Genomic DNA, 251,102 nt, shown 5'->3' on the forward strand with positions numbered 1-251,102 from the left:
GGCCCACCTTAAGGACCACTTAGCCATATACATTGCTCATATCCGATTTAGCCATATACATTGCTCATATCCGATGGGTTGATCTTACTACAATATGGATGTTTGGTACCCCGTATCATTTTTGGCTCTATTCTATATTACATTTTCGCAAATTCTACTCCCTCGTTTTCACGCGCATGTTTCCTAAACCGTTAACGTCACTTTTTAAAAACAATTTATATAGAACAGTTATTCTAAAGATCACTATATTGTTCATTTAAGTTTATTTAAGTTAAAACTTAATTAGTCACGTGTTAATCCATCGGCCTATTTTTACGTGCTGGTGAAGGCTTCCTAAACCTCCGAGAACACATCCAAATTTTTCACCTGTCCAATATTCAAAACTAAAACTCCGATTTGAAAAGATGTACACGTTTCACTTTGCAATATACAATATTCTTTGGAGACATGAAACCAACCACACTTGCCCGCTACCCACTCTGATCTATCTCCACTGTCCTCTGTTCATATTAAGCCCTTGTTTAGTTAAAAAAAATTAAGTTTAATTATCACATCGAATATACATACGAACATTTGAAGTATTAAACATAACCTAATAACAAAACAAATTACAGATTCTGCCAGGAAACTGTGAGACGAATTTATTAAGTCTAATTAATCCGTCATTATCAAATGTGTACTGTAGCACCACATTGTCAAATCATGGCGTAATTAGAATTAAAAGATTCATCTCGCAATTTACACGTAATCTGTGTAATTGGTTTTTTCGCCTACATTTAATATTTCATACATTTATCAAACATTTGATGTGACAGCGTGAATTTTTTTTTAACTAAGTGGGACTAAAAAGAAGTTGTAGTACTAAGGGTGTGTTTGGATAATGGGAAATGGAGGGTGGGATTGGGATTAGAAAATGAATGAAAGATTAGGATTAAATAAAAGAGGGAGAATGAATTGTTAGGATTTAAAGATGACTTTTGATGGATGGGAAATCATTTCCCCTATCCCATTAGCCAAACACTGCCTAACTGTTCACCTAACTGGGTTCAACTGTACTGTAGTAGTACAGCGCACAGGCCACGCGTGCGCGTCCACCGAAACAGCGGCGGCGACGACGAGGCGATCGATTCCTGGACACTCGCGCCACGCCACCCCACTGTCCCTGCACGCTGCAGCTACCCCTACTCTACCACTGCCCTCTCCGGCAGGGAAGCGAGGAAGAGGCACGCACCACGAAGTCGCCACCTCGATTTTTCCGGCGAACGACGCAAGAATAACACCCCCCCCCCCCTTACCTACGGGGATAGTGATACGATGGCGATGGCGGCCGCTTCCGCCTCCGCCATGGCGAGGCGGGCCGCTTCGTGGCCACGGCTCCTCCTCCTCTCCCGCGCCTTCGCCGCCGCCGCCGCTGAGCCGAAGCGGGTGCTCGTGCCGGTCGCGGACGGCACGGAGCCGGTGGAGGCGGCCGCCACCGCCGACGTGCTCAACCGCGCCGGCGCGCGGGTCACCGTCGCCACGGCTGACCCCGCGGGCGACGACCGTGGCCTCCTGGTGGAGGCCGCGTTCGGGGTCAAGCTCGTCGCCGACGGCCGCGTCGCCGACCTGGAAGGCGAGGCCTTTGACCTCATCGCCCTACCCGTGCGTCCACCCTTTACTCCTAAAATTACTTCCTTTTTTTTCTCCCCCTTAACAACTACTCCCTCCGTTGCTCCCTCCGTTTCATATTACTAGTCGATTTAACTTTTGCAAACATTTTTAAGTTTGACCAAATTTATAGAAAAATATAACAATACGAAGCAAACGTATTATGAAAATATATTTAACATTACATTTAATTGAACTAATCTAGTGTTCCAGATATTGCTAAATTTTTCATTAAATTTGGTCAAACATAAAGAAATTTGACGAAGAAAAAAAAAGGTCAAAGTGACTTATAATATGAAATGGAGGGAGTACTAATTCTGCTTTACTGTGCCATTGATTCGCGCTCTGTGAGGATGTTCTTGCTTAATAAGAGAGAACTTGTATGGACTAGCAAAAGTGTGACAATTCAGTGATGCTGGTTACTTGGTGTAGGGAGGAATGCCGGGATCAGCTAACCTCAGAGATTGCAAGGTGCTGGAGAAGATGGTCAAGAAGCAGGCAGAGCAGGGTGGCCTCTACGCCGCCATCTGCGCCACGCCGGCGGTGACGCTGGCTCACTGGGGCTTGCTCAAAGGCTTAAAGGTTGCAACATGGATCATCATTCAGTCAGGGTCAATTCACTGTTGCGGGGGTGGTTTTGTTGGAAATATGTATCATGTTGAGAGACAGATATGATTTTTGTTATTTCAGGCGACTTGCTATCCATCATTCATGGAGAAGTTCACCGCTGAAATTATCCCTGTGAACTCTAGGGTGGTGGTAGATAGAAATGCAGTGACCAGCCAAGGGCCAGCAACAGCAATTGAATATGCTCTCGCTTTGGTGGAGCAACTGTACGGCAAAGAGAAGTCGGAGGAGGTTGCAGGACCCTTGGTAAGCTATATAGCCTGTAAGCCATCACATACTTGTTTTTTTTTACTTCTATCTGCTATGTTAGGTGATATGATATTATTACCAGGCGATGATCTCAAAGAGATGTTTATGGGCTGTTGGATTTTCCTAAAATTCTGCCTGCAGTGATTCAATCAATTATCTGAGTGATTTATGGTTTCTAACTAGTTGACATAATTATAATCATACTGAAATTTAGAGTAAGGCAATATGTCGCAATCTTTTAGGACATTTTTTTTTCCGAACGCGCAAAAGGATTGCACGTCAATATATTAGCAGGAAAAGAGTTTTTGTTACACATTTAGGACATTTAATTGTTACTGTAATCTCTCCCTTCAAATCTTAATACAAATGATACGCAATGCTTATGCGTGTTCCCTAAAAAAAGTTACTTTTGCTGAGTTCACTCGAATTGTTTTCGTGCATATTGTATCAACATCAGCTGCTTAAATTAACATTGCCTAATGATTGTGTGGTTCTTCTAATTCAGTATGTTCGTCCTCAACCTGGGGTTGACTATGTCATAGATGAGTTCAATTCAGTTGAGTGGAAATGCAGTGGTACACCTCAGGTATGAAATAAAATTGAATCCTTTTGTTAAAAAATGCCTCCTTATATACATTTTTAAGGTTGCATGAATAGGTTCTTGTCCCATGGCACAGGTCTTCGCCTGCTTAAAAATGTTTTAGCTGTTGCTATGAAATTCTGTCATTTTTTTTTCGCCGGGCTGCAGGAAGGAATCCCTGGTCAGGGTTTATTAAGTAAGCATAAGGTGTGATTTACATGACTCAACAACCATGCTAGCACTTCCCTTTTTTGGGTCTTCTGCAGGTTCTTGTGCCAGTTGCTAATGGTTCGGAGGAAATGGAAGCTCTTAATTTAATAGATATCTTGCGTAGAGCAGGAGCAAATGTTACTGTTGCATCAGTTGAGGATAAGTTGCAAGTTGTGACCCGCCGCCACAAATTTAACCTGATAGCTGATATTATGGTGGAAGAAGCTGCCAAAAGGGAATTCGATCTGATTGTCATGCCGGTACATTCCATAGCTAGAGTTACTTTTTGATTGATCTGGTGTTGATCTTTTGAATACTTCGCTGATACTGGTGTCATATATAGGGTGGTCTGCCAGGTGCTCAAAAGCTTTCTAGTACAAAGGTACTTGTAGATTTACTAAAGAAACAGGCAGAATCTAATAAACCATATGGTGCAATATGCGCTTCTCCTGCTTATGTTCTCGAGCCCCATGGTTTACTGAAGGTATTCCCCTTTATATGTGCATGAGTGTTAATCCCTCTCGGTAGTCAGCTCTTTTTTTTTTGGAACAAATTCAGTAGTCAGCTCCATAGGCATATAAATGATTATTCCTCAAAGTAGCAGATTAACCATCAAGCTGTATTTCCTTTTGAAAAAAAACTGTCAAGCTGTATTAACATAGATGTTTCCATCATTTTAGGGGAAGAAGGCAACATCATTTCCACCAATGGCACACCTGCTTACTGATCAGAGTGCATGTGACAGTAGGGTGGTTGTTGATGGTAACCTTATCACTAGCAAAGCCCCAGGCTCCGCGACAGAGTTCGCGCTAGCCATTGTTGAGAAGCTGTTTGGTCGAGAGAAAGCGGTCAGTATAGCGAAGGAGTTGATTTTTATGTGATTATACACTTGGGCATTTATGCATCAGGTGCCTGTCACCTGTGAGTGATGCTTCTGTGAATAACTACTTATGCTGCTTTCCTAGGAATGCATAATATAAGCCTATAGCAGCATGTGGCAATCCATGTGAATGAGGAATAAATGTACATTATGAGTATCATGTGTAAAGAGTCGTCGTTGTTAGATTTCGGTGAGTTTACGCTGTCTTACAGTTACCTGGATAGATCTTGACTCTTGTTTCTGAGGCCCAAGGCTTGCAGAAAAATGGCATGGCAATGTTTAGTTCTCAAAGGCACAGGATCTGAATCCTATCATGTGGAACTAATACGATCTGAGATAGAGGGACTGCATTGAGAACCTGTTTGATGGATAGAAAGAAAGGAACCTGTTGAGACTTTGGAATCTGTTGCATCAATCTTTTCGAATGTTTAGCAAAATACTTTCTATTATGATTGTCACTTTCACATCATCATCAGGAGGACTAATGTGTGATTGAAACGACATGAGTGTAATGCACTAGGAAAGTGCATCTTTCTGTGTCTTGAAAACGAAAATTGTGCCATGACATAGTAATTCTGTGCCTTTTTTTGGCTCTCAATGCATTATATGCTTCTATTTATCATACTGTTGAGTGACTCATTTTAAGTCTGTTTTTAGCACTGCTATCTGTTAAGCAATGGACTCCTGGGAAGTAGGCAGACATTACTTGGCTAATGGCTATCCATATCACCATGTGTTTAGTCAAACACTTTGTTCATTGCTGGTTTCCCACAATGTGGGCTCAACATTAATGTCAAAAGAATAGATTCTGCTAGATCAGTGCAAGAACCAATTTCAGTTTTGCTACATCAGCATTGCAAGGGTAATTTTTCACACCAATCATATTCAGAATTTCAGATGCATAGCATTTTTTTGTGCTTCCACTGTGCCCTTTGCGTGATATGTGTACCATGGAAGAAATTGACAGTGACAACACAAATGTTGCTTTTGGCAGAGCTGCAAAACAATATTTATTTATTTTCCCCCTCAAACTTTCCGAGGATTATGGTCACTGCAAGCCGTTTGAGGTTTACACAGACAAGATTATAAAAATTTCATTATTCTCAAAACGAAGTCCACTAGAAAAAAAGAGTAAATATTATACTTTTTAACTTTCCAGAGAGGACAAACTCATACTCGATATAAAATTCAGAAACAAGGCCATCTGAACGCCAGGTGTTCAAGATTATGCTTGATTACTCATTGGTCCCCTTAAGGAATTAGCTAATTGCAGTGGCTATAAGCTATGAGTTGCTTAACCAATCATAGCCGGTTAATTACCTCCGATAGATTCTCTTTTAGATATGGATGAAAATCCAGCCTCTATATCCATTGGTGGATATACACAGCCTAAAATCTCTGATAGATGAACATCAACGTCTATAGAAGGTCACAGTCAACACATCCTGGAGCTCCCACGCTTGCGTTGACAAAGTTTGCCATGTATGATCGCTTGAAATAATATATTTAGATGGGTATTTCTTCCCAGCGACCATCTTAAAAAGAACAACACAACTAGAGGCAGAGTCTACAACCTTCGTGAAAAAAACAAATCCCAAAATCATTGTCTATGAATTTGGAGAGCCGTAAAAAACAATCATGTATATATTTAATATTGTCTATATTTATATGAATGGATTGATATTTTTTAAGACGGAGGATGTACATCACTGGAGCTAAAGAAAAAGAACAGTTGACAGGTGGTGACTGAATGAACAGAAAAGAACTGTTAGACAAACGGTGCGAACGCCAGACCTAAACTCATGGGAGAGACAAGATGTTCTTGAATCCTACTCCTAAATTGGAAATCCTTAACATCAACCTGATTATCCTAATAGTAGGGCTGGGGCAAATATAGTACTCAATTCTCCATTTTAGGGAAAAATATATAACTCATGGTTTTTCAATGGCAGAATGACAATTCAAACCTTTTTATGCACTATTGGCATACGAGCAATTCTTTCCAACATTATTTATATACAAAGAAGTGTTATTGTTTTTTTGCAGTGACAAAGAAGTGTTATATACAAGCTGGCTTATTTCTTAAGAGTAACATGCTATTGTTTATTTATTATGAAGCCATTAAGAGGTCCCTTTTTTGTTGAATTCATTCATAGGTCCAGTTTTGTGTATAATTTATTTCTTTTGTTGTTAATATGTAAAGTGGTGATTCTATCACATCAATATTTTCCTGAAGAATGTGATCTTATTATACAAGAATTATACGGTGAAATTAGTTAATTTATGCCATATGCTCAATGATATGCCTTAAAATATTGTTTGAATATTTTATATTTTCCTCTCTTTTTAAATTGTTTGACTGTTTTTGCCTTCTAGCTAGTCATTGCCTTACAACCGATATGATTGTTCAAACTACAGTTCAATGTCCAAGTCTTATTTAAGCAGAGTTTCGATACTCTTTGGACCACCTAGAGCCAACGTGGCCTACTTGATCACTTGGCAAAATAGCAGTTGGGAAACACGTGAAGTTTGGATGAATAGCAGTTGTTCCCCTCAACTTTTTTGTACAACCTCCTGTAGTCTCTCCCCATTTCATGTTTTTTCATCACCATTCATCGGTACATGTGATGAAAGTCCTTACGTACTAATGGGGTATTAAGATTGATAGGACCATGAATTCAATTGCCACTACGGAATTCAATTACAAGAAAAATTCTGTACCATCATATATAAGGTTATATCTACCAGAAACCATAATTCATGCGAAACGAAAATACCTTGCATTACTAAAGAAGAAAGGAATTTTGAAATTACGAGGGGATAAATCTTATAAGAATTGCAGTATGTGCCCTTTGAAATAATCATTCTAGTAAAAAAAAATTGACGTTCAGAGTAAAATTCGGTCAAAATTTTGAGACTTTGACTATCAATCTTATACCATTATTTTGAATCAAATATGCATATACCCTTTTTCCAAACTAAGTATTTGAGAAATTAATGATGCCTAGAGTTTCAAAAGTTTAACCAAACCTTATCTTAAATGTCATTTTATGATTAGAGGGATTATCAAATTTGAACTTAAAAAGTTAGGGAAAAGCGAAATAAATACCTCCCAAATAAAACGTTACGTACCTTTTGCTGTTACATCATTATTGATATTTTATAAATATTCTTCCTTATAATTACAAAAACATGAAACACTAAGATTGTATTTGGTTGGTGAGATATGGGTGGATAAGACATGGCTGCCACTTTTTTGAGGTGTTTGGTTGAAGGGATGAGTGTGGGATATGCCCACCACCTATAAGAAGTATTGTCTGTAGATACTGGATATCTGGGTCTAGGCGAATTGGTCCGATGAAACGTCTAGGGGAAAGATTAAGGCTCTGTTTGATTCATCCTAGGATTATTATAATCTAGATTATTAGAAATAATATGAAACAAACTAATAGCTTATTATTGATAAATTATTATAATCTATAAGCCAGATTACTATAATTTGGTAATCCACTCTAAATGTGCTTTTTTTTCAAATTATTGGGCGGCTAAAAACCCACTTTCCCTAGCTAGATACTTAAAAAAAATACCCACCTTGCCATCGAACCAAACAAATTGGGCTCCTTCACCCACTCGGCGCACGCATTGACCTTCTCCTCCCCTGGCTGCACGTGCATCAGCCTCCTCCTCCTCGGGCCGCGCCACCACTTCCTCCCGTGGTCGCGCACGCATTGCCCTCCTCCTTCCCGGCCGTGTCGCCACCTTTCCCACTCTGCACTCGGCTTCTTGCCCGATCCGCGCCGCTGCCGCGCCCCGGCTCCTTCCCCAGGCCATGCGCCGCCGCCATTCCATAGTGACGAAGAGTTTGATTGGTGTGATAACGATGAAAACTATATGCCGATACCTTCATCTCAAGGGAATGCTAGTCAATTGGGAGACGAAGAGGGGGACACAAATATCTTCTGTGATAATATTGCCGATGCTTTATTTGATAGGAGATAATAATTTGATGCTCAGTCTATTGTAAAAAAGAAAGTGTTCATGAATGTTTTATTTATTACTATTTCAAATTATTTTTTTGTTGTTTACATCGACAAAAGGATGAACAATACATCTAAAATAGCTGAGGGCATTGTAGACATTAGCATTTCAAACCCAGTAATCCATGCCTCCAATAATAATAAGCTAAAATAAACAAGGCCTAAGTTAATCATGCTAACTCGTGCTGGCTCAGGCATGCGAGTCCTCTAGTCGGACTAGGCACAGTTCGACATGGTTGGTCATGGGGCATCCTATGCTTGGGCCGCTACCACGGCACGTCACAACCCGGTTGTTATAGCGGGCCAGCATGACACAAAGCATGCAAGCATGCATGTCCCAGTCCAACTTCCTTTTTTTTTCATATTTTTCATGTGGGAATCAATTTTCTTATGGTTTCCCTATATTTTTATGATTTTTCTATTTTTTTTATGGACCAGTCAGGCCGATAGATCGTCCTTGGTGCATGGGCCTACTTATGCCTGGGCTATCACGACATGCCCTGTAGCCTCCTTGTGTCGTGCCTAGGTTGAGGCCTCGGCATGTGGGCCCGCACATGTCATGCAACTGTGGTGCTCATGCCATGCTGGGCTGGGCCACCCGTTTCGACACAAATGAACGAAGCGTAACGTTAATGCATGCACTTCTTACACTCACTGGAGAGGCTCCTAGTTTGCTTAGCTGCCTAGCAGCAAAAGTCGCGTTGTCCTCCATGTCCGGATCGAAGCCCATCATCAATGTATTTAGATCAGAGCCACACGTTGAGCTGCGCTTCACGACGGGACCACCGCCAAAACACTTGTTTTTCTTCCGTTTAATATTCTAGTTTACAACTTTCTATAATAAAATATTAATTCAAGGTTTTAACATTTTAGTTGAAAGTTTTAAAAATTGTGTTGAAACTTTTAAATTTTATACTGGAAGTTTCAAATTTTGTGTTGTAAGTTTCAAACTTTGGATTGACTTTTTTTTAGCAAATGTTTTAAATTTGAGTTAAAAGTTTCAAATATGGGTAGTGTTTTTAGATTTTGTACTGAATGTTTTAGAACTTGAGTTGAAACTTTTAGAATTTAAGTTGAGAATTTTAAATTTTGAGTTGAATGTTTTGAAATTTTGGGTTGAGTTTTTTAAACTGTCGATAAAAAAATAAATTTGAGCTAAAAGTTTCAAATTTTGAGTAGAGTTTTTCAAATTTGAGTTGATTGTTTTAAACCATTGAAAAAGCTGGAGCATGGGAACTCAAGAGTTACGATTCTTTTTTTTTTCAGGGAAGGGGTGAATTCTATTGATTAAACAGAGTGATTACAATCCCGTAGGACAATATCATGAATACTAGGAGGAGCATCAAGTCTCCACACTGCATTATTGCTAGTCCTTTTGGTTAATTGAGCTAGTTCATGAGACACTCTATTACACCCTCTTCCAACATGATTTAGATGGACTTCAGGAAGTAAACCAACAAAACTCCTCGCTTCCACCAACAAGGCACACCATCTTGATTTAGGTCCTCTTTGTTTAGGCTTAGGTTTATTGGCCTAGACTTTTAAGTCAGCTTATTAGCTTATATGATTTATAAGCCGGTGGATTTAATGTCCTAAGTTTAGTGGTTGAGTCATACATCTACCTCACATAAGCCAAAAAAGCTTCTCCAACCTAGCTTTTGGCTTAATAGTGTTAGAGTGGCTTATGGCTTCAAAAAAGCCAAACGGAAAAGCTGCTTGTTTGTTTAGGCTTAGACTTTTCGACTTATAAGTTGGCTTATAAGCCTAAACAAAGAAAGCCTTATTTTGCCCAAGGGCCATGAGCTTAATCACTTCTGAGCAATCAGTTTCGAGGATAATAGACATATTGATCCATTTAGCCGATAATGCCAATCCTTCTTTGCACGCCATGACTTCAACTTCTTCGGGCTGAGGTGCTGTGAAAATGGGTCCGCCGTGAGGAAAGAAGTACTTCCCCTCTACAATTCTTGATAACCACTCCCACTCCGACGTCTCTTGTTTAAATCTATTCAAAATCACTTCAAATATCGAATTGCTAAAAATGAACTTATTGTGCTCATATTTCAGGTAGGCCCATCCAAACCCATCAAGCGAGCTATAGTTATCGATGCCACGCGTCAAGCACTCAGCTGGCGTATGTGTGAGGGAGATATTTGAAAGTTGGCAAAATTACATAAACCATCCCATACCCCCATTTTGTTATAGAAGCCCACCCACCGAACACTACCAGACCGAGATTGCTCTCTTCATGGATAGTTGGTTATGCCCATATTCTTCAAATATGACACCAAATTTAGTGTTAGGGGCAAAATTGCATAAACAAAGTTGATATGGTACTATGCGAATCTACGTTGAAAAAAATGGACCGAATCAGCTACTCACTTTGTGTTGGGTGGGTAGGGTTTTTATTTTAACAAAATGGATTATCAAGTGGAATTTCAAAACAAAATGACTATGCAACTCCATTCCAATTTATCATATTGTTCATGTGCGCAACATCGATGGTGGGAGTGGAGTCACTCAGTCTGGACTCTGTAGTGGAGTTACTTGGTCACGTACTCACATGACATATCTTCAAATGGATAGCTGATTCGGCCTGTTTCTTTAAATGTGATAACAAATAAAGTGTCAAGGCAAAATAGCCTATGCCAATTCACTGTGAATCCACGTCGAAAGAAATAAGCCAAATTAGCCACTCACATGTATTGGTTGGGTGGGCTTTTAACAAAACAAACCTCAAAACAAAATGATTGAGTGACTCCACTCCATTTTATCATATTATTCACGTGCAAGGCAGCGGTGGTGAGAGTGGGGGCCACTCAATCTGGACTCTAGAGTAGAGTTACTCAGTCACATGAGTTATTGTTAAATGGGTAGTTAATTTGGCCTATTTCTTCAAATGCGACAACAAATAAAGTGTCAAGGCAAAAAAAAACATAAAGCATATCTTGCTGCAAATCCACGTCAAAAGAAAATAAGCCAAATTAGCTACGTATGCGCATTGTTTGTGTGGGGGTTTTCAACAAAATGGGTTATCGTGTGGATCTCAAAACAAAATGACTCAGAGTAACTCCGCTCTATTTTATCACATTATTCACGTGTAAGGCAGCGATGGAGAGAGTGAACTATAGTAAAGTTACTCAGTCGCACACTCTTAAATGAATAGTTGATTCCACCCATTTCTTAAAATGTAACAACAAACAAAGTGCCCAGGCAAAAATACACAAACCCAAATTAGCTACTTATGTTTATTAGTTAGGTGAGTTTTACAACAAAATAATATATCATACGAAATCCCAAAACAAAATGGCTGAGCGACTCCGTTCTATTTTATCACATTATTCACGTGTCGGACAGCGACGGCGGGGCAGTGAAGTCACTCAGTCTGGACTCTCTGAAGTGGAGTTACTACTCACGTGACGTTACTTTTTTTGGGAAGTGTGTGCGCTGCGATCAGAAGTAGCCAAGCGTGCGCGAAATAGCATTCCCGACGCTCACCTCCCCTCCCCCCCTCCCCCCGCATCGTTTTCTCTCACTCTCCTTTCCTCACTTTTCCTCTCTCTGACCGAATCTCTCCCACTCCTCTCTACTCCTCTCAACCCTAGCTCGCCTCTACCCTCTCTGCTCATCGGGCGGCGCAGGGGAAGGAAGGCGGCGTCCGGCTGCGCGGAGCCCGGCGAGGGAGGAGGCGGCGTCAGGGGGGACCGGCGCGGGAGGGCGGCGTTCGGCGTTCGGCGCGGGGGGCGGCGGCGTCCGGCCGACTGCGGCGGCGGCTAGATCCGGCGAAAGAGGCTGCATCAGCGCCGATTCCCCGACTCCCCAACCCTCAAACGGTAGCGAGGTATACTCGGTTGTTTTCCCCTCAGGTCTCAGGCTGATCAGACGCCGCACTGCCGATTTCCCCCTCGGGCGAGCCATCGGAGCGGGGGCCGTTGGCTCCCAAAGCAGACGCGAGAATTCACTGAAATTACCGCGCCATCTTATCTCCGCAAGTTGAAGAATATAATTCGGGCGCAGTAATTTTTAGTGAATTCATGTGTCTACTACTACATATGTCTGCTTGGGAGCCAACCGCGTTTCGATGGCTCGCCTGAGGGGAAATCGGCGGGAGGCGTTTGGTCAGCTTTGCTGGTAGTGGGGGGAATTTCACCTAATGATTGAATGATGGGATATGCTGGGTAAAGGAAGGTATGGTTATTTTATATTATCTAGAAGAGGGTAAAAAAGGGAGATGGTCCTTTGGGGGCTGTTTGTCTTGTTTACATGGGTTTAGGAAATATTGCTTAAATGGATATAAAGTTGAAAAATGTACTTGAGGGAAGTTGTAGGTGCACGTGGGGTCCCACAATTTTTCTTCACTAGTGCACCTTTAGTTATATATTTTTTGCGCAAGAGGACAAAGGCGCTCCGTGTAATTTTGAGTAAGGGCCGGCGGGATATTTATTTGTGTAAAGGACCTAGCCAAGAAAAGCATGATAGTGCATATGTATCCTTTCTTTTTCTTTTCTTTTGTTTTCATAACTGTCTTACAGAATTTCATGTTGGCTGGTGACACTTGTCTCACTCATTATTTGGTATATTTTGACTAAATGCAACGTGTTGGTGCTCGGTAGTTTATATTTGTTTTTACGCATTCTTCATTGACTGTATGTATTTGATGTTGATACCCTGGGCTGTCTTATTTTATAGGTGGATGCTGGGAGGCCACATAGGAGGCCTGTGTGATCCAAGTGTGCTGCTCCTGAGTTGAAATTGCATAGCCATATAGCAACTACTGGTGTAAACTTGAGAGATGAAGTAGTGAAAGGAAATATGCAGGATTTTGGACAATGGCTGCCTCAATCTCAGACCACTGCCGATCTATATTTCTCCAGTATTCCAATACCATCACAGTTCGATACTTCCATAGAGACGCAGACTAGAACTTCTGCAGTTGTATCGTCAGAGAAAGAATCTGCTAATTCGTTCGTCCCTCATAATGGTACTGGGCTTGTTGAACGCATTAGCAATGATGCTGGGCTAACTGAAGTAGTTGGAAGTAGTGCTGGACCAACTGAATGTATTGACTTGAACAAGACACCAGCACGGAAACCCAAGAAGAAAAAGCACAGGCCAAAGGTGCTAAAGGACGATAAACCATCGAAGACACCTAAATCTGCTACTCCAATACCTTCAACAGAAAAGGTAGAAAAACCATCTGGAAAGAGAAAATATGTCCGCAAGAAGACATCTCCAGGCCAACCTCCTGCAGAACAGGCAGCTAGCTCACACTGCAGATCTGAGCTGAAGTCAGTTAAACGAAGTTTGGACTTTGGTGGAGAAGTACTGCAAGAGAGTACACAATCTGGATCTCAAGTTCCGGTGGCAGAAATATGTACTGGTCCCAAGCGTCAATCAATACCTTCTACCATCCAAAGAGATTCGCAAAGCCAGTTGGCTTGCCACGTGGTTTCTAGCACCAGCTCAATTCACACTTCAGCTAGTCAGATGGTTAATGCACATTTGTTTCCTCCTGATAACATGCCAAATGGAGTATTGCTTGACCTCAATAATTCTACTAGTCAGTTACAAAACGAACATGCTAAATTTGTGGACAGTCCGGCACGTCTTTTTGGTTCCAGAATAAGACAGACATCAGGTAAAAATTCTTTGCTAGAAATCTATGCTGGCATGTCAGATAGAAATGTACCTGATCTCAACAGTTCAATCAGTCAGACGCATAGCATGTCTACTGATTTTGCTCAATACTTGCTTTCATCCTCACAAGCTTCTGTAAGGGAAACACAAATGGCCAATCAGATGCTTAATGGTCATAGGATGCCAGAAAATCCAATTACACCTAGTCATTGTATTGAAAGGGCTGCATTGAAGGAACATTTGAATCATGTTCCTCACGCAAAAGCCGCAGTGATGAATGGCCAAATGCCCCATAGTTACAGGTTGGCGCAAAATCCCATCCTACCTCCAAATCATATTGAAGGGTATCAAGTGATGGAAAATTTGAGTGAACTTGTCACGACAAATGACTATCTAACTGCTAGTCCTTTCAGTCAAACTGGAGCTGCAAATAGGCAGCATAATATTGGTGACTCCATGCATATACATGCATTGGATCCTAGAAGAGAGAGTAATGCTTCAAGTGGTTCTTGGATATCATTAGGTGTGAACTTTAACCAACAAAATAATGGATGGGCATCTGCAGGTGCTGCCGATGCTGCGAGCTCACATGCCCCATATTTTTCAGAACCTCACAAAAGAATGAGGACAGCTTATCTTAACAATTATCCAAATGGAGTCGTGGGACATTTTTCTACCTCATCTACGGATTTGTCAAATAATGAGAATGAAAATGTGGCCTCAGCAATCAACTCAAACGTTTTTACCCTTGCTGATGCACAAAGATTGATAGCCCGTGAGAAATCACGAGCTTCCCAAAGAATGATCAGTTTTAGATCATCTAAAAATGATATGGTTAACAGATCAGAAATGGTCCATCAACATGGCAGACCTGCTCCGCATGGCTCTGCATGCAGGGAGTCTATTGAAGTACCTGACAAACAGTTCGGGCTCATGACAGAAGAACTCACACAATTACCTAGTATGCCAAATAACCCACAAAGGGAAAAATATATTCCGCAAACTGGAAGTTGCCAACTTCAGTCTTTGGAACATGACATGGTTAAAGGGCATAACTTGGCAGGTGAATTGCATAAGCAAGTAACTTCACCTCAAGTTGTTATTCAGAGCAATTTCTGTGTTACCCCTCCTGATGTGCTCGGCAGAAGAACCAGTGGGGAGCATTTAAGAACCCTTATAGCTCCAACACATGCATCGACATGTAAGGACACTCTGAAAGCTTTAAGTTGTCAACTGGAGAGTTCTAGAGACATTATTAGGCCTCCTGTCAATCCTATAGGGCCATCCTCTGCCGATGTTCCAAGAACTGATAACCATCAAGTCAAGGTTTCTGAAGAAACCGTTACAGCCAAACTCCCTGAGAAGCGAAAAGTAGGACGTCCCAGAAAAGAGTTAAAACCTGGTGAGAAACCAAAACCTAGAGGCCGTCCAAGGAAGGGAAAAGTTGTTGGTGGAGAACTTGCATCAAAGGATAGTCACACTAATCCATTGCAAAATGAGAGTACTTCATGTTCTTATGGTCCTTATGCAGGGGAGGCTTCTGTTGGAAGAGCAGTTAAAGCAAATAGAGTTGGAGAAAACATTTCTGGAGCTATGGTATCCCTACTGGATTCTTTAGATATTGTTATTCAAAAGATAAAGGTCTTGGACATAAACAAATCAGAAGACCCTGTGACAGCTGAACCTCATGGTGCTCTTGTCCCTTACAATGGAGAATTTGGTCCTATTGTTCCTTTTGAGGGGAAAGTGAAAAGAAAACGCTCTCGAGCCAAAGTGGATCTTGACCCTGTAACTGCTTTAATGTGGAAGTTACTAATGGGACCAGATATGAGTGATTGTGCTGAAGGTATGGATAAGGATAAAGAGAAATGGCTAAATGAAGAAAGAAAAATATTCCAAGGGCGTGTTGATTCATTTATTGCTCGAATGCATCTAGTTCAAGGTATTTCTATCATTTTAAAATTGTTTTCCTAACATGAACATGATGGCTTCCATCTTGTGATTGCTGCCCTCACATTAGTGAATGGTCTCAAATCTTCAATATTTACTGTGTACCCAAATCCTATTTCTTCATCCCAATATATTCATGTTTGTACTCGTACTGTCCCATTAGACTTGCATTGTGCTGTGAAGATCAACACCTTTACTTTTAGGATTACCTCTATGTTTGCAGGAGATCGGCGTTTTTCTCCTTGGAAAGGATCAGTTGTAGATTCTGTAGTGGGAGTATTTCTTACACAGAATGTTTCGGACCATCTTTCCAGGTGAATAATGCCTAGAGCCTATTTGAAAACTGTGACTTGACTTGCATTGTGAGGTTATGTTGTTTTTCTGTCTGACTATTTCCTTTTTTTTCAGCTCTGCATTTATGGCTCTTGCTGCAAAATTTCCTGTAAAGCCAGAAGCCTCTGAAAAACCCGCAAATGTGATGTTTCATACAATTTCAGAAAATGGTGATTGTTCTGGGTTGTTTGGTAATTCTGTCAAGCTACAGGGTGAGATCCTTGTTCAGGAGGCCAGCAACACAGCAGCCTCTTTTATCACAACCGAGGATAAGGAAGGAAGTAACAGTGTGGAATTGCTTGGAAGTTCTTTTGGGGATGGAGTGGATGGTGCAGCAGGAGTTTATTCTAATATTTATGAGAATCTGCCAGCTAGACTGCATGCTACTAGGCGTCCAGTCGTTCAAACTGGAAACGCTGTCGAAGCGGAAGATGGGTCACTGGAGGGTGTTGTTTCATCAGAAAACTCCACTATTTCATCTCAAAATTCATCAGATTATCTATTTCACATGTCTGATCATATGTTTTCGAGCATGTTACTAAATTTCACTGCCGAAGACATTGGCAGCAGAAATATGCCCAAAGCAACAAGAACCACATATACAGAACTTCTACGAATGCAGGAGCTGAAGAACAAGTCTAATGAAACCATTGAATCATCAGAGTATCATGGGGTTCCAGTCTCATGTAGTAACAACATTCAAGTGCTCAATGGAATACAAAATATCGGCAGTAAACATCAGCCTTTACATTCCTCTATTTCATATCACCAGACTGGCCAAGTTCACCTCCCAGACATAGTACATGCGAGTGATTTGGAGCAATCAGTATACACTGGCCTTAATAGAGTGCTTGATTCTAATGTTACACAAACCAGTTATTATCCTTCACCTCATCCTGGAATTGCCTGTAACAATGAAACACAAAAGGCTGACTCTTTAAGCAACATGTTATATGGTATAGATAGATCAGATAAGACTACTTCCCTGTCTGAGCCTACACCAAGAATCGATAACTGTTTTCAACCATTAAGTTCAGAGAAAATGTCATTTGCTAGGGAACAGTCCTCTTCTGAAAATTATCTTTCAAGGAATGAAGCTGAAGCTGCATTTGTTAAACAGCATGGAACATCAAATGTGCAAGGTGATAATACTGTCAGGACAGAGCAAAATGGAGGTGAAAATTCTCAATCAGGATACAGCCAACAGGATGATAATGTTGGATTTCAAACAGCGACAACCAGTAATCTTTATTCTTCAAACTTATGCCAAAACCAGAAAGCAAATTCTGAAGTACTACACGGAGTTTCTTCCAACTTGATAGAGAATTCTAAAGATGACAAAAAGACTTCCCCCAAAGTTCCAGTCGATGGATCAAAAGCAAAGAGGCCAAGAGTTGGGGCTGGTAAAAAGAAAACATATGATTGGGATATGTTGAGAAAAGAAGTTCTTTACAGTCATGGTAATAAAGAAAGATCCCAGAATGCTAAGGACTCAATTGATTGGGAAACAATAAGACAAGCAGAGGTGAAGGAAATATCTGACACAATTAGAGAGCGAGGAATGAATAACATGCTGGCAGAACGGATAAAAGTAAGTATGGCATAAAACAGTTTACATTGAAAGTTGACATAACTCTAGTCATATGTGCATGCATGCTATTCCATATAGATTTGCTTATTTGTTGGAATTCCAAGTTTTGGATCAACCATACTCATCTTTAGCAATTCATGTTGCAGGACTTCCTAAACCGATTGGTGAGAGACCATGGGAGCATCGATCTTGAGTGGTTGCGCTATGTCGATTCAGATAAAGCGAAGTAAGCTAACTAAATTTATTTTGAGCAAACATTCATAATGCAATTGGCCCTTGGGCATTCTATAATTTGTCATTTTGACCTCTGCATTGCTTAGCAATGACAATTGGATGTAGTGAGCATGGGTAATAATGTAAGCAATGACAATTGGATGTAGTGGGCATGGTTAATAATTGAACATGTCTGTGTTTGCGGGATAATAATGCCTATCACCTGTGAGCCTGTGACATGCAAACCTTGAACGTTGAACCTTGAACCCCCTACCTCGCACTGTGTGCTCTCAACCAACTGAGCAAGTGAGGGACCTTGTTGTATGGAAAAAATAATTTTAAATAACCCTTGATTCAACCAAAGCTTCATAAAAGAATATATTTTCTATTATTCATTTGAACCAGCGGTTGAACCAGTGAACCGATGGTCTTGCTGGTCCGGATTTAATAATAACTATGGCTAGAACAGATTAGAGCACCGAATACTTGCGCGATGCTAAATATTTCAATGGGGACACACCTGCTCGTGTGTTGCATCAACTACCTAAGCCACACAGGCATGGCAATCAAATCAGCTTGCCCATGTAACATCAACTATCTGATCGCGAGAAGGCCGGAGCTCTCACTTGATGTTTGTCATTCAAAAAATAGTTATTCACCAATGCAATGTCAAGCTCCCGTAAAGACCATGAATGTAGTTTATCCTTCTTTGATCAAGTTTTTATTTATATTAAAGTGTTTACCAATGTAATCCTACATTATTTGTACCTGGTTTTTACATATAAATACATTGTACCTTTTGTGTTTCTTCCAGGGACTATCTCTTAAGCATTAGAGGACTTGGACTTAAAAGTGTTGAGTGTGTGCGTCTTTTGACACTCCATCACATGGCTTTTCCTGTATGTTTCCTTTCACAAATAATTTTCAAGAATCTTCGTTTCTTTATTTCTGGAGAAGTGGAGATTTTATCTGTATCTGTTGATGATGTAGGTGGATACAAATGTTGGTAGAATATGTGTGAGGCTTGGATGGGTGCCACTTCAGCCCCTACCCGAGTCTCTTCAGTTGCACCTGTTGGAGATGTAAGTATCTTAAATCCACTGGTTGGCTTCACTAATGCTGGAGAGTGATAGGAGTTTGATCATCTGCTATTGAAGGTATCCAATGCTGGAGAACATACAGAAATACCTCTGGCCGAGGTTATGCAAGCTTGATCAACGGACATTGTGAGTTTTAGAAATGCAGTTAAAAACTATATATATAAGAGCATGTCATTATCTGAGAGTGTATAACAGGTTCTTGATGATATGTAGGTATGAGCTTCACTATCAAATGATAACTTTTGGAAAGGTATGAGACAACAACTTTGATAAAGTGAATTCAACCCAATTACTGTGTTTTGATGGACCATCTGTGTTACTTTCCTTCTAGGTATTTTGTACAAAAAGTAAGCCCAATTGCAACGCATGCCCAATGAGAGCTGAGTGCAAGCACTTTGCAAGTGCATTTGCCAGGTAATTCTCAAGATGTACATATTTTATATACATTCTGTGAAATCACGGTGATGATTGTTAGGTATGAACAATTGGCTGAGATCCCCCCCCTCCCCCCTCCCATCCTTTTCCTGGTCCTACAAGTTCTCCTAGGCTAATTTAACTGGTGCATACCACATTTATGTTATTTTGATACATCAAAGATTATGTTTGTGGTTGTGAGGCTATATTAGTGTGTTGTATGTAACTCAGTTTTGCAATTGTAGTTTTAGTTAGAACACGTTGTTCTCTACATTTTAATAAATACTTTTTGACTGGACATCAATGACTGGTGTATTTCCGATATAAAAAGGTTGATTGTTGCCGAGGGATTTCAATTCGGTCCGAATAGGTTCGACAAATGCAGTGGGCCTATTAGTTTAAGAGTGAAAGTTCTATCAGCTGTTTGACTCCACTGTGACCTTTACACTTTGTACTTTTGAAGAAACAGACTAACCTGCTCATATTAAAGTCTTGGAATGACTCCATTGCGACCTTTACGCTTTGTATTTTAGAAGAAACAGACTAACCTGTTCATATTAGAGTCTTGGAACTGTGTGTGTGTGTGTTTTTTTTTTTTTTGGGGGGGGGGGGGCATGGAGATTTAATCCAACATTCCTGGATGACCTTATATTGGTAATGATATGGTTTTTTTATGATATAGTGCAAGGCTCGCTCTTCCTGGACCTGAAGAGAAGAGTTTAGTTACATCTGGAACCCCAATAGCTGCAGAAACCTTCCACCAGACATATATAAGTTCTAGGCCTGTAGTAAGTCAGCTTGAGTGGAATTCAAACACCTGTCACCATGGTATGAACAATCGCCAGCCAATCATTGAGGAGCCAGCAAGCCCAGAACCTGAACATGAGACAGAAGAGATGAAAGAGTGTGCAATAGAGGATAGTTTTGTCGATGATCCAGAAGAAATCCCTACTATCAAGCTTAATTTTGAGGAGTTTACACAGAACCTGAAGAGTTATATGCAAGCAAATAACATTGAGATTGAAGATGCTGATATGTCAAAGGCTTTGGTCGCTATAACTCCTGAAGTTGCTTCTATCCCAACTCCTAAGCTCAAGAATGTCAGTCGCCTAAGGACAGAGCACCAAGTGTATGATCTTGTCCCTCTTGCAAAACCAATCTCATGAATATTTACTATTGACTATCATGTGTTTTGCTGCATTGCTTACTTCTCTGTTTTCAACATATATGTAGCTATGAACTGCCAGATTCACATCCACTTCTTGAAGGAGTAAGTTCATAAAACATTATAGAATTCTGTACTTTCCTTATCACCAACTGAGAATATATTGATGCTTATTTTCTTACAATACACAGTTCAACCAAAGAGAACCAGATGATCCTTGCCCATACCTACTCTCTATATGGACCCCAGGTAAGAAGTGCATAAACAGAACACAATATCATGGGAACCAAACTTTTTTCAATGGTTACTTATAATTGTTGAAATATGCAACAGGTGAAACAGCTCAATCAACTGATGCACCTAAGTCGGTCTGCAATTCACAAGAGAATGGTGAACTATGTGCAAGCAATACATGCTTTAGTTGCAACAGTATAAGAGAAGCGCAGGCCCAAAAAGTTCGAGGGACACTGCTGGTAAGTAGTTGTTTCTGTAACATATGCTCAGTTGCCCTTGGTTCAAGATGTGCTATTCAAGTTTATCATGTTCACGAATAGTGATAAAGCTGCTATCTGTCCTAGCTATTGTCCAAGCTATAACAGTTCTGATTCACTGGTTGGGCACCAGCTAGGGAATAGGATGTAAAAAACTTATCCCGCAGTTTGTTGACAATCTGTTTTTCTTTGTTGAAAATTAAAAATAGATACCATGCCGAACAGCAATGAGAGGAAGCTTTCCACTTAATGGGACATATTTTCAAGTCAATGAGGTGAAAACAGAAAGTTCTTAAAGTTGATCTTAGTTTAATTATTATAATACCATTAAAATATATGCAAGTTTCTACTTTCTAGTATCTCTTTTATTAGTGTTCAAATGTTATGCGGCAGGTATTTGCTGATCATGACTCAAGCCGGAACCCGATTGATGTTCCAAGGAGTTGGATATGGAATCTCCCTAGGAGAACTGTTTACTTTGGAACTTCAATTCCGACAATATTTAAAGGTATTTCACTAATAAATTTTGACCAAGAATAGGATTTTTGGCAGCGCCAAATGTGCCACTATCTTTATTGTGTGAAGTCCATTATGTGATTGTAATAATTTGAATCACCAAGAGGACTAAGGCCTGCTTTGGGACATATTACGAGCAGCTTTTGCTTGCAAAGAAACCAGATTCTGGTGCCGCACCTTCTCCGCTCTTCTGCCACCCAAGTCCGTCCAATACCCCTCATTGAGCGCTTGGATCCTAACCCCATCTGCCATCATGCATCATCCTGCTAACAACTGCTTCCACCATTGCCTGTTTCTGTTGTTGGGAGGCACTCACGCTGCTTGCTATAGTTTAGGTTTTCTTTGTGTCCTGATTTAGATGGAATTTCCAGCTGCTGTCTTTTACATAACTAGCTAAATGTCCGCGCTTTGCTATGGATAATAGAAAATATATTATAATATTGTCAAATAAATTAAATATGTTTTATACGAAATGTGTTAACAATCCTTTTGCTATAGGGAATATTGACCTTAATTTGATTTTATATGTGGCTATCCATTTAGATTTGTTTGTTTTTCTAATAATAATAAGTTCAAGGGCTAATGTACAAAATTGACAATGGGAGTAGGTGGGGTGGCAGATTCACTGCCACCACCACTACCTTCTTTTAAAGGGGTATATAGATTTGCAGCAGTGGTTGCTTGATCTGTGATTTGAAATGTCAAGTACACGCTCATGCATCAGCACCATATGTCTACGCTCCTGACCCAACATGCAACCAATGCAATTGAGGGTTGGCTCTGATACAATTACTAATGTCCTATATCCAAAACAACTATAGGCCTATGACCAAACATAATTAATAACCTCGCTTGCGCTTTTGTCCTCACTTGCTCCATGTAAAAGGGTTAACCCGAGGTTACTATGTTAGGAATAGCTGGGTTTATGAAACGGTTCAACTCTCAACTCCTCATATAGCACTAATTCATGTATTGCTGTCAGCAGTGATTTGAGTTCCAGATCATGCTCATAAGATAGGACCAAATTGTCCTTACTATCTACTCCCTCCGTCCCAAAATATAAGGTATTTCCGGTCAAAATATCTTATATTTTGGGATGGAGGGAGTACTATACTACGGACCCACCACCAAATAGTGCCGCAGAAGAGAGAGAGAGAGAGAGAAGAGGGGGTGGGGGTGGGGGTGTATGGGTGAAATAAGAATAGTGCCAAGTATTTGCCAACAAATGAGGCGGTCAAATGTGTCACATCAATTGGGAAGTATGTCAGATCAACTGAAAATTTGATTGGGAAATTATTATTCATGCAACAAAGCTGTACAACTGATCCCATGTTTCTATCGCAGGTTTGACAACTGAAGAAATACAACATTGCTTTTGGAGAGGTAATCATTTTTTTTTGTATGTACGTTTTGGTTTCCATAACAAAGAGAGATGAAGTGTATAGGTACTATGTTTACTGACAAGGATAATAATAGTAGCAAGTATATAGGCAGAGGAGCATGTCTCTATTCTACCAGTATTATTACTCATAATAACTAGTATATCCTTTTTTTTGCCATTTCAGCTGATAGCTACTCTCCAGTCAAAATATTTGCCATCTCTATTGAACTTTTCATTGTCTTCTGAATGTATCTTACTCTTGGATCATTAATATTTCATTTTGTCACGATATAGTGGTATAGGACAATAAAATCATGGGAAGTATTTATTTTCATCACCAATCTACTCATATAATTTTCAAATGACAATTATAAATATCTTAAAAATATATTGTTAGTTGTCCTGTATAAAATAATTGTCACACCCTAGTCCACAGCGACAAGAATTTGTGTCTACAGGCTAGAGTGAGTACTCTAGAAGTATCTTCATAGGAATCGGAATAAAATGCCAATGTGAATGAACAAGGATATCAAGTATACCCTCAAAATCTCTAGAGAGGATTGCGTAAATATGTAGGTGTAATTAAACAATTGTTTCATATGGAGGGTTTTCTTAAAGGAGGTACAAGACTTATCAATATGGGTAAAGTAGTTTTTATCCATAGGCATTGTTGGCAGAAAGCTGCTTAGGGTAGAATGCTACTCCCTCCGTCCCACAATATAAGAGATTTTGAGTTTTTGCTTGCAACGTTTGACCACTCGGCTTATTCAAAAATTTTTGAAATTATTATTTATTTTATTTGTGACTTACTTTATTATTCACAGTACTTTAAGTACAACTTTTCGTTTTTTATATTTGCAAAAAAAATTGTATAAGACGAGTGGTCAAACGTTGTACGCAAAAACTCAAAATCCCTTATATTGTGGGACGGAGGGAGTACTTATGGATGCCTTTTTTGTCCAAGATGTCAGTAACATTTTCTTTCAGGGATGTGGATTTTTACTTCTTTTTTCCCTAACTTTTTCAGGATTTGTGTGCGTGAGAGGCTTTGATAGGACATCAAGAGCACCCAGACCACTGTATGCAAGACTCCACTTTCCAGCAAGCAAAATTACCAGGAATAAAAAATCTGCAGGTTCTGCTCCAGGAAGAGATGATGAATAGGCCATCTGGAAAACCAGAAAGGAAATAAAGAGGAGGTACATATGATCTGCCAGAAGATCACTGACCTGAAATGGATCGCTGACCAATAAGTTGCCGTAGGCAATTCAATTATTTCTGGCCATATACATCTGCTGAAAGTTATGAACTCCAGCCACTGACGAATTCGTGGTGCTGGTATTCTTCGGCAACATGATCCATCATACAGATTCTATGCTTGGTTGTTGCAAGCAATTCTTATGCGGTGACAGTTGCTGCTGATAGGGAGAAAAGGCATGTCCGGCGGCTCAGCGGCTCTAACTGTACTTTCATATGAGTGGAACCGATTGTTGTACATGTGAAAAGTTTGCCATTCAAAATGGTCATTCATGTTGTTAGGTCATTCATGTAGTCGATGTCAAATTAATCATCAATTATTTGATTTGATTCATTCACAAGTTTAATTGGCTCTAGATACTTGTGAGCTGCAGGCCAGCAATGTCATAATGTATGTCGGGAAAAGGTAGATATAAATCGTCAGCATTTACCTGAAATACCCTTCCTCTGTCCATAAATACAAGGGATTTTGGGTTGTTAAGCGTATTTTAAGTTCGATATGAAAATTACTTTGATGTTCCGAAGGGCTTATTTTGTCTTGGGTTGTTTAGCATGTCATAAGGTTGATATTAAATTACTTTCATGCCCTTAGGAGTTTTGGAAAGTTGACGCTTAACAGATGCGACTAGCAGTAAGCAATAAATGTCTAGATGGATTGAGAAAGTAGTATTTCTTCCGTCTCAAAATATTGCTATAAGCTCTGTTTGTTAGGGTTCTAACTTCTAAATTACTTTAGAAGTTAGGTATATAGTGAAGTTGTGGAACTATTTAAATATAGTTATATCTCTCTAGTTTATTTTTTATTTTATGAGAGCACTTCAATTCATTCCACTCTTTTTTTTTTTGGAATTGAAATCATTTGGTTGTGCTTCAGTTCTAGAAAATGTGGAGCTAGAGTTGAAGACGTGTTAAACGGGTCCTTAGTATTGGATGATAGTATTTCAGGAAATTCGAAGGGCATCTTGCTTTGGTACGGTTTTTCATCTCTTTTAAGTTTTGAACTAAATCATAACGTTTTGAAAAAAAAAACTACCTTTTCCAAACAGGAATTAACAGAAACCAGAGTTTTTTTTTTCTAGTCGTATTCTAGAGTTCTTCCCACTATACCAAAATATAACTATTTTTAGCACTTAGGATTTGTTCCAAAATATAACAACTTCTCCACCAACATTTCCTTCCCAACCAATCACAATCCTCTACCATTCACTTTTTCTACCTACCTCCACTTCTCAACCAATCACAACATCTTTCTATTCAATTCTACCTATTAACTTAATAACAATATCTAGCTCTAAAACTTTTTATATTCTGGGATGGATGTAGTAATTGTTTTCATAGCTGTTGTCACCCTCATCGAACGCCCTTAAAATTTAACATTATTAAAATTCTTGATACTCTTGCAAATTGAAGCTTCAACTATGTAAAAAGTGACATCAGGCAATCTTAATTCTTTCACCCATCTACAGCAAGACGTTGGTGTGTACTTCATCAATCTCAAGATCTATTGGTCCAATTCTCAAAGGTGTTTATAGATGAAGAGTATACGTGTGTGTTCGTAGGGTGAGTGCGCGCGCGTATATATAAATGTCTCGTCTGTACAATGTATACCATGCAGGGTTTTGAATCTACAACCCAAAATACTGGACGGCTTTTTTGAATGGAAAATACTTAGACACCTGGTGAACAGCAGACCACTGTAGCAGTCCCAGTAGACAAAATTCCAATGCTTTGCCAAGTTGCCAACCAAATGTTTAGTTCTTTCATTCATCACTAATGGCATGTGCCAAATTTGCTCAGCAAGCAAAATAATCTCTTATTCATGGTGTTGTCTGGAGGTTTTGGGGATGGAATTATTCATTGATTTTTTTTTAACGAACCGGTGCTTGGAGGATGCCAATTTTATTGTAGTAAGAGTAAAAGAAGTTGTACTAGTACGAGGAACTGTATAAAGAAAAAATAAAGCTAAGCAAGGGGATAATCTCCGAGAGTTGTTTTGCTCCTTATATGGCCTAGGTTTTGGCCTCCTTAATATCCGCCAGTAGAGTTATTGTTGAAAGTTCCTTACGTTGGAACACTTTCTGATTTCTCTCTTTCTAAATTTTTAATACCATTAGTAGGATGAGGGTGTGGAATCATTTTTTTTGGTAGCCGCTTATTGGTAGCTTGATATTGTATTAAACAGGCAATGAAACATACTCTCTGTCTCATTAAAAAAAACAACATAGGATTCTATATCCCATAAAAAACAATCTAGGATGGAATGCAATATTTTCTAGTACAATGATTCTGGATAGGAGCGTGTCTAGATTCCTGTACTAAAAAATGTCATATCTAATCCTAGATTGATTTTTTTTATGTAACGGAGAAAGTATATACCTAGATTCATTATTTTATGAAATAATATTATTTTAATAGAAAATCACAAAAATGGAGGCCACCCGGATACAATGGCCAAAGCAGGGCCATGTTGAAATTCGATAGGGCCCCGAACGGCGGATGTTCGACAAGTGAATGCATCTGGTATCGCGCATACCTTATCGAACTGCGGTTGTTTGACATGTCCTAGCCACCACCCCTATTGAACAATGGGCGTTCGATATGTCCATTTATATCCCACTCCCCACCCTTCGTCAAGGGTTATTTTCGGGGGAAAGGAGGTGAGGACCACATAGCTGGGCTGTCGTCACCACGGGGAGGGGAGGCGATGTCCGTGACGGTGCAGGGGAGACGATGGTGGAGGTATAAATTTCTAATCCCTAAGTGTGACGCTAGTGATTTGTTAATCATTGTTGAATATTAGTATGGATATTAAATTAGTAGCATGTTGAAGTTGGTACTAGATTTGTACATATTGTTTTGAGGTGAGTTAGTAGAAATCGACGTGAAGTTATTTTTAAGTAGTGACAAATTAAGTTATTTTACGTCAGAGTAAAATTTAATCATTGGTGAAGTTATTGGATAGTACCGTAGTAAGACAATTTGTTATGTTTTATCAGGATGTCAGGTGATGTGGCCGTTCATGTGTACTATGGCAATGCTCCTATACAAATCTGTTATAATGGGGTGGATTTGACTGTATATACCTTTTTTTTATTTTAGCCTAAATGCACCGGAGCAGTTGGTTATAAACGACGTGTTAGGGTGATTGTATAATATGTTGGGGGTAGATCCAGTGTTGAAAAATTTTATCATAAAAGTTGTGTGATCAGTAAGGGGTGAATGCGGATGGCAGTAGAGAGCATCTACCGGGAGTTGGAGAAAGTTTATGACAAGAGTAAGGGAGAAAAAGGTATAGTCTGGCAATACTGGTGAAAAGGAAAACATATATTTTTGAAACCGGCGAGACAAGTCATGAGGAGTTGGAACAAACTCCAATGGAGGCTGTGCAACAGTGCAAGAGGGTGATTATATAATATGTTAGGGTGATTATATATATCTGGGTGGTCACCATTTATATGATTATCCATTAAAATAATAATATTTTTTAAAAAATAGATAAATGATACGGGGAATGCATAATACTATTTGCCAATCAAGAATCCCAAGAGTCTTCTTCCTCCAGCCCAGCCTTGCCCTTCCCACTCTTGTTGTCGTTTCACACGTCCTGGAAGCAACGGCATGGCTCTGCTTTTCTTGCGATCTGGTTGGAAGTTCAGGCTCCTATGATCTTGCCATTTCATAGGCGATCTTGGGAGAAGGACTGGTACAGGAGTACTCCCTTCATAAAAGAATAATTTTTAACTACGAATCTAGACGTAGACTCAGATTTATAGTTAGGAATTGGTTTTTCTCGAGGACGAGGACACAGAATCTGAATCCCAACATGGCAACATGTGAAATTAATAGAGTCTGAGATAGAGGGACTGCATTGAGAAGCTGTTTGATGGACAGAAAGAGCCTTGCCTCGCCGGAACACCAAGAACCTGTTGTTGTTGATGAGAATTTGGAATCTGTTGCATCAATCTTTTCGAATGTTTAGCAAAATATTGTACTTTCTGTTATGATTGTCACTTTCACATCATAATCAGGAATACTAATGTGTGATTGAAAAGACATGAGTGTAACGCACTGTAGAAAAGTGCATCTTTCTGTGTCTTGAGAGAGGGTGATAAGTGCAGACGAGTCACCTTATCTTTACTCCTCAAGAACAAAATGGACCTTATTAAAAAGGAAATGGAGTATATTTCACAAATAAATAGATCTTGTCCCACCTTTTTAACGTAAATTTTGCCATGACGTGATAATTCTGTGGCAATTTTTTGGTTTATATTATGATTCTCTTTTAAGTTTTTTTTATCCTTGTTGGATGGCTCATTTTAAGTTTTTTTAAGACTATCTTTGAATAAATAGAGTCCTGGGATATTGGCAAAAACTTTGCTATCCATGTATTTTAGTCAGCAGTTAGTCCACAGCGGGTTCCCCACAATGTGTGTTCACCATGAATGCCAAAAGGATAGATTCTGCAAGATCATTGCAAAAGCCAATTTTAGTTTTACTACTTCAGCTTTGCATTCTCATTATTTCCAGTTTTAGAGCTTGTACTGTTCCCTTTGCATGTTCCGAGATTATGTGTACCATGAAAAAGAAATTGACACGGACAAATGACAATTACTTCTGATAGAGCTGAATGCCAAATTGCCAATTCTCAGGTACCTTTCCCCTTAAATTTTCCAAGGATTATTCACTCTAAGCCTTTTGAGGTGAATATAAAAATTCCAAGATTCTCAAAACAAAGTCCACTAGAAAAGAAGGTAAAATATTATAATCCTTTTAAATTTTCCAGAGAGGACAAAACTCATACTTACCAAGACGGTGATGCTCAATATAAAATTTCAGAAACACAAGGCTATCTGAACGCCAGGTGTTCAAGATTATCCTTGATTCCTCATTGGCCCCCTCGAGGAATTAGCTAATGCTGGCTGCTATCAGCTTATGAGTTTCTTAACCAATCATCGCCGGTTACTTCTGATAGATGAACATCAACGTCTGTAGAAGATCACAAGCAACACAACTAGAGGCAGTCTCACGTCACTAGAGCCTCAGATAATGAACTGTTTGACAGATGGTGATTGAATTTCCCCTTTCTTAGTCAGATGCAACAATGTGAATCCAAAGCTAATTTTCCCAGTATATAATCATGGAGATGTTTTTCTTGTTGACATTTTTAATAATTCATTCATGGTAGGCATGGTTCTTTTTTTTTTTTGCGGGGATGGTAGGCATGGTTCTTGCAGATGAGCTAAATGGTTTGGTCAAACATGTTGCATTATTTCTAGAATCAGACTTGTTGAAGGTTACAAGTCAAACAAAAACAATTGAGTTGAGTCATCTGATAGCTTGATTGATAAGGTCAAGGACAAATGCTGGCCACTGTGTACTTACTGGCCTAGTGATTAGGTCATATAAACAAAAACAAACATTATTTCATGACATATTATAAGCTTTCAAGACTTGAAAAGGCAGAATCTTGTGTGGAAAACTTCATTGGTGATACCATAGCTCACTTAGGGCCAACAGAGATGGTTGAAATGGCAACATCAAGACGCTTAGAGCCGGTTTGGTCGGCAAGATCACAAAACTCAGAAGCAAACAATTTCATGTAGGGACGGCATACAAGTACACAATTAGTTGAACAAACCAATTTATCTATCACTCCCTTTTCTCAATTTTCTTCCAAGGTCTCCAAAATAATGGTACTCCATCCGGCCCTCTGTATGTAAATATATGATACTGTTGACAAACTTTTAAAACTTTGACCATCAATAGCTCTCAAAATACTTATTTTGAAAACACAAAAATCATCTTCATAAGAACTTTTACGATATTATAATTCTGTTAGGCGGTATTGTTGCTTTCTAATAGAAAATTAGTTTCTTCTATGCAAGTACTTTATCACTATGCCAAAATTATGAGCGTTATGTTTCTTCTGTGTAAGAACATCACATTTGACCACATACAAATTCAGGTGATCATCAACCTTGAAGAAAAATCAGGTCACCATAGATTATTTGTATGATATGCTTCAAGGCTCTCCACGCTAAAATATACTTGTTGGATAAGGATGATGAGAAGCTTGATGGCAGAATTCATGATTAACAATAACAAGAAGAAATGAAGAATATTAAAGTTATCAATACAGCAGTTGCCCTAAAAACCGAATAATCTTATGGGACTGTCTATATATCTGTTGACAGAAAATCCCACCTCCCATCTTTCAAATTTTGGACCATCGGATATGCTTTAAGATTCGTGCGGAGACATTAACCCTAGCTCTCCTCCTTCCGTTCCCCTCGCATCGCTCGTTCCGCCGCCACCATCGTGTTTTCCTCCACTCCGCCCGATCCCCCGCCGCCACCTCCCCACCGTGTCGCCACCCGCTTCGTTGGCTGGCCGGAGGGCGTCAATGGCGCCGGCGACCCCCCCCCCCCAGCCTCCTCCCCGAGCTGTCGGCGACGAGATGCCCTCGCCACCAACGCCGGCCCACCGCCCTCCTCCAGCCCCGTGGCTCCAGCGCCGCTGCCAGCGCCTCGCCACCCCCCCCCCCCCCCGATTTGCCACCCACCGCCGGGCTGCCGCCTCCCCCGGCCATCCCTCTAGAGCCAGCGAACTCCTCCCCCTCCACCTCGACCCCACCCTAGGACCCTAACCTAGGGTGTCACCGGTGTCGGAGAAGAAGAGGAGGTCGTCGGAGTTAGAGAAGAAGGTCTGGAGCATAAATCTCGAAGCTCATATGGTGTCCCAAAATCTGCAAGATTTAGGGATGCAGGTTCTGTTAAAAGAAGGTTAGCAATTCCGTAATGGTTATTCCTTGTCGTGTAGTATAATCCCTGTAACGAGCAACAAAACAGTGAATTATGACACTGATCATTGATTAGAGAACCTATATCCTGTTCAACCATATTAGCTCAACACTTCTCACAGTACAATAATCAAAATCAGATAAAACATAAAGTTTTTCGCCTGCGGAAAAAATAATAAACCCTGCACAACTACGTGAGCGCTTGGAGAAAAATTCTCGCGGCGCCGTCAGGAAAGGGAAAAGATATCCAAACAAAGAGCAAGAATCCAAGAAAGCAAACAAGAAATTAAACAAGCCCAACAAGCAACATAGAAAATGTGCAACATGTCCTTATCCCTCTATGTCAAAGTCAGAAGAACAAAAACCTCAAGCCAAAGCCTGCACACATAACATAAGCTCCGGCATCATCTCCATCATCTCATAGTCCTCTTCCTCCTCAGTTCATCCTTGCCTGTTGCCTACTCCCTCCTCAATCCTGCAGAAGTTTCTGAAGAGATCAATTACCAAGAAACTGAGAGGAAACACACAGATTATCTGCACACAGATCATCACCATACTTGCATCTGTCGTTGAGAGAAGATGATCCCGTTCACAAAGCAGAGAAGCACCAAGATGAAACGTGCCCTGCACTAAGCTATGCTGTTCGGCAGGAGCTCGGTGAGGCCAGTGATGGAAGCACGCCGCCGCACGCCAAGATTCTGCAAGGCGGACTCGGAGTCGGAGCAGAGGAAGCTACGGCGTGTCAGGCTCCCCTTCTGGTCGTGCCCGCCGAATCGGCCGCCGGGCACCTGACCTGACCTGACCTCTCTTCCTCTTCCTCTGCATCTTCCACTTCCTCTTCCTCTTTTCTCGGTGTCTGAATCTCTCCTGAGTTGTTGAACAGCCTGAGGAAGACACGGGCTACGATCCTTGTGCCATCCTGATTTGTCCCTCCCTGTCGCCTCACTGTTTCACGCGTCCTGGAAGCAAGCAGGCAAACGACATGGCGGCTCTGCTTTTCTTGTGATCTGGGTTGGAAGCTTCTGCTCCTTCGATCTTCGCCATTTCTGAGGCGTTCTTGGGAGCAGGGCCCTTGGTCTTGCTGCTGTCTGCCACCACTCTGCCCTGCTTGCCCCTGTGTGTTCTTCTTGCTGGCTTTCTCGTCCTTGTCTGAATCTTGCAGGTTCTTGTCTGTGACATCCTGGAGACGCGTTTCAGGTGTTCTTGATCTTGGAGCTTATGCCTGCGAGTTCTTGGGTGCAGGAGGAGTTGTTAGTTGTTACCTTTGTCTCCTTCGTTGATCCATTGAAAGAGGCAGTGGCTGTTTGCTCTTTGATCTGCATGTCCTTTGGCCTTCACCGACGACGAGATGGGCTCTGCTCCGTTCGGTGACGCCGTCGCCGGCGGTGGGCTCTATGAGTACCAGGGGTATCACGGTGGCTTCGCCGGCGGCCATGGTCTCGGCCAACCGGCCGGCCGAGCGCCCGCGTTGGACGACGGTGAAACTGAGGGGATGGACGCATCCGCCGCCGCCGCAGTCGCCGCCATGGAGATGGCAAAGAGGAATTGTGGAGGCGGCCGGGAGGAGAAGGCGGCGATGGCGCTCAAGAGCCACAGCGAGGCGGAGCGGCGGCGGCGGGAGAGGATCAACGCCCACCTCGCCACGCTCCGCACCATGGTGCCCTGCACCGACAAGGTGAGCACCTCCCCCACCTCGTTGCCGGCGAGGTCTCGCGGCGGCGGCGGCGGCGGCGGCGGCGGCGCAGTCAATTGCACCAAGCGACGGCGAACTCTCACGCGGCCCACGACACGTTGGGCCGAGATGGGCCTTTTTTATTTGGGCCAGAAACTGATTCTCTCCTGGGCTTTTTCAGATGGACAAGGCCGCGCTGCTGGCTGAGGTGGTGGGCCACGTCAAGAAGCTGAAGAGCGCCGCGGCGCGCGTCGGCCGGCGCGCCACCGTCCCGTCCGGCGCCGACGAGGTCGCCGTCGACGAAGCGTCCGCCACCGGAGGCGGAGGAGAAGGCCCCCTCCTCCTCAGGGCGACGCTGAGCTGCGACGACCGCGCCGACCTCTTCGTGGACGTCAAGCGCGCGCTGCAGCCGCTCGGGCTGGAGGTGGTCGGCTCCGAGGTCACCACGCTGGGCGGCCGCGTCCGCCTCGCCTTCCTGGTCTCGTGCGGGTCTCGCGGCGGCGCCGCCGCCGCCGCCATGGCCTCGGTGCGCCACGCGCTCCAGTCCGTGCTCGACAAGGCCAGCTCCGGCTTCGACTTCGCGCCCAGGGCGGCGTCGCTGCTGGGCAGCAAACGCCGGAAGGTCTCCACGTTCGAGTCATCGAGCTCCTCGTCTTGACAAGTTTCAGAGAAAATTACGCCAAAGTCAAAAAGATCTGATCGGTTGCAGTGATTTTTGCTTCTGATAAATTAATCGATCATGGTTGTAAAAGAAAGATACAAAGCTGAAGTGAGTTTCTTCTTTAATTTCTTTCTTTCTTTCTTTTTGGCAAGATTAATTACTGAAGTGGCTTCTCAACATTGGTTAGCACTTAGCATTTTGCTGCTGCTTATCTTTTCGAAGAGCGTTGTGCTCCATGCATGATTAATTACCTTGCATTTGACATATATATATTTGACATTTTCACATTTCACTGCAACTTCAGTTTAACTAGTAACTAGGAGCTTTGCTCCTTCATGCATGATGCATGACATCATCACAATGTGTCAATGTCTATTTTTATCCAGCTTTAATGGGCATATCTGTGAACCTGATATGAGAGTGAATGAGTTGTTTGCCTAGTATACTTCGTTTCAGTAGGAGATGTAAATTCTCAGTCCGTGCTGATTCAGACTAGTGAATTAAAATTAGTAGTACTAGTTAGTACTGTCTCCGTGCATTCAAAAAAAAAAAAAGGAAGCTAATGCAGTACTGCTCCTGAACTCAGAATTCAAGGAGTGCAGAAGTTGAATTAAATCTGAATCTTTCAAACCACTGATCACATCTATCGCAGCTATAGCCTCGCATTGCATCTGAATTAATTCTTCGCGTCATGGCGCAACAGTAAATCCCAATATTAGCGCCACTATTCAATTGGATGTTCAGGGAATAATCAATGATGCGTACTGTGCCCCCGTCATAAGTTGAGGACAGCAAGCGATAGTCGATAGACGACCTATCATCACTGATGAGCTCTTAATTTCTTCACGAACCCAGCTCTCCATTGGAGCAACAATGATGCTCTGCATTACCACAGGTAGGTAGGTGCATAGATGAAGGAGATAGTATTCAGACTTTCAGGGTGTGAGAGAGATAAGAGATTCAGTTCATTCCCATGTGTCGCAACAGTCAGATCGACAGCAACAGAAGCTGGAACAAACGTGAATGAACTTGATTATTCTAGCAATCGGACGCTGTTAAGCTCTCGTGCGAGCACTATTAAACTCAGGGAAGGAACTGTTCACATCTACTACAACTGTTCACGTCTGAGAATGAGACCAATCGGAGTCAGATTCTCTCGTCTACTCAAACTGGTATATGTATATCCATCCAATGATCTCACATCAAGTTCTGTTCAGCTATCTAACATCTCTCTCTGACCATACCTTTTTATTACAAGTTGCATTGTCACCTCAACCTCAGTGGAAAGAAAACATTTATATGAACAAAATGCAGGTAGGTCCGTTGGATTGAGCAATGTAGTTACCCAAGATATACATATAAATACATTGCTAGACACTAGCTAATATATATATATATATATATATATATATATATATATATATATATATATATATATATATATATATATATTCAATTATGCAAATTATATGTGATTATATATGTTTTGGCAATAAAATAGCATATCCTACCGAATAAGAAAAAAAAACGGTGTGGAAGAGAATGACTTAAGAGACTAGGTTGTGTTCAGATCCAAAAGGAGTAGTGCAGGGGTTGTTGATCCCAAAGAATGAATAATTAAAAAACGATCTGAACAAGTTCTTCCTGCTGGCTAGTGATTATTAAGGACGACCTAGCTAACAAAGCCCTGCTGGCATCGGTTTCTTCAGTGGTGAGAGAGCCACATGTGCCATCACTTCATTGAGATCTCGAGTGATTAGATTCTCTTACTACATACACAGATATATCCTATGTTTGTAACCGTAATTTATAGGCAAAACTATATAACCATGCCATTATTGGTTTAATCTTTGATTCATGGATGGTAGTTTAATTTCCAGAAGTGAAAACTATTATGTATACACCTGGTTTTGATCCAAAATTGGTCCATTATGTATCTTAAAAACGTTGTACTTCCTCTAATTTTAAATATAAGTTGTTTTAGAATTATGCAAAAAAAAACAAGAAAAACAACTTATATGGTCTTTTGCAAGTAAAACTTATGTAGATTATTGATTTTGTTGATCTTTTATTGATACTACATTGGAGAAGATGAATTATCTACGTGTTAAATAGGTAGCATTTATTTAGCAAGTATAAACACTGAAGGAAGAAAATAAAATACTAAGTGTTTAGGAGTTCCAAAAATGACTTGCATTTATAGGTAAAACAAATATAGTAGGTGTTAAAACGACTTACATTTTGATCAAACTGGATGGAAGTAATTCCTTGTCATCTTGATTAAAAGGACACATAGAATTTTCTTGTGCGTTTTGAAATTACAAGAGCATAATTTTCACTCATGGTACTTGTACAGTGGTTACCGATAATATCTCTAGTACAAGAGATCTAAATCCATTGAGTTATGTATTGTACTGCCAAAGGAAATATTCTTATGTAGTATTAGTAATTACTCCCTCCTTTCAAAATATAGTAATTTTTAGCTATAATCAACTAACATACCTTTGTTCACATATATATATAGTCAGAAGTTATTTATATTTTGAAATGGATGAAGTAGAAATTTGTAGTATTGTCTACTTCATTATATGTATGACATAAAATAATTTTCAGTAAGTCTATTGTTACCTCAAATCCTCAATGCATCTTGCCATGTCGGCGCCATCGCCTTTTTTTTTTCAGAAAAGCGGAAAAGACCAGCAAACTAGAACTCAACACGTGTACACCCAATCATCATTCCCCACCCCCCAACAAGAACAAGCTCAGGTCGATCAACCGTGCGAACCCCCTGCCAGAGGCCATCACATTCACACACAATCACACCACACCTGACACCCCTCGATACAATTATATGCTGCAGCGAAGCTTTAAATTCACAAGGCTCAGCAAAAGACTTTTTGTTGAGCAGAAACGAGAGGAGGACACATGTAGAGTTAAGGGCCAGGTGCATATGCCAGCGTGGTCTGGACACATGGTCCACTGCCCTCCAGCTAATCAACCCCCCCGGATGCCAGCTAATCGTCGCGACCGCGCAGGTGTTGTATATGTGTTTAAGCCGTGCACGCCGCCCGCCTCGCCGTTCCAGCCAGCTACGCGCGCGCGCGCCTCGTCGTCGCCGCCGCCGCGACTCGCGCGCGGGGCTCGCGTGCGTGCGTTGGTTTATTGGTTCGTTGGTTGGTTGACGCGGAGTGCCACGTACGTAGTACGTGTGGCACGGCAACGGCCGCGCGCGGGGTGAATCTTGTGCAGATCATATCGCCACGATATATCGCCGGTGAGTACACGATAGTAGCACACGCAGTGACGTACTAGTAGTACAATGGTAATTGATGCAGTTTTCCATTTACCACTCCGAAAAACAACCTGATAGTGTACTATATGATTCCAGAAATTTTCTCTAGTACTACCGGTCTCTCTCTTTTTTTTTAAAAAAAAAAAGAAACTGCGGGTGTATTTATATTAAGAGGTTTGAGAAAAATTGTACACGAGCTTACAAGAGCTACTATTGTCCCGTGGCATTAGGGTTTTAAGGCCTTTTGCTCCTCTAGGCCGTCTGAACCAGAGCTCATTCGTGATCCGAGTGGTGATCCTTACTAGCGATATTTTTTATTCCTAAAAACCCTGTTGTTTTGTTCCTTCTATATCTCCCATGAGATTAGGATGAAAAGCGACTCGAGACCTCCTCGCGCCTCCTTCGATGCGGGGACAATGCTTTGGGTCCACCATTTTTGCTCGGGATGATGTGGATGCTTAGTTTTGTGGCTTCAGTCGTGTACATTGAAGTCTTGTGACTGGACATTTATTGAAAAAGAGGTGTGTTGTTTCGAAGTTTCACCAATGGAGTTGACAAAAATAGTTGTTTGGTTATTCGTGTTACCGGAGCCTATCTACCGTCTACTCCCTCCGTCCCATAAAAAGGCAAACCCTGGGTTTCCGTGTCCAACTTTGACTGTCCGTCTTATATAAATTTTTTTTTATAATTCGTATTTTCATTGTTGTTAGATGATAAAATATTATTAATATTTTATACGTGACTTGTCTTTTTAATTTTTTTCATAATTTTTTCAAATAAGACGGACAGTCAAACGGTGGACACAGAAACCAGGGTTTGTCTTTTTTTTTTACGGAGGGAGTAGATACAATTTTGAAGTAAAGAACTTGCATTTAATTGATGCCCAACATTACACTACACGCCTTATTGTCTAGTCAATGGATGACATGCTGTAAAAAAAAGACTAATAATAATTTATATTTTTATATTTATGTTCTCAGTGAGTTAAAAATCAATGTAAAAAAATATCGTGAAAAACATCAAAATCAACTTAAAAATTAATATTAAGTTTTCAAAAACAAATTTCTAGTTGTGACTGATAATTCAATAAGCAAATAATATAGATGTATATTCTTTTTCAAAAAAATATATAAGCGATCGTCATGGTTATGTATCCGAACAAACAATAGGTTTGTAGTAAAGCAAGTACTACGAACACATTTTGAGATGAAGAAGAGAGGAAAAAAGAGAGAGGAGCTGCCCCCCGTGAAGAGTAACCTCCACAAAAACTTCAAGAAAAATAAAAAGGAGGAAATGAAAAGTGGTTTGGACAAAAAAAAAGGGTTAGTGTGCTAGAGTTAGTGTAGAGATGAAATTAGAGGTGGCAATTACTTTTTTTTTTTATAAAACTTGCTCTAAAAATGAGTACAATAAGATGATACAGGTGAGTCAAACGAGTTGGCACATCACATTAGTATTTATGTGGAGACGAGATAATGAAAATGGGTTACATATCTGTAGACAGCTGAAATACAAGCTCCAATAAACTACTAAATAGATTAGATATTAATAATACATTACATATGTATAATTAACTTATTGTATGATGAGTACTCTAAAGGATTGGGACGGTGTAGTACTTTTAATCTCTGAGCCCGATCTGACTCGACGCTTAATAACACGATTAAACAAAGCTAATTACCCGTGCTCATGATTTGAGCACACACCGGCTCATCACCGCTCACGCCTCGATAGTGGGGCAGTGGTGGGACTGACAAAAGCGGGCCGGTTTTCTGTCCATGACGCAACCGTGACGCCAGCAAATATTCCCTCCTCCTGGCCCCCAGCGGCCGGACCAGCAGCACGCGATGCAGAGGTTTCCAGAAAGAGAATACTATTTGTATTCGTACTACCACCCCCCGTCTTACTGAATGAATACTCTTCCCTGCAAAAGCAAACCCCCCAACTTTAGTTAATTACTTCCCTCTCACTGACATTGTCAAACAACTAATCACCCAATCAGTTTTTCTTTTCAATTAGATAGTACATGAGCTAACCAAAGCTAATCTGAATTCTGATCTGGCTGGTTAGTTTACTGAAACTGAAAGTCTGAAACTACAATTTGCAGAGGAAGAACTCTTTTGCTGAAAAGTCATGAGTTCATGCATGCTGTTACATTGCCAAAGGGAGGAGGAAGTGTCTGTGGATCGAGGCAGATGATTTGTTTGGGAATTGTTTGAGGCTTTTGAGGATGGATCGAAGGACCGTGCATGACATGTAGGATGCTGCATCCGCTGATAAAAAATCTGAATTCTTGCTGAAGGGACCTGCAGCTAGCGAGGATTAATGTTTAGTTAATCAGGGGCAGTCACATGGTTAACGTCACCGCTGTGATCAGCTAGAGCTATCTGCAGCCAGTTAATTAGGGCCGCTTATGAGGTTAGCTAGCTGATGGTCGAACTCGCAGGCCATCGTTTTGCTGTTTTGGACAATAGCTTTTCTTGCTTTATGCCTATATCATGTCAGATTAACAATTGCTCGGTCTCTGATGGATAGTTAAAGGACATGCACTTGATCACCATGTGAAACTCCTAGCTAGGCATCATGAGAGGCTAAATTAGTTATAGTTGCATGCTTGCTCTGAAGGCGATGCATGATCCGGCAACGACTTGGCCAGATCAGACAACAGACATGGACAGGATTAATGAAGAATGCTGAATAAAACTCAGTGTTGTAAGTGAGCAGACAGTCCGGAAAAGCAATCTTTTGCTGCATGGCAGAAATTGTTATATCAGGCTAGTGGTATACAGACGACAATTTCTTTGCGTGTTTTGTCCCACCGAAAACGCATAGCAGTATGCAAGGGAAATGGACGCATTGTAAAGGTAGCAGAACAGGGGCAATGCGAAAACTAACAATTGGGTTAAGCAGACAAAACTGCTGTTGCCGAACGGTTTGGCTTTGGAAACGGTAGTTAATGCAAATCCATTTCCCACTTAATTCTCTCTTCCTATCAAAGTTGTTCCATCTTGGCTAGCTTGCCTAGTCAGACAGACGAAGGTAGTCGGGAAGTAGATATCCTGATGTATCAGTTACTACCTTATGTTAGTGAATCAACTGCACAATCACATGATCTCATTTTAATTAGTTCAATACCGCGCCTTAATTGCCCTTCCAATCTCACAACGGACACAATTACTACAATATGAGTCATTGACAGGTGAGACCCACCGTCATGAATCCACGTGTTAGTGACGCACATCCCTCTAAAGTACGTGAGACGAGTCTCGTCTAACCCTCTCACAACGTCACGTTTTGGTGGAGAAAAACGTAGGGACTCCCAAACGGAGGAAGACCGATACAGGCGGTCGTAGCCGCGACGTGCACGGCACAGGACAACCCCCCCCCCCCCCCCCCCCCCCCCCCCCGCCCCCGCCCGAGTCACCCAGCCCAGCCAGCGCGCGCGACACGACGAAACACGCGCCGCATAGTGCGCGCTCTCGCGCGGCGGGAGCGCGATGCGGCATACGCCTATATGCCTCACCTGCGAGAAGAGAGCCGAGGAGCAGAGACGACGCCGCCCCGCTGCCGACCGTGCGTGCGTACGTGATACTAGTGCGGTGGCGATCGAGCCACGCGGCCGCGTTTTGGCGGAAAAACGGGAGGTGAATTTGGCGAAAAAACGAGCGGGGTTTCCCCGGTTTTTCCCACTCGGACTCGCACACCACCACCACCCGTGCTCCGCTCGGCTGCAGCTGCCGCCGCTGTTACGGATTACGGGGGTGCGTGACTGCGTGCGCGTGTGTTACCGCCCGCGCCGCGGTGGCTTGGCTGCTCCGCCAAATCTACCCCCTCCCCCACTCCACTCCCACTCCTCCTCTTGCTGCCGCTGCCGCCGCCGCTGCTGCTGCTTCTTCTCATTCCCCCTCGCCGCTTTGCTTCCCTCGGCTTCGCGCTCACGAGATCCCCACCCCCCACCCCCCACAACGCGGCGGCGCATCGGCCCATGCGGTAGCGAGCGCGAGATCCAGCGCCCAGCAGTAGCAGAAGAAGACGGACTAGGTGCTCGGCGGAATGTCGCACCGCGCGCTGCCGCCAATGCCGGACACGCTGTCGGACGCGTTCGCCGCCGCGGTGCTGATGTCGTCGACGGACAAGCCGGACACGCTGCCGCCGGGGAGGCTGTCCCCGGTCTCGCCGCTCACGCACTCCTCATCCTCCAAGCTCCCCACCCCGAGCTCCTCCTCGGGCTCCTCGGGCTCCCTCTCGGTCTCCAGGGCCCCCGCCTCCGCGCTCGCCTCGCGGAGGAGCCATTCCGGCGAGATCCCGCTCCCCTCCGATGGCCCGCCCCGTGGGTCGCGCCCTGGCCACCGACGGACCGGCTCGGGCCCCCTCATCTTCACCTCCTGCTCCAGCTCCGCCACCTCGCCGCTCACCAACGCGCTCCCGGCGGGGAACATCTGCCCCTCCGGCCGCCTCGCCAAGCCGCTGTCCTCCTGCTCCGCCGCGGCCACCCCGCCGGCCCCAACCCCGCCCCGCGCCGCCCGCCACGACGTGCTCGGCTCGGGCACCGCCAACTACGGCCACGGGAGCATCGTGCGGTCGCGCAGCGGCGGCGTCGTGGTCGCCGAGGAGGACGCGGTGGTCAGGCGGGCCATGTCCAGCGCCGACCCGGAGGAGCTCAAGAAGGCCGGGAACGAGCAGTACAAGAAGGGCTACTTTGAGGAGGCGCTCAGGCTCTACGACCGCGCGCTCGCCCTGTGCCCCGACAATGCCGCATGCCGCGGCAACCGCGCCGCCGCGCTCATCGGGCTCCGCCGCATCGGCGAGGCCGTCAAGGAGTGCGAGGAGGCGGTCCGGATTGATCCCTCGTACGGCCGCGCGCACCAGCGCCTCGCCTCCCTGCATATAAGGTGAGAATTCCATCGCCCTGAGCGGCCTTGGATCTGTGGACGCAGCGCAATTCTCCTGTCCATTTCTTTTTCTCGCATTGTATCGCGAAAACTGCTTCTTTTACAGCACGCGTAACGATTTTTTTTCCCTATCTGACGATCTAAGAAACACGTTTTGATCCAACAATGTAGCTAGAAATAGGAACATAAAATTTTGCTATTTTTAGCGGAGCTTACAGAACAGTCGTGGTCATGGTGTGTTGGGTCACCATTGCACATTTATGGAAGATGATTTCTACAATAAGCACAGTATTTTTATACCTTTCGTCAGAATTCTACAGAGTCATGGAACATGGTTGATCTGAACATGGAATTCTGATTTATATGTTTCTGCATTTCCCTACTTACTATGGAAATAGATAGTTTTCAGAGAATCAGGAAATGCAACCAATACTCTAAACGGAAACATGAGAAGCAGCCAATGTGCTTATGATTGTTCGTTTCTTCCATTGTTAAGTAAGCTGTTCCGCATTAGTTCTTACCAGCAATCCAGCATATCAATCAGTTTCCTTATTGTATTATGTGATTGTCAAATTCTACCTTTTGTGCAAGTTATCCATTTGTTATTACTAAACTGCAGGCTAGGACACATCGAGGATGCTCAGAGGCACCTCTCACTGGCGACCCCTCAGCCTGACCTCCTAGAGTTGCACAAATTACAAACAGTGGAGAAGCACCTTGGGAGATGTATGGATGCACGGAAAGTTGGGGACTGGAAGAGTGTGTTGAGGGAAAGTGACGCTTCTATTGCGGCAGGAGCTGACTGCTCTGCTATGGTTGGATCCCATCTTTCTTGTACTATGGTGTTGAGTAGCCCTTTCTTGATTAAAGGGCATACACTTATGTAATTCACCATTTGCAGCTCTTCGCCTCTAGAGCAGAAGCTCTTCTACGGCTCAATCAGCTTGACGAGGCTGATCTGGCGATCTCGAGTGCTTCCAAGTTGGACTACTCATCTTCATGCACCTCAGACAACAAATTCTGTGGGTTCCTTGCCAATGCATACCTCTTTTATGTGCATGCCCAAGTTGACATGGCATTGGGAAGGTAATCCGTCGACTTTCTCATTAGATGCACAAATAAGTCCAACTTATCAAAAGATTTTTAGTTTTCCATTTGACTGAAAGGGGAAAAACAACCGTCTTGCCATTCCTAGAAGATATTGAGTCTTGTTGGCATGGCTGGGGAAAGAAACACAACAACTTTATTCAAAGTATTTTGACTTAGCAGTTAAGTTGCAAGCCCTCCTGTGTAGACTTGGTAGTCTATGACTTGACATTACTGAAAATTGTGCAGGTTTGACCATGCTGTCTCTTCTGTAGACAAGGCCAGGATAATAGATCAAGGAAATGTTGAAGTTGTAACAATGCATAACAATGTGAAAGCTGTGGCCAGAGCACGATCTTTGGGGAACGAGCTGTTCAATTCTGGAAAATTTTCAGAAGCTTGCTTAGCTTATGGTGAAGGGCTCAAACATCACCCTGTGAATCCAGTCCTTTATTGCAATAGGGCAGCTTGCAGGTTCAAACTAGGTCAGTGGGAGAAATCCATTGAGGACTGCAATGAAGCACTCAAGATTCAACCCAACTATCCAAAGGCTTTGCTCAGACGTGCGGCTTCCTATGGCAAGGTAGCACCTTTCTAGTTTGATGCTCTCTTCTTTTCCCGATGTAGAACTTTGTCATAAGTTCTTATATTTTTTGCTCTTCTGGTGGTTAGATGGAGCGATGGGCAGAATCTGTGAAAGATTATGAAGTTCTTAGAAAGGAACTTCCAGGTGACACTGAAGTGGCGGAAGCCTATTTCCATGCCCAGGTTGCTCTGAAGTCTTCTCGGGGTGAAGAAGTATCTAATATGAAGTTCGGAGGAGAAGTTGAGGCAATTACTGGAATGGAACAATTCCAGATGGCTACATCCTTGCCAGGTTTGTTTTTATCAGAAGTCTTTCTTTGTTTCCAAATCCAAATGTTGATGTCCCTATTGTAGATTATGTAAGCTAACTCCACAAAAACCTAGTACAGCATATAATGGTTGAAAATCATAATAGTTCATATGTACATCAGTGTATTAATAATGGGCTGCCAAAACCTGGCCGAATTTTTGGAGTTGCTAGCCAAACAAATGTCCACACCTGCTCAGTTGACAATACATGTTCATCTTCTGTATTCAGGTTTTCATCAAACATATACCCACCCCTTTAAGCTCTATGCATCTACCCTGAGAGAAAAAAAAATCAAAAGAGAGTAAATAAATAAGCATTGCAAGTGACGATCTTCAATGTATTAAACATAGTATCAGCGAGGTAGACATTAATCCAAATTTAAATCAAGCTGATCTCTGAAATAAGTTATGCGAGTTGTGGCATATCCTTGGAAGATGCAATGATGCGATCCCTTTTAACTGATATTACCATGATGTTACCCGAATGAGATATTTATTGCCCTCTTGACATGCTTGTTCACTTTACTCAAACCTCTGCCCCAAAAGGCTGTTAACATATGTGTAGTGCAATCAAACTAAGCAAACCAATCTCATTTGGCTTGTAAAATAACACATTATTATATATTATTTTTTCTCTTCTAATATTCGCTACTCCTTAAAAAAGAGCAATCCCATCTGACTATTTCAATTAATCTGACATATTTGGATGCTTTTTCTGCTCCTTTTTTGCACCTGCAGCTCATTATTTTGACTTACAGCTGTGTCTCAGGAATAATTAGTATTGTAATCTTGACTTTTGCTGATAGGGTTAAGGTTGTACCACATGTTGGTAGTACTTGTTACTGTTTTCTGCCGTGCAAACAAATCTTCACATGACATTTGCTTTCTGCCATTGTCCTAATGCTAGTTGGAAGTACATCATTTGGTCACACTCTTTTGTCTTTTACCATGCCCCCTCTGTACTGTCCGGTCACTTGTTTCTCTATCTTCTAGGTTCTATCAGTGATGGTTGTTCTTAACTTTTTATTTCTTTGTGCTTTTAAAGTATTTCTTATTGACCTGTTTCTAATTTACAGGTGTTTCAGTCATCCATTTCATGACACCTTTAAATCAGCAGTGCTGCAAAATTTCCCCATTTGTGAATACCCTGTGTACCAGATACCCATCTATCAGTTTCCTCAAGGTAACTAATGATGTTTCATGGCTCATTCATATCTTTCTTATCTTTGGCCTAAGTTTTCTCATACTTTTCTGCTGCCAACTTAGGTCGATATAAGCGAGAGCCCTGCTGTTGCACGCGCAGAAAATGTGAGGACGGTTCCAACATTTAAAATATACAAAAATGGTACAAGAGTGAAGGAAATGATCTGCCCCAGCCTACAGCTCCTGGAGTATTCAGTGAGGCATTATGGGATTTAGTCCATGAAGTGATGACCTGATGTTTCCTCAGGCCTCCAGCTTTCCCGCAAGCGACCACTGGCTAGCCAGGACAAAGCCGGTGAAGTTTATCCTGATGAAGACAACAACCATGAAAGAAGACCAAGAGCGAAGAGGAATTTTCCCCGATCTCATTCATCCGATGACCTTTTCTATTCTCCCCTTTTCACCATTTGTTGATTACCTGCTTAATTTATTCTTTTCATTTGTCTCATGCGTACATCATTGTTGCCAAATTCCTTTAGAACAAAAAAAAGGACCCATCTTCCTATTCTTGTGAAGAACGACTGTAAATCTCTCTTCTTTTTTTTTTTTTTTACTTCCATGTTTACCAGACCTCCCAAGGAAAGAAAGGTATAGATGGCATTTGTACTCTTTACATCCAACTATGTAATATGGAAGTTTTGCCAATCCATGGTTATTAATCCAACCACTACTATGTCATGTCACCCATGTTCTTTGGGTAATTGGTCCCTGCTCTACATACACTTGGTGTAGTCCCACTAACTACACCTCATGTGGGTGTTTCCTGGTGGATTTTGTGGTTTGAACATGTGAGAGCTATCAGCTGTTGGTCCCTGAAAAGATAACTCTTGTCAAATAATTATGCTTACATACCCCAAAAGAAATAAAAAAAAGGAGTTTGTGAATATGGATGGGCCATAGCCATTCTGACAATGTAATAGTCACACACACACACACACACACACTCTCTCTCTCTCTCTCTCTCTCTCTCTCACACACACACACACAAAGCAAGTATATGGAACTATCTATGCAGATGTGATCTGTGTTACATTACAGTGACTGAACACAGCACGCAGGACACAAATGTTGCTGATGACTGTTGCTGGTTAAGCAAAGCTCATGTAAGTTGAATAGCTGATGATGAGGAGGAGGAGGAGAAAAGTGAGAAAAGAAGCCCCATCGGATGCCTTTGTCGACCGTTTAGTTAGTTGCTAGCTGTACTTTCATGAGACACCTGGTGGGCCCAGTGCCCATGAGGCCGACATGTTAACATCGAGCCCTGGCGTGTTGAGGCGGGCTGTTTTGGCGATTTCCTCACGCTCCAGATCGGCAGCCGCATTATTCCTGTCCAATCACCGTCTCCACAAGGCATATGCAGACTCACTTGCAGTGGCCCTGGCTTCTTCTTCATGGGAAATCTTAGGGGATCCCTACTTCGATTTGCCTTTCACAGTCACAGGTATAGGTAGTGTTGTGATCGACTTAAGTCCCTGTTTCTTTTAGCTTGAGATTATTATAATCTAGATTATTGAGTCAGATTACTATAAGCTAGATTGTTATAATCTGTAGTAGAATAAGCGGTTAATTGTTTCTTTTCTAGATTATTAGAGCCTAATTTATTGGATTTACAAGTCTAAAGAGGGAGTGGGGTGGCATGGTGGGTATTTTTTTACCCAATAATCTGGAAAAAGCTCATATAAATGAGCTTATCAGATTATAATAAGTTAGGCTCCAGATTATAATAAGCTACTTCAATAAGCTGTCTGTTTCTTTCAGCTTACTCCCAATAATCTAGATTATAATAATCCCAAGCTGAAAGAAACAGAGCCGACTAATGTCTCTGGTTTGTCACGCTATATTTTGTAGGAGCGTGCTATAATCTTAGCTTAGTACCATCCTTATCATAGACATAACTTGCTAAATTTTGCCTGATATGTGGCAGGGATTTTTTTTAGAAAATCAAAAGGAAATATGGCATGCTTTAGGGGGAAATAGAAAATTAAAACATGTGATTTTTTTGGAACATTTTTATTTTTATTTTAAAAATAAACTCTCCTAAAATTTATTTCTAAATCTGAATATTTTGATCACGCCAGCCGTTTGGCTGTTGAAACAATACGACCATACCGATCCGGTTCGCGTGACAACGTTATTTGCTCATGCCAGCCCGGTTGACATGACAACATTGTTTTACCATGCCACTACGTCTGGCATGGCAACACAAAAATATCAAACCCGCTACAGGTGCGTGATAGTATTGTTTTGCATGCCAGATGTTATGGTGTGGTCAAAGAAAATAGATTTTAGAAATAAGTTTTAAAAGAGTTATATCTAAAACAAGAAATTTAAAATGTTAAAATAATAATAAAATTTTGAAACCAAAGTATTTAAGCTTAGCCAAGTTGTTGTAAGTTATAAGTGTAGCATGCTAAACTTTAAAACTAAAGGCCACTTTCGATCTTATCAAATTTTGGTAAGTTAACAAACAAAACATACTTTGACCATTACTATCTTACTAAAAATTTTGGCAATTCTCAGAATTTAGCAAAGACATCAAAGCAAACAAAGCCAACATTATCGAATTTTGATAATGCCAAAGTGTGTCAAAATTTGGCATTACCAAAATGTGGTGTGGTTGATGTTGAGTATAGTTATGTAGACGGTGTGTCCCATTGCTAACTGTTGAGAAAATATGACAAGTCACAACTATAACCATAAAGCAGTATAGCTTAGAAATAAACACCATTAAATGTTTCGTATGAACTGATTGTCCTTTCATGCTTAAAGTGTGGTTATTGTGGGCCTTGTAATTAAATATTTGTGTCTGAACTTTCTTCTCCTCTGTCACTCTAATGTAATACCTCAGCTCCTAAATCCTTATTAGCCCAAGTACAAATACATATATATATAGCATTCTAATTATACTTTCTTACCCAGTGTTGTGTAAAAGGGTTAACCTAAGCGCCACGTATGAAACGTCTCGGTGGTGTATATGTTGGCCTTATCTTATAAACTCTCTATATGCAGCTAATCTATGATTTATGAACACCCAACCATGCATGGACTACGTCGTCCTCTGGTTGATCCATTGCACAATCATAATTCTTCCATATGCATCGATCTTTTGGGTGCTATGTGTGTCTGCAAATATGGAGTAATTTTTTTAAGAGAAAGAGTATGGTTAGCTGTGATTAAGGAGAAGAGAGAGAATATTGGGATTAGGGTTTTGGCGATTCCCGGGCGACCGGGAGACGCCGGCGATATCCCACATTGTGGGATGGCTTAGGATGGAGTTCTTCTCCGATCCGGTTACGTCGTTTGCAGGGTTTTTGCCTGCCTTGTTTAACATCATGGAGGGGTTTTCGTCTCGGGATCTTACGTCCTTGGGACAGGTGATTGGTTCTCGACTCGGAGGCCAGTTCAAGAAAATTAGTTTTTGCTACGATAACTTAAGGTTGGTAAGTTTTTTTCACATCTATGATCCATACATATCCCCTATCAGACTCCGTTTCAGGGATGTTAGGATCCGGAAGGGGAAGAAGTGCCATGTTCAATCTAATCTGTTGGAGTCTGTCTCGGTGCTATAAATTGGAGAGCCTAGGGCAAGGATCTGCACCCTGTACAAGTTCCCTGAAGACAATCTTGCAAAGCCGCAATTCCAATCTGCGTCTCTCCTGCTTGTTTGGCGTTCTCATGGCGTCCTCTGCCGGTGGGGGTGATAAAGGGATCATCACTGCGATGGTTGCCCACCCGAAGCCGGCCAGGGGAGGTGAGATTGTCATGGCGAATCAAAGGGAGGAGGTTCTGAATAAAGGTACTTTAGCAATCGGGGTAGCAACACCAGATGAAAACCAAACCACGATGGAAGGTGCGGGTACTGCTGTTGAGGTGGACAGTACGACTCATCAGGGGCCAGCAGCTTTCATTGAGGGGGAGGTTGTGGAGGAGGATGAGGACGCAATCGAAGTGGTTATAGAGGAAGAGGAAGTGCAGAAGGCTGGCCAATGGACTATATTAGCAAGATTCTATTCCTTGAAGTCTCCAAATCTTGCCGCTCTCTTTGAAGACATGCGTCGTGCTTGGCGGCTGCGATCAGACATGACTTACAAATCGCTGAGGGATAATTTGTTTATCATATCTTTTGGTGCTGAGGGGGATTATAGGTTTGTTATCCAAGGTGGTCCATGGATTCATAGGGGGGATGCCCTGTTGGTGGCAGAGTTTGATGGCATCACCTGTCCGTCAAAGGTTACTTTGGATGTGATTCCAGTATGGGTGCGGATTTATGATCTTCCACTGGTGCTAATGACAAAAGCAAGGGGTGAGATATATGGTAGCAAACTGGGCAGAGTACGGGAGGTGGATGTTGGGGATGATGGCCGCAATAAACATGACTTCTTCCGTATTCGTGTTGATCTCTCAGTCAAGCGACCACTAAAGGATAAGTTAACCATCAAAATCTCTGCACAAGGTAGAGTGGAAACAAGAAGTTTTGCACTTCGATATGAAAGAGTGCCACACTTCTGTTTCATATGTGGCTTCATGGGGCATGCTGATAAGGACTGCGATAAGAGAGGTGCAAATGTGGAGAATCCCTTTCGCTTTTCAGCTGATTTGAGATGCTCACCCTTAAAACCGTTTGAGCGAAAAGTTAACAAGGTCAGAGCAATGTAGAACACTGGAGCAGCTCGCAATCTGTTCTTCCGTGGAGCTGGAAGTGCTGGCTCATCGTCTTCAAAGCAGAGAGATGTGGAACAGTGGGATGAAGCCATTCCACCCAGAGTGGATGCTCATGATAATTTTGATGACAAGGAGAAGGAGGGGGATAGTTCAGTAGATGAGCAATTGGCTCTGCAAGCCAATCTGATGAATATGGCAGGGACAGAAGGGATAGACAAAGAGCATGATGATAGTCAAGGTCCGAAGTTAAAGAGTGGGTCTAATGTTGTGGCCCTGGCTGGATCAGCAGGGGAGGCCATACCCTCAAAAGAGATGATTCCTGCTATTGCAAATCTTTAGCAACAAGCCTCCTTTGGGGATGGGTCGTCAGATGACTGGAGTGGCGGGAATAGGAAGAGAACGCAAGACACGACAGAAATTAACAATCCGGGGCGGGTCCAGCAAGCGCTGGTAATATACCAGAGTGCAACGGTGAAGGATGCGGCGGATAGTAGAGAAGCCGGCAAGGACACAAGAGCGCTGAAGCGTTCCAGGAAGACGGAAGGAGGTTCGGAGGTGTCTAATTCGGAGGCAACCAGCCATGGGGTCGCTGGTAAACTAACGGGACCTATGATAGGGTCTCGTCAGGAGCAATGAATTGCTTGGCATGGAATTGTCGTGGTATTGGGAATGCCACGGCAGTTCGTGATCTCATTGCCTTGGTGAAAGAGGCAAATTCCCAGGTGGTTTTCCTCAGTGAAACGAGACAGAAGATTGAAAGAATCCGCAGACTTCGTTCTAGATTAGGTTTAAAAGGTTTTGTTGGATGTAATAGTGATGGTTTGAGTGGTGGTCTTGCTCTCTTTTGGCATGAGTCTATCTTTATGGATGTTAAGAGTGTGAATGAAAGATATGTTGATGCGTATATGCATTTGTCTCCGGAAGATCCTCTATGTCATGTAACCTTTGTGTACGGAGAACCGAGAGTGGAGAATAGACATCGTTTATGGTCTCGGCTCCTGGATCTCAAACAGTCCTCCCCCCTCCCTTGGATGATTATTGGAGATTTCAATGAGACTCTTTGGCAATTTGAACATTTTTCTGTTTCTAAAAGAGGTGAGGCTCAGATGAGAGCTTTCCGAGATGTGTTACAAATATGTGAGCTGGTTGACTTGGGCTTCTCAGGGGTCCCCTATACTTATGATAACCGAAGAGAAGGTAGATCAAATGTCAAGGTGCGTCTAGATAGAGCACTAGCTGATAATAGTTGGAGAGACATCTATAGTAATTCCCAGGTTGTGCATCTAACCTCGTCCTGTTCTGATCACTGTCCAATTCTCCTGAAGTTTGCTGCGGACAGTAGACAGTCTAACCGAAAGAAGTGTCTCCACTATGAGATTTGCTGGGAGCGTGAGCCGGCCTCCACTGAGGTGATTTCTTTGGCCTGGGCTGAAGCAGGAGAAAAAAGAACCTTAGGGGACATTAATTTTGCCCTCGGAAAGGTAATGGGAGCACTTCAGGGGTGGAGCAAGGTAAAATTTAAGAACGTTAGCCGTGCTATAGAAAAGGCCAGGAAGGATTTGGCAACCCTTGTTAGCCACAATGCTGACTATAGTGAGATCAGGCGATCCTCTGATGTCTTGAATGAATTACTTTATAGAGAAGAGATGCTTTGGCTGCAAAGATCTAGAATAAGTTGGTTGAAAGAAGGTGATAGAAATACCAGATTTTTCCATAACAAGGCAAAATGGAGAGCAAAGAAGAATAGAATATCTAAATTGCGTGGGCCTGATGGTACCGTAGTGAAGTCGACTCATGAAATGGAGAAAATAGCGACAGATTACTTCAAGGATATGTTTACAGCTGACCCCTGTATTGATCAGTCAAGAGTATTCCGTTTGTTCCAGGAAAAGGTTTCCCGGAGATGAATGTGGATCTTTGCAAAGATTTCACTGAGCAGGAAATTGCAGATGCTTTATTTCAAATTGGACCGATCAAAGCCCCTGGGCCAGATGGTTTCCCAGCTCGTTTCTTTCAAAGAAACTGGGATGCCATTAAGAAGGATGTGGTTTCAGCCGTTAAATCTTTCTTCGAAACATCAATCATGCCAGAGGGTGTGAATGATACTGCAATTGTGCTTATTCCAAAAGTGGATCAGCCTATGGAACTAAAAGATTTTAGGCCCATAAGTCTGTGCAATGTGATCTACAAGATTGTTTCTAAATGCCTGGTTAATAGACTTAGGCCAATCTTGGACGAATTGGTCTCACAAAATCAGAGTGCCTTTGTGCCCGGTAGGATGATTACAGACAATGCTTTGCTAGCTTTTGAATGTTTTCACTTCATCCAGAGAAATAAAAATGCGAATAAGGCAGCGTGCGCCTATAAACTTGATCTTTCAAATGCCTATGATAGGGTGGACTGGGTGTTTTTGGAGCAGACAATGTGTAAGTTGGGTTTCGCTCCCCGGTGGATTAAATGGATCATGACATGTTTGTCCTCGGTGAGATATTCAATCAAATTTAATGGAACCCTTCTGGATACTTTTGCTCCCTCGCGGGGTCTTAGGCAGGGAGACCCCCTTTCGCCTTTCCTCTTCTTATTTGTGGCTGATGGATTCTCGAGACTAATGGAAGAAAGAGTAGCTGCTGGGGATATTGCGCCGGTCAAGATATGTCGAGGTGCTCCAGGCATCTCTCATCTACTTTTTGCGGATGATACTCTGCTGTTTTTTAAGGCTGACTGTGAGCAGGCAAGACTGATCAAAGGGGTGCTTAATGAGTATGCTTTAGGCACAAGACAGCTAGTGAATCCGAACAAATGTTCCATTCTGTTTGATGATACTTCCCCTGCTGAAACACAGGACGCAATAAAGAATTTACTGCAGATTGTGTGTCACAACTTTGAAGACAAATATCTGGGGTTCCCCACTCCGGAAGGAAGACTGAACAAAGGTAAGTTTCAGAGTTTACAGGAGAAAATGTGGAAAAGAATCATCTTATGGGGAGAAAACTATCTGTCCAGTGGAGGCAAAGAAATCATGTTGAAAGCTGTGATCCAAGCTATTCCGGTTTATGTGATGAGTATCTTTAGACTACCAGAGTCGGTATGCGAGGATCTGAACAAACTTGCTCACAATTTCTGGTGGGGAGCAGATAAAGGAAAAAGGAAAACTCATTGGCGGGCCTGGAGCTGTCTGACAAAACCGAAACACAATGGTGGCTTGGATTTTAGGGACTTTCGTCTCTTTAACCAAGCGTTGTTAGCAAGACAGGCCTGGCGTCTGCTTGATAAACCAGATAGTTTGTGTGCCCGAGTTATGAAGGCTAAATACTATCCAAATGGATCCTTAGTGGACACGGCTTTTGGGGGGAATGCTTCCCCGGGATGGAGAGCTATTGAGCATGGCTTAGCCCTTTTAAAGAAGGGCATCGTCTGGAGGATTGGGAATGGCCGGTCTGTTCGCATCTGGAGAGATCCTTAGATCCCCAGGGACCATTCTCGTAGACCAATAACTACTAAAAGAAATTGCAGGGTGAAATGGGTTTCTGATCTGTTGGGACAGGATGGATCTTGGGACGTTCAGAAGGTTTCCCGGGTTTTTTTGCCGATTGATGCTGATGAAATTCTCAAAATTAGGACATCGGTGCGGCTGGAGGAAGATTTCCTAGCCTGGCATCCGGATAGGCTGGGACAATTTTCGGTGAGAAGTGCTTATAAACTGGCAATATCCCTTGATTATGCAGATGAAAGTTCCAGTTCCTCTGGACAGAATCCACAGAAGATATGGGATCTGATTTGGAAGTGCAATGTGCCCCAGAAGGTGAAGGTCTTTTGTTGGCGTGCTGCAAACAACTGCCTTGCTAATCAGGAAAATAAGAAGAAACGTAACCTGGAGCGTTCTGAGATCTGCTGCATTTGTGGGAATGAAACGGAGGATGTCAGTCACGCTCTAAGTCGATGTCCCCACGCAGTCCACCTCTGGGAGGCCATGAAAGCTACAGGGAGCCTATCCCTGAATGTTGCCGGAAATGCTACAGGAGGCTCCTGGTTTTTCGACCAAATTGAGAATACACCAGCTGAGGAAAGAATGATGTTGTGCATGATGCTGTGGCGGATCTGGTTTGTTCGCAACGAGTTATACCATGGTAAAGTACCGCCCCCTATTGCAGTCTCGAAAAGGTTCTTGGAAAGTTATTGCAGTTCTCTGCTCGAAATAAAACAGCATCCTCACGCTGATGTCGTCAGAGGGAAGCATGTGGTTCAGCAACCCACGCGGATGAGATCGGAAGCAAATCATCTGCGTCGTGTGGTGCCTGCCCGCTGGGAGAAACCACAGATGGGGTGGATGAAACTAAATGTTGATGGGTCATATGATTCGAACTCAAGTAAGGGAGGCATAGGTGTGGTGCTCAGAGACAGTGTAGGTACTGTCATCTTCTCTGCTTGTGGTTTTCTGGAAAGATGCAGCAGCCCTCTCGAGTCTGAACTCCTGGCCTGCAAAGAAGGCATCAACCTGGCCCTGCAATGGACCCTGCTTCCGATCATTTTAGAATCGGACTGCTTGATCGCTGTCAACATGATCCAGTCGGTAAAGAAGGAAATGTCCCAACTTGCTTACTTGGTTAGGGATATTCGTGAATTGATGATGGGTGGCAGAGACATCAGGGTCAGCAAGATCCAGCGTAGTCAGAATAATGTTAGCCATTTCCTGGCAAATAGAGGCCGAACAAATTCTTGTTCAGTTTTTTGGCCTGATGAAAGCTGTAATCTTATATCCCAAACTGTTCATGATGAGGCTCTAGCCGAGTAAGTTATTTCAGTTTTCCCCCGCAAAAAAAAAGGAGGAGAGAGAGAGAGAGAGAGAGAGAGAGAGAGAGAGAGAGAGAGAGAGAGAGAGAGAGCGGACCAAACTGAACCGAGTCCGGTTTTTGGCCCAAGTGAAGGCAATTGGGCCGGTATATATATAGATAGCCGATCCTAGCAAATTTAGGCCCAATCAATCAGCCGGAAATGGTCCAATTCGTGGCAGTAGTACGTTTGTTGCATTTCCCAGGAGCCCAGCAGCTTTGCTTCTTCGTCCATGATGAAAAAATAATAATGCTATTATAGGGATTAAAAATAGTTTTTTCATAACACATAATTATATTATGTTGATAGCGAAACTCCCTCCTAAATTAGAGAAAGAAGAGCTTATATAAATCCAGCCAGTCCAACATGATGCATAACATAATTCTTGACTCCAAAGTTCAATACGTACATGTACTATCATACATTTAATTTTGGGGCATTTGCAAATTTGCCACCGTTTTTTTTAATTTTGCAAGGATGCCACTTGAATGACAGTTCTAGTGGTAATTTTGTAATAACGATTCAAAACAGTGGGTAAAATTACAATTGCCCCTTTAATTTTCCGATGATTTTTGCGTTCACATGATAGTTGGTAGCGGTGATGAACATGCGGCGGGGGCCATAGCATAGCAGCATGCATCTGGCTGGTTCCATGTTCTTGTATGCCCCAAAGTCACTCCCATGATTTCCCCCAATTTCTTTTGCCATTTCATTAGTGGAGCACAAATGTTCGTATATGTCAAAATAGCATTAGTCACTTTCTTCTGTCTTTAATAAAATGGAATTAAAATTGGTCGGCGAATCTTTCGGCCTACCCGGCTAACAACAAAAGAATAGCAGAGGTTGAGAAAATTAAGAAACAGGGTGATCGATGTGCACTTCTCAGTTCTCCAGGGTGACTCATGAGCATTGGACGACGAAGCTACAGCAGCAGCAGCGTCGCTTTCGCCTTATCCTAGATTCTTCATTTTTCTTCTTGCCCTTTTCAGATATGATACTTGATGCTGATTGATTGTAGCAACGATGGGCTGTTTCTGACTCTCTCTTATCTCCACGCAGTTATATTTTTCAACTCATCAACATATTTATTTGTTGTTTGAGAAACACAATATAACTCAACCAACATATCTTGAATTTAATAAAGTTACCACAAATATCTCGTTATCGATCGGTACATCATCTACCGCTGAAAAAATAATTAGTCGTAAATATGAATACCCGTATTAAATCTAGCTAAAGCTTAAACACGAATAGATCAAATTTAACCGTAATATATCTAATTAGTTAAGCTACTCTTCATCATCAAAATATGTGTTGATCCCTTGTGTCGTCAGTAGTCTGAGCAATAAGTGGTTTAAGATTCGTGAAGACTCGACGAGAGGGGCCGGGGATATTAATTAGGAGATGAGATCGCGTCATAAACTCTCTGGTTATTGGCACATAGATTTCGACAGTCCAACTGCGACACATGAGCAGCCGGCCCGTTTAGTTGCCCGTGCAAGCTACCACCAGCTGCTGCAACTGCGACGGTAGGGCACTGTTACATTCGTTTCAGCGGTGTGCGACTCGACTATGTGAATGGAGGGCATACACGGATACACCCATTGTACTATACCAGCGTCACATCGTTTACCATAATGACACTGACAAATAAGAAAATAGAAGGATGAGACCCACAGGAAGGATCCTCACCCATCAACACTTTAAATGTCTCTTTCTATATGGGTATTTTTTTTACTCCTTTCAAATCTCTAATTGTTATGCACAGTATTATGTGTTGTGTTTTTTTTTTGAAGTAAAAAGACTGAAATTAATCTAATTCTATTATTTTTTTAAAAAAAAGTTCATGTGGTAATATAAATAGATGCAATCTATTAGATTGGAAAAGATGTGCGGTCTTCATTGATTTTATTATCAGTAGACCCATTATAAAACATCTCTTTTCACTTGTTTTATGAGATATTTTACGGTCCCAACAAAATACGTGGGTACGAAAGTTTCTATAACTTGAGGTATTGATACCTGAAAATATCAAGTTCTACACTGAAAATAGAAAATATGATACATCATGTTACCTTTTAAATGATGGTAAAAGGAGAAATTGGCCATTTGTCCAATTAAAGTATGACTATCAATCTAACTCTATTTTTTTAGAGGTTCGCTCATTCGACCTAGGTTTTCAAAACTAAAGATCAAGGCTGACTATATTCCGTGAAGGCAATGTAATAGTGTTAACTAAGAGGCAAACTAACTTGGCTTATGTGTTAACTAAGAGGTAAACTATCAGTGTTAACCTAGCGCCAGCCCAGCCGCACCGCTGAACTAACTTGGGTTGGGGTCGGGGACTGAATAAGGTTGGGGCTAGGGTTATGTAGGATAGGGGCATTTTGATCAGTTTGGGATATAGGAAATACATTTTTTTCTTTTTTCTAAATGAAACCCTAATGGTGGAGTGAAAACATGGTCAAGTGATAACTAAGATTTTCGAAAGCGGGATCAAATAAAAAATTAGAAAAAAAGTTAGATTGGTAGCTAAACTTCAAAAGAGGGTCAAATCAGCAATTATCTCATGGTAAAATTACATTTGTTCTATTTATAGTATTTTATGCAGATGGACCTCTTAGGGGCTCGCTTGCAAAAATCATTAGTTTCACATATGGGCACCTAAGAAGGCCACTTGTAAAAATATCTATATTTTCATTGGCAGTTCTCTTAATGCGGATGCCAATGGGCATTTGACCTAGAGTCGACCTCTGTCAATTTTCGTAGATGGATCTTTTTTTAGCTCGCCTATGATAATATAGGGGTTTTGTCTACACAAAGGTAGTGTCTTGTGTTCGAAAATGCTGCTATATTTTTATTCAAGTTTAATTAAATTTAAAGAGATTTGACTTGAACATAAACTAAATGACATAACAATGTGAACTGAGGGAGTATTTAATTATTAATGGTCAAGGCCAATACATCATGCATCTACTGCTACTGAACTGTACAAAACTCAGAGGACGACGACGACCCGGCCCCAAAGCTAGTACGTACGTGCGGTGTTGGCTGGTTGTCGCCTTCTCGCAGGTCGCGTCTGTCCAAAGCTATAAGCTTAGCTAGCTGCTCGAGATAGACGACGATGGAGATGGATTGCTACAGCTTTCGCTTCAGGCCGGCTATCTGAATCCAGATCGACCGACCGGCTGTGGTTCTTGCAGTGGCATGCAGTGATGGATTCAGAGATGTCTAGCTTGTCCATCGATCAGGGAGGAGGCAGAAGCTGATGCGGCTCTCCCACTATAGCCCACCAGCATATGCGTCGCCATGCATGCTTGTTTGTCCATCTACTACTGGACCATGTGTCGATCGATCGGCTAGCTAAGCTTAAGCTAGCTATAGTGTTGGTACTGGGAGTAAAAAAATATAAATATTATTTACTTTTAGTAAAAAAAATATCTATATTTTGGAATCATGGGAGTAGCTTCTAATGATTGATAATTTATTTTCACAGTGATTTCTAGCTACGTGTGTCGGTGTCAAGCTTAAACGGTCACCGGCGCAACCCGAGAGCAAGAGGTGGTTTTATCGCAGCCTACATATATCTTAGATATCACTCTGCCATGTATATCGTTAAGCGTTGTAAACTCTGTAAGATTGTCGATATAAAATTCCTGATTCTAAGCTCACGTCACCATTGTTGGCTTTTAGCTCCCCCCTAACCTACCTAGGATTGTTGATATAAAATTCCCCAATTGGCCGTTGAGATGAAAAGGAAACTTGTGAGCCATATGATGCTTGTTGTGGTTTTATATGTTGCATATGGTTTACGTATTTATAGGTTGGTTGAATGAATTACTGGTGATGGTTAATGCACAGACATTACCAAAATCATTGACCATTAATCCGGTTGAAGGACAGTTAACAATGAACCAATACAATCGAATTATTACGAGGATAAGGATATTCAACATTAAGAGAGATAGTGATATCTGTCGAAATTAAAGATCTATGGCTGGTTTAGTTCCAAAAATATCACATCGAATTTTTGGACACATGCATGTAGCATTAAATATAGATTAAACAAACTGATTGTATAGTTAGTAGGGAAATCATGAGACGAATCTTTTGAGCCTAATTAGTATATGATTAACCATAAGTGCTACAATAACCCACATGTGCTAATAACGGATTAATTAGGCTCAAAAGATTCGTCTCGCGGTTTCCAGGCGAGTTATGAAATTAGTTTTTTCATTCGTGTCCAAAAACCCCTTCCAACATCTGGTAAAACATCCGATGTGACATCCAAAAATTTTCTTTTCGCGAACTAAACAGGGCCTATCAATAGCAGTCAGTAGCAGTATTATAATTTTTAAATAGCCTTCCTATAGTTATAAAATAGGAAGGGCCAGTCTAGGCTGGCTTAAAAAGCCCGACCAAAAACAACAACGCTGAGGACGGTTAAAACATTCATTTTTCTAATTTCGGTTATTTTTTTATTATCCTAATTCAGTTTTTTTTATTATTCTAATTCTAAATTAGAATAATAAAAATAACTGAAATTAGAAAAATGAATGTTAGTAGTGGCTTTTTTCAGTTAGGTGCAGTTAGTAGTGGGACTACAACTTATCCAATCCATCACCAGCTATTAGATCCAAATCTCCGATGGTCAAAATGCATTCGGTACTGTAGATACCATTGTAGCAAGAACTGTTGAGTACTTTTCCATCAGCACTGTAGCAATAGATGCTATTACGTGCAGTATCTTTACTTGCAGTCTATATTGTATTGAAACTGCATGTGATCCTAATCCTTACAATACAGTTTCTTCGACAAAATACAGTGTCTACTTTTACATATAAATCCGTTAAAATATATAGAAATAATAATAACAAGTTCTATATCGTAGAATTCTTTGCTTCGCCACTGTTCATCAAACTATTCTGATTTCTGAAAATCAATACTCTATCTGTTCCAAAATATATGTACTTCTGAAGTTTTTTAGAATTAGGATCGGTAAAATTAAACAATAGGTGTAGTTTGTGATAGAAAGAGAGATTAAATAAGAGATGATCAAATGACTGTAAGTATGTAATAGGTTGAAATATAAAGAGATATGAAAAGATAATTTAGAAGAAATTTTAAAAATAAGAAGCTACTCCCTCCGTTTCACAATGTAAGACTTTCTAGCATTGCCCATATAAATATAGATGTTAATATGTCTAGATTCATTAACATCTAAATGACTAGCAATAGTGCCCGTGCGTTGCAACGGGAAAAACACCGTTTGATAGTGTGACACCTTGAAAACCTTAAATCAGTAAAAATCAAGTCTAATTTGATATATTAACAAATAGGTAGAACCGAGTCTAATTTGATGTATTAGCAAAGGATTTAAGATTTAGTTTTAGATTTATTTTTCGAGCCTAATTAGGAGTTTATCCGATGGACTTTAATTTAAAAAATCTGAGCCATATTGTTTGATCAAATTTACTTTTGGCCCAGGTCTTCCCAAGCCGGCCCAAACTTGGGCTGGCCCATCTTCGGCGAGCCGAATCAATTCGACGGCCCGCGAGCTGAGCAGCTGACCATGGCACATATGCGGGGGAAGGTCCGATGCACTTCCGCGGCCCATTGGGCGTAGCGTAATCTGCGGCGGCGGCGGTGGCCCAACGCTAGGCAAAACTGAGCCGTCCGATCTAATGGACGGCTCCGATCGTCCCCTTGCCGGATGAAGTGCCGATCGGGAGAAAAGGGCAAAACCCTAGCTCCCAAATCCCTCTCTCCCGATCCCATTTCTCTCCGGCGACGAGCGAGCGGAACGACGGCAAAGGTGGCAACGGCGAGCTGGTGCGCGCGTGCGGTGACGACCGCCGAGCGGCTCCTGCTTTGCCGGCTGGGGGGCGCACCCGAGGGCGTTACAAATCCGTGCCATGGCGTCGGTGGTCCTGCTAGGCGGGCGCGCAAACGGCGACGAGCGCCGAGCGGCATGGACCTCTCGGCGGGATGCCAAACCGACGCTTCCCGTCTTTGGCAAGGGATGGCGGAGGGGTGCTCCAGGACAACGCGCATGCAGGGAACCCGACGCAACTGCGAGAAGGTGAAGGTGCGGCGGTGCCGCTTCTCGGAAAGCTCCGGTGAGCTTTGGGACTTCAGGTCCGATAAGTAACCCGAACTCTTAGCTTAATTGATTTGGATTTTGACTATTAGGGTTCTTACTCGAAATTAGGGTTCTTTGAATTTGGGGAATTTTGTCGGGAAATTTCAATCTATTTTATTCCCTCTTTTCGAGTTAGGGGAGTTTTAATATTGTTTATCCTCTTTTAATTTTGGGAACTTCAATCTAGTTTATCCCTTTGCTCATTTTTTTTTTGCTTTGGCCGGCGTTTCATCGCGCGGGCAGGGACGGAGGGCACCGCTTGGTCCCCTCGAAGAGATTGAGATTAAGAGAAGATAAGATTTTCACAGACGACGGAAGTAAACTCAATCATAAGATACTATTTTATTCTTTTTTTGTTTTAATGTTTTTTTTGCCCTTTTTTCGTTTTGTTATTATGGACGATGGAAATGTTTTCAATTTTTCAAGTAGTAGAGATAGAGATAGAGATATATTGTACAGTGTCACATATAATAGTATTCGTTTTTTTACCGCGTCACATATAATTCCTTTTCTTTTGGAATTGGACATAATTTGTTTATTTAATTTTTTTTCGCCTTTTTTTACCGCGTTCACGAAATCGGATTCTTGTTTTGACTTATTTTTCACCCGATTTTTTCGCCCGGTTTTGTTGCCCGATTCCCTTTTTTTTATCGGACAGATTCGTTTTTTTATTTTGTTTTCCACTTTTTTTAGACGGGATCGGATTCTTTCTCCCCCGATTTTTTCTCGCCCGATTTTTTTCGCCCTTTTTTTCACCGCGTCCACGGAATCACATTCTTTATTTTTTGCCTTTTTTTCACCTGATTTTTTTTCGCCCGATTCTTTTTTTATCGGACAGATTCAGTTTTTTTTATTTTTTCCGCTTTTTTTTTTTACACGGGACCGGATTTGTTTTTTTCCTGGTTTTTTCTCGCCTGATTTTAATCGCATACGGACGAAACGGAGAGAAGTGACGATAGGAAAATACTAATATTTTAATTAGTTAAGATATGAGTAATACTAGAAAGTTTTACACTGTGAAACAGATGAAATATTATAGTTTACAACGGAGCGAGTACTTGAAAGGCCAAGTGGATAGCTACCAGACGAGTCGGCGGGCTTGTTACGGCGGTTGGTACTGATTAACCAGTAAAAACAAGCCGGCGAAAACCAGAGAGCCCAGTGCACGGTAAATCAGCGGGCAAATTTTTACGTGTGGCCATCGCCGCGTCTACGTAGGCAGGTCTCGCGAGAGAGAGAAGAAAGCCAGAAAGTCTCACTGGCTGCAGGGCGGCAGCCAATGGGAACTCGACAGGCAAATACACGGTGGTGGCGATGATTGGGGACACCGATCGAACGAGATGCCATGACATGCACCTGTCCTATCATTGCCTATCCCCTCTGCAGCAATGGCCTCACCTCTGTCCTTCCCATGTACCTTCGTTTACCAATCACCCGTCTTGTCTCGGGTCACCCATAATTCCAGATCCTAATACCCATATCAAAGGGCTGCTCCCTCCGTTTAAAAAAAATTCAAAACAAAACAAAGACAAACTTATTACTAGAGATGATATATTCTAATACAATTAATCTGAACAAAGTCTATTCAGATTTATTTTACTATAATAAATCACATCCAATCCTAGGATTATATTTTGTGGAACGGATGGAATAGTAATCCTTACTACTTCCGTCTCAAAATATAATACGTTTAAGCTTGAATACGATACAAATAGAGTAGGTAAAATCAAATGAGAAAATATTATATATGATTAGTTGAGAAAAGAATGTAAGTTGAGTTCATTTTGTTGTGTCTACTATTCCAAAGTAAGTTTGCTTCTAGCGCAAGTATCATCAATTTGTAAATCGTTAAGTTTTACTCCCTCCTTTCTAATATAGGTGCAACCTAATATAGATGTGACATATCTAATTTTTTTTTCACGAACGCGTATAAGAATTGCACGTTAATATAATATATTAGATATATCCAATGTTACATTTATATTTTTTTAACCAGATGTTACATTTATATTTATATTGAGACAGATGAGTATTCATTTAGTCCTCTTATCGACCTACCATCAATGCTATTTTCTTATTAATGATGGGCACTTTGATATTTTCTTCTTTCACGAACACATAGGACTAAAAAGTAGGAGCAAGTTATTTTGTAATGAAGGGATCTAAAACATACCTAAGGCGTGAGTATATCAATAACTATAAATTCAGCACTGAATTGCAAGTTTTCTGTTTACCCTGCTTCTTATTATTTTTTCTGAATTGATCTAATTATGGCATAAGTGCGAGTTATTGGGATTGACTTAGTAATAAAAAGTAATTGACATATAATAAATAATCATCTAAGACGACATATTAATTAATTACTCCCTTTGCTTTATATTGTAAGGTGTTCTAAGTTCATCTTAAGTCAAACTTTGTTTAACTACTATCAAAATATAGAAAAACTTAGCAACATCTCTAACACTATATTAATTTTATTAAAACCGCCATTAAATAGGAGCAGATCTTTATAGTATTTTATTAAAAATTGACTTGCATCAACTTAATTAATATACTACTAGCAGTTTCAAAAATTGATACGCTATCTGTAACCAATGTAATTTCTACCCATATAACAGCTACTAATATAGGAGTATATACTACTCCGTCCGTCCCATAATACAAGAGATCATGGCCTTCAAATTTATCCCGAAACGTTAGAGATCTTGGTATCCCGAGACAATACTTATTTATTCCTCACCCCTAACTTAAAGCGAGCAGCCAAGCTACTGTAGCTAATGGTAGGGCGCGTGCGACAGTGGAGTAAAGTGAAGCAGCAGCAGAGAAGCAGAGACCATTTCCCTCCTCCCTCCTCTCTCGCCAAACACGACGACGTCGCCTCGGTTTAGTCGTCGTCGGCCGGCAGCCGGATGACGGGCAGTAGTTGTCCGGCCGATTCTTCCCAGCTGCTGTACCCTCGCCGGGGTGCCCCCACCACCACCACCACCTCCCGTCCTCCTCTCCATCCGCTCATCGCTCATGCGCCCTACGACGTCGTCCTCCACCGATCTGTCGTCCTCTCCATCAGCTCAGCTCGTGATCAGGCTGAGCTCGCGAGCTTCTGGTGCTATATAAGGCTGGGTGGTGGTGCAAGTGCGAAGCGAGCGGCCGGTGAGGACGATCGATCGAGATCGAGCTTGACGGCGGCGAGAGGAGGAGGAGGGGAGACGATGAGCGGGCGGGGGAGGGGGGACCCGCTGGTGCTGGGGAGGGTGGTGGGGGACGTGGTGGACCCGTTCGTGAGGAGGGTGGCGCTGCGGGTGGCGTACGGAGCGCGGGAGGTGGCCAACGGCTGCGAGCTCCGCCCCTCCGCCGTCGCCGACCAGCCCCGCGTCGCCGTCGGCGGCCCCGACATGCGCACCTTCTACACCCTGGTACGTACGTACGCACGCCTCCGCCGCCATCGCCGCCGGCGCGGCAGCTAGCTGAGCTGACACACTGCTCGATCGATTCTTGTGGCCTCTGCAGGTGATGGTGGATCCGGACGCGCCGAGCCCGAGCGATCCAAACCTCAGGGAGTACCTGCACTGGTGAGTCATCGATCGAGTCAGCACAGCAGCAGCTGTTGTAGCTGACGCGCCCTGTGACGACTGATCTGATTCAGATTCAGAGTCCAGATTCAGCTCCCTGCACCGCACCCTCGTCGTCTCGTGTCGTCTCGTCTATCGTGTCGTACGAGATAGAGCGTATAGCTATAGCCAGCCAAGTGCCCGTGTTGGTGTTGCACTTGCCGCCACGAGATCGATCGAGCCCTTTTTGCCTCTTTTTTTTTTAAAAAAAAAAGAGAGAATATTTTTGCATCCGGGTAGCAGCCAGTGAATACAGTTACGAAACATGAACGTTTGATCGTTGACTGCATGCTAGCTAGCTGCTTTTCAAAAGAAAAAGGGCACACATTTCTTTTAATTTAGATGAAAAACAATATATATGGATCGATCACACATTAATCTCTCTCTGCAAATTCTGCTATAGTGATGTGCCGAGCACTGTTTGATTGGGCCTTCTAGCTAGTTTTCCTCGAGATAATAACACACTCATATGTATAATATACTGTATATAATATATGATCATGATCTCTGGAATGATCATTACGTCGTCTTTGGGAGAAAAACACATGATTTTACACAAACTGAGATATAGCAAAGCAGGAACGACATTGAGTAGAACGATCTTAAGATAGTATATATTCAATCGATCGTACGTAGGCAAATAAACTAATTAATTAATCAACTGACTGAGATACTAGCTTTATTACAGAAACAACACCAAATTTATCAGCATTCAAACATTATTTTATTTATTATTAATTTCCATGGAATGTCTCAAACAATGTCAGAAAATCAGGTGATGTTTTAAGTGCAGTATAGTAGTTTTTTATGTGTACAAAAGTTCAATATATATTTTTCAGAATCATTTCAATAAATACATCATAGCTAGGATTATCGGTAAAATATTGTCACATATAATTCCTAGCTAGGAAAAATATATAAAACAATTTGCCTGTATCTACAGTAGTTGCACATGCTAAGGAATTGTATATATGGATTGGTAGATATTATATTTGTATTGCACATCCATGAAGAGATAAGAGGTTTAATTTTACTCTTCCATTATCTAAAAGGCAGGTAAAACATTTCCATTAATTATCTACAAAAAGTCTAAAAGGTAAATATCATGTTGGATATATGTATCAAACGATAGGGTTTTCTAAAACATTCTGTCCAACAATTTAAAATGTGCTTAGTTTCTTTTTTTCCCCTTGTTTAGAAAATAGTTTTTATGAAGTTATTTTGAGTGGCATTTTCCCTCAAATGTGGTGTGTATGAAATTTACTAAACAATTTAACATTTGAGCTTAAATGCATACACATCACATGAAATTAATAGCAAAACAAGTTGATTTCTTCTCTTCCTAGCTTGGTTCAACTAAAGTAATTAAGAGATGATAAAATATTATTTGGATAAAAGATGGTGTAAATTAAAGTATCTATATCTGAAACTAGAGAATAGATTTTGATTTTTCTTGATAAATTTATTAGAGAAGAATTTGCAGTACACATAAAAACAAGCCAAGAAAGTAAAAGTAATTAAGGAGGGAATTAATGTAATGTGCACAATTGCTAGAGGAACATTTGAAAAGTAATCCATATTTATTTGATGTCTTTTGCATGGTTGCATTTCCGATTAATGTTCATATATATGTGAGGCCTTCGAAGTAATTTACCAATTAAAATGATAATTTGCATGCACATTTTGTATTGTATATAGTGATGACATAAAATGATTTTGATTGGCATTGCTACAAAAATGATTTTGGCATTGCTGTATATGATCATACGGCCGGGGATATTGATTGCAATCAGTTGCTTTTGTCAATAGTTAATTAGAATTTTCGAGTGTGAAGGGAGCTTATAGACGAACTGACCGAAACAATAAAATTAAGAATCCTCCCAACACAAAACCCTCATGTGCACTGTACGTAGATGTGTCCAAAGATCATGTGCAAAATTTGTACAATCAATGAAAATAGGACCGGATGTTTCACATATATAGTTAATTAAATTCCAGGCCATAATTTTTTAACAAAACAAGGTTGATTATACTAAATATAAGAAATGATTATAAGTCTATTGTTACAATAAAGGACATAAAATTTGCCAAGACAAACCAATATACTCCATATATAGCTCAAAAAGTCACAAGCTAGAGATGCGAGCAGAAGAGCGCAACCACAATCCTTTTGAGTTATTTGTGCAACAAAAACTCTATTTCTTAATATATTGACGTGCAATCCTTTTGCGCGTTCGCGAAAAAGAAGAGCGCAACCACAACATTGTTGACGTCACCAACTCCAGCACATGCAAAAGTATATATGAATGTGTATATGTCACCATCTTCGATCCTTTGACAAATCTGTAAGTCAACGTCATCAAACAAATTGGAGACCCAGATTTTAAAATCCGCACCACCGATTGAATCGTCGGTAACTTAGCATACAAATCTTCCTAGATCTTCATCGATGATCCCAGAAATACAGAAGACATTGTCAAAGATATACAAAAGACAAAAAGAAAAAAAACTCTAGACAATCCTAATTCCATGGACTTCCTAAAAGACAAATCTCATCTATCTAGAATATCTAAAATTCCTTTTTTTTAAGAAACCCTAACTAAAAACTTACTGGATAAAGACAAGACACGGGTCCCCTTCCTCCTTGTCACCGGCGAGGATACAGGAGACGAGGAGGGTACCTGATGACGGTGGCACATGAGGTACCCTTGGCAGAGGTGAGTCATGAGCATACGATGCTGCTATGTGTATAACTGAAGAATTTTTGTTGAGAGAATTCCAGGCAATAATTTACAGAAAACCCCATTAATGCTGGTTTTAATCCGGCTAGGCTAGTGCCGGTAGTGATAGTCAGTATCTCTCTAGTTATGAGCTAGTTCCAAAGGCCATTTCTATTTGTTGAAACCCTACAATAAAATTAATAACCGGTTCATCCTAGCTAGTAAAAAGAGAATTCCATTATATATCTAGGTAAAATTTATTCCAAGACACTAATGAAATTTGTGGCCTTTTTCTCTAGTACACTAGTTTTATGGTTATTTGTTAAAAGACACTTGACCGTTAGTTAATATATATTCTTCCAACAGAGAGATAAAACTTAATTTGCAAAAGACAATAATCCTTGAACCACCTTCAATATAAATTTGAATATTTTTTAAGCTGAATTTAAACTTGTCATACAAAATTCAGGAATAATATATTGTCCCAAATTACGGAAATGAGAATTGCCAAAAAAAAATGCAAAATCAGAAAAATGAAAAAATATTGGATGAATTTAAACGACTTTTTAAAATGTTTTTATTTCCACAATTTTAGTGCACATTTTCTACAAAGGGAAGGAGCATATAATTACGCAGATTAATCATTCTACAAGTACTTAGATAAATTCTTAGGAAAACTAATTGCCCAGTTCTCACTATATATATTATATGAGTAGAAAATACAACGTACACTCCTAGAAATATTTTCATGCCAAATTAAGCAAAGCTAGTTCCTCATTTTGCGACCTTCACATGGTTAGTTATTGGTTAATATATACTCCACTTGATTCCAAATAATGTCAGTCATTTCATACTTGCTCACAAGAATCAAGAAAACATTTCAAATTACTTCATTGGAAAATTAATGTGAACCGATTTACGCGACATTCTTTCACCCTATTCAAAACTGATCAACGGAACTTCAAGTTCCATGTGCTACCTATGCTGAAAATATAATGGAACTGATCAGAATTAACGATCTATCAATGCAGGCTGGTCACCGACATCCCGGCTACCACAGGAGTCTCTTTTGGTACTGAACAACTATAGCACTCTCTGAACAATCTTGCAACAGTTACATTCATATGTGTGCACATCAACACATGCATGAAATCAGATCACTCTGATGTGAAGAAGAGTACAATTGCTTGCTAATTTTGCAGGGACAGAGGTGGTGTGCTACGAGAGCCCGCGGCCGGTGCTGGGGATCCACAGGCTGGTGTTCCTGCTGTTCGAGCAGCTGGGGCGGCAGACGGTGTACGCACCGGGGTGGCGCCAGAACTTCAGCACCCGCGACTTCGCCGAGCTCTACAACCTCGGCCTCCCTGTCGCCGCCGTCTACTTCAACTGCCAGAGGGAGTCTGGAACCGGAGGAAGAAGAATGTGAGCTAGCTCTCCCCTCTCTATCTCTCACTCCCTGAATTTGGGACAAGTCCTGAATTTTGCATGACAAATCCTATACTCGGAACGATTTGAAATGGTAAAATTTGATCATATGTATTTTTAGCTCCCTATCCTCTCTCTCTGTACGTTAGTTACATAAATGCTCCCACCGATTCTAAATGTAATTTATTTATATTTCTCTATTTTTCTCGAAATTTAAGTTGTTATAGGACGTTGAGGAACTTTGTCCCCCATTTTTCCTTTCATACCCTTCATTGTTAAGGGAAATGCTACCACTCTGATATATATAAAAATGATGTACCATTTTCAATATATAATAACCATGCACAGGGAATATAGTCATGTTAACACTTTGTTAATTCTTAAGCACAGCTCTAAGACGACCTACATTTGGAGTCAGATGAGGTATTCTCTCTTTTAGAAATAGAGGGGAACACTCTCTCCCATTTAATTAGAAAGCCCTCTTCATTATCAGAAATGGCAAAAATGTACGTCTATGTTATATCGGTATGATTTAATACGATTGAATTGATATTAGATGGATGGACAGATATATGTCTCAAAATGGGATTGAACTAATAGGCTTACAGTGGCGGATCCAGAAAATCGATTCGTTGGTGTCATAACGTGTCTATCGGCGTCATAGTATGCTAATTATGCTTAGATCATGGTGTTACTATAATATATGGATTAGCAGTTTTGCTATAGATTTTACCGAAAGTCGTCGGTGTCGTCTGACACAGACACTTATATCCGTCCCTATAGGCTAACCCGCTAATCTATTTATAGACCAAATAAGTGGGTAACCCGTTGGTCAACCCACTTAATTAGTCTATAGGTGGGTCCATGGTCAACCCGCCTACACTCTACGATTACGATTGAAGTGTACAATATGAGCTACTATTGGTTAATCAATTGAAGGCATTTTTCTCTGAATGATGTGTTCGGGTTTTTCATAGATTTTTGGAAGTGCATTTGATGATATTTGGCAAGACTACATATATGGTCTTCAATACCGTGGAGGTGTCTCTCCTTGAGTCCCGTTTTAGTGCACCTTGTAGCTAGCTACAACTTGCGTGGTTCCATGTGTTTGTTTGCAAGGAGTAAGGAAATTGAATACCAACTGACGATTGCAAAAGTTGGCCTGTTTGATCAGCTGCTATGCAGAATTATGCCACTGTTACTAACTGCGGCAATGAAGCGGCCTCCCCATGCATTGCGTGTACGTGACGAACCAGCTCAAGCCATTTGGTCGGAGTCTGCACACACTGCATGTATATAAGAGCTGTAATTCCCAGTATAGTTACAAGGACACACCACACACGTAATAACAAAGAGACAGTTTCAGATATTCCGTCGTCATTTCTAAAAGAAACTCAAAAAGATCAGAGGACTGCATATCTACATATGATGTTCATTCTGAACTTCGTGGTATAACGATCCAAGAACAGATGAGCTTCCCTTTCAACCTTTAGGTGCTAAAATCTGTGCCACGCCTCGAGTTGGTTTGTAGCATACTAGCAATTTTGGTCATACAACTCAACTACTCAAGCATCACATCTTTAGAACAATCAGCATGACATATTTTGGGTACTTGGCTGGGCACCATACACTTCACGTATGGGTGAAATCTTGCGACAAAACTGCTCAGGGGCAAATGTTGCTCAAATCATGAAATTCTTATGAAGCAAATGAGGATGACTCTTCAATCGACATCTGTTCTGTGGGCTTTAGGTACCAATTACGTGGGTTGCTATCCGTTGAATCGGAATTTGAAATGTACAAGACCTTGTTGTGGAACTTGTGCAGTGTTTTCCGGTGACCAATGCTTATGTAAGTAATCCCTGCAGCTTCAATCTGACTGTATAGATGACGCTGTGAAAACGAACAAAGTAGTCAGAAGCAATAATGAGTAAATGTAGGTCAGTGAATCAGTGATCACTGTATTGTTTATGCATTCATAAGCATTAAGCAGAGGTCATCAATCCTCTCTGTTTTGCCTCTAAATGAACTAAAAGCATTTATGTAATTCAGGGGGTGACGAATCCATACTTAGCATCTTTTGGCAATTCATGGTAGCTAGTGTGTTACTAGTAATTAGTAGTAACAGTATGGCAAATATAGCATCATAATAGAATTGTTAGTTATTACCTCATTCATATCATCTAGTGCACTTGTGGACTCATCAAGGAGGACTAAAGTTGGTTTTGCAAGTAACAACCGAGCAAATGCAAGACGCTGTTGCTCCCCCAGAGAGAGAACGCTGGCCCAATCATGCATAGAATCCAAACCATTGAAACGAGGCAATATATAGCCTAACTTAACAGCCTCAAGTACTCTGATCAGTTCATCAGTTGTGGGCATCTCAGACTTGGAACCAACTCCATCTGATGTGGAGACTTCAAAGGTAAGAGGGTCTGAAATTCACAAGATGGTACAACTTTAGGACTTTAGGTCATTAGGTAGATGCAAATGCATGTTCTGGAGCTTCCTGCCAGAAGTATTGTATCAAATAAACTTGAGGCAGAATGTGTGATCTCTGTATCAATACGGATTTCTATAGCTTTATACCACATCCACCAACAAAATGCAAACATTTTTAACTGTTTCATCACTATTAGGCAAAGAATGATGCAACTATAAGGATTCAAAGAAGAAAAAAAGAGCAACGGCGAAGTGAGTTTGAACGTTATAATAATTTTATACTTCACTTCTTTCAAGATGCATTATTCGAGAATGTCATAGCATTATATTTTTTTGAACAAACGTCATAGCACTGTAATAAAGTCACTTAAATTCAGAGTTACCCCATGGGGTCAGTTCTTGTCCCCATGTACATGTTTAAAATAATTGAAAGTTTTATATGATGGTATGGTACCTCTATGGCTTAAGTTGCACAGTGTATACAAAACTTTCATGTAAATGTAGTTTTCACACCGATGTGGATTCTACCAAGCAAATGGTTTGTTGTTGTGGTCTCTAACAAGAAAGAAGTTTACACTTGATTGTTCATCGTGCAATATAGGAATAATTACCTGTACTTTGAGGATCATTATTTGATGAATGACAAACATCTTCAGTCCATGTAGGATAGAGCAATTGCTGACGAAGGGTTCCCAAAACCATATATGGTCTCTGTGGAACAAAGAATATACCATTATCCCTTCTCTGCTTTGAACTTTGTAGCAGTTCTTCACCGTTTGACTGTATGTTGGATGGCTCATCAGGACCTGAATTTGATGTTTGAAGCTCCATGGAACCTCTCACATGGTATATGATGTCCCCAGTACCACTGGTCCAAAGGCCAGCCAAAGCACGTAACAAAGAGGTTTTCCCACTTCCACTGGGCCCCATTACCTAAAGGCAAAAAATGAACATTTCTCCTCTGTCAGATGGCAGTGATAACATTTATTTCTCCTATTTACAAGTAGGCGAGTAGCTAAAGAAACCAAATACCAGTAGGTGGTCCTTTTCTTTGAGTTCCATAGTGAGGTCAGTAATAAGAATGTTTCCACTCCTGGGTGTTAATAATGTCAAATTACAAATCTCAAGAACCATGGATGGATTAGATTGTGTCGGTGATCCATTGGAACTCAGTACAGTAGGACCAGTGCTCTTGAAAATTATGTTGATCCCATCAATGTTATCAGGCTTGGATAAAGATGAACCATTTCCATCCAACAGATCATCAAATTCACCTGAAGATTATTGTTCAATTAGAATAGTCTAGATATGTTAGCAAGCAATGCTGAGAGAGAAAAAGGCATCACCTAGACGATCAATAACCGCCGAGAATGCACTAATTGACTGAAACTGGAACACAATGAGAGAAAAATCACTAAGGATATGATTGAAAGCAGACACTGATTGATTTATTACTCCAAATTCAATTTTTCCTGAGAAGTACATCGGAGCAACAACTGCAGCTGGCAGGATCTGGATTAAATAACGGTAGCCATTGGTGAAAAACTCCAGATTACGAGATGCTATTAGCAATTCCTGCAAACAGAACAGGAAAAGATAATATAAATCGGCCTGCTTAGAAAAATGACTCACACATCATAAGTTTCCATCTGAACATTCAAAAAACATGGAGCTGCTGCAAAGTGACAGTTTTTCAGGGATATTAGTCTCATAAAAAGCAACTACTACTATTAGTATGGCTGAAGGTTTTGTTTTGGAATTCATAGATTATCTAACATTTGGATAAGTTTTCAAAATAACTTTTGGATACCAGTTACTAGGTGTACTATATTACTAATTCAGTTGTAAGAAGAATATTACAGCACATGTAAAACCAAAATGTTATTATTACATCATGGTTTTAATAGTATATTAATAGTATATTACATCAAACAAAAATCTGAGTATTAAAATTGGCATGTAACCCATGAAATACCACAGCCACATAAAGGAATATGTATGTTTTATATGTTCTAGGATGCTTTTAGTAGCTATGACATCCTATTCCAATACTATAAAACTAAATGTCAGAACAAACAAGTAGTGTAAAATGAATAATGATGTATGGTGAAAGAAAGTCTATACAAGCAAAGCTTACGCTAAGGTTTTCAAAAGCCCTCCTGAATCGATCCAACAAAAGTTGCAATTCATTTTCTTCACCGCCATAAAAAGCAATTGATTCAGCATTTTCTCTAACTCGGACAAGTCCATAACGAAAATCTGCTTCTTTCTTTTCTTGCATGAAGTTCAAGTTGACCAAATTCTGTCCGTACAAGAATAGCCAGCAATTAGTTTTAAAGAAAGAAAGAGTATGTTCAATGCAAGTTGGAGATAAATAATGTTGATAAGCAACTTACTTTACCAAGGAAGATACTAATTCCAGTGCCCCCAAGGGAGTAGACAATAAGAACAATGAATAATGGTGGATAGATCCCATAAAGGATGTTACTGAATGATATCAAGTCCACGGCAGCATTTAAAAATGTCAGAGAAAATGCAAGCGCGGTTCCAGTGAATGCACTGAGATCATCATTGATCCGTTGATCCGGGTTATCAATTAGTGATTGAGATTGAATCTTATAGAAAGTTCTATTTTTAAAGTAGCGCTTCATGTAATAACTTGTCATCCAAGATCGCCATCTTAAAGAAAGGGTCTCCCTTGCATAGTCTCTCAAGACAAAGAACTGCAGTATAGTGAGAGCAGAAATCAGAACACAATTATACTCATAGGAATACAGGTTGCTGATTCTGCAACACAGAAAGTACATATCCTTGATTGATAGATACAAATAGAAGTAGTAGCAATTCTAGACACACTGCTGGAAAAAAGGAACAGAAGTAAGATTCTAGAAGCTAATCCATCTAGTGGGAAAATCAGATTGCTGAATGGTTTGTGGTCATAAAAGGGGTAGTTTGCCAGATGGAGACAAGCTGCTGGGTTCCAGATCAAATAGTAACAATGAATTTTGCTAGATTCTTGAGATACATACCATAAAAAAAAGAAGAACAAGCAGAACTCAGAGATCTCCAGTGCCATGATAACAACCATTGATACTTGAAATAGCCAACTATGACAGTGTTGCCTTCCAAATATTACTCTCTAATTCTAATTATTTAACATTATTGGAACTTTTATCATCTTTGAGAATCAAAATGTACATTGACAGCAATACCAAATTTGGTAATATAGTTACATGAATGGAACTATAATATTGTGATGTTACTTACGGAAAATCTAGTGATATGTGATATAATTCTTGTATAAACAATCTAAACAAGTGATGAAAAAAGGGTTGGTCATAAGTTAGCACAATCTGATATTTTCTCAATCTGTGTCTAAGTGATACAAATAGTTGTAACAGGCTAACAGCTTGAAGAGCAATACCTACAAAAGAGCAGCAATATGCTCACCGGTATTCCTACAGCAAAACCTCCCAAGTAATACAGCAGTTGCTTGGTAAATTGTTCCTGGTCCTTGTCTTGCAAGAGAAAACACTAAATGTGTGTTAGCATAAAAAAAATAGAAGCTATTGTACATCCACTTTGGACTTTTGATGACAATGGCATGCCACCTTCAGTAACACTTGTAACAATAAAAAGCAGAAGTGTCCTTATATTTTGTCTAGTTTGAGTCTTGCAGATCCCCGAAATTTTCAAATGAGGGTGTGTCCATTTTAGTACAATAGATTTAGTGTGTACGATATAAAGGACCTCTCCCTCTCTTGTTCCCTTGCATTGTTATGTGCACTGCAAATCCGTGTGTGTAATTTTGTTCAGAACGTACAATGAATCTACAAGATAACAATTTAAACAAGACAGAACATACCAGCAAGGGCATTGTAGAAGTCACGACCCAGAAAGTTAAATCCAACACTAATTCCAGTAGTTGCTAATGTAAGAGCAAATACTGCAGCAAGCCTCAGCCTCGCTTGCACTTTATCTTCTGACCACCAGTAAGGGGCAGCAACTTTCCAAAATCTTCTAGCAAGTGTTTTGAGGTCCGTTTCAACTCTCTACCAGAACGAGATAAAAAAGACACATTAATTAGCAACAGAACAAATAGAAGCCAGACTAGCGTAAGAAGCACTAATCGCTACAGAAAGGCACTGCCTCCACCATAGATGAAAGGAAACAATAGGCATATAGCACACCACTAGCTGTTAGCCCGTAGGCCATAACATAACATGTACTGAACCAAAAACACAAATGAAGTAGTACTAATTTCTAATAAATTAGTTATAACAGCTAATAGACGACACTGCACCTTGTACACATACTAGAAATACATTTACAATCGCGGATCACAAGGCTCATACGGTTTCACGATTGACAGTTCACATTCTAAATCGAAATTACTAGTTACCACAGCCAGATTGAACCAAATGAGTGAAATGGCATAATCACAAGAGATCAGACAATTGATACTTTGGCTATGCATGTATGAATGAACATTTCAAAACGTCATCCCATCCCATGGTTGATTTCGAAGCCGACGACTGCCCACGGATAGCAAAACCCACAGCACCAATCACACCACACCACAGAAAAATCGCCAATCGGAAAAAAAAAACCTACAGCTCGCCGCGGAATTACAGCACAAACCTAAACCTCGAATTGCAGATGATGTACACCTAACGAACTCTGAACTCGCAGTTTAAGCTATAAACAAGCACCGAAGCAGATCACGCGCGCACGAACCCAAAACAAAAAAAAAAAGCACAGCGGGGAACTCCACGGAGCAGAGACACCTCCATCACCTTATCCTCGGCGCCGGGACCAGAGCCGCCGCCGTCGCCGGTGGCCTCCCCTGCGGCTGCCGCGGCGGGAGGGGCCGTGGCCCTGCGTCGCCGCCCGCGGCGGCGCATGGAGGAGGATGCCACCGCGTGGGGCCAGTGGAAGCGGGCGTGCAGCGGCAGCGGAGAACCGAAGCAAACCCCGGGGGAAACAAGCCGCCGCCGTCGCCGCGGCGGCTGTGGTGGTGGTGGTTGGAGCGGGAGGAGCAGTAGCCGCGGGGACGACGACGAAGTGGAGGGGAAGCAGCACGCGGGCGCAGCAGCAGTAGGTAACCCCATCTCCGCTCGCGTTTGGTAGCTTCTCGATTCCGCTTTTTCTTCTCCTCCTCGTGACCTCGCGTGCTCTCGCCGCGGCGAGCAATGGCGGCGAGCGGCGAGGAGAGAGAGAGAGAGGCGTAGCAGCGAGCGCCGCTCGGAGGAGTCCAGTACGAAACTACTCCGCGTCGTCCGTACCCGGTCGGTCACTGACAAGCCGGGCCCACGCGCAGCGACAGGGGAGGGGTGGGGACACGTGTCCTTCTGAGGACGACCCACCGGGTGGCTGCAGCAGCGCCACTCACGGCCTATCTGAAACTGAAACTGAACTGCAGAGAAAAACTACAGATACAGAAGATACAGAAGTCTCTAGCACAGAAGAAAATGGTATGCATTTTGGATATTCATTTCTCTTTCTTTTCATCATGGAGAAAAGGCATTAACAACTTAATCATCTTATTATTACATCAAAGTAAGAAGAATTTACAAGGGGCTCTGGCAGCGTGTTGCTAAATTGCCAGGTGCCTGCTATGCTCTCACCGAAAGTCTGAAACCGGTAAATCCAATCCAGCCTCGCTATCTAGCAAAATTTGTGTAAAAAAATCACAAACTTTGATGCTTGTTTGACAACCAGCCTTTGAATAAACGAAAGAATCATGATGAATCTGAGAATATAGCCCTTTGGCATGGTTAAGGGGGGTTAGCCTTGTGACTTGTGAGAATGTTCACTTCAGTTCATGTATCCACGGCAGTTAAGAGCTTTACACAGACAAGGGACCCTGCAGTCCTCGGACTCGTCAGGGTCAAACAAGTAGTCATAGCTGCACACAAGAGGGAGAGACGGATCAGAAAATTGTAGAGATCCATAGCTTCAGGAATGGAGACAGTTAGCTGTACTCTCAAGGTATAAAAGGGGCATCAGGACAGGGCAGGGTAAGGAGCAAATTACGTTAGTTCTTCGCCAGCGGAGACGTCTCTTTTGGCGATAAGAATTATCTGGCTCTTTTCATCGCCAACACTCATGATCCTTGCGTAGCAATTAGGCATACACTGAAAGCGATGACGATAATGTTTAGCTGTTATATTTTGTTGGGCTATTAAGGTAGAGAGAAGATGCAAATGGGAAACCCAAAGTATTACCGAGTGATTAATTAGGCGGGCTATGTTCCCTTTCTCTGTTGCATCAACGACAACGTCTTCGCTGATCTTGAACAGCTGCAGTGCAAAAGAAAGAATCATCACCATCACACATAGTTAAGATGTGGTATTTCCAGTAGATCAGTGACCTATCTGGAAATCATTGCATTATTCACAGGTAGAACTGCCTAAATAATTCAAGTCAAAAGTAGAACAGATGACCTCCACAAAATAACACAGTGAACAACTTACATAACAATCTTTCTTCTCCCTGTGATATCGTGCTTCCCTCAAATCTGCAACACTACGTCTAACTTGGTCACCGCGATATTCGATAACCTAGCACAAAAGTGGTCCATTGACATGTTAAGAACAGGCTCCTAGTATTTGGATGCACAACAAACAACAGAACTGGAATGCTAACTATTTACCATGATAAACTATTGGGTTTTATTGGAAAAAATGCATATAACTTAAATGGCATACCATTTGCCCCTCCTGGATTTTCTTAGCAGCAAAGAGTCCCCATCCATGTATTCCAGATCGACCACAAGAGACCCTTTTGTTTTCTATTTTCTGAAATCATCAAACATTTAGTGTATCAGTATGCTGAAATCAAATATTAAAAAGAACAATCCGTCAGAAACTAAACCTGTAAATACCGAAGTCGTTCTCTAAAAGTTGCGAAGGATTTTTCATCCTTTTGATCCTGTTAACAAGTGGGGGTAAGATGCATAAGTTCTCGCATTCAATGGTTGCTGGAAGAAAGACAATACAGTAGTTAGAATGGGATAGTTACCATGCAAGCGTTCAAACCCTCAATTGACTCTTGGGAATGATGTCGGGGTCCCATTATTCTGTGGGCAATTGCCTCTCCTGGTTCTTTCTGGAACATGCAGAAAATTTAGTGCTAGAGCTAGCTTATAACAGAAACAAAACCTAGGCAGATCCATATTCATCCATATGATAGACATCCTATTATTCCAAAAGAACTGTATATAACTGCCACTAAGAGTCCCATCCTTTGAACATGCAAAACCAAGGATAGATTACAGCATGAGAAACCCATGCAGACAAGAATCTAAATTGCTTGGATGAACTAAGAATTTTACATAAACTAAAAAGGAAACTACCAAAAGGAGAAAGAACATAAAAAGTCTAAAGGATGGGCTACAAAGAATTACAAAATGAAAGTGGACAGTGTAACAAATTCGTGAATTATCCCTGCCAATTAACTATATCTTTTATTGTATTGGGAGGCAGTGACGGAGCCATGTATTGTCAGCTGACGCCACAGCTTTTTTTGCAAATACCATTGTGAGTCTCATTTTTTTACATATAAGTCCATTGAAATTTACAAAAATGACCCCCACTAAAATATAATGCAATGGTATTTGACCCCACAGGGTAAAATTCCTGGCTCTGCTACTGTTGGGAGGAGCAACAGAACAAAACAGAATAGGGGCGTCATAAAATACCTTATTTTTCAGCATTTCATAAGGTAGGCACCTTGCAGCTGGACAGTCAGAAATTTTAGCAGGAAGGACTTTCTCCTGTAGATTCTCTTTCCTGACAAGTCTTGTACCACTCTGTTTCTCATTATTTTGGGGCAAAAATTTGGTTGAGAAAACTCCTTCAGGCGTCTTAACTATCAAGACATTATCTGGGTCAGGAGTACTGCAAAGGGTCAGTAGAACAGGTGTAAGTAACACGAATTTGTGCCACTTAATCCTTTAAGGTAGAATTGCCACTCCCACAAATAACTGAGACAACAGAACTGTTCCAATATCTTGTCAATTTAATGCATCAGATTACTATTGATTTTGCTCAAAAAAGAATGTATCGCTATGCTACTAAGATGAACAACAAAAAGAAAGAACAAGGTCTGGAAAATAAGAGTCATGACTCATGAGCCTATATTGGAACTATTATTTTTAATGGAAACAATTTGATGAATTGATATATATTTGAACAGAGGGTGAGACAGTAAGGTGAAAAAAAATTACCTGTGAAATGCACAGTAGGAAACCATTCTTGTTATGTTCCTTCCATTTTTTTCAGAGTATTGCAACTACAAGCAACAGAAAAACATCGATTATGATAAACTGTATCCAGCTGTGCATTAATGAAGAAACAATTGACTAATAAATTAACATCAAATGATACAGAATAAATTTTAAACAAATGTACAGGTCACGCTTCAATGGAATAGCTTATATGGAAAAATGAAGCATAAGGCTTGCGCTCTTCAAAGCAACAGTACACAGAATCAATTCAAAAACCAAGCGGGCGAGTACAAGTGCACAAAACTCTCCCAGACAAGCATCATAAGACTCGTAAGTCACAAAATGAATTTATTTTTTATTTAAGCAAGAAAAGGGTTCCCACAGTCTACCTCCATGCGATATCCTGCTCTTGATGCACACATTGCATGATAATAAGTAGAGCACTTGTAGCACTGAGTGCAGGCACCATGCATCTGCTTGCATATAACACATGCCTGGAATTCATATGACAACATAGTGTAAATAAACATCACGACAGGAATTCAACAAATAAACAGACAATAAATATCCAATGCATAACATTATATACAAAATAACAATGAGAAATCTTAACCTTCTTAAAGTACTCTGAAGGGATGCTCAATATGCCCATGGCTGGCTCCATTGTCTCATCAACAGGAAAAGAGACTTTAGGTTGAAACCAGGCACATGTAACATGAACCCATAGTTGGTCAATATCTGTTGGCTTGAGAGCACCGCCTAAAGCAATTAAAAAAGAAAAGGTGAATACTGATAGCATTAAAAAATAATATAATGCAGCGAACCAAGACTAGGAAAAATGGACACCAAGCACCACTGCAATTTAATCAAATGGGGTACATCATATAAACATAATATAAGGAACACTGGAAAGCCTCAGAAAAAAATGTGAGGTATCAGTATCATTCAATACTGTGATGACATACAACATCATGGCAGGAATGATACCTTTGACAGGACAAAGACAACATTCTCTTTTTTGTTTCGGCAATTCACATGCTCGACAGACCCAATTTGTAAAATCTTGTACATCACGTGCTCCATAGCACTCTTGGTGGACAGCTATTTGGCATCTGCACATAAAGATTTTGGACAAGTTTTTCAGCTACACGCAGTCCTAAAACATATAATGAATCCATAAACTAAGGGTGTCAAAAAAACCTCAAAGATTAGCAGGAAATACCTGTTGCAAATAATAATTTTATTGTAGTCCCAATCCTCAACCCATCGACAAACAGCACAACGTTCAGTTGTCCATCTAGCATTGACAGGTCTAAAAGAATTTGCTGCAAGCATCAAATTCATTTGTTGTGAAACAAGTTGCACACACCAACTGCAGAAACCAACATAAACTCAAGAGCCAATGTACCTAGCAATTTCAGCAACTCTTCTTTATTAATACTTGGTGTAGAAGACTTCACATTTGCGCAGGGAATATCATCCAACTGAAGGTCAGACAAACATGAAAGAAGTCATATCAAGTTCTCATACCTTTGAATTTTATTGAAAACTAGGTGAATTCAAGTTTAGCGATCATTATAGACCACCAACTTTCAGATAAATGAAGATCTTAAAGGCTTACCAAGGTTACCAATGGATCCCCATTGCTCTTAAGTTTAACGCTCATCTTCCAGTTCTTCTTCCTTGAACCAGTATGTCTCTCCCACTCACTCAGACTCATCAGCCTTTCTTTGCAAGAATTACATTGGCATAGTATCCTGCCAATAACAATACAAAGTCAATACCAACAGTTGCACCAGCCACAGCCACATCAGGAAATCAGTTTATAGTCCTTTAGAAAGAAAGGAATACATGAATTTCTTTAATATTGAACAATCGACCTTTCAAATGTTGTTTTTCTTATTGAGCCTTCTAAGCCTTGTGGCACAAAATATCCAATATGGCTAAATTGGTTAAGTGTCAATTTTCATGCCAGATGAATGAAACAAAAGAGAAATATATGCCCCTAGGAAAATAACCTATCACCTAAATCTAGTAGTCCTTCAAAGAACATATGACTCTACATGATATGGGGGATTGAGAAATAAAACACGCTAAAATCACTTAAAGAGTATTGATATCCATGTAATAAGCTTAAAGAAGCATGCTGGCTGTAGATTAAATAGAAGATATGCAGAATACATACATGTGCTTCTTAGGTAAATACATTCCGTCCATCCCAAAGCAGAACACAGGTATCATTTCCGGCAGTTTTTCCTTAGAAGTGCTAGCACATCTGTGTATAGATACATTAGAAAGTGGCATGCTTATAATCATTTGAGTAACGTTAAATAGAAGTCAATAGGTTGGATGAAAAAATTAAATAACTCACTCTGAACTGTTCGGAGTGTTCATTTGTTCAACAGGAGGTACTGTCTTGCGTTTTGATTTGCAATCTGGACAGAAGTAATCGGCATTTTCTAAGTCCTATAAAACAGTACTGGAGTCAGCAAATTATATACAGTTATTATTCGTAGAACTGTTCGATATCTGTGTCAAACAATAGGATAAAAAATATAAACATCAAAACAAAAGAAGCAGATTACCTCCATGTTGATGCATGTTAGGTCACATTCTACGTGAACCCAAATTTGACACTCATCACAACAAACCTGCAAAGAAGGGTGTTGCAGGTTGTGAGCCTTGACCCATGGACAAATCAAGAGAACATGTAGAATATAACAGCGACGAAACACATATATTTCTAAGCTCTTACCCAATTTCCACCATCTGTGTGGTGCCAGATTTTCTTGCATATGCCACAGTACTGCTTTGACTGCAATAGCTGCAGATATAATAAAATTTGCACACATAAGGCACCATAAAAACAGAAAACAGTAATGGAACACACAAAAACCCATCTCAAATGTACGGCCGCATACCTTATCACAGTGTCTACAGAGTAACTGCTCTCCCGCTTGCTTCTTTTTCTTCGCGATCTTGGGTGGAACACGATTACCACAACTATCACAACATCCAGTTGATTTGCCAACAACCTGCAGTGTTGATTAGATTGCGGCTCAGCTGAAAGTTGTAATAAGGCAGTCACAAGCTCATATCTTTACATTTGTGATGCATCCGGAACTTACCTGAGCCTCCGATTGACATTCCTGGTCATTGTTAGAACCACTCCCTTCCTGTAACCCGTCAGGGACAGACTGGTCATTGACAGACTTCTCTAGTGAGCACCCCTCATCCATTTCGAGCTCACAAAACCCACGCTCAGCAAGGAAAGCCTCCTCAATTGCTTGACGGAATCTGTTTGCCTTGAGTTTATACAAAGCCTGACCCTGAAACCTGGGAGACCAAAGAAATTTCAGATAGCACGCAGGTAAATAAATCCCCATAGCAGCATTTTTTTTAAAAAAAAACGAACGTATGCCAGTAGCTTACCGGTCTAAGTAGTCCACAAATGGAAAGATCATCCCTTGCTTAATCCATCCATAGTCCTGCGATGCAAAGAAATACAGTACTGTAAGTTGACGCAAACCAAAAAAAAAAAAACAGAAAGGGACTGTTTGGCCCATGCGACACATGGTTTACCCTGTTTCAGTTGCACTTCGTGGAACTCTTATTCCACATTTAAATTCAAAAAAAAAATCACATTTAAATGTTGGGTTGTGGATTTCAAGGACAAAACAAAAACCAACACCCCACAAAGCTTACCCTGCCATGCCCGCCAGAAGAGAATCCAAAGAACATGACGCAGAGTGCACCCGGGATGCAGGAGTTCAACACGACCGCTGGCGCGTGGAGCAGTGGGTCAATCACCACCGCAGGCCATGCTGGGCACTTCTTCCCGGACCTCGCCCACACGACATCACCCAGCACGAAATCCTCCGGCCAGTAAAAATCCTCCTTTTTATCGCCGCCCTCCCTCTTCGGCTTGCACTCCACCACCACCACGGGCTTCCCCTCCGGCGCCACGCTCCCGCCGGCATTGCTCAGCGACGTCACCACGCTGCCGCTGAACCCGCTGGAGCTGCTGCTCCTGCGGATATTCCTGCACGCCCGGTACAGCTCCTCCTCCGTCTGCGCCGGCCGCTCGTCGCCGGGCCACACCGCGGTCTCCACGGCGCCGAAGGCCGCCGCCGTCGCGCCTTGTTGCTCCACCGCGCGCACCTCCACATCGTACACCTCCCCGTCCCCGCCCTCCCGCGCGGCCGCCTTCTTCGCGGGCCTCCCCTTCTTCGCGGGCGGCAGCGGCAGCGACACCACCGAGTCCCTAAACCGCGAGGGGACCACCCGCTCGCGGCGGCGCTTGGCGGGCACCACCGCCGCGCCGCTCCCCTCACCACCCCCGGCGGGGGGGGTGGGCCCCTCCTCCATCTCCAACTCCCCGGGGAGGGGGACGACGGCGGCGGCGGTGCAGCGCTTGAGCGGGATGCGGGACGCGAGCATCCCCGCCGCGCCGAAACAAAACCCTAGAATTGAACTCCCTTCCTCCCCCCAACTCGTCGGTGGCCAAATCCTCCGCGTGTTAGGGTTCCGAGTTTCCGACCGCTGGGGCCGAGGGATTTTAAGGATCTCGGCGGGGGAATCCGAGTGCGGTTCGGAGGCGAGGCGAGGGCGAAAAATTTGGGTTCCCTCGCAGGGAGGGGCTCGGGTTTTGAACGAAAATTTCGAACGCGATGTCGGGGGGACGAGGCGGAGGCGAGAGGTGGGGGAAGACGACTCGTCGGCGCGCGGCGGGGGGATGAGATGGGAGGCTGACAGGTGGGGCCGTGACGGCGTGAGGTAGTGGGGAAAAGGGTTTTTTCGCGCGGATCTTGGGGGGGGGGGGGGGGGGTGTTTGTGGCGCGCGGGGAGGCGGAGCTCTAGTCGGGCAACGAATTTCTGGGTCGTTTCAGTTTTCGACGTGGATAAGGTGTGACGCACGCAAGATGTGTACCGTACCACCTTTTGAAACAGGTCAGACGACTGAAAGCGTACTCCCTCCGTAAATAAAAAAAAAAAATAAACCTTAAGTTTTCGTGTCCAACATTTAGCTATCCGTCTTATATGAAATTTTTTTATAATTAGTATTTTCATTGTTGTTAGATGATAAAACATGATTAATATTTTTATGCGTGACTTGTCTTTTTAATTTTTTTCATAATTTTTTCAAATAATACAGGCGGTCAAATATTAGACACGGAAATCTAGGATTTGTCTTTTTTTTTACGGGAGGAGTACATGTGAACATGTCGCTTGTTCACGGAATAAGCCAAACGGTATATTTACAAATGAATAATAATCTTGTGAATAAAACTTTTATATAAATGTTCTTAGAGACATAAAAGCAAAGGCTGAAAAATAAACTTCGATAAAAAAAAACCTTAAAATCAGCTCTAAATTTAAAATTGAAAATTCATAACTAATAAGCATAAGCGAAAAGATGATGTCCATGGGCTCTCGTCCGGGCTTTGAACTCTTTGATGAGCACTGTGGGCACCTCTCGGGTTTGAGCACCAGATAACAGAATGGTACTTACCAGCAAATTTTAGCATTTTTTTTGGGTCGAAATTAAATTATTCGAAACCATTTGAGGTTTTACTCGGGATATACTTTTTGAAACATCAAAATTTCACAGTTCCCACTCGATTTTCATCAAAAACGTATACGCCTTAGTTGAGCAACATAAAGGCATTAAAAGGAAAATAACGGCAAAAGAAGTACTCATAGGATATCTCAAAATATGTTTAGATAAGCTCTGTATTCAGTACTAGGATATATTCCGTTCAACTAAAATCTCTTCTATTTTGCAAGGGAGAGAATAGCACAAACGGAGAGAGTGGTAGTACTTTACATAACATTGCATCAATGATGAACAAAATGATGGCACCAACATCTCCTTACCCGAAGCTCCCCTTCCTCCATTCAAAGTTTCCGAAGGGCCGAGCTATATATTTTTTTATTGAAAAAAAGTAAAAAATTTCAACATCTATTTATACTGTAAATTCTACTACCTCCATCCAAAAAATATAACCAAAATATAAGACATAACCACCACTATAAAAAATAATTATTACCACATTCTTATTTGGATCATCTTAACAAATATAATACATGCACCTGATATGATTAAAGATCATGAGGGCAAAGGATTAAAAAACGAATTTAGAGGAAACAAGGGTAACAGTTAAACGTGTATGCATGTGTGTCTTGTATTACAATGTAACATAAAAAAGGTTGCGCCTATTACAATGTAAGATTTACCCCTAATACAATGTATACTTGTATGATAAATTTAATAGTTACGATGTAAGATACTAAGATATACTCCTAACAAAAAAGCGACATAAATATGTACTATGACTTATATATCTTGATCATGAAAATGCCATCAAAGCAATAGTTATATAGCTAACTTAGCTCCATAATTCTGTAGTAATAGTTTAGGCCAAGTTAACAACAACAACAAAGTACTAAAATACTTGGTAAGAGAGAGAGACAAGTTCATCCACCCCATATAAAATCAACCTAGTATCATATGTGATACGTCATAGTATTATAAAATCAACCTAGTATCATATGTGATACGTCGTAGTATTATGAATCTAAACATGTATTATATTATTTTTTTTATGAAACAAAAATAATATTAGATGGACTCACGTTAATGTCTTATCCAGGTAGCTAACATTTTGCAACGGACAAACAGAGCGATCCGATGGCCAAACAATCCACTGAAATCTAAGCAGAGAATCTAGCAGACAACTTTTTTGATCTCCATTGTTCTTCCAAGCGGGTTGGTGTCAGGATGGGGAAGAGAGCTGACAAGGGCAATTTTATCATTATTTAATGCTCCCTCGTCCCAAAGTGCTTAGTTTTCCATATCCAAAGTTAAATTATCCGTCTTATTTATTTTTTTTACGATATTAAATGATAAAACATAAATATTACTTTATAGGTGACTTATTTTTTAAAATATTTTCGTAAATATTTTAAATAAGACAGACGATTATACGTTGGACACGGAAACCTGCAGCTACACTTAGAGTATCCACGATGTAATGCAAAAGTAGTCTATAAGCAATATAATATTTCATTCAGCCACCTAGCAATATTGTTGAAGTAGTCCACAGCAAAGAAATAACAAGAACTACCCATAAGCATATGGGTTGCTCATAGAGAATAAAATATATTATTTGTCTCTACTTTCTCTTTCAATATTATTTGCTATCTATATACATTGTGAAAGGCTACAATAGTTCTCATATATATTGTTTTCCCTTATATATAAGGGCATGCTCAATGTATATGGACTACCTTAGTATTATGGTGGGACCCACTAAAACGTGTTATCATGTCCACAATGTATATGTTGAGAGAGGATATTAAAGTGGATCCCACAAACCCAAGATTAGCCATTGAGAGAGGGAGAGAGAGTAACACTACCATGAGAGAGGAAGGAGTAATATATTTTTTATTCCTTGTGGATGGTCTTTATGCATATGGCTAGCTCAAGCAAATGCCACCTATAAGAACTACTCTCACAATGTATAAGATTCACTTTAGAGGCTTAAGACCCATTCTTATATTCACATTGTGGCTGCCCTAACAAACTCATGTATTTTCGATGTTAGATTCTATAATTTCCTACATTCCTTCCAAGTATAAGGGTAAGAGGGGCATTTTCATAACGGTATATATATATATATATATATATATATATATATATATATATATATATATATATATATAAGGAAATGAATAGAAGTGTAGAACCTAGGGACGAAATGAGTACAAGGAGTTTTCTGCAATGGTAAGCAAGTATGTTGTTCATTATTATACAAGTGACCAATCTTACGAAGTCACTTGGATAAATAAACAGGTCAAAATAATGTTGAATTTACACGTGTGATTATACCCTGCAGCGCAAGCTACTTGTATGCTTTTTAAATAACCAAATAGAAGTATAGGTCTTAGGACCCCAGTCACCCCACACAAGAGTATAAAGGCTAAATTTTAGATGCCAGTGATACAACATGGAGTAGATAAATAGAGTTATGAAGTGATGAAAGTCCCAAGAACTGTCAAACTACATTACTTCGGTGGCTAAACATACAACAGCATAAGCATTTCAAATAATTAATATTTACAACATATATGCATGCATGGTTTATGTACAACATACACGCTGGTTTGTGCCTTTGTGGATACTACATTGCGGATAGGGATCCTAGTACAGGCTTTCTAGTTGGTAGGTCACATTGTCACAGAGAAAATAGTGATTACAGTTTATGGACAATGCTATTTTCTAAAGCACGTCTAACAAAACAACATGACGGCACCAGAACCCGTTTGACCATATCACAATACAGTTTCAGTACCAGTGTACCACCCTCACTAGTCCCTACATACTACATGTCTGCACAAATGACAAATATTAGTTCCAACTATCACAGTTTCAACAGACTTTCAAGGAAATTAACTCACTCTGAACTGTTAGGGGTGTTCATTTGTTCAACTGGAGATATTCTTGCGTTTTGATTTGCAATCCGGACAGAAATAATCAGCATTTTCCAAGTCCTATAAAATTATATTCAGTTATTCATTCATAGAAATACTTGATATAGATGCCAAACGACTAAAAAATATCAACATTGAAACAAAAGAAGCAAATTACCTCCATCTTGATGCATGTCTGGTCACATTCTACATGAACCCAAATTTGACACTCATCACAACAAACCTGCAAACAAGTGTGTCACTGTGTTGCAGGTCATGTCCTTGACCCCTAGACCAATCAAGAGAACATGTAGAATATAGCAACAACAAAGCACATATGTTTCTAGCTCTTACCCAATTTCCACCATCTGTATGGTGCCAAATTTTCTTGCATATGCCACAGTACTGCTTTGACTGTAATAGCTGCAGATATAATAATGTTTACACGCATAAGGCAAAATAAAAACAGAAAATGAAATGGAACACACAAAAACACCTCTCCAATGTCCAAGCAACATACCTTATCACAGTGCCTACAGAGTAATCGTTCTCCCGCTTGCTTCTTTTTGCTTGCTATCTTGCATGGAAGACGATTACCGCAAATATCACATCCAGGTGATTTGCCAACAACCTGTAGTACAGTTGATTAGATCGCAGCTCAGTTGAAAGCTGTACTAACAAATGAGGCAGTCACAAGCCCATATCTTTGAAGTTGTGCAGCATCCATCCAATTACCTGAGCCTCCGATTGGCATTCCTGCTCATTATTAGAACCAGACCCTTCCAGTAACCCGTCAGGGATGGACTGGTCATTGACAGACTTCTCTAGTGAGCACCCCTCATCCGTTTCGAGCTCAAAAAGGCCACGCTCAGCAAGGAAAGCCTCCTCAATTGCTTCACGGAATCTGCTTGCCTTGATCTTATATAAAGTTTGGCCCTTAAACCTGGGAGACGAGAGAAATTTCAGATACCACGCAGGTAAAGAAAGAAAAGCCCCATTCACCACGCAGCTTACCTATCTAGGTACTCCACAAAGGGAAAGATCAACCCTTGCTTAACCCATCCATAGTCCTACAAAGAAATGCAGTAGTGTGAGTTGATGGAAGCCAAGAAAAAAAATAACAGAAAGGGGATGTCTGGTATCCCTCACATGGTTAACCCTGTTTCAGTTGCTCTTCGCCGTATTCTTGTCTAAGTTGAGTTCTATCAAGGACAAAGCAAAAAAACAAAAAACAAAAGAACACCCCGAATGCTTAACCAGAAAGTTGTGGTGAATAATCTTGTGATCTTTCCTTGTGTTGGCGTTCAGTAGTTTGTGTGTGCTTCTGTTTTATTAAGCCTGTGTTTTATGACCTGTTGAGTTGCGTTGTATTTGGTTGAATTGGTGTAATAATTAGTTGTAGCTCTTTGAGTAGATGCCGAGATTCTATTCCATTATCTAAAAAAGGAAGTTGTGGTGAATTACCCTGAGGCCGCTATTAGAGTATCCGAAGAACATGACGCAGAGTGCACCCGGGATGCAGGAGTTCAAGACGACCCTTGGCGCATGAAGCAGTGGATCAATCACCAGCGCAGGCCATGCCGGGCACTTCTTCCCCGACCTCGCCCACACAACATCCCCGAGCACGAATTCCTCCGGCCAGTAGAAATCCTCTTTCCTCTCGCCGCCATCGCTCTTCGGCTTGCACTCCACCACCACCGTGGGCTTCCCCTCCGGCCGCCCATTCCCCCCGCCGCCGCCGGCATTGCTCAAGGACGTCACCGCGCTGCTACCGCTGAAGATGCTGCTGCTGAAGCTACCGGAGGTGGAGGTGCTGCTTCTCCTGATGTTCCTGCACGCCCAGTACAGCTCCTCCTCCGTCTGCACCGGCCGCTCGTCGCCGGTCCACAGCATGCCGGGATCCCCTTCTTCCAGCTCCACGTCGTAGAGCTCCCCGTCCACAACTCCCCCCTCCGCCGCGGCCTCCGCGGGCTTGCCCTTCTTCGCGGCGGCCGTCGGGAGCACCAGCACCGAGTCCTTGAACCGCGACGGTAACACCCGCTCGCGGCGGCGCTTGGCCGGCATCATCATGCCGCTCCCCTCTCCGGCAGGGGGCGGCTCCCCCATCTCTCCCCGGCGACGGCGGCGGCGACGGCTCAGCGATTGAGCGGGATGCGGGACGCGAGCATCGCAACCAACCCCGGGGGGGAGACAAACCCTAGAATCCCCGGCTCGGTTGGCCAGCCAATCCGCGGGGCTCCGGGATCTCGACTCCTGGGAGAGGAAATCGAGGAGGCAACGCGCCGGCGCCGGGCGGGGCGGCGGGCGAGAGAATTTTTGGGATCTCTCCGGTACTCCGATCGAGCTCGAGGGATGGGGGGATGCGGCGCGATGTCGGACAGGAAGCGAGGTGAGTGAGCCTGCCGAGGTAGAGGCAGTGAGGCAGGGTGGGGGAAGGAAGACGACGACGACGACGAATCTGGCGCCGGGGAGATGAGACGAGAGATTGGCCGCGTGGCAGCAGTTCGGTTACGTGGCAATCTTGTCAATAAATAAACTACTAGTAAAAGAAAGTATTTATGGAGAAAAATACATTTCATCTGTTTTATATCGTAAAGCCGTTTTAACTTTTTTCTTAAGTTTAACTAAATTTATAAAAAAATCTAGCAACATTTTTAACATAAAACAAATAAACTATCAAAATATATTAAATTTTAGTTTTAATAAAAACTAGTTTGATGTTATAGATATTGCTAAGTTTTTCTACAAATTAGAAAAAATGCCCGTGCGTTGCAACGGGTGAATGTTATTTTAATCTTATTATTGTTATATACGGTTTAATTAAGGTGAAATTTACTGTGGGAATTCGCTTAAAATCATGAGCTTTAATTAGAATCCGATTGTCTGAAGTTATCATGCGAGTTTTTTAAAGAGATTTCTTATACGACTCTTATGTATTTTCAAAAGCAAACGGACTTAATAAACAACTCGAATACGGATATTTATTTCTAAAAGTGAACGAACTTGAAAACCGACTCATACACAGATGACGTACCAAAACACCAGCAAAAACATCTTCAATTCTTATAATAATAGAGATTTGGTCAAACTTAAAAGCTAGGAAAAAAATTAAAATGACTTATAATATGAAATGGAGCATGTACTCTTTATAACTAACTTTACATGTCATCCTCTACTTATCTTCTCTTCCTCTCTTCCTACTTCTCTCGATCTTGCTCCTCGTAGCCCCATCATTATTATTGTCGCCACTTTCCTATCACCTTACATGATTTGCTCGTCCTTGTAAAAAATCCCTTTGCCACAAGCTGATGTCGTTGCAGCCATCGACAAGTCAAATAGCCAATGTCGTCTATAAGCTCACCGGTACTACCCTTCATCAGAGTTTGTGCATTTTTCACTGGATCGCATAGAGATGGAATGCTGAGCTAGAGCGAGAGGTGGCTATAGCTTCACCCTCGATGTGTCCATGAGGTCGCCGCCGGCGTGAGGTGGCTAGATCTAGTCGTTGCAACACCACTAGATCTAAAGGTTGTGTGGCCATGAATCGAGTTAGCAAGGGCGAAACAATATAGGGTATTGGTCGCCTCAAGCTCATGGGAAGGGGTGTGTCATTTTTACCGTTGCCTTGAGCCATCCAAATCTTAGATACGTGAGATCATCTTCGTCATTTCGGTGGCCTACTACCGGAACATGGTTGTTGCATATATTCCATCGGCACAATGACATGGAGCCCCACCATGCAACACAAGGTAGGTGTTAAGAGGCTGAGCTGTAGACTTGCGGTGCATGTCTTGCCAGAAAGCTCAATGGAGCCAGTGGACTTAGCATGTGTTATTTGGCGGTTTCATGAAAGCACAGCACACACATTAGCGTGTTTAGTAAGGAAAAAATATACATGTCCAACTGAACCAATTCTCTAGCTTGTGTTGAGGATGTGCATGTGATATGTATGTTAAGTGTTCGACTATTGTATTTGAAAGAAAACAACATAACCAATGAATCGTGTTCCTAAACTTCCCATTTGTTTGTTCTTCTTTAGCCTTTTTGGCAAACGGTGGCACAAAATGGTTTGTGTGGATTGAAAGCATTACTAGTGACTGGATTAATGTACTATGGTATTAAACAAACCACTAAAGAAAACTATCGAGTTGATATTTAACTCTTAAAAGTTAACCAAAATGTAGGACTAGTTCCAAACAGCACCACCAACCAATAATTAAATTATAAAAGAAGGGAGCATATATATTAACATAATACAAATGTTCATCCAAAATTATTCGTTTGTCTATCTAGATTTGACTAAATTAAGTAGTTGTTTAACTAGTATATCAGGATTCATTACTTGAGTGGTGGTAGAAATATACTGTGCGCAGGGAAATCAAAGGCCATAAAGACCACGATGTTTTTGGTAGCTTGGAAAATCTAGAGTGAACACAATAGACAAGTCTTCAACCAACAAGAGAGAGAGAGAGAGAGAGGAAGGTGTCTCAAATTGTTGAAAGAAATCAACATTTGAGTTATGTGTAGAGTGAAAGACTTAGCGAGAACATCTAGCTTAACATAGCCGTGTAGTTTATGAAGACTCCACAGTCATATTTTTTTCTTATGTTTTTGTCGACTGTAAGTATTGTTTGTACTGAAATATTGGGCCTGTTCACTTTGATGCTATTTTCAACCTTACCAAATTTTGGTAAAATTACCAAAAAAATATCTACATTTAGTTTGCTGCTAAATTTTGGTAACTATATAAGAAATCCTACCAAAATTTTGACAACTATGCCAAAATTTTTGGCAATGCCAAATTTCGGTAAGTTTTTTTTCATCAAAGTGAACATGCCCATTGTTACTCATTCCTAATACTATAGGAACAGCAATATTTAGAAAAAAAAACAGTCATATTTGTTTGAAAAACTTTTTTCTCAGCTTTGAAGAGGTTACTTTGAGAACAAGCATGAGAAGGCCACAGCTGTCATTTTCAGTCTCGGCCTAAAGCCCAAGAAAGAAAAAGGCCTAAACCCCTTAGGCCCTTAACGCCACCAAGAGTCCAACACCAAGCCGCACCAGATCTCCCTCTCCCGAACCCCAGCGCCGCCGCCGCCGCCGCCGCCGATCGCATCGGGCCGCCATGGAGGACGTCGTCACCGACGCGCCGCCGCCGTCCCGCTTCTCCCCGGACGACCTCGACAACTTCGCCGCTCCACCGCCGCAGCCCACCCCTATCCTCGTCGTCTCCCCCGCCAACCCTAGCCCCGCCCCGCGCCGCCTCCTCATCCTCCTCATCTCCCCGACCTCGCTCGCGCTCCTCCCCCACCTCCCCTCGCCGCCTCCGCTGCACGCCTCCCTCCTCCTCCCCGAGCTCCCCCTGGGGCGCTCCCAGCCACCCATCCGCGTGTATCTCCATGCCCCCTCGGGCACCCTCCTCGCCGCCGCACACGGCCCCGCCCCCGTCCCCGCCCACCGCGCGCGCGCCGTCGCCAGGAGCCTCGTGTCCGCCCTCCAGCCCGAGGAGGTGCTGGTGCTCGACGCGGTCCGGAGCGGGGCCTACAGGGGCAGGCTCGCCGCGGACGAGCCCGTGGAGGGGAAGCTGGAGACCAGGGCGGCGCGGGGGCGGGGAGGCGTCGGCGCGGCCCGCGGCGTGGCGGCGCTGGCCCCGCCCGGGAGCGTGGTGGACGGGCTCGGCGCCGCGGTGTTGGCGGAGTGCGAGATGCGCGGGAAGGCGGCGAGCATGGTGGTGACGTGGCCGGAGGGCGCGAGGCCGGCGGAGTTCGGCGTCATGCGGCGCGTGGCGGCGGAGCTCGGCGTCGACCCGGCCAAGGCGGCGGCCGGGAGGGTCGCCGGCCGGGCCGAGCTGGACGCGCTGTACACTTGAGTTGATTCGCTCGTTTTTTCGCTGTGATTGTGTTGCACGGTTGCTCGTGATGAGTTTGTAATGGAGAAAGAAAAAACTGGGATTATATGTGTGACAAAGATGATTTCTTTGTGTTTTGAGACTATCTGCCTCATGGATTCTTAATATGCAAAGCAAACAATTTTCTGGTTTTGTTGTGTGTCATCACCAGTACATTTTGTTGTGCTGCCGGTTATTTCACAAAAATGTGGAATAATTAACTATTTACCACTCTTACGAATAGTGCTAAATTATTTGCCACTGAACCCACGTGTCATAGACGTATGAGGGCTCAGATGTTATAGACAGCGAGTGACAAATAATTAATTGTAGTAATAATTAATTTTTGGGTCCACATGAGGAACCAAAAATGTTGTGGTATTTAGTTTGTTTAATTTAATTTAATTTAATTGTAGTAAAAAATAAAAAAAAACGTGAGAACAAAGGCAGCAAGAAAATGGTCCTTTAAAACGCTGGACTTTATCGTATTTCGCAAGAATAATAAAATTCCTGCAAACTCCAAAAGATAGAGAGGAATTAGTTTAATTCCCGCAAAGATCTTTGCGAAATTGCTCTTTCTAAGGGATATGCTTCCCTCTCACAATGTGGCATAAGAAAGATACACATGGAGAAGCAAATGATTTGGAGGAGAAAACATACTCGGCACACATAATTCAAGTTTGGAAAGTTTAAATTGCTTGAAAAAAAAATAAGATCCGACGAGAGGATGCCAAGTGTGATAATGGATTAATAGATCACACATAAGCGACACATCAAACTACATGAGAACCCACCCACGTGATCTTTTGTTGCTCAACTTAAGTTTAGCCTTTAGTTTAGAACACTTGAATAATTGAGTTTCACTTTGGAATGTATTTCCACCTAAAATTTCAGCACATAAATTAGAGAGAGAGGCCGCGAAAATCCCAAACTAAACGAAGCCTAATGGGCCGAATTTATAACGGGCCAAAGTAATTTGGGATCTTTACTACACACCATCGAGGTCGTCTTCTCCATCAACCTCGCCTTTCGCCTCTCCGATTCAAGCCGACGAGGCGACGATGGACGCCCTCACCCGCCTCCACCGCGCCCTCGCCGGCGGCGACGACGACGAGGAGCAGCCGGAGGATTCTATCCTTGGCGACACCGAGGGCATATGCTCCCTATCCCCTGTCCAGGTAAACCCAGGAACTTGGACAATCCCCTCGAATGCAGGATCAAATGTCTTGGGGTTTGCGTCGATCTGATTTTGTTGCTCTTCGCCTTGGCTTCTCCAGCGGGTCTACGGCTTCGCCGCGTGCTTGGTTGCGGGACTGGCTCTGATGATCCTGGTACGCACGCACGACGCTGCAATTTGGTGCCTGAAATGCAATTCGTTGTCCGTACGGGCTTGCGGCTGCTAGTTCCTCATGTGGATGTCGAATTAGCTTTGTAGGTGTTGCTGTTTCCACCAACAGGATCGTATACACAATGTATTTAAGCAAAAATAGTAGTATCCGCTATCCAATGCCTCTTGGGTGGTTATACGGAAATATGTGATTTGAAATTTAGGTTTACCAAAATATCAGCAAGTTTAAAGTCCTCACCAGAAGGGGAAAGAAACAAAACCAAGTTTCAAGTGTTCTGACATATGGTCACTCCGCAGTCTACTCTTTAAGAAAATTGGTTTAGCTGCAATTGTAAATTATTAAAGTTGCCTGTCTCAGGAGGCAGGAGCACATGATATGTTTTATTGTCTCAGTCCTAGAGAAGTAGTGCTATTGTTTTCTCTTAGGTGCACTGTAGATCTTCATTGCTAATTGCTATGCTCACGAGTACTAATTTGTTGGTTTGATCTAAGATAAATAAGACGATTTGTTAATTGACTGAATTCCACAGGGGCAAAGAAATCACATTATTAGGAAATTAAAACCAGATGCTTTACTGTTATAGCTAAAACTTATAGATTCTGTAAGATAATTTAGTGGTAGCAAACATGCCTGCACTTCAAATTGTTGATTTTGTTGTGATTACTTTGAAAATTTTCTGAGAAGTTACTTTTCATTTTTCCTGTGCAGTCACTTGTAGTTTTCGTCAGACCCATCAAATTTGCAGTCATGTTTACATTTGGAAACATCCTAGCAGTTGGGAGGTGATTACACAGATTTTCACTCATATATCATTTTTGTTTTCAGATTAGCTTAGTGATATCCCTTATATTTAGTACCAAAGTGTATACTGGTTTTGTTTTGTACTACTGATATGCATGTTTAGTCATTGCATTAGTATTACTGGTTTTCTTTTTGAAAGTTTGCCATATGTTGACATGAACCTTTATTTGGCAGCACAGCTTTCCTAATAGGGCCAAGTCAACAGTTGAGGATGATGCTTGACCCAGTTCGTGTGTATGCAACAGCTATTTACGGTGGATTTGTTTTTCTGGCTCTAATTTTTGCTCTTTGGGTTAGTATTATTTATCCACCATCCTTTTCCTTATGGACAGATTCTTGTAAGTAAACCACTTAATCTTGTGTTTGCCCTGTGCTTTAATTGTGCAGATCCATTCCAAGGTTCTAACATTGATTGCAATCATATGCGAGATCTGTGCTCTGTTCTGGTAAGCCTCCTTTTCTTAAAATAATACTAGTGATTTATGAGTCTTAACCTATTGTTGTAATACTGATGCCATTTGTAAGTATGCTTTAATTAAATTGATATAAGCTTTACAAAAAGATTGTAAGATTAGAATAATATTCGCTGTGCTTTTGCATAGAGAAGTGGTAAACAAAACTGGCCTTTAGTTATACTATGCTAACCGTAGCAACGCCAGGCACACATGTGGTTAATTATCTGTATTTGAGACTGGTTTTGATCCTTGAGTGTTCTCATGTACTGAATGCGCGTTGAGAAAACATTAGTGAACTCTGAACTGATCTTACAAATATCACGATTCTAGAAAACATTAGTGACTGCATGAATCAACTTCAGGTGTTCATATTAAGTGTTTGTCTGACGTTGCCAAACATTAGTGCTCAGTCAGTGCATGTACATTGTGGAATGTTGAAGCAACAAAAGGCGAACTCTGCAGAAACACGAGGGCTGCTGCCTACATTTATCTTCTGCATATCATGAATCCATAATCTGAGTCATCAACAGGAAAGAAGTGTGTAGGATGTTTGCTGTTTGCGATGGAGGTGCAGTAGCACCACGAATTAGGATCACATGTATCCGATACCTCACTTAGGTACTTTTTCGTGGGAGTTTGAAAAATTAACATAGTTTATATGGTATATCATGAAGCTAGATGCATGTCTCTTGACACCAGAAATCTCCATACCATGAAACAAATTGTATTTCCACCCCTTCTGTTTTTATTTTATGAAATGGATCAGTATTGTTTGTCTGTTTGTATCTTTATTTCTCACTCTTGTCTCTTGTGACAAATTAACTGATATTGGCTCCATATTCTCCTCTCTTGCACCTCAGGTATAGTTTGAGCTACATCCCTTTCGCTCGGCGAATGGTGTCTGACCTGATGGTGAAGCTCTGTGACACTGAACTTTGACCTGATGGTGAAGTTCATGGGTAGTATCAGGATGCCTTAAGGTGCTTGCCCATGTTAATGCAATACTGCTTCTCCTCCTCCCCAGTATTGTTTGTTCACCTAAGTCCTTACAATCCAGATTTTGTGGATACACATACCTTTATGTTTTGTATAAATGTATTACATCATGCACTTGTTTTTTGTAACGCTGTAAGTTCATATCTGTCTGAAATTGGCCAAACAACTGAGGCATCATGTATACAAATTTCTTGGCTGCACAACTCTGCGCGTCTTGCTAAATGTCAGCCATCTGACGTCTTTGCTCCACCTGGTTCTTAATGACATTTTGCTCCACTGCACAGACTGTTTCTGTAAATTCTAAAACTTTTGAATCTCTTTTCGAGTCGAAAACTTCTGAATTTTTAACAGGTAAGAGTAGTGATGTTCCATTTTTTGTTTCTCTTTTGCAGAAAAGAGTGTTTGCTGCTTGGGCGTCAAAGCTGCCAGAACACAGATCACCCAAATATGCGACTACTGTTGAAGTCTTCGAGTTACAACACCTGGCTCTACTCGCCAGCCACTGTCTGGTGGGGTCCGACCAGGCCCACTTGTCAGTGAGCAGCAGCTGTGTTCCCCCGCAAGAAATACCGAAACTACCCTTCCATCACCCTCAAAATTACATTAACACCCCTGCCCAGCAGCTCAGCTCCGGTTCAAATCTCCCAGCCAATTCAAATTTCTGAACACCTCGTCGCTCCCCGGCTACTATATATGCCACCCCATTCCTCGCCCACACGCGCAGCACACGTCGCCCCCATCGCTGCATGGGCAAAGCGATCTCCCTTCTCCGGCCACCGCGAGAGCCACAGCCACGAGAGAGCGAGGGCGAGGGCGAGAGGGGGAGGATGATGGAGCTGAGGAAGCGCCCGAGGCCGCGGCGCGTCGACCCCGACTTCGTCTCGTCACCGCCGGCTTCGCTGCTGCTGCCGCCGCCGAGGAAGCGGGCGAGGAGGCAGGCCGCGCCGCCGGCGGCTCCGGCTCCGGCTCCTGCTCCTGCGCGCCCATCACCAGCGGCGAGGAGGCGGCCGACGTGCGCGCGGGTGATCATCCAGAGCCCCGTCGCTGGGCTTCAGCCATCCGTGTGCTGCCCGTGCGAGGCGCCGCTCCGGGCGTGCAGGCTTCCGCGCGCCTCCTTCCTCGCTCGCCGTCGCCCTCCCTTCGACTGGTAAGTGATTCGCTCTGCTCCCTGTGCGTGCGTGCGTGGCTTCGAGTTCGAGGTGGCGAATTTTGAAATTGGTTCGGATTCTGCTTGCGTTGTTCTTAATCTAGTGTGGTTTCGATGTGCGCGTGTGTTTCTGGAAGTTCCGTGGATTGGAGGAAGGGAATTGGTTTGAACTAACTTGGAGTTCCTCGGGTTGGATTTGAGCATCTGTGATGAAGCAGTGGAGAATCGCCTCATGAATTGCTTGTCTGTGTTTGCATTGCGGTGATTTGAACCTTGCTGCTGTGATTTCAGTTTGGTTATTAGGTGATCGCAACATAACCCACTGAATCAGTTCTGATGCTGCTGTTTGAATCCTCTAGCTCTGGATTGTGGGTTAACTCTTCCATTCTGTCGCATTTGGCCATCTGAATTGCCTGTTCTGTTTGCGTTTCTGCATTGCATTATGTGAATGTTGCTGTGAACTCAACTTGATTTGAAGCGATCGATCGTGGTCACAACTTAATCCACCTGTTGCTGTTTGAATTTTCTAGCTCTAGATTGTGGCTTAATGCTTCCATTTGCGTCCTGCTCCTAATCAGCTACCTGCCGCTGGACGTGGGTGGCTTGAAGCTTCGAGAATTCGAATTTTGTTGCGTTGAAATGCTGCACTTAACTTTTGAACAACCGGTGCGAAGTGCACTGGAAATCCTCTGCTGAGCGCTTTTGGTTAGAAATTTAGAATTGCTATGCACGTTCGAGTGTTTTGGTACTTGGATTGGATGAAATTCTGTATCATTCGTTATTCTTCTGGATTCAAATTCGTAGGAGCAGAGTGCTGGTTAATGCGAACAGGAACTTCTGCGTGCTCGAATGATGGTTGCTGACTTGCTTCTATGCTTTCCAATTTGTGAATTCGTTGTTTACATTTTCTGGGACTTGCCCAGATGCACTGCAGAATTTTTTAATCCAGCCACCTGCAGTTTTGAGCATTGCTCCTCCTGCTAAGTTCATTTTTCCAGAAATCTATCGTCAAATCCTACTTCGAATTTGAATTCAGGAGTTCTTTTGCTCTGTTGTTGCAGGTACGAGGCGGACATGTGGACGGAGGTGGCCAAGTACCTGTTCGGCGCGGAGCTGGTGCGCCTCTCCTCCACCTGCCGCTGGTTCCGCCGCCTCCTCGCCGACGAGTTCATCTGGCGCCACGCCTTCCTCCGCGACCTCTCCCTCCTCCCCGCCGCCGCCGACCGGTACCCTCCCCGCCCGCTCCACCGCTCCTGGCGCCTCCTCTACGCCGCCGCCTTCAGTAAGCTCCTCCCCTCCCTCCCTCCCTCCACTGACGACCCGGTCCCACTCACTGACATGACACGTGTCCCCTCTCTTCTTCCTCCAGACGGCGCCCACTCGTACTGGTTCCGCCGGAGCAGCAGGCACATTGGTAAGCGCAGCGCAACGACGTCGTCGAAATCGTTTGATCTCTCTCCGCTCCGCTTCTTCTGATTGATTCGTGTGGTATACGTGACGCAGGGGCGTACCGGATTGGTGGGTTCCTGCTCGAGTCGCCTTACATGCTCCTGACGGCGAAGCTGGCGGTGCCGCAGTGGCTGCCGCCGCAGGAGGACGGCCCGCAGATCGCCATCGAGATGACCGGCGCGTGCGTGCTCCCCAACGCGCGCCCTGGCATCTGGATCACCGGTACGCGCGCCCATCTCATCGCCACCCAATTCCTCGCAAGCTTACAGTTCTGGTTAATTAAACTGTTTCGATGATCTCACTCGCATTGCTTTTGGCCTTGTTGAAATCTTGCAGACTTCCATCTTGTGAGGTGTCCCAATTGCACCCTCAACAAGTGCGCAGGTGAGTCGAGAGACTCTGGGGGTTTTTTGATCCTGCCATCGTGGAGTTTGATTGCTCACTGAATTTGGTTGGGTGCAATGGGTGGTTCAGGGGTCCTGCAGGTTCTGGACGCGCGACACTGCGAGCTGTTCCTGGAGCAGGGATTCTGGAATGGCACCTGGGAGTACGAGGACCTGGGCGACCACTACAACGACGAGGAGACCCCCACCGCAGCCTGCGCCATCTTCAACGCCAGCACCCGCGCTCATGAGTCCATTTCATGTTCGTCCCTGGATCATTTGGCATTTGTCAATTCCAGTTCTCTGTTCATTTACATTCTTGGTACAAGGATGGCACACTCTCACAACGACTGACATGGGTGGCATCTTCTTCTTCCGGTGCAGGTGTTCTCCACTCGAAGTCTTGGGTCAGGAGATGCGACGACCCACAGCCCAAGGCACATTGCCGCCCATACGCTGTTGCCCTCAATTCCAACCTCCTGTCCAACTCCAACCAGGGTATGCACGTGAACTAAATCAAACATTTCTTTCTGTCTCAAGTCTAGTTCTGATCTGATATTCTTTGCATTGTGTGGATTGGATTGCAGGGTTGGTGTCAAGGTTCCAGGCGATGCGAGACACGACCGGGAACGGGCAGATAGTGTCTATCCGGATCATACAGCAGATTTACTGATTCAAGTGCCTGGTTCGTTTCTGGTGCTGGGTTCCTGCTCTGTTGTTTAATGTGTTAATGCCTTGTTTGCGATGATATAAGTTCTGTCAGGGATAAATCATGAGAGGGAGTACAGTTATACTATAGATGGTTAGGCCTCTGTTAAGATTACAAAAATTGTTTAGAGTACGGAAGTAGAGAGCGCCCAAAAGGAGCAGATTTCGTGTTGTTTATATCGAATCATTGAGTCATGTCGGTAATATTCTGTGCTTCATTGAGAAGTAGCAGCTTGTTTTAACAAAACATAGTACTATGTCTATGACTATAAAGCCAAGAATTTGCTTATTGTACATACTTCACTCTGCTTTGCTAGCTTGCTTGATTTCATGAGCTGCTCTACTGTTTTCAATAGACTGGGCAACATAATCATGAATGATTTGATACTCAACTTGTAGATGTTTGTGAAACCGTAGCTGAACTACAGAAGTACTGCAAATATCTCTAATTCTGTTCTTGCCCTCTGACAAGGAATGTCAACACTTCACTAACACTGGCATTTCTGAACTTCAGTCTTCAGATGCTAGTTATCTACAGTTCTGCTAGGAGTATAAGCTAGTAGTATTAGATCAAGATACCATTTGAACAGTAAATGAGCATCTCCTCTGCCTATTCATTTTCCTCATTTAAGTTAGCATTTTTTAGTCATGGATGTTAAGTCTCATGATATCCTTTTTATATTCGGGATAGCCAGTCTGTATGTTAGATTGTCTGAAATTGATGCACAAATTGGATTATCCGTGGATTTCAGTAATCGATTAGCATAAGCTTGCATGATACAGGAGGTGGCTGGTAGCTATCTAATCTGATGATAGTCCACGGAAATGAACCTCTTGCTCACATGTGTACATTTAGATTCAGTTCGATTCTGACACCTGGTTGGGTTAGTGGCATGAAGCTTAAACAAAGCTTCCAATTCCTCACGATCCTTTTGCACCTTTTATTTAGACCTGGTTCTTGTTGGTAACTGCAGTTCCATCGTAAAACCTACTCCCTCCATTTCAGGTTATAAGACGTTTTGACTCAAAATGCTTTAAGTTTGACCAAGTTTGTAGAAAAAATAGTAACATTTTTAACCAAAGACAAATTTATTATGAAAATATATTCAATTATTGATTTGATAAAAGTAATTTAGTATTATAAATATTACTATATTTGTCTATAAACTTAATAAACTTGAAACAATTTGACTTTGACCAAAGTTAAAACGTCTTATAACCTAAAACGGAGGGAGTAGAATTTATCTGCTGCTAGAAATCCTCCTTGCAAGCTTTCTGGACAAGCACCTTAACATACATAAATCTGACAAAATTTCAACCTGTTATTCATCTAGCACAATAGGACGCTTTAGTGGGCACTGGGCAGTAGTTTAGTACTCCCTCCATTTCAGGTCATAAGACGTTTTGATTTAGGTCAAAGTTAAACTACTCTAAGTTTGACTAATTATGTAGAAAAAAGTAGTAATATTTCCAACACTAACATAGTTTCATTAAATCTACAATTGAATAAAATTTTATAATATACTCCTTCCGTTTCTAAATATTTGACATTATTGACTTTTTAGTACATGTTTAACCGTTCGTCTTATTCAAAAACTTTTTGTGAAATATATAAAATACATATAAGTATATTTAACAATGAATTAAATGATAGGAAAAGAATTACTTCCTCCGTTTCACAATGTCTAGATTCATTAACATCAATATAAATGTGGAAAATGCTATAATGACTTACATTGTGAAAACGGAGGGAATAATAATTACTTAAATTTTTTGAATAAGACGAACGGTCAAACATATTTAAAAAAGTCAATGGCGTCAAATATTTAGAAATGGATGAAGTATTTGTCTTGGATTAAAAATATTACTATTTTTTTTTATAAAATTAGTCAAATTTAGAGTAGTTTGACCAAAGTCAAAACGTCTTATAATTTAAGAGTATCAACTACATGTTGTTTGAGCTTTGTGTTCTTGCTCGGGGCTCTGATTTCTGAACGGTGTAGAGATTTCTTGCACTAAATTGATATATATTGCCTTGATGTTACGTTCGGAGCCTGAAATGTTACATCCAGTTCGGTAAATTTTAAGTGGCCGGTGATTTACCGTACTAGTGATGTATGCGTGCAAATTGCAAAACACAGTAGGGGAGACACTGGGTTAGGCAGATTAGCAATTGCAACTAGCCAACCTACTGTTGTATCCATACCTATGGATCCTAGCGGGCTCAGCAGAGCAGTTGTGATCAACTTGTTCTGCGATTAGCGAGTCCTAATCCCAATTGAACCGTGCAATGGATGGCCTACTCCAAGTACTGCAAAAACTATCTTCGGCTATGCCCAAACAAATGCGTCGGCTGCCTTTTGAAGCTCTCATGACGCATCTTCCTTTCCCTCTTCTTTTTTTTGCCGGGTCGGCCGATTCCTTTCCCTCTTTCCCCGTAGGAATTTTGTAGTCATCCATGATCCATGCTTGTACGTGTGCTAGTGCTCAGAAACAACCTTGAACCCACTTTCGATGGAGTCCCAAAGATGTTAACTGAAAGTTGAGCTGCAAAACATAATAATTTGCCGACTTACTCACCCTGTGATTAATCTATTTTCACTGTGTAGTAAGTAGAGAGTGTTACTTACTACAGTATCTATTTTTGTTTGGATGTTTGCCGTGGACAAGTGCTAACTGTCAAAACCCGTTTTGACCTTAAACCCAGCAATAATAATAATGTAAAACTCCATTGGGCAGTGCAACCTACTCCTCACATATTATATTATAATTCCTAAACCTTGATCAGTTAAATTAATAGCTCTGTTCCCTGTGGCTTTATATAAACACCATGGTTGTCAGCAGTTCAGCACCACCTAGTGGCATCACCCAGCACTCCAGCAGCATTCAGCTTCCCTTCCTCTCCCCCTCTCTTTGTTCTCCTCTAGCTCATCCCCATACCCAAACCTCCATCAGATCACAACTTCGCTAGCTAACTAGAGAGCAAAGGCCGGGCAGTGCAGGGGGGAAAAAGGAAGAGAGCCAAATGGGCAACATGCTGCCGTGCTTGGTCCAAGGCAGGACGACCCTCCCGGCCGCCATGAACCCCAAGCAGAGGCTCTACTCCCTCAAGCTCCTCGTCAAGGCCCTCCACAAGCTGAAGAAGAAGATGATGATGAAGCCTAACAAGGGCAAGAAGATCGGTAGCAGCAAACCGTCATCGCCGGCGGCGCCGGCGGAAGCAGCTTCAGCCACAGCGGCGGCGGTGGCAGGAGGAGGCGTAGAGGCGGCGATCGGGAGCAGTAAGCCCAAGGTGAGCCCGCGAAGAGCGGCTCAAGGTGGGCAAAGGAAGGGCGTGGTGCGGGTGAAGGTGGTGCTGACAAAGGAGGAGGCGGCGCGGCTGCTGTCGCTCACCGTCGTCAGCGCCGGCGCCGGCGCAGGCGGTGGCCGCCGGAAGACCACCGCGCAGATCATCGCCGAGATCAAGAGGATGGAGATACGCCGTGCCATGGCGACATCGTCGGCGGCGGTGGCGTGGCGCCCGGCGCTCGCGAGCATCCCCGAGGAGCAGCACCACCACTCGCCGCGCCGTAGCCTCGGCGTGCAGCAGGTGGCGTAGAGGTCACATACTCACATGTTTATATGTGCCTACATGCTCGTGTGCACGTACGTAGGATGATCGTGGTAGAGATGGGTAATCAAACACACAGAGAGAGGACGAGAAGGGTCTGGGTTGAGAGGCGAGCTAGGCCGGCGACGACGACGGATCGACGGCCATGTACATGCTCCCCCTCCCATGCACGAGCTCCGGCCGGCGGCGCAGCGAGGCGCCGCCGTGCTTGCTATACAGCTTCCCTTTTTTGAAGCTTAATTACCTCGAGGGGTCCCTCCTCCATCGCCCTGCGCTGGCCATCTCATATGTTAATTAGTGACCACCAAATGAAATGGAAAATGGAATGTAAAAGTTAATCCCCTTCCTTGATCATATCGTACGATCTTTCGGCTGAATGCTTGTAAGCATGCATGCATGTTCGAGATGTTAATTAATTCCTTCGAGCAATTTGAAAGAAAGAAATTTCCTTGGTGGAATTCAACCGGTCTGTCTCTGTTAATAATACATGAAACGTCTACGTCCCTTCAATTTCAAGCCTAAATAGACGGCACATGCACATTTGAACGATGCTCTCATATTGACTGTGCATTGAGACTTACATGTATTCTATGGCCGTATTTCGCACAGTTCGCTGAAATGATCAGTTAACATGAAGCTAGCTGACGATCGAGATTATTTTTCAGTTAAATTAAGATCCAGAGACTCCGGTTGGTTGCGACGTGAACAATAATTCAGCATGCTTTGTCGTCTAGAGACATAGCTCGCACGTCCAACGGATTGAAGCTTGATAGCCGGGAGCCCCCATGTGCAGTTGTTCGCTTGCTAGCTTTGCAAGGATACTGCAATAAATGGAGGGTGGACAAGAAAAATATAGTGGGTTAGCTAGGATGAGCTGAATATAACCATTGCAACTTGCAAATGGCAATAAACAAGAGGAGATTGAGGTAGTGTTGTGGTTGAGTTGGGGGTGGACGGTGGTTTCCTCGCGAAAATGTTGTTTATTGTATGATATTTTTCACGTTCTTTACATGCTAGCTGTAGCACTGCTTATACTTCTAACCGAGTAAGCATTCGTTTTTTTTTTCATTTATAAGGTTTTAGCAATTATTATCCTTTCAGAAATAATTTAGATGTCATTTCGTAATTTGGATATTCAATTTTCCGAAACTTCACATGTATAAACCTACATATATAATGAACCTACACATATAATATAATTCCGACATTTTCCATAGCTTCAGGTCATGAAAATTTTGAGCACAGTAGAAATGATGCGCATATAAATAATTTCATTTGTGGTTCTTATCTTCAACATTACCCAAACCATTAGATGAAGTACTAAACCCTCCTATAAAAAAAAACAAGTCGTCTTATGTCCTTTTTTGGGGAGCTTAATATTTTGCAAAACAAGCTTCATCTAAAACAAGCTGGTTTCCTAACTTTTTTTTAGAATATGCACCAGGGGAGCTAGAGTTTCTGAGGAAAAAAAAACCGCAGTTGCTATAAGCTCCTCAAAGCCTTAGAATACATGTAGTTAAGTTAACTTTAACTATAAAAATAATTTGAGATATAAGTTTTGGGTATATGAAAATGACATATTCAAGTTTGTCATAATAGGATCTTTAATAATATTACACTAATTTATTTATTTTAATTTATGCTAACGAACTAGCTAGGTAATCGATGTTGTATAATGTTGACTTTGAAAAGGCCCCAAATAACTTTTTTTAAGAAAATAAAAACCCAAAATAACTTGATTATGAGACAAAAGGAAGTAACACTTTTTTTTTACTTAGGGTGTGGTTGTTAAGAGGAGGCAGGCACATGATACCCGTCTCAACTCTCAATTGACCAAGCATTTCCTATGCTAACAAAATAACATGCATTTTTTAATTACCCTGCACAAAAAAATAAAAACCCTTCGGTTACACCATTATTTGCTATTACAATACAAAGCCAGTCGCTAATTTATCGCCAAGTGTCATTTGTCTTTTTCTCCTATATTCTCTTGAACAAAACTTTAGTGCTAACAAGTTGACTTCCACTTACTGATCGTAATTAAGTTCTAAATGCCAATTAACCACACCGTGATGCCCGGTTCATGAACATTCAAAACTTATTTTTTGCGAGGATGAACATTCAGAACTTAAACCAGTACTTAGACCATAAGCTAGCTAAGCCGACATCCTGCCTGAAAAACCGACGGGTCGTCGTTGAGTGCGATGCGTGCAAAATGCAACGCATGCATGCGCGGCCGCACATGATATGCGGCTACTAATTATTCAGCTTAGCTCTCTTGGAGATTAGATTAAGCCGAGACGATTCGGCGTCCCCATGTGCCCTGTTCGTGGCTCCGGCGCGGCGTCCCTATCTATCTCGGGCCCTGCCTGTCTTCCCGGCTCTCTGTAGTCGATCTGCACACGTAATTTTGTCTCCGATCGATCGATCTCGCGTGATCTCGGGGACTTGTGTTCCTCCGGCTGGAGACGACGACGGCGACGAGGACCACTGCTCCGTCTGATATCGACCAAAATCGCATCGCTCATGGCTGCAGAATTATTGTAGCTGAAGAATTATGAGCCTTGGTGAAGAATCATCGAGTTTGGTACTGTGTGCATGTATGTATGTATGCAGTTTGGATTCCGGGCTGTATATGTATGATTCGGTATTTGATTTGTTGTGGCAAGTATTACTAGAAGTATATATACTATACTCTGTATACTGATTGCGAGATCGCTAATGATGATTGAGATTTGTTTGACAGGGTTTGGTCTACTCTGATGTTGAGGTGATAACCCGAATCGGCGTTGGGATAAGGGATCCTCTGCCTGCATGCGTCGTGGGCATATGCACATGGCCCGTTTGTTCGCGGATGTGTGTGTTGGGGGGGGGGGGGGGGGGGGGGGGGCGCCAACACGTGTCCTGTTGTGCAATCTCCGGTTGTCTTTTTTTTGCCTCTCGCATAGTTGCATTGTGACAGCTGACGCGCGCGCGAGAGAGAGAGACAAGGTAGAGAGGATTCGTGGGGGATGTGGAGCCATAGAAGTCCAGAAGATGGTCCAATACAACCTAGAACACTTTGAGCGATACCAGCCAACCAGGTGCATAGTCAAAAATGAACGCGGAAGGTGCGAAAGGGTATGTAGTCTAATGGTTACAAGAGTCTCAGTAATCTGAGGTCATGGGTTCGACTCCCTATGGAAGCGAATTTTTCAGGTTTTAACGGCGTTGTGTTTTCAGTTGGTAGCCGATGTACCTGTCGACAGTGATGCGCCTGTGGTGACTTCGTCAATTTCTCCAGGATTTGCCGGCCCAGTCTTCGAAGATGCTCATACGGGTAGGGTTTACGTGCGCGTGCATTATGAGTGTCTGCGTTGTACTGTGTAATTCAAAAAAATGAACGGAAGGTATGCACTATTCCTTTTTTTGGACCCCCGGGTGGGACACCCCACCTAAATAAAATTGGCAAAATTTGCTACAAGACACTCAAAGATTGTGGCATTTGCTGTGAGACACCTAAAAATCGTGTATTTGCTTATGGACACTGTAAAAATATGGTAATTAGCTGCTGGACACTCGAGACATTATTTTATTATTTTCGGTGAAAACAGAGAGAGAAAGAGCATTGAAAGTACCAAAATGCCCCTGACACTGTTCTTCTTTCTAGTATTTTCTTTCTTCTCTCTTTCCTGCCCCTGACACGGGTCGCGTTCTTCGCTGTAGGAGGCATCACGCGTGGCGGCGCCGTGCGGGAGGTGCTGCTCACGCGGTGGGAGGGGCGGGACGACCAGGTGCTGGTGTACGGTCTCCTCCTAGCAGGGGTGGACCACGGCGAGCTCATGGGCAGAGCGCGGTTCTGCCTATGCCCGACCGGCGACGACGAGGGCGCGGCCGCGGCGAGCCGCCGCGTCGTGGAGGCCATCACTGTCGGGTGCTGCGCCATGGACATCACCGTCTCCTTCCTGCGCCGCCGTCGCCGGTGAGCTCCAAGGCCGAAGCCTTCTTCCCCTCACGCCACTACCTCTCTCTTCCCCAATTCCGGCCAACGCCGTCCGTTGCCACAGCGCCACCTCCACGCCATCCCAGAGCCCCGTGCCGTGCCACCGGGTTCGCCTCCATCTCCTCTTGCCAACGCCGACGCTCGTCGCGGCAGCCATGCGCTGTCACCGATGAACACCGCCGCGCCACAGCCATGGCAGAGCACGGCCAGGGAGCCATGGCTGCTCTGCCTCCTCCTCCTTCTCTCACATCTGGTTGCAGCCGGACCTAGTCGGCTTATACAAATGGCCCATGGGCAAAATTGTTTCAGTCGGAAATAATAAAATAATGGGAGGATTGTCCGCCAGCAAATTACCATATTTTTTCGGTGTCCAAGAGCAAATACACGATCTTCGGGTGTTTCACAGCAAAGACCACAATTTCTAAGTGTCCTGTAACAAATTTTGCCAATAAAAATTTAAAACCAAAGGAGAAGACTGTACATGAAGAAAAACAAAGAGAATGAAATTACATAAGCTCAGGGGTTATAAAGTTGATTTATTTTTAGGATGAAGGAAGTGTGTGAAAACAATGGCCAATTGGGTGTCGGAAAATATAACGTGCTTGCTAAAATGTCGTCCCCATATCCTGTAGCTGATTATAGATAGACCCTGATGGTCAAGATGCCCTGTACTGGATCGTGTTTCCATGCTTCATCTCCGCTTCTCTCAAGTACTCCCCGAACTCACATATCTGGTGGGCTGGATCCACAGTAAGAAACAGTCAAACAACACTCACTTCATAGATAACCAATTGTTTAATTATTCTTAGTCCCTTATCTTATACTCCTAGTAAGTGCTTAAAAACTTGGTATAAATATCAAATTTATCGTACAATTACAATATAATTATAACGTATACCATGTAATTTTTAAAACTATTTTTAGATAAAAAAAATATGGTGATGAGCAGCCGCAGCAGCGGACGCCGAACCACCTGCCGAACATCACCAAGATAGCGAGTCCTAAAAATTTTTAGTGTTCGTTTGCTGGGTTGGTAACTAATTAAAAAAAAAGAGCGACTCATTAGCTCATAAATAATTACGTATTAGCTAATTTTTTTAAAAAATAAATTAATATAACTTATAAAGCAGCTTTTGTATAATTTTTTTTTTAAAAAAGTGTTGTTTAGCAGTTTTGGGAAGTGTGCCGAGGGAAAACGATGAGATGGGTTGGGGAAGGAGGGGGAAGAAGTGAAGAACACAGCAAATATAGGCAGCATCGTCCCGTACAGATCAGGCTGCAACCACGCCCCGCGGAGATAGTTAACGCGGCCCACGTTGTGCTATAGCCCGTCACTCTCGCGGGCCTCTCCAACCTCCAGTTTTTTTTCTAGCCCATCAGCTGATACGGGGCCTTCCCCCCATGCAGGAGGATGGCCCGCCACGCGGTGTTTTGGGCCGTTCTCGCCGCGCGCGCCCGTGCCGATCCGGGACTCATCCCACGTGCCGCCTCGCCACCGCCGCCGCCGCCGCTGCTGCTCCGGCTGCCGGCTGGACCTTCACGCTCACGCGCTCTCCCCTGCCCAACCACCACGCAAACAAACACGAAGTTCGCGCCGTCGACCGGCTCCCCTCCTCCCCCGCGCGCATCGGATCCCCCTACATAAACCCTCTCGCTCGCCATCGCCATGGCAGCAACTCCCCTCCTCCACTAGACCACCATGCACAGATCGATGGCCTCTCAGGCGGTGGCGCCCCTCCTCCTCATCCTCATGCTCGCGGCGGCGGCGGGGGGCGCGTCGGCGGCGGTGCAGTGCGGGCAGGTGATGCAGCTGATGGCGCCGTGCATGCCGTACCTCGCCGGCGCCCCCGGGATGACGCCCTACGGCATCTGCTGCGACAGCCTCGGCGTGCTCAACCGGATGGCCCCGGCCCCCGCCGACCGCGTCGCCGTCTGCAACTGCGTCAAGGACGCCGCCGCCGGCTTCCCCGCCGTCGACTTCTCCCGCGCCTCCGCCCTCCCCGCCGCCTGCGGCCTCTCCATCAGCTTCACCATCGCCCCCAACATGGACTGCAACCAGTAAGTTCATTCATTCTTTCTTAACTCCAATTCAATTTATCCATCACCTCGACTTAAGCCTGATTAAACTTAACTTGTTCTTTGCATGCTTGCACTATTGCAGGGTTACAGAGGAACTGAGAATCTGAGAGCGTGAGGAATCGAGTTCATGTTGCATTTATCATCAATCATCATCGACTAGATCAATAAATCGAGCAAAGCTTTGATAAAGAGCGAGCCGCCTTAATTAATTTACAATAATCTTGGATGTCATCCTGCATGCGTGTATGATCACACGGTTGTTTAATTAGGCACTTTAATTTTGCACTGTCGTGTGTTACTTATTCCTGATCTCTACTATACGGTGACTAACCCCTGATCAAAAGTTTAATTCAACATGTTTTCGAGTACTTGCGATCCTAATTCCCAAATTCATATGCTTTGCAATATCAAATGATCCATCGAGAAGAAGAAACTATATATTATTCCAAAAACGATAACCCAAACGAGCTTTGCAATATATTATTCATAATATGCTTTGCAATATCAAACGATCCATCTTGAATCAGCAATGGTTGTTCGTTGCACGTCCCAATTTCAGACGAGCTTGTAGCCGATGACCCAGACGTCAGCCGGCGGCGGCGCGGCGCGGCCGCGGACAACGTAGGCGAAGGCGGCGCTCTCGCCGGCGGCCAGCGACGACGGGAGCACGTAGCCGTACCTCGCCGCCTTCTCGAGCCCCCACACCGGGCCGTGCGGCTTGCCGATGCCGATGTGGAGCTCCTCGACCGTCTTGCCGCCGGCCGGCGACCTGTTGCTCACCGTCGCCGCGTACCGGCGGTACGTCCTCCCGTCCTTCTTCCACGACGCCGTCGCGTTCAGCTGCGTGATCTCCACCGGCGACGCCGCAGCTGCGAGAGGTGGCAGCAAGGTCTGGTTGTCCGGCCTCTTGATCGCTGCTTCGGCGAGCCCGCCGCGGCCGCCGCCGGCGAGGCGAGCGAGGACGCCCATGAGCGGCGCGTTGTTGTAGGTGGCCACCTCCGTCTGCTGGTAGTTGTTCCTCTCGTCGGCGAAGCCGTCGCGCCCGTCGGGGCCGCCGACCACGGCGCCGTCGAGCAGGTTCGGGTTGCTGCCGGCGCGGCCGAACCAGCTCGCGTACCCATCCTTGCAGCTCACGAACGACGGGTTGGCCCTGATGGAGACGATGGACGCGCCGCGGTGGTGCGCGCGCCGCGGGTACCTCGCGCCATAGCCGACCATGTAGCTAATCCCCCTCGGGTTGCTACCCAGGATGTAGTCCACCTGCGACTTGGCCAGCGCGACGAGCTCCGACGCCCGCGCCGCCGGCCCGGCCTGGCACCGCACGACGGCTTGCCCGCGGCCGGCGGCGGCGAGGTGGTCGGCGTAGACGGCCAGCAGGAACGACGCGCCGGTGACGAACTGGAGGTTGTTCCAGCCCTGGTGGTACATCAGGCCGCCGGGCGTCCTCCCGACGTTGCCACCGCCGCCGCCCTTGCCGAGGCAGGAGCACGCGAAGACGTCGGCGTTCCGCTGGTACCTCCGCAGCACGGCGGCGTGCGGCCCGGCCTTCCCTTGCAGGAGAAACTACATCAAAAGGAATGTAAGTATAAGTACAGTGTTGGGGTGAGTAGTACTACTCTTGTATCCGACAAAATGTGGTAATCACTGTAGCATTTCAGACCTTTGCAGCTAGGACTTGCACTCCGGGGTACTTGACGTCCCAGCCGAATTCGTTGGTAGCCCAACCGGTCCCGCCGAGTGCGTCACCATTGTTGGCCAAGTAATCTAGGTAGCGGCGGTTGTCGGTCGCCTGGTATAGCCATGCCGATGCCCACAGTAGTTCATCCTGAAGCGCATACATCGGATATCGTCATCGGATGACGAAGATATGGCCGGTTCTCAAGAACGTGGTTATTCATTTTGTCGGAAACATACCCCGTATCCGCTGAATGACCCGTAAAATTTCTTCACGACAGGCATGCTGTCGTCGTACTTTCCCCGGTACTTGTCGGCGAAATCAAACAGCTGGGCACATGAAGAAATTTAGGTATATTTCAGCAATAGTTCAAACTAATCTTGTGAATATTTTTTGTTGTTGTTGTTGGTTTAGTCATGTCGGATTAAATTCGAATTGAAGATACCTGCTTGGAGTGTTGCAGGAGTTGGTTTGCGTAGCCCGGGTTGGAGCTACGGAAGACGAGCGACGCGGCGGCCAATGCCGTGGCGGTTTCTCCGGCGAGGTCAGAGCCAGGATGCTGAGGGTCAAGGCGATACGCCTGACGGCTCGTCGTCATGTCCTCCGGCCGCTGCCAGCAGACGTGGTCCGAGTCACCATCTCCAACCTGCAGAATGGAAGCAAACAATTCATGTACAACACTCCAAAAATGTGTGCTGCTACTACAGGTCATATAAAAAAGTAAAACCACTACATTTATGCACACGAATCGAGACAAATCAAAAGGAATTCATGGATGGATGGTCGCCGGCCGACCTCGCCGTAGAGCACGTTGGGCGCCGGGTGCGCCTTGACGAAGTAGTCGGCGCCCCACCTGACGGCGTCCATGGCGTGGCCGAGCTCGCCGGCGGCCGCCATCTGCTTCCCGTACTCGAGGACGCTCCACGCCATCATGGTCACCGTGAACGCCATCGGGAACCCGAACTTGACGTTGTCTCCGGCGTCGTAGTAGCCACCAACAAGATCCACCTGAAATGTAGATGTGTAGAATAGAACACGTTCTTGCAAATTAAACCGTACTGATCAAGATCAAGAGCAGAGAAAGATTGCAGGTTTGCTAGCTGCCACAATGGCGGGAGCACGTACGCCGTTGGCCTTGCCGTCGGCGAGGCCGGAGTTGGCCCTCCATGCGATCCTCTGGTTACCGGGGAGCACGCCGGAGCGCTGCGCCTCGAAGTAGAGGATGCTCTTGCTCAGCGCCATGCGGTAGTCATGGCGTCCGCCGCCGCCGCCGCCACGCGCCGACGTCTGCGCCGTGGCGGCGAGCACCAAGGCGACGCCGAGGAGATTAGCCATGGACGACGATGCTGCTGCTCCTCCTCTCCTGGCCATGGCTGAAGGAGTGAAGGCTAACCAAGGAACGCGAGATGCTTCAATGTGTCCAAAGCTAATGAAAGGTTAGGAGCTGTATTTACATTTCGAGGTTGGAGAAAAAGGGCCAAAGAAAAGTTAATGAGGGTGATATCACGAATTTAAAGCAAAAATAATGAGGATGATCTCATGAATATATCTTCTGTTTGCTTATCATATCTCCATCTGTATGTATATCTACTACTCCCTCTAGTAGTCATAAGTGTACAACGTTAAGAAGAAGATTTGATCAAAATTTTGAAATTTTGACTACCAGTGAATTTTAAAGTTACTTACACTACACCACGCCCTGAATTCCTCAACTACAAATCTGTCAGTAAAGACCCCATATGCTGTTATATTATGTGTCAGGAAAATTTTTACCGACAGACAAGGTCTGTCAGGCCAACTGCTGCCGGCAAATATCATTGCCGACATATAAACTTGTTCCGACAGATAGGTGCACGGTATTGTTTTAAGAGTAACTAATTAGTTACTCTTAGCAATTGGGATTACACGGCAAAATATAATTTTATTCTAAGGAACTTGAAGATTTATAAATATTATATACATATTTTGTTTTTTTGAATCATAATACAAACATAGACATTACACACACCTCCTAGTCATATGAACACGTTTGAAAACTGGGTTGGTGTATCTTAAGATTGATAAAATCATTATATACACCTTTATTGTTGATGGTACATCATCTATCACTAAAATTTATTATATTTGTCTTAGCTTTTTTATTCTGGTGATGATCTTTTCAGAGGAGTTGAAAACTTGTCCCGATCACTCTTTTTTTTTTCTTTTTCAACTCAAACACATAGGTGTCAGTTGGCAAAGGCCGAAGATATAAAACATTTCTATCGTCTTTTAAAAAAATCAACTAATAATTTTGTTTTCATCTGAAGTCCTGCGTGGTCTTCCAAAGCTCCAACTTGTTAGTTCCATGCACTTACAACTGGACTGAACCAAACCAAGCCAAAAAGAAAGTGCCAAATCCAAGTAATGTAGTTGACCATACTGGAACTAATAAGCTGTTTTTTCTCCTATGTGGTTGCTTAAGAGCTTGCAATTAGTTAGTTGCCTCCTTTTCCTAATCTATCAGTCAATTATTGTAGACGGCTAAAATTTTGTCAAGATCCATACCATATAGTAGTAGATCTTATCTCAATCCCTTCCTCCTCTGGCATTCTTGACACCGCCTCTCGCCCTGAACATCTGCGCCCTCATGTCGCCTTTGTAGACACGGGCTGGTGTCGGTGTTACTCAACGGTCTCCCACTCAGCCTCCTTTCTATATCTATATTATCGTCATATTTCGATTAATTGCTTAGTGGTGCCGTTCAACACCTATTTTTCACTTTTTACCCATGTGTGTTGCACCACGTTACTGATTTTTACTAAACACTGTGCACCTCGTGGTCCTCTCTTTACAGCTGTACTACATTACTACGCGAATTTTTTTTATTTTTAATTTTTTTTATTAAAAGTTTTACAAAAATAATTTTTCATTTTGAAAATTGGCGGAAGTAGTCGCCTACCGCCCTCTGGGAGGGCGATTTTTAAAAATCGCCATCCCAGAGGGCGGCGAAAATGACGTGGCAGACGACCGTTCGCTCTCGGGCGACGGCCGTCAACGAAATTTGCAGGCGGCCCCCTTGCCGCCCTCCGCTAGGGCGATTTTGTACTGTGCGGGGGGCCGCCTGCAAATGGGCGGCGAGGGGGCATGGAATTTTGCAGGCGGCCCCCTTGCCGCCCTGGGGGAGGGCGATTTTTGCCTCCCCCTATAAAGCCCAGTCCCCCCTCTATGAAATTTCATTATATTCACTAAAAATCCAAAAAAAACGAAAGAGAGAGAGGGGAGGGCAGCAGAAGGGGAGCGGCAAAGCCCTGCTAGTTCGCTCACTTCATCACAGGTTTGCTCCCATACATCTTTTGCATTTGTACTAATATGTTATGTTTGAGTATATATGTTGCGTTTTAGTTTTAGTTCCATATATTTTAGCATATCTGTAGCACACAGCACATATGTGTAGATCCAGAGCATAGAATATAATAGTATGAATTGAGACATAGACAGTAGTGTTAATTGTAAGATGTAGTTTAGTTTGATTTGGAGAATGTAACCTACTTTTAGAACTTTGGAGAACAATATTGTAGAGAATGTAACTTAGGGCGTAGTACAGAAATGCGAGGTTAACGCAGTTATTGTTTTCATCAGGCACAATGTCAAATAAGGTCACATTTCAGATAGTTCACGGTGAAGGAAATATTAGATTTGGTCCAGATGGTGTTGATCTGTCAGATTTTGTAATGACATCTAAGGGCATCGATAGGCCTGCGGAGAGAACATTTCAGTCAATTTATAGTTGGTTGTTGAGAGGATTTAGAATAGACCAAGAAATCTACACAATGTCAGTATCAGTTGTAGTGAGTCGTGCAACAGAAGGTTATTTTTGGGAACTAATGCCGATGGATAGCACTGCTGCTTGGAGACGGTATGTGGAAATGGCTTTTGAACGGTCATGGCCCCTCGTTATATTTGTGTCGGTACAAGAGAAAGATATAAATGTTTCAATGCAAACCGAAGATGTAGAGGGTCCTATCAATGCAGGGGATGTTGTTGGACCATCGATGCAAAATGAGGAAAATCAACCAAGGGAGGAGCAGGCCATGGGCATGGCGGATGAGGGGGAGAGAGTCGGTATAATTGTTGATGAAATGGAGAGGGAAGATTCGGATAATGAGGAAGCGGACGACGACGCATCATCCGATGAGGAAGGTGATGTAATGGCCACTGATTGGGCAAATGAGGACTTCTCTGGACTTGTTATATCAGAGGGTGATCATGTACCCTGGGAGTATAAGGAGAACGAGGTAATTGAGGGTGCAAGGTATGCTCATAAGGATGAGATGAAGGAGGCGGTGAAGCATTGGGCAGTTTCCTTGCAGAGAGAGTTTAGGGTGGTCAAGTCAACAAATTATGTGTATGAAGTGAGGTGCATGAAGGAAGATTGTCCGTGGCGTGTCCATGCATATAAGGGTAAATGGAATGATTATTGGAAAGTTAGCATTGTGACCAAGCACAAGTGCTACTTACAAGGGGTGGAGAAGTATCACCGAAACATCACTTCAGCTTTTGTGGCAAGTGAGATGTACAGCAGTGTTGTTGGTAACATTGGCTTTGAACTAAAATCAATTATTAGGCACATCGAGAACAAATTCAAGTACACCATAAGCTATGCAAAGGCCTGGAGAGCCAAACAAAAGATTATTGAGATGAGGTATGGCACATTTGAAGCTTCTTATGATAATTTGCCTCGTTTGTTAGCCACCATTGCCCAGAGGAATAATAATACTTACTATGACCTACATACATTTACATCGGTTGATGATCGAACAAAGAGTGTGCTGCAAAGAGCCTTTTTCTCATTGGGTGCTTGCATCAATGCTTTTGTGCATTGTCGACCTGTTCTATGCATAGATGGAACTTTTATGACAGGTAAATACCGAGGTCAGATATTGACAGCAATTGGGTGTGATGGGAACAGCCAGGTTCTACCTATGGCTTTTGCATTTGTAGAGAGTGAGAACACTGAAAGCTGGTACTGGTTCCTAGAGAGAGTGCACATTGCAGTGGTGCGTATGAGGCCCAAAGTTTGCCTTATACATGATCGTCATGCGGGTATGTTGCGGGCTATTGACTACTTGCAGAATGGTTGGGATGAGAAGGGACTTCCAGCTAAGTGGCCTGATGTTCGGAGTCGGTGGTGCATGCGTCACATGGGTGCAAATTTCTACAAGCAATTCAAGAACAAGCATCTTATGGAGCTCTTTAAGAGGCTCTGTGCACAGAACCAAGAGAAGAAATTTAATGAGTTGTGGGACAAGTTGGATGAGTTGACAACGAAGCAAACAGATGAGAAATCTCGCAGACCACAAGTTGAAGGTGACGAGCCTCCCATACCTCTTGGTGCATTACATGATGACCCACCAACAATGAGAAGGAGGTCAGGGTCGTCCATCAGAAATTTCACTCAGTGGATTGAGAATGAGCCTAAGGAGAAGTGGTCTCTATTGTTCGACACCGATGGATCTCGGTATGGCATAATGACAACCAATTTGGCAGAGGTATACAACTGGGTAATGTGAGGAGTTCGGGTACTTCCATTGGTTGCTATTGTTGAATTCATCCTTCACGGCACGCAAGCGTACTTTAGGGATCGATACAAGAAAATTGGTCCGTCCATGGCCGATAACAACATAGTGTTTGGCAACGTAGTGACAAAGTACATGGAAGATAAAATCAAAAAGGCACGGAGACATAGAGTTGTTGCTCAAGGCACACAAGTGCATCGGTATGAAATAATGTGTGTTGATAGGAGCAGGCGTGGTATCTATCGCAAGCAAGCCGTGCAGGAATGTGTCTTGAAGGCGGATGGTGGATGTACCTGCAGTTGTATGAAGCCGAAGCTTCATCACCTTCCTTGCTCACACGTTCTTGCTGCTGCCGGTGATTGTGGCATATCTCCCAATGTGTACGTCTCAAATTATTTCAGGAAAGAAGCAATCTTTCATACATGGAGTGAGGAGATATATGGGTTCGGGATCTCAGGATCTTACACAATGCTGAGTGCCCAAGTTTTTTATGTTCCAGATCCATCTAAGTTAAGGGTGAAAAAGGGTCGACGCCAAACTAGACGCATCAGAAATGATATGGATGAGTCAGAAGTAGGTGGGAGGACTTTACGCTGTAGCAAGTGTGATCTGCGCGGCCATACTTACAAGAAATGTCCGAAGAATGCAGAAGTTCCAAGCGGCGCAGATGCTAGTCCATCTGGACATTCAAGTGATGGTAGGCGACCACCTGGTGAAGGAACAACAAGCAGGCGCGCACGGCCAAGGCGTCGTCGCGCAGCAGGCGATTCCATGGTGTAACAATGCTATCGATTTAGGAAATAAAATGCTGTTGTGATGTGATGAGTGTTCGGACTAAATACTTCTATCGTGTAATTTCAATTGAATGTTGTTGTAATGAGTACCTCCGACTATTGTTGTACTAGTAGTATTGCGAACTATTCGGTGTTGTATCATAATGTTATCGTGATGAGTGTTCGGACTAAGTACTCATATCGTGTAACTGCAGTTGTTGTTGTAATCAGAAATATTCCGTATGGTTACACTTTTGTTTGTTTGTACTCTTGTTTAATATGTGTTAGTAATTCGCTTATGAACATTTATTACTTATGTTGAACTAATTATTTATATGTTTCTGATCAATCTATTTGATGCAGGTATGGCGTACGACACACCGGCGCTGTTGAACCGTGAGATTGACAGGAACCACCGCTCGTTCCTGTCAGCAGTCGAGGGTGCACAGCTCGGCACCTTCCGTCCACGCACGTCGCGCGAGTGGTTGCGTGTCGACCCCCGTCACGTTCCTTGGTACGCGTATGTTCACATTTCAACTCAACTTTGCTTTGTGTTGTACTTATGTTTGAAGTTTGCTCTATACAGGTTGCGTGAGGCAGGCCTTCTACCACTTTGTAGGCTTGTTGAGGCGGCGGCGGACGACCGTGACCCAGCGAAGCGGTGGGATGCAGACCGGTCACTCCTTGCCGCTCTGGTAGACCGCTGGAGACCTGAGACGCACACGTTCCACCTTCCCTGTGGGGAGATGGCTCCGACACTGCAGGACGTGTCGTACCTGCTCGGGCTACCGCTGGCGGGAGCACCAGTTGGTCCTGTGGACGGTGTTTTTGGGTGGAATGAGGATATCACTGCGCGCTTCGAGCAGGTGATGCGCCTTCCACACCTAGGACCGGCCAACACCCTTCCTCCGTACTCTACAGTCGGGCCTAGCAAGGCTTGGTTGCTCCAGTTCACTGTAAGTAAATAAGTTGTTATTATCATACATGCTTATTTGCGATCAATAGAGTGTTTTGTACTAACATTTCATTCTTAATTGTAGGCGGACCTTCTACACCCTGACGCTGATGATTACTCGGTCCGACGCTCCCTTGAGGCGTACCTGTTGTGGTTGTTCGGGTGGGTGATGTTCACTAGCACCCACGGGCACGCTGTGGACTTCCGGCTGGTCTACTACGCACGGTCCATCGCGGATGCTCAGCCACAGGACGTGCCGCAGTGGAGCTGGGGTTCTGCCGTGCTAGCAGCCACGTACCGTGCCCTCTGTGAGGCGTGCACGAAGACTGACGCGGGAGCGATCATCGCTGGCTGCCCTATGTTGCTTCAGCTTTGGGCAGCCGAGAGGTTTGCCATAGGTCGACCAGTGGTGGACAGCGCACCCTACGGGGTTGGTCGCAGTGCGCAGTGGCCAGAGGACGGTCCCACGATGGGGACTTACTGGTGTCGACGTGGGGTTAGTGCAACTTCGCTGCGTTATAAGTTTATCAGTCGTCTTCTTTTTTTTCTTCACATAACATGTCTAATTCCGATCATGTTTATTGCAGTGTCGTTACGCTCACGTCCAGGTGAGACGAGGTTACCCGGACTTCGTGTTCGAGTTTGACCGTCTCCAGCCGAGCGACGTCATCTGGGAGCCGTACACAGAAGAGGCCGTCGCTGCGAGAGCACCGCTAGGACTTTCGTCCTTGTGCACACGCGACCAGGCTTACTGGCTCACCATCCTGCCGATGGTGTTCGACATTTTCGTTGAGCCTCACTGCCCGCAGCGTGTGATGAGACAGTTCGGACTTAGGCAGGTGTTTCCGGGCAACGTGCAGCCGACCGTCCTCCCTGCCGACCACTCGTGAGTTCGGATTGTTCATTTCTAAATTTTTATGATAATTACTTCATCGAGCCATATAATTTACCTCTCTTCACAGGTTGACTCGACGGGGACAGCTAGCAGGCGCACTTTGGGCTCCACGTGTACAGCAGTACGTTGACGACTGGGTGTTAGCTACAGAGGAGGTGATCAACGAGCTCTTCCCACACACGGAGGAGAACTACCGTGACTACCTTCGCTGGTACCTTCCTCGCACTCGTGCGCGTGTGACCTTCACTCCAGACGCCCCAGAGCCGCACGTTGCCGCTGTCACGGACGCGTATCCCACGCACCGTGACCGAGACTACTTCGTGGGGGTACGTCGAATTTGTATTAGTTCTTACAATTATTTCATTTATCTTGCATAATATAGGACAACTACTGAATTTTTTATTTCCATCTTGCATAGGCTGATGCCGCACGGGATATCAGTGCCGATATCACCGCAGTCCAAGTGAGGTTGAACAGAGGTTTGCACTTGACTGACGTTGAGCAGAGGGTGACCTTCGACCGGATGCAGGAGAAGATGCGTGCGGTCATGCGCGTCTTCTCCTGTCGCAGCGCCGTGGACGTCGTACCTCCAGCTGGTCCGGTACAACCACGGCCTCGCGCGCCTACCGTCGGAGCAGGACCTCGACCTACGGCACCTGTTTCGCACGGTACTGCTCAGCCCAGAGGTTTCTTAAGTTTTGTTTATGTTTTTGTACGAAAACATCACCCCGTCGTAACTTGATGTTCCATCCTCGCAGGACCTCATTTGCCTTCGAGCGCCCCTAGCTTCGGAGCAGTGCGACCTACAGCACCGGTTTCGCACGGTACAGTTCAGCCCAGAGATTAGTTCATTTTTGTTTCAGCTTTTGCACGAATATGTCACCATGTTTTAACTGCACGTTTCCTCATCGCAGGACCTCGTCTGCCTTCGAGCGCGTTCGCAGGCACGACCGGCGCTTCCGCGAGCTCCGCAGGGGCGTTCGCCACCTCTTCGGGCGCGTTCGCCAGCTCTTCCTCTCACGGAGCGTCGATCCCTCGCCCACACGGTACTTTACTTTTTATTAATACTATTAAATACCTGTATGAAACTGATGGTCCTTGTCCAGCAGGATTTGCAGCCGGGATCTTCGGTACTGGGGCCTCTTCGTCTCACGCCGGTAGGACTGGTCCTACTAGCCAGTTCTACGACGACGACTTGCACGGTGCACACCACCACAACGTACTAGGCTCCTCTCAGCTTGGAGGAGCTCCAGAGGCGCACACTCAGGAGCAGCCAGAGGTCACACCTGTACAGGCAGGACGGGTTGGCCGTGCCGTACCCCCGGACCGACTCACGTACTCCCAGGGGCACATTAGGGCGCAGGGTAGGAGGGACAGGGGTAAGAGGCCTCGTCAGTAGTGTTCTACCTCTTCAGTCCTTATGTGACCGTTTTTTTTGGCTTACAAACTTGTAAAGCAATATTACTTTTGCTATTACTACTGCAGTACTACTTGTGTTTGTCTCGTCTACATAGTTCTTTTCATTCATATGGTGCTAGAACAACTTATGCTCACGACAACACACTTTCGGCGCTTCACGGTAGTGTCAGATCCAGTAGCGCGCACAGTCCACAACAGCACACATGAAAAGCGGCAGCTCGAGTTGTCACTATCAACTTTCGGCGCTGCCTGTTGACATAAAGTGAATCACGCCCACGCATGATCGTCTTGTCACATCTAATGAATAATGTATCTCATTGAGTTCACATATATTGCAGTGAAAACAACGCTATATAATTGATAATCTGAAGGCAACCTCTTCATATCTTCTTTCCCACTAGCACACAACACACGAAAATGGAAGCGCCATTCCTTGAGCGTCTCAACTGGCGAAGCGATCCTTTTGCTGGTTGGTTTCCACCATGGTGTGACCGTCCTTTGTGCGATTGTGGGGATGGATGCATACTCAAGTCTTCCCTCATGATACAAACTCGGGGCAGGAGATTCTTCCAATGCGCGAACTTTGATCAGGTATGCTTCATCTATTCGAAGTTCAAATGGATAAAAAAACTAACTTCTTCGTACACAATTGTAACATCTTACGCAGACATATCGTCCAATGTGCAACTTCATCGAGTGGGTAGACATGGAGAACCCACAAAACGACGGAACCCGTGCTTACCCACGTAGTGAAACAAGATCGGACTACCTAAGGCGGAAGGATGAGCATGAACGTCGAATTGCTGCTGAGGCTTTAGAATGGCACGTAAATCCCCTAGGACTCCCCACGTGGCGTGAGCGTCCGGAGTGTCGTTGTGGTGACCGTTGTCAGGTCATAAGGTCCGTAAGGCACCGAACTCGAGGACAAAGGTGTTTCGTGTGTCCAAACATTATCGACGATGATTTCGTGATAATTACAACTATTCTTTTCATCACTCCTCAGTACTATCACTAACTTAACTATCCCAAAATGGATGTACATAGGAGGATGTAAGGAAATGTCAATTCGTACAATGGATTGACACAGTCAGAGTTACTTCAAGTGGCGGGCCGATAACGCAACCTGAACCGACCATACAGTTCATTCATGCTTGGATGGAGTACGAACGTTGGGTGGAAATTGCAAGCTTAGACTGGAGGAACAATCCATTAGGGTTACCTAAATGGTCCGAGCGTCCAAAGTGTGGGTGCAGAGATTGCTGGCAGGTGGCTACATCCTTTGCTGAACAAACATTTCGAAGGAGATATTTTGTCTGCCCCAATGTAGACAACGATTTCGTTGTATGTCTAACCATTTACAAAATCCGCTATGATTTGCACAAAATTACTACCCAAACTGAATAACATTACTATTTTTACAGGGCAATCCAAGGATGGGTGGATTTACTCGATGGATCGACAATGTCACTCCATCATATCATGGCCAGAAGATAACAGAGTCAGAAACACAAGTAGAGTATCAACGATTGAAGGACCACGAGAATGCAATGCATTCTGACCGACCTAGAAGGGGCCGATAGGTTACCGCATGCTTGATTCGTCGGGATCGACAAATTTGTACCGTGTATCGATGGCACTTCTTATCTATCTTATCATTACAATGTTTAATTATGGTGGTGATTTTTTGTATGCGTAAGACTAAGGGCCTATTTGGATTGCTACCAAAAACATGCCCTACCAATATTTTGGTAATTTGAATAGTACTTGTGTTTGATTTCGATTGAAGCCTATTCATTGGTAATACGTAATCTAGATTTAAGATTATGTAGAACATTCTTCACTACAATTTTACATTTTGGCAGCAAACCAAATATGATCAAATGCAATTTTACCTTACCAAATATTTGGTAGTGCCAAAACTTGCTTATATTTTGGCACTAACAAAATATTTGTACGGTAACATTCCAAATAGGCCCTAAAAAATAATAAAATTGTATTTTACCAGTCTTGGAGATTTTAATCTTGTATAGTTTTCAATATAAAAAGATTTGATAACTATTGATATTTATACAAAAATATAAAGCACAGTATAAAATCGCCCTCCCCCAGAGCGGCAAGGGGGCCGCCTGCAAAATTCTAGGCCCCCCGCCGCCCATTTGCAGGCGGCCCCCCGCACAGTACAAAATCGCCGTAGCGGAGGGCGGCAAGGGGGCCGCCTACAAATTTCGTTGACGGCCGTCGCCCGAGAGCGAACGGCCGTCTGCCACGTCACTTTCGCCACCCTCTGGGATGACGATTTTTAAAAATCGTCCTCCCAGAGGGCGGTAGGCGACCACTTCTGTCAATTTTCAAAATGAAAAATTATTTTTGTAAAACTTTTAATAAAAAAAATTTAAAAAAAAAAAAACTTACTACGCTACTATCGAGTGAAGAACGGGCAGCGGCCCACGGACCAGCTGCAAGGCCGGAGGGCCCAAGCGAGGGAGGACGCCGGCCTAGCTCGGCCCAGTAGTTCAGCCCAAGGAGCAAGCCCAATACGAGGGAAGAAAGCAGAATCAGAGGCGCTAGGGCTGCCTCCTTGCGCCGCCGCCGTTCCTCGCCTCACCTCGCCGTCGCCTGGCCGGCTCGATCAGCGAAGGGTGGAGGCGGCGCAGGCCAACCGCGACCCCCGCGGCGGCGCCGCCACCTGCCGCCGAAGCAGGGCTGGCTCCCTGCCCGGCAGTGTACCAGTCCAGATTCTTGCTTCGAGTGTTCGTTTCGCCAAGGTAAACCATGGCAAGTAAATCAGTTCTACAATGTTTTCACTTTTACTTCTCCATAAGAAACTATATTACCCTGCTACATGCGTGCCTAGCCTATTCTTGGTTTCATTTCTCAAGTCGTTCATACTTGGGAGACAAATTAATCATCAATACAGTACAAAATGTATACAGACACATTAGAGTGATATCAAAGAGTAAAGAGGAGATGAAAAGTGCATGGTCTTTCATTATTACTGTGGAAAACCAGAACGAAATTTGTCCTTAGACACATTAGAGTGATATCAAATATTAAAAAGGAGATGAAAAATGCTTGGTCTTTCATTATTACTGTCGAGAACCAGAACGAAATTTGTCACTATACGGTTCCTTGACCAGGACAAGGAAAGAAGAAGAAAAAAAAGACGGTGTACAAGTAGTTTAATACTTTAATTTGCTGGTCATTGATAGCTACTGACTCTTATGATAAGAATCTTATCAATCTGCCTCCGGTCCTCCGACAGTCACCTCTTCTATCTTCTGCTTTCCCGTCATTGTATATTCCTGCAGTGAGAAAACCCAAAATTAAGTAAGAATAAGCTACAAAAACGCATGCCATGACGAGAGAGATGTGGAGCTCCCTTCAATCCAATCAATAGAGGAAGACAATGGTGGGTTCATCTCCCGGGTCATGCAAACCCATGCAAGTGCAGGCCTACAGCATTGCTGCCATGCACTCCAGAGGTATCCATGAATCGGCAGCTGCATCCTACCACTTCCTCTCCTGAATTGGATCGAAAGGAGCTCCTCTTCCTCCTCTTCTCCCCTTCAACTTATGTATCAAACGCAACAAAAACAATGTATATGAAAAAAGAGGTGACAAAGCTGGCTATATCAATCCTTGTATGCTATGGGTTTCTAGACTAGGAACGCAAGATTTCTGACTTCTGAGTACAACGATTGCATACGGGTTGGTGGGTTTATATATAACTCAGGGGCGGATCAGATGCAGGGTCCTAACAATATATGGACAGAGAACTTGCCTTTTCTTTTTTACCTGAACTTGCCATTTGTTTTTACCTTGCCTTTTTTTCCCCTTGGCCCTTGTGATGTTTACTTTGGTATATGCATCATGCATGAATGGCAGGTGAGGCTGGCGGCAAGCCTTGTTGCTAATTGAAATATTTTTGCAAATCTCTTATAGTTCTTTATACAGCAGTTTTTGGAAAGTGATATCTTGGCATGAGGATATTAGTAAGTCTGTGTAATTATGGTGATATAACTTGGCATGAGTATATTTGCAAAGATCGATGATTCCGTAACCTTTAGTATTATCTTCGAAATATTTCCATCTAAATATGTTTCATTTTTAGAGATGATTCTCACAATATTTGTTAACATTGCTGTGAAGTTTCCATATCCATTCAGTTATTTCCATTATACAGTACCTAGTTATTGCTGCGAGGCATGCATATATGCAAATGGACTTGCCATTTGCAAATGGAAACATATTCCAACCAAATGGTGAGACACTTCCAGATAATATGCGTGCCTATATACTTGGTAGCTTTAACTCCCAAGATCTTTTCGATTTGTAATCCCAAATTCATATGCTTTGCAATCTCAATTAATCCACTGACACTGCCACCAACCTCTGACCGGATGATAACCCACATATACTATTCCAAACACTAGCCATACATGGACATGCATGGAGGATGGCTGAGATTGTAACTGGCCACATCACTCCAATTACCAATGGCTGTTGCACGTTTCATTAATTTCAGACGAGCCTGTAGCTGGTGAGCCAGATTCTTGGCTTCGAGTGTGCGTTACGCAAGGTAAACCATGGCAAGTCAATGTGGCAGTGTTTTTCTTTCCTAAAGATAAAGATGCTTACCATGTATATGTCAATTTAAGGAACAACATATAAGAAAAAAAATAAATTCAAAAAGGAGAAATCATCTACCAATAGCACACTACTGGCTCAATGTATATGTCAATTTGTACCGACGAAATTAATATATTCTACTTAAAGTCCATAAGGGTTTTGGAGATTTATTAAGATAAAAAGAACAACTAAACATTAAGTGAATTTTACAGGATTTAATAACTTTGTGTTTTCAGTGGTAGGCGACGTACCCGTCGACAGTGAGGCGCATGTGGTGACTTCATCAATCACCATGGTGAATTTACCGACCCAGTCTTCGAAGATGCTCATTGGGGTAGAGTTTGCGTGCGTGCGTTCATAGGGGTGAGTGTGCGTACGTTGTGAGTGTCTACGTTGTACTGTGTAATTCTTAAAAAAAAGTTCATGAAGGGTTTTGGAGATTTATTAAGAAAAAAAGAACAACTAAACATTAATGTAACTAGTGAGTGACGCAAAGGATGAAAAAATGACATCCTTAAGATATTAGAATCCATTTACTTTTTAATAGCATCGTCACTTCTGTTTCTTGTATAGAGAAAGGATAATAATATAGCCAGCTGCCGGCTCTATACTACCATGTCACCTATAGCCATCACTAATATAATAGGCTGGCTGTTAGGTTAGCTGTTTGTTTACCTCTATTGAAGATTTAGATATTTAATATTCGCATGTACACCTCATCTCCTCGCATCTGGTTGGAAGAAAGCAGCTTTTTCTTGTGTGTTGCGCTTTAGCCGGGCGATAGATGGAACGCCCGCTCCATCCTTTTTCTTCCCTTCTCACTCCTCCACGTCAGATTTGGCTGATGCGTAGCGTGCTAGCGCCGGCTGATTAGGATCTATTAAACCTGCTCTAAGGGCATCAGTAATGTAAGCTACTCCTAGAGTGCCCTCACTAACCGAGGGCACTCCTAGGGAAACTCATCTTGCAATAGAGGCCACAAGTAGGTGGGTTTTTCAAAATCCGAAGCTACTCGGTGAGGATACTACAGTTCACAAGTTCACAAGTAGTCCCAGGTGACAAATTCCCTCCCTAGCCCTCTCGCCAGCCCACCACCGACGCCCTCGTTGACATGAAGTTTTATTCAAAAGGCTCCATATTTCCATTGTGTTTGTGTAGCTTTTGGTTTGGGGGCATTTATTCTTTGGTTTGGCCCTAGAAACTAAAACCAATAACTCTTCTCAAAAGAACCACTAGTAGCTCACACAAACTAGTACTCCCTCCGTCCTAAAAAAAAGACAAACCCTGGTTTCCGTGTCCAATGTTTGACCGTCCGTCTTATTTGAAAAAATTATGAAAAAAATTAAAAAGATAAGTCACGCATAAAGTATTCATCATGTTTTATCATCTAACAACAATGAAAATACTAATTATAAAAAAATTTCATATAAGACGGATAGTCAAACATTGGTACGTAAACCCGCGGTTTGCTTTTTTTTTTTGGGACGGAGGGAGTACAGGGGGGATTTATTCATCGTACTAGTCTAGTAGCTCTCTCACACAGAGAGAGAAATAGAGCTAGCTTTGCTCACTCTCTCTCTCTCTCTCTTTTCACCTTGAGATAAACAATGCCGTTCATGCCCGAGCAGAGCTGCTCCTCCTCCTCCTCGTCATCCCCGGCCACCGCCTCAAGCCGCCGTCTCTTCCTCTCCTCTTCCCGTCTCCTCCGCTGGCGTCAACCTCGAGTTCCTCGTCGTCAACGCGGCCACCGCAGGGGAGTAGGAGCTCCGGGCCGGCGCCGTCTCCCACACCGACGCCGAGGACGGCTGCGCCCCCGAGTGGCGCACGGTGGCGTCCCTCCTCCCATGCCGCATCGAGGAGGAGAAGGTGGCAGCGCCGGCGGTGGCCGCATCGAGGACGCCGCCCAGTCGAGCTCGAGGCCAGATCTGGAGTGCTCGAGGTCATCGCGACCTCCACAACGCACGGCAAGGGCGACGATGGCAAACACAACAGCGGTGGCGGCATCGACGGCGCGCGGAGCGAGGAGGACGCGGCGGAGCGAGATCCGCCGCTGTCGGCCATGGTCGCCGGCGTCGCGGGGTCGTCGCCGTCGCCAGGTCGTCTCCGTCGCGGGGTTGTCGTCGTCGCTGTTGAGGGTGGAAGAGGAAATTTGTGGTGCGGAGCTGTGTCCACGAGACACACGTCTAGCCACCGCGCGTCCAACGCGTAGCCTGGCGCCGTGGCTCAGCCAAAAGCGACTGAGGAACGCGTCCCCCTGCGAGCAAACGCGCGCCTACTCGGGGGGACGGCTCAGGCCGAAAAGCAAACGGGACGGCGACGCCGTGAGCTAGGGGAACGGCTCCAAGACACCCATTGCTTATGCTATAAGACTGTCTCCAACAAGTGACTCGTAAGGGCACCCAAACTCAAAATGGGTCTCCGATAGTATTATTTCAGCCTCTAACAGAGTACCTATACAGAAGACCCATTTTGCGTGCTATAAGAGGCATAACCTAAATCTGAGTATCCTCTCTCCTGAAGACCTATTTACAATAAGGGTTCTCTTTTAGGTCTTATTGTTGGAGAAGACTAAAAATAGGTATTGAACTCTTTGACTGTAGCGCTATGCAAACTTAAAATGGGTCTTGTATTTTGGGTTTTATTGTTGGAGATAGCCTAAGGTTTCATGAAACTTGTACAGGACTTGAGTGCTCAGCTTTGACTGGCGAGTGGTGACAATAAACAATCCAAGAGAAATGTGGGACTATATAATTAAATCCGTATGAACGCAACTAACATCTTCAACTAATATAGCACCTTACTTGCTAAAATTTATGAGATTTGTCTTTTTTTTTTATTTTGCTGATCATCTTCTCGGAGGAGTTGAAAACTTGTCAGATCACTCTTTTTTTTTTCTCCTTTTGCGACTCTAAAACACTTATGTGCCAGTCGGCAAAGGCCGAAGATATAAACCATTTCTATTATTTTAAAAGTTCAACCAACAATTTCGTTCTGCAGCCCTGACTCCTGCGTGGTCTTTCAAAGCTCCAACTTGTTAGTTCCAAGCACTTATAACTGGACTGAACCAAAACCAAAACCAAACAAAAAGAAAGTGGCAAATCCACACGTAATGTATAGTTGACCATACTGGAATTAAGCTGTTTTTTCTCCTATGTGGTTGCTTAAGGGCTTGCAATTAGTTAGTTGCCTCATTTTTCTAATATGCTCCCTCCGTTTCAGGTTATAAAATGTTTTGACTATAGTTAAAGCCAAACTATTTTATGTTTGTCCAAGTTTATAGAATAATATAGTAATATTTTTGACTCAAGATAAATTTATTATAAAAATATATCTAATTATTATTTAATAAAACTAATTTGGCAATATAAATATTACTATATTTGTCTATAAACTTAATTAAACTTGAAACAGTTTAACTTTGACCAAAACTAAAACATCTTATAACATAAAATGGGGGGAGTATCAGTCAATTTTTGGATGGCTTGAATTTGGTGGTGTTTAAATCTTATGAAGATGAAGATTAAGTGTTTCACATAAAACAAAGTGGTAATAACATGTGATTCATTGAGTTTTAATTATTACAAACTTAAAAAATAGATTAATCTGATATTTTAGAACAACTTTCATATAGAAAGTTTTGGCACGAAACACACCATTTAAGAGCCTGTTCACTTTGATGCAAAAAAAAACCTTACCAAATTTTGGCATTGCCAAAATTTTTGCAGGATTTCTTATAGTTACCAAAATTTGGTAGCAAACTAAATGTAGCCACTTCTTTGACAACTTTATCAAAATTTGATAAGGTTGAAAATAACATCAAAGTGAACAGGCCCTAACAGTTTAAAAAGCGTGCCACGAGTATCTAAAAGTTTATCCAACTTTTGTTGGAGAAAAGAACAAGGCCTTTGATTCATACTCCCTCCATCCCATAATATAACAACCTAAGACTGGATGGTACATTTCATAGTACAACGAATCTGGACATGTATCTATCTAGATTCGTTGTAATATGAAATGTCTCGTCCAGTCCTAATTTGCTATATTATGGGACAGAGGGAGTACTACATAGTAGTAGATCCGATCTTAATCCCTTCCTCCTCTGGCGCTCCTGACACTGCATCTCGCCCTGGACACATGCGCCCTCATGTAGGGATGCAAGCGGGGCGGGCAAGCGGGTTATTTTATCCCGCTTATCTCATTTCTAATTTATTTTTCTTCTAAATTTTATACTAGCATGTGGAAAATGAACTAGCAAGCGTTCTATACCTGAGTTAAATCAATGTATATGAAAAAAGAGGTGACAAAGCTGGCTAAATCAATCCTTCTGTGCTATGGGTTTCTAGCCTAGGAACGCAAGAGTTCTGAGTACGACGATTGCATAGGGGTTGGTGGATTTATATAGAGAATGGACAGAGAACTTGCCTTTTTTTTTTATACCTGAACTTGCCATTTGTTTTTACCTTGCCTTTTTTTCCCCTTGGCCCTTGTTATGTTTACTTTGGTATGCATCATGCATGAATGGCAAGTGAGGCTGGCGGCAAGCCTTGTTGCACATTGAAATATTTTTGCAAATCTCTTATAGTTCTTTATACAGCAATTTTTGGAAAGTGGTGTCTTGGCATGAGGATATTAGTAAGTCTGTGTAATTATGGTGATATAACTTGGCATGAGTATATTTGCAAAGATCGATGATTCCTTAACCTTTTGTATTATATGTTCGAAATCTTGCCATATAAAATATGTCTTTTTAGAGACGATTCTCACAATATTTGTTAACATTGCCGTGAAGTTTCCATATCCATTCAGTGATTTCCATTATACAGTACCTAGTTATTGCTGCGAGGCATGCATATAAGCAAATGGACTTGTCTTTGCAAATGGGAACATATTCCCACCAAATGGTGAGACACTTGCAGATAATCCGCGTGCCTATATACTTGGTAGGTACATGTACTTTAACTACCAAGATCTTTTCGATTTGTAAATCCAAATTCATATGCTTTGCAATCTAAATTAATCCTCTGACACCGCCACCAAACTGTGACCGGATGATAGCCCACATATATTATTCCAAACACTAACCAGTACATACCTTACATGGACATGGAGGATGGCTGAAATTTTAACTGGCCACATCACTTCACATAAGGGAGTGGATTCTAATCACTTCTCTTGAGTGTATCTTTTTCTTTCAAATTTGATATGAATAGTTGTGAAAAATTCTGAAAAAAAATTGACAATGTAGAGTATAGTGATATCTAGGAGTCCACCAAAAATCAAGTTTAAATTCGACCTACACATCAAGAAACAAAAGAGACAAATTCAGATATAAACAACACGCTACTATTTATACACTGAATTTGTCTTTTTTATATCTCGACGTGTGAGTTGAGTTTGGACTTAAGATTGTGGAGTTGTATAGTTAGGTTGTATGAGTGTTTCCATAATTTTTCGTAACCATTTAGATTATTTTTAAGCAAACAAGAGGACATCTCTGGAGGGATCAAAATAGTTTCCCCCTTCACATACCTTAACATGTAAACCTAACAATCTTACCAGTGGCTGTTGCACGTTAAATTAATTTCAGATGAGCCTGTAGTCGGTGACCAAGATTCTTGGCTTCGAGTGTGCGTTACGCAAGATAAACAATGGCAAGTCAATGTGACAGTCTGTTTTCTTTTTTCCTAAAGATGCTTATCATGTTCTCTTTTATTTTTCCTTAAGAAAGTACATTACCTATTACATACTCCCTCCCTCCGTTTCGAAATGTTTGACGCCGTTGACTTTTTAGCACATGTTTGACCGTTCGTCTTATTCAAAAAATTTAAGTAATTATTAATTCTTTTTCTATCATTTGATTCATTGTTAAATATATTTTTATGTAGGCATATACTTTTACATATTTCACAAAATTTTTTGAATAAAACGAACGGTCAAACATTTGCTGAAAAGTTAAATGGTGTCAAACATTTCGAAACGGAGGGAGTATTAGATATTACATATGCGTGACTAGCTAATTTCATGCCTATTTCTGGTTTTATCGCTTTATCTCTCAAGTTGTATATTTCCAGTAACCTTTTTTTTCCCAACAACAAAATGTACATACACAGAGTGATACCAAAGCTTAAAAAGAAGATGAGAAATAATTCATTACTGCAGAAAATTAACCAGAACGAAACATGTCGTTATACATGGCTGATGGTTTCTTGACACGGATGAAGAAAGAAAAAGAAACAATACAGTATACACAATAGTCTAATTTGCTACTTAATCTGATCAATCTGTCTCCGGTTCCGGTCCTCCGACAATATCTCTTCTTCTCATCTTCTGCACTCCTGTCACCATTTACTTCTGCAGTGATGAAAACCCAAAATTAATTGAGAACAAGCTGCAAACTTATAATATACATACCATGATGATAATATGTGTGTGAGAGAGATAGGTGTAGCCGGAGCTCCCTTCAATCCAATCAATAGAGGAACACAATGGCAGGTTCATCTCCCAGGTCATGCAAACCCATGCAAGTGCAGGCCTACCGGCATGAACTGCAGAGGTATCCATGAACCGGCAGCTGCATCCCACCACTTCCTCTCCTGAATTGGATCGAAAGGAGCTCCTCCTCACATCACAGCAAGATATCCATCTTTCTTCAACCTATGTATCAAACACAACAAAAACAGACAAAAGTATATGAACAGAAAAGGTGACACAGCTTGCTAAATCAAAATCCTTGTGTGCTATTATGAGTTTCTACCTAGCCTAGGAACGCATGAGTTCTGAGTACAACGATTGCTTAGGGGTTGGTGGGTTTATATAGAACTCAGGGGCAAATCTTGGCCGTCGGATCAGACACTTGGTCCTCACATATATGGACAGAGAAAGGCAGGCCTCGTTGCTAATTGAAATACTTTTGCAATTTGCAAATCTCTTATAGTAGTTATTTATACATCAATTGAACAGCCGGATTCGGCTTTTGGAAAGTGATATAAAGTATATTGGTGAATCTGTGTAATTATGGTGATATATAACTTGGCATGAGTATATTTGGCAAGAAAATTCCCTGTAACTCATAGTATTTATATTCGAAATCTTGCAATACAAATTTGTTTCCTTTTTAGATCGAGGTGCTTCTCACAATATTTGTTGACATTGCTGTGAAGTTTAATTTCCATATCCAATCAGTTATTTCCACTATACCTAGTTGTGCTTGATTCACAGTTCTTTATTTGTATACTGAAGTGATGTTTCGGAGGCATGCACATACGAAAATGGAAACAGATACCCACCAAATGGTGAGACATTTCCAGATAATCTGCGTGCATATACTTGGTAGATACATTACATATTTACGTGTACTTTGAATTACTCCCAAGATATTTTCGATTGGTAATCCCAAATACATAGATATGCTTTGCAATCTCAATGAATCCATTGGCATCAACCTGCTCTACTGCCTGGATGATACATTGATAACCCATATTATTCCAAACACTAGCCATACACCTTGCATCTTACATGGACATGGATCAGGACATGGAGGATGGCCGAGATTATATTGTAACTGGCCACATCACTCCATGTTACCTCTCGACATGTAAACCTAATTAACAATCTCACACACGCACACAAACTGGTGAAACGTGCACACACGAACTTGTAAATGTAAATTTTAGTAGGAACTAATTAATGGTTCGTTGCACGTTTGATTGATTTCAGACGAGCTTGTAGCCGGTGACCCAGACGTCGGCCGGCGGCGCGGCGTGGACGTAGACGAAGGCGGCGCTCTCGCCGGCGGGCAGCGACGGGGTCCAGCTCGGGAGCACGTAGCCGTACCTCGCCGCCTTCTCGAGCCCCCACACCGGGCCGTACAGCTTGCCGATGCCGATGTGGAGCTCCTCCACCGTCTTGCCGCCCGCCGGCGACCTGTTGCTCACCGTCACCGCGTACCGGTGGTACGTCCTCCCGTCCTTCTCCCACGACGCCGTCGCCTTCTGCTCGATCTCCACCGGCGACGCATGCTGGTGATTGGCACCTGCAAAGTTTGCACAATATCAGTATCAATTGGTAGTAAAACTCAATTCATCATCCCTTCTTAAGATATCCTCTCATTTTTACATGTCACTTAAAAGTCATCAAAAAATTTAAAAAACATTAGTAGGATAGATCAATATGTGAAATGTCACTTCATAGACATGCAAATATAAATTCAACATATAAAGTAGAAACAAAAATAACAAATTTGACTGTGCATAGAACGCGTAATTCACGGTCAAATTTCAGCGAAAAGTTCAGTAAAAAGCTCAGTGATTAGATGAAGTAACAATGTTGAGCAATTACCATGAGGCAGTGAAGTGTGATTTGCAGCGATTCCTGCATATAAGCAAAGATGCATTTGATCAAATGATGATTTCTGATTGCAATCATTTCTGTAAAAAAAAATAATTATATGTGCCGAGTAAGATGGATCGATGGATACCGTGTTGAAGTGACTGGCCAAGCCGGCCGCGGGCGCGGGCGCCATGGCCGGCGGCGAGACGGGCGAGGATGCCCATGAGCGGGGCGTTGTTGTAGGTGGCCGCCTCCGTCTGCTCGTAGTTGTTCCTCTCGTCGGCGAAGTCGTCGTGCTCGTCGGGGCCGCCGACGACGGCGCCGTCGAGCAGGTTGGGGTTGCCGCCCCGCCGCCCGTACCAGCTCGCGTACCCCTCCCTGCAGCTCACGAACGACGGGCTGGCCCTGATGGAGGCGATGGACGAGCCGCGGTGGTGCGCCTGCCGCGGGTAGACGGCGCCATAGCCGACCATGTAGCTCGTCCCCCTCGGGTTGCTCCCCAGGATGTAGTCCACCTGCGACTTGGCGAACGCCAGGAGCTCCGCCGCCCCGGCCACCGCCCCGCCGCCGCCCGAGCACCTCACGGCGCCGCCGGCGAGGTGGTCGGAGTAGACGGCGAGGAGGAACGACGCGCTGGTGACGAACTGGATGTTGTTCCACCTCTGGTGGTACAGCATTCCGCCGGGCGTCCTCCCGACGTTGTCGGCGGCGTCCTTCCCGAGGCACGAGCACGCGAAGAAGTCCGCCTTCCGCCGGTATCCCTGCAGGACGCCGGCGTGCTCGCCGGCTTTGCCTTGGAGGAGAAACTGCAGCATTTCATATTTGGGTTGAAGCTTTTGCCGGCAAAACGTGGTAATCACTGTAGCATTTCATATTTTGTCGTACCTTTGCAGCTAGGATTTGAACTCCGGGGTACTTGACGTCCCACCCAAACTGGTTGATGGACCAGCCCGTCCCGCCTAGCGCATCCGCGTTGTTGGCCAAGTAGTCGAGGTAGCGGCGGTCGTCGCTCGCTTGGTATAGCCACGCCGACGCCCACAGTAGCTCATCCTGAACAAAATGTACTATGGGTATTAACATAATCGTCTAAAAATGTGGCGAACCGCCGTCGATTATGTAGTTGTCAATGTTGTCGAAGACGCACCCCGTATCCGCTGAATGACCCGTAATAGTTCCTCGCGACGGTGATGCTGTTGTCGTACCTTCCCCGGTACTTGTCGGCGAAATCAAACAGCTGGGCACACAAGGTAAAGTCAAGAACAATTCGGCTATAGTTTGATCTTGTATTGTTTTTTTTTTCTAATTTGTTTAGTTAGCTCAGGTTTGAATTGTCACACCTGTTTAGAGTGTTGCAGGAGTTGGTCTGCGTAGCCCGGGTTGGAGCTACGGAAGACGAGTGACGCAGCCGCCATGGCCGCGGCGGTTTCTCCGGCGAGGTCAGAGCCGGGATTCTGAGGATCAAGGCGGTACGCCTGACGGCTTGTCGTCATGTCCTCCGGCCGCTGCCAGCAGTTGTGGTCGGAGTCACCATCGCCGACCTGAAAAGGAATCAATTCAGTCAATCATGTACCATGATTGTGTGCAAACCACTGCAGGTCAATGCCACTACTTCACTGAAGCATACAAATTCAGACCAAAATAAAAAAACAGAGGATGATTTGCCATCCTCTTTCATTGTCAATACAAATTCAGACAAAAATAGTCAGAGGATGACCTTGCAGTCATTTTTCGACAAATTTGCAGCAAAATAAAACAGTCAAATTGCAAATGCAACATCTGACCAGGTAAACCCCAATCGGTCAGTGGCCATGCACTCGAGTGCTTGGCTGCTTTCTCGAAGTTAGTTGGTAGAAGCAAGAAAGGCAATGCAGTGCACTGACCTCAGCGTAGAGCACGTTGGGCTCCGGGTGCGCCTTGGCGAAGTAGTCGGTGCCCCACTTGATGGCCTCCACGGCGTGGCCGAGCTCGCCGGCCGCCGCCATCTCCTCGCCGTACTCGATGACGCTCCACGCCATCATGGTCACCGTGAACGCCATCGGCAGCCCGAACTTGACGTTGTCGCCGGCGTCGTAGTACCCACCAACAAGATCCACCTGAAAAAAGAAAAAAAATCAACAGATCAGATGCATGGAGCTGTAGAACACATCCTGCAATTCAAGAACGGAGAAAATGGTGAACGACTCCACGTACGCCGTTGGCCTTGCCGTCGGCGAGGCCGGAGTTGGCCCTCCATGCGATCCTCTGGCTACCCGGGAGCACGCCGGAGCGCTGCGCCTCGAAGTAGAGGATGCTCTTGCTCAGCGCCATGCCATAGTCATGGCCGCCGCCGCCGCCGCGCGCCACCTGCGCCATGGCGGCAAAGACAAGCACCACCAAGGCAATGCCGAGGTGATGAGCCATGGACACACCAGCTGCTCCTCCTCCCCTAGCCATGGCTGAACACCAACCAGAGAAGGCAAATGCTGCAGGTGATGGATGATCTGTGCAGTGTTGCTTTGGTTGGAAGCTGACAAGCTCAAGAACCTGTATTTATAGTTTTGAAGGGAGGAGAAAAAGGCCAAGAAAGAGATAATGAGGGGTCTCATAAATTTGCTATAAATTTTACATGAAATAGTTCATCTCCTACATGAGTCGGGAAAAGTTTCCCGGCTTTGAGGCTTTGGTGGGGTGGCCGACTGTTTTCTTCTTCCATTTTAAGCTTACTGCACTCTTTATTTGTTTGCTTGTTGAGATAACTCTGAACAAATTTGTCAGGTGATCACATTCAGAAACACTAGCTGTATTGGTAACTGTATACAATTGAACACTCTGAACATTCGTACATGTGCACACTGGCAGATGTATGGAGCGTATAGTTTGGGTATTGCTGTACCACTTATATACCATTACATTGGGTCATTGGAAACTGTACCAAAATAAGCATAGAGAAAATTGCTACATTTTTTCTTTTTTTTTTTCAGTTGCCTGATTAACTTCGTCTATACACTTCGATATTTATGTAAACATTTTTTATCAATTAAAAAATTTATTATCATTTCGGTACCACCATCAAATCGATCAACATAGTGTGTACCGATCACAAATAAAATCATTTTTTTAAGTTGACCCTGTGCACCCTGTGTAATGTGATTCAGGATTTGTAACACCTCAATAATTGTGATCTCCTTATGTTAGATTGGGTTCTTTGTTATCCTCTGTGGTGTGTTCTATTTTTTTAAGATCTACACTCTGTTTCTAAGTGCTACTATGTACTAATTGGGTGTAGCTCTTTTGAGCAAAGGCCGGGATATTATATTCCATTATCTAAAAAAACTAAAATTGCAAGAAATTAGCGTGACATGTACACTCTAATTTCCAGCCGAAGATCGGAATAGTGAAACTGAAGTTCTAGGTGATGGGTTGCAGCTCTGTAAGTCTGAACTTCTTTTTGACGTAATTAAGTCTGAACTTTAGTTAACTAAAGTTCAGATTTGGTCATGGTTTACAGGTTCAGATTATCTGTCCCTTGGGACAACATAGCAAAACGCAGCCAACACACACTCTAAGCAATTCGTCTTTCCTACTTTTGAATTTGGCAAGTGCTCCTTCTCCTAGCAAAAGTGCTCATGCTTTTCAAATAACAAGCTAACCTGGTGCCCACCAAAAACACCAAAGTACAGACTTACTTTGAAGCAGCATAATCACCTTGTTTCTTCTACAAGGCTTTCAGAAACTTGCATAGGACTTGTGCGCTCAGCTTTGACTGGTCTGAGTGGTGACAATACACAGTCCAAGAAAATGTTGGAAGCATGTACTTAAACCTGGCATAAATTGCAACTAATAATTCTGTTCCATCTCCAACCAGTTAGCTTCCTGTACTCCCTGTAGTACTTAATTACTTACAGATGGAGTGAACCAAACCAGGCCAAAAACAAGTGCCAAATCCACATATATAATGTAAGTTGACCACACTGCAACTGAGCTAGCTTTTTCTGCTCATAATTAAACAACTGGTTGCTTAATTACTTCTCCTAAGCTTGCATGACGTTATGAACAAGTATTGTAGCTTGGAGAAGTTGGGAGTTGAAAACCTTGTGATGTTTTATGCTTCTCTGTTGCTTGAATTACGCTGTTAATCTGCATTCAGTCCAGTGCTCGAGGTAGCAAAGACACAGTTGATCACTCCAGGATTTCTGAAGATAATAACGACGTATTTACTTACATGCATCCTTCCTCCTACCCGGCTGACAGGGCCCCGGTAGCTCGCGTGAGATGCAGTACGTCAGGTTAAAAGTCTTGCAGGGTTTTGACTCCATTGACAATCTAGCGTGCAAGCATGTTCGATCGATCTCTCCTGCGTAACAAACACTCTACTTTTAGAGTGATTTGAGCTGCTCACATTGAAGTAGTACTAGCTAGTGCAGGTTGGCCAGTCTGAGTGTTGTGGCACTCGGCAGTACTCCCTCAGTTTTAAGAATGTGAGGTGTTTTTACTTTATCCGAAATCAAAATTCTTAAAAGTTTAACTAAGTTTATAGAAAAAATATAGTAGCATCTAAAACGCAAACTTAATTTTATTAAACCCATCATTGAATATATTTTTATAGTATACTCCCTCCGTTTCATGTTATAAGATGTTGCTTTAAGTTTAACCAAGTTTATAGAAAAAATAGTAATATTTTTAACCCAAGATAAATTTATTATAAAAATATATTTAATTATTAATTTAATAAAACTAATTTAGTAATGTAAATATTACTATATTTGTCTATAAAACTTAGTTAAACTTAAAGCAGTTTGACTTTGACCAAAGTCAAAACATCTTATAACCTGAAACGGATGGAGTATTTATTTGGTGCTAAAAATGTTGTTACGTCTTTATATAAATTTGGTTAAATTTAAAAAGATTTAACTTAGAACAAAACTGAAAACACCTTACATTCTGAAACAGAGGGAGTACCAAATTACAGCACATTACACTGGAGGAACATTCTAACTTCAGTAACAGACAGTATCAGATTAGCAAAGAGCTCTAAGTTCAGTATGGACAGTCCAGATCAAGTAGTTCTTTTTTATTTCTACATGCAGCTGACTGTTACTTCTTGAAGTTGAGATCAGAGTTAAAATTGCGGATGGATGTACACATCAGGCTCGTCAAAAACCGTTTCAGTGATCCTGCATGTGACGTTCTCTGAAGTCTGAATTTTTTTCCCCCCCCCCCCCCCCCCCCCCCCCCCCCCCTCCTTAGTTCCGGCCGGTGCAGCGCCCTGAAGCAAGCAGGCTTGATTTCCGGCTCAACATTAAACTGTCCTGTTGGATTATCTGTTGCAAATTCGTGCTCTCTTTATTACGGCGACTCCAAGGTAGAGAAGCTGAAGGCACTTCTAGCAATTGAACAATATATATTATACACCTTTATAATTTATTAGGACTTAGAGGTCGAAGGTTATCTTTAATTACTCCCTCCGTTTTATAATATATGACGCCGTTGACTTTTAAATACATGTTTAACTATTCATCTTATTCAAAAAAAAATTATGCAAATGTATAAGATATAAATCATGCTTAAAATATTTTGAGTGATACAACAACTCGCAACAAAATAAATTATAATTACGTAAATTTTTTTAATAAGAGGAATGGTCAGACATGTAATAAAAAGTTAATGATACCATCTATTAAAAAACAGAGGTATTATGTTGCGAAGATCCAAACTAAGCATGCCATGGAGTACTGCGGCCGTCGTCTTCTTTCTCTGCCGTCCTTTTCCCTTTCTCAACTCTGAATCTCTGATCATGCACGCACGCGATTCTCCATTTAAAATTCCTCATTTGCCGTAGATTAATGGAGTACTAAATTAATCAGGTTCGTTTTGATTCAGACATGTTTGACTCTGAGAAATGAGCTGCACATGACCATGATTTCTACAGCAATGGCGCAGACATGGCCGCCCCACGCATCAGCCGAATTTACGTGTACTCTAGCTCTTGTGTCTGTCTGACCTCGCCGCAAACTGAAAAAAAGTTCAGATCAAGTGCATCAAGTTCAGGAAACCTGTGATGCTCATACCTTTGCTGCTAAAATACTGGAGTACGAGTATAGTAGTACACTGCACCAGACAGACCGACTAGAGGGGAGATGGGAATTTTTTTTCCTATAAAAATGTCCCCTCATTTTTTTTTCATGTCAACCAAAACATCAGTAAAATAGGTTAATATGAGATACACATAGGTCCACAAACACGCGAATTTAAATTCGATCTATATAAGTTAAGAAAAAAAAATATAGCAAATATGACTATTAATAATGCCCGCTATTCAGTCATGTTTTTTTAATTTATATAGGTCGAATTTAAGCTAGCCTATATTTATTATAGAGCTCATACAACACATATTGACATATCTTACTATTTTTTTTAGAAAAAAAAATTAACTAGAACACGTAAAAACAAGGGGACATCCTCTCGAAGTCTCGAGAGGAAAACAAACTTTTCCGGCTAGAGGAGACATGGAAAATGTGCAGGTCCACATGAACAGTTCACTTCTTTAGCAATTACAGAGAGAGTTCATGAGGTTTAACATCTGTAAACTTTTGATCCTTGTAGCCAGCTGCTTAATCTGCCCTACTGTTTATTGGAAAGAATTAGGATTGACCCCCTACAAAATTCTTCAGCAGCGACAACAGTACATGCCGATTGCCGCACCACCATGCGCATCTACAGTTAGAATTCTGTCACAATTTCTCTGCAAGGTTACACTACATGAGATGGGCACGGCCGGCCAGGCCTTTAGTCTGAAACTCTCTTCTGTTACTTCTCTTCGTCTGATTGTGAAGGCCCGTTGATGGCATCAGCAAAGTACTCAACTGGACATAGTTTAACATAGCAAAAATTAAAAAGTCGTGAACGGTGTTTACGCTGTAGTTTCAGGAATGTGAAACATCACCAAGACAGTTAAAGTTACCTATGTCATTCTGGTCTGGGGAATCAAGTAAAATGTCGGAGTCTGAGGCCAGGAAAGGAGTACCTGCGTAGTTCTCAAGTGCTTCCAAGTCTGAACATGAATAACAAAATGATTAGAATGGCACACAACGCTGTAATGCCTCAGAGACACATATAACAACACCAAAAAGTCATTCGTATGGCACATATTCAACCAATAATAAATGTGGTGAACAAAGCACAGTGGCAAAAAGAAAGGATATTCTAGAGCATGAGAAAGTTGCATTTGTGCCAAAGTCTGAACCAGAGTATATCAAAAATGCAAAGTTCTTATTTCAATAGTGGGCGAGTTGATCATATGTATATTAAATAAGGTAAAAAATTAAGCAAGCTATAAAACTACCTCCCAAACTTGTTAAATCTGCTGTTAGGTCAGAAAGGCTGAAATTCCAGAGCTGTCCTAAAGATCTGATGGAGTCCCTTGACGAGCCATCTGGTCCTAACTGCAGTTGTCCTGTGTTCTCAACATCGGATACAAATGTTGAATCTAGAGCTGATGTATCCATGGTTATCCCTGGTATCTCAGATGGAGTGAAAGGAGCATGGTTGCTTGATGCTGCCGATGAGGGACTCACAGCCATTTCAGATGACATAGCACTGCAGGTAGCGCCAACATGAGCAGTTTCAGGTGCACCGTTGTCCACAACCATGCTTCAACAACATCAAAGTTACATCATATGAATCATGAACGTGAGCAGAAAAAAAGGGATATATCATAGATGTGCTGAAACAATGTGTTCAAACAAAATGGGCATGCTGCAGCAATATCATAGGGCATCAAATAATGAATTATGGATAAAAGAAGTCCTAAACATGACTTTTTGCAGTAACAAACAGTCTGTTAATAGACTTTCTTTGCAGTGGGAAATAGATATTGCATAGGGAAATGGCGTTGTAAGTCAACAAATTATGGATAAAAGGCTGGTGGAATTACTTAAAAGTTCAGAGTAATCAGATATAAGGAACATGTGCAATTTTTTTGCAGAATTAGGCTGGTAAAATTAGCAGCAAAAGGGCATAAAGACAATCATAAATTGTTTAGGACTTGTATTTCAGTATGTGTAAATAAAGGATTTGCTTCAACTAGTCAATAAACAGAAGCAGGAAGAAAAAAAGTTCATTTTCCTATATGCACACAAAAGATTCATCAGACAAAACATGCTTGACTAAATGTTTAAACAGGTACAACCCATGACGTAAACATCTACCATGGAGGAAAGAAGAATCTGACATAAAGGTAAGGCTTACTCATTTCCAGAGTTCATGCGAATTGGATGATAACCACCAGCTGCAGGGATCCCATTCACTACATGCCCGCTGGATAGACCACAGGCCATTGAGTCAATGTGAGGCTGGCCAGGAGCAGGCATCATAGGTTGCTGAAGTACCGGATATCCCATAGGCAAATTATTAACTGCACTGGAACCAAGTTTACATTGAATAAGCATGGAAACAACACTTACTTTTCTATATGTGTAAAATCAGTCAGTGGTTAACCTCAAACCATTGCTACAACATGTCTAAACAGTAAAATAAAGTAAGGTATTTGTGAAGGAAAAAAAACTATATCATGATGACAATTACTGTGTTAATAGAAATCCTATAAGCAAGGAAATCATATTTGAATTGCAGTATCATAGTGATAGGATATTTGTTCTAACTTCTGATCACCCTGTTGAATAGGCTTATCTCTAATAAATGGGAGTCCAAATTAATACTTCAGTTCAACATTGCTGCAGCCAATGAAGATAATGTAGGCTGTGAAAGCAGAATGAAAGTGACTTTACTAACGATAAAAAGAAAACCAGTGGGAAATTTCAATAGAAGTTAAGACTTAGAAAAAAATTACTGCAAAAACACAGGAAAGAGAAGGAAGTTGCATGAAAGAAAATGTGCACACTTCTTATTCAAAGCAAATTGTAGTAACCATAACAGACACGAAAGCAATATAAACAGAATATTTGAAACTTTAGACTGAAATCTACTAGACAGAGTAACAACTTTCCAGGCCTAGACTTGTAAGCATGGACTTTACCTGGCATAGGATGCATTCCGTTTTGCATAGGAGCCAATGGAACATTTGGAGGTGCTGGATATTTCATCAAATTGTATTGGTGCTGCAGTAAATGGTTGAACAAGATAATCTGCCTTTTCAATTTCAACCGTATATAGTAAGCACGAAAGAATTCAGAGTTCTCTTCTTCAAGTTTCTGCCATACTGAACATCAAAGAGTATCAAACAAAAATGAGCAGCATAAATTAAAAGGCTAATGGACATATATAGCAATCTGGAGGCTTTATATACAATAGACATAGCATAACATAAGTTGGGCTTAGGATGTTTACAAATTTCCATTTGACCGTGCATTCCTATTTCTTTAAGTAAAATGTATAAATTGTCAGTAGGGTAAAGCATGTAAGATTCTACATACATCTGGTACTGAGTTTTGGGATGCCGCATTTATACAAATTTAATAGAGAGCAACAAATGCACGGTTTATATCAAACAAATTTAGCCACCATCTTATTAGCAAGGTTTACCTATGACTGAGTAAGATGAATTCCATACTGGAAGCAAAAGCGTATATTAGCAATTACAATAAGTACGGGAAAAAACAAAGATTACACAAAACTAGTGAGTGCGGTATGAAACCCTCAAAACATTAATATCATCATCAACTGATTTTGCAACATCACCTAAAGTAGTGAAACCAGGTTCTATTCTTGCACGAGTAGAAAGCGTCCTAACAACCTCTCCTTTGTTCATGTATAGCTGTAGACAGCGCTCTATCAAATTCTGCACCTGCAACAGGGTATCCAATTTAGTTAATTAGTTAGCAACAGTCTAGACTGGCCCTGTAGAGGGATGCCATCTGAAAAATCCAAAAGCTTCAGCATAGCTTGAGATCTTACAAGTTCAATATCTTCACGGGAGACCTTTCTATTATCATTACTAGCGATAGACAATGAACCAGAGTCTCCTCCAGGACCATCAGTGGCCATTGGATTCGGCTGGTTACTTTGCACTTCATTAGTACCTTGTGCTGATGACTGCAACTCGGTTGGGCTCTGAATATCCTGTAGGAAACATCCATACTTTGTTAATACTGAAAGCAATAACAGTCAATTATGAGATTTACTAGAAAAGGAGAAAGAAGCCTTGTTTCTAACCACTGAATTTTCTTGGACAAAAGCTATGAAATAGTAATAATATAACCGGTACCACTATTCCTAAATGTCTACAGATCAGATAGCCATGCACCATGCAACAGAGAAAGTATCATTACCAGAATCTCATTTTTTATATATTTACATGCAAATGTCAGGTGTTCGCTCCAATGTTTCCCTAGTTAGTACAGAAATCAAACGTTATCATTTATCAAGACTGACAGAGACTACATAAAATCTGTTTAATGCGCACTATATCAATCAGTAAAGTGTAGACTGCTGAAGAAAAAGCCTATGCATTTCCACTTTTTAGTGATATGATCAAATGATGGTTTTTTCATCTGAATATAAAGATGGTACAAAATGAAGATCTTCAGCGAATACTAAAGAGGTTAGTGAACAAAAATCACCTGAGAATCCTTCATTGCAACATATGACATAAAAACAGCTATTCCAAGATCAATGTTTATCCTGATAGGGCAAAAAAGATATAAACAGTTATGCCAGAATGGGTGCAAAAAGATATCAACAGTTAACCCCCCACCCCCACCAGCGATTTAGCTACCGAATTAACATACCAGCTATCTAACAAAAGGAGGCCAATGAACGGTACGGTACAGTTTCAATAAAATAGTATAAAAATGTAGCAACTTACAATAAACATATTGAACCTATTCCAGCATAACAAAACAGGTAGGATTGATGATTGTGTCAGGAATATCCTCCTCCAAAACAAATAACCGCACCACTAATTCACGTAGTGCATGGGGTCCAGTTAACCCCCAATCTGCAAACCGAGCAAGCCCCTACGAGGTGAACTAGCATCAATCTTGCACGCTAAAGAAGTACTAGTCCTGAGCCGGGCGCCCGGGCCTAACGTGGGGCATAGGATTGAACTGAACCCCCCCCCCCCCCCCCCCCCCAAAATCTTTCAAGAACACAAGCTTAGCCGCTACCATTATTACCAAACCAAAAGCACCAAAAAAGAAATCCGTGAGAGAAATCCGGCGGGTTTAACTGGAGCGAAAGAAACCGCTCCAATTCCGGATGGATTTCCAATCTACGAGGCGAGAACGAGAGATACCTTCAATTCGATTCGAGCCGGGAAGGATGCGAGGCGAAAGGAGACAGACAGACAGACAGATAGACAGAAACAGAGACAGAGACAGAGAAAGAGAGCTTGTCCAGGCCGCGCGGGGGCGGGGAGGGGAGGAGAGGAGGGAGGCCGTCGCCGCCGCCGCCGCCGCCGCGCTCGCTCGCCGGCCGGCCGCGCGCGCGCGCTCTGCTGCTGTGCACGCTGCTGCTGCTGCTGCGCGCGGCGCACACCAGAAACACCCCCCAAAAAGGAGGAAGAAAGTGAATTTGTTTAAGCCTTTCAGAGTTTTATTACTCTCTGTAAATATAAGAGGAATTTAGCCATGGGGGAATATAACGGCCGTTGGGGGCCGTACAGTGTACCAATTTTAGCAGTTCATATTGCAGTCAAAAAGAATTTATTTGGCAGTTCATAAATGATGTTGTTTTTTTCAGATAGGCCCCCTAAAAACAATTGTCATTTGTGTTACTAGTTTCTTTTTTTTTTCAAATACGGTACAAATGCAGAAGCTAATAACGCACGCATACTAATACCTACTCACAACGAACACACTTATGTACCATTTCAGTCTAATTTTAGGTTGGTTTTTCTAGAGGAAGTATGAACAAACACCCACACTTTACCATATGAACACAATTAATATGCATTTTTTCTATACTTTTGTAATATTTTTTATCATTTTAATGACTGAAAAGAAAAATAATAGTAATAATATAGAAAAAAAATTGGATACTACTATGTTTACCTTCACATTGTTGAAGATTCATATTTTTTTACTATAACTGTGGTAATCGTGATAACCAGTAAATTTGTGATGGACATTATATATATATAGGGAGCTAAATGAGATCTTCATTGGTCGAGTAAAAATTCCACACTTTAGTGCAGATTAGGTACAAACACTCGCTCGTGATTTTTCTTTTTACACAGTGAAAACATTTTTTTCTGATTACACTCCTAAATTATGCCCCTTTAGATTTATTGGAAAGATTTACATCTAAAGATAACCTCCTTTTCGTCGATTAATACGTCTGGGCCAAAAGTGTTTTTGCTTGAAAGGTGCATCACATATTCATGTGCACCTCTGTGTCCTTGGGACGACCTTTTGTTGAATGATTAGCTCTCTCGAGATCAAATCGATGATTGCCTCTCTCAGTCCCACCAAACTAATAAATGAATCAAGACCAGTTCGTCCAAATCGAGAAGTTAATGAGTGAAAGCTTCAGGAGCCCACCTAGCATGTGAGTGTGACAAACTCACTGCAGGCAGTCAGGCATAACACACAAGATCTCGTAGCTCTGGTTCTCCTGCCCTCTTGACATGTACCGTTCGGAATAGGAACTCTTTTATTGGTTAAAAATCATGTAAAATCCATGTTTTCAAAACAGTTCTCAAAAACAAAATAACATTAAATTGCCTTGTCTGGGACTTATGACCTCCCACATATATCCTGTCATCACAAATCATCTTCAGTTATGATATTTACCACACATTGTTATAAAATAAATTTGTGCATACACCTCCTAGATTGGTTCATGCCACAAAAAGGCATTCACCTATGTAATAGGTTATGAGAGGAGGTGTGGTTAAGGACCGTCCTGCAAGGTCACCAACTGCAAGCTCTTGTCCTCCTTCCCTCCTTGGCATGTACCATCTTAATGCAATCTCTTTTATCGGCTAAAAATCGTGTAAAATCCGTGTGTTCCAAAATAGCTCTGAAAAGCAAAACAGCATTGAATTGTCTTGTGTAAATAGATAGATATAACTATTTGGCTAATATTTGCATGTCTGGTACTTATGACCTCCCTCCTATCGTAATGAATCTTCTTCAATTATGATATTTACCACACACTGCTTAAAAAAAATCCACATACACCTCCTAGATTGTGTAGGCCACCAAAAAGGCATTCAACTGTGTAATACGCTGCGAGAGGGGATGTGGTTAAGGATTACCTGCAAGGTCACCAACTGCAAGCTCTTGTTGTCCTTCCCTCCTTGACATGTACCATTCAGAATGCAAACTCTTTTGTCAGCTAAAAATCATGTAAAAACTGCGTGTACCAAAATAGCTATGAAAATCAAAATAACATTAAGTTGCCTTGTATGACTAGACATACATAACTATACGGCTAAAATTTACCTGTCTAGTACTTATGACCTCCCATTTATATCCTATCATAATGAATCCTCTTCAATTACGATTTTTGTCACACACCGCTACAAAACTAAATTTCCACATACACCTCTTAGATTACACAAGCCACCAAAAGGCATTCACCTGTGCAATATGTTGTGGGAGGGGATGCGATTAAGCACCGTCTGCAAGGTCACCAAATGCAAACGATCATCTAAGATGACAGCTGGCATAAATTATTTTCAAAAGTTCACATGCGTCCGTCCAATGACCGGTAAAAGTGTGTTATTTCAACATGCCTTTAGTTAGAGAGGGTCCATTGATCTCTCTCTGATAAAACCAGTTTGATCGCGAAAGAACATGTAGCCTAGTGGTTGCAGTGACCTGAGTAGCACCCGGTTCTGAGTTTAAATCTTAGGAGCAAATTTCAATTAGGTTGTTTGAGCGACTAAGTTTCTAATTTAAAAGGTTATATATATCTGGTTGGATCAGCGGTGACAACGGTGCCGTCTATGGATCAAACTGAAACTGCAAGCTCATTCGGTAATCAGTTAATAAACGCCTTAAAAGAAAACCGATGTTGAACAATTGTGGTCACTCTCTAGCTCCCTCCCTCCGAAAACAACGGCGGTTTAGCCGTTTCGATGCAGCCGGCCGGGGGGCCATCAAAAATCTCTGCGAAGCTAGAGATCGAGAGCTCTTGCAGCTCGCCGCGATCGACTGATGGCAACGATGGCCACGACACCCCCGCGCGCACTGCAGCAGTCGCGCTCGGTCGTTTTCAGGTTGTGGATAGCCATGCCAAGGGAGGAATTGTGACCCCGGCTACCATCGATGGATTCGTGAGGTGCTGCTTGGTTTGGACACCCCTATCAAAGCGGTCACTCGCACTACTCAGCCGTCAACCTACCCTGTTGAAATTTTTCTTTAACAGCTACTACTACTAAGTAATATCTGCAAATTAAAGCTCTAGAAGAATAAAATTATGATGTATGCAAGATGTTGTAATTGAGGTGGCTAATTCTGCACAAGACAAAAGAACTGTGCTGACATGTATGTCTTCTCTATATATTGTTGTAGAGGATCCAAAATCGATACACACCGCGTACTTCTTTCGTCCTAGAATACAATTATTTCTAACTAAAAATATAAACAAGTATAGAAAAAAAAAAGCTGTATTTTAGAAAACAAGAAATTATTCTAATATCATACGTGTGCTTACTCCTTGTCTTGAGAGCATGTCTTCTGCAATATGTCATCTTAGGTGAGTTAGGTTAGGTTTTTCTCTATGCTATGTATGGAGGGCGTTTGTATAAATCTGTTTACTTTCTACTAGTAATTGAATGACGTATAATCTTGTATGCGTTCGCAAATAATTATATGCAATTATTAGTTTTTCTTGCAACCGGTCAATTCTTAGCTCATATGAAAGAAAAAGAAAGAGTTACCGCATAATCGGCAAGGGAAGGACGGAATTGGATTTATTCAGGGACCAGCAAGCATATGGGCTTAAAAAAACAATTTAGCAAGTACCTCCAGAATATAGAGAGTTCAAACAAAAATCTGAATAATACTCTGCAAAGAGCCGAAACATAATTGCACCAAAACCTAGTACCGACAAGGGGAAAAATGCACAAGCATGGCGTCGACGCAGCGTCATCCGTTACGTGGTCCTCGTGCTCACTCACTCACATGACATTCTCTCTCTCCCAGCTACAATTATTGGACAAGTACCAGCCACTACATGCACAAGTTGGCACTGTTTTAGACTGACGATTTTTCTCTCCTCTTCGTGACAAGGCCGAATATGAAATGAAAACGTACGGGGGAGTGCTCCCTGGACTACTTGCTGTTGTTGTAAATGAATGATTGTGATAATTGTTCGAGGATATATAAATGAATGACTATTGTGAAGCTGGAAATTAAAATTAAAGTTAGTATTATATAAGGAATATAAGTTTTGAAAGTTACACTGCATAGTAGCTACTTCATTCGTCGCAAAATATAAAGGATTTTGGATAGATGGGACACTGTCTCATATATCTAAAGTCACTTATATTTTAGGATGGAGGGAGTAAGAAATTGTATTAATCCATTCACCCCTTAAGCATAAAAATAAATTGGATAAAAAATAATTGTATGTTAAACTAGCTATTTTGGTACGTATATAATAACATACATCTATGATGTAACGAACCAAACCTATGTAAATAGGGATTAGGGATAAAACATTGTATCCGATAGTAAATACACGTACCACACGTAATCGTGCGGAGAGAGGGGGATAGGAAGAAGAAGACTTTTAAGATAGTAGAGAAGATGAACCGCTGAATCCATGAAGCATGAATACTAGACGCCGCTTTCGATCTCTTGGAAAAGGAAAATGTCGATCAATCTAGACGGCAATCACTCACCTCGCGCGCCCACGGCGACGTCACGCGATCGAACCCGTCCAAAAAAAGTCAGCGAAATCACGACGAGACATCACATGCGCGCGCGGTGCCACCATCCATCCGTGCACGCACGCACGCACCGAAGCGGGCAAGGGGACGTACGTACGTGGTGTGGTGGATGGACGGGCGCTGCGTGTGGGGAGTTTAGCTCGTACGCACGCCCGCCCACACGGCCCCCGCGCGCCGCGGTTCGCGTAACGTTAAACCTCGGTAATTTTTGTTCCGGGTTTCGCCACCGTATATCCTGTCCGTTTCCTTGATTGATTGGTTTGCTTTTCTGGGTAGCTATAGCTTTGCTTGCTGTATACATTTACAGTAGTGGTACTACTCGTGGGCGCAACGTTACGTCTTGGCATGGCGTCCGGCGGAGAGGGAGAGAGAGAGAGAGAGAGAGATTCCCGTGGCCGTTGAGAGAGACGCGAGAGGAAGAGGAGGAGATCGTGGACCACCTCGTCCCCCCGTACGTGCCAGAGCAGAGCAGATGGGATCCGTCCGATCGAGAGCGACGCCGAAACGGAACGGACGACCTGCGCCAGTGCCAGGCCCCCGGCAAGTCGCGCAAGTGTGCAGCAACAGCTTGGTTCTCTGCGCGTGGCGTGCGTGGTTTTTGCTGGTTTTCGCCGCGATTCCGCGCCGGTCTCGCGGCGGCGGCGGCGGCGTCGGCGTACGTGGCGCGAGGGGAGAGGAGGAGCGTGGCGGCCACGGGCGCCATACATTCCACGGGGGGGGGGGGGGGGGGGGTAGAACGGTGGGATCCACCGAGGAAATACGATGCCACGAGACGGATCTCTCGCGAAAGGGATTCTCGTCGCCTCTTGGCACGTCGCGCGTCGGCGTCACGGACGGTAGCCGCCGCCTGCCGGGGAAAAACCGAAAAAGATTGTGCGCCACTGCTACACACGCTCGGTATTTTTCTCGCGCGTGTGTATCCTGTAATTGTACGCGTCTCTGTTAAGCGATCGGGCCTGTATCTGTGGGCTAAGCTACTAGTGGTGTGTTGGTGATAGGTACGCTGTCTCGCTACTATTACAGGTGGGATCTTCTGTATGTACATACTACAGTACACATGTGTTTTATTTTAAGTAAATTTCACAAACCTACGGATACTTTGATCAAATTATCACAAAACTGTAGATTTAGACTGATATATCACAAAACTACAGATTTAACACTAAATTTTTCACAGAACTTTAGATTTAAGGTAGAGTATCGTAAAACTACAAATTTAATAATAAAATTATCACAAAACTTACACGTTTATAACTCAAACATAATGCTAGTGCTAAGGATTTAAACTCTAAAATCTGTAGTTTTGTGATAACTTTGTTATTAAATCTATAGTTTTATGATAAATTTAGCGCTAAATCTATAGTTTTGTGATACATCACTTTAAATATATAGTTTTGTGAAATTTACTCTTTATTTTTCTTGAGCTGTGATATATAAATATAAATATAAATATTCATTGGATAACTATATCATTTGCATGTGCCGTTTTGTAATTGAATTGCTTGTTAATTCATGTTCAATTTTAAAAACCGTGTACGGGCTAATCTTTATGTTTTGTGTTTGTTAAGTTGGGGATGCTTGCTAGTAGCATAAAATTTTTAATATGAAATATTAAACCATTATATTTTGTCTTACAAACTATAAACCCCGTGTGGATCTAAGATTTGAGGTTGCACTAAATAGGTGTTTAAATTTCCATCCGAGGGTTCTATTCATGGTGGTATCTGAAGTACCTTGCCTTTGTTATAGCGGGGAAAATAGCTACCCACACAACTAACAGTAGTTTTCAAACAAAACCAAATTCTTCATACCATAAAAATTTTATAGAGCGAAGTGAGCATATTCCTTTATGGTGAAATTAACCCACCTAGATTTAAATTCTAAACTTGACACGGGGGTTTGGGTTTACGGTTTTATCTTCAATAAGCACATTGTGAATGCATATGTTTTTACTATATTTTTTTTAAAAAAAAATGTTATACGCATGAATTAGAAAAAAAAGTTTAGATGAAAATAAAATAAGAAAACAAAAAGAAAATGACAGCCTCCAGCGGGCCGCAACTACTGTCTCTACTTTTCGCACACAATACACAGAGGTGGGCTTTGAGACTTTTAGCAGCAGCGATGCAGAAAGCGTATTGGGCTTTCATGAATCCGGCCCAACTAGCACCTCTCTAGGGCTCTACGAGGAGAAGAAGGCACAAGTGCTCCACCAAGTCCGCGTCTCCGAGATCGTCGAGCCGAGCACACAAGGCGGCGGCGGCGGCGGCCGGCGGAGAGGCGGGTGAAGAGCCAGCGAGCGGGAGGGCGAGAGGGTTTTCGGAGCGGGAGGGGAAGATGCCGCTCTACGACTGCATGCTGCTGGTGAAGCCGCTGGTGACCAGGGAGGCCATGGCGGAGCTCGTGGGGCGGGTGGCGCGGCGGGCGTACCAGCGGAACGGCGTCGTCACCGACGTCAAGTCCTTCGGCACCATCTGCCTCGGCTACGGCATCAAGAAGCTCGACGGCCGCCACTTCAAGGTCAGAGCCTGATTCGCCGCCCCTCTCTTTTGTTTGTTGTCTCTCGGTGAGGTTTCTTGTCTCCCTTCGTGTGCCGTGACGGTGAGTGCCTCGTGGAATCGGTGGGGTTTGGTGGCGATCTGTTGCGCCCGTGTGGATTGAAGCGTGTTCGACGAAATGCTTAAGTGGACTGGAGTGTTGCGGAGGAGGTTCCTGGTTCTTGCCGGCGGGTGTCGCCTTTGATGTGCTCGATGAAATGCCACACTGGGTTTAGCCGTAGAATGTCCTTGACGCCCTGGAGTGCCGAACGGACTTCCCTAGTGAATGCCGTAGAATCTTATCATTGGAGCTAGCGTTTTATGTTTAGGTTTAAATGTTTCAGGAATATCAGGATTATTCTGGTTGGGTGGCTCAGAAAAACAGATGTGCTGCAGTAAATGGTCTATTTGCTTTGAATAATATAACCCTTGATAGTTTTGAGGTATAAATTACCTCCGCGATGCTAATGGAAAGCATCTTACAGGTGGAATGGTGCATATTCTTTCAGTTCTGTTATCCAAGTCTAGTTTTGGTCATCTTATTTGCAGGATCCTATTTACTTAAATTTGGTTATTGGGACTCTAAAAACTCACTTTGTGACACGGCACTTGAATGTTAGTGCCATTGAAGTATTCTTCTTGGTCTATTGGGGGAAATAATTGACTAATTGTATTATACTTCGTGACTTATACATCTGGTTCATTCATATCTGGAGTTTTGTTTGCGTTAAGCACTTTGCTACTTGTGTGGATGTGCACCAAAGTTTTGTGATGGTATTTGGTTGTGCCCTCAGGTGCTCTGTGAAATGTCCAGAAGGGTATCTCTACAGTGTTTAAAGCTTGGGCTGTCATTTCAAATTTTCTTACAAAATTGTAGAGGTGTTATGCCTTTGTCCTGTTCCATGCTCTTCAGGGTTGCCATAAGCCCCATAACTGACTATAGTACAGGACTAAGGGCTACATTTTTCATTTCCTTGTGTCCTATCCATTTCCACATCTACACTAGCATTTTCGTTAGTGTAATAGTTGCTTTGTTTTCCTCAAAACTGTAACAGTTATATGATCTCACACTATTGAGTTCAAATCAACATTGTGGATCCTAAGGATTTATTTTCAGCTTGTTATGGGAGATAAGTTAGTAACAAAAATATACAATATCTGTATGTGTTTATATTCAGCATGTGAAGAATGGTCAATTGATTGTTGCATAGTAATTGAACTTTGGAAAGGGTTGCAAAATACACACCATTAGTCAGTTTACAGTAGGTAGGATATCTCCTACTACCCATAATGTCATCTTTCCAAGTGTGGATTTCAGGCTCTTATGTCGAAATACCTTGTTGAGATTGACTGCACGATCTTGTGCCAAAAACTGAAAATCAGACTGAAATGCAACGCTATATCATAAATGGTTGCAACTCTTTACTTGTACGAAATTGTGATGCATGCACTAGGATTGTGAGTTTTATGGCTTTGCTGACAGTTCCTCAGTCACCTTGATGGTCGCTCTGAGACTTGGAACCATTTGTCCTTATCAAACATATATGGTTATTAATGGAGACTTGAATTTGCTAACTATTTTCTTCTTGTTACATATAAAAAATTTAAGAGCTGAATGCTTTTTAGTGGGGTTCTGAGGTCTGAAGTCTGAAGTCTGGACATAGGTCAGTGTGATTTCACATTGATTTTATATGAGAACAATGTCATAAGCTATTGCTAATGGAATAGCTGTGCATGTAATTATATAAAAAAAGTTCTATGGAATGAATCTACCTTGTTCAATTGCACATCTTAAGTGGTGCTGACGCAGACATACAAGTTAAGAGTTAAAGTTACCCTACAAGTTATCACTTATCACTAATACTGTTACTGCATGAGTAATGAGAATGGCTGCAGTGATGCGCATTTGATATTTCACAATGCTCTAAATGGATGTACATTCCGTATGTTCTTGTTCATAAGAGTGTATTTTCATCATCAATTAACTCTCAGATAAACCTTCGATATTGCAAGTGAGAGTAAAACTTAGTAATTAAATACATCACTATTAGAAAATGGCTGTATATGTACATGGCAAGTTCTTAGTAACTATATTCTAACTGTTTGTTAACTGCTACTTTTCCTGTTTCTGTTCAAGTTTCGATCCAATTATAAGTGATATAAACATGTTTATATATGCTTGGCTACTAGCAAGGTATTTAGGAATGTGGATTTGATTGCTTTGAAAACAACTACTCCCTCCGTTTCAAAATGTTTGACACCGTTGACTTTTTAGCACATGTTTGACTGTTCGTCTTATTAAAAAAATTTGTGAAATATGTAAAACTATGTGTACATGAAAGTATATTTAACAATGAATCAAATGATATGAAAAGAATAAATAATTACTTAAATTTTTTGAATAAAACGAATGGTCAAACACGTACTGAAAAGTCAACGGTGTCAAACATTTTGAAACGGAGGGAGTACTACTTTGGAGTTTGGAAGCCTCAGAGCAAAGTGATATAATTTCTGCTACTGGCCAATGTTGACAAAAACAAATACCAGCTGCATATCGAATTGGATTACTTTTCTTGATTTGCTGAAGCTTTCTTAATGCCGTGTTTGCAGGGCCAACTTATGCAAATGACCATGATGGTTCCACCCTCCTTCACCCAAGAACTCCACTACCTGAACAAGGAGGACAGGCTGCTCCGCTGGCTGGTGGTGAAGCACAGAGACGCGGTGTATGGTGTGGAGTTCATCAACGAGGACGACGGGAGGAGGGAGATGACGGACTTCCGCTACCGCACCAAAGACGAGGCCAGCGATGTCGATGAGTATGATGACGACGATGATGACTATGAATATGAGATCGACGAGGAGTAAGCTTTCATCGCATCTCTGCTCCCATACCGGCAGGCAGATATTGTTGTCCACCAAATAGGGAATATCTTGAAATGTGATTTTTTTTATTTCTTCCCAGTTGTTCTAGATCATGGATAGCAAGTAGTAGCCTGTTTGTTTGTCTGACGTTTGTGATGCGAATAAGCACCAAAATGAATCATATATAATTTCAAAGCTGTCACTGCTTTTGCTCATTTGTGATTTCTTGGGTTTAAATCATGCAGTTTCTCTATGATGTGTGATAACGTAGGAGCATCATTTATTCATCAATATAGCTTTACAGACTGCAGACACACACAATGATGCTATTGGGATGATCTGCATGGAGGAGGAATTACAGTACTATATCTACCCCCCTAATAATGCTTAATTAAACAAGATAACGTGATCACAAGAAGCATCCGCGGCCATGGACGGCCAGGATCATCCAGAAATCATCAGAAGCGATGCGCCAGCGACCAGAACCACCCCACGATGCCGCCCTCGCCTCCCTCGTCGTCGTCGTCGTCCGAGTCCGAGTCGCAGTCGGAGTCCGAGTCCGAGTCGGAGTTGGATTCGTCGCCCTCGCCCTTCCACGCCGCCCGCGGCCACCACCCGCCGTCCTGCGCGCCGCCGCCGCTCCTCCGGACCGCCACCGCGTTCGCCTCGTCGCCGTCGTCGCACCGGAAGACGAGGCAGAGCAGCGAGGCGCGCGGGCGGGCGGGTCCCCTCTCCTCCTCCTCCTCCGGAACGGCGAGCGCGGCGGCGTCGGCGTCGGCCACCGGCTTGGGCGGAAGAAGCGGCTCCGCGTCCGCGGCGGCCTCGCGGTAGTCAACGGGCTCGGGCAGCAGCACCGCCGCCTGCGGCGGGAGGTCGGCGGGGCGGCGCGCCGGGGCCGGGGCCACGAGGAGGAAGCAGACGGCGGCGGCGAGGGCGAGGGCGGCAGCGGCGGCGCCTGCGGGGGCCATGCTTTGCTCTTGCTCTCGTGATTAGTACTAATACTAGTATTTGTGGATTTGTGAATTTTTGTGGTGTGATTTAAGAAGGGCGATTTGACTGGATTCCGGCACCAGACCGGCGCTTACACTTGATTAATCGCTAAGGAAAGCCCCTCCCTTTCATTTTCGTGTTACGACAGCGACGAAACGAGACCAAGCAAAGGAGAAGAGGGAACGTACGGCGGAACGCAGCCAAAGTACCTACCAAAAAGAAAGAATCACTTGCCGTTGCCGCACATTCCCATAAAAAAAATGTTAACATATTTAATAATAATTTATAATATTAGAATATATCAATATTTGATACTAGATTAATTTTTAGGACGAAAAGAGTACTCCATGTCCCAAGATACGGCATGAGACATGAATTTTGAAAATTATAATTTTAGAGCTTTTTTTTTTCCAAAAAAGTATATATTATAGTTCTATTGTTCAATATTAGCTTTTAAAAATAAACAACAAAAATATAAAAAAAACTTTACCCATTAATTATTTTTAATTGGTTCATTCATGTTTTCACAGGTTACTAGTCATACATCTCAAATGGCGGATGATGTTACTTTTTGAGTTGTGAGATAGACATAACCGATGATATTATCACATAGTAGAAAAGACATATATCCATGTGTTCTAAGGGTGAAGTCTTTTTTTTTCTCATTTGTTGCATGTGCATACTAAATACATTTACTAGAAACATGTCTTTCTTCAATTGAACAAATTAAGTACACCTTATATTATCGCCTATGTACATTTTAAAATATAACCCATCGTGAAATACCGAAAATCGCTCAATTCGCGAATCAAAGAAACCTTAGTAGTCGCACTACCATTTTTATTTCGATACATCGTGACTTTAATTTTTTTGGTTCTTATAATCCAAAACTAAGTGGCTCCTTGCTGCTATGGAATGATATACTCCCTCCTTCGCAGAATATAGCAATCTAGTATCGGAAGGGATACATCCTAGTATATTCGTTGTATTAGGATACGTCTCATCCGGTTTTAGGTTTGTTATATTTTGAGACGGAGGGAATATATGCATGCAATAGTAGCATTATCTGCTTTGGACTACCTGATCGGATGACGTGGTTTTCTTTAGCCACTTGTGTAGCCTACAGCAGCAGTACTACTGCAGTGTGTGATATATATCCTTTGAAAGGTATCATCTGTATGCAGAATAATGCATTGGCTTTGTCGTTGCCTCTCATATGGAGGATGGTGCATGGGCAGGCAGGCAGGGCTACATGTCACGCAGGCAGGGAGAAAAATGCATGCCTTTGGGATAAACTTGCTGACACCATTATTCAGACTTTCAGAGCTTGGAGACATGGTGCACGACCGCATGTTCCTGCATTCCTACATTGTTAATTATGGAGTTTTAATTTTTTTTAATACCCCAACTATAGCTCCACGTATCAACTTGTCATTGGCTCTACAATTTGTACGTTTTCCATTTCATATTGGCCTTTGATTACAGAACACTATTACACTGCCTTAATATATATCTCCTTAGTTTAGTCCTTCCGAGTCATTGGGAGCTAAGGCCGTATCTAAAATTTGAGACTCCGGTCGGTTTAAAACATAACATATAGTATAAGGCTTTATATTTAGAAAATACTTATAATATAGCAAAAGAGTAAATGTCGTTTCTGGTGGTGGTGGTGCTCTGCCTAGGTTGGAAAATAATTACCCCATAATGCAGTGATTCAATTTTCTTTAATAAAAAGAGAGAGAGAATCTCTGGTGCTTAGAACGCGTGTTAACATCGTCTTTGAGATTGTCATTATTATCACAGTTTACGGAGCTAAACAAAACAAAACAAACCCGTTCTACCCAAACTAGTAAGCAAGAAGGGGAAACTTTTAAAAAATGAAATTTTAATATGATTTTTTTAATTTTTTTTATGAATTATGAGTTTATTTCATATTTACGTTAGAATAATTGTTTAACCTTTTGTTTAAGAAACATGGGACTTTGTTTAAATAAGTAATAGTGTGTAATGAGAACCACTGGATTGTCTCCAGAGGATGAGAAAATTGACTAAATTTTTTAAAAATTTTAGGTAACTGAAATTAATCTATACACCCCCTCCCCTCTCTCTCTATTAAAAAAGAAAGAAAGAAAGAACACCCTTTTCTTCTGATGAAAATGCATGGATCTCGGTTCTGCTGTTTGCACCTGTCTGTAAGCTAAAGCTCTATATATATCTAGCTTGCACTTGAAATTCCTTGTGATGATATATTATGATTGATAGTCCATGTATTATCAATTCAAATTGAATAATATATTGAAATCTTAGAATGATGTGTTTCAACCATAACCTAACTATACTGATGAATTATTCCGTAATTAACCGGACCTTGTAAATTGCCATGTTTAATTTCATAACATCCAATTTTTAAACATAAAAATGTTTCTGATAAATGGATCAATTCGCTAGCTGCCTAGATAGGTGGACTACTATAAATGCAAAACTGAACTGTAGTTTCGATCTAATACATTTTAGCTTCGATCATCTCAGAGGCACAAATACACACAGAGACTGAAGATGCTGATGAGATAGATTTAGATATGCTTATTACCTATAGCTAGGCTGCTCAACTTTCCCAATTTCCATGCAAAGGTTTCTTGATCAACCAAACATGTACATCGATCGATATGCATATATGTTTCCATCAAGATCATCTTCTCGGAGACTTTGCAAGTGCTAATTAGGAATCATATCTGATTAATTGATCACAAATTCAAGAGAGGTCCGTTGTTCAAAGCTGGCACACCTCGATCACTCCTAGCAAGCTATATCTCAGCTCCTTAATTTTGTCTTGTCTTAACAAAGTGGTCAACAAAGACCTTAAACCGCTCACATTAGGAGCCCAAAGCATGCAACTATCCATGCATTGATGATACGCTCATGCATATAGAAACAACACCCAAAAGTCACACACGAATTGCAATGTTTGACAGAGATTAGAGCGGCAGAATGCAGCATAGCACACATATATGATGAGTCGTAGTAGCTATAATTTATACTACTAATACAAATAGGTTTTGAACAAAACCATGCAGAATTAACCATTACATTGCTAGGTTGGACATAGCTAGAAGTCGTCGTCCTCTGACAATAATTAGAACCTAAGAACTACATATATTAATTTATTATTATCACTGCTAAGCAGTATTAATATACACATACTAGCAGCTATGCTTGACAATGGAGTCAACAAATCCATAATATATATATGGGAGCTCACACTGTCACACACACACCGACACATGCAGCAAAGGCAATTGACTCGATCGATCAACTCCTTCAATTTAGCTTAATTAATTAGTAATTAACTGCAACCATTTACTGCTATATATATAGCTACATATATAGCCATATATAGCTGATGCCAAATTAAATTAAGCATCTAGTAGTTGATTGATTGGCACACACATATGTATTATATATATGTGTAATAATCTCTATCAATTTGACCGGTCATATCGATCAAGCAAGCTCCTGGTTCTTCTCCACCACCCTCACTTCCTTCGCCAACCTCAGTATGCTCGCCTGCATTGCCATGACCACCAAATCAGCTAGCTGATGTATAGCAAGGTTACAGATGATATATTACCAGTGATATAAGTCATCTACTGCAACTCTGCTACTAATTAGTTATAACTGAAAATGCCAGCAGCCAGCTTATATTTGTCTGACCTGAGCATCGGTTATCTCGACGGCGAAGCCGTCGACGATGGCGAGAGACGACTTCTTCCGGTAGGTGTCCGGCTGCAGGAGCTTGGCGAGGAGCTTGTCGTGCTTGTGGCTCAGGTAGGCGTCCAGCGTGGCCGACCCCTCCTTGGACCTGCAGCTAGCAATATTCAGAGAAACACACGATTGATCTGCTGTTACACTACCAGTATATATGTATAGATTCTAGCTATATATCATTCTATCAATGGCAGTAGAATATATATGTGTGTGAAATCTGCAATAATATGTGTAGATTTATGTGGTTCGATAATGTGTACAGACCGGTCAGCTCTGAGGCGCTCATAGACAGGGTCGAAGTTCATGAACACGAAGTAGACCTCCTGCTGCGGCTTCGCCATTGCTGATCTAGAGCTAGCTCAACCCTCCTCTCCTCCTCTTCCTTCTTCGTCTTCTTCTTCAGCTAGCTGTGGCTTAAACTGCACTGGTGTTCACTGTTCAGTGCTACTAATTAAAGAGATCGAGCACTCTAAGGAGATAACAAGATGTGTGCTCGGTTGGCTGGCTCTGGCTGCAGATCATTGCAAACGCCGGTATTTATAGCCGGTGGTGGAGAGGGAGCTAGCTAGCTTGCTCACACAGTACTACGGCCACTACTGCAAGTGTGAACAAGAAACGCGTAGTACTGTGTAGTTTTCTTACTGCACCCAGATTAGCCTAGATCTAGAGTTGATTTGAATATTTGATTAAGCTAAGCACAGCATGCACGCAACCTAATTAACGACAAACCGTTCAAGCAGTCTCTGCAGGCAGGCAGGCCGGGTTTGATTTGGTCAAGGCATCTCCCGCGTTGAATAACCACACCGCTGCACATGCATATATATCTCTAGCTAGTGCAGACACTTGTCAGCACTTGACTGAACCATAATACCATATTCATTTATCTTCAGGAATAAAATATGTGTGCATGCAGTTGCATCATTAACGTATATATATACCAGCATGCATGGGTGACCGATATATATACTCCCTCTGTTTATATGATGTTTTGACTTTGATCAAAATTAAACTGCTTTAAATTTGACTAAGTTTCTAGAAAAAAAATAACGTTTTCAACACAAGACAAATTTATTATTAAAATATATTCAATTATTGATCTAATAAAACTAATTTTATATTATAAATATTACTATATTTGTTTATAAATTTAGTTAAACTTGTTATAACCTGAAACGGAGGGGTATGTATCATTTATATTTATATGTATATACATACATATACCCAGCTAGCTAGCTAGCAGAGAAATGCAGAATGTTTGATTCCGATGATGGCATGCATGCAATGCAATTATGCAAATGAACACACATGGACGCACGCACGCACGCACGATCGATGCACGGATGGGGAATCTTGCACAGGGCGGGGAGAGGCGGTCAAGGGCTGGAGATAATCTCTACGCTCTCTGCTGTCTGCAGTCTGCGCGCGCGCGCGCACACACACACACCTGCAGATACTATGCGTTCATGTCGTGTTGGCTGATCTGATCAGAATCACGCAGTACGCCGGCCGGCCGGCCGGCTGGCCCGGATCATCAGCGATGGGACGGCGTCGCAGAGGCTGCGTGCGTGCATGCATGCGATATCAGCGAGCGATCGAGGAGGACCCGGGAAGCATCGGATCGACCCGGCAGCCGCGAAGGACGGCATGTTGCCGGCCGGGGAGAGGGGAGAGAGGATCTCGGCGAGATCGGCCGGCCGGCCGGCATGTATGCTGCCAATATGCCATATCTGCAATTGCTAGCAGCCACCACTTCACCCCTTTTTTGGGCGTGCATATGCATGTGTGTGGTGTACGCACTAGCTAGCTAGCTGCCTATCGTCTCTGCTGATCTCTAGCCGTAGTACCTCTGTTCTGTGGGTTTTGTTCTCCATCGATGGATGATTTGATGGAAAGTGGATCCTAAGCCCTTGAGGACATGCATGCATGCACCCTGGTTCTTGTTCGAATGGTTATATATGCGACTCTTCAAGAAATGATGGACATAATTAACATACTCTCTCGGTCCAAAAAAAAATCTAAAACTGGACGTGACACATGCATTCTAGTACGTACAACAAATCTATACAGAGGTATGACAAAATTTATAGTACTAGAATGTATCACATCCAGTTTTAGATTCGTTTTTTTTTCCGTGCGAAGAGCCGCACGTGAAAATAGTATTCCTACTTTTCCCTCTCACCTACTTCAAAATTTCCCCTCACCCCTCCCCTCTTATCTCTTTTTCTTTCTATCTCTCTCTCACGCCTCTCCTCTCCTCTCCTCTCCTCTCCTTTCGGCGGGCGATGGCGGTGCGTCGGTGGTCGGCATCGGCGCGCGGCGGCCTCATCTCCACGCGGCGGCGGTGGAGGCGCGGGATCCGGCGGGCGGCGGCCGTCTCCACATGGATCCGGCAGCCGTCTCCGCATGGATCCGGCGGCCGGCCGGCCTCTCCCCGCGTGGGATCCGCTCCCCTCCCCTCCCCTTCCTTCCCTCCCCAGATCCGGCGGAGGGGAGGGGCGTCGGCCGCGGTGTGGCCGGAGGGGAGCGTGGATCCGGCGGGCAGTGCGGAGGCCGCCACCGCCGACGACGAGGAGGGGGCGGCGGCGCGGTGGCGGGCAGCGCGGAGTCCGGCGAGAGGCGGGCAGCGCGGAGGCCACCGCCGACGAGGAGGAGGAGGAGGAGGCGGCGGTCGGGAGCGGCCGCGGCGGCGGCGCAGATTCTAGGTATTTTATTTTTTTGAATTTTTTTTTCGGTTTTTAGTTTTCCTGTGCGGGCGCCATAAGCGCAATTTTCGCGTGCGGGTGCGCCACCCGCACGTGAAAATCGCGATTTTCCTAGACCCCTTGGTGCGGGTGGGGCTGCCCACCCGCACGCAAAATATCTATCATGTAGTAGTGCTATTGCATTGGAGGTTTGTGAAAATCGATGATAAATGCGTCGGGATTTGATAAAGTTGAGGTATTCTAGTTTTGTCGTCTAATTCGTTGTACTATGAATGTATCCTGTTCACCCAAAATCTCTTATATTTTGAGACGGAGGGATATATATATATATATATATATATATATATATATATATATATATATATATATATATATATATATATATATATATATATATATATAGAGAGAGAGAGAGAGAGAGAGAGACGCGCGCGCGCCTTATGAGATCAATCTTGAAAACAAATACTAAAATATTTTTCCTGTATATACGTGCGGATGCGTAACATGCATTTAATTAGCTGTATGTGTATGTTGAAGAGATTCTGAATACATGTAGGATAAGGTGGCTATCTAGATTACTGTAGATGCCCTTATCTGTATGTCGCAATCTAGAACATACATATATATTGGCTTTTTCCTTTGTCTCAGACAAGTATGGCTGTATAGACATACATGGCACTATATACTACTCCCTCCGTTTCGAAATATTTGACACCGTTAACTTTTTAACACATATTTGACCGTTCGTCTTATTCAAAAACTTTTGTAAAATATGTAAAATTATATGCCTACATAAAAATATATTTAACAATGAATCAAATGATAGGAAAAGAATTAATAATTACTAAATTTTTTTAATAAGACGAATAGTCAAACATGTACTAAAAAATTAACGGCGTCAAACATTTCGAAACGGAGGGTGTATGTCAGTATGACTGTATAGTAAGCACTGCTACGTGTACCAGCCGCCAAAAGACCGGGCATATTGCAATTGCGCTGAAACCATTAATTGCTTTATTTTAAAGGGATAGAAATTCTTTTGGTTGCGTAGGGCTCTACTTTAAATGGACTCATATATAGACAACCAATCAATATTTTTTTTTGTAACAAGATGACATGGGTGCATGGCTGAGGGAGGAGTCCCAGGGCCTGTGTACAGCGGCGATGATCATAAATTCATAATTGTTAATCCCTCCATTTTATATTGTGAGAAGTACATATGTGTATATAAGTGATCATAACTGTTAATCCCTATGTTTTATGTTTTATATTGTAAGATGTTTTAAATTTTTTAGTCAAACTACTTAATGTTTAATCAATATTTTTTAAAAAATACCAACATTTCAATATAAAAAAATACTATTAAAATATATTTGATGTACTTGTGGATGTTGCTAAACTTTTTAATAAACATGATCAAACTTAAAAGATGAAACTAAGTTTGACAAGTAAAAAAATCAAATCATCAATAATATGAGACTATTATAAAACGGAGGGAGTATCAAACATTATAATGTACCAAAAACGCCTGAATATACACTACTACATTTGTTATCCAAATACAATTATAGCATATATTATGCATGGTTTCTATACAACTTACAATAATGTGGAATTTATTATAAGCACCAATAACAGGTTAAAGTCTGACATTTGGATCGAGACATCAATGCCAAGACTTCAAAAGAAAAGGAAAAACATAGATCACGCTAGCTAGTATAGACACTCTTACCCGTGCTGATTAAGGCTATGTTTGGTTTCATGGTCTAATTATTAGCCCTCACCTTTTAGCTCTAAATTAGCTCTCAAGGATCTAAACAGGTGGGTTAATTTGAGGATAAAGTGAATTAGCCCTCTCAAAACATTAGCCCCTCCTCCAAGGGATGCTAATGGGGCTAATTTTGTGCGGGGACCATTAAAAATCAGCTCTCTCTCTCCCTTTCTCTCCTCTCTCTCCACCTTTTAGCCTTGAATTAGTCCATGGATCCAAACATACCACCCTAGGCTAATGTTTAGTCTACCAATTCATGACTAAACATTAGCTCTCAAAATTAGCTCTGTGCTAATCTTCCAAACAGGGCCTAATTCCAAACCTCTTAATTATAAGGTACCTGATATTAAAAAAGAGCACTAGCAGGGATATTATTTGATGACGCGCGCTCTCTCTCGTGGCTCGATCTTTTGATGAGAAAATAACTCTTGTTTTGATCGAGCGTGATGTTTGCGACGTGGCTACCAACCAGAATAAGTCTAGGATGTCGTGCCATCGCTACACCACAAACGATGTCATATCAACCGTGACACGCGGTTGATGATCCCTGCAATATAAACGAGAAAACACTGCAAGAACAAGATAAGATTCAATCCAAATATTGCGAATAGGTGATTAAGCACAAAGAAATAGTTGTTATTGAAGTGGTAAATCTAATCGATTCCGGCAAATCAACACACCAACTATTGGAGGCTCTAAATCTATAGTCGCTGACTAATCGAGCGAGAGGATTAGAGACGAGGTGCATGGCACTTGGCAAAATTCAACTAAACAAAACCCAATTGTATTTGAGGGTGTACAAAGCTATTTATAGAGTAAAATAAAGCTAGGATTAAGTGCTAATTCATAAAGGTGGAGGGAGACACTTCCGAGATGGGCGTAGTATATTACAAGATCTAAGGCCTAAGTTTGGTTTCAGCAACAACACTGTCCTGTTTTGACGATTCCTATTGACTCGAGATGAATTTGGATATAAGACCGGATGCGTATTAAAGGTGACAAGGTAAGCTTTTCATCAAGTCCAAGATCACCTAAGTCGGAGTTGACATGAAGCCTCTAGATCCGTTTGAAGTTAGTATCGTCTCCGGAGGCCGAATTGGATTTCAAAACTTAATGGGCTTGAATATGTCGTAGATCCTCCATTCATCCTATGTATTCTTTGGTAGTGTTTTATATTTCTTATACTTCAGCGGCGGAGCTAGAGCGAAACAGAGGGTGGTGCCACTTGCTTAATTTACTCTACTTTAGATTGAGTTTAAGCTGATACGGGTGCCTAAGTTTGTATATAGGGGGTGCATACATAGTGAAAATAGATGAGGTATAGCAAAAAAATTTTCTTGACCGGATTCCTGGGCACCCCCTAATATATACTAGCTCCGTCCCAGTATACTTGGTTGTATGTCTATGCTTTCACATTATTATTAGTGCGATTGTAAAACTGACAATAATAAGGGTAAATACGTTCTGGTTTCTACTTTATAACCGTTGCGCATATAAGGGTGCACCCATTTTTTACTTCCGCATGCGTGAAAGATAACTTGAAAAATTATTTTATTTTTTATGAGGCATCTATATGTGTTGTTCGCACAAAATATGCAGGTATTTGGTTTATAAGACTTCAACCTGAGACCTCTCTCCAGCAAAGTCTCCTTACAATCTCACCTATCATTATCAAGCACTTATATATTGTTTTGGGAACAAACGCGCGCTACTCTTTTGACTACTCTCATACACAAACACAACACACACGCACACTATTTGCACGGTCCCTGTACTATGCATGGAGAGTTTGATTCGTAGCAACTCCATCCGTTACATATTATAAGTCATTTGATATTTTCCTTAGTTAAAGTTCTTTAGGTTTGCAAAAGGGTCTGTAGCCTAGTGGTTACAAGAGCCTTAGTAGCACCATAGATCCTGGGTTCGACTCCCCATCGGAACAAATTTTCCAGGATTTAACGCTTTGTGCTTTCATTGGTAGGCGACGTACCTGTCGACAGCGAGGTGCCTGTGGTGACTTCGTCAATCTCCAGAATGGATTTGCTGGCCCAGTCTTCCAAGATGCTCATAGGTGCGTGCGTTCATAGGAATCTCCAGAATGGATTTGCTGGCCCAGTCTTCCAAGATGCTCATAGGTGCGTGCGTTCATAGGGGTGAGTGTCTGCTTTGTACCGTGTAATTCTAAAAAAAAATTCTTTAAGTTTGATCAAGTTTATAAAAAAAAGCAACATTTACAACACCAAATGAGTTTCATTAAATTCAATATTAAATATATTTTATAATATGTTTGTTTTGTATCAAAAATATTAATATATATTTTTTATAAATTTGATCAAACTTAAATAATTTTGACATTTTAAAAAAATCAAACTAGCCGTCCATCCGGCAAACAAAGAGACATACTCCGTCCAATTTCTCTGCTCGTACATAGCTCGTCAATGGCGCGCCCACAGATTTGGCCCTCTTTTGTGGGATTCAGAGCCATGGACTGATGCATGATGAGAGAGAGCGATCAGAGAGAGGCCGGCCCCCGGCCGGCACAGCATGCATATGCAGCCTGCAGGTTTGGGGATTGATCAGGACCGGAATCGGATCACATGCATGTATAATGCTCTTGCTCGCTGGATGCCACCACCTCCAATGAAAGCGTCGTCGGAGATGTGGGGGACTGGTTTCCTCCCAGGGCATCACATCCATGCTTTGCTAGCTAGCTACCTTCCATATGGCCTCAGGCCTCAGCTGGCCACTTGCATCAGCTCTAGCTGCATCTGCATTTTTTTTTTCTAGAGAAGGTTTTTTTTACCCAGCTTCTACATCCAACCGGATATATGCAACTTTTTTAAATTAGAAACTTAGCGTATCAAATAGGGAATTTAGCCCTCAAATAACTAATCTGAAATTCGCTCCTATATATGGAGATTTAAGGGCCCCTTTGAATCGTAGGAATGAAAAAAACAGAGGAATAGGAAAAACACAGGATTCTGACACGAATACAATTGTAAAACAGAGGATTGTAAAACACAGGAAAAACACAGGAATGGCCGTTTTATTGGACCACAGGAAAAACGCAGGAATCAGATAAGAGAGATAGACTCAGAGGAAATGTTCCAAGAGGTTAGACCTCTTGCTAACTTTCCTCCAAAATATGCATAGGATTACCTATTCCATAGAAATTTTAAAGGATTGGATAGGATTCAATCCTTTGTTTCAAAGGCCTTCATAGGATTTTTTTTTTCCATGGGATTGAAATCCTCCAAAATTTCTATATTTTTCCTACAAATCAAAGGGGCCCTAAAATCAGGACCTTGGGTCCTACTCAGAACTTAGCTGCATCTGCATGCAATGCAATATTCATTCATGCAACAGCATGCTTTGCTAGCTTTAAGGGTAGTCACTTCCAGGGTCCCAGCTAGGAAATAAGAGAGTTTGTACTGCATCTGCATGCATGCACATATACATGCATAAGTCCAAACCCAACAAACTCTGTGGCCATGCATTGGAGGTATATGTGGGCTACTGTGTACGGCCTGAAAGCTAGCTCAGCCAGCCACATGTTTTGATGATGGAGTGTGTAAAATCTTGGGGGTCTGCAAAACGGTAACATCAATGTTTCTCTATTGGATATAGCTACTATGTTAATCTCACTTCCTTCATCAGTAAATATACTCATTATGTTCTTAAATATAAGCATTTTTATGTTGTTTAACAAATATTAAGAAAAAAAAAGGAAAGATTCCCTCTTAGATGCATTAATTGATCAAAATTTGAAAGTTAAGTTCCTTGGATTTTCTTTCTAAGCATCTGATTGGCTGAAAATGCGTGAATTCCCGTGCGTTGGAACTGGTATCCTAGAAATGCTTATTAAAATTTTAAAAAATGCTTATATTTGAGAATTTTTTAGGGGGGAGTATAATATATGTCGTTTTAAAATATATGCAATTTGATCAAAATCTTAAGCCATAAATATACGTAAACATATTAAATTTTGATTTGTAAACATAATATAGCTGATTTGTCATGAAAAAAATCCTACGTATTTATATTTTATTTTTTAATGAATGCATGATTAGAAAACAATGATAAATTAAAGTATGTGTCAATATCCTTAAAACATGTATAAACTATTAGGAGTAACTAAACATTGTGCAAATCAGATTAACTATAGCTCAATTAAAAGCATTGAAAGACTTTATAATTAAAGCTCATTTTGTCGTGTTGTTATCTTCTTTGAGGATTATATGGCCATCAAATTAAGACTCTCTTCATGTTCTTGCAATAGTATTCCTAAGAAGTTCCATGTCTGCAGGGGTGAATCTAGAGTTTGGAGGGGGGCTCATTTTCTTCTTCCTTCCATAACCCCTTGTTCTTCTTCCTCACCCTCTTCTTTCCTCTCCCTATCTCCTCTCTCAATATAGTGATCCAGCGTGGTTGGTGGGCTTGAGCCCTCTAGCACGCACCCACACTATACTATGCGGTCTAAGCATGACATGATTGTCCATCACACATCTAAGCTAGAGTATTTGCATGAACTGAAGAGATGGCGGCATGTTTTTGGCTCGGTAGAGCACAAGAAGCATGCCAACTCATGAGGTTATCCGTTGTAAGGCAAGCTCCTCTCATGGCAAGAATATATTAAAAAAAATCTCCTAATCAAATTATTTGCTTTTGAAATGATCTTGCCTGTCATAGAGGTCCTCTTCCCATGAAGAATATCTTATAGACGTAGGAGTATCTTATAACTAGGCAGAGAAGATCGAATATGATGGTGTTTAATTATTATTAATATAAATCATAATGATATCGGATATATGTTATGGATATATAACAAAGCATAACTAGGATTAATGAACACACGATCGAGCTCCACATGTATCAAATTAACTTTTATCATGTTTTAATTTTCAGGTACGGATTAATATATAGCATGTTATATATATGGCATGAACAATCTAACTCGTTTGCATATATATATATATATATATATATATATATATATATATATATATATATATATATATATATATATATATATATATATATATATATATATATATATATATATATATATATATATATATATATATATATATATATATATATATATATATATATATATATATATATATATATATATATATATATATATATATATATATATATATATATATATTTCTCTGCTATGAAGAACGCGCGTAGCTACATGACATATGATTAAACCACACACAGGGAGGGCTGCACGCACCATCGATCCAGAATATCTCCCCGGCCGGTTGCAATATATGGACAAATCAAACTCTCGAACGAATTGCAATTTCCAAAGGGGCGTACAGATCGATCGACACAGGAACACAACAGAAGTGACCGTGTGCAAATTTTCCTGCCCTAGCTAGCTCGAAATAGTGCCGGCCGGCGCCTTCGGTGCTGCATATAATTGGCAAATTAACGTATGAACAAACCATACAATATACTCCCTCCGTTTTAGGTTATAAAACGTTTTAACTTTAGTTAAAGTTAAACTGCTTTAAATTTGACCAAGTTTATAAAAAAAATAGTAACATTTTCAACCCAAGACAAATTTATTATGAAAATATATTCAATTATTGATTTGATGAAACTAATTTGGTATTTAAATTTATCTATAAATTTAGTCAAATTTGAAACAGTTTAACTTTGACCAAATTCAAAACGTCTTATAACCTGAAACAGAGGAAGTATATACCACTGCACATGCTAGCTCTGTTTTTGGCGAATGCTCACATGCTAGCTCAGTTTTGATCCATATATACTTCTAGAACTGGTACTTCTTCTTCCATGCATTCATGCAAGCATTGAATCAAGCTGGTTCTTTTTCTTTTCTTTTTTTTTTTGGGAGAACATGCATCAAGCTGGCTAGCTGCTAGCTAGTCTCACACCTTTCAGCTAACATGGCGTCACTATATAGGCAGCAGTGTAAATTTGATAAGATTGGCAGTGACAATAATGCAATAATCTCCATATCCATATATTATATATACGCATTATCATGCGTGAAGATGCAAGCAAAAGTTTGGTTTGTCGTCGTATGCATATGCTTGTAGTACTCCTTCCGTCCCAAAATAAGCGTAGTTTTACACTATTCATCTCCAACGTTTGACTGTTCGTCTTATTTAAAAAAAATTATGATTATTATTTTTATTGTTATTAGATGATAAAACATGAATAATACTTTATGTGTGACTAATTTTTTAAATTTTTTTATAAATTATTTTAAATAAAACGGACGGTCAAACGTTGGACACAGATTTTCACGGTTGCACTTATTTTAGAAGGAGGTGGTACATGTTAAGGTTGGCAGAGGAACAGATCGCTGCAGCTGATGCATGCCCCAGTAGTACTATACGTACACTCGTCGGACGCGGCGGTGCGCGCTAGCTGCTGCTGCTGCCCAGCGACGTACGTACTCCATATACCAGCAACGCAAGCTTAGCACGCGCGCTTTTCGCATTGGCAGCGACGTGACAAACACAAATTTAGCCCAATCATGCACAAATCCCACCCAGCTCATGCTAAGCTACCGGACACCCGCGTCCACGTGGCCCCTCTAGCTCCTCGACCCTACCCCCAACAGCGCCAGCCACTGCATGCACTAGCTTAATTAGAGCAAGTTTAAGTTTAATAGGATAGCCAACTACTAGCTCCGGAATCAATTCATACAATAGTCGCTTACCATATTATTAATATCTGGTTCTACCTGTGTCATACACATATTACGTCTTGGAGTCCATGATGCAGCTGGCTATAAATCTGTAGCCCGATGCTCTTCTCTCTATTCATTTATCTTTTTAAAATATGTTTATAGCTGGCTTATAGCCTGCTATTGTACCTGCTCTTAGCTCAAGCTCGATCCATGTATTTCCTTCGTCAAAAAAAAAGACAACCTCTGAGTATGTATTTGGATATGATGTGTGTCTAGATGTATAGCCAACCTTTTTTTAAGATAGAGGGAGCATGTTTAATTTGGCCTGGGTCATGTAAAGTTATGTTCGTTTATAGGACGTGTACGTTGTAATCTCAACAACCATGTTTAATTGTTTGAAAATGTTTTATCTTTGATCTCTTAATCTTATGCTACTGCTGCATGCTGCTTCCTACTCTACTAGCGCGCTCACTAGATCAGCTTATCGATCTCAGCTAGCTAGCTAGCTGGCTTGAAGGATGAACAGTGAGATAATTAACTTAACTCGAGGGGTAATAATTAAGTTGGTGTGTGCTCTCTGTTTGCCGACATGCAGGGAAACCGCTGGGCATGCATGAGATATATGCAATCGTATATGCAGTGTACACAAACAGCAAGATCCAATAGTGATCACTAGCTTGTCTTCATCCATCCTGGGCTAGCTAGCTAGCTAGCTTTGGATGCTTTCTTGAGAAGTTGTGAGTGATCTGCAAAAATATATCGATCGATCGCAATTCCAATCATGGATATGCATGCATGCATAAAACGATGAATCATAGTCCTTCTGTCTTTTTTTTTTTATAAATAGCACCATTAATATTTGAACACATGTTAAACCATTCTCTTCTTATTTAAAAGTACGCAAATGAATAAGATATAAATCATGCTTAATTAAAATACTCTAAGTGACAAAATAACTCACAATAAAATAAATTATGATTACATAAATCCTTTGAATAAGATCGATGAATATGGTCAAACGTACGTGTGACAAGTTAATGACGTTATCTATTAAAAACTGAAGGTAGTATGTTGTAGATCATGTACAAGTTTACTTTTAATTTTCTTACCATTATTTTTACCGACGTCGTATCATGAGCTAGTAAACGACACACAGTGGCAACCATGATCTGACGTAGCGTAGTCTAGTGACGTGAGGATAGCTAGCATGCGTGCATGAGTGCATTATCCGGCCATGAGATCGAGCTCGACTAGTCAACAATGGCGGAGCTATAGCTAATAAGGATATATTACTTTTTCTTTAATAAATGACTTTGTGGATTTTTATATGTTTGATCATTCATCTATTAAAAAAATATGTACTAATTATTATTTATTTTATTGCGAGTTGTTTTATCACTAAAAGTATTTTAGTTAGCAACTTAGTATGATTTATATCTTATATATTTATATAAAAGTTAATTGTATTGGTGGTACACAAACTTGTTAGGTGGGTGTAATTTAGTATATAAACTTGTAAAATGCTCGTTTCAGTACACGAACTTATCTAGTTCGTGCGAACGATGACCAAAATAACTTAGCAATGTTAATTTTACGAAGCTGATGTTGATTAAGATGTGACGTGCATACGTGTAGTATGCATAGGACATTCAATATTTATAAATTTGGTCTCTACTTTATCCTTCATTATGGAAATAATGAATTTCATATATTTCTAACCTTTGTATCACTGGTCGATTTTTTATACTATCACTATATCCTATTGTATTTTTTAATGAAGATGTGTATGTCTAATATCAACTTTCTCATATATATTGCCTAAATCAATAAGATTAGCTATGTAGTGTTCTTTTCATCTTCCTCCGCACGCACCAGACAAATTTATGCACCAAAACGTTTATTTTATAAGTTTATGCACTAGATTACACCCACCTGATAAGTTCGTGTACTGACGATGCAATTTATTCTTACATAAAATTTTTAAGTAAGATGAATGATCAACTGTGTATCTAAAAGTCCACGACGTTATCTATTAAAAAACAGAGTATATTGCTAGTGGAACGGTGGCATATATACTGGCGCCATGCAACTACAACACAAAAAACTTGCGGGAACCTCGAGATCGATCGAGTACATGCATGAACCTAAGCACGATAAACCCTAGATGCATAGGCCGGTTTAATCATGTAAGGTAGATGGATCATGGCTTCATGGTTGGATATGATAGATCAGAGGTAGTGTACGGTAGTAGGATATGTTACTCAATCATGTTAGGTACTCCCACCGTCCTAAAAGAACTTAATATAGTAGGAGATGTGACTCCTCGTAGGACAACGAATCTGGACAAAGGGTAGTCCAGATTCATTGTCCTACGAGGGATATTACATCTTCTCCTAGGTTAAGTTTTTTTGGACGGAGAAAGTATGTCCTTCATTCCATAAAAAACCAACCTAATATTGGATATGGCACATGCTAATAGTACGAATCTAGACGTATTTTTATCTAGATTTGTTATACTTCCTCCGTTTCACAATGTAAGTCATTCTAGCATTTCCCACATTTATGTTGATTTTAATGAATCTAAGATAGATATATATGTCTAGATTCATTAACATCAACATGAATATGAGAAATGCTAAAATGACTTACATTGTGAAACGGAGGGAGTACTAGAATATGTAATATCCCGCTCTAGATTCGTTTTATGTGAGACGGAGTGAGCATGAGTATATATGCAACTCGATCTATTCGCGCACATGGCGGAATTATAAAAGCAGCGTCGCTCTTTCTCCTGGAGCAGAGCAGCGATCGATGATTGCCATTCAGTCGGTCGTCGTCGTTTTGATGGACTCGAGGGACCTCGGTTGGGTAAACAGTGTATATTTACATGGACTTGTAGTTGGAGATCAGCTGATCTGCTGATGGAACTATGGAAGAGAAGTCAAAAGTGTCAGCCTTAGCTTTGTTTTGCGCAGAGAGAGAGAGAGATAACAGCTTTTGATCGTGCGTGCTCTCTGTTTTTTTTTTCAAAATACAGTACTCTGTACTTACTCCGTACCATAAAAAACTAATCTAATCTAGTATTGAATATAACATATTTTAGCACTGTTCAGTGTCCAGATTCATAGTAGTAGGATGTGTCACATCTAGTTCTAGATTTAATATTTTTGACTGAGAAAGTACCGACGTAGATTCTAATCTACAAACGTGTAAATTTCTATAAATATATACCTTATCTCCATAAACATCTTGAAAAATTAGTATGTCAATATATATAGTATCACTATCTATATGAGTACCTCCTAATAAAAATTAGCTTTTATATATGTCTTGAGATTAGTGAACTCACACATAAGTGTTTTGTTGTCAGTATGTTGCACATCAATGAAAGGGTAATTAGCCCTAAATGCAACGCACACATGTATACCCTATTTTTATTCTTATGTGTACCTTCAAAGACTAGACTAATATATATCTTATGATTGACGAAGTTACCATGAACGTCTCATCGTTAACTTATATGTTGCCTACCACTAAACAAATAATTAGCTTTAATTCAAGTTAGAAGAGTATGTTCCATTAACCACAAAGAATCTAACCAGCTGAATTCCACTACTACGAAAACTATCTTTCGTGGCGGTCATTTTCGGTTTTTGCTGGCGGAATTTAGAGCCGCCACAAACCAAAGGCCAGTGAAAATCAAGATATTCGCTGACGATTATCGATCGCCAGCGAAGACATATCTTCGCTAGCGACTGTCTTAATGCAGCCGCCAGCAAAAATGTATTTTCGCTGGCGGCTGGCTTAAGACAGCAGCCAGCGAAAAAAATCTCTGCTGGCTGCAGCCTTATGAGGACCGCCAGCAATAATCAAATTTTGCAGGCGGTTATGCTATGCCAGCCGCCAGCGATAATCAATTTTAAGAAAAAAAATTAAAATTAACCACATGCCAGATACCCTCTAACCGCCAGCAAAAACATTCAGAAACCCGCTGTATTTTCAATTTTCAAACCCACATCAACAGTAGATTCAAATCCAGTCCACGTTCACATCAACATCCAAATATCAACATGCAAACATCAATTTCTCACAGCATCCAAATATGTACATCGATTTGTCACATAGCATTTTCAACATGCAAACATCATTGCCGACGACCTTGGAGGTTGCTACCGCCACCGTCTCCAACCATCGCCGGATTGGGGAGAGGGAGGAGAGTGAGAAGAAGGGAGGGAGGGTGTCGCCGGTCTCCAACCATCGCACCACCGGATCCACCACCCGTCAACATCGTCGTCACCGCCACAACCGCCGTGCGCCTCGAGGCTAGAGGGAGCCGCGGCCCGATCCGCCACCCGCGACCTTGCGGCAGCCGGATCCGCTGCCCACGGCCCTGTGGCGGCCAGATCCGCCGAGCTCCGCCCGCCTGAGCCCCTCCCGGCCGAGCGCCGCCGCGACCGAGGCCCTCCCGGCCGAGCGCCGCCGCGCCCGAGCCTCTACCGCCCGAGCGCCACCGCGCCCGCGCCCCTCCCGGCCGAGCGCCGCCCTGCCCAAGCTCCACCCGCCCGAGCTTCGCCGCGCCTGAGCCCCTCCCGGCCGAGCACCGCCACGCCCGAGCTCCGCCCGCCCGAGCCCTTCCCGACCGAGCACCGCCGCGGCTCCTCCCACCCGAGCGCCGCCATCGCCTGTGGGGAGGGAGGAGGAGGCGAAGGAGGAGAAGGAGGAGAGAAAGAGGGAGAGAGGGAGGCGCGCGGAGAAAATGAGGCAGCGCCGGCTGGGTAGGTAGGATTTTAATGAGACTCGATTTTAATACCGTGCAGAACACTGTTCCTACCGCCAGCGAAAATAGGTTTATTTTTGCTGGCGGCCAACGTCATCACTCCGCCAGTGAAAATTGATGTTTTCGCTGGCGTCAAGTTAAGAGGGCTACCAGCGAAAATACCATATCTTCGCTGGCGGCTAGCTTAAGACGACCGCCAGCGAAGATAGGTTTTCGCTGGCGGTCCATGACCCCCCACCCTCCCTTTTTTTTTATGGCGGTTTTATCTCGTAGCCGCTAGCAAAAATTTTTCCCAAACGCCATGAAAAATTGTTTTTCTAGTAGCATTCGTTGCTCACTATTTTTAATGCGGTTTTATGCAAGGTTATATATATCGGAACTAAAAAATATTTTCGGGGTACCAAATAAGCCGAAATTCAGATACTTGCGGAACTTTTGGGGAAAAAATCCTGAACTTTGAACAAATTTTGGTTGAATTTGAAAAAAAAAATGCTTACATAAAAAATGAATTTTCGTCCAAAAAAATTTCCTATCGGGGGACTGAATTTTGGAAATGGCAAACCTTGGTTTTTATGCATGCGTGCCATCCTGAAACGGGAGTTTGCGCATAGATCAGCGTTGGTCGTTTGCCATACGGTGCGTCATGACTCATGAGGAGGCGGGGGACACAGTGGTCGTCGACGTACGGTGCGGAAACTGCTTTTAGAAGCAGCGGTGGATTGCATTTTCTTGTGGTTTCGATCCAGTTACATTTTTGCTTGTCCTTGTAAACTCTGATGGGAAAAGCATTGCAGTCCTCTACTTCTATGTTCCTCTGCATGTAAATATTTGATTGGTACTCCGTACCCCCTCCGTCTCATATTATATTACGAGTCGCTTTGATTTTTTTATAGTCAAACTTATTTAGATTTTGATCGACTTTATAAAAAAATTATTAAATATCTACAACACTAAAATTAGTTTAATTAAATATAACACATAATAAATTTTGATAATAATGTTGGTTTTGTGTTGGAAATGTTGATTAAACTTTAAAAAAAATTAACTAGGAATAAAGTCACCTAGAGAAAGTATGGAAGAAAGTTACCTACTAGGCTTGGCTCTGTTCGTTTGGGCAGGTTCCCAACTCCTCTTCCTCGTCTTCCGCGTGCACGTTTTTCAAACTGCTAAATGGTGTATTTTTTTGCAAAAAGTTTCTATACGAAAGTTGCTTAAAGAATCAAATTAATCTATTTTGAAATTTTTTTTAGCAAATACTTAATTAATCACACGCTAATGGACCGCTCCATTTTCTGTGTAGGGGAGTTGGGTTCCCAACCGTCTGAAACAAACGGAGACACATGAGCTCATAGACCACCTTGAACACCAGCGGATGGTGGTGATTGTGGCGGCGGCAGAGGTAGTGGGGATGGGTGAGGAGTAGGGGAGCGGGCGCAAGAGGAGGAATGGCCTGGAGGAGGGCGACGAGAAGATAGGTGGAAGGAAGAGGAGAGAGAGGAAGGAGAGAAAAAGATGTTGACATGTGAGGATCCAGGTCCTTTAACCAGTAGTGTATCTAGGATGAAAATAGAGAGGGTGCCTTGTTCGAATGGGAATTTCGGATGAGCAATCATCTAGCTTACCAGAATTCAGACAAGCCTCGTAATTAACGTATAATTAGTTAAGTGTTCACTCTTATAAACTTTAAATTTTGATTTAATTGAAATTTGAAGAAACTTCTCTATAATAAGTTTTTTGAAAAATCACAATGTTTAATGGTTTGACAAAGAAAGTACCTCAAGAACTCTAAATCTGAAAGAACATGGCCTAGAGTTAGTAAACTATACACGCCAATCTTTTTATCGATCAAAATTCTAACTTGTACCAGAAAGAACACAAAATAAAGAATAAAAATATTACAAGTATATGGTACCTGGTAAATATATATTTGAAAAATGGTGCAATGTTTTTTTCCATTTTTTGTATTTGGTTGCACTTACAATAAAAGAATCAGTTGGATATATATGGCTGAAAGCACTAGGAGGTACTGATTCCATAGCCAGCTACTTCGTTTCTTGTCATGATGGCTCGCTGCTGGATGCAAATATCTGTTAGCACATATGGCCTATGGGGCTATGGCCGGCCGGAGCTGGGGCTGGAGCCCCAACCAGCCCCGACGATGGATCCGCCGCTGCCTTTAACGTAGTGCTCGCTACGTCGGAGGGACGTCTAGCGCAGCTACGTCATCCGTTCCGCATCGAACGAACGCGTGGAGTGTGGCGGCCAAACTGGCTTGCGTTCGGGCCAAATCAGCGAAATAGCAAAAATCGGCATCGGTCATTCGCTCCCATTTCCTCAAGGCCATTAGCCGGCGGCCGCTCGTCGTCGTCGATCTCCTCCGGCTCAAGCACTGGTGCAGTGGATCCCGGAGGAAACACCTCCCCTCATTGTCGGCCTCCTCCCCATCAATCACCTCCTTGTGCCTCTTGAGCAGGGTTAGAAATTCCGGAACGAAATTTCGGGTGTTTCGGTGGGGCCCGATAATAAGTGACCTCCACCCATCCGCCTCCCCTCATTGCACCGCACCCACGCACCGTATCCAGATCGAAAAAAAAATCGCCATCTCGCCGCCTTGCCGGTTCGACGCCAGTCGCCGCCTCGACGCAGCCCACCGCCGGAGCTGCACGCCCCCCTCCTAGCTGTCGCCCCCAGCTGTCACCCGCTCCACAGCACCGCGTGGGTGGCGGTGTGCCTCTCCAGGTGACGGCGGCTGCGCTCTAGATTCTAGGACTGATTTTCCGAGGTTCGTTATTATCTATCTTCTTCACATCTGTTTGTCTCACTATCTTGTTCTGGTTGCTTCTAGTTCTCTCCATGTACACCTCAGATTCTAGAAGTTGATGGAAGAATGGTTGGGCTTATTAGTTCTAGGACAAGATTGGTAGACTTCCATGTGCATTTTTCGAAAATTTCGCCCACAATTTGAATTCAAATTTTCTAAAAAAAAATTCGTCCGAAATTTCCGTAGTATTCCTGGAATTTCGGAAATTTTGGAATTTCGGTGACCCCAATACAAATAGTAAACCGATAGGTCAAACCCTGCTCTTGAGAGCCCTGCTTCATCCGGGATCTGGCTCATCCAGGTCTGCCTCGACAACGACGGCTTCCACGGCTGAGCACTTCACCACCACCCACATCAGAGCAGTGAGACTAGTGACAGGGGTCGCGCCGCCACGAGACGAAGGGCGTCCGTTGCTGCCATGACCGCAGCACTGCCGCCACCGACGATGACCACCGCCACCACAGGCTTTTGGAGGAAGGCAACAGTTGCTTGAGAAGCCTAGTTGCGATTGTAAATTGATGTGAACGCGGCAATTTGATGTCTTTATTATTGATTCCAGACTGATTAATTTGTCCAATTGAGAATGTTCGATTATGCAATTTGAGATCAGTACATACAAACTTGGCATAATATATGCACAGAGACTTGCATACTACTTGCTTTTGCTTGCAAAATGGCAAAAGATAGATGTTTATTCTCTGCCCGCACCTGAGCCAGACAGGACGAGACGACGAGCGGCCGCCGGCCGATGGCCACGAGGAATTAGGAGAGATCCAGATTTTGCTGGCAAATTAAGGAAATTAGATCTTTCTTCTAACGGGCCGAGCGCAAGCCAGTATTGCCGGCTTACTCCACGCGTTCGTCCGATGCAGAATGGACGACGCAGCTGCGCTGGACGTCCCTCTGACGTAGTGAGCGCTATGTCAGACGATCTGGATTCGACATGTGAATCGCTATGGTTTTTGTTAGTTTTGGTTGACTAGACTACCACGTGCGTGTCACATTGGATCGAAACCGCTTCGGATTGACTAGGGGATCATTCGTCCGGTTTAAAAGTTCAGTGTGTAAAATATCTAGTTGTTTTTAGTTAAGAGAGTAAATCAAATGATCGTAATAATCTAAGAGGATAATTCACACATTTTTCTTTAAAAAAGGTTCATATTAATCCCTCACGCATATAAAACGAAGCGACTTATTAGCACATAATTAATTAAGTATTAGTTATTTTTTCAAAAAGAAATAGACTAATATGATTTTTTAAGCAACTGACATATAGATTTTTTTTCTAAAAAAACATTGTTCGGTAGTTTGTGAAGCGTACGTGCGAAAAAGAGATAAAAGAGTTACTCCTAAGAGCCATTCAGTACATCGAAGTTATAGCATTCAGTCCTATTTACTCCGTGTGTTAACATTCCAACAAAAAAAATCAATCCTATATTCAGATTCGTATATAAAAATTGTTGCTTTATTTTAGAACGGATGGAGTAATTTTTTTGAGTGGATGAGAAGAAATATTCGTTCATTTAGCAAATTCAATGGCGATAAATAATTTTAAAGAGCTAGAGATAAGAGAAGATGTGGTTGGATGTCTGAATGACTGGCCCGTGAGCATCAATCACTGGATCCTGTTAGCAATTCTCGAGACGTACAGCTTTGCTGCTGCCGTGCTAAGATCACCCGCAATGGTAATGGTAAAGTAATGTACTCTCTATAAAATATGTACATCTCAGCAATACACTAGATTAATGGTAAACCACCTCAATAGTATATCTACATGGGTATCTATAGCTCTCTAATCCATTGCCTCGTTTTTCTCTATAGACTATCTTCAGGTTAATAGATAGCTTTGCTCTCTCTCTTCATTTAATCTCTTCCAAGAGAAAAAATATGCTGACATGGATCTCTTGTAGAGAGCCTATAGATAACCATTGCGAGTGCCCTAAGAGCAAGTTTAATAGTATAGTCAACTACTAGCTCCTAATCATTTATAATTAATTTAATAGCTAATTCATACAATAGTTACTACACTATTAATACTTGATCCCACCTGTTATACATACATTGCATCTTGGAGTGTGTTGCGGCTAGCTACAAATTTATAGCCCGTTGCTTTTCTCTCTTTTCTTTATCTCCTTAAAATATGTTTGTAGTCTGCTATCGTACCTACTCTTAAGACAACAGAAATGAAACAAAGTCCCCAAGTGAGTACATAAAACACATCAATCTCTCTGAGCCTCTGGCTCCCTTCCAGTTATCTTCTCATGCGTGGTTACCACTTTCAGACCATTTTCCTGGTCGATGTCATGAAGCTTTTCAGCTTCCTTGTGGCTTTTCCTGTAAATGCAGTACAGGACCAACTGAAGGATACCCATTGGACAGCCAATGAAGTTTGGTGACTGCACGAAACAAGCAGAAGAAAGAAATGAAAACAGAGTGATTTTACAGCTCGATCGATCCATCTCTGAATAAAAACATATGTACCCGGTATGTACTAACCGCGATGAAGAGATCCTTCCCTAGAAGCCCATATATCATCCATAGAGCACTGGAGAGGAAGGAAAACAATGACAGGTAGAAGGGCATGAACTCCACACTTTTTGTTGTTATGACTTGTTTCTGCAAATGTTAGCTCCATTAGAAAATTTAAGATTACCGCGTAAGAAAAATGAAAACAATTCTTCTTGTACACAGTTCCAACTTCCGAATTTGATTTAGGAAGCTTTCTAATAAAGATTGGAAACTTATTGAAGAGAGAATTGAGAAAAGGCTTAGTAGTTGAAAAGGCAAGCATTTATCTGTTAGTGGTAGACTGGTGTTGATTAATTATGTTCTTTCAAGTTTAGCCATGTTTATGATATCTTTTTTTGAGATGCCGAATTGTTTCATCACTCCTATGGATATGATCTGTACTTATTCCTTGTCAATACAAGTTTTTTTCTTGAAGTTAATGCTATTTGGAACTTAATTTTGTCTGTGCAGATTATGACTCTGAAGTAGGGCAGTATATGTGAAAGATACTCACTGCAGCTACCATTGGAGAGCTGTACATCGATATGGAAGCCACCAGGCCAATACTACCCACAAAAACTTTGCGTAAACCGTGCGTATGAAACAGAAAGCTTGAAAAAATTGCTGTCAGCGCAAAGAATGCAAGAACGGGTAGCACCATTCGCAACACAAACTTCTGAAATAAGATCATTAGATAAGCCTGTCAAAACATTGTTTCAAGAGTTCATGTATCATGAATATCTGAAGAATTCCTCTGCAAAGAACTTGCCTTTCTTTCTCTGGGTGCAAACCATGTGTATATGCTGATGAATGCGATCTCAAGCAGTATGCCAAGCCCATTGATGGAAGACACTGTAGAATTCTCCCATCCTGAGCTTACTACAGGAAGCCCATACCATGTGTACAGGAGGCAGTTGAACAGAGCTAAGATGTATGGAACACAAGAGAATTCTTCTACACTGCCCTTCTTGATCACCCTCCTAAATGTTAATCTGTGATTTTCAGAGCACATTGATAAGCAAAGATAGCAAATGAAATAAATTCTGATCATGTATGGTATCTGTGGATGTGATGTACATACATAGGTGCTGCATACAGGAGCATGGAAGCAGCATTTCCTGAAAGTGGGAGACACTAAATTATGCTCTGAAAATAATGAAAATCTGAATTTATTCCAAGAACATTCAGAAGAGAAGTACCTAGAATTCCTACTGCTACACGGATTGTGTTGGAAACCATTCTAGCTGTTCACTGAACGTTTCAACTCGAATGGACTAGTATTTGACAAAATAGTTACTTCTTTGCTCCAAGTGTGGGTCTGTCTATTTATAATGCCTAAAGCATACTTAAAAGTCTGAAATGCAGAATGGGTGGATGAAGCACAGAAGGCCAAAAGCTATGCATATGCTCCATGAAATTCAGTAGGATGGCACAAACAGATTATGCTCCGTTTGGCATCCGGTTGCTTTCAAAAGCATACATTCGCTTCTTTTTTTATTGAAACATTAATCAGAACAAGTAAAGATTGTGGGAACTAAACTCTAAAATTTAGCAAAGAATATCACAACCACCAATAGTGTCATTTCATGAGCCCAACCGTTTGTTGATTAAGACACAACTCATGAAACAAATACTAGGGCAAGACTAAAAGTTTTTTTCTGAAAGGCTATGCCAAAAAGCAGAGACCATTTACTAATGGAATTCATTCGTTCGTTCTATGCTGATTCCACATTGAAAGCCATGTCAACTGAAACCCAGTAACGAGCATGGAATATAGAATTCAGACAAATTAGTGATGCTGAATTAAGCCAACACATTGACGATAGGTCTATTCTGATTCCACATCGAAAGCCATGTCAACTGAAACCCAGTAAGTAGCAAGGAATATGAAATTCATACAAATTAGTGATGCTGAATTAAGCCAACACATTGATGATAGGTCTAATCTGATTCCACATTGAAAGCCACTTCATAAAGGTAAGTCAGCAAATAATACCAGAAATCCCAGGTGGTGCCACGAATGAATTGTTTGTGGTGACAGAATTTGGAATGGTTAGTCACTGGGAGATAAAGCAATCCAGCACTTCGACGCACATTCTGCATTATGAAGATTGTTTAGTCGATCACAAGTAGTGGTGGTGTCAAATCCTATGAACTAAAAGAAAGACCCTGATTCAATTTAGATATATTGTGTGATTAGTCGAAATCGAAGTTGGCAAAGCTAAGCTTGCTGTTATCAACTCATCATGCATTCAAACCGTGGGCAGAAAATGGTTGTAAATCCTGTTACTCAGGTGGTATGTGTACTGCTGGATCCATGCCAATCTCTGACGAATACTGCAAACGTATGCAGTGTCTTCGTCAGATCTCTTGCTGGGTCAGCATGCAATACAAAAAATGCCTACGCATCAAGCAATTAACAAATAGCCAACTTGGAATTGCTGTTCTAGTTCTTTTTGACGTTGTTCATTGCATCACATTTAATCACTTGATCTAAATGTTGTCCGAATTCCAATTACATCTCTGAATGTTTCGACTAAATTCAGAGACGGATTTGTCATCACGTTCGAATCCTCTTCGGTTTCTTGAGCCGACCATGATATGGTCACTTCGATCACTTCAAATATATGCATCCTAATATTAATCCACGCATCAATCCGACGCCCAAAGTTATAGCAACTTCCCGGCGAGAGCGAGCGAGTTCACCGGAGATCAGTACGCGCGCACGACATCACAATGTCGTCGTGCTGGGCGTCGGTGGCGGCGGCGCTGCGGCGCGCGCCGAGGAGGAGGACGCGGGAGCCGTCGCTGCAGGAGCAGCTGCTGGCGGCGTCGGAGCGCGCCAGCGTGGAGCGGCTGCGGGAGCGCGCGGGGGCGCTGCAGCGGGAGCTGGACGCCGTGGCGGGGGAGACGGAGGAGGCCGAGGCGGCGGCGCGGCGCGCCGAGGCGCGCGCGGCGGGCGCGGGCGCCGCGCTGCGCGCCGCGGCGGGGGAGAGGGAGGCGCACGAGGCGAAGGTGCGGGCGGTGGACGAGGAGATCGCGGCCATGGACCAGCACATCAGGGTGCTCCAGGCCATCGTCGCCACCATCACGCCCAAGTGATCTCGATCCTAGAATCCGATTCGAATTTGATGACGATGAAGACTGATTCTTTTCTTGTTTGGTTTTTGTAAAATTCGTGCAAAGTTTGCAAAGGTTTGCTGTGATAAAGATTTTGGGGACTACCTATACATTAATTCATTGACAAATTTTCTCTCAAAAATATGTAAAATTTGACATATGTAAATATAATTGTAAACTTGCATGTAACTATAGTATAGTATAATTTGTATGTAACTTTCAAAAACATCATGGTAACATGTTATTTTCGTGAAGTGGGGGTCGTGGCCTTATGGGATCAATTCCCCTCACTTATACACATGTTGTGATTTTTTAATTCCTCGTTTGCACGAATCGTGAAGCAAATTTAACAGTTCAAAATTAGATGAAAGTAAAATACATGTTAATATATAATTCACTCTGATTATTTAAAAAACATTAGGAGAAAATTTGTCGAAAGATATATAGCAAAAACGTAAATTTTGTAGATTTTTGGGTTCTCTGAATTTTTGTGTGCCAAAATTTCCAAGGAACTAGTGCTGGCCTGCTGGGGTAAGGTTTGTGGGCTTGAAAGGCCTATTGATCTTTATTCTGCATCCAAGCCCGGCCCAAATTGTAACTAAAATATATTTTCATAAGGAATAAGTTCATCTGAGGTCCCTTAACTTTACACCGAATCCGATTTTCGCCCTTAAACCCAAAACCAGATATAACCGGTCCCTAAACCGTCAAAACCGGTACAAACGAGGTCCCTCGGCGGTTTGTTAGGCGGTTTTGGCTGACGTGGCGCTTATGTGGCTAGCTTGACTAGGTCTTCGTTCCATGTGGTATTGACGTGACGCTTACGTGGCAATTCTACCTCGAAAAAATAATAAAAACCGTTGGCCCACATGTCAGGTTCATAAAAAATAATTTAAAAATGACGGGCCCACATGGGCCCCACATGTCAGCCTCACTCCTACCCTCTCACTCCTCTCTTCTTCCCTCTTCCCTCTCCCCTCTCTCTCCTTCCCGGGAGCGGATGGGCAGGTGGGCGGCGGAGCAGGCGAGCTCGGCGGCGGGAGGAAGACCGACGCCAAAGCCACGAAAATTCGGCAGCTCATGGCGGTCTCCACCGTGGGAGGCCGCGGCCGGCGGCGGGAGGAAGACCATGACCATGGCCGCGGATGCACAAATCCGGCAGCTCAGCCGCGGGAGGCCGTGGCCATGCACACCGTCGTCGTCGCCGGCCGTCACGCCGCTCATCGGCGGGCAGAAGTCCACGCGGTAGTTGGTGCTGGTGGGGCAGGTGAAGGTGCTGGTCTGGTCGTCCTTGGCGTAGCTGTAGGCATCGGGGCATAGCCCCCTGAAGAACATGGAGTAGCTCGTCGGCGGGCATGTTAGCACTAATCTTGTTGCATAGGATCCTTAAGTGCTTGTTTAGTTTTTGGATCACATCATGTGTTAGACCTGGTTGCATGCTGGTGCTACCAAATGTGATATGTTCATGTTAGTGGCTTGCAAGGATCGGCAAATTAGCTAGTACTCCCTCCGTTTCACAATGTAAGTCATTCTATTATTTCTCATATTCATATTGATATTAATGAATTTAGACATATATATCTATTAGATTTATTAACATTAATGTGAATATAAGAAATGCTAGAATAACTTACATTGTGAAACGGATGAATAGTTAGCTATGGCTTTGTGCTATGCTAGTACTTGCATGTCCTGCATGAGCTAGTGGAGCAAGTCTACCGGTTAGTTAGCTTTGTGCATGTAGCAAGTCTTCTTTTGTTCATCCAGCTAGCTACCTTGTCTGCCAACGCCAACAGGGCAGACGTGCTCGAAGCCTCGAACTGGCCCCGGCAGCAGTAGGTGTCGCCGCGCCGAACTTGCCGCACGCACTGGCGCAGCCGCCTGGGACGCGGAGCTCGGGGAGGCACGTTCCTCGCCGTGATGTCCACGGCGCAGCTCGGCCCGCGCCCCTTGCTGCACCCGGCGCCGCCGCCGTTGGTCGTCTGGAAGCTTACCGGCACGTTAACCCGTCGACGAGCGACAGGTCGAGGAAGTCGTCGCCGGCGCCGGGTCAGGAGCCGAGCGTGTAGCCGTGTACTCGGGCAGCGTGGTGGGCGGCTCGCCGGAGGCGGAGCAGGACAGCACGCTGGCGCAGTCGCCCGTGACGCAGCGGCCGCGGCCGCTGCCGTCGAAGGAGCCGCCCGTGCGCTCCGCGCCTCCGCCCCCCACCTGCCCGTCCGCTCCCTGGGAAGGAGAGAGAGAGGGGGAAGATGGAAGAAGAGAGAAGGGAGTAGTGAGGCTGACATATTGGGCGCACGTGGGCCCTATCTTTTTAAAATTATTTTTTTAACTTATATGTGGGCCCATGGTTTTTATTATTTTTCCGGGGTAGAATTGTCACTAAGCGCCACGTCAGTGCCACGTGGGACGAAGATCTAGTCAAACCAGCCACGTAAGCGCCACGTCAGTCAAAACCGCCTTCTAAACCGCTGAGGGACCTAATTTGTACCAGTTTTGACAGTTTATTGACGTATTGTATCTGGTTTTGGGGTTCAAGGACGAAAATCGGATTCGGTGTAAAGTTAAGGGACCTCGGATGAACTTATTCCTTTACAAAAAGTCCAGCCCAATCTTGAGACAAGCCATGCGTTTCTTCTCCCCCGAGATTAGAGTGGCGATTTGCTTCGAGCAGCAGCTGAACCATCCGTGGACCTACAGCCATCGGAAGATCGCACGGCGAGGCGAGGCGACACGACCGATCATGGCGGGAGCAGACACCGCAGGCGGCCGGCAGTGAGGCGGCCGATCGTGGTAGAGGGGAAGATGAGCGGCGGCGCGGTGGCAGGGCGAGGTTTGCTGGTGAGTGCTCACAGTAGTGGCGGCGTCGTGGATCGGTGGACGAGAACGCGTCCAAGCAAACTGATCGAATTCTCTGAATTTTGCTGCCAGCTGTGTTGGGATGCGCGGCAGGTTGAGGGAGGGGGCATTTATGGTAACCGACATACCTGTCCACATTGAATGGCCTCATCTTTTCGCTCTTATCAGCTACTTCCTCCATTTCACAACGTAAGTCATTCTAACATTTTTCATATTTATATTGATATTCTAGATACATATATATATCTAGATTCATTAACATCAATATGAATATGAGAAACGCTAAAATGACTTACATTGTGAAACGGAGGGAGTAAAATATAAATTTTCAATCTTAAATTTGGAGTTGATTTTAAGATATACTCCCTCCATTCCATAATATAAGGTACAACCACTTTTTTTTAGATGTTCCACAATATAAGACGTGCATGCATATAGGCAATTAATTATGACTCATTATCCATTAAATTATTACTTTTTTAAATCCTCCACTTTCATATTCTCTAATTCTATTGGATACATGCATTGTATAAGACATGCATGCATATAGGCAATATAAGACATGCATGCATATAGGCAATTAACTATGATTCATTCTCCATTAAATTATTACTTTTTTAAATCATCCACTTTCATATTCTTTAATTCTATTGGATGCATGCATTGTATTTATTAGGATGATCCAAACTACAAGAAGATAATAATTATTTCTTGGTCTTGGGATTATATCATTAAGAACACATATAAAAGTTTTATTCATAAGAGCAAGGCTAATAATACAGCCGACCTATTGTCTATAAGGTTCTCTGTAGCTTTCTCTCAGCCTACCCATATAATAGTTAGCTCTTTACAATTAATATATGACCCACTTGTCTCTTTCACAGTGTTTCTTGGTTCTTGTGTCCAAGCCGGCTGTAAGTTTACAGCCCGCTTCTCCTATCTCTCCTCTCTTTTCTCCTCAACTCAGCATTTAGCCGGCTTATAGCCTACTATTATACTTGCTCTAAATTATTTTTCATTTGTAAATATGCTTTCGTTTTTTTTCTTATCAGCTAAACGATGGGGCTGAAAGTGTACATGTTGTGAAAAAAAAATAAGAAAGAGCTAAAAACCTCATGTTAGGAAGGCGAAGCAGGAAGTATTCCTTAACTAGCCAGGACCCCGCGCGTTGCCGCGGGCATATTAAATGACCAAATCAGAAGCTATTTGCATCTTTTGTCAACAATTGGAATATTCTTTATGAATATAATGAAAAAATTGTATCAATTGTTCCACAGATTTATATATACATGACCTCTGTTTGCTTATTTACCTTGATGAGCTAAATAAAGTATACGTCATATATCTGAATTGGGAATAAATCAATCATCGTGATATAAGGAAGCATTGAAATCGTGAGAGAATCATTTCCTCCATTAGCTAAACAAAAATTTGTGAGAACCATTTCCTCCATTAGCTACTTAAAGAGGCCAACAGAGCATGCATACTCAATTCACTTCAAATACACCGAAATAGGCACTGGCAGAATATGGAGGAACAAATCCCTTGTACTTGGTAGCACCAATAGAAAAATCTCTTCATAGAAGTAGCACCAGCAGCTTGACGAAATATTATTATCCTACTCATTAAGTTGAGCTGAAATAATAGACATGAAGGCTATTAAAATACAATATATCCAAACAATTACCTGAGTAGGGAGAGCAGTATAATAGTGTCCCTCTGATATATAGATTTTAAGCAAAAAAAAATTAGAAGCCCATATACAGTAAGCAAATGGAATGAAAGATGCATAAGTATGATATATAGAATTTAAATCAATCATAAAACCATTAGAAGCTCATAGGATTAAAAATAAAGCAGAAATGTTATATGGCTCAGGGGAACTTGAACAAAGTTGGCAGATTATTTCTTGACTTAGGCAAGCACTGCACTTGGCATTAAGTTAAATAATGTTAATATAATCTTATCAACTATAATATCTTCGTCTAAATAATATCCTCATCTAAATAATCTTGTATAAAAAGACAAATAAGAATAGCTAATCAAGATGTTTGGTTAAAAAAATAACTAAAACAATAATATGAGCATCTCTAGTGTAGAAACATGTAAAGGGTGAAGGATATGTAACAATGTATGATACCTTCGAAGGGCTAGTGAACAATAATTGTATGCATCACCCACAAAAAAGGGTCTATAATTGTCAATGTTATGATAGGATACTTTGCATGGAAATTGAAGAGCACATCAACAACATATGCATTTGGAATATAAGAACACATGAAGATAACTCTGATGGAGTTGACATATGTATATATGACATATATCTTATGTAGCCAATAACCTAGGTAAGTTAGAAATGGTAGGTAGGCACTAAAAGAGAGGATTTTGACATAAAACTGATAAATCTCTTCACTAACAAATGCAACATCTCGTTATTCATATACCTTTTGCTTGCCTAATTCATGCTGCAGGAATTTTTATGGTGTGCTCTAGGCATCAATGGGCCAGAAGCTTAGCATATGAAAACATGTCTTAACATAAGCAAATAATATACTTATCCAACAATTGTTCATAATTAGGCAGTGGCTACAATACTTTGTTTGGGGAGAAACTGAGTTGAAGACTGAGAAGTTGTCACTGAATATCGAGTCATAGCTCTTCTCTTTAATCCGTCAATATAGCACACCCAAAATACAGCAGGACCAATTGTTTCTTTTACTACACCACAGCACAAACTTACATGAAGAGGCAAAAATTAATCTACATGGTAGGTGTACACAGTGTATAAAGTGGCATACTTGTGATGCGTCGTGCACAACAAAATAGAGAGGAATAGAGGAGCAAAAACCTTGCAAGGAATCCAATACAATTTCTTGCACAACATTTAGCATCATCATGTTATGTAATCCATCTTCTCTACAATGAGAATAAATGTTAGAAAAAAATGGTATGGAGCTGAAAACAGGACCCCATATCATAGATCAGTTAAGACAACAAAAGGGTAAAAAGCTTTGAGAAAAAAGATAAGAAACTCAAGGCAGGCCATGACAAACCATGTATTACGAATATGCAATCCTCTACATAAGATAATCTGGTTGGTAGGCATTCAGTTTCCCCCCATAACTGAAGCTACAAAACAACACCCAAATACTCACATTCAGTCAAGGTTAATTAACTAATATGGTAATAAAGTAGCAAAAGTAAAACAATAGAAGCAATAATGAACAAAGAAGCTGCGCAGCAACAATAGTTTGTCACATGATATGCACCGTGCATAGCAAAATAGGGGGAATTGCAGGGGGCAAAGGAGGGAATCTGAAAAGAGATGAAAGATAAATTTCTAGACAACAAATATTAGCCAGTCAATCTAGCAGCATCATGTTATGTAATTCGTCTTCCCTGCAATGAGAATAAATCTTCAAAAAAAAAGCTCTCTCTGTATGGCTCTATCGGACAGGGAAGCATATAACAGAGTATATCAATGGTACAGAGCAGAACATAAAGGGATGAGGAGGCAAGAAAAAGTGTAACCATGGTAAGAAGATATGCAGAGAGAGGCAAAGAACATTTACTGTTGTCTGGTAACCCTAGCGAAGTCAACTAGTCCACCCTCGCCGGCTGCCGCCAATAGCCAGGAAGGAGCGACCAGCCACCGCCACAAGAACCTCACAGTGAAGATAGAACTCCATGGCACTGGATTATGTCTCAACTCCATGATTCTCTCTCTCTCTCAAGCTTCGCTAATTCTAGATGCAAACCACGAAGCAGAAGGGGGAAGAGAGAGAGTGAGAGAGATAGAGAGAGAGAGAGAGGGACTCAGCGAACAGTGGGCGCGTCGGGGAGAGGGAGATCGAAACCCTAGCTAGGGTTTGCATGCGGCGGAGCAGGAGCTGGGGATGTCGACGCCGGCGAGGAAGCGGCCGACTCACCAGATCAAACAGTTGTGGACCGGATCGGCCACCTCACCATCGGCTGACTCACCAAATCAAGCTCTGCTTCACTGGATCAACCTCCTCGCTGTCCTGCTGGATGGAGCACCTCGGAAGGCAAGAGGTGGCGGCGTATGGGTGGCAAGAGGGAGATCGAGAGGAGGAAGGGAAGAAAAGGCGGTGGTCGGTTGCCGGCGTCAGGCGCCTTTGGGAGGCAGAGGGTTCTCGATCTCTCTCTCCTCAACTGGAATGAGTGACGGCGGAGATCGCGAGTCGGGGGGGTTAGGGCGACGGGATGGGTAGAGAGAATGGACGTGGACGGGCGGATGGAAGTGGCATGAGAAGATCGGATGGCGCATGCATGGCGAGGGACTGAGTACTGTAGCACATTTCCTGTCCTGTGGCTGATCGTAACACTGCTGGTAGTGGGTCACAGAAACTAAAGATCTAATATGATGAGAACATCTCACATTATCACCACCATGATGCCAGATGGCGCCCTCGGCCCACACTACATATGTTGGCGATCAAATCAGACCAAAATGGTGTGTACTTTGGTGCTGCATACTGCACCTATGCAATTCTGGGCTCTCTGGGCCCTGCAATTATCCCCCATTTTTTGCTGCTGTACTGGCCTGCAGCCATGTGCACGGGGATGCAGAGTGTTCTCCCAACCGCCAGCAGAAAAGATGTCCGGGACTTGTCTCTTCCGCCGCCCCCCCTCTCCTGAGCCCTCCCCCCCCCCCCCCCGGCCCTCCTCTGCATGCAGTTGCAGACATGCAGCAAATTGCCAAACACAAATCCCAGACAAAACCATATGTATATTCTCACCGAAATCTCACGATATATGGGCATGTTCCGCTGCACTCATACGCAGTGGCGGACGCAGCTTTAAAATATAGATGGGGCGGAGAACAGAGATGTTCACTCGATAAGAGCAATCGAATACAACACATATTGTATTAATAGTTCATTCGCATAATTGCCTCAATTTGCTGGGTGTTCACACCTTGTTATACCTAATATTAATGGCCCATGACAACTATAAGAAGGTAAGGAGGTCTGGAGGGTGTGGGGCGATACGAATCGTAGTTGAGTCGATCGACCCACTCTACCTAATGGGTAGATCCGCCCCTGCTCATACGGCTGCGATGCAGCCGCACGGAACAGTGCTTTGTATAAGCAACTGTGGCAGCAGCATTGTGTTGTAGCTGCTATACCCTGCAACCGAACAGGCCGTATGTATATATAGGGTGTGTTCGCTGGTTCTGGTTCTCATCTGGAACAGTGTTCACGAAAAACAGAACGATTCATTAGCGCATGATTAATTAAATATTAGCTATTTTTTTTCAAAAATAGATCAATATGTTTTTTAAGCAACTTTCGTATAAAAACTTTTTACAAAAAACACACTGTTTAGCAGTTTGAAAAACGTGCGCGTGGAAAACAAGGGAGATGGGTTGGGGTAAGAACACAGCCATAGTATACAAACAAGAACTCGTCCAGCGGGAGAAGGAGCAGAAGAATCTTAGCCAAAACCAGTCGAGAAAAAACACGAATCCTAACCCCTTAACACGTGATCCGTCTCTTATATATGGTTTAGAGACTGACCCATGCTTTGAGGTCTCTCTCTATATACACGAGGGTTTGTTTATTATAAGTCATTTTTTTTACTATAAGGAGTCTGTGTGTCCATACATCGTTTCTTAATTAGCAAGCGTTTAATTTTTTTAATAAAACTAACCTTGAAAAATTGCTCCTAAGGGGAATTGAATCTAAAAAATTGATAGATGCTATTCACTAGGCTAGAAAAATCGTACCTCTAGAACCTAGAAAACTCGCTCCTAACATAACGCTGCAACCACTGGGCTATTACTATAGTACATGTACAAAAGAAACACACAGCACATGCACGCAGACGCAGCTAACTTGCAGACATTATCAGCCAAGGGTTTATTTGATGCTGGGACATCATCAACAGGAGGCCACATGCATTCATGGTAGATAGGTAAACACTAATACTATATGACACATACTTTTGGCCGGTGGCCACTTGATCAACTCAACTGGTCACAGGTGCAACACTACGTACCAATCCTAATTAATTCACTCGGCACCTGCAAATTCTGCATGCAGATTACTACAGGCTACGGCAGTAATCTGATGCTGAATTAATTCCTTATCCCCTTTCTGGCGAAACATGGTGACCACTGCATCTTGCATGCTCTAGCTACAACCTCATCTCTGTCACTACAGCTAGCTTGCACATTGCATGCCCAGTTCATCATCATCAATCACACTTTGCGTCTTTGGTTTGCAATTCGATCCCCTTCTGCATGAACTACTACTGTCGATCGATCGTCGATCGATAGTTAATTTGATTGGATGATCAGTCGTAGGCGGAGCTGAAGAAGACGTTGACGGTGCAGCCGGCGAGGATCTGGAGGACGCCGGAGTTGGAGCGGGAGACGCAGCGGGGGGACTTGAACTGGCTGACGGGGGCGCCGAGGGAGAGGTAGTGGCGGAGAACCTTCTGGAAGGTTCCACGCTGCAGCACGCGGAGCTCGAGCGGGGCGATGGCGCCGGACTTCCTCGACCCGACGTAGCCGGCGTCGGCGAACGCCCTGTCCAGCTCGTCGCAGCAGGCCTGCATCACGTCGCCGTCGACGGCGGCGGGGTCGGCGGCGTTGAGCTCCAGGAAGACGACGTAGTGGCCCGGGTCCGACGACACGTCGGCGTGGCTGGTGTAGTCCACCACCTCCAGCTTCTCGCCGGCGAGCACCGCCCTCGCCGCCGCGTCCACCGCCAGCTGCAGGTCCTGCTCGCTGTTCTTGTCGATGTTGATCGACAGCATCAGGTTCCTCCTGCACACGAACTTGAGCTTGGGCGTCGCGTTGTAGAACCCTGCCACCTTCACCACGTCCCCCAGCCGATACCGGTAAAGCCCTGCATATACATACATACATACAAAAATGTCAGAACTATGGTAAAAAAGACGTTCCTCGGTGATATCATCGATGAAATGCGCTACAGGACGGTATTCCGTTCGAACATAATGATACCTTAAAGGTTTCATCTGATACCTGGTACGTATCATTTGATAGGGTATCATCCCTTCCGAACGAGATACCGTCCTATAGTATTCCAGCATTCCCCTTTCAAAGAGGTTGTGTGCGTGTTAATTATGCATACTCCCTCTAGTCAATAATACTTGAAGTTCAGAGTACTAATTCTAGTACTCCCAAAACATCAAAATGTTTCTGACTGAAGGGAGTATAATCTTAACCGAGAATCCACTTAAAATCATATCATGAATAATCCAATAATGCGTACCATTGCATTCGCTAATTAAGAGTTTAAGACCAACTTTCACAGATTAAGACATCATTATTATTTGTTCAGATTCCTGAATAATCCTGAACAGATCAAGGATACACTCAACAAAGTACGTAAACAGGGACAAATTAAGGTAGCTAAGCTTCAAACATCATATGATTAAGATGGTACGTAGGGTAGCATGCATATATATAAACATAATTAAATCAATCATGCCAAGGAAGAAGAAAAGTATACTAGACATAATAGATTGGCCCCCATCTCTGCTCTAGCTAGGTAGCTGAGCTGAGCTTGTACATGTTCTTGCATATGTACCTGCTTCCCACTTGGGCTGTGCCGGGTAGCCTGTCACCGATTCTTATCCGATTACCTGACATGACCACAGAAGAATTCTTCGTCGTCGTCTCCTCTTTCGTTTGTGGCGCCCATACAGCCATCCATGGAAGTCATGAGTCTAAACGCGACGACAAACCCTAGCTAATAAGCTATCAATTTGAATAATGAAAAATTAATGGGGTGAAAACGCTGAGCTGATCAATTACCTTGTTGGTGAAGAGGTAAGAAAATTAAGCCTGAATATTCAGATACTGGAATGTACTACCAGAAAGAGATGGCCTGGCCAGTGTTAGTGTTTGTTTGTTTGTTCATTCGTTCGTTTGATAGTTGCAGCTGTTGCATTTGGATGTGAATGCATGAGACTTGGCTAATGGTCAAGGTTAACTACGGTTAAGGCTGGGGAGAGTTGAGTACGGATTCCGAGCTGCTGATAAGAGACAAGAGCAAACGTACCAAAGGTCATAGGACAGATCGTCATTAGGAGGTCTTTTTCTGTTTCGAAGGGATTGTTTAATTTTGGTCTGTCAGTTTCACACCTGATCCATGGTCTACAACTATCATCATTGCTCCCATTTGTAAATTAAAGCTACTAGAAGAGGTGGTAGGAGTCGTACAAGTACTATTAGTTCTCAAAGTCATATGAATAATTAAGATGTTTTGTTTTATCAGGATGAATTGAATGAGTCGTCCTTGGACTTGATTTGAAGCATTCAACAGAGTCGGAACTAAGGCTGATGGTGTAGGAGTAACTCTGTAAGTTTCAGATAAGTGTTCAGTACAAGTTACCTTGTGAAAGCAACACAGCAATTATTGATCTACATGTATAAAAGAATTAACCTATCATAGCAAATTAGCTTCTTTTTTTCAATGTTTTGTCCATTCCATTGGCTAGTTTTCATTGATCTTCAGTCAGGTGTGCACACACATAATATGTTTGAGAAAATTATGCAAGTGAAGGGCCACTTGGGTTAATTAATTAATTCATCCAAATCCCTACATCTCCAAGGTATGTTCATACCCTTGTCTCCAAGCAACTCAAAAGTCCTCAACCAACCAGTGCCTGAGCCAGGGTCAAAATCTTATCTTTAATAGTTGTTTGATGACCTAATCATCTTCCGAACCAAAGACTAAAAGTCTAAAACTAATCTACAGACAACCAAACAGAAAAGGCAATGGCAACTTCAGATCTCCTGAAGTTTTCCCATTGGTCATGGTCCTTTAAATCTACCAAACAGAAAGGCACATCTACAATACAATTCTTTGACAACAAAAAATAAAAAAAGATCCAAGTTTTCAAGACCAGAGTGACCATTTAGCCCAAGGGTTTGGAAGGCCAAATGAAGTCAATGCCCCACCTTTGGACAATCAGACTGTCAGAGCTCAAGTCAACAAAGGGGAAAAAACAAGTCAACAAAGGGGAAAAAAAGCAATGAGGCGAAAGTTCTCTGTGCTGTCACTGTGACCACCGATATGCATTGCTGTCAGGACAAAGCAGAGGCTGCTAATGACTGTGTGTTTGCAAACCTGCCTCTCCAGTTACGGATAAGAAAGCAACGGGCATGCAACAGGTGCAGGTAAACTGTCATAAGCTAATTATATTACACTAAATGATGTGGTGAAGCATGTCTCTGTCTACAGAATGTAAAGCTGTTTATCTGAAGAAATTGTATACAACTTTTAGTTGTTTCTAGCATTTGTACAGAACAACTTTGATCTGTCACTGATTTATTTTTTTTGCCTTTTTAATTTATACTGCAAAGCAAATGGAACTGCTCCATTGTTGCTTATATTTACTCGGATAATTAATAAAACCATTCTTAGTCCTCGTTTCATGCATATCTGTTGCAATATTTACCAAAAAAACAAATTGCCACCCTAGGATTTTCCCAAACATGTTCGGTACACATGTGGTCCCAAAAATGCTAATGTTTGTAGTGTCATAAAAAGAAGGACAATTATTTTTGGGCAAACATTATATGGCCAGTAGCTGCAAATGTGCAAGTGACCAAATTTCGACTGGTTTCATGAACAGATATGCAAAAGCGACAGATATTCATCCATTTTTTGGACTGCAAGTAGTAATAAGCAACCAACGTCATGCATGATGAGGACGAACGTGTGTTACCTGCGAAGGTGGTCATGACGACCTCGTAGAGCTCGCCGGCGGCGACCTCCGTGAGGCCGACGGGCTCCGCCTCGGCGTAGCCGCCGTCGCCGGCGACGGGCTTGAGGGGGATGAACTCGAAGTAGGCGATGTCGGGGAGCACGGTGAAGGTGGCGCGCTCCGGCGGCGTCCCGGGCTCGACGTTGGCGCCGACCCACCCCTCGGAGGCGCCGTACTCGGCGGCGACGAGCGGCAGGCCGCCGGCGTAGTGGCGGAGCTTCTTGACGTAGTGCTCCATGGACCCCGTCATGATGCCGTACACGTACCTGGCGTTGGGCCACAGCGCCGGGATGACGCCGTACCAGTTGCTCAGGGCGGCGCACTTGCGGGCGACCTCGTCGGCGAGGCCCGGGTTGGGCGCGGCGAGGAGCGCCGCCATGGCGCGGCGGACGGCCGGCGAGGTGACCCGCGACGGCGACACCTCGCCGCGGCGGATGTCGGCGCAGAGGTCCTCCCAGGCGCGCTCGAACGTCTGGAACGCGAGGACGACGCTGTGGGCGAAGGTGGCGGACACGATCTGCACGTCGCCGGCGGCGAGGAGGCCGGCGAGGAGGTGGCAGTAGAGCGACTGCGCGAAGTCCGGGCCGAAGATCACCTCGTCGGGGCTGCAGCACTGCGACTGGATGTCCCTCATCGTCGCCTTGAACTCCTCGCTCCGGTACACGTTCGTCGTCGCCGTCGTCGCCGTAAGCCCCCCCTTCGTCCTCGTCTCCCTGCTGCTGTAGATGAACTGCAGCGCCTTCCCGTTCTCCACCGGAAACTCCCTGATCAATTTCACCGCCATTAATTTCCAAGAATTGAGACCTCACTGTCACTGATCGATCGATCGAGATCGAGCACTGTGTTGTTAGTACGTGTCGTACGTATGAAAGAAAAAGGGAGAGAGAGAGAGAGAGAGGCAGGCTGTCCATGGCGGACAGCGACGCCGGGGAGGATGGCGAAAGAGACAGCGATCGAGCTCGCCGGCGGCGATGGCGTACCTGTTCCGGAACGCGTAGGAGATCCGGTATATCTGCATCGTGGACTTGACGAGCTCCTCGTTGAATAGCAGGTACTTGCGCTTCCCCTGCGTCGTGCCGGAGCTGCATGCACCGGCGGTGAGGTGATCCCCGCCATGGTCAGCGACGTTCTCGATCGAGGTCAAAGAGCAGCAAGCGGCGGCGGGCGGGGACACTGACCTGAGGGAGATGGAGGTGGCGGGCTTGGCGGTGAGGACGGGGGAGGCGTCGCCGTCGGCGATGCGGTCAATGTAGGGCTCGAGGTCGGCGTGGGTGGCGAGCGGGACGCGCGCGCGGAAGGTGGCCGGGTCGGTGGCGCCGGCGAGGCCCAGCCCCCGGAGGTACTCGACGCCGCCGTTCTCGGCGAGGATCCGCCGCAGCGTCTCCCGCTGCACATTGGCCGCGTCGCGCGTCACCCGCTCGAACTCCTCGATCACCGCCTCGCCGCTCACCCCATCCACCCTAGTACTCCTCGTCGCCTTCTTCTCCAACATCTCGCCGCCACCACCAACAAACCTGCACGATCGACCAACATAAAACAAAAACAAAATTGAATTCAGAAGCGGCAGTAATGGAGACAAATACAAGAACGAAACAAACTTTTTTTTGTTTTTTTTTCTTGGGGGGAGAAACAAAGTACACCGAAGAGCGGCAAAGGGAAGAAGAAGAAGAAGAAGAGAAAGAGGAACAGGACACCAGAAAACAGCCCGTGAACTGAAGCCAAAAAAGAAAAAAAAACAACAACAACAGCAGCAGCGAGATTAACAGCAACAGCTAGCGCTGAGATTAATTTTCAGGAGATTGTTCGGAGCACAGGGAGAGGCAGAGGAGACACAAAACCAATCACAAAGAATTCAGAGAGAAGAACAGAGAGAGAGAGAGAGAGAGATCACGGGCAGCCCAAGAACAGAGCAAGAGACGACGGCGGAACAGACAAAGGCACGCCGGCCTGACCTCTCAGCGCGTCGTGACCGTCGTCGCGTCGTCGCCGGCGCGGCGCAGCAATGGAGGAGGAGACGTGGTGTGGTGCGGTGTGAGGAGCACGGCGAGGAGGAGGAGGAGGGAGGAGGCGTCCGGGAGCATTTATACACGCGGCAGCCAAAATCCGCGAGCTCCTGTGAGATTAAAGAAAAAAACGCTTCCTTTTTCTCGAAAAAACGCTTCTTTTTTTTTTTTTTGTTTTTCTCTCGAAGTCGAAGAGGAGGGCAAAGAGGACGAGACAAAAGCTGTTGCCGTAGTCGCTGATGCAGTGCACCGTTCGGTGCTGCGCTGCTGTCCTCCGCTCTGCTGATTCTCCAGTAAAATTGGGATTATTTTACCGTCTTACGTGTAAAAAAAAAAGAGAGAATGAAGTACTCACTTCGTCCCATTTTAAGTACAGGTATAATTTTTCGTGCACAATTTTAACCGTTCGTCTTATTTAAAAATAAATTTAAAAAAAATAAAAAGCATAAGTCACGTATAAAGTAATGTTCATGTTTTATCATCTTATAATAATAAAAATTAATAATTATAAAAAAAAATTAAATAAGACGGATGATTAAAGTTAGGCGTGGAAACTTACGATTGCACTTAAAATGGGAAGGGGAGAGTAAATGATCTTGATTAACTGTCTATACGTGCAAAATGGGAATGAAGTAAATGGTTTTGAAAATCCACCGTGTAATGACAGATGGAGCTAGCAAATACCTTTCCTGATCATAAGGGGCGCTCTAAATGATCAATGCTCCAGGTTGGTTTTACCTGCTGGGAATGATAATTGTGTGCCACATTAGAAATGTGTTTTTATGATTTACCATTTGTTCGATGGTTTGTAGTTGGCAGAATTATTTGGTGATGAACTGGGGTTTTGGTAGTGGGGCTGTGGGGGGTTGAAGAGCTGTGACCACTCTAGTCTCGCAAATAATCTGGTTCTTCTTGTGGATAACAGCTATACTCATGTTGGATTGTATTGTGGGGAATGAGAAGATGTTACAACCAAGCACATGGGTTGTGTAAATGTGTCATGTGTTTTACCCTGGTCTCTCTAATCCCACGGAAAGTCTTTTATCCTTATATATATACATATGATACATGGGAAAAATGCATGAACAATGCCACCCTTTGCATGTGTCATGTGCTTACTCTATCCAGTCTACTTCATCTTTTGTCATATTGCCGGGCTTGCTGCTCTCGGACGTCTTCTGTTATTTCACGTCTCGAACTGCGTTAGACATGATACCTGGTATGGGCACGCTGGATCAACTACTTTAATAGAATGACTTGCGATAGACACACATTTAATATGGGATGACTAGACTCCCAGGTGCATCTTACGCCCTTCGCGCATATCTTGGTTGAGGGGTTCATGGAGCCAACCAGCCTCTGACCAGAAGGGCGGCCATGGGATTTCACGTGGTCTTCCTGGTTTTGGCTGGTCGTGGTCGTGGTTGGACCTCGTTATGGGCCCACTACTAGTGACCACGGATATTAACTGAGACCACTTCCATTAACCATTTCAAGGATTTAACGAGTCATGCCCACTTCAAGAGAAATAGGAGGTGCATCGGGAAATGCCCGTGACTGGATATGTGTGTTTTTTTAAGGAAACCATGGATGTGTTAGTTCATGTTGAGTGACTGAATGACCAAATACAATAATAATTTATAATGATTATTCAAGGGTATAGAGGAATCAATTAACTATTATAAATGTTGAAAACTTGTTCAAAATAGCATTCTAAGAAATTCATATGTAGAAAACTTTTTTAAAAATTTGTACCGTTTAGCAGTTAAGGAGCTTCTTAACTTATGTGGACAGAACGAAGGTGAAAAGGAACACGCATGCAGGATAAATTCTAAAGACCTAACTTATGTGGGGTTTACACGGCTACTCTTTCCACTTGTTCATGCAGCCTAATGCACTATGGAAATTAAGCGAGATATATCGATCCATATCGGTGCTTATCCCTTTTCTGCTGTCATGCTCTGTTCGTTGATGGGGAATGGATTGGGGGGTCTCAATTCAGACGTGATTGGCTGGTATTTATGATGCCGTCGTAAGCTAGTGGACAGCAATGTTGTGATGATCTCGACATCACAGGGTGCTAATTAATCAACCAAGGATAAGGCCAAACGAGATGTTACACCCGACGACACACTCAAAAAAATCCAGTGACTGCAGGGTCAACTGACGATATTTACTGTGCCATATCTGTGCCTGTCAAGTGTTAACTATATACTCAATCGGAGGTCATAAGATGTTTTTACTTTGGTCAAAATTAAACTGCTTTAAGTTTAATTAAATTTATAGACAAATATAGTAATATTTACATTACCAAATTAGTTTTGTTAAATTAATAATTAAATATATTTTTATAATAAAGTTATATTAGATCGAAAATATTACTATTTTTTCTATAAACTTGGTCAAATTTAAAGCAATTTGACTTTGACTAAAGTTAAAATATTTTATAACCTGAAATGGAGGGAGTAGTAGTTTATGGATGGGTTAAATTAAAGAAACATGTTTGGAATTAACCGACCTAACCGAGTTTAACTTTGGGGGTTAGCTTAGCTCTCTGCACCTCCCCGGAAGAAAAAGTGAGTAAAAAGTTACTCTCTCAGGTCAATTTTATTTGACATTATAAGAACTGGGTTTAGAATCTTCAGATCTCCCAACGTCAAATATTGTTGACTAGAGGGAGCAAAACCGACGGTTTTGATCCAGTTCGATCGAAAGTCAAATCTGGCGATGAACGGTCCTAACACCGACAACCAAACCGGGTTCTTGTGTTACAAGTTGTAATAAATTTGTTTTTAGAAATGAAAGATAATCAAGAGAAATCCAAAGATGTGGTCAAAATACATGTAAATGGTAAATAATACTAATAAGAGCTGGAACATGTCCTAACCACCGGTGGGCCTAGGGCCAGTGACATTAGATAACCACCTAAGCTCATTGGCTCACCATAGTGGAGTAGGCACATTACGCAGCTAGTGTTTGGTGATACCCAACAAATTAGCTTTGCAATCTACTGTGTGTTTTAACCAAGACAAATATTTTCAATCCACCACACCATGTGATCAGTTGGTCAGTATGATTAGTGAATCATGATTGATCTCATGTCAACCATGTTTGTTTTCCTAGTGCACAAACTATATACTAGATCACACAAGTAGTAAAGCTTTTTAGTGTAGAATATTGATGGTAGCAGTGAAAAGAGACAGAGGAATGTTTGGGCTCAATGAGCCATGGCGATTTTTTTAATGCGTTCTATCCTCTCTCTCTTTTTTTTTTAAGATTTGGAGACCTAATTAAGCTCCTGCTCTTTAACCATTAACCAACTTGCCAAGTGACTTCTGGTTGGTACTAAAGGCCCAGTCAACATACAGCGTATGTATCAACAACAAAGACGCATACACATACCCCCACCAACTTGGCAACTTGCTCATGTTTTCCATAACTGTGATGGTTAGAATGCAATAGTCACTACAGTTACATGTTGAATCCAACTTATATAAGTTACACTTGTCAGCTATAGAGCCACCTCCTTAGCTTTGGGTGTGATTGTGGGCAAGGTGGTCAGAATCAGGATATATACTGGGTATGATATTTTTGTTTTCTTAGTAGCATTTTTTTAGAATTTTTTAGCTGGTAATATTGAACCGTAGAATCAGATTGTAGGATCGAAATTCTATCAGATTTTGTAAAGTACATATTTTTAGATAAGATATGTAATACATCGTAAAAACTAAAACCTAAAAGGTTGAATACTTTTTTATAAATTTAGTTGACATTTAAAACTTGACTAGAGTTATCAATATTATTTTCAATCCACTTTAGTTTTAAATAATACTTACGTAGGATCTATATAATATGGTACCGATCTCGTAGGATCGTATCGAACCTTTTACGTAGGATCAGGATAACATAAAAATTTAAGATACATGATTTTTTTTAGATAATAAAATATAATATCCCGGCTTTTACTCAAAAGAGCTACAGCCAATTATTATGTAGTAGCTTTCAAGAACATAGTGTAAATCTAAATGAATAGAACACACCATAGAGAAAAACAAAGAAACCAGCCTAACGTAAGAAGATCGCAATTATTGAAGTCTATTTGTAAATCTCCAGCCATAATTGCCAAAAGGTTGCATAACCATAGTCTCCAACTTACATGCAACTTTCAGAAACTCTTCATCTTCATCACACCTTTGTAGTTGTGCCAAAACCGGAGCCAATGAGTTGCCCTGAAAATGACCTGCATATAAGAAAATGATGGTGATTTGTCAAAAACCATATCATTCCTACTCAGCCATATTGCCCAATAAATGGCAGAAGCTCCAACAAGTATCAGTTTACTCATTTTCTTATCAACTCCCACAAACCACCTATTGAAAATATGAGATATGCTAACTGGAAGATTAAAACCAAAAGAGAACTGAACTGCTCTCCATAGGAACTTCGCAATATGACAATCCATAAAGAGATGTTAGAATAGACTCATTCTTCAAACAAAAATAACACCTCAAGCTGCCATTCCAGTTATGCATTGCCAAATTATTCTTAGTTAACACAACTCCTTTAAACAAGTACCACATGAAAATTTTAATCTTAAGTGGCAACTTAAGCTTCCAAATACACTTATTTCTCTCGATATAGCTATTATTAATTAAAGCTAGGTACATAGACCTCACCGAGAACAAACCATTCTGATGGAAATTCTATCTAAAACTATCAGACGAATCATTCAACTGAATATCTACTATAGAGGCACATAATTCATGCCAACAAACAAGATTCTGACCAACTAAAATTCTCCTGAAAGAAACATTAAGCGGAACAGATCCCATAACAGTGACAATAGAAGATGTTTTCCTTCGAACAATTGCATACAAAGATGGATATTTATCCATAAAAGCCAAGTTACCAATCCATTTATCTTCCCAAAATCTAATTTGTTCCCCATTATTGACAATCCAAGAACCCATATTTAAGAAAGTACTTTTGACATTCATAAGACCAGACCAAAAATGGGAATCACCTTATTTCTTGTCAACTTGAGTTATAGATTTATTATAAAGATATTTCATCTTCAATAAATCATGCCAAACCCCTTCCTCATTAATTAACTTAAACAACCATTTACTTAAAAAACATTTATGTTATATCTCCAAATTATGATTCCCAAGACCCCCCTGGTCCTTGGGTTGACAAACAACATCCCACCTAGAGAGCCTGTATTTTTTTCTTATGATCATCCCATTGCCAAAAGAATCGAGATCTATAATAATCAATTTTATGAAGAACCCATTTCGGCACCTCAAAAAAAGATATCATAAACATGGCTAAACTTGAAAGAACATAATTAATCAACACCAGTCTACCACCAACAGATAAATGCTTGCCTTTCCAACTACTAAGCTTTTTCTCAATTCTCTCTTCAATAAGTTTCCAATCTTTATTAGAAAGCTTCCTAAAATGCATTGAAATTCCAAGGTATTTAAAAGGAAAGGTACCTAACTTACAACCAAAAATATCATAATATTGCTCATAACATTCCTTTGCCTGACCAAAGCAAAATAATTCACTCTTGTGAAAATTTATTTTTAGGCCAGATAACTTTTCAAAGACTGATAAAATCAGTTTCAAATTCTTTGCCTGTTGCAAGTCATGCTCCAAAAAGATGATAGTATCATCTGCGTATTGCAAGATAGACAAACCATCATCAACAAGATGAGGAATAACCCCATTCAAGAGTCCCGCCTCTTTAGCCCTCTTAATCTATAGAGTAAGCATGTCAGCTACTATATTAAAAAGAATAGGAGATAAAGGATCCCCTTGCCTAAAACCTTTGTAAGTTTGAAAACAATCAATTTGATCGTTAACTTTTATACCAACATGACCACCTTGAACAAAATATGCTATCCACTCACACCATCTAGGAGAAAAGCCTTTCATTCTTAAAGTTTGTTGTACAAAAGGCCATTTAACTTTGTCATAAGCTTTCTCAAAATCAATCTTAAAAATTACACCACTTTTATCTTTGCGATGTAATTCATGTAAAGTCTCATGTAAAATAACCACCCCTTCCATAATATTTCTCCCAGGAATGAACGTTGTTTGAGTAGGACTAATTACCTTTTGAGCGACATCCATTATTCTATTTGTAGCAACTTTGGTAAAAATTTTAAAGCTACCATTAAGTAGGCATATAGGTCTATACTGTTGAATCTTCAAAGCCTCAGCACACTTAGGCAAAAGAATGATAGTACCAAAGTTAAGCGAATATAAAGGCAAACTCCTAGAATGAAAGTCCTTAAACAGTTCTAAAAGGTCAAATTTAATGACATTCCAGAAAACTTGGTAAAACTCAGCAGGAAATCCATCTGGACCAAGAGCTTTGTTATGTTCCATTTGAAAAATAGCATCCTTATTTTCAGAAAATTCCTTAGTTAAGGCTTCATTCTCTAAATGTGAAACTTGAGGAATGTCAAAAACATAATTCTCATCAAACTGAAGGTCGAACTCATCGGGAGGGCCAAAAAGACCTTTATAGGATTAGAACTTTTCCGAATTGATAGGATCACCGTGGATTGGGAGGATATTGGGACGGATCCAGCGTGGGTGCTGGGAGGGCCTCGAGTCCTCTCTACCTTACTGGATCCCCATGAAGAATAGGAGAGATGAGAGGGAAAGAAGAGGGAGAGGAAGAAGAGTAGGGGGGGTTGAAGGAGAAAAAAAAATGAGCCCCGCTAACTTGATGCTGGATCCACCCATGAGGATAGGAGCTCCTTGAATCTTGATAGTGGGCTTGGGCTCCACGGTGATCCTAGCTCCACTACTGACACTCGTCAACGGGGACAATTTTCTATGCTCATGCCGGTATCTGTCATGCAACTATGCAAAGACCACTAACTAGCAAGTCTGATAACATCTTTTAGTTTATATCCAAGATTGGCACACAGTGGTAAAGTCTAATCACATCTATAATTTATCCAATATTGATACCTCATCTTAACACGCAGCACCTCTGAAGGTACAATTGATTATCTGTACCTAAGAAGTAAGAACGGTAGAATGGCACTTGCTCATCGAGGTTGCATACTGTTTCTTGAAAATGGACGATAAAAATGAAGGAAGAAGAGTGATAACTTGCAGTTGGTCCTCGTCTTAATCTGAGTATCTGACTCATCGCTCTTGGACATTTTTAAATTTTAACACATAGCTGATAGTCTTTGAGAGATTAACACACACCTGATATCCTGATGGTGATGGGATTTGGAAAGGAAAAGAGAAAAGTCTAATGTGGTGTAGCAACAGAGTCAAGCTGAAGCTTGTATATTTTTATGCTCAACTAGGTGTCTAGGTCATACTGAAGTCCCTTCAGAGAGCCAGTCCAAGAAACAGAAGGAAAAAACAAGAGATTTCCCTGCCTTATTTCTCCTGATCTTGTACAGGGACAGCGTGCCTTGACATCCAACCAACTCGATCCATTCCATTGCATAATAACCCATTTTAATTCCATCACCTGTGCTGCTGTTTCAGCTCTCAGCCTCTGAATGGAGGGGTTAGGTTATAGCTGCAGGCTCTGAAGCAGGTTATGTGCTCAACAGAGACAGGAGGCCACAAAATGACACCAAAGTTCAGATAGAGTTAAAGGCTCATGGACCAATTTGTTGCGACAGTGAGTGCCACTGTTCAGTAGAGGATGGTGATACAAGCAACCAACCAACCAACCATGGTTTTTTGGTTCAATTTTTTGGCTTGTCTTCCACTAATTTGCTGCTTGCATGCCTGGTTCTCACAGAAACGTCTCTGGATAGGCTTGTCCTGCCTACTAAAAGATGGTTCTTGGACTATGCCAATTATGCTGGATTCATTTTTTCGGACGACGCAGACACGCACGCGCACCCAACCACCTTTAATTTGTACACCCTAAGTGCGTCTTGTTAGCATGTACACCTAAATTAATCGATGTAAACAGGACATCCAAGGCCCTGAGCCTTTTTTTTTCTTGTAAAGACCCATATACTGTATCCTTTTTTTATTCAATGAAATTGGTCGCTTGCCGATTCGTTAAAAAAAAAAGACATCCAGAATTGAACCATTTTATATGTAGCACGGATGAAAATTGTATGGAAATTTCACATTGTATGATGGCACCAATATCATTTTAATAAAAATAATATAAAAACGATATCGTTTTCTATCATTTTCGTTTGTCATATATTAATTTATTTTTTCTAATATCTTTCGGTGTCATATTTAAGTCGTCACTTAATAATTAAATTTATAAATATGAAAAGGTCCTAATCATACCAAGATCATACCTAAAAATAAATAAAAGTGATATCATTTTCGATTATTTTCACCCCTAATACAGTCATCCTTCCACGAATCCATCGATCGACTGCGTCTTCATAGCATACACCTAAATCGGTGCAAACACATAATCTCCGCATGATGTCCAAACGCAGAGCGTTTTTACATAGAGTCATGCTTCCACAACTTCGCCGCAAACATTATTCACCACCATAGTACTCAAATTTCACTCCAAGAAAAGGTGGTAGCGCATTTCTTTCAGATCGAAAAGGACACTACATGCCGGAGTTTGAGCTTAGCCAAAGCTCTACATGTAGAGCCTATGTAGCCCGTCGATTTGATCACGCCAACCACTGCACTCACAAGTAACAGCAGCAGCCAGCAGTGACCAAACAGTCTGAACCACTGTTAGTTAGTTGAATGGTGCTGTGTAACACCTGAGCCGATTCGATCCCCTCTCGCTCGTAGCTGCAGCTAGCCGTGATGACAACGTGACGATCCCAACACAGTGATCACGAGGGGGGCAGCGAACAGAACACACAGGGCTCTGATCACGGCGACATGACTTCCCTGACGAACACGAGCATGAAAAACGAGCACGGTTGGGATGGTTGGCCTGACGAATCCCTGCAATTTCTAGCTAGCTAGCTAGCTGCAGTGACTGTGGATGCATCTAGGGATGGAGATGGAAAGATTTGAGCCCCAACAAACTTCACTATAACTAGTATTTGTTATAGAAATTTCATCATCAATTCATTTAACAACATGTAAGTTTAATGGAGTTTTCGCCGGAGAGCCCAATTGACCACCCAGGGTAGCCGTGCAGTTTAATGGAGTTTTCGCCGATGAGCCCAAGTGACCGTCTAGGGTAATCGGGCGGTGGCTCCACCCCTGAATGCATCCGTATGCTATCTACCTCCGTCAGTCCAGATTCATACCTAGAAATTTATTTTTATTTTTTACTTTTTTACGGAGAGGGAGTGGTTTACATGCAAGGCCATGCAGACCCTAGCTGGGTCGATCAGTTTCAGGCTTTCAGGTCGTCTCTGCTTGCAAATGGATATGGAGGGCCATGTGATCTTGAACCCTGGGGGCTGGACATGCCTGCTTGACCTGCCACCCCAACTAACCCAGGCGTCAATCTGAAGTTAATTCAGGGATTCAGAATTTTCAGATGCAGTGAGCAGGACAGTGTCAGTGTCGTGCAGAACGGTGACCTGCATAGGAGTCTCCTCTCATGCTAGGAGCTCCAGCTCTGACAAAGTCAACCATTTAATTTCATTTTCTCTTCAATGTTTAGATGGAGAGTTGGAAACTTTTGGCATGAAAGCATCTCTCCAACTCTTTTCTCTTTTTTTTCAGAGAAATATGACCAATAATAAATTGCTCACGTGGGCAATGGATCCCTGATGTCTGTAATATATAGTACTCTGTCTCGCTATCTTTCTTCTCCTGAGCTAAGTGGTGGTTAATGCAGTGATTGGCTGAGTACTAGGCTAAGCCATCAGTCATCACTGGGTGATGGACTGATGGCTCATCAAATTTTCCATTACTGATGGACTGACAGTAATGCCTCCTAATTGCAATGCTGGAGTAGCTGTCATTCTGTCAACGAGAGAGAAAAGCAACGTGTAACAAACTCGATGCTTAGGTGTTAAGAGTTTAAGGCCGGACAGTGCAAAACTGCAAATGTGTGATTAAACCTTTGCAGAACCGGATAGTAGTTTCAGCTCCACATCATACTGACACAACGAGAGTGGCAGCAATCCTTTGCAAATGCTAGATGCTGGCGGGTAGGCAGGTTTCTGAATCTTTTTAGGGACAACCGAATTGCAAATGACAAGTATCTGATCACACCATGGTGGCGAACCATGCAAGATTCAGTTCAGGTTTGCAGGTGGACAGGAAATGGGCAAACGAAATTAGATGTAGATTAATGTGGTCCATATCTCTCTCTCTCTCTCTCTCTCTCTCTCTCTCTCTCTCTCTCTCTCTCGTCACAGGTTTTTTTCTATTATTTAAAACTCCTATTATCTATCATATTTCACAAAAAAGAAAAAAAAGATGTAGATATAGATAGATAGATAGATAGATAGATAGATAGATAGATAGATAGATAGATAGATATTGAAACATACATGGAGTACAACGAAAGGGCACATCCAAGCAAGCTGCTATTGGTGCCACGGAGTCTTTCATTTCCATCAATACGATAATGAAATATATGCTAATCATTATTATGCGCTGACAAAACACCAGGCCAGTACGATGGCTCGCTGCCATAGAGCCCATAAATCTTGTGTCAGCAATTCAGCATCATTGTTATTAAGGACTATAATAGCAAGTGCTCACAACCATAGGAGTATGCCACAAGCTGCCAGTGCAGGCACTGGACTTCTGTTAAGAGCTGAGAGCAATGGAAAACCGAACAATTGTTAACTTAATTGGTGATTTGCTGCAGCTGACACATACATTGATCGGCCTGATTGTGAGTGGCTTAATTAACTATGGTCTTCACTGGAGAGCTGGCCACTAAGGTGGTGTTTGGATCCAAGTACTTAACTTTAGTCTCTGTATTTAGACACTAATTTAGAGTATTAAATATAGACTACTTACAAAACTAATTACATAAATAAAAACTAATTTGCGAGACAAATTTTTTAAGCCTAATTAATCCATAATTAGATAATGTTTACTTTAGCATCACATAGGCTAATCATGAATTAACTCGCGAATTAGTCCAAGATTATGGATGTGTTTTATTAATAGTCTATGTTTAATATTTATAATTAGTGTTCAAACATCCAATGTGATAGAGACTTAAAAGTTTTTAGTCTCATCTAAACAGGGTCTAAATGCCTTATGCATCTGATAAGTTAGTATAGGATTATGCTTCATACCTGCCTGTTTAAATGCTGGCCCTGCGCTGCAGGGACCCCACATTCTTCAGATATGTGGCTAATTTGCAATGTTTTGCCTGGGTCTTTGATGTTGCTTTCTTGCCACCAAATGCAATTAGAAATAGCTCCTTTCTGAGTAAGAGATAGATACTGCATGCGACCTGTCGGCTGGGATCACTACACACATTACCTCAAGATACATTTGGCTGAATTGGTTTTAAAAGACTCTTTTTTTTAAAAAAAAAAAAAGCTATATGTTTTAAAAGACCAAAGCCAAAAGGTTGGCATAAAAGCCCAAGTCTAAACAAAGAGGGCATTGGTCTTATGCTTTTTATCTTATAACCTGCCTAATAAGCACAAAGAGACTGTTTTTTTACCTGCTATCAATGTAGGCTACAAGGTACTATGCGACGCTTGTAGCTTGGGTAGCAGTAGCCACTGGCATCAACTTACTTGAGATAACATCACAAATTCACCATAAATACACGCCATACCGCGTGGAAGAATAAGCAATGCACCTTTCTGTATTAATCAGCTTTGCACACTTGTATTGTCGGCACCATCTACGGTTTCGCATCTTTTCTGAAAAGAATTCATCACGTTGTCCATATGCCTAAAATTTGTATCGACCTGGCCAATTCCTAGTCAAGTAATTTAGTGACATATTTCATTTATCATCCATTTATTTTTTTGATGTGCGTGCAAAGCTACTGTGCATTTGTGCAACAGAGCTCAAGCTCCACCATTCCTTAATGTGATATGCCCAACCCACACAGTAGCACACTGCTGGTTCATCTAGGAAATAGTAAATTGCCTATGCCTCCATTGGTAAGGAAGGAAGCTTTAGAAGTCCACATCCTACTTTGATGAGCTGAGCAATCAATTAACATGGTGGAGTACTGGAGTTAACGGCAACACCTTGGTGATATCTGAACTCTGAATGGTATGTAAAGTATTTGCATATTTGGCTGAAAACAATTAACTACTTTGCAAATCATGTGTGCCACATTGAGTGTCTTAGAATTAGTATATGGGAAATACACAAAATGATAAGTAGTATAACAAGTTCATTTAGGTGGGAATAACCGTAGGATATAATTCAGTTAGCCAAGGTATCAAGTATCAACAATGCAAACCTCATCAGACACTTTCTCTTCTGACGGAAACACTCTTGACTTAACAAAATACCTCTAAGTGATATAAACATAGGGTGGCTGCAATCTGCAAACTTAATCTTAGCAAGCACTAACTTCTCCAGAAGAAATATATATGTACACGAGACTACAAGAGTAAGATAGGTACAGTAGTAAGAATATTACAAGGACCAACAAAAGTTCAACCAAATGAACTAACATTACCAGAGTCATGGATGGAAGTAGGGGTCCTCCTTGTTCTGATATATTGAAAACAACTGTTTTGAGTAACGTGCGGCGAGCTTGTGACAGAATTCAAGAGCATAACGATCGTACTGCTCCAAATCATGGACAGTCTTCTTAAGCGGGCCAAAAGTATCACCATCAAGAAGAAACTCCGCTATGGAAGATCCCCTATACAAATAAAACAACTTTCAGTCTGAGAAATATGGACTCCAAGTACAATGGAAGTTAAATAAACCCAAACCAAACCTCTTTCAGCTATACCCTAATTAAGACCTTATTACAAAGAGGTCAATAGCCAAACTTGAGTACTGGAGCGGATACAATATTTTCTCTTAGAAAACAGGCATGGTTATGTGTGTGTTGTTAATAACTTCCAGGTTCATAGAGCCTCAAGCTAGGTCAGTTGTAAATTCATAAAACTAGAGTTTGGCATTTGGATTGTTGACAGTCCAACCTACAGCACTGTAGTCAGTGTTGGTGCACATGGTCAATACAGGAACTGCCACAATAGATATGTTAATCCACTGATAGAAAATGTCATCTCACCTAAATACAAATTATTTAATCTTCAGTAACGGTTCATATGAAAGTTATCGCTAGAAACAAAAAAAAGTTGTCTTTTGAACGCTACTTTTTGCAAATTTTGAGTGGTAGGGCTGATATCAAGACAAAACAAAATAAGTAATGCAGAATGTAAAAGATGCGAATTATAAGCAAAACTGCTAACTAAGTTAAACATGAATGAAGAGGGGACTCCCATTACATATACAGAGAGTAACTACCCAATAAGCATACCTTGCGGCATCAATCTGGTTAAATCCTTGCTTGTTATGCAAAATGGTGGCCTTTACTTCCTGTTCATCCTTAGTTTGCTTTCGATAGAGAGCACAAACAGCTTTCAAGCAAAGTTCAGGGTGTGCAGCAAATGCAGATAGCATCTCTGCCTCATACTTCCATTCCTTGGCATTCCTTTTACGGCCTATGCAAGCCATAACGTCTTTATAGTCTATCTCATTGTCAGACTCTTCAAGTTCTGAAGAGGATCCTTCACTGGGGGCAGAAGCATCAGATTCTTCTGGTTCAGCAGAATTCGCAGAATTTTCTGAACAATCCGAATCATTTATTATAAAGTCATCCAAATCATCATCTTCATCTGAGTCACTCGCACTCTCTTCACAATCCTTGGGTTCAACAAAGTTGAGCACCCGACGCGCAGACTGTGCTCTCTTTGGCTGACCTTTAGCTAACCGAGCCGAACGCCTGGTTGCAGGTGTGGAAGACCCATTAGTCTCACCGAATCCACCACCACCCTTGCTCGCCCTCTCTTTTCTCATCTTCTTGACCACTTCACGAATGGGAATCATATCATCATCACTACTCTCGATCTCTGTCACGACTACATGAGCACCATCGACACCATCCTCATCCTCATCTTCGTCCTCATTGTCACTGATTCCACGCAGAGCACGCTTCCTACTCCGCGTGACGCCCTTGTCCTCATTCCCATTGTCTCGGACGCCACGCAAAGCACGCTTCCTACTACCATCCTTGCCCCTCCTCCCATGGCCACCCTGGCTCTCAACCTCATCTTCACTATCGCTGGTGACAACCAGCGCGGCGGCGCGCTTCCTATCGGGCAGCGCGGTTGTAACATCATCATCCTCGAGACCCACATTGTCGCCACAGCTAACGCTCCCATGGTCGCCTCCATCACCATCACCATCCCCCTTGGCGTCATCAATCTCGTATTCATCCCCGCTCTCGCCGATCACCACCCGCAAAGCAGCACGCTTCCGAGGAGTCGCAACCGCATCCATCCCCTCCTCCGCGCCTCTCCCCTTCCTGACGTCAACAGCCATCCCCTCCTCCTCGCCATCACTAACCTCAATGACATCACGCGCCACACGCCCTCCCGCCATCTCCTCCGATCGACGGAGATTTGGGCCTCCCTTACCTGTACTACGATCCGCCATGGCCCTCCTCAAGCGCGCGTTCTCGGCTTCGAGGAAGGAGACCCTGGCCTCGAGGGAGGCGATACGGGACGACTTGGCGGCGAGCACTACCTCGAGCGCGGCGGCCTTCGCCGCGGCGCTCATCTCCGGCGGTCGCGGCGGCGGCGGCGGCGGTGGCTGAACCCTAGCGACAGCGTCAGCCGGAGACTGATGCCGCTGCAAGCCTGCAAGGGGAGAAGACGAATAGACAAAAAAAAAAAAATGAGTGCAACAAAATAGATTTGTTACTCCGTAACTGAAAAGAAAACGGAGTTTCCTTGGGCCGATTGTTGGGCCGAGAAAGGGCAAGATTTGGTGTCTTTGGACTTTGGAAGGGGTGCGAATTGGGCCTTTTTTTAGGTCTCAACGACTCCCTCTAGAAAGACCGATGTGTTTGGGTGAAATTTGCAAATACTGTAGTGGTTTCATAAGCAAGTGGAATAAGTTCATCTAAGGTCCCTTAACTTGTCAACGAATCGGATTTCTATCCTTCAACCGCAAAACCAGATAGAACGGGTCCTTCAACTATTAAAACCGGTGCAGATTAGGTCCCTTGGCGGTTTCGACGGCGGTTTTGGCTGACGTGGCGCCTACATGGCTAATTTTACTTGGTCTCGATATGACGTGGCACTGGCGCTTACGTGGCAATTTGACCCGAAAAAATAATAAACCTCGTGGGACCCACTTGTCAGTTTCATACAGAAATTAATAAAAAATGGTGGGGCCCACGCGTATCATTCCCACCCCTCTTCTTCCTGTCCTCTTCCCCCATCTCCCATCTCTTCAACTCTCTCTCCCATCTCTTCTCCTGCGACGGTGGCACGGGCGATTCGGGGCAGCAGCGGGTCTAGTAGTCCTCCGGTGCCAGCGGCTGGTGCGCGCCGCCGTGCGGGGTGGCGTCGGTGGACGGGATGACGAGGTACTCGTAGAGAAGCCCGGCGAGGCCGGCGCCGATGAAGGGACCGAGCCAGTACACCCAGTGGTGCCTCCAGCGCCAGCCGACGAGCGCTGGGCCAAACACCCTCGCCAAGTTCATCCCGGTGCCGTAGAACGGCCCTCCGGCGAGCATGTGTCAAGAGATGTTGCATTAACATATAGCATTGTCAATACATGCTTGATAACACAGGCAATTAGCAGAGAATGTGCTAGTGTTAGACTGATAAATGAGGATGTATACCTCCCGGAAGTCAGAGACGTCGTCGTCGGGGTCAGGTACCTCGTGGAATTCGTCCTCGTTGCCGGAGTAGTCGACCACGGTGTCGGAGGCGGAGTCCTGCGTGGAGACGAAGCTCTGGGCGGCGACCATGGCGATGTCCCCCTCCTCCTCCTCGCCCTCCCTGGACAGCGGCCGTGGCGACGCCTTGACAGGGGCGAGCAGGCGGTCGTAGTCGACGTTGGACAACGCGCCTCGCTCGCCTGCTCCGGCGTCCACCCGTGCCGTCCGCCGCCCGGAAAGAAGAGAGAGAGAGAGAGAGGGGAGAGGGGAAAGGGGAAAGGAAGAAGAGAGGAGTGAGGATGAAGAAGAGAGAGAAGGGAGAGGGAGGCTGGCATGTGGGCCCACATGAGCCCCACCATTTTTTATTAATTTCTGTGTGAAACTGACATGTGGGTCCCACGAGGTTTATTATTTTTCAGATTGAATTGCCACGTAAGCGCCACGTCAGTGCCACGTCAGATCGAGACTAAGTCAAATTAGCCACATAGGCGCCACGTCAGCCAAAACCGCCGTCAAAACCACCAAGGGACCTAATCTGCACCGGTTTTGATAGTTGAGGGATCCGTTGTATCTGGTTTTGTGGTTAAAGGACGAAAATCGGATTCGTTGACAAGTTAAGGGACCTTAGATGAACTTATTCCTAAGCAAGTTCATAGCTACCATAAGGCTCCACATTTCCTTAAGCTTAGTTCTTTTCTTCATTTCCAAACTTCAACTTCCTAATTTTTCGTTAGCACGCTTTTCAAACTGTTAAATTGTGTGTGTTTTGAAAAAAAGAAAAACTCTATATAGAAACTGTTTAAAAAATTCAAATCAATCAATTTTTCAATTTTATAATTATTAATACTTAATTAACTATGTGCTAATAAGCTTTCTCGTTTTACGTGAGCTGAGAAACTCTCTCCAACCTGACAGAAAGAACGCCACCAAGCTAGTAAAAAAAATGGAAATATTACACGTGTATAAACATGTTTATGTTTTTATATGGTATATTATATAGTTTGGGATGGAGGGAATACTGTAAGTATAATTGTGTAGGTCCACTTCGGAATTTATAGGACAGATTTGTATCCACTATTAAAAAAGCATCAGCACTCAGTAAACCAATCGAGTTGTAAACTATTATTTCCCTTTAGTGAGACTTATTTGAACGTTTATTGGTTTGTTGTTGGATTGACGAAACCATGTCGAGCGGTGGTTGTATAGTTCGAGGCGTATACAAATTGGGCGTCCGTTTTTTTTTTTTTTACAAAAATCGGGCATTGTTTCATCAAGTAGATCAAAAATGTTTCAATATTACTTCCTCCGTTTCACAATGTAAGTCATTATAGCATTTCTCACATTCATATTGATATTAATGAATTTATATATATATATATATATATATATATATATATATATATATATATATATATATATATATATATATATATATATATATATATCTAGATATATTAACATTAATATGAATGTAGGAAATGCTAGAATGATTTACATTGTGCAATGGAGGAAGTATGAAAAGGCTGAAACACAACCAAATCACGGTTTCCAAAAAAATCGAGCGTTTCAATTCACTGCAAATGGCGAAAGGATGTTTCAATTCACTGCAACATTTGATCCATATACAGTGAAACATCACGAGTATACTTGTTGAAACATTATTGGTGAAATAAAAAATGAAACGGATTTACTTAATAGAGTATTTTCTTAATATGCGGGTGATTTGTTATAACAGCACGTATGGTAAGACGCGTGGGGGAGGGGGGGCAGCTTGGAGGTGCAGGAGCGAGCGGGTGCCCGATTTTTCTGCCGCCGATCGGGCGCCCGATCGCTGGCATTTTACCGTATAGTTGGAACAATACATCTCTACACCCTCCGTTATAAAAAAAATAGTTTTAATTCCAACTACGTGTGTTCAGGTTCATGGTTAGATGAAATGGAACGGAAGGGTAGTTCCGTGTACCGCCGGAGGATATTCCCAGCGTACCAGCATCTAGGCTCTGCGCTTTTTCCAACCGTATGCGCGTGTGCGTGTGCGCTTACCGTTGGAGAAAAGATCGGCCATCGTTTGCAGGAAGGACGTGCCACTGTACACAGAAGTCACAGATCCCATTCATCGCCTCACATTCCTGCGTGCGACCAACCAAACCACGCCTTTTTTTTCGTCACCCGGTCGATCGATCGACGATGGAGCAGAGCTCTCCGTGCCGCCGAAAACGAAAGGCGCGCGCATCGTACCACCAACCTGTGCTGTCACGGGGCCGCGCGTCTCACGTGCGCGCACCACGCCGCCGTCGGTCGCAAGCAGAAGCAGTGCAGCTGGCCGGTTTCTGCTTCTCTCGTCTCCTACTCTCCTCTGCTTTGCTTTGCTTTGCTTTGCCGTGGAGTGGTAACCGAATGGTTGGCCGGCTGATGGCCAGGGTCAAATTGGGCTGGCAGATCTTGTTGGAGCTCTCCGACTCTGACGCCGCCCAGCAATCCAGCATCGATCGTGTATCTTCCTTTCGGTTACTTTTTGTGATGGAGCTAGTAAGCTAGTATGGAAGTAGTAGCAGTAGTTTAATGGGATCGGAGGACGTTGTTTTTACGCAATGCGCATGCAAAAAACACTTTTGGTAGTGGCTTTCAGGCATCTTTGGTTTGACCTCGCTGATCGACGATCGTGTCTTGATCCTGAATTCCTGATCCTGTGTGCTTAATTGCTCCTCTCTGAAGAACGATGACGACGTGTGCGCGCTGTTGTTTTTTTGTCCCATGTCTCTGCACAGAGCCACATATCAGTTCATACTCTGCTCCGCCATAAACATTGCCGATTCGGCTGGCATCCATCCATCCATTCCACCGTAGTCGTACCCCGCCCTCTGCTTTTACTAGTGCATCTCCGTCTCGCTGCATTGACCTGTCGCCGTTTGTACGTAGCCACCCACACGACGCGCGCTGCCGCTGCTCACACCTGACCTGATCACCTGAGCCAGTCCACGTACGTACGCCCGACGCCCACCGGTCCGCGTCACGCGTCCGGTTAGTTGGCCCACGACGACACGAGCACTCCCAGCCGCGAACACCGCAAAATCACCCCAAAATCACCGTCTACCCCGACACTTTTCACGCTCCTGCGTCCACCGGCCGCGGGACGGACGAGACCACACCTCGCGTCACATGCGCGACGTGACCCACCCCCGCGCTCGCTCGTACTCACACCCGTTCCATCCGTCGCGGTTGACCCCGCGCAGCATCAGCAGCAGCGGCAAAAAGCGCGCGCGTCTCATGAGCCCGGTTGACCTCGCGCGTGCGGCGTGTCGTGTCGTGTGTGTGCGTGCCAACCGCGCGCGCGTCACGGCCTCACGGGCGGGCGCGCGGACGCCGCCCGTTCGCCCCCGCGTGTTAATGCGGGGGGCGTGCAGCAGCAGCAGCTAGAGGAGGCGTACACGCGCGGGTCGCTCTCGGTGACTCTCTCCACACCTCGGACGCCACCGCACGGGTGACCAGTTGTACTCCCCGCTTCACCTGCATCTCTTTTCTCGTGACCATCACCACTACGATATTTGCAGTTGCAGCTAAGCTAGCCGTGCGCGGGTATAAAAGCCGCTCACCTGCCTCCGTTTCGTTCACAGAACACCACTGCAAGCTAAGCTTAGCTAGCTCTTGTACAGGTTTCCTCACCTGCTGTATCGATCGATCTTGTTGTGGCCATGGAGATGATGGCGGCGAGCGGCGGGCAGCAGGCGGCGGGGTGCGGGGGGAGGTACTTCCAGATGCCGCTGCACTACCCGAGGTACAGGAAGGAGGACTACGAGAGGATGCCCGAGTGGCAGCTCGACCGCCTCCTCTCCGAGTACGGCCTCCCCGTCGATGGCAACCTCCAGCACAAGCGCGCCTTCGCCATCGGCGCCTTCCTCTGGGGCGCCGGCGGCGGAGCCAACGCCGCCTGATCCATCGGCCGATCGACAGCTACCTGATAGATGAATCGACAGTCGATGATCGATCGACACACACTGATCGATCTTGCAGGCTAGTATTATGCTTTGATATATGGATACAAGTGTTTTGTAATTAAGGAGGCATAGGAGTATGATCTACTGCTAGCTTAGCTAGTTTTTTGTACGTCTTCTTTGCGAGTTCTGAGTATTTTGGACTTTGGAGTAGGCTAGTGTTGTGATCGAGTTGTGACCATGTGAGGATTGACTAGCTAGCAGCGCTTAATTCCGTTGTTTGTATCATACCTATACAGTACGCTACTCTCGTATAATAATGTGTCTTTTCATACTACATCCTACATCTACTGATATACATGTACGGATCGATGTACCATGCTACCAGCTTCTTCTATATGGACTAGTACTATTATATAGACTTTGTTTATTTGTGATGTGTGCATCCTTAACTATTAAACAGCTTGACGACACGCATCATGCATGTGTGATCTGTGTGATCAATACGAGCTGTTGTTTTGCTGCATGCATGCTCGATGCATGCTATATCTGATCGATGAGAAATCTAGGTGATAAGTAGGTACACACGTTTAATTTCAGCGTCTCCGTTGGAAGTAGATGGGCCATGGTTTTCATCAACCCAACAAGGCTTCTTACCTCCATGGTCCTTTTCAGGCCCATCCCCATAGCCAGGCCGAAACTTTAGTTCATAGCACCGGCCCACACATACCGATACGGTCCGTGATGTGATTTCCCATTAGGCCCAATAACTTAATACTTAATACTAATGACAGTATTAGGAAAGATTTTGAAAAAAAAAATTAGATTTTTTTACTGACAGATAGAAAATTTTTTAAGTTGGATTTGAAAACTTTCGATTTAAGATTTAAATTTTAAAGTCAAATTATGAAAACTTTTAACTCGGATTTGAAAACTTTCAAGTCCAGATTTGAAAATTTTGAAAACTTTTAACTTGAGATTTGAAAATTTTCAACTCGAGATTCGAAAACTTTCAAGTCCACATTTGAAAATTTTGAAAACTTTCAACTTGAGATTTGAAAATCGAAATTTGAAAACTTTCAACTCAAGATTTGAAAACTTTCAAGTTCAAAATTGAAAATTTTTAAGTTACGATTTAAAAATTACTAGTAAACTAATCACTAATAAAAATAGGAAACTAATAACTAGTAAACTAATTATGATTTTTTCTCCTATCCATACGGCAGCGAACTGCGAAAAAAGAAAAAAGAAGAAGAAACGGCGGTAGCAAAAACTGCACAAAAAAAAAGAAAAACGAGAAAAGAAACGCGCACGGGTGCCGTGGGCCTTGTGGGCCAGAAGTGAGCACCGGCAACCCGCGCGCGAATTAGCATTCACGGTAACTTAATGGGTCTGGCTATATCTTCGGCGCCACGTCTTTTTAATAAAAACAATATTTTTTTCACACGATAATATACATCACTGTAATTTTTGAACTTCAATCGTAAATTCCAAACCTGCGCTATAATTTAAAATTTTACTGTAAATTCTCTATGATAAAACAACCTAGTCTGACTATTTGTGCAGTCTTGAAGAGCTCACGCTTCAAAACAGTTATAAATATTTTTTTCTTGTAAAAAAACTTATGGCTGCGAATATGGATATAGACTATGTTTAGATTTATATTTATAGTTAGAAGTTGATTTTTTTTTAAGTACGGAGGAAGTAGCCGTTGGTATTTTTTTCTATTTAGATTGAGTGAACTCTAATAGTATGTCGAGTGAGGAAAAGATACCAATGTATCGTCAGATGTGGAGGAGTTGAAAGCGAACCATACCATTGCCGTCAATCCAACTTATCAACCTGTAAAGTTTTCTGTCCATTTACCATTCACAGAAACCACTGTCTAGGAGCAGCGAGATTCGCTAATCATCTAAACGAAACCATGCGGTTTTTAATAGGAGTATTAAAAAACCGGTGCAAGTGTTTGAGTAAAAAAATTCAAATATAACTTACAGTACAACAGTAACTGCGATATAACTTATATAGAACTCACATTAATTCAACTATAATTTAGTTAGATAACACTAGGATCTTATGTGTGTGACACCGTGACGTGTGAAAGTTTGTTTATAGTTATTCTTTTTTTCTCTTCATGAATAAATCTCGAGGGATCTGATGGTCACATATCTGATAGTTTTGAGGGGAAAAAAATACTTACGGAAGTTTTCTAGTAAATTCTTTTTTTATTCACTGCGGTAGAGTTCGGTTTGATGTATCATCTATATATAATATAGTAATTTGGTTTTTAAGGTGGTGTTTAGAAAGGAGAGACTAAAGCAAACACCACCTCAGTATGGCCTCTACGATGCTCTAAAAAACAGAGAAGTAAAATAACCTCTTAATTAACTAATTAATGTAATTAAATTACTCCTGACAAATCTAACTCATCCATTTGCTGGTGAGACTTGACATCCCAAAGTCAAATCCAAGTACTCCCTCCGTCTAAAAAAACAAACTCTAACCTTCCGTGTCCAACTTTGACTGTCCGTCTTATATGAAATTTTTCTATAATTTATATTTTTATTGTTGTTAGATGATAAAACATGATTAATATTTTATGCGTGACTTTTTTTTTAAATTTTTTTAATAATTTTTTTAAATAAGACGGACGGTCAAACGTTGGACACGCAAACGTTAGACACGAAAACCAGTATTTATTTATTTATTTTTTTTTTGACGGAGGTAGTACTCTCGTAGAAATTCGTCGAGCAAAGATATCATCGTCATTAAAGTATCATCCATCCATATTCATCCGTACAAGCACAATGTGGTCGCTGCTGACAAAGAGGGCCCACATGCAGCGTCACAACCCGGAGCCTTCGAAGATACTACTACTCCCCAATTGCGTCGTCGTGTCAGCCTCCGACCGTCTCCCCGGACAAGCGCTCCACCCGACGCCACGCGGCTGCAATAATATCTCAACCCAAATCCGCAGAGCGAGCAGCGAAGAGAGCAAAAAAAAAAAAAGTCTTCGTTTTTACCAAGTTCACACACTCGTCGTCTCCCCCATTTCCTCTATCCGATTCAAAGCTCGAATCTTGCTGAAAAAGGAGGGAGCTTTTGGGGTAGGGATCATGGCTCACCTGCTGCAGCTTCCAGACCTCGCGGCGGCGAGGCCGCCGGCGGCGCGGAGGAGGATCGCGGCGGCGGCGGTGGTGGTGGCGGAGGCCAGGGGCGGGGTGAAGCAGCAGCAGCAGCAGGTGGCGGTGGGGAGGGTGATCAGGGTCGCCGACCCCGTGCGGGAGGGGAGGCTGCTGCTGCTGCCGCCGCCGCTCTTCTCCGTGCCGGTCACGCCGTCGGAGTCGCCGGCGGCGGCGAGGCGGCGGGAGGAGGACGAGGAGGAGCGGCGGAGGTACTACCTCAACATGGGGTACGCCATCCGGACGCTGAGGGAGGAGCTCCCCGATGTCTTCTCCAAGGAGCCCAGCTTCGACATCTACAGGTTAGTATTGTCGTGCTTTGATTTGAGGAGAAGATTTTTGATCCTTAATTGATGCAAGAATTTGAGCTAGATTTCATGAATTGGGCGTGAATTAGTGGCGAGTGCTCCGATTGGTAGCTTAATTACATGTTTTACTTGGAGGGCATGCAGTTGCCAGTTTATAGACTTTGTATGTTGTATCTTGATTGGAGTAGTTTGCAATAAGTTGTGTCATGTGGATGTACATGTTTGGGAATTAGACCATGTGTTTGCTGTAAACTGAATAGCTGATATCAATTTCTAGCCTGTTCTGCAGTACTCCCAACCAGGGTTTCTAGCCTGTAGATGTACATGTTTGGGCGTATTTGTTTCTGTTAGTTTCAAATTGGCGGTGTAGCTTATCGCTGGGTGGCTTAGCTTGGAGTTGGGTTCTCTTGGTGGAGTTGGGCTTGGGCAGCGTATCATAGTTATCAAGCATCAGAATTACCATACATAGGACATGAAACTGCTATATCTAGCTCTGTGATGTATCAGTAGGTGTCTCTTGCTGATATGGTTGTAAACACAACCTTACGATTGCTCAGATGCCTTTTGTGGTGAGCTTGAGCCAACTTTGCCCTTTCTCATTACCTTCATGTTCTAATTCCATGAATTGTTTCAAACAATAAACTTCTAATTATCCTGCGAGTCTCACTCCATCCGATGGTTAAGTACTAGTATTGCAGTATGTGCCCGGTTTTGAATATGTACAGGACCATATAGTAACTACATTTTGATCTGAACTTGAATTACTATATACAGAGAATATCATATATTATTATATCACATGCTATTTTCTAGGTTAGGATTAGTCCTGTATGCTTTATTGTTCCCTCAATCTTGGCCAAGTTCAAATTTTAGTATGTCTTATGTCTTGCTTGACACTTGACACTGTTGCTCTGTTTAGTTGATTAACCTTAGTGTGCTTCTGCATGTATCTACTTATGTGATTCTTTCTAAAGATGCTTATGTAGTCTGCAGTGGTAGGTTGCATTTGCTTATATAGCTTGTTAACCTATTTTAGTCTTATCATCGATCTTTTCACATCTCCATTTGTTACTGCTTGTTCAGAGATGATATTGTCTTCAAAGATCCTCTCAATAAATTCGAGGGCATTGATAATTATAAAAGGATATTCTGGGCATTGCGCTTCACCGGCCGAATCTTCTTCAAAGCACTATGGGTTGATATAGTTAGTATATGGCAGCCTGCTGAGAATCTTATCATGATTCGCTGGATTGCCCATGGCATTCCTCGAGTCCCATGGGAGGCCCATGGTCGCTTTGATGGTGCTTCTGAGTATAAACTCGACAAGAATGGGAAGATCTACGAGCATAAGGTGCACAATGTTGCTATGAATCCACCAACAAAGTTCAAGGTCCTGCCAGTCCACGAGCTAATCAGATCGCTTGGCTGCCCCTCCACACCGAAACCAACTTATTTTGAGACTTCATCTCAATCTTTGAGCGTTGAGCCAGGTTATTTAAGATTGGCATGGACAAGATGCTACCTACTGTTATGCCATATGCTTTCGCTACCAAATCTGGGAGAAGGATAGCATGGATTTAGCATGATATTTCTAAATTTTTGCCCTTTTTTTGTTGAATGATAGTGTACCAAGTCACTAATTGGTAGTACTTGCTGTATATATATGTACAGTGATAATTTTTATAGAATAAGAGTTCTTCCGGTTGATATGTGCAAGCTGCAGTTTCTACTTGCTCAATTAAATGTATCAAACAGTGAGCCAATTTGACAAATCTATCACTGGGGCATCTTCTCTCTGACCAAGTTGATTGGGGGCATATCTGTGTCAACTCTGCATCTTATTTTGCAATGTGATGAATACTTAAACATAATGGTTTACATGAGTTAGCAGCCAGACAGAATAAAGGTTGGACACTGGTGAGATGATGAGATCCTCTCACAATAATCTGTTTGGTAGATGCTGCATGCTATTGCATCGCTCCATGTCCAAGGGCTTCAGTTGTCCAGACTCCAGAGTACTAAATTTTTATGCAGTATAAGGCATTCAGACGCATGGGCAATTACAACGGGGATGCGAAAGACTAAACCATGAAACAGAATGAGAAACTACATAGAAATTTAGGACTTCAGTAAACGGTAATGAAAGTAATACTCTTATGTTACAAATCCATGTCCCTGAAATTTCACATGTTCTGTGGAAAATGCACCAGAGAATTCTGCAGTTTAAGTCCGGCATTGGTTGGACACAAATTAGCCGTCCTATACCAAATCAGAACAGAACAGGAAAAATGAAGGCAAGATTACAAGTTTATGAACGTGCATTATATGAAGAAAACCTATGCTTCCGAATCACGCTCAAAATTATAGAGTACAAAACCTGGCAAAGGGAAACATAATACCTTTCTTCATTGCTAGACTACTAGGTCCAACATGACAAGTCAGTACAAAATAATTTGAAAGGTCTAGCAGCAAGCGGTCTACAAAAGTTCATCTCGTTTTAGAAATGGGAACATATTGCATTTCGTGAATAAAAAAGGAACAAACTCAGCCTGAAGAATGACAAGCCACATATGTTGCTGGTCCAAATTGCTCAGGCTTAACCAGGGAAGCTAATATGTCCCACCGAATAATTGAACCCAAACAGGAGCCACATATTTGATATGAACTCCATTCCGTCTTGTATGTCAATGGAGGAAAGATTTGATGTCCTTACAAAACCTCCACATTCGAAGCCGCCGCTTGCACTGTTGCACATGCTCCTAAATGTCCAAGAGATGCCAGCCGAATAATGCATTTCCGATAGGAATATTATCTTCCAATAATTTGCGGGACTAGCAATTCCTGGGCACCTTTCCTGCACCCATAAGCCCACAAGTTGCTCCTCAGATATGCTTTTCTCTAGCCACTATACACTGTTATATGCATATAAAAAAATTTCCCAATAACTTGTGGATATGCCTATACTTCCCACCGTGAGATGCCTGATTCTTGCAGCCAAGCTAGTTGCTGCTCAACTCAGCTACCTTAATCAGGACCGAACTGTTCTTTCCTCGTGGTTGAGTAGCATTGTATATCTACGAAGATGAAGTAGTGGACTCAATCAGCTTTCCTCAGTAAGTGCCATCAGGTATTCAGGTTTGTGGACCATGTAGGCATCAACCTGTTACTACTTGTTATGCAGGTGCAAGCCTGCAACACCGATGCAGACTGTTCAGAGGAAGACACAAAACAAGATCAGGAAGGGAACATTCCTACATTCTGATGACATGAAAGAATTGTACACGCTTCGAAAGGCACCTTCACTAGTTAAATTTCTCATCTTACTTTACTAGCTACTACTATCCACTTCTGATAATTTATATGGAAAAATAACATTATGCATTAGAAGCGATCAACTTCCATTACCACCAAAATTAATTTGAGTTAAGGAGACTATTCCATAGATGCAATTGACTCTCAAATTTTCTTTGGTCCATGACAGTGTCAGAGATGGCAATGGAGTGGGAGACTGGTGGGGAGGCAAGGCAGTAGCAGTGGTGGAAGAGAATAATTGACAAGTTTGACTGATTGCTATATTATATTATTAACATCTTGTTTATTGTGATAAGTTTGGTTAATTATTTTTAACTTAACAGGTTTGACTCATTTTTAAGTTCTAGCTATTTACCAAGATCAGTTCAATCCAATATCCTATAAAAAGGGAGTGTCCTACAATCATTTTTACAATTCAGAGTTCCTACTTTGGGTGCGACATGGAAGCCCTTAATTCACTCTTTACTTTGGGTGCGATATGGAAGCCCTTAATTCACCCTTTCTCATCATTTAGTTCATTGGATCCAACACATAATAATTTTTGGGCATTGTTATTTCTACTGCACCAAAACACAAGGGATACTTTCCAAGTAAACATAATTTCAACCATTTTTCAACATGCAGAGACTATCATACAACTGAGTGTAGAAATGTTAAATTCAATAGAACATATAGAAACTATTCCTGGTGATGCTTTTGAAAGGAATAGATGCCACACCTTTAACTGATGTGTCCGTAGATAATTGGCCCAGAGAAGATTTTATTATCTGTCATACATCCATCCATGTCAGGTTCACTGACAGCACTGCTCCGATGCTTACACCAATTCCAACATTCTTCCATACATGAGCAGGCCGCGTTGAATCTGATGCCATGCAGCAGGACATCACCTGCTTCAGAATCTTATGCCTACCCTTCAGGAATTCAGCCCCAGAAATGCACAAGTCTAACAGTCCTGCCAAAACACAGACCATCATTGAACTATTGCCACAGCTGATTATTCTAACTTTGATTGACACATTAGCCATAAGTATGTAAACATTTGCAAAGAACAATATTCGAGGACTAATTTTTGACAAATCTAGCAATATGGGTATCATTTCACCTAACTAAATACTCCCTGCTTTGATAAATATATGACTGAATTTGATTTGGTATGGCTTCCAATGTTGAACTTTGTCCATCAAATTCTTTTCGAATTATCAACTACAAAATTGACATAATGTGAAAACACTTAATACGAATTTAATGGCACCACTTGTGTGCCCATTATATCATCAGAGGGATCATTTTAAAATGGTGGTTGTAAGTTTGAATAGTATTGTCACCAGTGACATGTTTCCAATGTCATCTCAACTAATTGGCTTAACAGCTCCTCTCACACTCTTTTATCCAACATAACAATCATTTAAAGAGACATAAAATAGTGGTATACAGAAATACCAAGCGCTACAACATTCATGCCTTGCCACCTTGGTGCAGGCTTGGCTACCTTTTTTACCTCTCAAACTAGTTGTGGGAGTTATCATTGAAATAATTTGAGGATGGAAATGAAACAGCAGCATCAGTGTATGGGCAAGCTGAGAAAAAATCATTACGCCAAAAACCTAAACTTGAATAATTTTTTTTCCAAAAAAAAACTTCATTTATTTGTACCAGAGGAATCACAAAACTGAAGAATCCATTATAATAGTTAATTGGTCAATGCAATAACCAAACATTACCAGAAATTTCTCAGCCTGAATCCCTGGTATGCAAATCAATTAAAATTCTTTGGCCACTGTAAAAGTTCATTCTGGAGTCATTAATTTGGTCTGTTGTGGATCTAAGTAGCCAAAGTAGACTGAACATTTAGTACAGCCTGAAATCCACTCCTTAATGATAGCTTATGGTAGCATCCATCCAAATCGAAGATTCCATGCATATAGAAATGATCTTCTTAAAACATGTCCATTATCATGCAACATATGAACCTGGCAAAACAATACACCGTAAACTGCAAAATCACTGACAGGTAGCTAGCATTATTTCAGATGATATATTCCAATTCTCTATCGACACCTACATTATTGACAAAAGCATCTCGATATCTTATGGATTAATATTTCCAATAATTCTATTCTCCTTACGTGACGCTATGCTGGTTACACCACCCTTTCATCTACTTGCATGGTTGCACCACTATCCTTAACCTCTCAACAGAGCTATATATACCCTCCCTCCATCCATAAGACTACACACTTCCACAGCTCAACCAAAGCATACATCAGCTAGACCAGTGTTATTGATCTCTTCTGTGAAACCCTTAGAGCAATTTCTTAAAAGAGACCGCAAGTTAGAGAATGAATGGAAAGAAGGGTAGTATAAGGATTGACATTTGCCTGAAACCAAAAGATGTGGTGCCAGAAGATGCAAAGAAGCCAATCAGTGAAGAAGGGCTTTCCCCAAGGAAATGGCTACATGATGTCTGGGACTTCGCCAGACAGGATACAAACAGGGTCACCTTTGCACTCAAGGTTGGCCTTGCTTGCCTCCTTGTGTCACTGCTCATACTCTTCCGTGCACCCTATGACATCTTTGGGGCTAACATCATCTGGTCCATCCTCACTGTTGCTATAATGTTCGAGTACACTGTTGGTACGTATCATTTCTATGCATGAATAGCTATTTAAGTCTGCTGATTGTAACATTATGAACATGTGGATATCCTATATTTCCATATGAACATTATTGAAGTATGAGAAAATATTTATGATTGAAAAGTATTGATAATGTTATCCATTTGCAGGTGCAACATTCAATCGCGGATTCAATCGAGCCGTCGGAAGTGTATTTGCTGGAGTATTTGCAGTAGTTGTTATTCAGGTGGCTATGTCTAGTGGCCATATTGCAGAACCATACATCATTGGTTTCAGCATATTTCTCATTGGTATGCCTTAAAACTGACCAGTATTCTACATATAGGCAATCCATGATTTCACCCATTTGTATTAACAAGATAAACAAGCTAGAGTTCTTTGCATTAACTCAGTATTTCTTAAATATTCTTAATGTGAAATATGATTGATATGTAGGTGCTGTAACATCATTTATGAAGCTATGGCCATCACTAGTTCCATATGAATATGGTTTTCGAGTTATCCTATTCACATATTGCTTGATCATCGTATCGGGCTACCGCATGGGAAATCCCATCAGGACTGCAATGGACAGACTCTACTCAATTGCGATCGGAGCCCTCATAGCCGTTTTAGTAAATGTCTTTATCTGCCCAATATGGGCAGGGGAGCAACTGCACAGGGAGCTAGTTAACAGCTTCAACTCTCTCGCAGACTCCTTAGAAGGTATTTTTCTCAGCATCCTAGTCTTTGTGGTGATTTCTTGTCGATCACTGTTGAGAACAATAATATAATTCTTTTTCTATCACAGAGTGTGTCAAGAAGTATCTAAGTGATGATGGTTCCGAACATCCAGAGTTCTCAAAGACAGTCATGGATAACTTCCCTGATGAACCAGCATTCAGGAAGTGCCGAGCTACGTTAAATTCGTCAGCGAAGTTTGACTCTCTGGTAAATTCTGAATTTCATATGATCATTCTGCACTATAAATTTATAATCAACAACTTAACAGCTAATATTTTGCCATTGATATGATGATTAATTTTCTAGGCGAACTCTGCTAAATGGGAACCACCACATGGGAGATTCAAGCACTTCTTTTACCCATGGGCAGAGTATGTGAAAGTTGGCAATGTTCTTCGCCACTGTGCCTACGAGGTGATGGCTTTGCATGGTTGCGTGCACTCAGAGATTCAGGTATCATCACACTTATTCTGCCTGCATCTTATGTTCTTGTGCTAGACTTTACATTCTGATCCTTCACTGCCTATCTACAGCTCCATATCTAAATTCGTTATTTCAAATAAATAATTTTCAGACACAGTTTTTGATGCAAACATAATAGAATAGGATATAAGAATTATATAACAAGGCAAGATACTTAGATGCAATGGTGAATTATCTTAGATGATCCTAGGTAAGAAGTGGCACCATGTGCTTACTTCATGTGATAATAGAATTTGGTGCCCTCATTGATACCTTTACATGCAACCTATTACCTCTTTGTCCTAGTAGCGGAAAACACTATATTCTCATTCTATGATGCAATACAATACAAAATACTCAAAAAGGCGATTATTATGTTTCATCCGAGGACCAGCAAAGAACATACCTAACATGTGAGGGATGTTGTGATTTCTTGAAGGACGTCTAGTTAGTAAATAATAAGCAGTCAACACACCATCACCATAGTTCATATCTTCTGGGGATCAAACTTGTTAGCCTCCTTGACCCAAGTTTAACATTCTTGAGAGTACAATTTAACCATGGAAGGGGTTATTTCACCATGCAAAAGACCTGAGGACAAGGATAACAGGTGATCAAATCAAACACTGAATACTTTGGCTGGTAAAACTAACATGGCAAGTATTTGAGATTGGAAACTTGAGCCTTGAGGATTATGACCTACAAAATTTTTAAGAAGAGCAGGGAAACACAAAGAAAAGAAAAGAAAAGGCCATGTGCTGTAAGATGGCAAGCCAATTAAGAATTGACACCGATGTTATGAGCAAAAACTTAACAAGATTCAACTTGTTTTAGAAAAAGTAAAGCAGAAATGAAATTGTTGAAAAGTGCACACTTCCACATGATGTCCTGAGTTCCACTAACTTTGCATTTGCATACTTTCTGGTGTGTGCTTAGTATCATCAAAGCAATGATAAATAGTATAGTCATGATGCTCTTAACCTTATTTTGCATATAACACTAGTACTTGCATTATTGCAGGCCCCATACAACCTAAGGTGTGCCTTCAAGTCCGAGATCTTAGATGCCACAAAGCAAGCAGCGGAGCTGTTGCGCGGTTTGGCAAAAGATTTAAACAACATGAAGTGGAGCCTCCAAACTAGCTTACTTAAGCATGTTCATGTCTCGACCGAGCGTCTGCAACATTCAATTGACTTGCACTCCTACCTGTTCACCGCAAGTCAGGAAGACAACTATGCCAAACCACAATTGAAAATCTCAAGGGTTGTGTCTTTCAAGAACCAGTCCGGTGAACCAGAAAGCAAGACAACTGAAACCAGAACACCAATGGCGATGGAAGTTGAATCCTACCATGAGATGATGAAAAGGCAGCAGAGGAAGCTGCATTCATGGCCTTCCAGGGAGGTGGATGATTTTGAAGATGACGAAAATGTTGTTTCTGATCTCATTCCAAGGATGCGTGCACTTGAAAGCACCACAGCGCTGTCACTTGCAACTTTCACATCACTACTGATTGAATTTGTTGCTAGGCTTGATCATTTGGTTGAGGCTGCTGAGAGGCTTGCTACGATGGCAAGGTTCAAGCAGCAGATTGCAAACTAACCATTCAATGGCACTAACAGATTAAATACTAGCATAGTTACAGGATACAGAACTAAGTGCATACTATCTACCCAAAGCATCAAGTGATGTAACATTGTTGTTTGCTCTTTCTTGTACTAGAAAGGGGGAAAGTGTGTTTACATACTGGTATTTGCCAGTGGAGATATAAAATGTAATAGAAATTATACATGTTAACCTAATCCTGTGTGATCTGTCTAGCAAGGGGTGTAATTCCCATACATGACCAATCTTTTTAGAACAATCACACTAGTTTAGTTCTCTGGAGTCACTAATGGCATAGTGATGGTGGCATGGTGGTGATTAGCATTGTGCATCCAACGATCAAAGTGTCCATATGATTTTTTCTCGAAAAGTTTGGTTCAGTTAATATCATTCAGGAGCATCTATGTACAAATTGGCTTATTGAGCTGACTCACAAGTCATAACCAAGTGCAATTTTCAGTGAACTATACACTGAACTGAACACCCTGACGCACTATCAGTCTATATCATGGAGTGATGGAAGGCAAGGCATATGCTCAAATATATATTCCGTGTGCAATCCTACCATGACGAGGAGGGCATTCGATCCAACTTCCAAGACAGACCAGGTTAGCTAAACCCTTCACATCGAAGAAACCAAAACAAACTCCTCTCAAAAAAGAAACCAAAACAAACACAACATGCGCAGACGCAAAGAATAACGCCAAGTCTCCACTACGTGTGACATCCAATCTAGACAGTCAAAATGCCGAAAATCTAGAACAAGAACAACTAGAGAACCCTCACGGGCATAACGCCGAGCACCTGGTTCGCGCTCCACCACGATGGCGGCGGAAGGAGAGCAGGAGACCTCCGATCCCCCTCCCCCCGAGGAAACCCCACCCCCAACCACCCCCCACGAAGACCGTCGCCTTGCACCGACCAATCGGCCGACGCGACGGCCGGCGAGGAGACCGGATGCGGCGCCACCGCCGCCTCCGTCGAAACGGCCACCGTCGCCGCGCCGCCGCGGGACCTCCGCTTCTTTCACCTAGTAATGGGCCGTGCCGCTCCAGAATAGTGGGCCGAGCCGAGCGGGATAAGGCCCACGCGAGAAAGCCCAACTAACCCGGTTCGAAGCCTATCCACTTCCAACGGCCGAGACGACGCGGCCTCTCTCCCAATCTCGCGCGCCACCTCAGCCACCGCCACCGCCACCGCCGCGGCGCCATGGCCAGCGTCGCCTCCTCCACCGTGTTCGCCTCCTCCCTCCCCCACCACCGGGCGACGACGAGGGCGCCTCCAACGCCGCCGCGCATCCCGCGCCGCGCCAGGCTCCCCGGCCGCTCGGTACGCGCGCGCGCAGGCGCTTTCATCCACGTCGTAGGGGGATGACGATGGCCTGATACGAGCTGTTTGTGCAGGTGGTGAGCTGCCTTCCGAAACGGGGGTCGGAGAAGCTTGTGGTCACTAGGGCATCGGATGAGGAGGGGCCGCCTGAGCCGGCGGGCCAGGGCCGGGGAGGGGGAAGAGCCTGGCCGTCGTTGGACGCGTCGTCGTGCGGGCTCGCGCTCGCGGCGGCGGCGGGGGTGCTCATGCTGCAGGGGTCGCAGCAGGCTCTGGCCGGCACGGAGTTCATGGGGATGCAGGATGTGGTGGGGGATCTCGGTGACATCAGTACAGGTTTCGCATCAGTTAGGAGAACTACCTCTACTACCCTTTGATTACTACCCTTTCAGTTCTACGCAGCTGTTTATCCTCAGTTACAGTGTTCTGTGTTGATGTTGTTCATTGTATTCCAAATCTGCATTTCAGGCTTTTCTGTTGATCTTCTTTTCTGAGCTAGGGGACAGAACATTTTTCATCGCGGTAAGCGCTATCGTAACTATCCATTTATCATGTATGTACATAGTTTACATTGTTTTGCTGCAAATTGAATTTATAAGGATTCTTCATAGAGTGCTAACTTCAAATGTGTCTTGTGCAAATCATATCCTTGTCCAGAACTTCATGTATTTAATTCGTACTTCGATGTTCGAATGTATTTAAGTCATTTGAAGTAAGAAACGACTTATGCATCTGAGCGTCTCAATGATGATCAGCTTTTAAGGCATTGCATCTCATCCTTTGAGGGAATAGAGAAGTTGCATATGTGTTAGATATTAGCAGGGTTCCATAATACCAACTACCGAAAAAAAAAGGAAATCTTACAGGACAGGAAGGGTTACCCAACTACAGTTAGTTCAAGGCTTCAAGACCTTCCTGTTACTGAGTGATAGTATGAAATTCCATAAGAAGTTTATTCCGTTTCACAAGCTATGTGGCTTTGCTATTTACTTCTTTTACTGTACAAACAATTTGATAGTAATTTATACTAAATTGATCATTGATAAATGCTGCAGTTGCATGTATTTCAATAGGCACTTCTAGCAGCTAGAAATTCTGGAGCGATCATTTTTCTTGGCACATTTGGAGCGCTTGCGTAAGTCTACAATTGTGTTGTTATGCTTTCTATATGCTAAGTTGCTTTTACTGTATTAGTGCAAGATTTATGTGCTTATAATTACAGTTACAAAATCGATGCTACAAAGATATCTGCCATACACCAGTTTGGTTGACCCTTTTGGTGATTAACAGGGTAATGACAATTATATCTGTAGTTCTTGGACGAGCATTTCACTATGTTGATGGCATCATTCCATTTAGGTAATTGTACCTATTGTCAAATAGGACCTTCCATTAGTCATTCTTTAGTTAACATACCTCTTGGCATATGCAGTTTTGGTGGCACAGATTTCCCAGTTGATGACTTTCTTGCTGCCTGTCTTTTGGTAAGGAAAATATTGCATATCATTGTTACATGCACACATGTAGAAATATGAACTCAATATTTGTGAAAGAATTCCAGTGTATGTATGCTTATTACTCATGAATTTCTATTTGAGGGTAACTTTATCATTCTAAATTATGTTTAACTATTTTAGGTATATTATGGAATTACTACATTGCTTGATGCAGCTTCAGGCGATGAAGAAAAGATGAACGAGGAGCAAGAGGAGGTAGAACATCAGAATTTTAAACTCTTAGGTTTAGTCAAGTCAATTATATTGCTAATTTCACGTAAAAACACTGTCTGGATCGAAGAAAATTCTCTTTAAATTTTTGTCACTGATTGAAGTTGTAGTCTCTAAAAATATTCAGTTGATCAAATTTTTATATGCTAATTGCATTTGAGTTCATATGTTCTGTTTTATGCTTAATTTACTAATATATAATATAGATATTGATCTGTTTGTGTCCTTGTTTTAAATAAAACCTATCAAAAGTACCTCAGACATTTTCATTGCATGATTAGCAGAACAAATTATTTTCAGAAGTGTGCTAAAAGGGCATGCATTCAAGTTGAACATCAATTTTCAGGAAAAATATTACAAATAAAATGTTCCAAGGACAAATTATTTTCAGAAGTATGCTAAAAGGGCATGCATTCAAGTTGATTATCAACTTTCAGGAAAAATATTACAAATATTATGTTCCAACGAATTGATATCTCACTGCAATTGTTTGGTTCATATGGTAGTATGCTTTCCCTTGGTTATGTTTCTATCTGATATGGAACTCCGTATAACACAACTGCAGGCTGAGTTAGCAGTTTCAAAATTTTTGGGAAATGGTGCGGGGATCATATCTGCTGCCAGTACTATTGCTAGCACATTTGTTTTGGTTTTTATCGCCGAATGGGGTGATAAATCATTTTTCTCTACCATCGGTAAATCCCATAAACTTATTTTATATTAGTGTGAGATCTGTTTCTATCACAGCCAATATTAACACCAGTTTCCTTGTTACAGCACTTGCTGCGGCTTCATCTCCTCTGGGTGTCATTGCAGGATCACTTGCCGGTCACGCTGTTGCAACATTGGTAATATATATAGAGGCAAATAGTAGTTGAGATGATCCAGAACTAAACTCTACTATGCAGGAACATTCTGTAGCAAATTATCCATGACTAATGGCATTAGTATCCTGAAAATTGCTTAGTTCTTAGGTACTTGATCCATTGTTGCCCCAGTCATGTGCCTTGCGAGAATCCTTTACTTTTAAAAGGATTAATTAACTTCCCTCCTTCATAGCATAACTGGGCAAGGAAGCCTTTTCAAGCTATTCCATCACTCCCCAAAGAACACCTGTTTTATGGATCATAAACCCTATGAGGGGCAGGAAACTTACCAACTAGTGTTCCTGTTGCTCAACTTCAGAACTTCTATCTCTTTTTTCCCCTGGAGATGTGATATTGATCAATTTATCTCTACAACAGATTGCAGTTCTTGGTGGCTCTTTGCTGGGGACGTTCTTGTCTGAAAAGGTATACTTATACTACCAACGCAACTTGGTTTCCCTGTCCAAATGGATTTTACCCGAGTCACCTGATCCACTAGGTGGTTTTGCTCCTATGTTTAAAATGTTACATTTATTTTTTATGGACTTTGCTACAGATATATGGCTTGAATTTCCATTCAATTATCAGTTTGATTGAGCTTCATGCGCTAGTGAGTTTACTCTAGAGCTTCAGCTATTAGGAAAGGATGGGGCAATATACTCATAAATGAACAACATATAACATGTTCTGTATATATGGTATAGCGTGTAGACATTATTGCTTGCTGCATTGTATTTGAAATATATATTGGGAAAATAACTATGAGATTTCTGACAAGATTAAGATATATTTGCACAATTCATCTTTATCAAGTTTGCTTTACACTGAAAAGAATCGACCTGATGCAGATTGTAGCATACATTGGAGGGAGCCTCTTTTTAGCATTTGCTGCTGTGACACTAGTTGAGATCGTGAATTCGTGAAGGGGAGGAAGTTTCAAGATTTGCCAACAAATTACTGCACAGGTGTACAATGAATACAGAACTCGTGACATAGGTCTCTGCTGCCACATTGTTAAAACAATCTCAATTTTGATTTGCATAGCCATGTACTGATCTACTGTCAATCTTCGATTGCCCACAGGAACTTCATTGTTCACATGGATGGAACACAATTTGCCTGCATCTGATGATAAGATTACTTCACCAACATTTTTCGCCGGGTATTAATTTACCAACATGATTGGTAATCAAATTCAGAACTCAGAACATGTCAGATATTGATAATAGGTGGAATGTGAGATTACGTGAAAGCACTTTAATTTTTTTCCCAGAACTTTTCATTTTAACCTTTGCTCGTATAAGTCAGAGCATTGTAAAGTCAGAACACACTGATTTGGACCACACCGAGGTATAATTTCAGAGTCTAAGGCCCTCCACATACATGCAAGTTCGTCGCAAAATTTAAATTGATGATTAAATGATGGCATGTAACTCAATGCTCCACGACATAAAAATTGTAATGGTTATGCAACTAAAGTTCAACTGAAATGGCACCTACTGTGTAACAAATCTGAAGTTCTGAACCCATCTTTGGGTTACAAATTGGAATCAGGTATGCTTGCTAATCTCTTACTTCTAGAGCTAAATAAGCTTATCTGTTCTACTAGTTTCACAGCATACGGAACACTCGAACTGCATCTCTGTTCTTCGGATTCCCCTTGTAGATGGTCATCGTCGCCTCGTCGAGATCAACCAAGACGGTGCACAGAGTGTACAGTGTTGGACCTGAAATCATGCTCACGTTCATCAGTTCATCTCACAACCTTGCAATCTACTCCAAACACTCAGCATTTTTATCAATAACGGAAATCGATTCAGCATGCATCGAGTGAAGAAATGAAAGATGAAACCAATCACCTCACCTGTCATGTAGATCGGGTACTTGTCATCGGCCGTGTCCCCGAGCAGCGACAGCGCCTTCTCCTTGGTGTCCGGCGAGAGCTCCGCCGCTCTCCTCTCCCTGCTCATGGAGTTCTCGTCCTGCACCTGCAAATTCACATGGGTTTAGTTAGGGTCCCTCTAAATTGTAGGAATGGAAAAATGGAGAAATAGAAAAAACACATGATCTAATAAAAATTCAACTATAAAAATAGAGGGTTGCAAAACACATTAAAAAATATAAGAATAATCGTTTGATTAAACCGTAGGAATCGAATGAGCGAGATAAGCTCAGGAATTTTTCTAAGAGATTGGAGCGCTTGCTAAGTTTCACCCTAAATCTCTAGAGGATTGTCCATTCTATAAGAATTTCAAAGGATTATGATAGGATTCAATCATTTATCTTGAAGGAATTTATATGAAATTCTCCTATAGAAATGAGATCCTTCAAAATTGCTATGTTTTTTTTCCTATAAATCAAAGATGCCCTAACCAGTAACCTATTGATCATGGAAGAAGAAAAGGTTGCTACTTTCCTATCTGCTTGATTAATTACCTGGTTGACCTGGAGATGGCGGTACATGTTGGCGTGGAAGAAGGGCGCGGCGGCGGCCTCGCGCACGGAGAAGCGGTTGCCGGAGGCGGTCTCGACGTTGACGATCCTCCGGCGCCGGACGTCCATCAGGTTGTAGCTGTGGCCGACCGACATGGCCGGCGAGCTCACCCTCTGCTCCGATCGACGAGATCACCAAAAACAAACGCTAGCTGGTGAAACACTAATCGGAATGTTGTTCAGATGGGGAAAATGCAGTTGATGATGATGTGCGTGGTGGTGGTTACATTCATGGCGTCTTCGAGGCTCGTCGCTTCGAGGAGGTCGCGCGAGACGAAGTTCCGGGCGATGGCGCCGGCGACGACCTCGCCGCTCGCCGGCGGGACGGAGTCGAGCGTGAACGCCTGACAATTACTGGAAAGTTAACCCTGACGCCGGAAATGGGATCGAGTTCAGAGTGGTGTTGGCGCTGCCGGCCGTCGATCGCCTACGTACCACTCCGTTGCTGTTGAAGCCGAAGGCGCAGGTGGGGAGCTCGCCGGCGTAGGTGTAGGCGGTGAACGACGACGAGCCGTCCGGCGAGGTGGCCTTCACCACGTAGCTGGAAAAACCACAGGGATTCAGCGGGCTGAATTCCGTCAGGAAGCGGAATGTGAGGAGGAGGAGGTGGGAGTGCGTACGTGTGGCCGAGGAGCGCGACGTTGGCGTCCTCGTTGTGCGCGGCGATCGCCGCCGACTCGCCGACGATCAGGACGTCGGAGCAGTCGTCGTCGGCGTCGGCGGCGACGGCGGCGGCTTCGTCTTCCCGGTGGTGGTGTTGATCTTCCTCCTCTGTGATGAACGGCAGGAGCTCCTTCCTAAAGTTCACTAGAATCACCTGTTTACTCCCGCGAGTCAGCTCTAGTCAAATACTCCTATATTTTCTCTCCATCCTTTAAAAAAAAACAATTCTAACAACGAATCTAGTTAGATTATATTTTTTTTACAGGGTAGTATATATACGAGCATAGGAATATACAGTAGTCGTCTAAATTGGCATATGGGCTTAATCACCGGATGCTCCAAAAACAAGCCATTTCCGAACACATTAAGTTATTTTTGAAACGCGATAATTTTTATGCCGATTCGATTCATTTGAAGATCTCATATAATTCACGACGATAACATCGGGTATCGGGTTTATCAAGCTGGAAAAACAAACTGCTCAATAAAATCAGCCAAGTTAAAAAGTAAAAAAAAACCTAGACTTCATATATTCAACAAATTTTGTCCTAATAATCTATTTTAAATAGTGGACTAAAGCATTTAGCGGAGTTATAGCAGCTAAATTGTATATGAGAATAAATAATTAAAACACTTCTCAAACAGCAACAGCGAAAGATAGCAGCTATAACAGAAGATTTAAAACCCTGCTAATAATTTCACTGGGTAATACTAACCAGGAGCAGAGAGGGGGCAAAAGGGACATTTTACATGTAGGAGTGGGACCCCGCTGCCGTCGGCCGTCCCCACCATCTCGTCCCAGTAGCGCGGGTACCTCGCGCGGTTGGCGTCGCGGAGCGCGTCCACCAGCGCCCGCCCCGGCGCCGTCGACGCGAACGGGAGCAGCCGCCGCCGCAGCACGGCGTCGCCGCTCATCCTGCTCCTGATGGCCTCGCCGAACCTCCGCCCCACGGCGACCCCCAGCTCGTACCCACCGCCGCCGCACCGCCCGGCATCGAACACGTCCAGCTCGCCGCCGCCGCCATCGTCCACGGCGCCGCCCATGCTATGTGTGTGCTATATATGACCGGTGAAATGGCAGGAAAGGATCAAAGGAGCTTAAGCTTTTTTTGGTGCCTTATCTGCAACAATGCCTAGTGAAACTACAACAGCGTCAGGTTCACTGCCTTGTATAGTTTATGGGCTTGAATACTCGTTGGGCCGGGCCGGTTTGTAGTGAAGCCTGCTTCGAAATTGAGAGGGTGTTTGGATTGTGAATTTGTGACCCAATTAAATCGTGCCAAATAATTGGTACTGTAACAATAGTTTTTTTTTAATAAAAACATAGTACAAATGCAATCGTGTGCATGGCACATATGCACATACTTTTTTCTTTATGAACACACGTACAATCTATCACTATAAACATCTTCTATAGACTAGACCAGCTCCGGACTTCTTGCTCTCTACATCTTCGGGAACGATTAGGACGGGGGATTCCAAAAGGAGAATTTTATCGGGAGTTAATTTTTAGTTATCTCTTCAATTAAATCCAATTCACAAAAAAATCTGAGTATGGATTAAGAAATATTGGGATTGATTTATGAGCTTCTGTTGATGGGTCTCTTATAAACCATAGTCGTAAAAACGGTTTTCAAACAGGATTGAATTTCCAGCCGAGTATTCAAGGGAAAAATTGGACCTAAATATATACGAATCGTGAAGAGTTGAACAGTATATTTGATTCCCAACAAAATTCTAGTCCTCTTGGTATACTGGCAGCTGTGGAAGGAACATAATTTCACGGTTTTCGACTACTCACTCTTTTCTATTTTGGTGGTACTATAGTCCATGTTTGAAAGACTACGTGGTTTTCCGTGGGCGCCGTTGTTTTTGGAGTTTTGCTGAGAGTTACTAGGCTCCACCACCATCCTACCTGGCAATAGGAGTCCTTTCTTTTCTTAAAAGAGAGTTTTCTTCCTTTCGCAGTTTTTTCCTTTTCTTTTTTTTCATGTACTTGGTAATGGTTTTTCTAGTTGTTTGTGCTGTGCAATGAAAATCTATTTTTTCTTAATATATTAATGTGTAATCTTTTTATGGGTTCATGAAAAAAGATTCCCAACGAAATCATCGGGCTGGAATGTCTCATCAGTATTCAGTACTAGTAGTACTACTATAATTTATAATCTTGTCCGATGAACTGACAGCTCAAGTACAAATTATAGATCATTTTTCTCATGCACCAACGCTGGACAAAGTTCACCGACTAATCACAGAAAAAAGCTACACCATCCCATCTTATTAAACAGCAACTTTTGATCCAAAAGATAGAATCCAGCTGCAACTTTCAGATCCACCACAGTAACGCGGAAAAACTGTCACCATTAATTATTTGTTACGCTAACCAGCCCACATTAGTCCACATGACAGGACATCATTTGATGGTGTCAGCAAAATTCCACCGAAAGCAAAGTGGTGTGTGAACATATACTCCTTCCTAAAACAAATTCACTTTAAATTCAGAGAGAATAAGTTAGATGATAATTATTTGTGATTAATTAGTTGAGACGAAAAAATGGACGTGGAGTATATTTTATGATAAAATTTAGACTCTAAGTATATAAGTAATAGTTACTACCTCCATTCCTAAAAATAAGCATTTGTATCAAGTTTAGTAAAGATTAAAGTTACGAAAATGATTCCTTTCAGTCACCTCATTGGTCAATTTTAAATTTTAAATAATTTGGTTTCTTCTTCTAAGCACCCGCATCCCAAAATAAATCATTTTTTACATAAGAAGATTAGTGTAAGTTGATTTATTTTGATACGAAGGAAGTAATTACTTGAATGTGTGATTTTTGTGTATTGAAACCAGTGTCCTAAAAATACTTACATTATTTACATAGTTTGAATAAAAAGCACATATATTTGGAAATGGAAGGGGTAAACTGGTAGTACTCCCTCATTTCCAAAATGATTATCATATAACCTTTTTTAAGTTATTCCTGGTCATCATATTTATGTTCATTCATTAATTCTATTCGTTATTTGTGCATTAGAGTAAATGTATATTGATACATGCATCCATGCACGGGAGTATTTATAACCAACATGAATATATTGATTTGCTATTGGCTAGTAAGAAATAGTGGAGATGGTGCATGCATCTAATTTGTTGTCGGAGTAAATATAGTATGAGAGTTATTATCTTTTTTAGTCTTGGTGTATCTATGTAATATGATGATCAATTTAAAATGGAGGGAGTAATGCACAGCAGAAACTATTTATCTCATGTGCTCTTGGAATATTAAACCATTAATTGTAGGTAATCATAATACTTCTGTCATATTTTGTTTTAGAAAATGGATTTAAAACCCGATTTTCTACATGTGTTTCTACATCCACATGAAGGTACGCGCCGCAGAAGAGAAACTATTTATCTTATCCGCTCTTAGAATATTAAACCATTAATGTAGATAATCATAATACCTCTTTCATATTTAAAAATATATTATTAACTTTTTGTGATCAAACTTAAAAACTAATTCTCGAAACGTAAAATCATATGCGTAGATTTTTCTAAGTATTTTTTTATACTATCTAGTTTTGTTAGATATGGAGTATTATCGTTATATCCTAAGCAAAATAGTTGTCTAAAGTTACTCTAGACATCAAAGACCAATAAAACCAACAATATCATGTACTACACTTAATACGAAGGCACTAGCTACAATACTTCTCAAACTTCCAGTGAAGTCCAGAATTCCAGATGCCCCATCTACGGTCTCCAACTCTCCATATTGCAAACAAAGAGAGAGTAAAAACTAAACACACCATTCTCCTAGTGAAGTGAGATTGGTTGCAGTGACCAAGCTACAAAGTACAAAGCACTAATTAAAAAGGAGGGTTTGGGGGGTGTTCATTGGGAAAGGGAGAGCAAAGGGTCCTTGGAATTTGGAGATGGCCACATCTGAAGCCAATTTTTATACAATTAGCTCATCCAATTGGGGCCTAAACTAAAGTGATTAAAGAAAATGGGGGCTTCAGGGGTTGCAGACACGAGGTGGAGGAGATGGGGGTGCAGGCCTCCACATGCACAGTACTAACACCCTCTCTGTAAGTTCCAACTCTCCTTGCTCTACTGCCTTTGGCAACTTTAGGGTTAGGGTTTCACACCCCCGACAAGCGCCACACCTCTCTCTCTCTCTCTCTCTCTCTCTCTCTCTCTCTCTCTCTCATCTCGGTCTTCTTGGCAAGTTGCAGAACTCAGCCATATGAAATTTATGCATTCAGGTTCAGAAATGAAATGAGCTGCTGCAAAGCAAAGGTTGAATGTGGAATTTGCAGTGAGAATATGGCTGCAGAGTATGGGTTTCTCAACTTGCATGGTCTGGAAATGGAACCGTCTACAACATGAAGCAAGTGTGACTGTTTTCCAACTTCTACTAGCTACTTGCATTCTTGCAGAGATCTGCAGTTGTTCTCCTTAATTTGTCATGGGTGCAGTGCAACCTGGCATTGCTGAATAATGTCAGGTAAAGAGTGTCATTTAGGTTTAGCATTTTTCTCATGCTGGTGGCAACTGTTAAGTAGATAATTTTATTTCTTGCAAGTTTCCCATTCTTTCTTGTAGCTGATTGAGTGATCGACGAACAGATGCCCTAGCTAACCAACTATGCTGATTTTTGAGACATAATTTAATTTCAAACTTTTTGGTGATGCTAAGAAATCATGCTATTGGGACTTGGGAGATGGTCAGAAATATTCCTTGGAAATTCAGAAGGCATTGCAATGCTCAGATTCTTGCAGCGGCGTCTCTCCTAACCACATGCAAGAGCCTGAACAACCAACAGCTAGCGCCAAGATTTGCAAACAAACTACTACTAATACACATGAATTTGACCACACCATGTTGAATTTGTTTCTTAATTAAACCGTGCTGGTATTGTTTAACAAGGACTATCTAGGGAGCTTAAATTCGAAGCCAAGAGCATGTACACACAACGACCGGCCGTAAGTTGCATCTGTTAATAAACACTCGAAACATCGAACAACACCACAAGCATTAGCAACAACACTGCACCCATCATTTCCTTGATCTAATCATGCAGTCAATCGTTAACAACATAGGAGTATGCATTGCTAATAGTGTTCTGCAGAAAATTTCCCAATTAATTTGCATCTTTCCTCGCTGTACATGTTCCCAGGCACGCATGCTGCATGCACATCGATCACCAGCTTCTGTCAGATTTGCAATGGAAACGAGAACTCGTAAAGAAAAGGCAGTGCCACTCACATATCACATCTATGATAATAGATGGACATGGCCGCATAGGGCTCCAGCGACGCTGCATTTTCTTTCTCTCTCTCTCTCTCTCTCTCTCTCTCTCTCTCTCTCTCTCCTGATGGTAAACTCTCCCAATAACAACAAACTTTCGGTGCTATTCTATTTTAAACAAGCTTAATTAGGAGTAGCATTTATGTGAATGATCTGAAAAACTAAGCCCCTGTGTCAGTTGCTAATAAAAAACTAGTTGTACTAATTAACTTGTAACCTATCCTTGAGAAGGTATATATATATATATATATATATATATATATATATATATATATATATATATATATATATATATATATATATATATATATATATATATATATATATATATATATATATATATATATATATATATATATATAAAGATAAAAAAAAGTAAATCAAAAATTAAACCGATTAAATTGTTTAGAACAAAAGTAAGTACATGGTTTACAATGTGAAAATTTTCTGGTGAGATATAGAATAACCCCAAAGGTATATATATACCTCCTATACATATCCTTTCAAGGGCTGAAGAAAACTCAAAAATAGATATAAAGATGAATTTCCAATCCACTCTCACGAGTCCCATTCAAAAGATTAGTTTTAGTATCTCCCTTCACACAAGGCACCTCTATATATAAATGATGAGTAGGTATATATACCTACCCAAGATGAGATAAAATCTCTGAAAGGCAATTTTAAAACAACGACCCAAGCAACGGAAAATAATTTTAGAGAGAGCTGCAGCTCAACAAGCAGACCCTGTCTAGTCACGGGCTGCATACCTGCAATCACCCGAGAAAAGACGTCTCAGAAAAAAAAATGCCTCAGAAATTGGTACTCCATTTTGTAGTTTATGAAAAGGATGGTGAACAAGTTGAAACAAATTATATGAATGACTAAAAGCAGATGGTTAACAAGGTACCTCCTCCGCCTCAAAATATAAGTATTTTTAAAACCACGTCACGGTCTCCGAGATATTTTAAATAAAAATATTTACATATTATAATAGTTTGTTTAATGATAAATCCGCTAACATCAATTTTACATGATTAATCTTTTTTTTTGTTATTAATGGTCAAAATTAAAAATGTTTGACTTTTCGCAATGCTAAAAATACTTATATTTTGGGACATTTTGGGACGGAGGGAATACAAATCCCTACTCATGAAAGACTACCAATCAATGTAGAGTAGCTTTACAACATGTCTTCATAGAAATATAGGATGCTCATGAAAATAGAACATTATTAGGTCAGCATATAGAGTTCGAGATAAACGGACATATATAATTTCTTGTGGTAATAATTAGTACATCTAAACGAAATATTATTACAACATTGTTGGAACAATCTCTGTTGAACATCACAAAGAAATTAATGTTATACAACTTTAAACAGAGCATCACAAATAATATTACCCCTAAAATAATTATATAGAATTAATGTAAAAAAACAATGACTTCAAATTTCCATTTTACAGATTTGTACGTGTTCTGTGACAGTATTTATAAACTCGGTTATGGAGTATATCAAATATATCCAAATATAAGTTCACCTTATGATGAACTGATAAATACCATACTGGGGAACCAATAGGAATCACTAAAGGATTTACATCCCAGATGTTGTTTATGTTGATGTGTTAGATGGAGTATTAAACTAGTAATAGCCAGCATATAGTAGCACTAGTGAAAACTAATATGTTGACGGATGTGTCCACAGATAATTGTCACATTTCTAGAATTCTAGTAGTATTATTAAGTACATCAGTACACAAGTTGTCATTATTTTTCAGGAAGATATCAACAGTCCCCTGCTAATTGAACAAAACAAAAGAATGGATATCCCTTGTTCTCCAAATGATGCACGAAAGTAGCTAGACAGGCATGCATTATTCAACATAGATAAAAAGATTGTGAGTTGTAGACAAATATAGGACTACACATAATAAGTGGATCATATATGCACCTACTCTATTCTAAACATCACAAATCTCACCAAGGGTAAAGTAATTAATCTAAACTTTAACTTAACCCTGACCCTTTGAGGGTGAAAACTGAAAACAACTTGCTTTGGGGCCAAGAGATAAAAAGGAAAAAAAAAGAAAAGAAAATTGTCATGGGAAACTTGATCCAATCAGAGCTGTGGCCATGCTCCAAAAGCAAGCACTACACCACCAGCAGCTGCTAGCACACGTCCAATCACCAGTATGCATGCCAAGTTCCAAAGCAAACAGGGAGACTGAAAGACGTCTCACTGTTGCACTCTTGCACGAACCGAAAGATGTGAGATTCCCCCCACACACAAAACATAGGATCGTATTTTGTCCTAGTCCACAACAGTGCACGCCACCACCACACACTCACACCCATCCATCCATCAATGGATCAGGATCATTCACATAAATTCAGGGAAAAGAGAGAGAAAAAGAAATAAAAGTTAGGGAGTACAAAAGAAAATCTAGCTAGATCGAATTCAACAAGAGGAGCTATAGCTACTCATATTATCCTGAAAGCCACATCACAAAGTAAAGCAGCAGTGCTTTCAGAGAGAGAGAGAGAGAGAGAGAGAGAACACCATGTATGTATGTCCTCTTTTTGGAAGAGAACGAGGTGTTTGCAGTGTGCAGATCAAGGATTTTTAGTAGTCCAAAAGGACCCCGGGCTAAGGAAAGTACAAGAACCTTGGACCTCCATATTATTAATCGACTAATTAACCTTCATTAATAACAAACAGAGAAACAGTAATCACACCAGTGCAAAGAACTGTAGTTTTTGCAGAGAGAGGCAAGCAAAGAAAGCAAATCACTGGTGCTATCATTTCATGCCCAAACAGCTAGCTTAGCTAAAGCAACAAGATGCTGCATATCATCATGCAGATTAAAGCTGCAGAGATTAACAAGCAGATCAGATCAAAACACATGTCAAGGTAGCTTAATTAGATCGAAGAGATCGAGGAGGAGGGAGCACCCTTCAGTCCAAGCAAAGACGGCGCGAGATCGGAACGTTACCTCCCGCTTCATTCACTCATCTGCTAAGCTTCGCTATCTCAAGCGTTTCTTGCTTGGCATGTGGGTGAATGAGTCGGCAGCTAATTCGACCCTAGCACCGCCCATGAGTGGACTGAAGGACGCTCTCTTCCATCCATCGATCGCTTCTTCCATCAAATTAAAAGAATATGTTAACAGCAGCTACATATATTAAGATCAGATCAACATGAAAAACGGCAGCAAACAAGCATGAAATTAAACAACCACGAAACTTTTGGAGCTTCTCCCCATGCGGATCTTGGAGGATTTGTGAGAGTGGTAGACTGGTAGTAGGAGAGGAGCTAGTAGAAGTTATCACAAAGATGGGTGCAAGAGGGAAGAAGAAGATGGCAAGAGGGATAGAGAAGAGAAGACATCATATGGAGAGAAATGGAGAAGGCCATTAAATAGGGCCAAGGCGTGACATCACAGGCATGATAAAATGAATAAAAATAGTGAGAAGTGGCCGGGCTTCGGCTGTGTTTAGTTCACGCTAAAATTAAAAGTTTAGTTGAAATTAGAACGATGTGACGAAAAGGTTGGAAGTTTGTATGTATAGTAAGCTTTTTATGGGATGTAAAGGTTGAAAGTTTGAAAAAAAATTTTAAAATTAAACACGGCCTTTGTATCATTTCCATTTATTATTTTTACGTTTGCTCGTAATAAGTACTACACAGTACACTGCTAGGAGTAAAACAAGGTCCAACTAGCGAATGTCCGGAAGGGGTCAAAAGAAATGGGCAAAGCCCTAATTAAACAGGATACAACGCGTCAGATATAATATATTTCATGTTTACTTTTTCTCACGATATATTTGTAAAGATGATTACAAATTTAACTTGTACTTATAAAATGTTTTCCATGATAACATTTAAAAACCTTTTCATTTATTAATGATTTAACAGTTTTAGGTTGGCTGGAAAGCATTATAAGAAATTACAGTATATATGGGAACGGAGAAAGATGCAGATGGTTGCTAATCCTGCCAATTAGGAGTAGTAGCTAACTGGTTGGGCTTATTTGGTTTAAGTGCTTGGTTAATTAGAAATTAAGCTAACCAGTGGGTGTTGTTTGAGGGAGCCGCAATGATCTTTGGAGTTCTTTGCGATTAGACTGTGGCATCCTCTAACACATGTTAAATAAAAACAAATAAAATTACTAATTTCATTAAATTTCTATTAAAAATTAATTAATCACGTATGCGTAATATTTATAGTCACTACGATTTTAGAAAAATATTTTAGAGAGTATTAATGGAATGAAACAAACTAAGATGTTCGGGAGGGGAGGCTAAGAACCTTTCCATCATGTACGAAAAACTGGGTTACTTATTAGCACATAATTAATTAAGTATTAGTTAAAAAATTAAAAATTATTAATATAATTTTTACAGTAAATTTCCTATAGATTTTCTTTTCTAAAAAAACATACAGTTTAATGGTTCGGGAAGTGTGCACACAAAAAATGAGATAGTGGAACTAGGTTGGGAACCTTAACTTGCAAACACAGCCTAAATCCATGTTTGGGATTGGAGCTTAAGATTTTGAGAATTAATCGATTGGTAGATAACTTTTCACAATATGAAAAAGCTAGGTTTCCTATTTTTTGTCATATAGCTAATTTTCTAGGTTCTATAGCTATAGATTTTTATAATATGGGTAAGAATCTAAGGCATGTTTAAGGAGTTTAAGATTCTGAAAATTAAAGTAGTTGATTGGAAGCTCAACTTCTAAGAATCTAAAAAACTTTTGGTTCTATTTTGATTTTCTCTTTACTTTTTGGGATTATGTAACTATAACTATTTAGAATCTAGACAAAAAATCTAGACTGTTTGAAGAGCTTTTATTTCTGGAAGAAGTTACAACTGCCAGAAGCTCCTAAACAAGCCCCTAGACTAGAACTAAAGATTTTGGAAGAAACTATATTTGCTAGAAGCTCTCCAAACATGATCTTAATACAAAACAAATCATAGAACATGCATAGAGATATTCTAAGTACCTATTTATAACATTGGGAAAAACTAATTATCTTTTTGACATTTGGCTTTTCCTTCTATCTAGCAAGTATTAACATATAATATATTATATATACTGGTTAATTTGGCCTATTTATGAAATTATTCCCCTTTATTTTTTTTTTCAAATCCTCTTCAATACCCTCTAAATGGAACAAAACATAATTGGATTTGTCACAAATTTTAACACTAATCGATAGAGTCTTGCACTTACAACTAAGGTATCATGCAATCGGTGCTTCCCCTGTCCTTATAGTGACTTTAGCTCAGCAAGATTTTCCGTTTCGGCAATTTGTCAGAATGTTTTAGTAGTTTGCATGATATTGATTTATTTTCTAGAAGAAAATTTCCATATGATAATTTTCTGAAAATTTTTAGAACCCTCTAGCTAAACGCGGTAGGTGGTGTGTCTTTCTCGACTAGCTTGAAACGTCGTGTATAACAACACTAAAAGGCATTCCATTATGGCATTATAGAATTACGAAGTTTATAGTTTGTAACTACGATATATTTCCGTGCCATATAGTAAGGCTAATGGTATAACCAACTATCAGTTCTACCATCTATTTATCATAATTAATATTTGATTTCATCTTATTATCTCACGAAACTTATTAGAGCTTGTGTTGTCGTAGGTAACTATAAATATGTATTTCTCTTGTTTTCTGTATCTCTCCTAATACACAGCACAAATCTAGAATGTATAAACTTTTAATTATAGCCTGCTTACGTTACTGATTTTACGTGCTACTACCTGTTAGCGGTGGAATTGGGTACTAGTTATTTCCATCCTCTTTTGAGGCAATGGTTTAGCACCGGTACCAACTATAGCACCAATAATTAATCAAGTTTTGCCGATCGGTCTAAGAGCATCTTCAAGCCGATCGGTCTAAGAGCATCTTCAATAGCCTCTCTAAATCGAACTCTCCAAATTAACACTCTTATAGTCAACTCTCCATCTGATTTGGCTAAGTCAAACTAATTGTTCACTTCAACATCCTCTCCATCTATCCTCTTTATTACAGATCTATTACAAATGGAACCCATATGTCAGTCTCTACTACTCTTCTTCCTCCTCTTCCAACCCATTCTCTACTACTACTTCCTCCTCCCTTCCTCCTACTGGACTACTACATCCTCCCCACACTATCTCCTCCAATGCGGCGACGGCGGACGGTGGGCACGCGAGGCGATGACGGGCCGGCGGGGAATACCTCGCCGCGCGGAGGCCGGCGGCCGGTGACTGGCTTGGTGCGGCGGCAAACAGAGGCCGGCGGTCGCCGTGCTCGTGCTCCTCCCGTGCCTCTCCCTGATGCCGTGTGGGGGTGGAGGAGATTAGCTGTGTGGGGCCCAACATTGGCCAGCCAAATAGAGTGGCCAAATTTGGCTAGTGGAGGGAGGGTTAGAGAGGCTGTTGGAGCACGTTTTATTTTGGCTAGAATGGCTAAAATTTAGATTGGAGAGTGAGATGGAGAGGCTGTTGGAGATGCTCTAACATCCTGATACCTTATAATTGTACTTACTAGCTTAGTTTGGGGATGACTGTAAGTACTAATTAAGGTGTTGTTTGGATTTAGAGACTTAACTTTAGTCTATGTATTTAGATACTAATTTATAGTATTAAATATAGACTACTTATAAAACTAATTACATAAATGAAAGCTAATTCGCGAGATAAATTTTTTAAGCCCAATTAATCCATAATTAGAGAATGTTTACTGTAGCATTACATAGGCTAATCATGGATTAATTAGCTAGGCTCAATAGATTCGTCTCGCGAATTAGTCCAAGATTATGGATGTGTTTTATTAATAGTCTACGTTTAATATTTATAATTAGTGTCCAAACATTCGATGTGATAGGGATTTAAAAGTTTTAGTCCCTTCTCTAAACAGGGTGTGGTGTTTGGATCAAGGACTTAACTTTAGTCTCTGTATTTAGACACTAATTTAGAGTATTAAATATAGACTACTTATAAAACTAATTACATAAATGAAAGCTAATTTGCGAGACAATTTTTTAAGCCTAATTAATCCATAATTAGAGAATGTTTACTGTAGCATCACATAGGCTAATTATGGATTAATTAGGCTCAATAGATTCGTCTCGCAAATTAGTTCAAGATTATGGATGAGTTTTATTAATAGTCTACATTTAATATTTATAATTAGTATCCAAACATTTGATGTGATAGGGCCTTAAAAATTTTAAAATTTTAGTCCCATCTAAACAGGGTTAAGTCAAAGAACTGACATATATGGATGCTGTCCGAACCTTATTATTAATAAATACCACGATATTATGTCGCTTAATTAGCTTACATAAGATTTGACTTTTCTTTGTTTGACACCCTGA

General features: G+C 42.3%; 28 protein-coding genes, 4 long non-coding RNA genes and 1 pseudogene across 40 annotated transcripts; 20 read left to right on the top strand and 13 right to left on the bottom strand.

The window, feature by feature from the left end:
- The first annotated feature begins 1,079 nt into the window (after window positions 1-1,079).
- On the top strand, window positions 1,080-4,812 carry LOC4324581 (protein DJ-1 homolog A). The gene is made up of 7 exons (XM_015758681.3): window positions 1,080-1,641; window positions 2,080-2,229; window positions 2,338-2,520; window positions 3,029-3,109; window positions 3,370-3,573; window positions 3,657-3,797; window positions 3,994-4,812. The coding sequence occupies exons 1-7, from the start codon at window positions 1,315-1,317 to the stop codon at window positions 4,192-4,194; spliced, it is 1,287 nt and encodes a 428-aa protein (XP_015614167.1). The 5' UTR covers window positions 1,080-1,314; the 3' UTR covers window positions 4,195-4,812.
- Window positions 4,813-11,808: 6,996 nt separating this feature from the next.
- On the top strand, window positions 11,809-24,715 carry LOC9271145 (protein ROS1A-like). Its single transcript, XM_015795045.3, has 18 exons — window positions 11,809-12,071; window positions 12,920-15,809; window positions 16,041-16,131; window positions 16,226-17,741; window positions 17,888-17,967; window positions 18,769-18,853; window positions 18,945-19,036; window positions 19,112-19,180; window positions 19,268-19,304; window positions 19,386-19,468; window positions 20,151-20,597; window positions 20,702-20,738; window positions 20,825-20,882; window positions 20,967-21,106; window positions 21,334-21,399; window positions 21,518-21,632; window positions 22,985-23,023; window positions 24,049-24,715. Exons 2-18 carry the CDS (start codon window positions 13,043-13,045, stop codon window positions 24,183-24,185), a joined length of 5,859 nt encoding a protein of 1,952 aa, XP_015650531.1. The 5' UTR covers window positions 11,809-12,071; window positions 12,920-13,042; the 3' UTR covers window positions 24,186-24,715.
- A 6,704-nt stretch (window positions 24,716-31,419) lies between these two features.
- On the top strand, window positions 31,420-33,697 carry LOC4324583 (transcription factor bHLH30). The gene is made up of 3 exons (XM_066304975.1): window positions 31,420-32,239; window positions 32,320-32,752; window positions 32,931-33,697. The coding sequence occupies exons 2-3, from the start codon at window positions 32,426-32,428 to the stop codon at window positions 33,405-33,407; spliced, it is 804 nt and encodes a 267-aa protein (XP_066161072.1). The 5' UTR covers window positions 31,420-32,239; window positions 32,320-32,425; the 3' UTR covers window positions 33,408-33,697.
- Window positions 33,698-40,380: 6,683 nt separating this feature from the next.
- On the top strand, window positions 40,381-45,444 carry LOC4324584 (inactive TPR repeat-containing thioredoxin TTL3). Its single transcript, XM_015769057.3, has 7 exons — window positions 40,381-41,594; window positions 42,214-42,409; window positions 42,496-42,680; window positions 42,930-43,263; window positions 43,353-43,557; window positions 44,651-44,757; window positions 44,841-45,444. Exons 1-7 carry the CDS (start codon window positions 40,756-40,758, stop codon window positions 44,991-44,993), a joined length of 2,019 nt encoding a protein of 672 aa, XP_015624543.1. The 5' UTR covers window positions 40,381-40,755; the 3' UTR covers window positions 44,994-45,444.
- A 3,008-nt stretch (window positions 45,445-48,452) lies between these two features.
- Window positions 48,453-54,231, top strand: LOC136354911 (uncharacterized; annotated as a pseudogene).
- An 8,862-nt stretch (window positions 54,232-63,093) lies between these two features.
- LOC4324585 (protein FLOWERING LOCUS T 1) lies at window positions 63,094-68,494 on the top strand. Its single transcript, XM_015756406.3, has 4 exons — window positions 63,094-63,824; window positions 63,919-63,980; window positions 67,771-67,811; window positions 67,942-68,494. Exons 1-4 carry the CDS (start codon window positions 63,321-63,323, stop codon window positions 68,163-68,165), a joined length of 831 nt encoding a protein of 276 aa, XP_015611892.1. The 5' UTR covers window positions 63,094-63,320; the 3' UTR covers window positions 68,166-68,494.
- Window positions 68,495-69,429: 935 nt separating this feature from the next.
- LOC4324587 (ABC transporter D family member 2, chloroplastic) lies at window positions 69,430-75,878 on the bottom strand. 2 transcript variants are annotated; one of them, XM_015756375.3, is made up of 10 exons: window positions 75,403-75,878; window positions 74,472-74,658; window positions 74,057-74,124; window positions 73,003-73,329; window positions 72,744-72,908; window positions 71,953-72,181; window positions 71,639-71,880; window positions 71,218-71,539; window positions 70,334-70,599; window positions 69,430-70,057 (listed from the first exon to the last, which is right to left on the bottom strand). In XM_015756375.3, the coding sequence occupies exons 1-10, from the start codon at window positions 75,715-75,717 to the stop codon at window positions 69,863-69,865; spliced, it is 2,316 nt and encodes a 771-aa protein (XP_015611861.1). In that variant the 5' UTR covers window positions 75,718-75,878; the 3' UTR covers window positions 69,430-69,862. The 2 variants fall into 2 exon arrangements, with proteins under 2 accessions (XP_015611861.1, XP_015611868.1); XM_015756382.3 differs by having other exon boundaries at window positions 74,057-74,140.
- Window positions 75,879-76,070: 192 nt separating this feature from the next.
- On the bottom strand, window positions 76,071-83,365 carry LOC4324588 (histone-lysine N-methyltransferase ATX5). The gene is made up of 23 exons (XM_015756364.3): window positions 82,542-83,365; window positions 82,269-82,324; window positions 81,965-82,172; window positions 81,758-81,871; window positions 81,592-81,660; window positions 81,422-81,487; window positions 81,208-81,302; window positions 81,022-81,111; window positions 80,458-80,593; window positions 80,245-80,320; window positions 80,059-80,161; window positions 79,824-79,948; window positions 79,450-79,595; window positions 79,226-79,330; window positions 78,837-78,901; window positions 78,309-78,507; window positions 77,630-77,716; window positions 77,483-77,539; window positions 77,317-77,406; window positions 77,083-77,169; window positions 76,834-76,908; window positions 76,643-76,743; window positions 76,071-76,514 (listed from the first exon to the last, which is right to left on the bottom strand). Exons 1-23 carry the CDS (start codon window positions 83,274-83,276, stop codon window positions 76,424-76,426), a joined length of 2,976 nt encoding a protein of 991 aa, XP_015611850.1. The 5' UTR covers window positions 83,277-83,365; the 3' UTR covers window positions 76,071-76,423.
- Window positions 83,366-86,916: 3,551 nt separating this feature from the next.
- LOC4324589 (histone-lysine N-methyltransferase ATX3) lies at window positions 86,917-89,809 on the bottom strand. The gene is made up of 8 exons (XM_015756395.3): window positions 88,773-89,809; window positions 88,323-88,378; window positions 88,044-88,251; window positions 87,829-87,939; window positions 87,663-87,731; window positions 87,487-87,552; window positions 87,297-87,389; window positions 86,917-87,228 (listed from the first exon to the last, which is right to left on the bottom strand). The coding sequence occupies exons 1-7, from the start codon at window positions 89,412-89,414 to the stop codon at window positions 87,324-87,326; spliced, it is 1,218 nt and encodes a 405-aa protein (XP_015611881.1). The 5' UTR covers window positions 89,415-89,809; the 3' UTR covers window positions 86,917-87,228; window positions 87,297-87,323.
- A 2,520-nt stretch (window positions 89,810-92,329) lies between these two features.
- On the top strand, window positions 92,330-93,348 carry LOC4324590 (uncharacterized). Its single transcript, XM_015778224.3, has one exon. It carries the CDS (start codon window positions 92,434-92,436, stop codon window positions 93,175-93,177), a length of 744 nt encoding a protein of 247 aa, XP_015633710.1. The 5' UTR covers window positions 92,330-92,433; the 3' UTR covers window positions 93,178-93,348.
- An 865-nt stretch (window positions 93,349-94,213) lies between these two features.
- On the top strand, window positions 94,214-96,999 carry LOC136351081 (uncharacterized). Its single transcript, XM_015773628.3, has 6 exons — window positions 94,214-94,373; window positions 94,473-94,526; window positions 95,253-95,326; window positions 95,520-95,637; window positions 95,733-95,791; window positions 96,661-96,999. Exons 1-6 carry the CDS (start codon window positions 94,257-94,259, stop codon window positions 96,737-96,739), a joined length of 501 nt encoding a protein of 166 aa, XP_015629114.1. The 5' UTR covers window positions 94,214-94,256; the 3' UTR covers window positions 96,740-96,999.
- Window positions 97,000-97,188: 189 nt separating this feature from the next.
- On the top strand, window positions 97,189-100,779 carry LOC4324638 (probable F-box protein At3g61730). The gene is made up of 8 exons (XM_015773617.3): window positions 97,189-97,943; window positions 99,005-99,225; window positions 99,313-99,357; window positions 99,447-99,614; window positions 99,729-99,776; window positions 99,867-100,037; window positions 100,160-100,273; window positions 100,363-100,779. Exons 1-8 carry the CDS (start codon window positions 97,543-97,545, stop codon window positions 100,446-100,448), a joined length of 1,254 nt encoding a protein of 417 aa, XP_015629103.1. The 5' UTR covers window positions 97,189-97,542; the 3' UTR covers window positions 100,449-100,779.
- A 2,530-nt stretch (window positions 100,780-103,309) lies between these two features.
- LOC4324639 (uncharacterized) lies at window positions 103,310-104,551 on the top strand. The gene has a single exon (XM_015772922.2). It carries the CDS (start codon window positions 103,509-103,511, stop codon window positions 104,079-104,081), a length of 573 nt encoding a protein of 190 aa, XP_015628408.1. The 5' UTR covers window positions 103,310-103,508; the 3' UTR covers window positions 104,082-104,551.
- Window positions 104,552-109,743: 5,192 nt separating this feature from the next.
- On the top strand, window positions 109,744-110,533 carry LOC4324640 (non-specific lipid-transfer protein A). The gene is made up of 2 exons (NM_001428144.1): window positions 109,744-110,133; window positions 110,237-110,533. Exons 1-2 carry the CDS (start codon window positions 109,775-109,777, stop codon window positions 110,259-110,261), a joined length of 384 nt encoding a protein of 127 aa, NP_001415073.1. The 5' UTR covers window positions 109,744-109,774; the 3' UTR covers window positions 110,262-110,533.
- Window positions 110,534-110,566: 33 nt separating this feature from the next.
- On the bottom strand, window positions 110,567-113,286 carry LOC4324641 (endoglucanase 1-like). The gene is made up of 6 exons (XM_015786577.3): window positions 112,955-113,286; window positions 112,625-112,837; window positions 112,275-112,475; window positions 112,069-112,158; window positions 111,815-111,979; window positions 110,567-111,717 (listed from the first exon to the last, which is right to left on the bottom strand). The coding sequence occupies exons 1-6, from the start codon at window positions 113,198-113,200 to the stop codon at window positions 110,710-110,712; spliced, it is 1,923 nt and encodes a 640-aa protein (XP_015642063.1). The 5' UTR covers window positions 113,201-113,286; the 3' UTR covers window positions 110,567-110,709.
- A 7,481-nt stretch (window positions 113,287-120,767) lies between these two features.
- On the top strand, window positions 120,768-121,223 carry LOC136355745 (uncharacterized). Its single transcript, XR_010740071.1, has 3 exons — window positions 120,768-120,831; window positions 120,922-121,053; window positions 121,117-121,223. It is a non-coding gene; the product is annotated as an uncharacterized lncRNA (long non-coding RNA).
- A 2,745-nt stretch (window positions 121,224-123,968) lies between these two features.
- Window positions 123,969-126,601, top strand: LOC136354939 (uncharacterized). Its single transcript, XR_010738860.1, has 2 exons — window positions 123,969-124,191; window positions 126,292-126,601. It is a non-coding gene; the product is annotated as an uncharacterized lncRNA (long non-coding RNA).
- A 1,015-nt stretch (window positions 126,602-127,616) lies between these two features.
- On the top strand, window positions 127,617-128,749 carry LOC4324642 (uncharacterized; the record flags this gene model as incomplete). The annotated part of the gene is made up of 1 exon (XM_026022530.2): window positions 127,617-128,749. A coding segment is annotated over one exon (648 nt), but the record flags the coding sequence as incomplete, so codon positions are not given.
- A 4,671-nt stretch (window positions 128,750-133,420) lies between these two features.
- On the bottom strand, window positions 133,421-136,879 carry LOC4324643 (endoglucanase 2-like). The gene is made up of 8 exons (NM_001428145.1): window positions 136,574-136,879; window positions 136,264-136,476; window positions 135,721-135,921; window positions 135,528-135,617; window positions 135,269-135,433; window positions 134,532-135,189; window positions 134,393-134,425; window positions 133,421-134,087 (listed from the first exon to the last, which is right to left on the bottom strand). The coding sequence occupies exons 1-8, from the start codon at window positions 136,814-136,816 to the stop codon at window positions 133,768-133,770; spliced, it is 1,923 nt and encodes a 640-aa protein (NP_001415074.1). The 5' UTR covers window positions 136,817-136,879; the 3' UTR covers window positions 133,421-133,767.
- Window positions 136,880-140,814: 3,935 nt separating this feature from the next.
- Window positions 140,815-145,887, bottom strand: LOC4324644 (uncharacterized). 4 transcript variants are annotated; one of them, XM_066306843.1, is made up of 10 exons: window positions 145,614-145,887; window positions 144,940-145,000; window positions 144,649-144,707; window positions 144,275-144,439; window positions 144,059-144,164; window positions 143,397-143,579; window positions 142,610-142,775; window positions 141,705-141,958; window positions 141,324-141,413; window positions 140,815-141,225 (listed from the first exon to the last, which is right to left on the bottom strand). In XM_066306843.1, exons 4-10 carry the CDS (start codon window positions 144,362-144,364, stop codon window positions 141,170-141,172), a joined length of 945 nt encoding a protein of 314 aa, XP_066162940.1. In that variant the 5' UTR covers window positions 144,365-144,439; window positions 144,649-144,707; window positions 144,940-145,000; window positions 145,614-145,887; the 3' UTR covers window positions 140,815-141,169. The 4 variants fall into 4 exon arrangements, with proteins under 4 accessions (XP_066162940.1, XP_015621152.1, XP_015621151.1 ...); XM_015765666.3 differs by having other exon boundaries at window positions 141,705-142,012; XM_015765665.3 differs by lacking the exon at window positions 144,649-144,707.
- A 6,556-nt stretch (window positions 145,888-152,443) lies between these two features.
- LOC4324645 (uncharacterized) lies at window positions 152,444-155,838 on the top strand. The gene is made up of 2 exons (XM_015766616.2): window positions 152,444-152,741; window positions 155,369-155,838. Exons 1-2 carry the CDS (start codon window positions 152,559-152,561, stop codon window positions 155,624-155,626), a joined length of 441 nt encoding a protein of 146 aa, XP_015622102.1. The 5' UTR covers window positions 152,444-152,558; the 3' UTR covers window positions 155,627-155,838.
- Window positions 155,839-155,881: 43 nt separating this feature from the next.
- LOC4324646 (uncharacterized) lies at window positions 155,882-156,799 on the bottom strand. The gene has a single exon (XM_015766615.3). The coding sequence runs from the start codon at window positions 156,589-156,591 to the stop codon at window positions 156,082-156,084; it is 510 nt and encodes a 169-aa protein (XP_015622101.1). The 5' UTR covers window positions 156,592-156,799; the 3' UTR covers window positions 155,882-156,081.
- A 2,823-nt stretch (window positions 156,800-159,622) lies between these two features.
- Window positions 159,623-160,887, bottom strand: LOC4324647 (subtilisin-like protease SBT2.5). Of its 2 annotated transcripts, none has more exons than XM_015787592.3 (3): window positions 160,643-160,887; window positions 160,325-160,472; window positions 159,623-160,177 (listed from the first exon to the last, which is right to left on the bottom strand). In XM_015787592.3, exons 1-3 carry the CDS (start codon window positions 160,717-160,719, stop codon window positions 160,115-160,117), a joined length of 288 nt encoding a protein of 95 aa, XP_015643078.1. In that variant the 5' UTR covers window positions 160,720-160,887; the 3' UTR covers window positions 159,623-160,114. The 2 variants fall into 2 exon arrangements, with proteins under 2 accessions (XP_015643078.1, XP_015643070.1); XM_015787584.3 differs by having other exon boundaries at window positions 160,325-160,478.
- A 17,970-nt stretch (window positions 160,888-178,857) lies between these two features.
- LOC112937656 (uncharacterized) lies at window positions 178,858-179,757 on the top strand. Its single transcript, XR_003240321.2, has 2 exons — window positions 178,858-179,086; window positions 179,427-179,757. It is a non-coding gene; the product is annotated as an uncharacterized lncRNA (long non-coding RNA).
- A 1,054-nt stretch (window positions 179,758-180,811) lies between these two features.
- LOC4324648 (bidirectional sugar transporter SWEET3b) lies at window positions 180,812-183,087 on the bottom strand. The gene is made up of 6 exons (XM_015786829.3): window positions 182,833-183,087; window positions 182,715-182,751; window positions 182,403-182,625; window positions 182,148-182,309; window positions 181,622-181,741; window positions 180,812-181,521 (listed from the first exon to the last, which is right to left on the bottom strand). The coding sequence occupies exons 1-6, from the start codon at window positions 182,870-182,872 to the stop codon at window positions 181,345-181,347; spliced, it is 759 nt and encodes a 252-aa protein (XP_015642315.1). The 5' UTR covers window positions 182,873-183,087; the 3' UTR covers window positions 180,812-181,344.
- A 10,380-nt stretch (window positions 183,088-193,467) lies between these two features.
- LOC4324650 (jasmonoyl--L-amino acid synthetase GH3.3-like) lies at window positions 193,468-199,419 on the bottom strand. The gene is made up of 5 exons (XM_015766578.3): window positions 199,327-199,419; window positions 198,553-198,888; window positions 198,355-198,456; window positions 197,336-198,138; window positions 193,468-194,484 (listed from the first exon to the last, which is right to left on the bottom strand). The coding sequence occupies exons 2-5, from the start codon at window positions 198,864-198,866 to the stop codon at window positions 193,928-193,930; spliced, it is 1,776 nt and encodes a 591-aa protein (XP_015622064.1). The 5' UTR covers window positions 198,867-198,888; window positions 199,327-199,419; the 3' UTR covers window positions 193,468-193,927.
- Window positions 199,420-211,651: 12,232 nt separating this feature from the next.
- Window positions 211,652-214,124, bottom strand: LOC4324651 (uncharacterized). The gene is made up of 2 exons (XM_015768384.3): window positions 212,756-214,124; window positions 211,652-212,128 (listed from the first exon to the last, which is right to left on the bottom strand). The coding sequence occupies exons 1-2, from the start codon at window positions 214,054-214,056 to the stop codon at window positions 211,945-211,947; spliced, it is 1,485 nt and encodes a 494-aa protein (XP_015623870.1). The 5' UTR covers window positions 214,057-214,124; the 3' UTR covers window positions 211,652-211,944.
- Window positions 214,125-218,777: 4,653 nt separating this feature from the next.
- LOC9272458 (uncharacterized) lies at window positions 218,778-219,529 on the top strand. The gene has a single exon (XM_015778038.3). It carries the CDS (start codon window positions 218,860-218,862, stop codon window positions 219,097-219,099), a length of 240 nt encoding a protein of 79 aa, XP_015633524.1. The 5' UTR covers window positions 218,778-218,859; the 3' UTR covers window positions 219,100-219,529.
- Window positions 219,530-222,083: 2,554 nt separating this feature from the next.
- LOC4324652 (uncharacterized) lies at window positions 222,084-224,305 on the top strand. Its single transcript, XM_015762573.3, has 2 exons — window positions 222,084-222,583; window positions 223,673-224,305. Exons 1-2 carry the CDS (start codon window positions 222,216-222,218, stop codon window positions 224,157-224,159), a joined length of 855 nt encoding a protein of 284 aa, XP_015618059.1. The 5' UTR covers window positions 222,084-222,215; the 3' UTR covers window positions 224,160-224,305.
- A 662-nt stretch (window positions 224,306-224,967) lies between these two features.
- Window positions 224,968-232,338, bottom strand: LOC107279549 (uncharacterized). Of its 2 annotated transcripts, XR_010741420.1 has the most exons (6): window positions 232,135-232,338; window positions 230,132-230,316; window positions 227,626-227,874; window positions 226,620-226,856; window positions 225,561-225,796; window positions 224,968-225,443 (listed from the first exon to the last, which is right to left on the bottom strand). It is a non-coding gene; the product is annotated as an uncharacterized lncRNA (long non-coding RNA). The 2 variants fall into 2 exon arrangements; XR_010741425.1 differs by lacking the exon at window positions 227,626-227,874.
- Window positions 227,873-231,527, top strand: LOC4324653 (aluminum-activated malate transporter 9). The gene is made up of 6 exons (XM_015762555.3): window positions 227,873-228,538; window positions 228,690-228,830; window positions 228,976-229,245; window positions 229,331-229,470; window positions 229,570-229,716; window positions 230,746-231,527. Exons 1-6 carry the CDS (start codon window positions 228,244-228,246, stop codon window positions 231,325-231,327), a joined length of 1,575 nt encoding a protein of 524 aa, XP_015618041.1. The 5' UTR covers window positions 227,873-228,243; the 3' UTR covers window positions 231,328-231,527.
- Window positions 232,339-232,444: 106 nt separating the features above from the next.
- Window positions 232,445-236,632, top strand: LOC9272318 (GDT1-like protein 1, chloroplastic). Of its 3 annotated transcripts, none has more exons than XM_015762569.3 (12): window positions 232,445-232,659; window positions 232,734-233,003; window positions 233,125-233,178; window positions 233,730-233,791; window positions 233,947-234,015; window positions 234,089-234,140; window positions 234,294-234,368; window positions 234,949-235,078; window positions 235,161-235,231; window positions 235,628-235,675; window positions 236,098-236,214; window positions 236,333-236,631. In XM_015762569.3, the coding sequence occupies exons 1-11, from the start codon at window positions 232,540-232,542 to the stop codon at window positions 236,170-236,172; spliced, it is 1,026 nt and encodes a 341-aa protein (XP_015618055.1). In that variant the 5' UTR covers window positions 232,445-232,539; the 3' UTR covers window positions 236,173-236,214; window positions 236,333-236,631. The 3 variants fall into 3 exon arrangements, 2 of the variants coding, with proteins under 2 accessions (XP_015618055.1, NP_001411515.1); NM_001424586.1 differs by having other exon boundaries at window positions 232,471-232,659; window positions 236,098-236,245; window positions 236,333-236,632; XR_010739197.1 differs by having other exon boundaries at window positions 232,493-232,659; window positions 232,734-232,992; window positions 236,098-236,245.
- Window positions 236,630-239,547, bottom strand: LOC4326697 (uncharacterized). Its single transcript, XM_015762565.3, has 7 exons — window positions 239,156-239,547; window positions 238,363-238,559; window positions 238,178-238,283; window positions 237,970-238,086; window positions 237,686-237,856; window positions 237,114-237,237; window positions 236,630-236,976 (listed from the first exon to the last, which is right to left on the bottom strand). Exons 1-7 carry the CDS (start codon window positions 239,447-239,449, stop codon window positions 236,861-236,863), a joined length of 1,125 nt encoding a protein of 374 aa, XP_015618051.1. The 5' UTR covers window positions 239,450-239,547; the 3' UTR covers window positions 236,630-236,860.
- Between the last annotated feature and the right edge of the window lie 11,555 nt (window positions 239,548-251,102).

The sequence above is a fragment of the Oryza sativa genome, chromosome 1 (genome assembly GCF_034140825.1).
Source record: "Oryza sativa Japonica Group chromosome 1, ASM3414082v1".
Lineage (NCBI taxonomy): Eukaryota > Viridiplantae > Streptophyta > Magnoliopsida > Poales > Poaceae > Oryza > Oryza sativa.

Excerpts from the sequence above, each read along its gene's own strand:
- LOC4324653 (XM_015762555.3), top strand. The coding sequence starts at position 228,244 with ATGAATGGAAAGAAGGGTAGTATAAGGATTGACATTTGCCTGAAACCA. Across the intron at positions 228,831-228,975 it reads TTTCAGCATATTTCTCATTG|GTGCTGTAACATCATTTATG; the intron begins GTATGCCTTAAA and ends ATTGATATGTAG. Across the intron at positions 229,471-229,569 it reads CAGCGAAGTTTGACTCTCTG|GCGAACTCTGCTAAATGGGA; the intron begins GTAAATTCTGAA and ends TTAATTTTCTAG.
- LOC4324644 (XM_015765664.3), bottom strand. The coding sequence starts at position 144,969 with ATGTCATATGTTGCAATGAAGGATTCTCAG. Across the intron at positions 142,776-143,396 it reads CGGAATGCATCCTATGCCAG|TTAATAATTTGCCTATGGGA; the intron begins GTAAAGTCCATG and ends GTTCCAGTGCAG. Across the intron at positions 141,226-141,323 it reads CCCAGACCAGAATGACATAG|TTGAGTACTTTGCTGATGCC; the intron begins GTAACTTTAACT and ends AACTATGTCCAG.
- LOC4324583 (XM_066304975.1), top strand. The coding sequence starts at position 32,426 with ATGGGCTCTGCTCCGTTCGGTGACGCCGTCGCCGGCGGTGGGCTCTAT. Across the intron at positions 32,753-32,930 it reads TGGTGCCCTGCACCGACAAG|ATGGACAAGGCCGCGCTGCT; the intron begins GTGAGCACCTCC and ends GGGCTTTTTCAG.
- LOC4326697 (XM_015762565.3), bottom strand. The coding sequence starts at position 239,449 with ATGGGCGGCGCCGTGGACGATGGCGGCGGCGGCGAGCTGGACGTGTTC. Across the intron at positions 238,560-239,155 it reads GCGGGGTCCCACTCCTACAT|GTGATTCTAGTGAACTTTAG; the intron begins GTAAAATGTCCC and ends GGGAGTAAACAG. Across the intron at positions 237,238-237,685 it reads GCCATCTCCAGGTCAACCAG|GTGCAGGACGAGAACTCCAT; the intron begins GTAATTAATCAA and ends GTGAATTTGCAG.
- LOC4324590 (XM_015778224.3), top strand. The coding sequence starts at position 92,434 with ATGGAGGACGTCGTCACCGACGCGCCGCCGCCGTCCCGCTTCTCCCCG.
- LOC9271145 (XM_015795045.3), top strand. The coding sequence starts at position 13,043 with ATGCAGGATTTTGGACAATGGCTGCCTCAATCTCAGACCACTGCCGAT. Across the intron at positions 19,181-19,267 it reads AAGCTTGATCAACGGACATT|GTATGAGCTTCACTATCAAA; the intron begins GTGAGTTTTAGA and ends GATGATATGTAG. Across the intron at positions 19,469-20,150 it reads TTTGCAAGTGCATTTGCCAG|TGCAAGGCTCGCTCTTCCTG; the intron begins GTAATTCTCAAG and ends TTTATGATATAG.
- LOC4324584 (XM_015769057.3), top strand. The coding sequence starts at position 40,756 with ATGTCGCACCGCGCGCTGCCGCCAATGCCGGACACGCTGTCGGACGCG. Across the intron at positions 43,264-43,352 it reads GTGCGGCTTCCTATGGCAAG|ATGGAGCGATGGGCAGAATC; the intron begins GTAGCACCTTTC and ends TCTGGTGGTTAG. Across the intron at positions 44,758-44,840 it reads CATCTATCAGTTTCCTCAAG|GTCGATATAAGCGAGAGCCC; the intron begins GTAACTAATGAT and ends CTGCCAACTTAG.
- LOC4324640 (NM_001428144.1), top strand. The coding sequence starts at position 109,775 with ATGCACAGATCGATGGCCTCTCAGGCGGTGGCGCCCCTCCTCCTCATC. Across the intron at positions 110,134-110,236 it reads CCCAACATGGACTGCAACCA|GGTTACAGAGGAACTGAGAA; the intron begins GTAAGTTCATTC and ends GCACTATTGCAG.
- LOC4324648 (XM_015786829.3), bottom strand. The coding sequence starts at position 182,872 with ATGGTTTCCAACACAATCCGTGTAGCAGTAGGAATTCTAG. Across the intron at positions 182,626-182,714 it reads CTCCTGTATGCAGCACCTAT|ATTAACATTTAGGAGGGTGA; the intron begins GTATGTACATCA and ends TGAAAATCACAG. Across the intron at positions 182,310-182,402 it reads TTGCACCCAGAGAAAGAAAG|AAGTTTGTGTTGCGAATGGT; the intron begins GCAAGTTCTTTG and ends ATCTTATTTCAG.
- LOC4324643 (NM_001428145.1), bottom strand. The coding sequence starts at position 136,816 with ATGGCTAGGGGAGGAGGAGCAGCTGGTGTGTCCATGGCTCATCACCTC. Across the intron at positions 135,618-135,720 it reads TCCTGCAACACTCTAAACAG|CTGTTTGATTTCGCCGACAA; the intron begins GTGTGACAATTC and ends TTGTGTGCCCAG. Across the intron at positions 134,088-134,392 it reads TCACACTTCACTGCCTCATG|GTGCCAATCACCAGCATGCG; the intron begins GTAATTGCTCAA and ends CAAACTTTGCAG.
- LOC4324650 (XM_015766578.3), bottom strand. The coding sequence starts at position 198,866 with ATGTTGGAGAAGAAGGCGACGAGGAGTACTAGGGTGGATGGGGTGAGC. Across the intron at positions 198,139-198,354 it reads TCCTACGCGTTCCGGAACAG|GGAGTTTCCGGTGGAGAACG; the intron begins GTACGCCATCGC and ends GAAATTGATCAG. Across the intron at positions 194,485-197,335 it reads CGTCATGACCACCTTCGCAG|GGCTTTACCGGTATCGGCTG; the intron begins GTAACACACGTT and ends ATGTATATGCAG.
- LOC4324652 (XM_015762573.3), top strand. The coding sequence starts at position 222,216 with ATGGCTCACCTGCTGCAGCTTCCAGACCTCGCGGCGGCGAGGCCGCCG. Across the intron at positions 222,584-223,672 it reads CCCAGCTTCGACATCTACAG|AGATGATATTGTCTTCAAAG; the intron begins GTTAGTATTGTC and ends CTGCTTGTTCAG.
- LOC4324588 (XM_015756364.3), bottom strand. The coding sequence starts at position 83,276 with ATGCTCGCGTCCCGCATCCCGCTCAAGCGCTGCACCGCCGCCGCCGTC. Across the intron at positions 79,596-79,823 it reads TTGTCTTTGTCCTGTCAAAG|GCGGTGCTCTCAAGCCAACA; the intron begins GTATCATTCCTG and ends TAATTGCTTTAG. Across the intron at positions 77,717-78,308 it reads ATGAAATGCTGAAAAATAAG|AAAGAACCAGGAGAGGCAAT; the intron begins GTATTTTATGAC and ends TGCATGTTCCAG.
- LOC4324639 (XM_015772922.2), top strand. The coding sequence starts at position 103,509 with ATGGGCAACATGCTGCCGTGCTTGGTCCAAGGCAGGACGACCCTCCCG.
- LOC4324585 (XM_015756406.3), top strand. The coding sequence starts at position 63,321 with ATGACGGGCAGTAGTTGTCCGGCCGATTCTTCCCAGCTGCTGTACCCT. Across the intron at positions 63,981-67,770 it reads CTCAGGGAGTACCTGCACTG|GCTGGTCACCGACATCCCGG; the intron begins GTGAGTCATCGA and ends CTATCAATGCAG. Across the intron at positions 67,812-67,941 it reads TACCACAGGAGTCTCTTTTG|GGACAGAGGTGGTGTGCTAC; the intron begins GTACTGAACAAC and ends CTAATTTTGCAG.
- LOC4324587 (XM_015756375.3), bottom strand. The coding sequence starts at position 75,717 with ATGGGGTTACCTACTGCTGCTGCGCCCGCGTGCTGCTTCCCCTCCACT. Across the intron at positions 74,125-74,471 it reads CTTCTACAATGCCCTTGCTG|ACAAGGACCAGGAACAATTT; the intron begins GTATGTTCTGTC and ends TTCTCTTGCAAG. Across the intron at positions 72,909-73,002 it reads TTAGTATCTTCCTTGGTAAA|AATTTGGTCAACTTGAACTT; the intron begins GTAAGTTGCTTA and ends TTGTACGGACAG.
- LOC9272458 (XM_015778038.3), top strand. The coding sequence starts at position 218,860 with ATGGAGATGATGGCGGCGAGCGGCGGGCAGCAGGCGGCGGGGTGCGGG.
- LOC4324638 (XM_015773617.3), top strand. The coding sequence starts at position 97,543 with ATGGGCAAAGCGATCTCCCTTCTCCGGCCACCGCGAGAGCCACAGCCA. Across the intron at positions 99,615-99,728 it reads CCCTGGCATCTGGATCACCG|ACTTCCATCTTGTGAGGTGT; the intron begins GTACGCGCGCCC and ends GAAATCTTGCAG. Across the intron at positions 100,038-100,159 it reads CGCTCATGAGTCCATTTCAT|GTGTTCTCCACTCGAAGTCT; the intron begins GTTCGTCCCTGG and ends CTTCCGGTGCAG.
- LOC4324581 (XM_015758681.3), top strand. The coding sequence starts at position 1,315 with ATGGCGATGGCGGCCGCTTCCGCCTCCGCCATGGCGAGGCGGGCCGCT. Across the intron at positions 2,230-2,337 it reads GCTTGCTCAAAGGCTTAAAG|GCGACTTGCTATCCATCATT; the intron begins GTTGCAACATGG and ends TTGTTATTTCAG. Across the intron at positions 2,521-3,028 it reads AGGAGGTTGCAGGACCCTTG|TATGTTCGTCCTCAACCTGG; the intron begins GTAAGCTATATA and ends CTTCTAATTCAG.
- LOC4324651 (XM_015768384.3), bottom strand. The coding sequence starts at position 214,056 with ATGAGCGCCGCGGCGAAGGCCGCCGCGCTCGAGGTAGTGCTCGCCGCC. Across the intron at positions 212,129-212,755 it reads AACCAGATTGATGCCGCAAG|GGGATCTTCCATAGCGGAGT; the intron begins GTATGCTTATTG and ends TTATTTGTATAG.
- LOC4324589 (XM_015756395.3), bottom strand. The coding sequence starts at position 89,414 with ATGGGGGAGCCGCCCCCTGCCGGAGAGGGGAGCGGCATGATGATGCCG. Across the intron at positions 88,252-88,322 it reads TTTGTGGAGTACCTAGATAG|GTTTAAGGGCCAAACTTTAT; the intron begins GTAAGCTGCGTG and ends CTCGTCTCCCAG. Across the intron at positions 87,553-87,662 it reads ATACAGATGGTGGAAATTGG|GTTTGTTGTGATGAGTGTCA; the intron begins GTAAGAGCTAGA and ends ACTTGTTTGCAG.
- LOC4324641 (XM_015786577.3), bottom strand. The coding sequence starts at position 113,200 with ATGGCCAGGAGAGGAGGAGCAGCAGCATCGTCGTCCATGGCTAATCTC. Across the intron at positions 112,476-112,624 it reads CCAACGTGCTCTACGGCGAG|GTTGGAGATGGTGACTCGGA; the intron begins GTCGGCCGGCGA and ends TCCATTCTGCAG. Across the intron at positions 111,718-111,814 it reads TGCAAGTCCTAGCTGCAAAG|TTTCTCCTGCAAGGGAAGGC; the intron begins GTCTGAAATGCT and ends CTTTTGATGTAG.
- LOC136351081 (XM_015773628.3), top strand. The coding sequence starts at position 94,257 with ATGGACGCCCTCACCCGCCTCCACCGCGCCCTCGCCGGCGGCGACGAC. Across the intron at positions 94,374-94,472 it reads GCTCCCTATCCCCTGTCCAG|CGGGTCTACGGCTTCGCCGC; the intron begins GTAAACCCAGGA and ends TGGCTTCTCCAG. Across the intron at positions 95,792-96,660 it reads GAGATCTGTGCTCTGTTCTG|GTATAGTTTGAGCTACATCC; the intron begins GTAAGCCTCCTT and ends CTTGCACCTCAG.
- LOC4324646 (XM_015766615.3), bottom strand. The coding sequence starts at position 156,591 with ATGGCCCCCGCAGGCGCCGCCGCTGCCGCCCTCGCCCTCGCCGCCGCC.
- LOC4324647 (XM_015787584.3), bottom strand. The coding sequence starts at position 160,719 with ATGGCGAAGCCGCAGCAGGAGGTCTACTTCGTGTTCATGAACTTCGAC. Across the intron at positions 160,479-160,642 it reads GAGCGCCTCAGAGCTGACCG|CTGCAGGTCCAAGGAGGGGT; the intron begins GTCTGTACACAT and ends GAATATTGCTAG. Across the intron at positions 160,178-160,324 it reads TCGAGATAACCGATGCTCAG|GCGAGCATACTGAGGTTGGC; the intron begins GTCAGACAAATA and ends ATGGCAATGCAG.
- LOC4324645 (XM_015766616.2), top strand. The coding sequence starts at position 152,559 with ATGCCGCTCTACGACTGCATGCTGCTGGTGAAGCCGCTGGTGACCAGG. Across the intron at positions 152,742-155,368 it reads TCGACGGCCGCCACTTCAAG|GGCCAACTTATGCAAATGAC; the intron begins GTCAGAGCCTGA and ends CCGTGTTTGCAG.
- LOC9272318 (XM_015762569.3), top strand. The coding sequence starts at position 232,540 with ATGGCCAGCGTCGCCTCCTCCACCGTGTTCGCCTCCTCCCTCCCCCAC. Across the intron at positions 234,141-234,293 it reads TTCTTGCTGCCTGTCTTTTG|GTATATTATGGAATTACTAC; the intron begins GTAAGGAAAATA and ends TAACTATTTTAG. Across the intron at positions 235,232-235,627 it reads GTCACGCTGTTGCAACATTG|ATTGCAGTTCTTGGTGGCTC; the intron begins GTAATATATATA and ends TCTCTACAACAG.